The sequence below is a fragment of the Enhydra lutris genome, unplaced genomic scaffold, assembly GCF_002288905.1.
Source record: "Enhydra lutris kenyoni isolate GAN:26980312 unplaced genomic scaffold, ASM228890v2 scaffoldscaffold13, whole genome shotgun sequence".
In the NCBI taxonomy this organism is placed as follows: Eukaryota; Metazoa; Chordata; class Mammalia; order Carnivora; family Mustelidae; genus Enhydra; species Enhydra lutris.
The window spans coordinates 40,016,401-40,302,203 of record NW_019154097.1 but is presented as its reverse complement, the minus strand read 5'-3'; the positions used below and the strand labels follow the sequence as shown (position 1 = coordinate 40,302,203).

The 285,803-nt window shown below is 54.0% G+C and overlaps 3 protein-coding genes across 4 annotated transcripts; all 3 read right to left on the bottom strand.

Moving 5' to 3' along the window:
• Positions 1-1,591: 1,591 nt before the first annotated feature.
• On the bottom strand, positions 1,592-32,500 carry LOC111145673 (voltage-dependent N-type calcium channel subunit alpha-1B-like). The gene is made up of 15 exons (XM_022500760.1): positions 32,390-32,500; positions 31,995-32,060; positions 30,384-30,475; positions 27,872-28,016; positions 22,595-22,722; positions 16,880-16,976; positions 13,802-13,910; positions 8,201-8,308; positions 7,359-7,471; positions 6,224-6,351; positions 4,747-4,882; positions 4,459-4,575; positions 3,134-3,341; positions 2,636-2,880; positions 1,592-2,250 (listed from the first exon to the last, which is right to left on the bottom strand). Exons 2-15 carry the CDS (start codon positions 32,028-32,030, stop codon positions 1,720-1,722), a joined length of 2,193 nt encoding a protein of 730 aa, XP_022356468.1. The 5' UTR covers positions 32,031-32,060; positions 32,390-32,500; the 3' UTR covers positions 1,592-1,719.
• Positions 32,501-52,292: 19,792 nt separating this feature from the next.
• LOC111145672 (calcium voltage-gated channel subunit alpha1 B) lies at positions 52,293-236,741 on the bottom strand. 2 transcript variants are annotated; one of them, XM_022500758.1, is made up of 47 exons: positions 236,461-236,741; positions 235,386-235,491; positions 231,760-231,899; positions 201,036-201,127; positions 192,195-192,347; positions 190,751-190,941; positions 178,680-178,783; positions 175,556-175,671; positions 174,830-174,886; positions 173,791-173,880; positions 166,829-167,038; positions 162,558-162,670; positions 158,415-158,527; positions 156,134-156,265; positions 155,831-155,903; positions 148,667-148,784; positions 146,430-146,497; positions 143,361-143,470; positions 135,362-136,141; positions 134,191-134,408; positions 110,100-110,226; positions 107,556-107,685; positions 107,384-107,443; positions 106,258-106,364; positions 103,448-103,544; positions 101,613-101,773; positions 98,925-99,062; positions 97,956-98,157; positions 97,516-97,680; positions 97,119-97,229; positions 96,621-96,704; positions 86,684-86,689; positions 83,091-83,207; positions 82,696-82,761; positions 81,085-81,176; positions 78,573-78,717; positions 73,296-73,423; positions 67,581-67,677; positions 64,503-64,611; positions 58,902-59,009; positions 58,060-58,172; positions 56,925-57,052; positions 55,448-55,583; positions 55,160-55,276; positions 53,835-54,042; positions 53,337-53,581; positions 52,293-52,951 (listed from the first exon to the last, which is right to left on the bottom strand). In XM_022500758.1, the coding sequence occupies exons 1-47, from the start codon at positions 236,739-236,741 to the stop codon at positions 52,421-52,423; spliced, it is 6,993 nt and encodes a 2,330-aa protein (XP_022356466.1). In that variant the 3' UTR covers positions 52,293-52,420. The 2 variants fall into 2 exon arrangements, with proteins under 2 accessions (XP_022356466.1, XP_022356467.1); XM_022500759.1 differs by having other exon boundaries at positions 52,477-52,764.
• Positions 236,742-256,864: 20,123 nt separating this feature from the next.
• Positions 256,865-279,587, bottom strand: LOC111145485 (histone-lysine N-methyltransferase EHMT1-like). Its single transcript, XM_022500381.1, has 12 exons — positions 279,336-279,587; positions 277,838-278,029; positions 276,212-276,316; positions 270,981-271,135; positions 269,937-270,104; positions 269,627-269,771; positions 268,937-269,014; positions 267,927-268,042; positions 266,656-266,742; positions 266,128-266,206; positions 257,934-258,109; positions 256,865-257,728 (listed from the first exon to the last, which is right to left on the bottom strand). Exons 1-12 carry the CDS (start codon positions 279,585-279,587, stop codon positions 257,551-257,553), a joined length of 1,731 nt encoding a protein of 576 aa, XP_022356089.1. The 3' UTR covers positions 256,865-257,550.
• Positions 279,588-285,803: the final 6,216 nt, after the last annotated feature.

The following is a 285,803-nucleotide window of genomic DNA, read 5'->3' as shown; positions in this document are numbered from 1 at the left end:
AACACTCAAATGATCCAGCAAAGCGATCATCTGACGTTTCCAAACATGGAGGGCGCACCAAAATCTAACCATCTATGTACTCCTTTGGTCCACGAAACAAAGGGTCTCCCGGCATTTTACCCACAGCCTCCTAACTCCGGTGTTTCCCCTTTGAGAGTGGCCATGAGGTTGGATTTCTCTTTCGCTTTCTGCTTTCCCATGTCTTGTGCCACAAACAGTGCCAGGCTTCGTGTGCCTCCCACCCGAGCCACAGTCTCAAAGCTTCTTCCTGCATCACTTCCTCTGAGTTTTGGTCTCATTCATTCAGGGCGTCCCAAGTGCCGCATCTGTTCAGACACAGACCCTCCCTCCTGCCCCCACCTCTCCTTCTTCCCAGTACCTCTCCCTCTCTCTGGCCTTCTCTGAAAAGAAACTCACGACAACAGACATCATGCCCCCTTTGGCAGGCATCCCGTCCCTGAGATTCAGATGTGCAACAGACTGAAAACACCCCACACGAGGACATGCTCTACGCTGCTGTGTGGCTTCCCAGGAAGCCCTTTCACTCGTGGGAGGAAAACGGGGAAATGGTCGCTTCGTTTCCAACTACAGCCGTCCCACTGGATGTTATACGAGTGTTCTCCACTGACACCAGCCTTGCACCTGGTCGATATCTAGAACTGGGAACAGTTCCAAGGATTCACCCACGCTTCACACAGGCTTCACGTCACCGCCCCCAGGAGCCTGGCACGAGAGGGCTCGGAAGTCAGGCACTTGGTCGAGAGCAGCAGGGGCCAGGGGAGCTGGGGGACCACCCAGGCTGGACGCAAGAGCGTCTCCTCACACAAGACACACACACACACACACACACACACGCACGCACGCACACACGCACACACACACACACACACCAGAGAGCTGAGAGCTTCCTACAGGTTGGATTTTTTTAAGTAGTATTACTATTTCCTTCCCCAGTTTTCTGTTTTTCTCTTTTTTCTAAATCAAGTATATGGAATTGACAAAAGAGGGAAGAGTGTTGTGATTAAAAACCAAAATCAACAGCCAGAATTTTTTCCAGATTTGGTCCCTGTCAGGGTTGACAGCATCTGGGAGAGGACAGAGTGTGTGAGTGCATTTCTGGTGTCCATTTGTGGTTTCAGGTACAAAGAGCCACGCCAGACGTGTCTGTGTTTGTGGGCGCCGACAAGAATGCATGGAGCCACGGCCCAGGCTCCCAAGGCTGCTGCTGGGGACCGTCAACTCTGTCTTGTCTGGCCGGGCATTCAAACGCGCCAGGCTCCCCTGTACCGCAGGCTTGGATAAAGGATGGCCTCCGCGAGATCCAGACCTCCTCAGAATGGCTCCAGACACACACCCCAGATGCTGGGACCCATCACACAGGATTCAGACTGGCAGCGTCCTACTCAGCACATGCGGCCACTTCCCGTGTAGGGTCTGTGGTATGAGACCCAGGCAGGCAGCCTACCAGCGGACAGAGAGAGCCACATCCCTCTCTGAAAGGGCTTTAGGACTTGGTCCAGTGTGAAAGAGGAGGTGGGGTGGGGGGGTGGGGGGAGCAGCGGGGCCTCCCCCCAGCTGGCCCCAAAGGCAGGGCCCCTCCTCCCAGGGGCTGCTGCCCCTGCCTCGGTGCCCCTGAGTGTCCCCAGGAGCCCAGCGTGGATGATAAAACTCATCGACGGAACGCGGCCGCTGTGCAGGTGCGTGGCGTGGGCGGTACAGCTAGCACCAGTGGTCTTGGTCGGGGTGGTGGTAGCTGTGCCGGGCCCGGCCGCCCGAGCTGAGTCCCAGAGTGCAGTGGTAGCCGTTGGGCACGCGGCGGAGTGGGTGGGACTGGGAGGTCAGAGAGGACACGTAGGAAGTCCGGGAGGAGCGGCCTGAGTTGGTGGCCACAGCCTCCTCGAAGGTAAGCGTGTCCTCAGGCTGGGTGCGGGCTGTGTCCTCACTGTCCAGACGCTGCCCCAGGTAAGGGTCAGAGCCGATCCTAGAGCCGGCGGCCAGGGGCTGGCTGAGGGGGTCTCTCTGGAGCAGAGCGTTGTGTTCAGAAAGGCCACGACTAAGCCGGCCTGGGGAGAAGGTGGGGAGGCTGGTCTGTGCCCCAGCGAAGTGGACAGGCGAAGAGTTGGCCGTCTTGTAGGTGACACTGGGACGGGGGGTCAGCGGAGTCTGGGGGAGCTGCCTCCGCCCGCCACGGCCAGGGGTGCTAGCACCAGATGTCGACAACAAGGGGCTCCCGTTCATTGAACCACCACCCTACAAGAAAGCAGAACAGAGCAAAAAAAGAAAAAAATGAAAGTACCAGACCAGAGGCCAATGCAGGTGAGAACCACTGGGGGGAGGGGCAGTAAGGCATGGAGAGAGGCAGGCACCCTAGGAGGGAGACTGGTAGGGTGTGTGGTGGGGGAAATGTAGCTGGAAACAGTGGGTGACAAAGGGACAGGCACAGCTCAGGGAGAGGCGAGACCAGAGGCCAGTCCAGGGCAGTTGGGACGGGAGGCCTGGGCTGGTGGGGGAGCAGTGGGGCAAGGAACGGGGGAGTACAGACCCGGGCCAGGGAACCAGGACATGAAGGAGGATTCAGAACATGGTGGGGAAGGGGAGTCTCATAAGGAGGGGCAGCGAGGGGGTCCTGTCTTACCGGTCTCGGGGGTCCTGGCTCCTGCCCAGCTGTTGGTGATGTGGGGTGGCTGCTGAGAGAGGGTTTGGGATGCGAGGGCTCACGGCCCCCAAAGCGGTCACAGGAGTAGAAGCGTTGCTTCTCAGAGGAAGAGGAAGAAGGCTGCCTCCGCTCCTGGGACCGGCCTCGCTCCTGTCTGCGCTCCCTCCGGCAGCCTGTGGGTCCCTCTCCCGGGGGTGGGCCTGGCCCTGCAGCACTGCTGGGTGCTGGCCGGAAAAAGGGGAAGTCAGCACAGAGAGCCAGGTGGGGAGACAGACCCCCAGCCCAGACCTGGTCCCCATGACTAGCAGGAGGACCCAGGGTAAGAGCTGAAGTGGGCGGGTGGTCCTGCCTGGTCCCCCCAGACCTGCGACTCACCACCCCCTACTCAGGACTGCTTATGTGGTCGAGGTACAGAAAAGAAGAGGGTCTCAGATCCCTGCCCCAGGCCCTGGACATCTGAGGGACCCCTGCACGCACCACCATCTGTGTCTGCGGACAGGCTGGGCCCCTTCTCCAGGGACTTCTGCTTCCTGTCCCTGCGGCGATGGCAGCGGTGGTGGTGGTGGGGCACAGGCTGGCTGGCCGGGGCGCGGTCCAGGGCAGCGTTGCAGAGATGAGCCACATGAGGGCGCTGGGGCGCCAGTGTGGAGATGGACCGCTTCATGGGGCTGGCGCTGGGGGCCGGCTGCGGGGGTGGGGGGGGGTGAGGGGGGTGGGTGTGGGAGGGCTCACAGTCTGAGAGAGGAGTCTGGGGTTCCAGAACCACCAGGCCCCTCCCTCTCCCTGGAAAGCTCTTCCCCACCCAGGCCCACCCTTTCTCCCAGAGCACACGGCAAAGTTGCTGTCCATCTCTGCCAGCAGGGCGCAGAGAGCTGTTGGCCTCAGTGTCCCGGGAGGACAGGGAGGATGCCAGGAAGAGGGAGGCTGGGGCCGGGCTAGGAGAACACTGAGGGGGTGCTGCGTGTGATGACTCTGCTGGGCCAGGGCCACGGGGCTGCTGCCCTGAGCTGAAATCAGGACCCATGGAAATGGGCCCTCCACGTGGAGCAGACCCACGGCTTCCACTCAGTGTCCTCCAGCTGGCCGCCCTGCTGGCCAGGGTCAGGAAGGGGAAGAGGGCAGGAGCCACCAGCAGTGGGACACAGAGATAAGTTTAGAGGATGAAGTCATTTTGAACATGCAAAGCCAGGAACCACAAAAGGAGGTAGGGACAGGGCCAACCCCAGGCCAGCGCTGGAGATCCCAGGCCCCAGGCCATGCTCTTCTAAAGCCCCTCACCTTCCCAACAAGTGAAAGCAGAGCCCCCGACCCAGCCTCAGGCCTGCAGGCCCCTCTCTGAGTCCTTGTGAAAGGGCACGCAGCCCCCTTGCCCTAGAACGTCCCTGCATCCCCAGCAGGGGATGGAGCTGGGAGCTCCTGCACACCCAGAGAAGGAACAGGGCAGATCATCCCCAGAGCTTCGACCAGGCAAAGGGAGGACCAAGGTGTGAGGCACCTTATGCACTGGGGGGAAGGGGGGTGCACTAGAGAGGGAAAGGCTGGGTCAGGCACACTGGGCCACAGAATCCCAAAAAGAGGCTGACCACAGGTTGGTGCTGGAGACTCTTGGCAGGCCTCAGAGGACTCTGGCTGTTCCTCTTGAGTCCATCATGGAGTCCTAGGAGTCCCCAACAGGGCCGACAGCGTCCAGGCTGCCATAAGGTGGGGAGCCTTCACGTGGGACACAAGCCCTCCCCAAGCCAGGTTTCCTCATCCCCCACTCCCCCACCCTTCCATGACCCTGACCCTCCCAGGCCACCCACCTGAGTCTCTGCAGCCAGGCGGGGCATGGAGGCTGCTCGTCCCTGGCTCTCCAGACCAGGCTGGGGTTCCCCGTCAGGACCTCTCAGGGCCACGCTCTGCCTCTGGACATCGATGGCCTGGGCACAGAGCGGCCCACAGTCACGGCAGCCCCCACTCCACTCTCACCTTCTCCCCCTCCCCCGGGGCTCCCTGCCACGTTCCTGCCATCTCCCACCATCCCTGCCTCACCCCCACCCCTTTGTTGTCCTTCATCCTCAGCCTGACTCCCCAGCCCCAGGAACCCGCACCGGTTTTCCCAGCTGCACCACTGGGATCTCTGTGGAGTGGCCACGCTCCAGGGATGTCCTTGCCTCACTGGGCACCTCCTGGGTCCGCTGGGTGCCCCAGGAAACAGACTCCTTGATGCCGCTCTCTTGGGTTTGGCTGTAGGGCAGAGACGATTGTCCTGTTGGCTCAGAGGCCTGTGGGCCCCGGAATGTCCACCGAGGACCTGGCCCCAGCCTGCCAGGAAGCTACACTAGCCCTTCTGCCCGGGCTCAGGAACAGCCCAGCGGCACGAGGCCCTCCCGTGCAGGCCCCTCAAATGGCCACAGGGCAAGGGGTGTGGACCCAGCACCAGGCTCGGAGCAGACGGCCAGAGAGGGCCCCAGAGAGGAGTCCGAGGGAGGGCTGGGCTCAGCCAGCAGCTCCCTCAGCCCTAAATACGGCCTCCTGCGTGTAGCTGGAGCAGGGGCGGTCCTCAGCAAGGATGAGACCACACGTGTACGACGTGCACAACGCCCAGAACGGACATCCTGTCTATGCTTGAGCCCAGCAAGCCCTGACTGCTGAGTTACGGGCAGTTTAGGACTCAGCAAGACCTACCTCATTAACAGGGCAAGACCCACAACCAGGCTTCGAAGAAGAGCACCCAAACCTGTGCCAACGAGAGGGCGTCGGGAGCCCTAAGCCAGCCATGCCCAGTCTGCTCTCCGGACCGCACCTCAGCCCCTGCTGCATGAGGCAGAGCAGAAGCCCCTCCCTTGGCACTCAGCCAGTGGTCCGTGTGAGCCGATGGGGTGTGAGCAGCCACGGGACCCTGCTGGCCCCAGGGGGTGGCTAGAGCAGAGCAGCCCGCTGCACCACCCCTCGGCAACACACAGCACAGGACAGGTCACTGCTCTTTCACAGCACTTGGTTTGGGTGGTTCATGCCCAAGAATTATTGCGGCAAGAGTTAGAGGACAGGCGAGAGGGATGTCACCAGGTCGTGTACCAGATACAGCTGCTTCAGAAAGCGCGGCCAGAGTGGACATCTGAGGAGAAGGCATCTTAGAGGGGTTCGGAAGACTGGACACACACAAGCCGTCAACAGAATGCGGTGGGGATTGAGATGGAAACAAGTAATTTCTCAACGGGCAGGGAGGGAGCAGAGGCAGAGGCCCCTGCCCAGGAAGGCAAATGGGCACACACACTGGGAGGGGACAGTCTGAAGCCGCTGACCTTAGTACCATCAAAGGCACCTGTGTCACGTTGGGAATCAGCTCTGGGGACCACCACAGACTGCTCCAGCAGCCGGCCTGGACCAGCTTCCAGGCACCACCCACGGGGAACCATCTGGGTGGAGGTGGGCATGGGGTGGACAGTGGAGCCCGTCTCCCAAAGTGGCGATGGGACCTGAAGGCTCCGTGTCCTGAGGCCATGCCTGCAGAGAGCCCCTCTGGGAGGTGCCGACACCAGGAATCCTCCCTCCTCCCAGTACTGCGCCCCCTGGCCAAGTACGCACACGGCCCCGCCGTTGCTGAGGGAGGCAGAGCTCTTCTGCCGAAGGAAAACCCGGGCTCCTCGGAGCACCGCGGGCTGTGTCTGCTCCAGCGTAGCCTTCAGAGGGTGGAAGAGGGACACAGGGCCCATCTGCAGAAGGGACGCAGAGAAGAGGAAGAGCTCTAAGGGCAGAGACAGGTGCACCAGGAAGCTGCCGTGTCCCCGCAGCGTGAGCTGGTGCTCCTTCTGCCCTGCCCCAGCCCTTCACAGGAGGGAGGCAGAGTCTTCCCCCGAGCCTGGCCTGTGAGCGACATCAGCAAAGTCATTTCACTTCTTGGAGCTTCAGCTTCCTCACCTACAAAATCTGGGGACTGCACCCACTTAGAAATGGCAAAAATATTTCATCTCATCAACTTGGATTGACGGGCAGAGGCCGCATGAGCCCCAGATTGAGCAGAATTCTGAGGTTTCAGGCCTTGGTGGGGGGGCAGGGCACGGGTGGGCGTCTGCAACAGACACGGGAACGGGGGGCTGTGGTATGGGTGGGCATCAGATAGTTCCCATTCCAACAGGGGTGACTGTCCCTGCAAGCCCTGACCACCAGGCAAATTTCTAGACAAGAGAGTCTACATATGGTCACTGGTGCTTTGGCTATGTGGGTAAGTTGTTCTCTCTGAAGGGTGACATCAGGAAGACGGGGCCCCAAACCAGCCCAGTCAGAGTCATGGTGGAAGAAATCATGGCCTTGGACCCATCAGTTTGAATCTCTCTGCTCCCTGCCGTGTGCAGGATAAGCAAGTTCTCCTCGCACATCCCCAAACAACCTCCTCGAGTGTTCTTCAAACTTCTTTCTTCTACTACTTAAAAAAGTGGTATGTCCAGGGAACATGTTCTCAGCCCCTTGCCTACTGCTCCCGAACACTAGCTCTCCAAGTCAGGGGACCCCAGGACCAGCAAGAGACCAGCCACTGGAAAGCAGACAGGCTGCACGGAGTCTCTGACTTTGGGGGCGGAAAGGTGAAGCCACAGATGGGACCCCTCCTCCTCCTTTTCCTGCCGTGCAATCCCCAGGAGGATGTGCGTTCCCTCTGCTGTCGAAACAGCTAACGGGTGTCAGAGCCTGAGGGTTACTTCTTGGGAACCCTGAAACCCAGTACCTGGGACAGGCCTCCTGTTGCCTGGTGAATCTGATCTCTGGTGGTCTTGTTCTGTTTGTAGAAGTCGAATATCATCAGAGCTGCGTACACTTTTCCCACAGTCATCTCATCGGCTGGAGGGGAGAAAACAGAGGATGGCGTATGGCGGAGGAAGGTGGGGTGGGGTGGGACAAGGGAAGAGCCCCCACCATGAGGAACCCCGTACACGCTCAGGAAAGGGCACAGGGCTTGGCCAAAGTTGCGCGGTCCCCACATGGTGTCTTTGGACACTGGGCACATGCTCCCAGGAGCTGTATTGACTCTCCACAGGGCCCCGCATCTCCTCCCAGTGAAGTGGATGTGGGGTTTAATCTTTAAGCCCTTCTTCTCTAACAGGAGTCTCCCTGCTGTTCTCTGAATCTTTTTAAGTACACCCCCCACCAGGAATGTAGGGGACTGTGGCCAACAGAATAAAGCCCAGGTAATCCCCTCCCACAGTCCCTATGCGCCCACTCGTAAGACCATTTCCCCGCAGGTGGAATCTAAGTCTAGACTATCAATGAGGTCACCCTGGCCCAGAGGTCCCGGCACTGCCTCTGGGTAGGACACAGAAGGGGGTGAACAAGGGGAGTTTCTTTTTTTTTTTTTTTTAAGATTTTATTTATTTGACAGAGAGAAATCACAAGTAGGCAGAGGCAGGCAGAGAGAGGGGGAGGAGGAAGCAGGCTCCCCGCTGAGCAGAGAGCCTGATGCGGGGCTCCATCCCAGGACCCTGAGATCATGACCTGAGCTGAAGGCAGAGGCTTTAACCCACTGAGCCACCCAGGCGCCCCAAACAAGGGGAGTTTCTTTCCCTCACTTACGTTTATGGGGTGGCACCAGTAAATCCAGGGTCTTCTGGGGCAGATTGGCCCACACAGAGGAGATCTCCTTCCTCAACTCGGCATCACACTGGTGCTGCTTGGTGCCGGCTGGGGCGGGACAGGGTGTGGAGGGGAAGAGAGATGTCAGCAGCCGTCCCATAGCCCCCTTGGGGAGTAGGCAGGGAGAGGTGTGGTGTAGAGGGAAACGGGGCAAGGACAGTGCTAGGAGAGAGGGCAGAGCAGGAAGAAGCGTGGCCACGGCGGCCATCAGAGCGCCCCTGATGGGCTCCTGTCTGGAGACAGAGGCCTGCGTGCATGGGCCCTGGGAGGGGAGAAGGTCACGGTGGCAGTCCAGCCCTTCAAAACTATCGAGTGAACACCCACCCATGCCAGGTACTGTTCTAGGTGATGGAACAAAAGCAGCTGCCTTTGTGGCACGACGTGGCTTAATAAAGTGGCAGCAAGTTAAAAATCTAGGGTGTTGGGTACAGAAGAAGCCAAGTAGGAGGGATGAGAAATACCAGGAGGCCTGCCGTGTTGGACAGGGTGGTCAGGAAAGTTGTCGTGTGTGCAACGACCCTGAAGGCAGAAAGGGACCAGGGTGTGTCACACAATGAGCCAGGACAGCAAGGCTCACTGAGCAGGGCATGGGGGTTGGGCGTTGCAAGGAGCAGATGCTGAGATGGGAAGCAGCAGAGGGATAAAATACTGATTGATCTTTTTCTAGCATCAGGTTAGTGTGGTGTGCATACGGTGACACCCTTTTCAGTTATCCCGTTCTGTGAACTGCGATAAACCCATGAAGCCACGTATCCACCCCCACAATCGAGACGTGGGACCATGGCCAAAGCCCCTCCATGCTCCCTCTGTAACTGACCCTAGGCCTTCTCCTCCCCGTGTGTTTTTTGTCCGGTTTATGTGGCCTTCTCCAGAATGCCACACAAATAACATCACAGGGTGTCTTGGTTTTGGGGGACTTCCCCACTCAGCCCAGTGCATTTGAGACTCATCTGTGTTGGCAAACATGTCGGTAGTGTGTTTCTTTTGATAGCTGAGGACTATCTTACTGTATGGACAGACCACAATTTGCTTATCCATTCACCAGTTGTAAACACTTGAGTTGCTTGCATTTGGAGGTGATTATGAAATAAAGCTGTGAACCTCTGCATCTATGGTTTTGTAAAGATGTATGTTTTCTTTTCTTCCCACTTAGGAGTGGGATGGCTGGGCCAAACCATAAGGAACTGCCAAACAAGGGTGACAAGAATTCCATATTATGCATTCTCACCAGGACTTAATACTGCCCCTTTAAAAAGTATTTTAACCATATTAATAACCGTGTAATGTTACCTTATTGTGGCTTCATTTTGGATTTCTCTAATGACTAAAGATACTGAGTGTCTCTGTAGCTGTTTACTTGCCTTCCATATATATATCTCGGTGACATGTCTGTTCAAACCCTTTGCCCATTTTTATCAGGTTGTCTATTTTCTTATTACTGAGTTGTGGGAGACCTTTACCTATTCTGGGAACTGATCCTATATCAGATATATGTTTCAAAAATATTTTCACCATTGCTTTAGCTTGTCTTTTCATTTTCCTAAATGTAAAGCAAAAGTTTTTTACATTGATGAAGTTCAATTTATCGGTTTTTTTCTTTGATGGCTCATGCTTTTTGTCTTAAAAAATCTTTCCCAAACTCAAAATTGCCAAAATTTCTCTCCTGTGTTTCCTTCTAGAGGTTTTATAATTTCACATTTTACATTATGTCTATGATCATTTTCAAGTTAATTTTGGTAGGAGATGAAAGGTATGTGCTATGGGCTGCATTGTGCGCTACCCCCATTCACCTGTTGAAACCGGAACTCTCACTGGGACTGTATAAGGCTGAGAAGGAGGTAATTAGGTGAAATGAGGTCAGAAGGGGGGCGCCTGACCTACAGAGTTAGTGTCCTTATGGGAAGAGACACCAGAAAATTCGTTCACTCTCTGTACCCACTCAAGGAAAGACCATGTGAGCACATGGTGAGAAGGTGACCACCCTACAAACCCGGAGAACAGGCCTGGGGATGAACCCTACCTTCCCGGCACCTTGATTCAGACTTTCAGCCTCTAGACTGTGAGGAATAAATTTCTGTGTTTAAGCCACTCACTTATGGTATTTTGTTATTGGCAGCCCAAGCAGACTAAGATAGTAAAGGTCAAGATTTTTCCCTTTTGGGGGGATATAGCTGTCTAAATTATTCCAGTACCATTTGTTGAAAAACTTATCCTTTCTCCATTAATTGCCTTTACAACTTCATCAAAAGCCCATTGGCTGTGTAAGTGTGAGTCTCCTTTGTGTTCCACTGACCCATGTCTCTGCAACTGACTTGCTTTATAGGTAGTCTCTGATTCATGTGGAGTAAGTTTTCCAGCTTTGTTCTTTTTTCAAAATTGTTTCTCAAGTTCTTTTGCTTTTCTACAAACATTTTAGAATTCATTTGTACATTTCTATCTAAAAACATCTTGGGATTTTGGTTGTGTTAACATTTATTCTATTGATCGGTGTGGGAAGAGCTGACATCATGGCGACACGGAGTCTTCCATGCAGGAAGGCGAGGCAGTGCTTGATTCAGTTAGGTCTTCCTTGATTCTTTCAACCAGTGCTTTGAAACTGGCAGCATACGAATCTCACATATAAATGTTGTAGAGTTATCCAGCAACACAGATGTATTTCATGGTTTTGGTGCGATTTTAATGGAACTTTTCCCCATTTCAACTGTTAATTGCTAATACGTAGAAATACATTTGCTTCTTGCACATTGACCTTGTATCCTGTAGCCTTGCTATACTTGTGTGTTGTTTTAGTAACTTCTTTTAATGGCTTAAAACAATAGAAATTTGTTATCTCAGTTCTGGAGGCCAGAAGCTCAAAATCAAGGCGTCAGCATGACGGTGCCTCCTCCATATGCTCTAGTGAAGAATTCTTCCTTGCCTGTTCCCAGATGTTGGTGGCTCCCAGCCATCGTTGGCATTCCTTGTTTTATAGATACCTCCATTTTACTCAGCTTTTCTTAGAGCCTTTCAGATTTTCTCCATAGATAATCATGCCAGTTGTAAATATGGACGGCTTTATTTCTTCCTTTCCAACTGGTATGCTTCCTATTTCTTTTTCTTAACTTATTACAATGGCTAGGTCCTAAAGAAAGATGTTGAACAGGAATGATGACAGTAGCCATCCTTCGTTTTTGATCTTAGGGGGAAAGTCTTTCTTTGTTAAGCGTGTCATTCGCTGAAGGTTTTTCACAGATATCCTTGGTCAGATTGAAGGGGCTTCCTTCGTTACTACGCTATGCAGAATTTTTAAAATCATGAGTAGATACTTAATTTTTGTGAAATGCTTTTTCTGCATCTACTGAGATGATCATATAGTTCCACTTCTTTGATATAGTAAATTATATTAATTGACTTTTAAACTTGAACTCAACTTGCATTCTTGGGATAAACCCTACTTTTGTCATCAAGTAAATAGAAATATATATATCCAGATTCAGTCTGAGAAAACTGTGTTGAATATTTTTGTGCCTACAGTCATGTGGGATAGTGATCTATAATTTTCTTTTCTTATAATGTCTTTGTCTCTTCTTGGTGTCAGAGTAATGTTAGCATCATACAGTAAGTTGAAAAATATGCTCTTTTTTTCTATTTTCTGGAAGAGTTTATATAGAACAGGTATTATTTCCTCCTTAAATGTTTGGCCGACTTCACCTATGGAGCTAACAGGGCCATGGATTTTCTTATTGGAATTCTTTTAACTATAATTTAATTTCTTTACTAAACATAGTGCTACTCAGATTATCTCTTCCTTTTTTTAACCCACTCAGGTTATCCATGCCTGAATGAGCTTGGTAGTTGGTGTCAAAGAATTTTCCCATTTCATTTAAGTTACTGACAGAGAGTTGTTCATAAAATTTCCTTGTTATCCATTTAATGGTGGCAGGACCTGTAGTGGTGTTCTTTCATTCCTTATATTGGTTATTTTTGTCTCCCTTTTTTCTTGATTAGTCTAGCCAGAGGTTTATTAATTTTATTGGTTTGGTTTCCAACATGATCATCCTTGCTGGTATGTTGAAGGCAGACAAGAGCAGAGGCAGACTGCTGGAAGCTACGGCAACAATCTAGCCAAGACCCAAGAGACAGTGGCTTGAACAGGAGCTGGCAGTGGGAGAGGGCAGAGAAGTGATCATACTCTGTAGATATTGAAGGTAGAGTCAGGAGATATGACAAGGGATCAGATATAGGTCAAAACTGGGGCAAGGATGGAAAAAAAAAAAAAAAGGAGGTAAGAATGACTCCAAAGGCTTTGGCTTGAGTGACCAACTGGAAGAAGAGAGTTTCCACTGATGGAGATGGGAACGACCACGGGGAACACGTGGTGATCAAGTCCGGGCAAGTGAACTTTGGAATGCTTCCTGGGTTTCCAAGTGGAGACAGTAAATAACTTTTCTCACGTAGCTCCTCACATGAGAATGCAGGTCTGGGGTTCAGGAAGAGGCCTGGACTTAAAACACGAAGTAGGAATTCCCAGTATTTAGAGCCATGAGAATAGGTGGAAGCACCAAGGGGGCAGAGAGTCTGAGGGGCGCAGTGACATCCGGAGAGTGGGAGACATGAGAAAACACAACAAGAAACATCAAAGGGATTCAAAAAGGAAGGGACAGCCGAGGAAAGGCTGAGCTGCGGACAGGGAAGATAAGGTCACTGAGCAGCTCAGCGAGCGCGGCTCCCGCAGCACGGCCGTGCAGACCCGCCTGCGGGGTGAACGGGAGAGACCAGACAGACCCTGCAGACCAGTCTCTCGAGAAGCCGGTTGCGAGGAAGAATAAACATAGGGAAGCTGATGGAGGGAGCAGAAAACCTTTTAAAGATGGGAGAGATCATAGCGCGTCTGTATGTTGATACAAAGACTCCAATAGGGAGGAAACAAGTAACAGGACAAGAAGCACGGTGCAGAATTTCTGGCGTGACATCTTTGGGTAGATGATGAGAATGGGACCTAGAGTGCAAGGGGTGGTGGGGTACGGGACTGGCCTTGACTCATCCGCTATAAACAAAATGGCTGAGCTCAAGGTCAAGAATGCAGCCTGGAGGGCGGTGTGGGGGCAGGGACAGGGCGGATTCCCTCTGGTGGCTCTAATCTCCTCTGAAAGTACAGCAGGCGTCACAGGAGGCTGCTGTGGACAGGGGAGGACACACTGGAGCTCAGGAGAGGACCTGCCAGGGACTGGGCTCACTTCGGGGAGTGGACCGCAGGCACACAGACTCTCCGCCCTGGAAGGGTGCTGCCTCCACATGCTCTAGCTCTGGGTAACCTGGACAGGCCGATTACCCTCACCGCACCTCAGCTCCCTCCCATGAAAATGGGATCATTCACAATGCCCCAGGGCGGTTGTCAGATGACAAGGTTGGTGCCCGACAGAGGCGCCATGGGCACCTGTCCTCCGTCCCCTCCAGACAGGCCTCCTCACCCCTCCTCCCTGCACACCCCCCTGGGGGTGGCTCTGGAGTGAGACTGCCAGGCCCCAGCTCGGTGCCCTCCCCAGATGCTGCCTTGCTCACCTGGAGCCAGCTTGATCTCCAGTGCGGTCCGGATGAGGGCCATCAGCGTGGACGTGAAGTGGACAGTCATGTCCTCGTTGGAGATGGGCATGTTCATGCGAACCAGGCGCTAGGGACAAGGGGAGCAGGTCAGGGCCAGGCTTACCAGGGTCCCTCCACTATGGGACTACAAGGTGCTAGAGACCCCTAGAAGCTGGGCTTCTCCTGCGGGTAGCTTCTGCAGGTGCCCAGGCCCAAGCAAAGTTGGGTGGCTGGGAGTTTTGCCAGCATTCGCACTCACCCTTGGACCCCCACCCTCACCAGAGCTGAGGCTTCACCTAGCCGCAGACAAACGGACATCCAGGTAAAGACTGTCGCATCGCACCAAGCCAGAAGGCTGGGTTCCTCTGAAAGAACAGGCACATGCTCAGCTGGAAGGACCCCTGCCCAAGGCTGGAGTAAGGGGCATGTGGCCTGGGCTCAAGAGGGAGGGGTCTGGGCTGCAGAACTGAGGCTGGGGTGCCCTGGGATGGCCCACAGATGGGAGGGAAGACCCCCGTCCTCACTGCTCTGCCCAGTGTCATCCGTTCCACCAGCAGCCCGGAGTCCTGGACAAAGGGCAGGTTAGCCATGAGCACAGCCCTGAGCTCCAGCTCCCAGTGAGGCCTCCCTCCACCCAGGTAGGCTTCATCTCTCACCACCCAGCCAGGGGACCTGGAAGAGGCAGCCAGCACCGTCCAGTCAGAAGGACCCAGAGCCGATGGGACTGCACAGAGCCAACGTGAAGGCTCGTCGGGAGAGGCTCAAGACGACTGCACAGGAGTAAAAGTACTCCAGACCAGACGGGGGGCAGCGTCCTGCTGCTGCGCTCCCTGTTTCCCCATCAGGTGAACCGCCCCTCTCCTCTCCTCATTTTTCAAGGACAGAACCGTGGGAGACAGACGTGTGTCCATCCCACAGACCTCCAGGAATAGCCAACAGCTACCCGGAGCCAAAGGCTCTGAGAACTTATGTGATGCCTAGGAAGAAAACTGTCCCTAGTGTGTCTGGAATGGCCTCAGCATGGCAGATCACCTAGCTGGCCAGCTGGAGCCCTAGGGGGACTGTGACCCACCTGTCTCCTCCCAGCAGTCTCTTGTCCTCTGCCACAAGACAAGAGCTAGAGACGGGGGCGCAGGGTCCCTCCCTGGGCTCTGCCTGTCCTCTGCCAAGCCCGTACCCTATGACACAACAGCCCCTTTTGGGAGGGCCCTCAGCCCTGCCCCTAGTGTCTCGGCCCTAAATCCAATCCTCAATCTAATAGAGGTTGGGTGGTTGGAGACATGAGCCCAGACTCTGCCCCACTGAATGCTGGCAAAGACCCACCTGGCACACCCACTTGTGGTCCCAGGACCACACACATAACCTGTGTGACGCACACCAGGAAAACGGGCTTTCCAGAGCACGGTGTCCCTGTAGACCGGCACCGATGACAGAAGGAGAGGCAGAGGGATTCCTCTCCAGGGGGTCAGGGAGTTGGGCACCAGCATGGAGGAGCGAGCAGGTGATCACCAAGAGAAGAGAGCTCTGTCCAAGGCACCTTCACCAGAGGCTCTCCTCTGCCTGACCAGGCCCTAGAAGGGCCAGGATCTCAGGAAGCGGCAGCAGGACAAGGCCAGGGCAAACAGACAGGCACCTCTGCCCTAAGCTGAGACCCTCCTGGTCACAGCACTCTGCCCGTCTCCTGCACCCTCCCCAGCTCTCTACGCCCCTCCATTCCCACCCAGCCTGCGGCCGCCCCTAGTCTCTTCGTGAACAGCACCTTGGAACCGGCCAGCACAGCTGGGGAGGGGCCCAAAAGGCTAGCCCATCGGGGCCCTGCATGCCCAGCCCAACCCCAGGTACCAGTTTGGACAGAACTCTCCTTCTTGGGAACAAAGCTATGGCCACGCATGCAGGCCTCCAGGCAGGCACAACGTGCAGGCCAGGCAGGGGAGGGCTGAGGAAGAGAGCAGAGGCGTCCGCCGACGGCTTGAAGGGCAACTGCTTAGCTTCCAAAGGCTGTCTGAGCCAGGGGACAGAGACAGGCCCAGGTTTGGAGCATAGACAGTGTGGACAGAACCAGAGAGGTGAGAGCTCTGCTGGGAGGCTTGCTCAGAGAGAGGGCGGGGGCAGGGAGCCTCCAGACACACGCTGGCTGAGCCGCAGGACTCAGGCTGGCTCTGTTTCCTGGGAGCAGCAGGAGCTGCAGGAGGGCTCTCAGTGCTGGGCGGCAGGTGGGGGGTTTGCTGGACGGATGGAAGGTGCCTATACACCAAAGAGGGGTGGCTGAGGACACATGGGCAGATGGGAGCAGGCTGTGGGCTGGGCCATGTGACCCGCTCACTTCCTTAAGAGGGATGCCAGGAGGTGTCCCTCAGTTTACCCCTCATTGCAGCTCAGCCTCCTGGGCATTGGAGGGAGGGGGCTTGGGACCACCTGAGCCCCTGAGGCTCTCTTACCCTGTAGCAGCCCTCTGAAGCCCCAGGAATGACAGCAGGACGCCTCTCCTTGGCACCCTTTTCCTTCTTAAAGCCACAGTGCCTCCTTCCCACTGTGGGGATGCTTCCTCCCCAGGCTGACGGCAGCCCAGACCCCGGGAAGTTCTGCACGTGTGGAGCTGGGCGTGGGCTCCTCCTAAGTGCCAGAGGCCCTGCAGAGCCCTACCACCCCAGGGTCAGACCCGAAGCGCCTTCATCAGGCGCTTATGGGACAGAGAAGCTGAGTGCCATCCTGGGCCCAGAACAAAAGCAGCTTCTGTCAAGAAGGTGGTCTGTCCCGTCATTTCCGGGAAAGAGAAGGAAAGGGAAGAAAGGCAGGGGGAGGGCTCCGCCTCTGTCTTCCTGAGCCTCTCAGGGCCTCTCAGGGTGGGCAGACCCACGGGAACAAGGGGCGGCTGCAGAGACACCATCGTGGTATCCGTGTCCCTCTGTCTGGGAAGGTAGAGGACGTGGTTGGAGCAGAGAAAAGGAAGAAACAGTGAGACAGCAGAGCGGCAGACAGACAGACGGATAAGCCCCCAGAGGAGACCGGAGGCCATCCCCAGCACAGCCAGCCTCGGGGTGCAGGGTTGGGGTCTACCTTGTATGCAACTCGAGCAGGGCATTTCTTCCCCAGCCCCAGGGGTGGGGACATGTGTTTCAGCATCTCAAACATGTCATTGTAACTGATGCGCCCACTGGAGACCCGGCCCAGAGAGGCAGAGGCAGGGTGGGGTCCACAGGAAGGGGTGCAGCAGGAGGGGAGGGGGGAGGAAGCAGACAAGAAAACAGATCCAGTTAACCAGCGTCAGATTACATGCCAAAAGTCAAAATACGCAAAATGAGGGACTTTTCTGCTTGACTTGATCCCCTCCTTGCCCCTCCCAGCCTCACCTCCACACTCCAGCCCCACGCAGGGCAGCGGGCAGGGGTGACATCTGAGCTAATGAACATGGAGGGATGAGGAAGGGCTGCATCGGGGCGGCTTTGGGTTATCAACTTCGGATTTTACACTTTTAGAAACCACAGATAATGCCAAATTGGAAAAGAGCTGTTTCACCGTGCCGGGAGAGCTGGTGCCTGACCCAGGAGGCCAGCCCGAGAACCACGGCAGAAACGTCAGCGTTCCTTAATGCTCAATTTGCTTCCAAGTTAGCCTGGAGGCTAAAAAGTGGAGAAGAATCTAAAACAGGCCAGAAAACTAGAGCGGGAGCCATGTTGTTCTGCAAGGAGCCCGCAGGCTCTCGAGACAAACTGGACGGGTGAGTCCTGCTCCAAGCCCAGAGACGCCCGAGGCTGCCCAGGGCAGGGCCGCTGCTGGGAGTCAGGGCTGGGCAGGAAATGGGAGACTGCGGGGACAGGTGAGGGGGCGCGGTGGGCAGCTGGGGTCGGACGTGGCTTGGAGCCACTCTTGCCCCCTCCTGACAGCACGCCAGGAGCAGGGCTGGGGCCAACGGACGGGACCCGGCTCCAGATCCAGGGAGGTGTCTGGGGCTGCTGACTGTGTCTTCCAGAGGTAGACAGGCCGCCAGGCCTACAGCCTCGACTCCACCCCCAGGGACACCTGCCTATGGGACCTGCTTGGGGTCCCAGAGACATGGTCAGGTGCAGGCCTCCCAGGACAGAAAAGGGACAGCTTTTTCCTGGCAGGAACAACTGCCCCAGGGCCTGGCCCTCCTCCCAGGGTGCCCAGCCTTGGCTGAGTGGATCGATCCAGAGGTGAAGCAGGAGAGCCCATCCTTGGGCCTCCAGTGCCTCCGCCCTCGCCTCCCTCGGGGACCAGAAACCCCCGGGCTGTTGGGCTCTTCGGACTGGGAAGGGCAGCTGCTCCTGGTCTGCTTGTGCCCATGCTCTCCTCCTCTGGGGCCCTTGGCCTCCAGCCTGTCTGACCATCAGCCCACCCTTGAGAGCCTGGAGGCAACGCCAGGTGAGACAGCTGCTTCCTTGGGCACAGGCAGGGCCTGGCCCCCAGCTCCCACCCAGCAGCCGACCCCTGCCCTCAAGGCCCAGCCAGAAAGCTCCGTGTGCACTGCCTCAGAAGGCTACCTCTCCCCGGCCAGCTGGAGGGGTCAGGAGATCAGATGGGGGACCGAAGCGTCCAGGAGGTTGGAGTGCGGGCAGGGCAGGGCAGGAGGAAAGAGAGGTGAGGTGTCGTCATTCCCAAACCAGGCAGGGAGTGTGTGCTGTGTCTGCATTTCGGGCAGGGGAGAGTATGTGGGATGGAGGCTCTGAAGTCGCAAACCTTGTAGGCCAACCTACGAGGGCAGCTCTTCCCTAAGCCAACGGGTGGCGTAATACAACGCAACAAACTGTACATATCCTTATAATGAATCCGGCAACTGGAAAGGAAATGTCACAGGTTACGGCAACCAAGGCAGCTGAGCCCGTCCCGCCCACCCACCCAGCCTGCGGCAGGAAGAGGAGCCCCGCGGCTGGACAGGCAGCTCCCTGCAGGGAACCCTGGGGCTCCGACAGCCCCAGGAAGCGTGGCAGCCCCAAGACAATGTCTGAGCCGGAGGCAGGCGGGAGACACACCACACAGAACATGGCTGGCCCGGCCCCCAGCCCCCACCGTGCACACACTGGAACCACTGGTCCATCTCTCCCTGGGCCCTGCTCCCCGACCCTCTCCGGCAGCTCCTACTCGTGCTCCCCGAGTGCCTGAGACCCCATGCCTGGCTCTCCTGACGGTCCCCACCTCCTAAATCTCCTGGAATTTGCTGGTCCAGCTAAGAACCCCCTTGTCCCAGGGTTGGCACCCCAGCCAACATATGTTTCTCTTTCCTGTCCAATCAGATCCAAACTTCTGGAAAAAAGGGAAGAAAGAGGAAGCCCCATTCTGCCTCACCCAAGTTGCTTGCTAACCTCACTGGACCCTTCCATCACAAAGGGTCTGGAAGCATGGTGAAGCCCCCAGCCCCAGTAATCACCCAACCCAATGCCCAGCCTGTTCTTTGGCTCATCTTCTCTCTTCCACCATCAAACCCCTCAGAGGGTACCAGATGGAAAGTGGGGGAACAAGACCATCGTCCCGACTCAAACACTGTCCTCGCTGTCTATTAAGTCAAAGCTACTGTCTGTCCTGAAGTTCGAGACCTTCTCCGCCTGTCCCAGCCACCCTTCCAGCTCCTTTGCGATGTGTTCTCTTCTCCATCAGACAAAATCAGACCCCCTTCCCTTCAACCCTACCCCACCCGCTTCTCCGGAGCTCCATCCACCCTGCCCCTTCCAGTCTGGCTCAAATGCCACCTCCTCTGACTCACCAGGCAGATGGGGTCTCTCCCTCCCCAAACAGCCGGGCTCCCACTACAGCTCCCCTGATCTCCCCCCAGTGCTGCTGCACCCAGCATCCTGAGAGCACCGAGCCTGCTTCGCCTACACACCCCCGGCCCCCAGCACACGGCGGATGCTCCGGAATGGTGACGGGCAGATGGATGAGCACAAAGACGAGCAGACAGACCGCACACAGGTAGGACGTGATTCTCCTTTCAAGGGTCCACACCACCACAAAGTGAAGCAACACAAAGATGGGGAAGGGCAGCACCAGAAAGCAACAACCCCGTGCCTTCTTCATCTCCCCACAGCATGCATGCCCACGCATACCTGCGTCCACACGCGTGTACACACACAAGCACGCATGCCGTGTACACTCACACACACACAGGCGTTCATGCACACGTGCACACGAGCACACACAGGAGCACACAAACATCACTGCACTCAAATGTCTGCAGTCACATGTGTGCGTACCGGTACATGTACACACAACCACGTGCGCACGTGCACACGTATATGTCTGCTGTACGCGTGCACATGTGCGTGCCACTTGTGTACAGACCTATACACGTACCCACACAAAAACACCCCTGCACATATGCACTGTGCACACACTCCCAGAGCCACACAGGTACAAACACACACACACACGCATATGAAAGCGTGGAAATTTCACAAAGTTCTGCTGTTTTTTAAGTCTCTCCAAGAACCAGGAGACCGCAGAGTGGCCACCTGGGACATAACGTCTACCACGCAGGCTAGGAAGGGCTCAAAGCACTCTCCTTGCTCCTGTGCCCAGGACTCGGTCTGCTTAGTGGCCTCTGCTGGGCCTTCCCCTGTCCCCCTGCCATCTGGAGGCAAGCTCTGTTTTCAGCCCCAGGCACATGTGGGAGCAGCAAGTCTGAGCGTCAGCTGTTGGTCACGTCCGTGTGACTTCGGACACGGGCTTGTGTGCTGATTCACAGAGGCCACCTCTGGTGCGAGGCTTCTATCTGCTGTCTACTCTTCCACAGACTTTCTTGACCACACTCCCAATGGCCTCTGCCTTCCAAAGGCCCCGTTTTCAGAACTCTGGATTTCAGGAAGTCTGAGCCATCACAAAACCACAGTCCAGCCCTGGTCCATTTCCTGTCTGTCCTAATTCTGCTCCACCTGCAGCTGGACTAGGGGAAGTCCTGGGTCTGCAGTTCATAAAGATTTGGGAGAAGTCCTCCCCTCTCACAGGCCTGCACCGACCTGCGTCTGTCCTGCCCACGTGGACATATGTCCAAGTCACAACCCACAGTATCTCCGTTTCCCTGGAACACAACCTCCAGAAACACTGTGCCCGCAAACAGCAGCATCACTCAACACCATGGTCCAGATGCCCCTCCTGGGAAGAGCCTCACTTGGAGTCTCCCCTGCCCGCTGACCTGACCAGAGAACCCCCACCTGCCCTCAGCACGAGACTGGGCATGGCAGGCCCAGCCTGGTGGCACATCAGCACAGTGGTAAGACTCCCCAAGGCCATGGAAACAGTCACCTACGCCATGAAATGTTAAGTAACAGCTACGCTCACTCGGCAATGTGTGAAAATGGCAAAAGATTCACAATGGAGAACACCCAGAAACACTACGGGCACAGCGATGCCCGAGGGTTGCGGGTGCTGCCCGTGGTCTCAGGGCACGCCGGCCCGGGAAGGGTCTCCCGCAGCATCCTCTGGACCTTCCTGGGATGCGGTAGGGGCTCCAGGAAGGCTGCAGGAAAGGAGGCTGAGGGAGCCCTGCCAAGCCCCCAGGCCTTCCGGGCTCCGGGGTCAGAGCACCTGATGCCCTCGCTGAGTTTCCGTTGAGGGAAACACAGGTAGGAGCTCGGGCCATCTGTGGGCCGTAGGGTCCTCACCACGACGACACTGACCATCTCCCCCAGGCCTCTACCACACAGGGGGTGACCACAGCCAGAGCTGCGTGAGGGGGCATAGGCAGGCCGGGGAGCCATGGAGAGAGGACATGGGAGTGGCCACACCCCGTCTTCCCAGGCTTCCCCTTGCCTCCAAGCGTGGGAGGGATGGACGCCCGCTCGTTCACATTTGCGTCTGCTGGGCGCTCACCATGACCGAGACGGGGAGCAGGCCCGTGCCTTCCCCAGCAGCCAGGGCTCTTGGCCCCTCCACGTCCTGGCGGCCTTGCAGAGAGCGCGCCCTGAATAACTACTCAAGAACCCGCTTGAGAGCATGAATGAGTGCATAAGCCAGTGAGGGAGCGACGGATGAAGGAACAGACAGACGGGCAGACGGTGAGTCGGCGCTGCTCCGTGGGCCCCGAGGGTAAGAGCAGTCCCCATGTGCGGGACTCTCACACACACCATGGAACAACGGTTTAGCCCCAGCCAGTCCCCTCACGACACCCTTGCTGTCTGGAAACGAGCCACCCCTCACCTGATGCAACACAGTAACCTTACCCACCAGGACCAGAGGGTCTCCAACATACTAGACCCTTCCTGGTAGCTCCTTCGATGTCAGTAAAAGTTCACCAAGCGCCTGCTATTCGCAGCCTGGGCTGGGGACACAGGTGCGTGTTGGCTCCTGTTCCCAAGGGTGATGGCAGAGAGGGAGAGGCCTGAGCCCATGGGCAAGAAGAATGTCATTTGTGCCATGAAGGCCTCCAAGCTTCATGAGGATGGTGAGGCCCCAAGGGAAGGCCCTCCTGCTGTGTCCACACCCTCTTCCTTGAGCCCTCCACGCCCCTCACGTGACAGACCTTCGAGGAGACCATATGCTCCCCTTCCACAAGTGCCCTGAGCCTCACAGACCCCTCAGAAGCTGCTAAGGGCCGGGCTGAGGGTCTCCTGGAGCTTTTCTCCACCCAGGGAGCTGTGAGAAAGCACTGTGGGCATGAGAAGGAGCGTGCCACCCAGAGGGGGACCTAGCACCACCCTACGTGGGCCCCACCGAGAACTGAGGGACAGACCTCACGTGACACAGGTCTGAAGCCCCCCAGCCTTGTTCCGAGCTCCGTGGCATGGACCACCCTGAGGACCACGGAGCACGGGGGCCACTCACCACGCAGCCGGGTCGTACTCAGCCCAGACCCGGATGAACTCGTCCAGGTGGTGAGGCCCTAGGATGGAAGAGTCCCGTGTAAGGTACTCAAAATTGTCCATGATCACGGCCACAAAGAGGTTCAACATCTGCAGGACAGGAAGGAGAAGGGGTAACATAAGGAGACCTCAGCCTGCCCTCTACTCTAGCCCTTCCCCTCCTGCCAAAGTCTGTGTGAAACCATCCCCGCAGCAGAGGCCACTCCAGCTCATCCAGCGCCAGCCCTGCTTCCCCTGCAGCCTCTGCCCTCCACTCTACCACCACCACCCCTGTGGCAGGCCCCTGCCCTGGGGCTAGATCCCGCCAGCTCTCCCAACACCCCCCACCCCATCCACACACCAAGCTGCCCCACCTCCCATCACCATCGTCCCCTCCCAGCTGGCTGTCAAGGGAAGCAGCAACTTTGGAGTTAGGGGTTTAGATTCTGGCGGCCAAAAGCTTGGCTTCTTTTCCCCTTTAATTGAGTTGAAATTCACAGAACATACATCCAGTATTTTACAACCCAGTGGCTTTACTTACTCACATCAGTCAACCACCCCTCGAGTTTCAAAAATTCTTTATCACCCCAGAAAACGCCTTGTGCCATAAAGGGCCGCTCACTTGCCCCCTTCCCTACAGTGTCTGTTCGGCACCCACAGGCTTGTCTCCTTGCAGTGTTTCATGCAAGAGGAGTCCCTCAGCACAGGGCCATCGAGGGCCTCCCGGGCCCGGCTTCTCTGCTTCCCATGAGGCTCACCCAGTCGTTGGGCGCAGAACCGCACAGCGTGTTAAGGCTGAATAACATCCTGTGCGGTACACAGCAGTTTGCTTCTCTGTCCACCCACGGAAGGACATTTGGGTTGTTGCCACCTGAGGGCTGAACTGTTTTCCACAGAAGTTGATGCATTTTACATTCCTACCGAAATGCGCAAGAGTCACAATTTCTCCACGTGCCTGATGATGCTGGTTATTTTCCATTAAAAAAAATTATTATTATTGTAGCCATTCCAGTGAGTGTGAAGCAAGTGTGTGGTTTTGAGTTTCCTTAATTTAGTCCAAAGATGATGAATATCTTCATGTGCTTGTTGGCCACTTTGTATACCTTCTGGCCAAAAACGTCTATTCTGATTCTTTGCCCATTTTTTTTATCCTTGTCTTTTGCAGTTCTGAGACTTCTTTATGTGTTTTGGATATTATCCCCTTAAAAATATGCAATTAGTAAATATTTTCTCCCATTCCTTAGAATGCATTTTCACATTTCTTATAATCCCCTTTGACACACACAAGTGTTTAATTTTGTAGTCTAATTTATTTTTCTCTTTTGTTGCTTGTGATTTTGGCGTCAAATCTAAGAATCCTTCAACAAATCTGAGATCAAGAGCTGCCCCCATGCTTCTTCTGAGAGTTTTGTAGTGTTAGCTCTTACATTTAGGTCTTTTACCAGTTCTAGGTTCGTTTTTGTATATGGGGTGAGATAGGGGTCCATCTTTTTTTTTTTTTTTCCACATGTGGACATCTGGTTGTCTCTTTGCGATGTGTCAGAGAAACTGTTCTTGCCACACCGAGCACCTTTGGCATCCTCGTCAAAAATCAACTGTCCACAGATATTTGGGTTTATTTCTGGAATCTCCGTCCCACTCTAATGGTCTATCCTTACACCAATACCTACTGTCCCCACATCAACCTTACTGAGATAAACGTGACTACTGACATAATTACAAGATACTTAGAGTACATATTCCAGTCTCTACACACACACACGTTGTCAAAGCATCCCTGCCATCTAGCTAACACGTCCATCACATATTTTTGATAGAATATTTACATTCTGCCCTCTAGAAAATTTCAGTTATACAATGCAGTGTTATCAGCTATAGTCACCATGTTTTACTTCACATTCTCAGACTTTATTCATGTTAGAGCTGAAAGTGTGCACCCTTTCAGCAACTTATCCCTACTTCCCCAACTCTCCAGTCCCTGGCAACAGTTCTTCAACTCTCCTTTTCCATGGTTTGGCTTCCAAAAAAAAATTCCACAGGTAAGTGATGTATGTAGTATTTGTCTTTTTCTGTCTGGCCTTTTTCACCTAGCACAATGCCCTCAAGATCCATCCATGTTGTCACAAATGACAGAAGGATCTCCTTCTTTCCCATGGCTGAATACTGTGAATGTGTGTGTGTACACACCAAGTCTTCCTTATCTACTCATCCGCTGATGAACACTTAGGTTGTTTCCATGTCTTGTCTATTGTGAGTAATGCTGCAGTGAACGTGGGCATGCAGATCTGTCCTCGATATCCTGTTCTCCTTCCATTTGGATGTATACCCAGAAGTGGGATTGCTGGATCATATTTTAGCTCCATTTTTTACTTTTTGAGGAACATCTATACTGTTTTCCATAGTGACGTACCAATTGACATTCCTACTGACCGCATACAGTGGTTCACTTTTCTCCACATCTTCGCCAACACCTGCCATCTCTTGTCTTCTTCACGATAGTCCATTTTAAGTGTGCGAGGCAACGGCCGCGGTTGTCTCGACGTGCATGCCCTGGTGACGGTGACACTGAGCACCTTTTCATGTACGTGTTGGTCGTCTGCATGACTCCTTCGGAGAAGTGTCTCTTCAGCCACACTGTTCTGACTCATGGTACCTTTACAGTAAGTTTTATAATAGGGAAACATGGGTTCTTTCACTTGGTCTTTAATTTTCAAGATTTTTTTGTTATTTGGGGCTCCTTGCCATTCCATATGAATTTGAGGATCAGCTTTCCCATTCCTGTAAAAAGGGCCCTGGAGCCCTGACAGGGTCCACACTGAATGTGGAGCTCACTCTGTGGGGCCATCACCACCTCACCAACATTAAGTCTCCGGATCCATGGGCCTGCATGTCTTTCCACTTAATTAGGTCTTCTTTAACTTATTTAAGGTTTTCATCTTCACGGGTATTTGTTCCTAGGTATTTTATCCCTTTGGATGCTACTGGAAATGGAATTATTTCCTTAATTTCCTTTTCAGGTTGTTTATCGCTGGTACCTGGAAACATAATTGACTTTTATGTGTTGATTTTATACTCTGAGACTTTGATTAACTCATTTATTAGTTCTAGCACTGTGCGTGCGTGTGTGCGCATGTGCGTGCGTGTGTGCATGCGTGTGTGTGCGTGTGCGTTCTTCAAGATGTTCTACATATACCATCATATCATCGGCAAATAGAGATAGCTTTACCTTTTCCTCTCCAATTTGGGTGCTTTTTATTTCTTTTCCTTGCCTAACTCCTCTAACTAAAACTTCCAGCACAATGCTGAGTAGAAGTGATAAGGAAGTGGGGATCCTTGTCCAGTTCCTGATATTTGAAGGAAAAGTTTGTAGTCCTTCGTCACTGAGTTTAATGTCAACTACAGGTTTTCATAAATGCCCTTCGTCACGTTACAGAGATTCCCGTCTTTTCTGAGTCTGCTAAGTGCTTCTGTCATGAAAGGGTGTTGAATTTTGTCAAGTGCTTTTCTGCATCTATTGAGATAATCATGTGAGTTTTTTCCCTTACCACATTGGTTAGTCTCTGTATGTTGAAGATGCAACCCTCCTGGGATAAATGAAAGATGCACTCCTGGGATAAACCCCACCTGATCACCGTGTCTAACCCCTTAACGTGCTGTGGGAGCTGGTGTGCTAGTATTTTGTTCAGGATCCTTACTGTGTACTTAGCACGGACGTTGGTCTGTAGTTATCTTGCTTGTGGCATCATTCCTGCTTTTGGTATTAGCATAATGGCAGCATCATAGGATTTGTTAGATGTTTCTCTTCTTCTACTTTTTGCAAGAGTTTGAGCAAGGGGCCCTTGGGGGGCTCAGCCAGTTAAGCGTCCCAGTCTTGGTTTCAGCTCAGGTCATGATCTCAGAGTCATGAGATCAAGCCCCACATCAGGCTCCGCAATCAGCATGGAGTCTGCTTGGGATTCTCTCTCTCTCCATCTGCCCGCCCCCCCTCTAAAAATAAAAAGAGCTTGAATAGAATTTATGTTAATTCTTCTTTCAGGCCATTTTCTGAATTTGGTAAAACATACAAAGCAATGAGCTTACCGATTTAATCACTCTGAAGTGCACAGCTGAGGGGCACCATCCCCACCACCTGTCCCCAGAACTCTTCCATCTTCCCCAGCCAAAACCCTGCCCCCGAGAAACACTAATCCCCATCCCCTCCCCCAATCCCCGGTGCCTGCTGTCGTGCTCTCCGTCTCTACGAGCTTCCCTGCTCTAAGGACCTCAGACAGCTGAAACCATGCTGTTACTTCTCCTTTTGCCGCTGGTTTCTTTCTCTTAGCGTCATGACTTCACAGGCCATCCATACCGTAGCATGGGTCAGAAGAGCCTCTCTTCCTAAGGCCGAATTGTACTCCCTTGTGTGTCCATGTCACAACCACTCACTCACTGGTGGGCACTTTGGTTGCTTCTGCCTCCAGGCCATTGTGAATGATGCTGCTGCGAACGTGCATGTACAAATACCGGCTTGAGGCCCTGCCCTCAGCTCTGGCATGTGCCCGGAGTGCAGCTGCTGGATCAGACGGCCACTCTGTTGTTCCCTTATCGAGGAGCTGCCATGCTGACTTCCACAGCCGCCGCACCACCTGACACCCCCCGCTGGCCGTGGACGAGGGCTTCTCTCAAGAACACCAGCAGACTGCAGGGGCTGCTTTCTTCCTTGTTTGCTCTCATGCCCATGTTTAATCTCCCGTCCTGCTGGTCCCCACCCTTCTCTAGGCACCGTCACCTCCAGCCACCTCCCCGGTCACTCTTCAGCCACTCCTGATCAGAAGCCAGAGCAAGGTTTGGAAACGTCACCCAGATTGTGTCATGCCCCTGCTCCAAGTTTTCCAGAGGTGTCTGCTGACCTGGAACAAAATCCACGTCCCCAGGACCCAGTCCACTGAGCTCCCCACCGCCCCAGTTCCCAAGGCTCGTCTGCCCCAGGCACGCTGGCTGGAGTGCTGCTTCTCTGTAACTCACCACTGTGACAGAGGCTAAAGGCTAAAGAACAGGTGTCCTGTGGAAAGTTAAAACCCTTTCTGAGAAGGAAAGGCCCACAGGAGCTCATCACAGAGTGGGTCCTTTTATAGGTCATCATCTCCGGAGACACAGGACCATCAACACAGAATCAGCTTGCAATGAGACATGAATCAGTACCAGGGATCTGTGAGAGACGTAGGGGGACCTGCGATGGACTGAGACAGGTGGACACATGGGCACAGTGACCAGGACTTACCAGAAAGGAGCAAAGGAAGATGAAGGAGACGAAGTAGAAGTAGGCAAAGTCGCTCCCACACTCACTGGCATTGGCGTGCTCATCACAGGCCTGATTGCTGAGACAGGACAGCATGATCTCATGCCAGGCCTCCCCCGTGGCACTCCTAAGAAGAAGGGCAGAGCCGTGAGGCCCATGAAGGAAGGGCCAGACCAGCCAGAGAAGGGTTCCCAGAAGAGCGGGCTCCAGTGCACACCCTCACTGGGCTCAGAATCCTCTGGCATTAGGTTTGCAAACTGATCATTAACCTAGAAAGAACTAGTTACTGAAAATAAGGCAGTGCACCAGAAGCCAGCACCATGGTGAGTGCCCCTCCATGGACCTCTGAGCCCCTCGAAGCCAACACAGCCTTTCCTGGCCCCTCCCACAGCAGGTGCCATCCCAGCCTTCCTTGATTCAACAAGTGGGGACTCCACCCCTCCAGTTTCTCAGACCAAACAGGTCGCAGTCATCCCTGCCTCCACTCATTCTCACCACCCCTGTTCACCAGCTCATCTACCTCCAAAGAACAGCTGGACTCTAACTGCCTCTCACCACCCTGGGTTAGGCAACCATCACCTTCCCCGAGCTCTGCAACAGCTTCTGAGTGGCTTTTCCTGCTCCACACCCCACAACACCCAAGTGGGTCCAACAAACACAGATGAGATCAGGTCACTTCTCTCAACGACCCCCAAACTCACTGCAAATCCAAAATGCACACAACTGCCCACAATTCCGTGCGGCCTGCAGCCCGTTCTCTCTCTCTGCTCAGCCCACTCCAGCCACAGCAGCGTCTGCGCTTCCAGAACACACCACGAACAACCCCACCCCGAGCGGCCACCATGGAGGACCTTCTTCATGGACATTTGTCCCCGATATGCAGTCAGAACACGGGCCGGAGGTCCCGCAGACTTGCAGGTAGACCAGAGGCCTGGGTGCCCCCCACCTGGTGTGCCCGTGTGCCCAGCTCTGGGCACAAGCGAGCCCAGCTCTGGGCACAAGCGAGCCCACTGTCCATCACCAGTGGCTAGGAGTAGGGGGCTCTTCCTGCAGGGCAGCTGTCCTGTGCCAGGCCTGACTGACATGGGCATTCCTATGTGACTCCGAGATCAGGGAGGAAAAGAGATCTTTGAGAACAAAGGCTTCCAGCTGCGGCTGGTTTCAGAGACCTGCTTCAACTACTGCAGCCTGAGGCAGGACTTTAACAGATGAAGAGATGAAATGAACATAACAGCTAAAGTCTGGAGAGACGATGTCATTTGGAGAAAGTGTCGGCCTCTGACTGAAAGAACAAGGGTCAGCCAACTCTCTCCAGGCGGCCTAGCAGAGCAGACCCGTCTGCTCTCCCTCCATGGAAAGAACCCCACAGGCCCTGCCTGGGACTGTGTGGGGCTCCCCCAGCTTAGGCCTCACAAGCATTTGCATAAAGAAACACACATGTGGGGGCGCCTGGGTGGCTCAGTGGGTTAAGCGACTGCCTTTGGCTCAGGTCATGACCTCAGGGTCCTGGGATCGAGCCCCACATCGGGCTCTCTGCTCAGCAGGGAGCCTGCTTCCTCCTCTCTCCCTGCCTGCCTCTCTGCCTGCTTGTGATCTCTGTCTCTGTCAAATAAATAAATAAAATCTTAAAAAAAAAAAAGGGAAGAAAGAAAAGAAACACACATGTGGGAACCTCAAGAAGGAGCCCCGGGTGGCATCTTATGTCAGCCCCCAGCTCCCCAAGTCCCTCCAAAGGGCTCCTTTCTTCCCTCCGAGGGTCACAGTGGTGGGCTTGCCTTACTGAAGGAGACTCTGGAGGCGGGGAGACACCTTCACCCCTCTCCCTTCAGACCCCAAACAGGGAGGGTCAACAGCCCCCAGTCTGAGGAGAGTGTGCCACGTCTCAGGACAACAGGTGCCCCCAGGCCTCCCGAACACATTCTCACCGGGAGGCACCTGAGCCAGGACCAAGCCACTCTGACGCTGGACTTGGGGCAGAAAGCCTAGGGAACTGCAGTCCTGTGAGCCCCAAGGGCAGCTGGAGGCACACTCACACCAGTGGGTCTGGCCAGCTGAGTCCCTTGGGTCACTAAGTAGCACGCTCGCCGTCAGCAGCTGTTGCCCTGCTTCCCCCGGTCCCACAGACCCTGCAGTCAACAAGGTGAGCAGATGGAAAGCTTACAGCCAGCACACTGAAAAAGATCCTGCTGGACACCTTCTGTCCTCCCAGACCCTTGGCCGCAGCCTCACTAAGGCCTTCTGGCCACCACCGGGTACCTGAGCCGAGGTGGTCAAGGCCAGCCTCACACCTGGGGCTCTCAGGTTGACCTCCCTTGGGGGCTTGCGTTCTGTCTGCCCTGAGGCCCAGGAACCCTTAGGGAAGGATGCCAAGAAGAGGGGAGAAGAAGCTGGGAAGGCCCACTGAGGGGAGGCCAGCCCGAGCTGGGTTGGCACACACCCCGTCCCTCCTGAACGGAGGAGCCCCCAAGCCTGTGCTGACCCCTGACCAACACACCTGAACAGCAGCATCAGGGCCTGCAGAAACGTCCGGAAGTTGTTGTGCCGGTTGATGCTGCTGTCATCATCCAGCGCAATATTTCCAAAAACCTGAAAGGAGAAAGAAGGCTGCAGGCTGGTGCTGTTGGGACCCCTGGAGCTGTGGCCAGGCAGAGGAGGGTGTGTGCCCGTGAGGACCCACAAGGCCCAGGACACAGCCCTTAGCCACCTCCACTGTAGCAGGGGCTGGAGGGGCCTGTGCTTCCAGCCAAATGTGTCACTGCCCCACCCCCCGCCAGCTCCACGTGTCTGCAGGCACAAGTCCGCACACCCAGTGAAAACGCGGCTGGAGCTCAGCGTACGTGGGCTGCTCTGTATGGAAGACGGACGCACTAGAAAGTTCACTCTGTCATCAGTGACTACGAGGCGGGAATTATTGTGATAATAGCCAGGAGATCAACTTGAAAGTTTCTTTTTAAGTGTCTTTGCAAATACCACAATGGGCTTTTTATCCATTTTAATTGATTTCTTTTTTGGGTTAGGAATGCAAACAAGTCAGTAACTATACGTGGCTTGAAATCTGTAATCTGGCTGAAAAACTTAGGAACTATCAAAGCTTCACCAAAAACAAAGATCAGTGACCCTTATGGTCTTATACATCCACAAAAAAAAGCAGCCAAAAATACATTTTATTTATTTATTTATTTATTTAAAGATTTTATTTATTTGACAGAGATGACAAGTAGGCAGAGAGGCAGGCAGAGAAAGAGGGGGGAAGCAGGTTCCCCGCTGAGCAGGGAGCTCAGATCCCAGGACCCTGGGATCATGACCTGAGCCGAAGGCAGAGGCTTAACCCACTGAGCCACCCAGGCGCCCCGAAAAATACATTTTAAAGAGCATCCGGTATCAGCAAATTTTAAAGCAAGTGAAGCTTTTCACTCCCTGAAACAGAGTTTAAAAATCAATTTGCACCTAACCTTTGAGACAGTGGCTTCTTCCACTGTAATTTAACATTGGGATCCAACTCCTACCCTACTGCTGAAAAGTGACCCGATGCCAAAGATTCAAATCTGGAACACTGCTTTGTGTCTCATAAATGTTTTTCCAAACAGCTAACCAAGGGTTCTTGGGGAAATGAAGGGGATCTAAATTCTCTCAGCTGGATCTGACAGTATAGTGACCCAATTCGATCCTGCTGACTTTTTCTTCTAGAACATACGATCTCCTGTAAAGGGTCAGGCTGGCTCTCTGGACTGAGAGAAGGACCGGCTGGGGCACATGTGCTTCAAATCTCCACCGGCGGGGGCGGCCAGCACCCAGTCCAATGAGCCCACCGACACCCTAACAGCCCCGTGGGGTTTTACTCAGGAGCACGGCAGAGCACAGTACCACGGGCCACGGACGGGGGGACTACGCCTCACTAGAGGACTCTGGGAGACAGGCCCAGACTCGGGGTGCCCAACCTCAGTGTCCTCATCGATAGAACAGCCTTTCTGAGAGTTAAGTTCATAAAGTCCTGAAAACGGTATCTGCCTCATAAGCAAAGTTCCCTGAGTGTCGCTCTGTCACAGGTACCATCTGGTGACCGTGACCAGCACCCTGCCGCCCCCGGTCCCGTCAGCACGCCCACCTGCATGCCGATGATGGCGTAGATGAAGAACAGCATGGCGATGAGAAGACACACGTAGGGCAGGGCCTGTGGAGACACACGGAGGACAGGGCAGCTCCAGGGGGCTGCCCCGCTGCCTGGCTCGGACCTTGTCTGCGGAGGGGATGGTGGTCTGCCTGGCTCAGACCTCAGCGGCCGCAGAGCCACCCCACTGACCACAAAGCCCCTCTACCAAGAGGCGGCCTCGCTTCCTTCATCCCTGAGCAGTCGCGCGCCCCGCCACGGGGTCAGTGAGCACAACCGAGGGGCTGTCTGGGCAACTTAGAAGGTCTGTAAACCACAACGGGGTAACAGGCACCAAGGGGCCTCCAGGAGGAGGGCCGCTCCGGGGCTCAGGGCGCTGGGCCGGGCCTCACCTTGAAGGACTGCACAAAGGTCCACAGCAGAATGCGGATGGTGTAGCCTTGGCGCAGCAGCTTGATGAGCCGGGCGGCCCGAAACAGGCGCAGGAAGCTGAGGTTGATGAAATTGTTCTGTGGGGAAGACAGGCTGTTCTCAAGCCGGCGGAGATCAGCCTCCCACCATGGCAGACCTCCCACCCGCCTCTCCCAGACCTGCTGTGCCCCGAAGGAAAGTGGATCCAAAGAGAGACCAAACAGAAAGTCACTGCTCTACAGGAGAGAAGCAGCAACGGCCACCAGAAAACCTTCCGAAAGTGAAGCTTGTCATTGCCAATCACTTCTCATGCAGCAAATCAATGGAAACCCTCTGCTCTAGGCTCCCCTGCACCCGACAGGGACGGAGAGAGACGAACTCCCAGAAGTAGCCCCTTGCTGCCAAGAGGAGCCAGGGGGCCACCTGTGGATGGGCCTCCAACGTGGACCGCCTCTTGCGAGACACAGCCAAGCCGTGCAAGCGCCGGGCAGGGCTGCTTCTCCACGGAGAGCCTCTGAGGGGCCCTTCCCTTCTCCGCATGGCTAGCAAAGCCCCTGCCTGCCTGGGACCTGGCAGAGGGGCAAACATTTCCCCCAGAGCTGCTCACGGTGCCTGCAGACAAGTCACCGTACGAAGTGTAAGTGTGGGCGATCCCACTGCCCACACCACGGAAGCCACTCAGGAAATCCACGAATGCTCCCAGTGGCAGAGATCCCGGGATGTCAAGCATGGCTCCTTCATCAGAGGGGGAGTGAGCTTTCCATCTGGGCCCAGGGGCACCTTGAATTATCAGCCCATCCCTTTCAGGAAGAACGGCTCTGGGCGGACGACGTAGGTGTGCTTGTGGCCCTGGGCAGCTTCCCAGCCTCTGTCTGCTTAGAGACCAGGTGCCCGCATGACAGCAGCTCCCTGACATCTGGGTGTCTAACATAGGCAAGCAGCTCAGGCTTAGAAACAATGTATCGCCAGATTCAGTGGTCCAATGGAGACAGAAGAGAACACGACATGTTCAATGAGCGGCAGTGGGAGAGCACGTGCAGGGGCTGTGGGGAGCCTGGGGAGAGCTGGCTGCCCCCCTCCAGAGCTGCCCAGCTGGTCCTGGCTGGGACAAAGCGTTCAGTGGACAGGCAGGTCTCACTCCCACTTCTGAGGACCATGGCCCCAACCCAGCCTTGTCCACCCCTTTGTTCCCACTGGGGTGGGGGATGCTGGGGACTCTAGTCTGTCTCTGCTGGGGGGCTAGAGGTGGGAGGCACGAGGTAGTCACAAGGAGGTGCTGACTAGGGTCTGGATCAGCAAAAGGCAGAAGTGGACCATGGGTGGGATCCTGGAGGGCAAACAGGCTTGCCTACAGCTCCCTCACCTGCTTGCTGTGCTGGGGCAAGAGAATCTCAGTGGTGCAGGAAACACCCACACTCGCCCTGCGGGCCCCAGGTTTGCAGGTGAGCCAGTCAGCTCGGGAGGACCGGCACAGCGGTGGAAGGGAGACCTCGTCTACAGCGCTGGGAAATCCCAGCATGAGGCAGTAAAGCAGAGGAAGGTGAGGGAGCCGGCAAGTGCCTGGCCTCCTCTGAGGTCCCACTTGGACCGCACCTGCCCACTTGCATCTGGAGGGCCCAAGACTGTTACAACACAGTCAGCATCTGCCCAGCCCAAAGGACTTTGCTCAGGCCACTGGCACCTAGAGATTCTCGGGAAAAGAGAGGCTCTGGGTGAGAAAGAAGGGATGGAGGACAAGGCAGGGGAGGGCACTGATCGTGCGCAGTGTGCACCAACACAAAGCTCACACGCCCCGGCCTACTTTTTGCTGAGACTCAAGCTCTCACCCCTCCCCCGAGATGTCTTTTCTCAGGGCTCCAGGGGGCACTCGGGAGGGGGGCGGGGGCCACAGACACACAGCCTGAGAGAGCCATGAGGACGGATGGTGACAGCAGCCACAGATACCCCAAGCACAGGGTGGCAGGCAGAGCACTCCGGGGCCGCACCAGGGCGGGAGCTGCCAGGCACCAGCACGCGAGCAGCATACGGGAGAACGGGGGGGAGGTGGTCAGCAAGCACACGGCAGCCTCCCCACGGCCACGCGTTGTCACCTCTGGCCTCAGCCAGCCCCTCAGTGGTGGAAAGGGCCTGCCCCGTCCTCCCAGAGTCCATGGTTTCTGTCACACCAGAGAGCCCCAAGTACCTTATTTCAAAGCCTACATTTCAATCACCTACATTTCAAAGCCAGGCCCTTCCTGACTGCCACCTGCCTCGGCATTGGGAAGGTCTAGGGCACCCCAAAGAGGCATTATCACAACCCGCAATGTGGCGGATGGTTCACCCTGAGGGTACCCTGGTCCCCAGCTCCTCTGAGCCCCTGGCTTCCTCACCCACAAGACGGGGACATTAGGACGTTGTCCCCAGATGCTGAGGAATCAGAGATTTGAGGGATTTAAAGGCACGCCAGGCATCGTGACACACACCCCGCAAAGGGGAGCCCCAGACCCCGACAGGCATCCCCTGTGCCCTGTGCACATCTGTTGGGACCCACACTCCATGCTGGCAGCAAGGTCCAGCAAGCAAGCGACAGACTGCTCTCATACTTGGCTCTTTCCCGGCGGGACGATGAGGAGGAACAGACCCCAAGGTGCTCAGCGTGTCATGGGACTGTGTGCACTCTGAAGAGGGAGGGCACGGGGGCAGGGGGCTCTTCCCAAGGGCACAGGGAACAGCCATGGAGGGGCCTGATTCAGATATTTCTGCATCAAATGGCATTTTCTCAAAACCTCAAGATCTTCTCCACTTGTGAAATACTTGATCATTAATGTTCATTTTCTGGAACAGGATCTCAAATACTTGCTACTTTATATGAATTTCCAGTCACAGCCTCGGTTTCATCTGCTCCTGGTGTCTTTGCTCTCCTGTCAGATACTCCTGAAGGCCTGGGGTTCACGCCACCCAGCCGTGGGAACCACGGAGCGAGCGTGCACGAGCTGGCCAGTGAAGGCTGGACACAGGAGCCAGGTGCTCTGCTGTCTCTGGGGACAGACCCTCTTCCCGCTCCGTTCAGGCCTTACACAACCCCTTCTGAATCACGGAGACACAATCTCCAATCCCCTCCAGCCCCGAGGCCCAGAGAGGATTCCCCGTGGAAGGGCAATTCCAGGAAGAATGCTAGAGGAGGCATCGTCAGAGGCCACTGGGGAGAACCACCATTGTATGTGGGTTCAATGGGGACAGAGCAGAAGGGAGATGGTGCCAGAGAAACCATGGACTCCACAGGATCAGGTCGAAACTCATGCCCTACAAAATCCCTCCGATTCTGAACCCAATCCCAACAGGAAAAACTGGCTGGGCACTTACCCACTTGGCTCAGAAGACCCAAGGCCAGTTCCTGAATCAAACAGTTCCCGGGAGGGCCCTCAGAAGCCCCCACTGGACCCCAGATGCTGAGAAGAGACCAGAGGGGATGGGGACTGCCAGACTCTGACCACACGCCTCAGGAAGGCGGTGGTGAGGGCTCACAGGAGAAGGGACAGGGGCAGGGCAAGCAAAGCAAGGAGTTTTAAGAACTGTTTAAAGTCATGAAACCAACCGTTTCCTATATGTGATGTTTTCATGGATGGGTATTTGCGTATTATTTACAAATTGGGATGTTTGAGCAGCAGGTGCACAACATACAGACGGAGACATGGTTTTCGCATTGTATGTTGGTTGGATGGCGTGAGTCAGCAGGTAGTTTACGGTAAATCAAGAACAAAAACAGAAAACAAAAGAGAAAATGAGTCATCAACACAAGCAAAAACTCAAACTTCGAATACCTCACTGGAAAATTTTAGGATTTTAGTAAACTTTGCACATTTTGCTTAAAATGCACCAGATCAAATATTTTGGAAATCTGGAGGCTATGCAGACAGGGTGGCGCTCGTTTGCATTCCTGTTTGTAATGCAAATCCAAAGATGACTCACAGACACTTGTTTTTTTATTTCCAGGCAAAGAAATCAATGTCAGTTTTATGCTTCCTTGGGGATGCTGTCTCTACACGACCCTGGTTAAGGCTATTACTCTATTTTGATTAAGTGGGAGGTGGGAACTGACACTCATATTTTTGCCTAAGGAAAAAAAAGTACATTCACAAAGTAACACATGAAGTGACTACAAATGAACAAAAATAAAGACGCCACTAATCCACACGCCGGCTCCCTTCCATCTTTTCCGCTCTGGGCAGAACAGGGTGAAGGACGGGAGCGCTAGTGGCCAGAGCCACCAGAGCTTCCGAGCCGAGCAGTACCTCATTCCTCCCGCCAGCCCTGCTGGGCATCGGGGGCTGATGGCCACCACCATGGAGGGCTTATTTGAAGGGTGGTCTGATCCAACCACAAGCCACCCAGACCTCGAGTGTCCAATAGCTGAGGGACGGACACTGGGCCTCCTGCTTACAGAAGGTCTCTGCCTTGTGTGCGGGCCTCTCTGGAGCCAGAGGTCTCCCCAGAAGACATTTAGGCATCATGCACTCTGCACGTCTGGCAACCCTCACCCTTGATACCCACTCATCATTCTGCCCTCTCTGAGAGGACACACGCCCATGAAGGAACCCCAGAGCTGTGTCCTTGCAGATGGGAGCTCGGTGTCTGGATCCCTCTATCTGGAGGACAAAGACTGCTGTGTCCAAGGATGAGGCCCAGAGGGATCAGCAGTCAGCTTGCTCCTCCCAGCAACCACACTGGTACGAACTATTCCTGGATGAGAAGCGCCTGGGCAATGCCACAATGCCAAGGGCTGTTGTGACAAACATCCTTGGCTTTTGCATGAAAATGGCAGCTCGGAACTTTCCCCCTATTGTTTGGATTGTTAATTTTTTAAAACCACGAAACATACCACATACACAAAATATGTATAAATATGTGTATAGATGCACATTTTAAAGAAAAGGAATAAAATGTCCATCCATCCATCACCCCACTTAAAGAAAACAGAATGTCACCAAGACTTTCGAAGCCCTTCTTGTCCCCCTTTGTCCTCCCCAGACGTAGTAGCTACCTGTAATGCTTGTTAACAATTTCTTTTCTTTACTGTCTTACCACAAACTCTGAAAACGTGTTATACTTGGCTTCTCTTAACCTTTGTGATGGGACGCTACTGTACGCGGCCTTCTCAGACTTGGGCAGACTTGCTGACGGCGAGCAAACTGCTTCTCAGGGGCTTCCCTCCTGATGCAGAGACCACCCTCTGGTGCGTGGGGCGCATCACTCTGTTCACGGGCGGTCACAACCGGTGCATTCCGGGGCTGCCGTGAACTGCGTAGCCACGAACCTCTGTGTGAGAGGGTCTCTGGGTCACCTGCCCGGACACCCTCTGGCACATGACCTAAGAGGGAATCCCCCAGCGGCAGGCATGTCTATGCCTGACTTTCCGGGGATTGCCACACTTTTCCCAGCAGGAGCGTGGAGGTTCTGGCTGACCCACTTGCTAAGCACTGGCATGGCTGGAATTCCTGTCTGACAAACTGGAGGGTATGAAAGGGCATCTCAATGTCTTTCACCTTACGTTTCTTTAATTACAAATAAGGTTCGTTGGTCATTTCTGTTTCTCACTCTTTTAGCAAAATGCCCAGTTACATCTTCAGCTCATTTATCCATCTGGTTGCTTCTGTTTTTCTTAATGATTCACTGAAGGGCCTTGCACATTTTGGACACTAACCTTCACTAATGGTTCAGAAAACCTCTCTGCCCTCCGACCACGCCTTTGTCAATCAATGTCGGTGCATCTGAGGCCTGAGGAGCTCATTCTTGCTCTCTGTTATTGACCTCATCCAGTCTCATGGCTCTGATTTCATCCTACAGGCTCATGGTTCCCCAGCGTAGGACTGGCACGATTCTCTCCTCCAAACTCCAGGCACGTCTGTCCAACGGCCTGTTGGACAAGTCCTGGAAGGCCAACAGGCAACCCACCCTAACGCGCACACGCTGCATCCAGGCCACATGTACAAACAGTGCACAACCAACCTGGTCCGCCCAGTCTTTCCCATTTCAATGACAGATAACCCATGTCCCCACGCGCTCAGATCAGATGCCATTCTTGCCTCAATTTTTACCCAGACCGCTGCTCCACCAGTAGCTCTACTGGAAAACACATCCAGAATGACGGTCTCTCACCTGAGCCCAAGCCCCCAGCCCCTCTACTGGGCTCCCTGAGTGGCACTCGTATTCTCCCAGGACCAACACTCAATTGCGGCATCTGCATCTTTTTTTCCTGAGAATTCTCCCAGACCAGGACAGAGGTGTCGAGAATTAACATTTCGTGGCCTCCGCGCACCAGCAGCCTTCGGCTAGTGGCTAACAGCACTTGCTGAAAAATACCCCAGCTGCCTTGCCACTTGCAGGGATAACGGAGGTTCAGGGCTCCCAGTGAGGACCCACAGTGGTAACTGCCCTCAGAGTACACGATATTCTGGCCGCCTCCCTTCCCTGACCCACTTCCTTGCTCCCTGGTATTCCTGAGGTCACCTCCCAAATGAATGACTTGCACTGAACTCCTGTCTTAGGGTCTGTTTCTGGGATAACCAGCTAAGCCCTAACCCACCGAGCTGCTTCTGCCTGTGCCCTGTACTATAGTCTCAGCTAGACATTTGGTCTGAAAACGCAGATCATGTCCCTCCTGTTCCAACCTCACTCTAAATAAAATCCCGAACTGACTGCAATTGCACATCCTTCCCTTCTCCCCATTCCCTCCACCCCTCGTCATGCTGCAGGTGCTGGGCGGGTGCAGGGCTCAGGGCTGCTCCCCCAGGACCCCCTGCTCCACGTTCTCACAGACCCAAACGTCTTCATTGGCAAGTCACCAAGTCAGTGACAGCTCCTCTGGGCACACAGCCATCAAAGCCCCCGCCCCCCGGTCCCGTGTCTCATAACCCTTCTCTGCTTTGCCTTCTCCCAGTGCCTCTCATCGTGTGACACTGTGTCTCTCTTAGGGGAATGAAACTCAGATTTTCATCTTTTGTCCCTGCACTTAGAATATTGCTTACTACGTGATAGGCAGTGTATAAATATTGATAATGGATAATGGGTTCATCCATTTATAATTTATAAGGGATTCATAACAGATAAGTGAAGGGATGTGATGCAAATATCCCCTTCCTCTTCATGGATTGTCCTTTCTTCTTTCGATGAACAGAAACTCTTCATTTTACAGAATTTTTTTTTTAAATTATGGATGGTGCTTCCTATAGTTTGCTCAAGCAATCAGTCCCTATCCCGAGGTCTTAAAGAGAATCTCCTGTATTCTCTTCTAAGAGTTTTAAAGTTTTTTCCTCTTATATTTAAGTATTTTCATCCATTTGAAATAGCTTTTTTGTGAATGGATGAAGATCCAATTTCCATCTTTCCCTATGTTGATCATCATCATACCCACATCGATTGTTGAATTATCTCACCACTAAGCAGCACAGTCATATATCAAGTTTCCATACACGAGTGATTCTGATTCTAGGCTCTTGATTCCGTCCATTGGCTCACTTACTCTCCCCCAAGCCAGCACCACAGTCTTAACACTCTAGCTTTATAAGAAGTCTTATCACCAACAAGAACAGTACCTTTCCATGCCCACTGCCCCAGCAGCACCCTCCGCTTCCTAAGTATCTTGAGTATTTAGGGGGCCTTTGCCCTTTCTGATGAGTTTTAGAAGCAACTTGTCAATTTCCAAAACAAAAACAAATTCACTTATTGAAATTACATCGAATCTACAGATCAATTTGGGCAGAACCATATCTGAAGTTGACACTACTTAGTACTGACGTGCTAACACCGTCTGCTTAAGTCTCCTTTCCTATCTGTCACTGAGGGTTGGACTTTTCCACATAAAGATCTTGTATTCGGGCATCGTTAGGGCTGCAGGTGGGACTGCTGACGCAGTTGTGATCTACGGTCGGCTACTCGCTCGGGTACTCGACTCAGCGGCCGTGCCGAACACTCTTCTTGGCTCAAGAGGATTCCGGATCTACAGATAATAATGTTATCCAGGAATAATGGCAGCTTTGCCTATTTCTGTTCTAATACTTGGGTGTTTTATTTATCTTTCTTGTCTCATTCACTCAACAAGTGTCTACCAAACACCCAAGCCCTGGAATGTGGCGGTGAACCGGACAAACACCTCTAATCCTCACGGGGCTGACATTCACTTTACTGAACCAACCAGGCCCTGAAGTTCCATGTTGGAAAAGAAGGAGTGCTGACAGGTACGGTCTTTTCCTAATTTTAAAGGGAATTCTTTCCAAATTCCACCATCATATGATGTTAGTGCAGGATTTTTGGTAAATTCTCTTCATCAGGTCAATAATTCCTACATTGCTAATAATTTCTATCATGAATACAATTTGAGTTTTATTGAACATCTTCTCTGCACCAATGACAGGATCGCATTAATAGTATCCTTTGATCTGCTAATCTAAATTAGACACTCTGATGCATTTTACTCAATGTTAATGAATGAGTGTGGAGTATGATCTTCCTTTATTATATTCTATTTTTTAAATAATTCTGGTGTCCAGGTTGTACTAGTCTCATATCAGTAGTTAGGGATGTTCACTCTTTTTCTATTCACTTCAAAAATTTGTTTAGGCTCTTGAAAGAAATTGAAGAAGACACAAAAAGATGGAAGAGCATTCCATGCTCATGGATCGGAAGAATAAACATTGTTAAAATGTCTATACTGCCTAGAGCCACCTATACTTTCAGTGCCATCCCGATCAAAATTCCACCGGCATTTTGCAAAGTGCTGGAACAAACAATTCTAAAATTTGTATGGAACCAGAAGAGATCCCAAATTGCTAAGGAAATGTTGAAAAAGAAAAACAAAACCGGCGGCATCACATTGCCTGATTTCAAGCTTTACTACAAAGCTGTAATCACCAAGACAGCATGGTACTGGCACAAAAACAGTCACATAGACCAGTGGAACAGAGGAGAGAGTCCAGATATGGACCCGCAACTCTATGGTCCAACAATCTTCGACAAAGCAGAAAAAAAAGTCCAGTGGAAAAAAGACAATCTCTTCAATAAATGGTACTGGGAAAATTGGACAGCTATATGTAGAAGAATGAAACTCGACCATTCTCTTACACCATACACAAAGATAAACTCGGAATGGATAAAAGACCTCAACGTAAGGCAGGAATCCATCAGAATCCTAGAGGAGAACACAGTCACCTTTTCGACATCGGCCACAGCAACTTCTTTCAAGATATGCCTCCAAAGGCACAGGAAACAAAGGGGAAAATGAACTTTTGGGACTTCATCAAGATCAAAAGCTCTGCAGAGCAAAGGAAACAGTCAACAAAACAAAGAGGCAACCCATGGAATGGGACAAGATATTCGCAAATGACAATACAGACGAAGGGCTGATATCCAAGAGCTATAAAGAACTCCTCAAATGCTCAAAAAAACAGATAATCACATCAAAAAATGGGCAGAAGACATGAACAGACACTTCTCCAAAGAAGACATACAAATGGCTAACAGACACATGAAATAATGTTCATCATCATTAGCCATCAGGGAGATTCAAATCAAAACCACATTGAGATACCACCTTACACCAGTTAGAATGGCCAAAATTGACAAAGAGAGGTTGTGGAGAGGTTGTGGAGAAAGGGGAACCCTCTTACACTGTTGGTGGGAATGCAAGTTGGTGCAGCCACTTTGGAAAACAGTGTGGAGATCCCTTAAGAAATTAAAACTAGAGCTTCCCTATGACCCTGCAATTGCACTACTGGGTATTCACCCCAAAGATACAGATGTAGTGAAAAGAAGGGCCATCTGTACCCCAATGTTCATAGCAGCAGGGTCCTGTCGGCGTGGACGTGGCCCCGCGTCCTCCACAGGGGTCCTGTCGGCGTGGACGTGGCCCCGCGTCCTCCACAGGGGTCCTGTCGGCGTGGACGCGGCCGCACATCCCCGGAAGCCCCCACAGCGGGCCCTGAGGAGGCCGGACCCCTGTCGGCGTGGACGCAGCCCCACATCCTCCGCAGACGGTCCTGAGGAGGCCGGACTCCTGACTGTGGAGGAGGTTCGCGTCCTCCCCAAGCCTGGGCGTCCACACAGAGGGTCCTGAAGCCTTGGGACACCTGTCCTCGCGCCAGAGAAAGCGGCCTGAGCGAGCATGCGCAGCAAGGGTGGCGAGCGGGACTCTGGCGCCCCCTGCGGGCGGTGGGGGAGGCGCAGGAAGCGGTGCACTCCGTTCAGGGCAGACACCTGTCCCTCCTGGGGTCCAGCTGAATCCATTACATTTTGGAAATGCAAATGAAACGGGGTCCAATCATCCCCTGAGTTCTCCGGAAATAGAAACAATTAATTAGAAATCGTATGGAATTAAGTGAAATACAGACACAAGCTTTACAACTTATGCCAAAATTCATTCAAAATTTAGATATATTTAAAATGTAAAACAATCAAAATAGCAAAAAGAAAACAGAAGAAAATCCACATGGCCTTGAGCTCGGTGATGAGTTTCTAACACACAACACCAAAAGCCAATCCACAAGAGAAAAAAATTGATAATATGAAGTCCTAAAAACTTCTGCTCTGTGAAAGACCTTGCCCGGAAAACCAAAAGACAAGCCAAAAAATGGGAGGAAATGTTTGCAAAATACATATCTGGTAAAATGTTTGCATTCAAAATATACAAAAAGCTATCAGAACTCAACAATAAGGAAACAACATCCTAATCGATAATGGCTAAGGATCTGAAAGTGCCTGGACAAAGAAGATATACAGTACAAAATAAGCATACAGAAATATACCCAACCTCATCATTAGGAAAGTACAATTTAAACAACAGTGACATAGCACTGCACACCTATTACAAATGATAAACTCCAAAAACAAGAATACCGATTGCTGGAAGGGGAGGAATGACAGCAACTGTCCCTTCAGAAGACAGTTTGGACAGTTTTTCCAAACCTAAGTAAGTCTCGTGTTAAGGTCCAACGATCACACTTCTGGTATTTAAACAATTGCTTTGAAAAACTATTTCCAAGCAAAAACTCACATGCAGTTATGCACAGTAGCTCTATTCATAATGGTTACAAATTTAGAGAAGCCAGGATGTCCTTCCATAAATGAATCCATAAGGGAACTAAGTGCATCCATGGGAAGGAAGCAGAATATGCCACCCAAAGTACGCCTCTTTGTCACAAGGGTTATTTGGGCTGATTAATCTTAAGAAATGGCAGATATGGCAGACAACTGGGTAAAATTTGCCCTTGGTGAGTGAAATGTACACTTCTAAAGGAACACTCCATCTGTAAGCCTGTCTCCCTCTGTATCAGGAACAGAATGACTAAACCTCAAGAAACTCATACCAAAAGAGAAGGCACAGACTTAAATCTGTGTAACAACTGTACCCTCGTTTACTCTGCTCACTGATAACATTTCTTAACTGGCCTTCCCACCACCCAAAATCTTTTAGTCTTTAGTTGAAGGTGGCATTTAGGGTGAGGGCTGAGCCACTTACGGAGTTACTCCGTTTTCCTGGGCATCTCCCATGAATACAAGACGTATGCATGATATTAAACTTTGACTTGTTTTTCTCCTGTTAATCTATACAGCAATAAAAAGAAATGAACCATCGCCCTATACAAGGACAAGGATGAACTTTACATGTATTTTTCTAAGTGAAAGAATCCAGTGTGAAAATGCTACATGCTTTGTAGGAGATTCTGGAAAAGGCAAAGCTAGAGATGATAAAAGCATCAGGGGGTGAGTTCCATGATATTTTAATGATTTATACCTGTCATTATGAATCTGTCAAAACCCAAACCTTTTGGGACACCTGGCTGGCTCAGTCAGGAGAGCATGCAACTCTTGATCTTGGGGTTGAGTTTGAGCCCCATGTTGGGTGTGGAGGTCACTTAAGAACAAAATCTTTAAAAAAACACAAACATTTGTACATCCCAAAGAGTAAATCATAATCTACTGAAACTATGTTATTTAGGATGTGGGAGTGTCACAGGATGGTATAGGGGCTCAAGGGCAGGCTGCCCCAAATCTGCCACTTTGACATATAGATCATTTTAATAAAAGTTACTTAAGAGACAGCCTATGCAATGAGGACACCTAGACCCTCCTCTGTCCCCCTGGAAGCAGAAAATCGATCTCTCATGTGAAGATGTCCCTGTACCAGGAGGTAAAGAGATTTCAACATCACAAGAGATGGGACATTTCAAGCCCATAAGGCTGTATATTAAAAAAAAAAAAAAAATCCCCGTTACTTTTTACTAATTTACTACCCCAGCCAAAATTCTGTCTAGAATGCCTTACTAACCAAAGCTCCCAAGATTAAGTTTTCTTTGTCCTTGATTTCATCACAGGTTTCTTTTCTCTTTGTCTAGAAAGTATGAAACCTGGCTTCCTTGATCATTTCTTTAGACCTCAGTTTCATTATGGGGTCTCTAGGCACACATCATTACACTTTGGGTTTTTTTCTCCTGTTAATCTGTCTCATGTCAATTTTATTCTTAGTCCCACGGTAAGAACTTCAGACCAAGGAAAAATTCTTCCTCCCCTTCAATGGGATGCAGAACGTGACACATAATCTAACTGTATTAGAAACATATGGGGTGGGGCGCCTGGGTGGCTCAGTGGGTTGAAACCTCTGCCCTCCGCTCGGGTCGTGATCCCGGGGTCCTAGGATCAAGCCCTGCATCGGGCTTTCTGCTCGGTGGAGCCTGCTTCCTCCTCTCTCTCTGCCTGCGTCTCTGCCTACTTGTGATCTCTGTCTGTCAAATAAATAAATAAATAAATAAATCTTTGTGGGGGGGGGGAACATATGGGGAAAAAAGACCCTCACTGTAGATTGCATGACAAAAGGTGCTGACCTAAGTAACTTTGGAAATGAATGGAATCTTTAGAGTAAAGGAAAATGTACTGTATGTACACGGTGGATTCCATTTGATAAAGTTCTTTCCCTGAAGAGTTGTAGCTATCAGTTCTGAAGACACCACATCCGTTCTGGAACGGAGCCAGAGTTAAATCAATGGCAGGTGGGGAGAGCCAGGTTTGTCCCTGTTAGAGTAGGAAGTTACAGATCAGCAGAGGGAGAAGATCACAATCTCCACGTGGTGATGGACCAGGTTGGAGACATCAAAGTAAACTCAACTTTAGCTTGATACGGACACAGACAGTTGCACATAGAAATCTTTAAGATTAGGTGTGTCAGCGTAGGTGAGAATACATGCATTTGTTGCCTCGCATTGTCCGCTGAGCACATTTAGCTCCCACGTGTAAGACTTTAATACCATCCTCTACTAACCAGGGCTCCTTGAAATTGCTGACACTAGAACTGAGACAGGAAGTATAGGAGCCAGGATAATTGGGAAGTACCAGAAAGTAAGGAAGTCTCAGGAAAAGAGCCACAGAGATGGAATGATGTCAATGGAAAGCAGGAGCCAATGGAAAGCGCTCCCAATCACCAAAGCAGGAATGAGCCAGCAACCAAACACTGTAGTGCTGGAGCATGACCTACCCTGGTGTCCATACTGGTAAAAATAAATGATTCTTTAAAGATTTCATTTATTGTTTTGAAAGAGAGATAGTGCATGAGCAGAGGGAAGAGGCAGAGGGAGAGAGAGAAGCAGACTCCCCACTGAGCAGGGAGCCTGAGCTGGGGCTTGATCCCAGGACCCTGAGATAATGACCTGAGCCGAAGCAGCCACTCAACTGAGCCACCTAGGTGCCCCAGAATAAATGATGTTTTAAAAAAGAAACCACAGGCCCAAAATGGAGTCACTTATATCAAGAGACCCAAGCCGGCAAACCAAGACTTACTATCTGACTAAGTGCAGTTCCACACACCCTCACCTCTGCGTAAACTTCAACCAGCCAACCTGGAAAATGAACGGAATGGCCCCTTCTGTTCCCCTTAGGAAGGGGACATTGTCTAATGCATCCTAGAATGCATCTAGTGCATCCTTTTCTAGTAATTTCTTTTTTTTCGATCCCCTCTGTGCCTTTAAATACCTTCCCTTCCCTGCAGCTCAAAGGGGCCCCTTTCTTTTTGCTAAATGAGATGCTGCCTATTTCATGAATTGTTCAATGAAGCCAATGGGAGTGGGATCTTTTAAATTACCTGGTTGCATTTTTATTAACAAATTGCAAATAATTCCAAATAATGGATGTAGACACTCGGCCATTCATCAAGGAAATGGAGTTAATTCCCCTCTCCTAAAGTGTGGGCTCAGAGCAGTGTCTTTCTGCTCATGGCAAAGGGTCACTTCACAATGGGGAAACCTGACCAGCATTGCCTCAGCCAGGTGACCATTAACACAGACAGTGATAAGTGTTCCCTTGTTATAAAGTGATGACAAAGCCCTTTACCTCCCTGATCTGCTTCCTCAAAACCCATAACCCCAGTCTACTCATGAGGAAAACAAGTAAATCTGAGAAACTGTCACAGCCAAGAAGAGCCTAAAGAGACATGATGGGTACATGTCACGTGGTGCCCAGCATGGGATCCTGGAGCAAGAAAGGTAGAACGGAGGGAATTTAAATAAAATACAGACTTTAGCTAAAAATAACATATCAATATTTGTTCATTAATTGTGAAAATTTTGTAGAAAACTAGAAAAAGAGGAGAATTTAGGAGCGGCTGTGTGGCTCAGTCAGTTAAGCATCTGCTTCTCCCTGTTAAGCCTGCTTCTCCCTCTCCCTCCCGCTTCCCCTGCTTGCTCTCTCTCTCTCTCTCTCAAATACATAAATAAAATCTTTTTTTTTAAAGGAGTAGAAATTAAAGGTCAAATAAGAGAAACCTATTGCATCGGACAGAAAGCCTAGAGGAAAGGGGTAATTTCCTAATAAGAATGCACATTAACAAAATGGACCCTAAAATAAGGAAAAAACAAGCAGATCACTTAACATCCAGGGGCCTCTTGCTCCTGCTGGTTCTCTCCTACCTGTTCTGGGGTTTTCCTCTCCGGGGACAGAGAAGGAACAGGAATAGAACTGTTCCGGAGCTCCCCTGAGATCTGACCCCACCTTCTTGTCTCCCCCCAGCTATGGCCCACCCTGTGAGGACACCGTGCATGGGAAGTCTCAGGGACTGTCAACCCTGATGTGTCACCTAGCACTCTGGATGGCAAGGGACTGGACATATTTACTGAGGTAAAATAAATATTTTAAATGGTAGAAATACATTAATACTTGCAAGAAACAAGAGTGGGTCTAGATCTGGCAGGCCCAAGGGCTCATACTCTCACAGTGTGAGCTGGACCCTCTCCAACCCTCCATCCTGCTAAGTGCTCTGGGGAGACCCCATTCACAGGCACAGTCTCTCTCACTGCATCTGGGGCCTCCCACACCTCCAGGCTGACATCCACTCACCATCCATTATACTAGGAAGGGTTTCTCTTTCCCTTGGGTTCCATGAAGTCATGACTTGAAGTGTCTTTGACCTGGCTTGGGTCACACTCTCATCCTTGAAGCCATCAGAGCACCCAGAGGACAGAGCATGGGGTTGGGTAGACTTGGATCATGTGTCCATCTTTGAGGGGGGTGGAATGTGGGGTCTGCCCTCTGGAACTGTTTGGATGGGAGGCAGGTGAGATGTGGTTCCCAAAGGGAAGCTGAGATGCTGGCCTTAGACGTGAGAGCAGATGCTGGGCGGGGAAAGCAGCAGATCCTGCATCATTGGTGGGTGACTACAGAGCTGTGGAATCTGAAACCCAGGGAAGGAAAGGGTCTACTTAGGGTCAGGGGCTGCAACTGCCCATCCAGTGCTCTTCCTGTCCTCCCACGATGGCAAGACACTCTTCTAACTGCTGAGAAAACAACTTTGCTGTTGGTGGGAAACTCAAGGCTCCTGCCCTGGGCATTGGGTCCTCCTATCTCAGAGACTGGATGGCACACAGGCCTCACTTGTGTCCCTGGGAGGAGGGAAGCCTGGGAGTCACCCCTGCCCCCCACACACATTAATCACCCAAGCCCAGAGAACACACTGGCTCATTTCCAGTCTCTTCTCTCTCCTTTACAAAGCACAGACACCAAATATGAGGATGGTCAGGAAATTATTGCTCAGTGAAGTCATGGGAGGCTCAAGGATCATTCCACACCTAGAATCCACACGTGGCACACCTTCTGGAGGCCACAGTCCCTGAATCATGCATGTGGCTCTCTGAAACCACACAGTCTCAGTGAGAAAACTGCTCGCTGGGAGACACCGTTACTCCCATAACCTTGATTCTAACAAATACGCATGTCCAAGGTTTACATATGTATCGGGAGGCCAAAGGACAGAAGGGCCAGTCTGCTGGACAGCTGCTGTGGCCAGGGCCGCATCCAACACTTGGAAGGTTAAGAGACTGAGGGAGGACGTGCTTGTCTCAACCACGCAGATGTTGGGAATGGAAACATCCTGTGGGGCTGTCTACACTGCCCATGGACTTACTACATTCCAGGAGCACAGTCAGCTCAGTAACTGGCCATAGGGGTTGTCAAGACCATGCCTGGCCTGAACTGGAGGACCACAGATGCTTCCTGAGATGGTGAGAGGCCAAGGGCTGTCCTGTCCACTGTTCACTGTTGATCCACTTGGATGGGACAGAGGATCTAGCCAGGGCCAGGAGAGCCCCACCAGCCTGCAAGGAGAGTGCACATGGGGGCAGGTAGGCCACTGTAGTCAGTCCTGTATCAATCCATATGTGTTTCCTCAGTGCCCTCGTGGGTCAGGGTAGTGCTGGAACTTGTGGCTACCCAGGCAGAGTGTGGCCAGTGGCACCTTCACAGGTGGGAGGGAGGAAGACTGTATGACCTCTGAGGCCCTTACAGCTCTTGACTGGGCTTGAGCTGGATCTGAAACAGTGACGAGCTATTACACTTTTCTGTTAAAGGCCAGGAGTGAGAGACCAAAAATCAATGTTCCAACTCACCTCTGACTCACGTGTGACCCTGGGTGAGTCCTGTCCATCCTGGAGGCGTAGAGAGATGGAGGAGGGGGAAGAAAGCTGATTACGCTTAAACCTAACCCAGACCATGGCCCTGATCCAGACACTGATCCTGACCCCAGCCCATGACTGTCACCCCAACCCCACACTTGCATCATGAACAGACCCAAAAACGTTTTAGAGGGTTATTTTCTCCAGAGAGCGCCTCAGCTGTGCACTTCTGCCCGCGTGCCCATGGAGGCAGCCCAGCCTCCTGAGGACACACAGATTGCTGACTCCCGCGCCCCCTACGTACATCACCCGGCAGCATGGTGGGGTTTGATTTGATTTTTTGCTAAGTTTTATTTTAATCCAAGGACTTTGATTCATACAAAATGTCATTGTAGAAACAATAGCAGAATCCAAAGTCTGGGTGATCAATATTACTCAGGCAGCAAACTCATCAATCACAGGATTGTTTTAAAGCAGGTCCCAGTTGTGTTGCATGGTTGGGACTTCTTTTTGGGTTTTTTTTAACACTGTTCTTAAATATAAAGTTTTGCAACAAACCTTTGATTTATATCAAATATAATTAAAAATTAACAAATGAGTACATTGTATCAAAAAGTACGAAGATATACATTTCATGCACATACTTGTATATATGTATATATGTATATATTTTACATGCACACATAACTTATTCAAACTACAGCCACTGCTTGACTGGTCCAGATGCAGACAACTGGTTAATGCATTTCAAATTTGGCAACTCACTATGAGATCTCAGTGGAAACATATGATAGCTGAGAAGAGACAATACAGAAACAAAACCCAAAGTCAGGAAAACAAGACACAGTATCTCCTCCCCCACTCCCTGTAGTTTTCACCAATTCCAGTGTCTAGAATTCACCAAATCCAGACAAACTGGTGAGGCTGTGCAGGGCTACAACAGTGATTCTCCACCCACCATGGCCTTGGAAGCAGCTGTGGTTCTGCACAGAATGGATACATTCAAAATAACATGGGCCAGAGATGAAACATCAGTATCAAAACACACATCCTTCGGCTTTGCAACAGGAGCACAGCTATTTCATGCAGGCTGAGATACCATTCCAGTTATCATTTCCTATTGCAGTAAAATACTCTGTAATCTTAAAGTTTCAGAGTGTTGTGCCTTCCGGTAAGGAAATTCTATAAAATGGTTTGGTCACAATCGTGCTGAAACCCTAGAACAGGTGGTGGTCTGATGTGATTTAGTTCTACTGAACATGTGTCTTTTGTTGCATAGCCCTATGGGTTAGCGACACCCACTCACTGGGACACACCTCCACACAGAGAAACGCACACACACATCACAGGCCAAGTTTCTTTAAGGTGAGTCATGGGGTGACAGCCAATGGGAACACTCAAATGATCCAGCAAAGCGATCATCTGACGTTTCCAAACATGGAGGGCGCACCAAAATCTAACCATCTATGTACTCCTTTGGTCCACGAAACAAAGGGTCTCCCGGCATTTTACCCACAGCCTCCTAACTCCGGTGTTTCCCCTTTGAGAGTGGCCATGAGGTTGGATTTCTCTTTCGCTTTCTGCTTTCCCATGTCTTGTGCCACAAACAGTGCCAGGCTTCGTGTGCCTCCCACCCGAGCCACAGTCTCAAAGCTTCTTCCTGCATCACTTCCTCTGAGTTTTGGTCTCATTCATTCAGGGCGTCCCAAGTGCCGCATCTGTTCAGACACAGACCCTCCCTCCTGCCCCCACCTCTCCTTCTTCCCAGTACCTCTCCCTCTCTCTGGCCTTCTCTGAAAAGAAACTCACGACAACAGACATCATGCCCCCTTTGGCAGGCATCCCGTCCCTGAGATTCAGATGTGCAACAGACTGAAAACACCCCACACGAGGACATGCTCTACGCTGCTGTGTGGCTTCCCAGGAAGCCCTTTCACTCGTGGGAGGAAAACGGGGAAATGGTCGCTTCGTTTCCAACTACAGCCGTCCCACTGGATGTTATACGAGTGTTCTCCACTGACACCAGCCTTGCACCTGGTCGATATCTAGAACTGGGAACAGTTCCAAGGATTCACCCACGCTTCACACAGGCTTCACGTCACCGCCCCCAGGAGCCTGGCACGAGAGGGCTCGGAAGTCAGGCACTTGGTCGAGAGCAGCAGGGGCCAGGGGAGCTGGGGGACCACCCAGGCTGGACGCAAGAGCGTCTCCTCACACAAGACACACACACACACACACACACACACGCACGCACGCACACACGCACACACACACACACACACCAGAGAGCTGAGAGCTTCCTACAGGTTGGATTTTTTTAAGTAGTATTACTATTTCCTTCCCCAGTTTTCTGTTTTTCTCTTTTTTCTAAATCAAGTATATGGAATTGACAAAAGAGGGAAGAGTGTTGTGATTAAAAACCAAAATCAACAGCCAGAATTTTTTCCAGATTTGGTCCCTGTCAGGGTTGACAGCATCTGGGAGAGGACAGAGTGTGTGAGTGCATTTCTGGTGTCCATTTGTGGTTTCAGGTACAAAGAGCCACGCCAGACGTGTCTGTGTTTGTGGGCGCCGACAAGAATGCATGGAGCCACGGCCCAGGCTCCCAAGGCTGCTGCTGGGGACCGTCAACTCTGTCTTGTCTGGCCGGGCATTCAAACGCGCCAGGCTCCCCTGTACCGCAGGCTTGGATAAAGGATGGCCTCCGCGAGATCCAGACCTCCTCAGAATGGCTCCAGACACACACCCCAGATGCTGGGACCCATCACACAGGATTCAGACTGGCAGCGTCCTACTCAGCACATGCGGCCACTTCCCGTGTAGGGTCTGTGGTATGAGACCCAGGCAGGCAGCCTACCAGCGGACAGAGAGAGCCACATCCCTCTCTGAAAGGGCTTTAGGACTTGGTCCAGTGTGAAAGAGGAGGTGGGGTGGGGGGGTGGGGGGAGCAGCGGGGCCTCCCCCCAGCTGGCCCCAAAGGCAGGGCCCCTCCTCCCAGGGGCTGCTGCCCCTGCCTCGGTGCCCCTGAGTGTCCCCAGGAGCCCAGCGTGGATGATAAAACTCATCGACGGAACGCGGCCGCTGTGCAGGTGCGTGGCGTGGGCGGTACAGCTAGCACCAGTGGTCTTGGTCGGGGTGGTGGTAGCTGTGCCGGGCCCGGCCGCCCGAGCTGAGTCCCAGAGTGCAGTGGTAGCCGTTGGGCACGCGGCGGAGTGGGTGGGACTGGGAGGTCAGAGAGGACACGTAGGAAGTCCGGGAGGAGCGGCCTGAGTTGGTGGCCACAGCCTCCTCGAAGGTAAGCGTGTCCTCAGGCTGGGTGCGGGCTGTGTCCTCACTGTCCAGACGCTGCCCCAGGTAAGGGTCAGAGCCGATCCTAGAGCCGGCGGCCAGGGGCTGGCTGAGGGGGTCTCTCTGGAGCAGAGCGTTGTGTTCAGAAAGGCCACGACTAAGCCGGCCTGGGGAGAAGGTGGGGAGGCTGGTCTGTGCCCCAGCGAAGTGGACAGGCGAAGAGTTGGCCGTCTTGTAGGTGACACTGGGACGGGGGGTCAGCGGAGTCTGGGGGAGCTGCCTCCGCCCGCCACGGCCAGGGGTGCTAGCACCAGATGTCGACAACAAGGGGCTCCCGTTCATTGAACCACCACCCTACAAGAAAGCAGAACAGAGCAAAAAAAGAAAAAAATGAAAGTACCAGACCAGAGGCCAATGCAGGTGAGAACCACTGGGGGGAGGGGCAGTAAGGCATGGAGAGAGGCAGGCACCCTAGGAGGGAGACTGGTAGGGTGTGTGGTGGGGGAAATGTAGCTGGAAACAGTGGGTGACAAAGGGACAGGCACAGCTCAGGGAGAGGCGAGACCAGAGGCCAGTCCAGGGCAGTTGGGACGGGAGGCCTGGGCTGGTGGGGGAGCAGTGGGGCAAGGAACGGGGGAGTACAGACCCGGGCCAGGGAACCAGGACATGAAGGAGGATTCAGAACATGGTGGGGAAGGGGAGTCTCATAAGGAGGGGCAGCGAGGGGGTCCTGTCTTACCGGTCTCGGGGGTCCTGGCTCCTGCCCAGCTGTTGGTGATGTGGGGTGGCTGCTGAGAGAGGGTTTGGGATGCGAGGGCTCACGGCCCCCAAAGCGGTCACAGGAGTAGAAGCGTTGCTTCTCAGAGGAAGAGGAAGAAGGCTGCCTCCGCTCCTGGGACCGGCCTCGCTCCTGTCTGCGCTCCCTCCGGCAGCCTGTGGGTCCCTCTCCCGGGGGTGGGCCTGGCCCTGCAGCACTGCTGGGTGCTGGCCGGAAAAAGGGGAAGTCAGCACAGAGAGCCAGGTGGGGAGACAGACCCCCAGCCCAGACCTGGTCCCCATGACTAGCAGGAGGACCCAGGGTAAGAGCTGAAGTGGGCGGGTGGTCCTGCCTGGTCCCCCCAGACCTGCGACTCACCACCCCCTACTCAGGACTGCTTATGTGGTCGAGGTACAGAAAAGAAGAGGGTCTCAGATCCCTGCCCCAGGCCCTGGACATCTGAGGGACCCCTGCACGCACCACCATCTGTGTCTGCGGACAGGCTGGGCCCCTTCTCCAGGGACTTCTGCTTCCTGTCCCTGCGGCGATGGCAGCGGTGGTGGTGGTGGGGCACAGGCTGGCTGGCCGGGGCGCGGTCCAGGGCAGCGTTGCAGAGATGAGCCACATGAGGGCGCTGGGGCGCCAGTGTGGAGATGGACCGCTTCATGGGGCTGGCGCTGGGGGCCGGCTGCGGGGGTGGGGGGGGGTGAGGGGGGTGGGTGTGGGAGGGCTCACAGTCTGAGAGAGGAGTCTGGGGTTCCAGAACCACCAGGCCCCTCCCTCTCCCTGGAAAGCTCTTCCCCACCCAGGCCCACCCTTTCTCCCAGAGCACACGGCAAAGTTGCTGTCCATCTCTGCCAGCAGGGCGCAGAGAGCTGTTGGCCTCAGTGTCCCGGGAGGACAGGGAGGATGCCAGGAAGAGGGAGGCTGGGGCCGGGCTAGGAGAACACTGAGGGGGTGCTGCGTGTGATGACTCTGCTGGGCCAGGGCCACGGGGCTGCTGCCCTGAGCTGAAATCAGGACCCATGGAAATGGGCCCTCCACGTGGAGCAGACCCACGGCTTCCACTCAGTGTCCTCCAGCTGGCCGCCCTGCTGGCCAGGGTCAGGAAGGGGAAGAGGGCAGGAGCCACCAGCAGTGGGACACAGAGATAAGTTTAGAGGATGAAGTCATTTTGAACATGCAAAGCCAGGAACCACAAAAGGAGGTAGGGACAGGGCCAACCCCAGGCCAGCGCTGGAGATCCCAGGCCCCAGGCCATGCTCTTCTAAAGCCCCTCACCTTCCCAACAAGTGAAAGCAGAGCCCCCGACCCAGCCTCAGGCCTGCAGGCCCCTCTCTGAGTCCTTGTGAAAGGGCACGCAGCCCCCTTGCCCTAGAACGTCCCTGCATCCCCAGCAGGGGATGGAGCTGGGAGCTCCTGCACACCCAGAGAAGGAACAGGGCAGATCATCCCCAGAGCTTCGACCAGGCAAAGGGAGGACCAAGGTGTGAGGCACCTTATGCACTGGGGGGAAGGGGGGTGCACTAGAGAGGGAAAGGCTGGGTCAGGCACACTGGGCCACAGAATCCCAAAAAGAGGCTGACCACAGGTTGGTGCTGGAGACTCTTGGCAGGCCTCAGAGGACTCTGGCTGTTCCTCTTGAGTCCATCATGGAGTCCTAGGAGTCCCCAACAGGGCCGACAGCGTCCAGGCTGCCATAAGGTGGGGAGCCTTCACGTGGGACACAAGCCCTCCCCAAGCCAGGTTTCCTCATCCCCCACTCCCCCACCCTTCCATGACCCTGACCCTCCCAGGCCACCCACCTGAGTCTCTGCAGCCAGGCGGGGCATGGAGGCTGCTCGTCCCTGGCTCTCCAGACCAGGCTGGGGTTCCCCGTCAGGACCTCTCAGGGCCACGCTCTGCCTCTGGACATCGATGGCCTGGGCACAGAGCGGCCCACAGTCACGGCAGCCCCCACTCCACTCTCACCTTCTCCCCCTCCCCCGGGGCTCCCTGCCACGTTCCTGCCATCTCCCACCATCCCTGCCTCACCCCCACCCCTTTGTTGTCCTTCATCCTCAGCCTGACTCCCCAGCCCCAGGAACCCGCACCGGTTTTCCCAGCTGCACCACTGGGATCTCTGTGGAGTGGCCACGCTCCAGGGATGTCCTTGCCTCACTGGGCACCTCCTGGGTCCGCTGGGTGCCCCAGGAAACAGACTCCTTGATGCCGCTCTCTTGGGTTTGGCTGTAGGGCAGAGACGATTGTCCTGTTGGCTCAGAGGCCTGTGGGCCCCGGAATGTCCACCGAGGACCTGGCCCCAGCCTGCCAGGAAGCTACACTAGCCCTTCTGCCCGGGCTCAGGAACAGCCCAGCGGCACGAGGCCCTCCCGTGCAGGCCCCTCAAATGGCCACAGGGCAAGGGGTGTGGACCCAGCACCAGGCTCGGAGCAGACGGCCAGAGAGGGCCCCAGAGAGGAGTCCGAGGGAGGGCTGGGCTCAGCCAGCAGCTCCCTCAGCCCTAAATACGGCCTCCTGCGTGTAGCTGGAGCAGGGGCGGTCCTCAGCAAGGATGAGACCACACGTGTACGACGTGCACAACGCCCAGAACGGACATCCTGTCTATGCTTGAGCCCAGCAAGCCCTGACTGCTGAGTTACGGGCAGTTTAGGACTCAGCAAGACCTACCTCATTAACAGGGCAAGACCCACAACCAGGCTTCGAAGAAGAGCACCCAAACCTGTGCCAACGAGAGGGCGTCGGGAGCCCTAAGCCAGCCATGCCCAGTCTGCTCTCCGGACCGCACCTCAGCCCCTGCTGCATGAGGCAGAGCAGAAGCCCCTCCCTTGGCACTCAGCCAGTGGTCCGTGTGAGCCGATGGGGTGTGAGCAGCCACGGGACCCTGCTGGCCCCAGGGGGTGGCTAGAGCAGAGCAGCCCGCTGCACCACCCCTCGGCAACACACAGCACAGGACAGGTCACTGCTCTTTCACAGCACTTGGTTTGGGTGGTTCATGCCCAAGAATTATTGCGGCAAGAGTTAGAGGACAGGCGAGAGGGATGTCACCAGGTCGTGTACCAGATACAGCTGCTTCAGAAAGCGCGGCCAGAGTGGACATCTGAGGAGAAGGCATCTTAGAGGGGTTCGGAAGACTGGACACACACAAGCCGTCAACAGAATGCGGTGGGGATTGAGATGGAAACAAGTAATTTCTCAACGGGCAGGGAGGGAGCAGAGGCAGAGGCCCCTGCCCAGGAAGGCAAATGGGCACACACACTGGGAGGGGACAGTCTGAAGCCGCTGACCTTAGTACCATCAAAGGCACCTGTGTCACGTTGGGAATCAGCTCTGGGGACCACCACAGACTGCTCCAGCAGCCGGCCTGGACCAGCTTCCAGGCACCACCCACGGGGAACCATCTGGGTGGAGGTGGGCATGGGGTGGACAGTGGAGCCCGTCTCCCAAAGTGGCGATGGGACCTGAAGGCTCCGTGTCCTGAGGCCATGCCTGCAGAGAGCCCCTCTGGGAGGTGCCGACACCAGGAATCCTCCCTCCTCCCAGTACTGCGCCCCCTGGCCAAGTACGCACACGGCCCCGCCGTTGCTGAGGGAGGCAGAGCTCTTCTGCCGAAGGAAAACCCGGGCTCCTCGGAGCACCGCGGGCTGTGTCTGCTCCAGCGTAGCCTTCAGAGGGTGGAAGAGGGACACAGGGCCCATCTGCAGAAGGGACGCAGAGAAGAGGAAGAGCTCTAAGGGCAGAGACAGGTGCACCAGGAAGCTGCCGTGTCCCCGCAGCGTGAGCTGGTGCTCCTTCTGCCCTGCCCCAGCCCTTCACAGGAGGGAGGCAGAGTCTTCCCCCGAGCCTGGCCTGTGAGCGACATCAGCAAAGTCATTTCACTTCTTGGAGCTTCAGCTTCCTCACCTACAAAATCTGGGGACTGCACCCACTTAGAAATGGCAAAAATATTTCATCTCATCAACTTGGATTGACGGGCAGAGGCCGCATGAGCCCCAGATTGAGCAGAATTCTGAGGTTTCAGGCCTTGGTGGGGGGGCAGGGCACGGGTGGGCGTCTGCAACAGACACGGGAACGGGGGGCTGTGGTATGGGTGGGCATCAGATAGTTCCCATTCCAACAGGGGTGACTGTCCCTGCAAGCCCTGACCACCAGGCAAATTTCTAGACAAGAGAGTCTACATATGGTCACTGGTGCTTTGGCTATGTGGGTAAGTTGTTCTCTCTGAAGGGTGACATCAGGAAGACGGGGCCCCAAACCAGCCCAGTCAGAGTCATGGTGGAAGAAATCATGGCCTTGGACCCATCAGTTTGAATCTCTCTGCTCCCTGCCGTGTGCAGGATAAGCAAGTTCTCCTCGCACATCCCCAAACAACCTCCTCGAGTGTTCTTCAAACTTCTTTCTTCTACTACTTAAAAAAGTGGTATGTCCAGGGAACATGTTCTCAGCCCCTTGCCTACTGCTCCCGAACACTAGCTCTCCAAGTCAGGGGACCCCAGGACCAGCAAGAGACCAGCCACTGGAAAGCAGACAGGCTGCACGGAGTCTCTGACTTTGGGGGCGGAAAGGTGAAGCCACAGATGGGACCCCTCCTCCTCCTTTTCCTGCCGTGCAATCCCCAGGAGGATGTGCGTTCCCTCTGCTGTCGAAACAGCTAACGGGTGTCAGAGCCTGAGGGTTACTTCTTGGGAACCCTGAAACCCAGTACCTGGGACAGGCCTCCTGTTGCCTGGTGAATCTGATCTCTGGTGGTCTTGTTCTGTTTGTAGAAGTCGAATATCATCAGAGCTGCGTACACTTTTCCCACAGTCATCTCATCGGCTGGAGGGGAGAAAACAGAGGATGGCGTATGGCGGAGGAAGGTGGGGTGGGGTGGGACAAGGGAAGAGCCCCCACCATGAGGAACCCCGTACACGCTCAGGAAAGGGCACAGGGCTTGGCCAAAGTTGCGCGGTCCCCACATGGTGTCTTTGGACACTGGGCACATGCTCCCAGGAGCTGTATTGACTCTCCACAGGGCCCCGCATCTCCTCCCAGTGAAGTGGATGTGGGGTTTAATCTTTAAGCCCTTCTTCTCTAACAGGAGTCTCCCTGCTGTTCTCTGAATCTTTTTAAGTACACCCCCCACCAGGAATGTAGGGGACTGTGGCCAACAGAATAAAGCCCAGGTAATCCCCTCCCACAGTCCCTATGCGCCCACTCGTAAGACCATTTCCCCGCAGGTGGAATCTAAGTCTAGACTATCAATGAGGTCACCCTGGCCCAGAGGTCCCGGCACTGCCTCTGGGTAGGACACAGAAGGGGGTGAACAAGGGGAGTTTCTTTTTTTTTTTTTTTTAAGATTTTATTTATTTGACAGAGAGAAATCACAAGTAGGCAGAGGCAGGCAGAGAGAGGGGGAGGAGGAAGCAGGCTCCCCGCTGAGCAGAGAGCCTGATGCGGGGCTCCATCCCAGGACCCTGAGATCATGACCTGAGCTGAAGGCAGAGGCTTTAACCCACTGAGCCACCCAGGCGCCCCAAACAAGGGGAGTTTCTTTCCCTCACTTACGTTTATGGGGTGGCACCAGTAAATCCAGGGTCTTCTGGGGCAGATTGGCCCACACAGAGGAGATCTCCTTCCTCAACTCGGCATCACACTGGTGCTGCTTGGTGCCGGCTGGGGCGGGACAGGGTGTGGAGGGGAAGAGAGATGTCAGCAGCCGTCCCATAGCCCCCTTGGGGAGTAGGCAGGGAGAGGTGTGGTGTAGAGGGAAACGGGGCAAGGACAGTGCTAGGAGAGAGGGCAGAGCAGGAAGAAGCGTGGCCACGGCGGCCATCAGAGCGCCCCTGATGGGCTCCTGTCTGGAGACAGAGGCCTGCGTGCATGGGCCCTGGGAGGGGAGAAGGTCACGGTGGCAGTCCAGCCCTTCAAAACTATCGAGTGAACACCCACCCATGCCAGGTACTGTTCTAGGTGATGGAACAAAAGCAGCTGCCTTTGTGGCACGACGTGGCTTAATAAAGTGGCAGCAAGTTAAAAATCTAGGGTGTTGGGTACAGAAGAAGCCAAGTAGGAGGGATGAGAAATACCAGGAGGCCTGCCGTGTTGGACAGGGTGGTCAGGAAAGTTGTCGTGTGTGCAACGACCCTGAAGGCAGAAAGGGACCAGGGTGTGTCACACAATGAGCCAGGACAGCAAGGCTCACTGAGCAGGGCATGGGGGTTGGGCGTTGCAAGGAGCAGATGCTGAGATGGGAAGCAGCAGAGGGATAAAATACTGATTGATCTTTTTCTAGCATCAGGTTAGTGTGGTGTGCATACGGTGACACCCTTTTCAGTTATCCCGTTCTGTGAACTGCGATAAACCCATGAAGCCACGTATCCACCCCCACAATCGAGACGTGGGACCATGGCCAAAGCCCCTCCATGCTCCCTCTGTAACTGACCCTAGGCCTTCTCCTCCCCGTGTGTTTTTTGTCCGGTTTATGTGGCCTTCTCCAGAATGCCACACAAATAACATCACAGGGTGTCTTGGTTTTGGGGGACTTCCCCACTCAGCCCAGTGCATTTGAGACTCATCTGTGTTGGCAAACATGTCGGTAGTGTGTTTCTTTTGATAGCTGAGGACTATCTTACTGTATGGACAGACCACAATTTGCTTATCCATTCACCAGTTGTAAACACTTGAGTTGCTTGCATTTGGAGGTGATTATGAAATAAAGCTGTGAACCTCTGCATCTATGGTTTTGTAAAGATGTATGTTTTCTTTTCTTCCCACTTAGGAGTGGGATGGCTGGGCCAAACCATAAGGAACTGCCAAACAAGGGTGACAAGAATTCCATATTATGCATTCTCACCAGGACTTAATACTGCCCCTTTAAAAAGTATTTTAACCATATTAATAACCGTGTAATGTTACCTTATTGTGGCTTCATTTTGGATTTCTCTAATGACTAAAGATACTGAGTGTCTCTGTAGCTGTTTACTTGCCTTCCATATATATATCTCGGTGACATGTCTGTTCAAACCCTTTGCCCATTTTTATCAGGTTGTCTATTTTCTTATTACTGAGTTGTGGGAGACCTTTACCTATTCTGGGAACTGATCCTATATCAGATATATGTTTCAAAAATATTTTCACCATTGCTTTAGCTTGTCTTTTCATTTTCCTAAATGTAAAGCAAAAGTTTTTTACATTGATGAAGTTCAATTTATCGGTTTTTTTCTTTGATGGCTCATGCTTTTTGTCTTAAAAAATCTTTCCCAAACTCAAAATTGCCAAAATTTCTCTCCTGTGTTTCCTTCTAGAGGTTTTATAATTTCACATTTTACATTATGTCTATGATCATTTTCAAGTTAATTTTGGTAGGAGATGAAAGGTATGTGCTATGGGCTGCATTGTGCGCTACCCCCATTCACCTGTTGAAACCGGAACTCTCACTGGGACTGTATAAGGCTGAGAAGGAGGTAATTAGGTGAAATGAGGTCAGAAGGGGGGCGCCTGACCTACAGAGTTAGTGTCCTTATGGGAAGAGACACCAGAAAATTCGTTCACTCTCTGTACCCACTCAAGGAAAGACCATGTGAGCACATGGTGAGAAGGTGACCACCCTACAAACCCGGAGAACAGGCCTGGGGATGAACCCTACCTTCCCGGCACCTTGATTCAGACTTTCAGCCTCTAGACTGTGAGGAATAAATTTCTGTGTTTAAGCCACTCACTTATGGTATTTTGTTATTGGCAGCCCAAGCAGACTAAGATAGTAAAGGTCAAGATTTTTCCCTTTTGGGGGGATATAGCTGTCTAAATTATTCCAGTACCATTTGTTGAAAAACTTATCCTTTCTCCATTAATTGCCTTTACAACTTCATCAAAAGCCCATTGGCTGTGTAAGTGTGAGTCTCCTTTGTGTTCCACTGACCCATGTCTCTGCAACTGACTTGCTTTATAGGTAGTCTCTGATTCATGTGGAGTAAGTTTTCCAGCTTTGTTCTTTTTTCAAAATTGTTTCTCAAGTTCTTTTGCTTTTCTACAAACATTTTAGAATTCATTTGTACATTTCTATCTAAAAACATCTTGGGATTTTGGTTGTGTTAACATTTATTCTATTGATCGGTGTGGGAAGAGCTGACATCATGGCGACACGGAGTCTTCCATGCAGGAAGGCGAGGCAGTGCTTGATTCAGTTAGGTCTTCCTTGATTCTTTCAACCAGTGCTTTGAAACTGGCAGCATACGAATCTCACATATAAATGTTGTAGAGTTATCCAGCAACACAGATGTATTTCATGGTTTTGGTGCGATTTTAATGGAACTTTTCCCCATTTCAACTGTTAATTGCTAATACGTAGAAATACATTTGCTTCTTGCACATTGACCTTGTATCCTGTAGCCTTGCTATACTTGTGTGTTGTTTTAGTAACTTCTTTTAATGGCTTAAAACAATAGAAATTTGTTATCTCAGTTCTGGAGGCCAGAAGCTCAAAATCAAGGCGTCAGCATGACGGTGCCTCCTCCATATGCTCTAGTGAAGAATTCTTCCTTGCCTGTTCCCAGATGTTGGTGGCTCCCAGCCATCGTTGGCATTCCTTGTTTTATAGATACCTCCATTTTACTCAGCTTTTCTTAGAGCCTTTCAGATTTTCTCCATAGATAATCATGCCAGTTGTAAATATGGACGGCTTTATTTCTTCCTTTCCAACTGGTATGCTTCCTATTTCTTTTTCTTAACTTATTACAATGGCTAGGTCCTAAAGAAAGATGTTGAACAGGAATGATGACAGTAGCCATCCTTCGTTTTTGATCTTAGGGGGAAAGTCTTTCTTTGTTAAGCGTGTCATTCGCTGAAGGTTTTTCACAGATATCCTTGGTCAGATTGAAGGGGCTTCCTTCGTTACTACGCTATGCAGAATTTTTAAAATCATGAGTAGATACTTAATTTTTGTGAAATGCTTTTTCTGCATCTACTGAGATGATCATATAGTTCCACTTCTTTGATATAGTAAATTATATTAATTGACTTTTAAACTTGAACTCAACTTGCATTCTTGGGATAAACCCTACTTTTGTCATCAAGTAAATAGAAATATATATATCCAGATTCAGTCTGAGAAAACTGTGTTGAATATTTTTGTGCCTACAGTCATGTGGGATAGTGATCTATAATTTTCTTTTCTTATAATGTCTTTGTCTCTTCTTGGTGTCAGAGTAATGTTAGCATCATACAGTAAGTTGAAAAATATGCTCTTTTTTTCTATTTTCTGGAAGAGTTTATATAGAACAGGTATTATTTCCTCCTTAAATGTTTGGCCGACTTCACCTATGGAGCTAACGGGGCCATGGATTTTCTTATTGGAATTCTTTTAACTATAATTTAATTTCTTTACTAAACATAGTGCTACTCAGATTATCTCTTCCTTTTTTTAACCCACTCAGGTTATCCATGCCTGAATGAGCTTGGTAGTTGGTGTCAAAGAATTTTCCCATTTCATTTAAGTTACTGACAGAGAGTTGTTCATAAAATTTCCTTGTTATCCATTTAATGGTGGCAGGACCTGTAGTGGTGTTCTTTCATTCCTTATATTGGTTATTTTTGTCTCCCTTTTTTCTTGATTAGTCTAGCCAGAGGTTTATTAATTTTATTGGTTTGGTTTCCAACATGATCATCCTTGCTGGTATGTTGAAGGCAGACAAGAGCAGAGGCAGACTGCTGGAAGCTACGGCAACAATCTAGCCAAGACCCAAGAGACAGTGGCTTGAACAGGAGCTGGCAGTGGGAGAGGGCAGAGAAGTGATCATACTCTGTAGATATTGAAGGTAGAGTCAGGAGATATGACAAGGGATCAGATATAGGTCAAAACTGGGGCAAGGATGGAAAAAAAAAAAAAAAGGAGGTAAGAATGACTCCAAAGGCTTTGGCTTGAGTGACCAACTGGAAGAAGAGAGTTTCCACTGATGGAGATGGGAACGACCACGGGGAACACGTGGTGATCAAGTCCGGGCAAGTGAACTTTGGAATGCTTCCTGGGTTTCCAAGTGGAGACAGTAAATAACTTTTCTCACGTAGCTCCTCACATGAGAATGCAGGTCTGGGGTTCAGGAAGAGGCCTGGACTTAAAACACGAAGTAGGAATTCCCAGTATTTAGAGCCATGAGAATAGGTGGAAGCACCAAGGGGGCAGAGAGTCTGAGGGGCGCAGTGACATCCGGAGAGTGGGAGACATGAGAAAACACAACAAGAAACATCAAAGGGATTCAAAAAGGAAGGGACAGCCGAGGAAAGGCTGAGCTGCGGACAGGGAAGATAAGGTCACTGAGCAGCTCAGCGAGCGCGGCTCCCGCAGCACGGCCGTGCAGACCCGCCTGCGGGGTGAACGGGAGAGACCAGACAGACCCTGCAGACCAGTCTCTCGAGAAGCCGGTTGCGAGGAAGAATAAACATAGGGAAGCTGATGGAGGGAGCAGAAAACCTTTTAAAGATGGGAGAGATCATAGCGCGTCTGTATGTTGATACAAAGACTCCAATAGGGAGGAAACAAGTAACAGGACAAGAAGCACGGTGCAGAATTTCTGGCGTGACATCTTTGGGTAGATGATGAGAATGGGACCTAGAGTGCAAGGGGTGGTGGGGTACGGGACTGGCCTTGACTCATCCGCTATAAACAAAATGGCTGAGCTCAAGGTCAAGAATGCAGCCTGGAGGGCGGTGTGGGGGCAGGGACAGGGCGGATTCCCTCTGGTGGCTCTAATCTCCTCTGAAAGTACAGCAGGCGTCACAGGAGGCTGCTGTGGACAGGGGAGGACACACTGGAGCTCAGGAGAGGACCTGCCAGGGACTGGGCTCACTTCGGGGAGTGGACCGCAGGCACACAGACTCTCCGCCCTGGAAGGGTGCTGCCTCCACATGCTCTAGCTCTGGGTAACCTGGACAGGCCGATTACCCTCACCGCACCTCAGCTCCCTCCCATGAAAATGGGATCATTCACAATGCCCCAGGGCGGTTGTCAGATGACAAGGTTGGTGCCCGACAGAGGCGCCATGGGCACCTGTCCTCCGTCCCCTCCAGACAGGCCTCCTCACCCCTCCTCCCTGCACACCCCCCTGGGGGTGGCTCTGGAGTGAGACTGCCAGGCCCCAGCTCGGTGCCCTCCCCAGATGCTGCCTTGCTCACCTGGAGCCAGCTTGATCTCCAGTGCGGTCCGGATGAGGGCCATCAGCGTGGACGTGAAGTGGACAGTCATGTCCTCGTTGGAGATGGGCATGTTCATGCGAACCAGGCGCTAGGGACAAGGGGAGCAGGTCAGGGCCAGGCTTACCAGGGTCCCTCCACTATGGGACTACAAGGTGCTAGAGACCCCTAGAAGCTGGGCTTCTCCTGCGGGTAGCTTCTGCAGGTGCCCAGGCCCAAGCAAAGTTGGGTGGCTGGGAGTTTTGCCAGCATTCGCACTCACCCTTGGACCCCCACCCTCACCAGAGCTGAGGCTTCACCTAGCCGCAGACAAACGGACATCCAGGTAAAGACTGTCGCATCGCACCAAGCCAGAAGGCTGGGTTCCTCTGAAAGAACAGGCACATGCTCAGCTGGAAGGACCCCTGCCCAAGGCTGGAGTAAGGGGCATGTGGCCTGGGCTCAAGAGGGAGGGGTCTGGGCTGCAGAACTGAGGCTGGGGTGCCCTGGGATGGCCCACAGATGGGAGGGAAGACCCCCGTCCTCACTGCTCTGCCCAGTGTCATCCGTTCCACCAGCAGCCCGGAGTCCTGGACAAAGGGCAGGTTAGCCATGAGCACAGCCCTGAGCTCCAGCTCCCAGTGAGGCCTCCCTCCACCCAGGTAGGCTTCATCTCTCACCACCCAGCCAGGGGACCTGGAAGAGGCAGCCAGCACCGTCCAGTCAGAAGGACCCAGAGCCGATGGGACTGCACAGAGCCAACGTGAAGGCTCGTCGGGAGAGGCTCAAGACGACTGCACAGGAGTAAAAGTACTCCAGACCAGACGGGGGGCAGCGTCCTGCTGCTGCGCTCCCTGTTTCCCCATCAGGTGAACCGCCCCTCTCCTCTCCTCATTTTTCAAGGACAGAACCGTGGGAGACAGACGTGTGTCCATCCCACAGACCTCCAGGAATAGCCAACAGCTACCCGGAGCCAAAGGCTCTGAGAACTTATGTGATGCCTAGGAAGAAAACTGTCCCTAGTGTGTCTGGAATGGCCTCAGCATGGCAGATCACCTAGCTGGCCAGCTGGAGCCCTAGGGGGACTGTGACCCACCTGTCTCCTCCCAGCAGTCTCTTGTCCTCTGCCACAAGACAAGAGCTAGAGACGGGGGCGCAGGGTCCCTCCCTGGGCTCTGCCTGTCCTCTGCCAAGCCCGTACCCTATGACACAACAGCCCCTTTTGGGAGGGCCCTCAGCCCTGCCCCTAGTGTCTCGGCCCTAAATCCAATCCTCAATCTAATAGAGGTTGGGTGGTTGGAGACATGAGCCCAGACTCTGCCCCACTGAATGCTGGCAAAGACCCACCTGGCACACCCACTTGTGGTCCCAGGACCACACACATAACCTGTGTGACGCACACCAGGAAAACGGGCTTTCCAGAGCACGGTGTCCCTGTAGACCGGCACCGATGACAGAAGGAGAGGCAGAGGGATTCCTCTCCAGGGGGTCAGGGAGTTGGGCACCAGCATGGAGGAGCGAGCAGGTGATCACCAAGAGAAGAGAGCTCTGTCCAAGGCACCTTCACCAGAGGCTCTCCTCTGCCTGACCAGGCCCTAGAAGGGCCAGGATCTCAGGAAGCGGCAGCAGGACAAGGCCAGGGCAAACAGACAGGCACCTCTGCCCTAAGCTGAGACCCTCCTGGTCACAGCACTCTGCCCGTCTCCTGCACCCTCCCCAGCTCTCTACGCCCCTCCATTCCCACCCAGCCTGCGGCCGCCCCTAGTCTCTTCGTGAACAGCACCTTGGAACCGGCCAGCACAGCTGGGGAGGGGCCCAAAAGGCTAGCCCATCGGGGCCCTGCATGCCCAGCCCAACCCCAGGTACCAGTTTGGACAGAACTCTCCTTCTTGGGAACAAAGCTATGGCCACGCATGCAGGCCTCCAGGCAGGCACAACGTGCAGGCCAGGCAGGGGAGGGCTGAGGAAGAGAGCAGAGGCGTCCGCCGACGGCTTGAAGGGCAACTGCTTAGCTTCCAAAGGCTGTCTGAGCCAGGGGACAGAGACAGGCCCAGGTTTGGAGCATAGACAGTGTGGACAGAACCAGAGAGGTGAGAGCTCTGCTGGGAGGCTTGCTCAGAGAGAGGGCGGGGGCAGGGAGCCTCCAGACACACGCTGGCTGAGCCGCAGGACTCAGGCTGGCTCTGTTTCCTGGGAGCAGCAGGAGCTGCAGGAGGGCTCTCAGTGCTGGGCGGCAGGTGGGGGGTTTGCTGGACGGATGGAAGGTGCCTATACACCAAAGAGGGGTGGCTGAGGACACATGGGCAGATGGGAGCAGGCTGTGGGCTGGGCCATGTGACCCGCTCACTTCCTTAAGAGGGATGCCAGGAGGTGTCCCTCAGTTTACCCCTCATTGCAGCTCAGCCTCCTGGGCATTGGAGGGAGGGGGCTTGGGACCACCTGAGCCCCTGAGGCTCTCTTACCCTGTAGCAGCCCTCTGAAGCCCCAGGAATGACAGCAGGACGCCTCTCCTTGGCACCCTTTTCCTTCTTAAAGCCACAGTGCCTCCTTCCCACTGTGGGGATGCTTCCTCCCCAGGCTGACGGCAGCCCAGACCCCGGGAAGTTCTGCACGTGTGGAGCTGGGCGTGGGCTCCTCCTAAGTGCCAGAGGCCCTGCAGAGCCCTACCACCCCAGGGTCAGACCCGAAGCGCCTTCATCAGGCGCTTATGGGACAGAGAAGCTGAGTGCCATCCTGGGCCCAGAACAAAAGCAGCTTCTGTCAAGAAGGTGGTCTGTCCCGTCATTTCCGGGAAAGAGAAGGAAAGGGAAGAAAGGCAGGGGGAGGGCTCCGCCTCTGTCTTCCTGAGCCTCTCAGGGCCTCTCAGGGTGGGCAGACCCACGGGAACAAGGGGCGGCTGCAGAGACACCATCGTGGTATCCGTGTCCCTCTGTCTGGGAAGGTAGAGGACGTGGTTGGAGCAGAGAAAAGGAAGAAACAGTGAGACAGCAGAGCGGCAGACAGACAGACGGATAAGCCCCCAGAGGAGACCGGAGGCCATCCCCAGCACAGCCAGCCTCGGGGTGCAGGGTTGGGGTCTACCTTGTATGCAACTCGAGCAGGGCATTTCTTCCCCAGCCCCAGGGGTGGGGACATGTGTTTCAGCATCTCAAACATGTCATTGTAACTGATGCGCCCACTGGAGACCCGGCCCAGAGAGGCAGAGGCAGGGTGGGGTCCACAGGAAGGGGTGCAGCAGGAGGGGAGGGGGGAGGAAGCAGACAAGAAAACAGATCCAGTTAACCAGCGTCAGATTACATGCCAAAAGTCAAAATACGCAAAATGAGGGACTTTTCTGCTTGACTTGATCCCCTCCTTGCCCCTCCCAGCCTCACCTCCACACTCCAGCCCCACGCAGGGCAGCGGGCAGGGGTGACATCTGAGCTAATGAACATGGAGGGATGAGGAAGGGCTGCATCGGGGCGGCTTTGGGTTATCAACTTCGGATTTTACACTTTTAGAAACCACAGATAATGCCAAATTGGAAAAGAGCTGTTTCACCGTGCCGGGAGAGCTGGTGCCTGACCCAGGAGGCCAGCCCGAGAACCACGGCAGAAACGTCAGCGTTCCTTAATGCTCAATTTGCTTCCAAGTTAGCCTGGAGGCTAAAAAGTGGAGAAGAATCTAAAACAGGCCAGAAAACTAGAGCGGGAGCCATGTTGTTCTGCAAGGAGCCCGCAGGCTCTCGAGACAAACTGGACGGGTGAGTCCTGCTCCAAGCCCAGAGACGCCCGAGGCTGCCCAGGGCAGGGCCGCTGCTGGGAGTCAGGGCTGGGCAGGAAATGGGAGACTGCGGGGACAGGTGAGGGGGCGCGGTGGGCAGCTGGGGTCGGACGTGGCTTGGAGCCACTCTTGCCCCCTCCTGACAGCACGCCAGGAGCAGGGCTGGGGCCAACGGACGGGACCCGGCTCCAGATCCAGGGAGGTGTCTGGGGCTGCTGACTGTGTCTTCCAGAGGTAGACAGGCCGCCAGGCCTACAGCCTCGACTCCACCCCCAGGGACACCTGCCTATGGGACCTGCTTGGGGTCCCAGAGACATGGTCAGGTGCAGGCCTCCCAGGACAGAAAAGGGACAGCTTTTTCCTGGCAGGAACAACTGCCCCAGGGCCTGGCCCTCCTCCCAGGGTGCCCAGCCTTGGCTGAGTGGATCGATCCAGAGGTGAAGCAGGAGAGCCCATCCTTGGGCCTCCAGTGCCTCCGCCCTCGCCTCCCTCGGGGACCAGAAACCCCCGGGCTGTTGGGCTCTTCGGACTGGGAAGGGCAGCTGCTCCTGGTCTGCTTGTGCCCATGCTCTCCTCCTCTGGGGCCCTTGGCCTCCAGCCTGTCTGACCATCAGCCCACCCTTGAGAGCCTGGAGGCAACGCCAGGTGAGACAGCTGCTTCCTTGGGCACAGGCAGGGCCTGGCCCCCAGCTCCCACCCAGCAGCCGACCCCTGCCCTCAAGGCCCAGCCAGAAAGCTCCGTGTGCACTGCCTCAGAAGGCTACCTCTCCCCGGCCAGCTGGAGGGGTCAGGAGATCAGATGGGGGACCGAAGCGTCCAGGAGGTTGGAGTGCGGGCAGGGCAGGGCAGGAGGAAAGAGAGGTGAGGTGTCGTCATTCCCAAACCAGGCAGGGAGTGTGTGCTGTGTCTGCATTTCGGGCAGGGGAGAGTATGTGGGATGGAGGCTCTGAAGTCGCAAACCTTGTAGGCCAACCTACGAGGGCAGCTCTTCCCTAAGCCAACGGGTGGCGTAATACAACGCAACAAACTGTACATATCCTTATAATGAATCCGGCAACTGGAAAGGAAATGTCACAGGTTACGGCAACCAAGGCAGCTGAGCCCGTCCCGCCCACCCACCCAGCCTGCGGCAGGAAGAGGAGCCCCGCGGCTGGACAGGCAGCTCCCTGCAGGGAACCCTGGGGCTCCGACAGCCCCAGGAAGCGTGGCAGCCCCAAGACAATGTCTGAGCCGGAGGCAGGCGGGAGACACACCACACAGAACATGGCTGGCCCGGCCCCCAGCCCCCACCGTGCACACACTGGAACCACTGGTCCATCTCTCCCTGGGCCCTGCTCCCCGACCCTCTCCGGCAGCTCCTACTCGTGCTCCCCGAGTGCCTGAGACCCCATGCCTGGCTCTCCTGACGGTCCCCACCTCCTAAATCTCCTGGAATTTGCTGGTCCAGCTAAGAACCCCCTTGTCCCAGGGTTGGCACCCCAGCCAACATATGTTTCTCTTTCCTGTCCAATCAGATCCAAACTTCTGGAAAAAAGGGAAGAAAGAGGAAGCCCCATTCTGCCTCACCCAAGTTGCTTGCTAACCTCACTGGACCCTTCCATCACAAAGGGTCTGGAAGCATGGTGAAGCCCCCAGCCCCAGTAATCACCCAACCCAATGCCCAGCCTGTTCTTTGGCTCATCTTCTCTCTTCCACCATCAAACCCCTCAGAGGGTACCAGATGGAAAGTGGGGGAACAAGACCATCGTCCCGACTCAAACACTGTCCTCGCTGTCTATTAAGTCAAAGCTACTGTCTGTCCTGAAGTTCGAGACCTTCTCCGCCTGTCCCAGCCACCCTTCCAGCTCCTTTGCGATGTGTTCTCTTCTCCATCAGACAAAATCAGACCCCCTTCCCTTCAACCCTACCCCACCCGCTTCTCCGGAGCTCCATCCACCCTGCCCCTTCCAGTCTGGCTCAAATGCCACCTCCTCTGACTCACCAGGCAGATGGGGTCTCTCCCTCCCCAAACAGCCGGGCTCCCACTACAGCTCCCCTGATCTCCCCCCAGTGCTGCTGCACCCAGCATCCTGAGAGCACCGAGCCTGCTTCGCCTACACACCCCCGGCCCCCAGCACACGGCGGATGCTCCGGAATGGTGACGGGCAGATGGATGAGCACAAAGACGAGCAGACAGACCGCACACAGGTAGGACGTGATTCTCCTTTCAAGGGTCCACACCACCACAAAGTGAAGCAACACAAAGATGGGGAAGGGCAGCACCAGAAAGCAACAACCCCGTGCCTTCTTCATCTCCCCACAGCATGCATGCCCACGCATACCTGCGTCCACACGCGTGTACACACACAAGCACGCATGCCGTGTACACTCACACACACACAGGCGTTCATGCACACGTGCACACGAGCACACACAGGAGCACACAAACATCACTGCACTCAAATGTCTGCAGTCACATGTGTGCGTACCGGTACATGTACACACAACCACGTGCGCACGTGCACACGTATATGTCTGCTGTACGCGTGCACATGTGCGTGCCACTTGTGTACAGACCTATACACGTACCCACACAAAAACACCCCTGCACATATGCACTGTGCACACACTCCCAGAGCCACACAGGTACAAACACACACACACACGCATATGAAAGCGTGGAAATTTCACAAAGTTCTGCTGTTTTTTAAGTCTCTCCAAGAACCAGGAGACCGCAGAGTGGCCACCTGGGACATAACGTCTACCACGCAGGCTAGGAAGGGCTCAAAGCACTCTCCTTGCTCCTGTGCCCAGGACTCGGTCTGCTTAGTGGCCTCTGCTGGGCCTTCCCCTGTCCCCCTGCCATCTGGAGGCAAGCTCTGTTTTCAGCCCCAGGCACATGTGGGAGCAGCAAGTCTGAGCGTCAGCTGTTGGTCACGTCCGTGTGACTTCGGACACGGGCTTGTGTGCTGATTCACAGAGGCCACCTCTGGTGCGAGGCTTCTATCTGCTGTCTACTCTTCCACAGACTTTCTTGACCACACTCCCAATGGCCTCTGCCTTCCAAAGGCCCCGTTTTCAGAACTCTGGATTTCAGGAAGTCTGAGCCATCACAAAACCACAGTCCAGCCCTGGTCCATTTCCTGTCTGTCCTAATTCTGCTCCACCTGCAGCTGGACTAGGGGAAGTCCTGGGTCTGCAGTTCATAAAGATTTGGGAGAAGTCCTCCCCTCTCACAGGCCTGCACCGACCTGCGTCTGTCCTGCCCACGTGGACATATGTCCAAGTCACAACCCACAGTATCTCCGTTTCCCTGGAACACAACCTCCAGAAACACTGTGCCCGCAAACAGCAGCATCACTCAACACCATGGTCCAGATGCCCCTCCTGGGAAGAGCCTCACTTGGAGTCTCCCCTGCCCGCTGACCTGACCAGAGAACCCCCACCTGCCCTCAGCACGAGACTGGGCATGGCAGGCCCAGCCTGGTGGCACATCAGCACAGTGGTAAGACTCCCCAAGGCCATGGAAACAGTCACCTACGCCATGAAATGTTAAGTAACAGCTACGCTCACTCGGCAATGTGTGAAAATGGCAAAAGATTCACAATGGAGAACACCCAGAAACACTACGGGCACAGCGATGCCCGAGGGTTGCGGGTGCTGCCCGTGGTCTCAGGGCACGCCGGCCCGGGAAGGGTCTCCCGCAGCATCCTCTGGACCTTCCTGGGATGCGGTAGGGGCTCCAGGAAGGCTGCAGGAAAGGAGGCTGAGGGAGCCCTGCCAAGCCCCCAGGCCTTCCGGGCTCCGGGGTCAGAGCACCTGATGCCCTCGCTGAGTTTCCGTTGAGGGAAACACAGGTAGGAGCTCGGGCCATCTGTGGGCCGTAGGGTCCTCACCACGACGACACTGACCATCTCCCCCAGGCCTCTACCACACAGGGGGTGACCACAGCCAGAGCTGCGTGAGGGGGCATAGGCAGGCCGGGGAGCCATGGAGAGAGGACATGGGAGTGGCCACACCCCGTCTTCCCAGGCTTCCCCTTGCCTCCAAGCGTGGGAGGGATGGACGCCCGCTCGTTCACATTTGCGTCTGCTGGGCGCTCACCATGACCGAGACGGGGAGCAGGCCCGTGCCTTCCCCAGCAGCCAGGGCTCTTGGCCCCTCCACGTCCTGGCGGCCTTGCAGAGAGCGCGCCCTGAATAACTACTCAAGAACCCGCTTGAGAGCATGAATGAGTGCATAAGCCAGTGAGGGAGCGACGGATGAAGGAACAGACAGACGGGCAGACGGTGAGTCGGCGCTGCTCCGTGGGCCCCGAGGGTAAGAGCAGTCCCCATGTGCGGGACTCTCACACACACCATGGAACAACGGTTTAGCCCCAGCCAGTCCCCTCACGACACCCTTGCTGTCTGGAAACGAGCCACCCCTCACCTGATGCAACACAGTAACCTTACCCACCAGGACCAGAGGGTCTCCAACATACTAGACCCTTCCTGGTAGCTCCTTCGATGTCAGTAAAAGTTCACCAAGCGCCTGCTATTCGCAGCCTGGGCTGGGGACACAGGTGCGTGTTGGCTCCTGTTCCCAAGGGTGATGGCAGAGAGGGAGAGGCCTGAGCCCATGGGCAAGAAGAATGTCATTTGTGCCATGAAGGCCTCCAAGCTTCATGAGGATGGTGAGGCCCCAAGGGAAGGCCCTCCTGCTGTGTCCACACCCTCTTCCTTGAGCCCTCCACGCCCCTCACGTGACAGACCTTCGAGGAGACCATATGCTCCCCTTCCACAAGTGCCCTGAGCCTCACAGACCCCTCAGAAGCTGCTAAGGGCCGGGCTGAGGGTCTCCTGGAGCTTTTCTCCACCCAGGGAGCTGTGAGAAAGCACTGTGGGCATGAGAAGGAGCGTGCCACCCAGAGGGGGACCTAGCACCACCCTACGTGGGCCCCACCGAGAACTGAGGGACAGACCTCACGTGACACAGGTCTGAAGCCCCCCAGCCTTGTTCCGAGCTCCGTGGCATGGACCACCCTGAGGACCACGGAGCACGGGGGCCACTCACCACGCAGCCGGGTCGTACTCAGCCCAGACCCGGATGAACTCGTCCAGGTGGTGAGGCCCTAGGATGGAAGAGTCCCGTGTAAGGTACTCAAAATTGTCCATGATCACGGCCACAAAGAGGTTCAACATCTGCAGGACAGGAAGGAGAAGGGGTAACATAAGGAGACCTCAGCCTGCCCTCTACTCTAGCCCTTCCCCTCCTGCCAAAGTCTGTGTGAAACCATCCCCGCAGCAGAGGCCACTCCAGCTCATCCAGCGCCAGCCCTGCTTCCCCTGCAGCCTCTGCCCTCCACTCTACCACCACCACCCCTGTGGCAGGCCCCTGCCCTGGGGCTAGATCCCGCCAGCTCTCCCAACACCCCCCACCCCATCCACACACCAAGCTGCCCCACCTCCCATCACCATCGTCCCCTCCCAGCTGGCTGTCAAGGGAAGCAGCAACTTTGGAGTTAGGGGTTTAGATTCTGGCGGCCAAAAGCTTGGCTTCTTTTCCCCTTTAATTGAGTTGAAATTCACAGAACATACATCCAGTATTTTACAACCCAGTGGCTTTACTTACTCACATCAGTCAACCACCCCTCGAGTTTCAAAAATTCTTTATCACCCCAGAAAACGCCTTGTGCCATAAAGGGCCGCTCACTTGCCCCCTTCCCTACAGTGTCTGTTCGGCACCCACAGGCTTGTCTCCTTGCAGTGTTTCATGCAAGAGGAGTCCCTCAGCACAGGGCCATCGAGGGCCTCCCGGGCCCGGCTTCTCTGCTTCCCATGAGGCTCACCCAGTCGTTGGGCGCAGAACCGCACAGCGTGTTAAGGCTGAATAACATCCTGTGCGGTACACAGCAGTTTGCTTCTCTGTCCACCCACGGAAGGACATTTGGGTTGTTGCCACCTGAGGGCTGAACTGTTTTCCACAGAAGTTGATGCATTTTACATTCCTACCGAAATGCGCAAGAGTCACAATTTCTCCACGTGCCTGATGATGCTGGTTATTTTCCATTAAAAAAAATTATTATTATTGTAGCCATTCCAGTGAGTGTGAAGCAAGTGTGTGGTTTTGAGTTTCCTTAATTTAGTCCAAAGATGATGAATATCTTCATGTGCTTGTTGGCCACTTTGTATACCTTCTGGCCAAAAACGTCTATTCTGATTCTTTGCCCATTTTTTTTATCCTTGTCTTTTGCAGTTCTGAGACTTCTTTATGTGTTTTGGATATTATCCCCTTAAAAATATGCAATTAGTAAATATTTTCTCCCATTCCTTAGAATGCATTTTCACATTTCTTATAATCCCCTTTGACACACACAAGTGTTTAATTTTGTAGTCTAATTTATTTTTCTCTTTTGTTGCTTGTGATTTTGGCGTCAAATCTAAGAATCCTTCAACAAATCTGAGATCAAGAGCTGCCCCCATGCTTCTTCTGAGAGTTTTGTAGTGTTAGCTCTTACATTTAGGTCTTTTACCAGTTCTAGGTTCGTTTTTGTATATGGGGTGAGATAGGGGTCCATCTTTTTTTTTTTTTTTCCACATGTGGACATCTGGTTGTCTCTTTGCGATGTGTCAGAGAAACTGTTCTTGCCACACCGAGCACCTTTGGCATCCTCGTCAAAAATCAACTGTCCACAGATATTTGGGTTTATTTCTGGAATCTCCGTCCCACTCTAATGGTCTATCCTTACACCAATACCTACTGTCCCCACATCAACCTTACTGAGATAAACGTGACTACTGACATAATTACAAGATACTTAGAGTACATATTCCAGTCTCTACACACACACACGTTGTCAAAGCATCCCTGCCATCTAGCTAACACGTCCATCACATATTTTTGATAGAATATTTACATTCTGCCCTCTAGAAAATTTCAGTTATACAATGCAGTGTTATCAGCTATAGTCACCATGTTTTACTTCACATTCTCAGACTTTATTCATGTTAGAGCTGAAAGTGTGCACCCTTTCAGCAACTTATCCCTACTTCCCCAACTCTCCAGTCCCTGGCAACAGTTCTTCAACTCTCCTTTTCCATGGTTTGGCTTCCAAAAAAAAATTCCACAGGTAAGTGATGTATGTAGTATTTGTCTTTTTCTGTCTGGCCTTTTTCACCTAGCACAATGCCCTCAAGATCCATCCATGTTGTCACAAATGACAGAAGGATCTCCTTCTTTCCCATGGCTGAATACTGTGAATGTGTGTGTGTACACACCAAGTCTTCCTTATCTACTCATCCGCTGATGAACACTTAGGTTGTTTCCATGTCTTGTCTATTGTGAGTAATGCTGCAGTGAACGTGGGCATGCAGATCTGTCCTCGATATCCTGTTCTCCTTCCATTTGGATGTATACCCAGAAGTGGGATTGCTGGATCATATTTTAGCTCCATTTTTTACTTTTTGAGGAACATCTATACTGTTTTCCATAGTGACGTACCAATTGACATTCCTACTGACCGCATACAGTGGTTCACTTTTCTCCACATCTTCGCCAACACCTGCCATCTCTTGTCTTCTTCACGATAGTCCATTTTAAGTGTGCGAGGCAACGGCCGCGGTTGTCTCGACGTGCATGCCCTGGTGACGGTGACACTGAGCACCTTTTCATGTACGTGTTGGTCGTCTGCATGACTCCTTCGGAGAAGTGTCTCTTCAGCCACACTGTTCTGACTCATGGTACCTTTACAGTAAGTTTTATAATAGGGAAACATGGGTTCTTTCACTTGGTCTTTAATTTTCAAGATTTTTTTGTTATTTGGGGCTCCTTGCCATTCCATATGAATTTGAGGATCAGCTTTCCCATTCCTGTAAAAAGGGCCCTGGAGCCCTGACAGGGTCCACACTGAATGTGGAGCTCACTCTGTGGGGCCATCACCACCTCACCAACATTAAGTCTCCGGATCCATGGGCCTGCATGTCTTTCCACTTAATTAGGTCTTCTTTAACTTATTTAAGGTTTTCATCTTCACGGGTATTTGTTCCTAGGTATTTTATCCCTTTGGATGCTACTGGAAATGGAATTATTTCCTTAATTTCCTTTTCAGGTTGTTTATCGCTGGTACCTGGAAACATAATTGACTTTTATGTGTTGATTTTATACTCTGAGACTTTGATTAACTCATTTATTAGTTCTAGCACTGTGCGTGCGTGTGTGCGCATGTGCGTGCGTGTGTGCATGCGTGTGTGTGCGTGTGCGTTCTTCAAGATGTTCTACATATACCATCATATCATCGGCAAATAGAGATAGCTTTACCTTTTCCTCTCCAATTTGGGTGCTTTTTATTTCTTTTCCTTGCCTAACTCCTCTAACTAAAACTTCCAGCACAATGCTGAGTAGAAGTGATAAGGAAGTGGGGATCCTTGTCCAGTTCCTGATATTTGAAGGAAAAGTTTGTAGTCCTTCGTCACTGAGTTTAATGTCAACTACAGGTTTTCATAAATGCCCTTCGTCACGTTACAGAGATTCCCGTCTTTTCTGAGTCTGCTAAGTGCTTCTGTCATGAAAGGGTGTTGAATTTTGTCAAGTGCTTTTCTGCATCTATTGAGATAATCATGTGAGTTTTTTCCCTTACCACATTGGTTAGTCTCTGTATGTTGAAGATGCAACCCTCCTGGGATAAATGAAAGATGCACTCCTGGGATAAACCCCACCTGATCACCGTGTCTAACCCCTTAACGTGCTGTGGGAGCTGGTGTGCTAGTATTTTGTTCAGGATCCTTACTGTGTACTTAGCACGGACGTTGGTCTGTAGTTATCTTGCTTGTGGCATCATTCCTGCTTTTGGTATTAGCATAATGGCAGCATCATAGGATTTGTTAGATGTTTCTCTTCTTCTACTTTTTGCAAGAGTTTGAGCAAGGGGCCCTTGGGGGGCTCAGCCAGTTAAGCGTCCCAGTCTTGGTTTCAGCTCAGGTCATGATCTCAGAGTCATGAGATCAAGCCCCACATCAGGCTCCGCAATCAGCATGGAGTCTGCTTGGGATTCTCTCTCTCTCCATCTGCCCGCCCCCCCTCTAAAAATAAAAAGAGCTTGAATAGAATTTATGTTAATTCTTCTTTCAGGCCATTTTCTGAATTTGGTAAAACATACAAAGCAATGAGCTTACCGATTTAATCACTCTGAAGTGCACAGCTGAGGGGCACCATCCCCACCACCTGTCCCCAGAACTCTTCCATCTTCCCCAGCCAAAACCCTGCCCCCGAGAAACACTAATCCCCATCCCCTCCCCCAATCCCCGGTGCCTGCTGTCGTGCTCTCCGTCTCTACGAGCTTCCCTGCTCTAAGGACCTCAGACAGCTGAAACCATGCTGTTACTTCTCCTTTTGCCGCTGGTTTCTTTCTCTTAGCGTCATGACTTCACAGGCCATCCATACCGTAGCATGGGTCAGAAGAGCCTCTCTTCCTAAGGCCGAATTGTACTCCCTTGTGTGTCCATGTCACAACCACTCACTCACTGGTGGGCACTTTGGTTGCTTCTGCCTCCAGGCCATTGTGAATGATGCTGCTGCGAACGTGCATGTACAAATACCGGCTTGAGGCCCTGCCCTCAGCTCTGGCATGTGCCCGGAGTGCAGCTGCTGGATCAGACGGCCACTCTGTTGTTCCCTTATCGAGGAGCTGCCATGCTGACTTCCACAGCCGCCGCACCACCTGACACCCCCCGCTGGCCGTGGACGAGGGCTTCTCTCAAGAACACCAGCAGACTGCAGGGGCTGCTTTCTTCCTTGTTTGCTCTCATGCCCATGTTTAATCTCCCGTCCTGCTGGTCCCCACCCTTCTCTAGGCACCGTCACCTCCAGCCACCTCCCCGGTCACTCTTCAGCCACTCCTGATCAGAAGCCAGAGCAAGGTTTGGAAACGTCACCCAGATTGTGTCATGCCCCTGCTCCAAGTTTTCCAGAGGTGTCTGCTGACCTGGAACAAAATCCACGTCCCCAGGACCCAGTCCACTGAGCTCCCCACCGCCCCAGTTCCCAAGGCTCGTCTGCCCCAGGCACGCTGGCTGGAGTGCTGCTTCTCTGTAACTCACCACTGTGACAGAGGCTAAAGGCTAAAGAACAGGTGTCCTGTGGAAAGTTAAAACCCTTTCTGAGAAGGAAAGGCCCACAGGAGCTCATCACAGAGTGGGTCCTTTTATAGGTCATCATCTCCGGAGACACAGGACCATCAACACAGAATCAGCTTGCAATGAGACATGAATCAGTACCAGGGATCTGTGAGAGACGTAGGGGGACCTGCGATGGACTGAGACAGGTGGACACATGGGCACAGTGACCAGGACTTACCAGAAAGGAGCAAAGGAAGATGAAGGAGACGAAGTAGAAGTAGGCAAAGTCGCTCCCACACTCACTGGCATTGGCGTGCTCATCACAGGCCTGATTGCTGAGACAGGACAGCATGATCTCATGCCAGGCCTCCCCCGTGGCACTCCTAAGAAGAAGGGCAGAGCCGTGAGGCCCATGAAGGAAGGGCCAGACCAGCCAGAGAAGGGTTCCCAGAAGAGCGGGCTCCAGTGCACACCCTCACTGGGCTCAGAATCCTCTGGCATTAGGTTTGCAAACTGATCATTAACCTAGAAAGAACTAGTTACTGAAAATAAGGCAGTGCACCAGAAGCCAGCACCATGGTGAGTGCCCCTCCATGGACCTCTGAGCCCCTCGAAGCCAACACAGCCTTTCCTGGCCCCTCCCACAGCAGGTGCCATCCCAGCCTTCCTTGATTCAACAAGTGGGGACTCCACCCCTCCAGTTTCTCAGACCAAACAGGTCGCAGTCATCCCTGCCTCCACTCATTCTCACCACCCCTGTTCACCAGCTCATCTACCTCCAAAGAACAGCTGGACTCTAACTGCCTCTCACCACCCTGGGTTAGGCAACCATCACCTTCCCCGAGCTCTGCAACAGCTTCTGAGTGGCTTTTCCTGCTCCACACCCCACAACACCCAAGTGGGTCCAACAAACACAGATGAGATCAGGTCACTTCTCTCAACGACCCCCAAACTCACTGCAAATCCAAAATGCACACAACTGCCCACAATTCCGTGCGGCCTGCAGCCCGTTCTCTCTCTCTGCTCAGCCCACTCCAGCCACAGCAGCGTCTGCGCTTCCAGAACACACCACGAACAACCCCACCCCGAGCGGCCACCATGGAGGACCTTCTTCATGGACATTTGTCCCCGATATGCAGTCAGAACACGGGCCGGAGGTCCCGCAGACTTGCAGGTAGACCAGAGGCCTGGGTGCCCCCCACCTGGTGTGCCCGTGTGCCCAGCTCTGGGCACAAGCGAGCCCAGCTCTGGGCACAAGCGAGCCCACTGTCCATCACCAGTGGCTAGGAGTAGGGGGCTCTTCCTGCAGGGCAGCTGTCCTGTGCCAGGCCTGACTGACATGGGCATTCCTATGTGACTCCGAGATCAGGGAGGAAAAGAGATCTTTGAGAACAAAGGCTTCCAGCTGCGGCTGGTTTCAGAGACCTGCTTCAACTACTGCAGCCTGAGGCAGGACTTTAACAGATGAAGAGATGAAATGAACATAACAGCTAAAGTCTGGAGAGACGATGTCATTTGGAGAAAGTGTCGGCCTCTGACTGAAAGAACAAGGGTCAGCCAACTCTCTCCAGGCGGCCTAGCAGAGCAGACCCGTCTGCTCTCCCTCCATGGAAAGAACCCCACAGGCCCTGCCTGGGACTGTGTGGGGCTCCCCCAGCTTAGGCCTCACAAGCATTTGCATAAAGAAACACACATGTGGGGGCGCCTGGGTGGCTCAGTGGGTTAAGCGACTGCCTTTGGCTCAGGTCATGACCTCAGGGTCCTGGGATCGAGCCCCACATCGGGCTCTCTGCTCAGCAGGGAGCCTGCTTCCTCCTCTCTCCCTGCCTGCCTCTCTGCCTGCTTGTGATCTCTGTCTCTGTCAAATAAATAAATAAAATCTTAAAAAAAAAAAAGGGAAGAAAGAAAAGAAACACACATGTGGGAACCTCAAGAAGGAGCCCCGGGTGGCATCTTATGTCAGCCCCCAGCTCCCCAAGTCCCTCCAAAGGGCTCCTTTCTTCCCTCCGAGGGTCACAGTGGTGGGCTTGCCTTACTGAAGGAGACTCTGGAGGCGGGGAGACACCTTCACCCCTCTCCCTTCAGACCCCAAACAGGGAGGGTCAACAGCCCCCAGTCTGAGGAGAGTGTGCCACGTCTCAGGACAACAGGTGCCCCCAGGCCTCCCGAACACATTCTCACCGGGAGGCACCTGAGCCAGGACCAAGCCACTCTGACGCTGGACTTGGGGCAGAAAGCCTAGGGAACTGCAGTCCTGTGAGCCCCAAGGGCAGCTGGAGGCACACTCACACCAGTGGGTCTGGCCAGCTGAGTCCCTTGGGTCACTAAGTAGCACGCTCGCCGTCAGCAGCTGTTGCCCTGCTTCCCCCGGTCCCACAGACCCTGCAGTCAACAAGGTGAGCAGATGGAAAGCTTACAGCCAGCACACTGAAAAAGATCCTGCTGGACACCTTCTGTCCTCCCAGACCCTTGGCCGCAGCCTCACTAAGGCCTTCTGGCCACCACCGGGTACCTGAGCCGAGGTGGTCAAGGCCAGCCTCACACCTGGGGCTCTCAGGTTGACCTCCCTTGGGGGCTTGCGTTCTGTCTGCCCTGAGGCCCAGGAACCCTTAGGGAAGGATGCCAAGAAGAGGGGAGAAGAAGCTGGGAAGGCCCACTGAGGGGAGGCCAGCCCGAGCTGGGTTGGCACACACCCCGTCCCTCCTGAACGGAGGAGCCCCCAAGCCTGTGCTGACCCCTGACCAACACACCTGAACAGCAGCATCAGGGCCTGCAGAAACGTCCGGAAGTTGTTGTGCCGGTTGATGCTGCTGTCATCATCCAGCGCAATATTTCCAAAAACCTGAAAGGAGAAAGAAGGCTGCAGGCTGGTGCTGTTGGGACCCCTGGAGCTGTGGCCAGGCAGAGGAGGGTGTGTGCCCGTGAGGACCCACAAGGCCCAGGACACAGCCCTTAGCCACCTCCACTGTAGCAGGGGCTGGAGGGGCCTGTGCTTCCAGCCAAATGTGTCACTGCCCCACCCCCCGCCAGCTCCACGTGTCTGCAGGCACAAGTCCGCACACCCAGTGAAAACGCGGCTGGAGCTCAGCGTACGTGGGCTGCTCTGTATGGAAGACGGACGCACTAGAAAGTTCACTCTGTCATCAGTGACTACGAGGCGGGAATTATTGTGATAATAGCCAGGAGATCAACTTGAAAGTTTCTTTTTAAGTGTCTTTGCAAATACCACAATGGGCTTTTTATCCATTTTAATTGATTTCTTTTTTGGGTTAGGAATGCAAACAAGTCAGTAACTATACGTGGCTTGAAATCTGTAATCTGGCTGAAAAACTTAGGAACTATCAAAGCTTCACCAAAAACAAAGATCAGTGACCCTTATGGTCTTATACATCCACAAAAAAAAGCAGCCAAAAATACATTTTATTTATTTATTTATTTATTTAAAGATTTTATTTATTTGACAGAGATGACAAGTAGGCAGAGAGGCAGGCAGAGAAAGAGGGGGGAAGCAGGTTCCCCGCTGAGCAGGGAGCTCAGATCCCAGGACCCTGGGATCATGACCTGAGCCGAAGGCAGAGGCTTAACCCACTGAGCCACCCAGGCGCCCCGAAAAATACATTTTAAAGAGCATCCGGTATCAGCAAATTTTAAAGCAAGTGAAGCTTTTCACTCCCTGAAACAGAGTTTAAAAATCAATTTGCACCTAACCTTTGAGACAGTGGCTTCTTCCACTGTAATTTAACATTGGGATCCAACTCCTACCCTACTGCTGAAAAGTGACCCGATGCCAAAGATTCAAATCTGGAACACTGCTTTGTGTCTCATAAATGTTTTTCCAAACAGCTAACCAAGGGTTCTTGGGGAAATGAAGGGGATCTAAATTCTCTCAGCTGGATCTGACAGTATAGTGACCCAATTCGATCCTGCTGACTTTTTCTTCTAGAACATACGATCTCCTGTAAAGGGTCAGGCTGGCTCTCTGGACTGAGAGAAGGACCGGCTGGGGCACATGTGCTTCAAATCTCCACCGGCGGGGGCGGCCAGCACCCAGTCCAATGAGCCCACCGACACCCTAACAGCCCCGTGGGGTTTTACTCAGGAGCACGGCAGAGCACAGTACCACGGGCCACGGACGGGGGGACTACGCCTCACTAGAGGACTCTGGGAGACAGGCCCAGACTCGGGGTGCCCAACCTCAGTGTCCTCATCGATAGAACAGCCTTTCTGAGAGTTAAGTTCATAAAGTCCTGAAAACGGTATCTGCCTCATAAGCAAAGTTCCCTGAGTGTCGCTCTGTCACAGGTACCATCTGGTGACCGTGACCAGCACCCTGCCGCCCCCGGTCCCGTCAGCACGCCCACCTGCATGCCGATGATGGCGTAGATGAAGAACAGCATGGCGATGAGAAGACACACGTAGGGCAGGGCCTGTGGAGACACACGGAGGACAGGGCAGCTCCAGGGGGCTGCCCCGCTGCCTGGCTCGGACCTTGTCTGCGGAGGGGATGGTGGTCTGCCTGGCTCAGACCTCAGCGGCCGCAGAGCCACCCCACTGACCACAAAGCCCCTCTACCAAGAGGCGGCCTCGCTTCCTTCATCCCTGAGCAGTCGCGCGCCCCGCCACGGGGTCAGTGAGCACAACCGAGGGGCTGTCTGGGCAACTTAGAAGGTCTGTAAACCACAACGGGGTAACAGGCACCAAGGGGCCTCCAGGAGGAGGGCCGCTCCGGGGCTCAGGGCGCTGGGCCGGGCCTCACCTTGAAGGACTGCACAAAGGTCCACAGCAGAATGCGGATGGTGTAGCCTTGGCGCAGCAGCTTGATGAGCCGGGCGGCCCGAAACAGGCGCAGGAAGCTGAGGTTGATGAAATTGTTCTGTGGGGAAGACAGGCTGTTCTCAAGCCGGCGGAGATCAGCCTCCCACCATGGCAGACCTCCCACCCGCCTCTCCCAGACCTGCTGTGCCCCGAAGGAAAGTGGATCCAAAGAGAGACCAAACAGAAAGTCACTGCTCTACAGGAGAGAAGCAGCAACGGCCACCAGAAAACCTTCCGAAAGTGAAGCTTGTCATTGCCAATCACTTCTCATGCAGCAAATCAATGGAAACCCTCTGCTCTAGGCTCCCCTGCACCCGACAGGGACGGAGAGAGACGAACTCCCAGAAGTAGCCCCTTGCTGCCAAGAGGAGCCAGGGGGCCACCTGTGGATGGGCCTCCAACGTGGACCGCCTCTTGCGAGACACAGCCAAGCCGTGCAAGCGCCGGGCAGGGCTGCTTCTCCACGGAGAGCCTCTGAGGGGCCCTTCCCTTCTCCGCATGGCTAGCAAAGCCCCTGCCTGCCTGGGACCTGGCAGAGGGGCAAACATTTCCCCCAGAGCTGCTCACGGTGCCTGCAGACAAGTCACCGTACGAAGTGTAAGTGTGGGCGATCCCACTGCCCACACCACGGAAGCCACTCAGGAAATCCACGAATGCTCCCAGTGGCAGAGATCCCGGGATGTCAAGCATGGCTCCTTCATCAGAGGGGGAGTGAGCTTTCCATCTGGGCCCAGGGGCACCTTGAATTATCAGCCCATCCCTTTCAGGAAGAACGGCTCTGGGCGGACGACGTAGGTGTGCTTGTGGCCCTGGGCAGCTTCCCAGCCTCTGTCTGCTTAGAGACCAGGTGCCCGCATGACAGCAGCTCCCTGACATCTGGGTGTCTAACATAGGCAAGCAGCTCAGGCTTAGAAACAATGTATCGCCAGATTCAGTGGTCCAATGGAGACAGAAGAGAACACGACATGTTCAATGAGCGGCAGTGGGAGAGCACGTGCAGGGGCTGTGGGGAGCCTGGGGAGAGCTGGCTGCCCCCCTCCAGAGCTGCCCAGCTGGTCCTGGCTGGGACAAAGCGTTCAGTGGACAGGCAGGTCTCACTCCCACTTCTGAGGACCATGGCCCCAACCCAGCCTTGTCCACCCCTTTGTTCCCACTGGGGTGGGGGATGCTGGGGACTCTAGTCTGTCTCTGCTGGGGGGCTAGAGGTGGGAGGCACGAGGTAGTCACAAGGAGGTGCTGACTAGGGTCTGGATCAGCAAAAGGCAGAAGTGGACCATGGGTGGGATCCTGGAGGGCAAACAGGCTTGCCTACAGCTCCCTCACCTGCTTGCTGTGCTGGGGCAAGAGAATCTCAGTGGTGCAGGAAACACCCACACTCGCCCTGCGGGCCCCAGGTTTGCAGGTGAGCCAGTCAGCTCGGGAGGACCGGCACAGCGGTGGAAGGGAGACCTCGTCTACAGCGCTGGGAAATCCCAGCATGAGGCAGTAAAGCAGAGGAAGGTGAGGGAGCCGGCAAGTGCCTGGCCTCCTCTGAGGTCCCACTTGGACCGCACCTGCCCACTTGCATCTGGAGGGCCCAAGACTGTTACAACACAGTCAGCATCTGCCCAGCCCAAAGGACTTTGCTCAGGCCACTGGCACCTAGAGATTCTCGGGAAAAGAGAGGCTCTGGGTGAGAAAGAAGGGATGGAGGACAAGGCAGGGGAGGGCACTGATCGTGCGCAGTGTGCACCAACACAAAGCTCACACGCCCCGGCCTACTTTTTGCTGAGACTCAAGCTCTCACCCCTCCCCCGAGATGTCTTTTCTCAGGGCTCCAGGGGGCACTCGGGAGGGGGGCGGGGGCCACAGACACACAGCCTGAGAGAGCCATGAGGACGGATGGTGACAGCAGCCACAGATACCCCAAGCACAGGGTGGCAGGCAGAGCACTCCGGGGCCGCACCAGGGCGGGAGCTGCCAGGCACCAGCACGCGAGCAGCATACGGGAGAACGGGGGGGAGGTGGTCAGCAAGCACACGGCAGCCTCCCCACGGCCACGCGTTGTCACCTCTGGCCTCAGCCAGCCCCTCAGTGGTGGAAAGGGCCTGCCCCGTCCTCCCAGAGTCCATGGTTTCTGTCACACCAGAGAGCCCCAAGTACCTTATTTCAAAGCCTACATTTCAATCACCTACATTTCAAAGCCAGGCCCTTCCTGACTGCCACCTGCCTCGGCATTGGGAAGGTCTAGGGCACCCCAAAGAGGCATTATCACAACCCGCAATGTGGCGGATGGTTCACCCTGAGGGTACCCTGGTCCCCAGCTCCTCTGAGCCCCTGGCTTCCTCACCCACAAGACGGGGACATTAGGACGTTGTCCCCAGATGCTGAGGAATCAGAGATTTGAGGGATTTAAAGGCACGCCAGGCATCGTGACACACACCCCGCAAAGGGGAGCCCCAGACCCCGACAGGCATCCCCTGTGCCCTGTGCACATCTGTTGGGACCCACACTCCATGCTGGCAGCAAGGTCCAGCAAGCAAGCGACAGACTGCTCTCATACTTGGCTCTTTCCCGGCGGGACGATGAGGAGGAACAGACCCCAAGGTGCTCAGCGTGTCATGGGACTGTGTGCACTCTGAAGAGGGAGGGCACGGGGGCAGGGGGCTCTTCCCAAGGGCACAGGGAACAGCCATGGAGGGGCCTGATTCAGATATTTCTGCATCAAATGGCATTTTCTCAAAACCTCAAGATCTTCTCCACTTGTGAAATACTTGATCATTAATGTTCATTTTCTGGAACAGGATCTCAAATACTTGCTACTTTATATGAATTTCCAGTCACAGCCTCGGTTTCATCTGCTCCTGGTGTCTTTGCTCTCCTGTCAGATACTCCTGAAGGCCTGGGGTTCACGCCACCCAGCCGTGGGAACCACGGAGCGAGCGTGCACGAGCTGGCCAGTGAAGGCTGGACACAGGAGCCAGGTGCTCTGCTGTCTCTGGGGACAGACCCTCTTCCCGCTCCGTTCAGGCCTTACACAACCCCTTCTGAATCACGGAGACACAATCTCCAATCCCCTCCAGCCCCGAGGCCCAGAGAGGATTCCCCGTGGAAGGGCAATTCCAGGAAGAATGCTAGAGGAGGCATCGTCAGAGGCCACTGGGGAGAACCACCATTGTATGTGGGTTCAATGGGGACAGAGCAGAAGGGAGATGGTGCCAGAGAAACCATGGACTCCACAGGATCAGGTCGAAACTCATGCCCTACAAAATCCCTCCGATTCTGAACCCAATCCCAACAGGAAAAACTGGCTGGGCACTTACCCACTTGGCTCAGAAGACCCAAGGCCAGTTCCTGAATCAAACAGTTCCCGGGAGGGCCCTCAGAAGCCCCCACTGGACCCCAGATGCTGAGAAGAGACCAGAGGGGATGGGGACTGCCAGACTCTGACCACACGCCTCAGGAAGGCGGTGGTGAGGGCTCACAGGAGAAGGGACAGGGGCAGGGCAAGCAAAGCAAGGAGTTTTAAGAACTGTTTAAAGTCATGAAACCAACCGTTTCCTATATGTGATGTTTTCATGGATGGGTATTTGCGTATTATTTACAAATTGGGATGTTTGAGCAGCAGGTGCACAACATACAGACGGAGACATGGTTTTCGCATTGTATGTTGGTTGGATGGCGTGAGTCAGCAGGTAGTTTACGGTAAATCAAGAACAAAAACAGAAAACAAAAGAGAAAATGAGTCATCAACACAAGCAAAAACTCAAACTTCGAATACCTCACTGGAAAATTTTAGGATTTTAGTAAACTTTGCACATTTTGCTTAAAATGCACCAGATCAAATATTTTGGAAATCTGGAGGCTATGCAGACAGGGTGGCGCTCGTTTGCATTCCTGTTTGTAATGCAAATCCAAAGATGACTCACAGACACTTGTTTTTTTATTTCCAGGCAAAGAAATCAATGTCAGTTTTATGCTTCCTTGGGGATGCTGTCTCTACACGACCCTGGTTAAGGCTATTACTCTATTTTGATTAAGTGGGAGGTGGGAACTGACACTCATATTTTTGCCTAAGGAAAAAAAAGTACATTCACAAAGTAACACATGAAGTGACTACAAATGAACAAAAATAAAGACGCCACTAATCCACACGCCGGCTCCCTTCCATCTTTTCCGCTCTGGGCAGAACAGGGTGAAGGACGGGAGCGCTAGTGGCCAGAGCCACCAGAGCTTCCGAGCCGAGCAGTACCTCATTCCTCCCGCCAGCCCTGCTGGGCATCGGGGGCTGATGGCCACCACCATGGAGGGCTTATTTGAAGGGTGGTCTGATCCAACCACAAGCCACCCAGACCTCGAGTGTCCAATAGCTGAGGGACGGACACTGGGCCTCCTGCTTACAGAAGGTCTCTGCCTTGTGTGCGGGCCTCTCTGGAGCCAGAGGTCTCCCCAGAAGACATTTAGGCATCATGCACTCTGCACGTCTGGCAACCCTCACCCTTGATACCCACTCATCATTCTGCCCTCTCTGAGAGGACACACGCCCATGAAGGAACCCCAGAGCTGTGTCCTTGCAGATGGGAGCTCGGTGTCTGGATCCCTCTATCTGGAGGACAAAGACTGCTGTGTCCAAGGATGAGGCCCAGAGGGATCAGCAGTCAGCTTGCTCCTCCCAGCAACCACACTGGTACGAACTATTCCTGGATGAGAAGCGCCTGGGCAATGCCACAATGCCAAGGGCTGTTGTGACAAACATCCTTGGCTTTTGCATGAAAATGGCAGCTCGGAACTTTCCCCCTATTGTTTGGATTGTTAATTTTTTAAAACCACGAAACATACCACATACACAAAATATGTATAAATATGTGTATAGATGCACATTTTAAAGAAAAGGAATAAAATGTCCATCCATCCATCACCCCACTTAAAGAAAACAGAATGTCACCAAGACTTTCGAAGCCCTTCTTGTCCCCCTTTGTCCTCCCCAGACGTAGTAGCTACCTGTAATGCTTGTTAACAATTTCTTTTCTTTACTGTCTTACCACAAACTCTGAAAACGTGTTATACTTGGCTTCTCTTAACCTTTGTGATGGGACGCTACTGTACGCGGCCTTCTCAGACTTGGGCAGACTTGCTGACGGCGAGCAAACTGCTTCTCAGGGGCTTCCCTCCTGATGCAGAGACCACCCTCTGGTGCGTGGGGCGCATCACTCTGTTCACGGGCGGTCACAACCGGTGCATTCCGGGGCTGCCGTGAACTGCGTAGCCACGAACCTCTGTGTGAGAGGGTCTCTGGGTCACCTGCCCGGACACCCTCTGGCACATGACCTAAGAGGGAATCCCCCAGCGGCAGGCATGTCTATGCCTGACTTTCCGGGGATTGCCACACTTTTCCCAGCAGGAGCGTGGAGGTTCTGGCTGACCCACTTGCTAAGCACTGGCATGGCTGGAATTCCTGTCTGACAAACTGGAGGGTATGAAAGGGCATCTCAATGTCTTTCACCTTACGTTTCTTTAATTACAAATAAGGTTCGTTGGTCATTTCTGTTTCTCACTCTTTTAGCAAAATGCCCAGTTACATCTTCAGCTCATTTATCCATCTGGTTGCTTCTGTTTTTCTTAATGATTCACTGAAGGGCCTTGCACATTTTGGACACTAACCTTCACTAATGGTTCAGAAAACCTCTCTGCCCTCCGACCACGCCTTTGTCAATCAATGTCGGTGCATCTGAGGCCTGAGGAGCTCATTCTTGCTCTCTGTTATTGACCTCATCCAGTCTCATGGCTCTGATTTCATCCTACAGGCTCATGGTTCCCCAGCGTAGGACTGGCACGATTCTCTCCTCCAAACTCCAGGCACGTCTGTCCAACGGCCTGTTGGACAAGTCCTGGAAGGCCAACAGGCAACCCACCCTAACGCGCACACGCTGCATCCAGGCCACATGTACAAACAGTGCACAACCAACCTGGTCCGCCCAGTCTTTCCCATTTCAATGACAGATAACCCATGTCCCCACGCGCTCAGATCAGATGCCATTCTTGCCTCAATTTTTACCCAGACCGCTGCTCCACCAGTAGCTCTACTGGAAAACACATCCAGAATGACGGTCTCTCACCTGAGCCCAAGCCCCCAGCCCCTCTACTGGGCTCCCTGAGTGGCACTCGTATTCTCCCAGGACCAACACTCAATTGCGGCATCTGCATCTTTTTTTCCTGAGAATTCTCCCAGACCAGGACAGAGGTGTCGAGAATTAACATTTCGTGGCCTCCGCGCACCAGCAGCCTTCGGCTAGTGGCTAACAGCACTTGCTGAAAAATACCCCAGCTGCCTTGCCACTTGCAGGGATAACGGAGGTTCAGGGCTCCCAGTGAGGACCCACAGTGGTAACTGCCCTCAGAGTACACGATATTCTGGCCGCCTCCCTTCCCTGACCCACTTCCTTGCTCCCTGGTATTCCTGAGGTCACCTCCCAAATGAATGACTTGCACTGAACTCCTGTCTTAGGGTCTGTTTCTGGGATAACCAGCTAAGCCCTAACCCACCGAGCTGCTTCTGCCTGTGCCCTGTACTATAGTCTCAGCTAGACATTTGGTCTGAAAACGCAGATCATGTCCCTCCTGTTCCAACCTCACTCTAAATAAAATCCCGAACTGACTGCAATTGCACATCCTTCCCTTCTCCCCATTCCCTCCACCCCTCGTCATGCTGCAGGTGCTGGGCGGGTGCAGGGCTCAGGGCTGCTCCCCCAGGACCCCCTGCTCCACGTTCTCACAGACCCAAACGTCTTCATTGGCAAGTCACCAAGTCAGTGACAGCTCCTCTGGGCACACAGCCATCAAAGCCCCCGCCCCCCGGTCCCGTGTCTCATAACCCTTCTCTGCTTTGCCTTCTCCCAGTGCCTCTCATCGTGTGACACTGTGTCTCTCTTAGGGGAATGAAACTCAGATTTTCATCTTTTGTCCCTGCACTTAGAATATTGCTTACTACGTGATAGGCAGTGTATAAATATTGATAATGGATAATGGGTTCATCCATTTATAATTTATAAGGGATTCATAACAGATAAGTGAAGGGATGTGATGCAAATATCCCCTTCCTCTTCATGGATTGTCCTTTCTTCTTTCGATGAACAGAAACTCTTCATTTTACAGAATTTTTTTTTTAAATTATGGATGGTGCTTCCTATAGTTTGCTCAAGCAATCAGTCCCTATCCCGAGGTCTTAAAGAGAATCTCCTGTATTCTCTTCTAAGAGTTTTAAAGTTTTTTCCTCTTATATTTAAGTATTTTCATCCATTTGAAATAGCTTTTTTGTGAATGGATGAAGATCCAATTTCCATCTTTCCCTATGTTGATCATCATCATACCCACATCGATTGTTGAATTATCTCACCACTAAGCAGCACAGTCATATATCAAGTTTCCATACACGAGTGATTCTGATTCTAGGCTCTTGATTCCGTCCATTGGCTCACTTACTCTCCCCCAAGCCAGCACCACAGTCTTAACACTCTAGCTTTATAAGAAGTCTTATCACCAACAAGAACAGTACCTTTCCATGCCCACTGCCCCAGCAGCACCCTCCGCTTCCTAAGTATCTTGAGTATTTAGGGGGCCTTTGCCCTTTCTGATGAGTTTTAGAAGCAACTTGTCAATTTCCAAAACAAAAACAAATTCACTTATTGAAATTACATCGAATCTACAGATCAATTTGGGCAGAACCATATCTGAAGTTGACACTACTTAGTACTGACGTGCTAACACCGTCTGCTTAAGTCTCCTTTCCTATCTGTCACTGAGGGTTGGACTTTTCCACATAAAGATCTTGTATTCGGGCATCGTTAGGGCTGCAGGTGGGACTGCTGACGCAGTTGTGATCTACGGTCGGCTACTCGCTCGGGTACTCGACTCAGCGGCCGTGCCGAACACTCTTCTTGGCTCAAGAGGATTCCGGATCTACAGATAATAATGTTATCCAGGAATAATGGCAGCTTTGCCTATTTCTGTTCTAATACTTGGGTGTTTTATTTATCTTTCTTGTCTCATTCACTCAACAAGTGTCTACCAAACACCCAAGCCCTGGAATGTGGCGGTGAACCGGACAAACACCTCTAATCCTCACGGGGCTGACATTCACTTTACTGAACCAACCAGGCCCTGAAGTTCCATGTTGGAAAAGAAGGAGTGCTGACAGGTACGGTCTTTTCCTAATTTTAAAGGGAATTCTTTCCAAATTCCACCATCATATGATGTTAGTGCAGGATTTTTGGTAAATTCTCTTCATCAGGTCAATAATTCCTACATTGCTAATAATTTCTATCATGAATACAATTTGAGTTTTATTGAACATCTTCTCTGCACCAATGACAGGATCGCATTAATAGTATCCTTTGATCTGCTAATCTAAATTAGACACTCTGATGCATTTTACTCAATGTTAATGAATGAGTGTGGAGTATGATCTTCCTTTATTATATTCTATTTTTTAAATAATTCTGGTGTCCAGGTTGTACTAGTCTCATATCAGTAGTTAGGGATGTTCACTCTTTTTCTATTCACTTCAAAAATTTGTTTAGGCTCTTGAAAGAAATTGAAGAAGACACAAAAAGATGGAAGAGCATTCCATGCTCATGGATCGGAAGAATAAACATTGTTAAAATGTCTATACTGCCTAGAGCCACCTATACTTTCAGTGCCATCCCGATCAAAATTCCACCGGCATTTTGCAAAGTGCTGGAACAAACAATTCTAAAATTTGTATGGAACCAGAAGAGATCCCAAATTGCTAAGGAAATGTTGAAAAAGAAAAACAAAACCGGCGGCATCACATTGCCTGATTTCAAGCTTTACTACAAAGCTGTAATCACCAAGACAGCATGGTACTGGCACAAAAACAGTCACATAGACCAGTGGAACAGAGGAGAGAGTCCAGATATGGACCCGCAACTCTATGGTCCAACAATCTTCGACAAAGCAGAAAAAAAAGTCCAGTGGAAAAAAGACAATCTCTTCAATAAATGGTACTGGGAAAATTGGACAGCTATATGTAGAAGAATGAAACTCGACCATTCTCTTACACCATACACAAAGATAAACTCGGAATGGATAAAAGACCTCAACGTAAGGCAGGAATCCATCAGAATCCTAGAGGAGAACACAGTCACCTTTTCGACATCGGCCACAGCAACTTCTTTCAAGATATGCCTCCAAAGGCACAGGAAACAAAGGGGAAAATGAACTTTTGGGACTTCATCAAGATCAAAAGCTCTGCAGAGCAAAGGAAACAGTCAACAAAACAAAGAGGCAACCCATGGAATGGGACAAGATATTCGCAAATGACAATACAGACGAAGGGCTGATATCCAAGAGCTATAAAGAACTCCTCAAATGCTCAAAAAAACAGATAATCACATCAAAAAATGGGCAGAAGACATGAACAGACACTTCTCCAAAGAAGACATACAAATGGCTAACAGACACATGAAATAATGTTCATCATCATTAGCCATCAGGGAGATTCAAATCAAAACCACATTGAGATACCACCTTACACCAGTTAGAATGGCCAAAATTGACAAAGAGAGGTTGTGGAGAGGTTGTGGAGAAAGGGGAACCCTCTTACACTGTTGGTGGGAATGCAAGTTGGTGCAGCCACTTTGGAAAACAGTGTGGAGATTCCTTAAGAAATTAAAACTAGAGCTTCCCTATTACCCTGCAATTGCACTACTGGGTATTCACCCCAAAGATACAGATGTAGTGAAAAGAAGGGCCATCTGTACCCCAATGTTCATAGCAGCAATGGCCACAGTCACCAAACTGTGGAAAGATGTCCTTCAGTGGACGAATGGATAAGGAAGATATGGTCCATATAAACAACTGAGTATTATGCCTCCATCAGAAAGGATGAATACCCAATTTTTGTATCAATGTGGATGGGACTGGAAAAGACTCTGCTAAGTGAAATAAGTCAAGCAGAGAGAGTCAATCATATGGTTTCACTTACTAGTGGAGCATGAGTAACACAGAGGACAATGGGAACTGGAGAGGAGAAGAGAGTGGGGAGAGATCAGAGGGGGAGACAAACCATGAGAGACTGTGGAATCTGAGAAATAAACTGAGGGTTTTGGAGGGGACGGGAGTGGGGAGGTTGGGTGATCCTGGTGGTGGGTATTAAGGAAGGCGCGTATTGCATGGAGCACTGGGTGTGGTGCATAAACAATGAATCTTGGAACACTGGAAAAATAAAATAAAGTTTAAATATTAAAAAAAAGACTTTGTTTAGGGTTAGAATGATCTTTCATTATATTCTAGGTAAAATACAACTACTACAATAAGTGATATGAGGCAAGACAAACTGGTTTTCACACCTCACACTTCCTGCTCCGGGCAGGCTTCCTTGAGTTTGACGATGCCATGCATCACTGAGGAAATACTCTTTGAGCCATTTATCAGGTGACACAAAGCTGCCAGGTTTGAGAGGACTCAGAGGAGGGAGATTCAGACCCATGCTGCAGTACCAGAAGCCCAACAACTTGGGCTGAGAGACGCAAGGCCCCACGGTGCCGGTGTCTACAGTGGGCAGACATGCCGTGCGGAGTCCCCAGAAAGCCCGCAGAGAAAGGTCAACACAAACACCTACAATTCTGGAGCAAGGCCATGTCATTGGCTGAAGACCTCACCCATGGGAGGGGCCGCTCCTGGCTACTGGGCCCTGGTGGAGACCGCGTCTGACCGTGAGACAACTGTGTCCACGGCTCCGCTGCTTGGCCTTAGGAGTGTGTGTAGCAGGCCTGCCAACAATCGGTGTTATGGTGGAACCGCTGCATCCAGGGCCAAACCCAAGCACATCCAGAGGAGAGAGTCACATGACAGGTGGCCAGTGCCCCAGGCCTCTCACCTTTGCTGCACCTGTCTTCCTTAGCTCACTCCTACCCCAACATATCATGAGAAGATCGCTAAAGCCGGGAGAAGAAACTCAAACCCGATCTCCGAAGCAGTACCTCAATACACTGGGGCAGCCTCACTAGAACCCCACCCAGAGGCGACCAGAAGGACAGTGGCGAGGCAGAGTTCCCGGCGGGGAACCTGATCAGCCACGGCCCGGAAGGACAAAGAAGCTGCCTGTGGTACTGACTACAAGACCGCAGGCAAGAGCTAAAGCTTAGCCACGGCTCCGGAGGGAACGGAAGTTGAAGAAAAGCATCCAGATGGCCCCAGCCAACCCTTGCATTACACATCGGTGCCCACCCACAGCTGCAGGGGCACCAAAAACCAGGCCTTGAGATGGTTGACCCACGAGATGACGGCCAGCCTCTATCCTCACCAGCAGATCTGTGAGTGGAGTGACCTTGACGGCTGAGATGAAAGCTGTGCCTGAGCTCAGGAGGTGGGCTCCCTCTCAGCAAAGATGACCCAGCCACGGCCCCACCTAACACCCAGCCTGCTATGCACGGAAGTCAAGGAGGCCTCTACAGTGCACCATGCTTTAGGCTGCCAAACAGCCACTTGGTGATAATTGGCTTACATGGGAACCCTTTCAGCTGGAAGTGGCAGTGGTTTGTCTCACCTGCGATCACTCACACTCTGGGTGTGGGTCTGTCTTTGCTGAGGGAATACCTTGGCCTGCACCAGCATTGAATTTACCCAACTGGGTTCCATGTAACATCCGCTCAGAGCACGCACAGGCAGGTACACAGGAGCCGGCGACACAGGGTCCACGGGCGTACCCCAGTCCACATCACTCAGGAGGTGGGAACCTCCTGAAACGCTGCAAGAGCCTCCGAAAGGCCCAGATTAAATGCCAGCTCAGTGAACTGCCTCATGGGGCTGGGATACGTCCTTCAAGGTGAGCAGACAGACAAGAGATGGTGCTGGTGTCCCAGTGTTGCACAGGCCCGGAAAGCAAGAGGGGGTAGCAGGGGTGGCCCCCTCCCTACCCTCCAGCAGCCCCAGTCAGACGGCGTTCTCATCAACTCCGTAGTTTCGGTTTGGCCGATCTAGAGGTCCTGGATCAAGGGGTCGTGAAGTGTTCCACTGTGGAATGCTGTCATGGTGGCCCCCTTGTCACTTGCTGCCTCTCATGCCATAAGACCAGCAGGCCGAGCAGAGCTTCCAGGCTGGCCAGGGTATTTGATGCTGGTCACTGAGAAGGGCAGAGCTGCCACTACACAGGGCAGGAAGAAGTCTGGAAATCAGGGGGTTCACCAGGGCCTTTCCAGATGCTCTATGACCAGTCTCAATGACAACTGGGGTACTATGTCAGTCAGAACCACACAAGTGTGACGAGCTGGGGCTTGGGCCACACAGGGTGACACTGTAGGCTTCCTGATCCGGCCCAGCAACCCGCGCCACGGCAGGCTGGCCACCAGTCAGGCGACCCCAAGAGAGGGACAGGAAGAACATGTACGTGAGCCTCCCCTGGACTCAGACCAGCTCCAGGTGTTCCCGACCCCCTGCCCCAGACCCAGAGGCCAGCACCACCCTGAAGAACAAGGGAAGTGAACCCGGTGTGAGATGTGGGCAGAGCTGAGTGGGGCCGGGAACACAGCAGTCAGTCAGGCACTCCCATCCAGCCCTGTCACCATGCAGACTGGTACTCCTCCTTCCCCAGGGCTGCCAGAGCCTCCACATGGGGTGCACTCAGGAGGGCTGGAGGCATCTGACCACTGAACCCCAGGTGCGGCCCATAGCTGTGGACTGACCAGTGCAGAGGCAAGAGCTCTGAGCCATGGCCCCCTTGTCTCTGGGCCCCCTGGGGGACGAACCAAACCCACCCGACACTGGGCTCCAGATCCAACACTCCTGATGCTCCTTCGCTTACCACCCATTTCCACAAACCCCGCTCGTGCAGTTTTGCCTGGGAGCACCTCCTAGAACGACTTGTACAAGAGCCCCACTTCCGTGCCTGCTCCTGGAGAACCCAGTCTAAGGAAGAGAGGAGATGTTTCGCCATTTAATTCTAACTTCAGGCCTGAATTCAGATTCTGTGACATTTGTCGAGACAAGTTTATGTTGTAGCATTTGGTCAGTTTTCGCCCATAATCCGAGTATGATATGGACAAGTAATCTCATTTTATTTACACACACACACACACACACACACACACACACACACAACAAACCTGATATTCTAAAATAGTCTAAATTCACTTCATGTAATTTGGTGCCAAGTTGTTCGATTTCTTAGACACACGCAGATTTAAAAGATTTTTGTCTTCCAAGTCAGTCATTAGTGATGGAGCTCCTAGGTGACTCTCAGACCACCAGACCAGAAGACCTTTTGGAAACCCCTTTCTTATCCAAGAAAATGCATTTCCCAAGATAATACCCAACCCCCAACTCCACCTCTGGAGAGAAGCCTCCTTCTTTCCAGGGGCTCCTAGGGCAAGAGAGAGGGGTCCTAACACTCAGGACCTGGAGGTACACCAAGGGAGTCCCGCCCAGAAGGAAACCAGTCTGGGGCCCTGGAGGAAGGACAGGAAATGCTACTCACCGCAATCTCTGTTACTAAAATATCAGTTATACTTCCCAACACAGTGACAAAGTCAAAGACGTTCCAGGCATCTCTGAAATAGTTCTAGAGAGAAAAAAGAGCAGTTACTGCTGGAGGCTAGCAAGGCAGAAGCCAGGCGCAGAGCCGCAGGAAGTGTCCTCATCGAGAAAGGAGCAGAGGGACAGGTGGGCCACCCCAGGTGGGACACCACAGCTGGGTAAGCAAACACCTGTGGGTCTGGGCAGGTGCAGAACCGAAAGCTATACGTCCAGAAAGGAGGAACATGGCCCTGCCTGTCTCCAGGAGCTGGGCTGGGGCGGAGCTCAGGCAGCTGAGAGCACAGGAGCAGCCCCTTCCTCGGGGCCCTGGCAATGTCACATTTGCTCTGGGGGCTCAGGGAATTCCCAGCTCCATGCTCTGAGGCCCTGAAGGGTCCCCTACAGAGAGGGAGCCAGAGTGCAGACCACCAAAAGGCCAAGAGGGAGCCAAGACACCTACCAGCACCCCAAAAGCGATGATCTTCAGCACGCATTCCATGGAGAACATGGACGTGAACACAATGTTCAGGCATTTCAGCATCAGCTCATACTCATACGGTGCATCATAGAACTGTGTGGGGAATGAGTGCCATCAGCCGCAGGTTCGGCTGCCCCCCAACACCCCCACCTTGACCTCCTGCCAGAGCATAGAGAACTGCGCACCTGCCTGCCCAAGGTAGGGACAGCCGTCCCTGCTCTCCCCGTGTTCTCCCAGGACACACTGTCTCAGCCCACAGAGAACCCTGGGCACGGGGCTAGAGTAGGCACCCCATGCTGCCCAGGATGTGATCAGCCATGACGGCGGCTCTCTCACACCCCAGCTATCCCCCACTGTCCCCCGTGCCAGGCCCACATACCTTCATCATGAGTACCACCGTGTTGAGAGCGATCATGGCCATGATGAAGTACTCAAAGGGAGGTGAGACCACAAATGTCCAGGTCTTGTACTGGAACGACTGCTTGTCCCTGGGCATGTACCGCGTCAGGGGCTTGGCGCTGATGGCGAAGTCGATGCAAGCCCTCTGCATGGGGAAGGGGCAGTGAGCACCCGGAGGGGGCAGGGGGACCCCCAGACCGGAGCACCCAGAGCATCCCACCCATGTCTTCCACCCTCGCAGGCAGCCCAGGCCAGCCTCCTCCTTCTCTCCCCGCCCCCTGTGCTGGCCGCCGGCTCTGCAGCAGTGAGTGAGCCCCACACGGAAGGGAAGTCCAGTGCTTCTGCCTCTGTTGCCCATCGGGGGCCCAGCAGAGCATCCACGGCCCACATGCACATGAGGCAGAAGAGGGAGCCACCCACCTCGTTCTTCTCCAGGCTGCATTCAGACATCACCTTGTCCCCCTGCTCCTGAAAGGTGATGATGATCAAGGCCACGAAGATGTTGACAAAGAAGAAGGGGAAGACCACGAAGTAGACCACATAGAAGATGGACAGCTCCATGCGGTATCCAGGGCTGGGGCCCTGCTCCTCATAGGTGGCATCCACGGAGTGTTTCAGGACCCTGCACCAAGGGCAAACACCAAGTGTCAGGGGGACCCGAGGAACAGAGCCATGGGAAAGTCAAGACCTGTATGACAGGTGAGGCCTCCATACCCGAGCCCAGGGACGGCAAGAGGAAGGGGGTACTCAACACTGTGGACCCTAGCCCGCTCCCCAGGACTGCAGTCTCCTGAGGCAGACAACCTTCCCAACGGGCTTGTACTCGGGGCTGGTGGACAGCCATCAAGGGGCGGTCTCCGGGGCCCAGAGATCCTAACCCCAGGACAGGTGGAGGCCCAGGAATTCTGCCCTACCCTGCTGACTCCTGGCTCACACCTGCTCATGCCCAGCTCACCAGTTCATGCCCAGCTTCACCCGCCTTTAGAAAGCCCTGGGCTCCAGACACAGCACTGATCCCACCTTCTGTGTGGTGGTCCTCCCAGCCCCAAAGGGAGTCCCCTGTCATCCAGTGTGGCACAGAACACATACATCCCTCTGCCCACCCTTAACTGGGGCCAGAAGGGCAGGACAGGGAGATACGGAGTAGCCCATCCTCCCTCCGGCCTTCAACCATTCAGAAACGATTTTCAGGAGATCGCTGTGCTGTGCACCTTGTCTAGATCTCCTGCTCCTCCCACTCCTGGAGAGCAGAGCCGTGTCTGCCCCGGGAGGGGCAAACGGGGCATTTGCCGGGTGACTAAAACATGCCTGGACGCAGGGTGGGGACTCCCTGCCCGAGCTGCCCCTCTGCTCTCCCTGCTCTGCCACATGGAGCCAGTGAGCACTCACATAGGCCACCCTTCTCCCGTAGACACCGTGAACAGCGTCAGCAGAGCCCAGAGCACGTTATCATAGTGAAAGTCGTATTTCTTCCACTGCCGTGGCTGGGCCTCCACCTCCTCCTTCTCGTAGTCCAGATACTGGCCCCTGGGGACGAGGACACACACGAGGTCAGAGCATAAAGGCAGAGGATCCAAATACACACGTTTGTCTACAGCCAGCTGATTTCTGGAATGGCTGCCCGTCCAACGGAGGAAGAGCAGTCTTCTTCACAGAGAGCGCTGGGCAGCAGGGGCCGCTCGCAGAAGAAGGAAGCTGGACCCCACCTCCCTCCAGGTACAAGACCAACGCAAAACGGAATGAAGACGTGCAGGTGAGAGCTAACACTAGAAAGCTGTGAGACGATGACCCTGGGGGCCCGGAATGAGGGGAACGACTGTTAGACGGGACGCCAACCCCAGAAGGAGGTAAAGCAGACGCCATCAAAATGGAAAGCTTTGTGCTCCAGAGCCTCGTCAACACGGAACGGGACCAAATACTGGAAAATCGTTTCTCTGGTAAGAGTTGGATCTAGAGGGGCACCTGGGTGGCTCAGTGGGTTAAAGCCTCTGCCTTCGGCTCAGGTCATGATCCCAGGGTCCTGGGATCGAGCCCCGCATCGGGCTCTCTGCTCAGCGGGGAGCCTGCTTCCTCCTCTCTCTCTGCCTGCCTCTCTGCCTACTTGTGATTTCTGTCAAATAAATAAATAATCTTTAAAAAAAAAAAAAGAGTTGGATCTAGAGTATATAAAGAACAATCATAATCAATTACCAAAAAAAATGCCCCAATTAAAAAGATGGGTAAAATATCTGAATCGGCATTTCTCCAAAGAAGGTATACCAACGTGCGATCAGCACACGGAAGACGTTCAACATCAGGAGTCATCCAGGAAATGCAAAAGAAAACCACAGTGAGATGCCACTTTATACCCATGAGGAGAGCAATAATTAGTTTTTAAAAGGGAAAATAACAAGAACTGGCAAGGATGTGGAGAAATGAGGACTCTCCCCCACTGCTGCTGGGAATACAGACCAGGTCAGCCACGCCGGAGGAGCCCGATCCCCACGGACCCATCAAGTCCAGGGCAACGGGTCCACTCCAGAGAGATGAAAACATCCATCCACACAAACACTTCATGGCAGCATCAGTTACACCAGCCAAAGGACGGAAACCACCCAGATGCCCGTCGACAGAGGACCAGGTAGACACGCTGGGCCACACCCGCAGCATGGAATAAAATCCAACCATAAACGGGAACGATGTTCGGACACACATTACAGTGAGGGTGACCTCAAAAATGAAAGAAGTTAGACAAAAAAGACCATGTCGTTATGATTTCCTTTAGACAAACAAGGAAATCTGTAAAGACAAAAAAAAAGATTCACGGTTGCTGAGGGCTAGAGATGGGGAGCTGGTGGGTAATAAAGGACATGGGAGTTTTTCGTGTTATTTTCAACTTATGAACATGTTCTACAATTGACTGTGGTGATGGTTGCCCATAACTGTGAGTGCATTTAAAAATCACTGAACTGTGTACTTTCAGGGGATGAGTCATAGGAATCATACCTTAATAAAAACAAAGCGTATCACGGAATGGGGGAGAGGATGGGTCTTTGCAAATAAATGGTGCCGGGCCAGCTGGGTATCCACCCACAGAAATCCGTCTGTATCCACACTCACCCAACACACCGACATCAACCCCAGAGAGATCCCAGATCCAAATGGGAAAGGCAAAAATAAAACTTGTGGAGGAAAACGTAAGAGGACTTCTCCCTGACCTTCAGGTAGATTTTCTGAACAGGACACAAGGACCATTAAATACAACAGAGATAAAGTGGACTATACTACAATCACGACTTTGTTTTCGGAAAAGACACGTTTTAAAAAGTTGAAAACACCCCACAAAGGAGAAAAAGACAACCGTAACCATAGATCTGACAAAGGATGGTGATCTAGGACCTTACAAAATTCCTACGAATCAGTTAGAAAGAGAGAGACAGCCCATACAGGACAAAAGGTGAAGCCACGCCCAGACCCTTCCTGGGGCACTGAGCGGTCCATCACTTGGGGAGGACCCAGCATCACTGGCTACCACACGAATCACACCACAGAGAAGGGCCACCAGCCCCACGTTAGAAAGGCTGAAGAGCACAAGACAGAAAGCCCAAGTGTGCCCCGGACGAGTCAGGAAGGCCTCCGACTGGAAACATCCCCCATGCCCAGCAGGCACAGAGCGGCAGGCACGTGGTGACACGCTCGCACCAGAAAACACTGCCTGAACAGAGGCGACAGGGACCATCGCCTGCAGGGGGGAGAAGGAGCCGCCCCTGCTGCCTTGCTCAGCACCCACCCCAGTCCCTACCTCCCCTTCCCCTAGTTCCCCCCACCGAGTGCCCCTCTCCTGTTTCCTGTGGGGTGGGGCCAGGTCCAGAGAGGGCAGCCCCCTGATCCCAGAGCCTGGCCTGGAGCCCTCCGGCCACCGCAGCGGCCCCCGTGTGCTCCCCGATGTCCATGGGCAGGAAGACCATGTCACAGCATGGCTGGACCCTGACTCTGCTGAGGAAGATGAGCCGGAAGCCCCCATGCTGCCTTGGGGCAGAGGCACTGCTCTCAGTCAGCCCCGCAGCCCCTCCCCAGCCCTGCCCAGCCTTGGCTCACCTGCAATCCCTCTCCAGCCCCTTGGACTCATCGGTGCAGTAGAAGAACTTGCCCTTGAAGAGCTGCACGGCGATGACAGCGAAGATGAACATGAACAGCATGTAGACGACCAGGATGTTGAGGACGTTCTTCAGCGAGTTCACCACGCAGTCGAACACGGCCTGCAGGGGTGGGGGCCCGGCTCAGAGGCTCGGGGTCTCGTCCGGACCCACGGAAGGACCCGCCACCCATCCCCCGACACAGCCGTTGCGTCTCCCGGGACTTGGGGGGGCAGGAGGCGTGAGAAGGGGCCACACGGGCAGACGGCCCAGACGCTGGCGGGACACTCACGGACAGGCCACCTGCATGAGGCCGGCCTAGAGCCCAAGTCAACCAGCATTGGGAGGAGCCCACACGGCGGGAACAGGGTTGGGGTGGGGAGACGGCCAGCCCTCTGCTCCCGCGTCCGGGCCTGCCGGGGTGGGGGGTGGAAAACTGTGCCCCTGCCCATCAGTGCGAGCCAGCACGGGGCGGAAAAGCCGCAGTGCTGTGGCCAGCTCCAACACGGGAACTTGAAGCGTGTTCTGGTGTAGCCCAGAGGTGACTGCCGTCTGTTAGCACCACCACCAAGGCTTCTTCTCAGGATCTTCCCTGCCTGGAAGCTCAGCTGGACCTGGACTGCCTGGCGGACCCTGAGCTGGTCCCTGTCCCTCAGAGCTGAGGGGACCCCCGGCAGCCCGGGCTGTGCAAAGACGCAGGTGCACGATCATCTCCTGAGATGCCGCCTGGCACACTCCAACACCAGCGGCTGTCTCAGCACCTGCAGCCGCGGCCCCCTTGCCCAGGGGCCATGACACCTCTGAGCTGCCCGCCCAGGTCTGAGTCCCCACCTGAAGCTGCCTTCAAGCCACCCCCAGCCCCCTCCCCCAAGCACACCGCCTTCTGTGATCCCCACACTGCTTCAGGTCTGCGAGGCCTGCCTCTGCGTGCTGTGCAGGAGACGTCACTACACCATCTGATGGGTTTAACCAAGTGGGAAGTTTCGCAAGCACTCCTCACAGTGAGGGCCACGCTCAGTACATATCGTGTTTTAGCACAACTCCAAGGGCTTGGATTCACACTCTTTCCTTTCTCCAGGACCTCAGCCACGCCAATCCTTGGGGCCCAGCCCAGGAACCACTTCTCAGGAACACCCACCCTCCTTGCCTCTCCCTCAGGACCCTCTACCTCTCTCGACAGCCCCTTCTTCCTTTTTTTAAATTTAAGTGATTTAATTTAGTTAGAGAGAGAGAGAGGAAGGGCAGAGGGAGAGAAAGAATCCCGAGCAGACGCCCCCACTGAGCACAAAGCCTGACTCAGGACTTGATCCCACAACTGTGAGATCATGACCTGAGCTGAAATCAGGAGCTGGACCCTGAACCACCCAGGCGGCCCGCAGCAGACCCTCCCCTTCCCTGTACAACAGCTGCTGGTGCTGCTGGGTCAAGGGAGAGGAGCCTTCCAGAACACTCCCGAGAGGAAGCTCTCCTCTAGGGACAAGGAGCTGAGGGAGCCAGACCCACTTACACAACGTGGGATCTCCCTGAGCTCCGCACATCCCGTCCCATGAGGGGGCCTGCAGCCAGACAGGGTGAGTTCTGTGGACACAAGCACACCACGCGGCACACACCCACACGGCACACACAGGTGCACGCACACGCGGCACACACCCACACGGCACACAAGGCAGTCACACGTGCACACCCGCGTGCACAGACACACACACACGCACATACATGGCACACATACATGCACGCACAGCCCTACGTGCACGTGACAGCCCTGCACACTGCCCAAGCCCGGGTCCATGCTCTCACCTTGAGCTTGGGCAGCCGTTTGATGGTCTTGAGGGGCCGCAGGACGCGCAAGACTCTCAGGGACTTGATGGTGTTGATGTCTTTCCCTTTGGATCCTCTAGAAGGGAGAAGCCACACATGCGGACAGCAGGACGCACACCCGCGCTGCTCCCACAAAGCTGCCGGGGGGCGCTCCCCTGCGAATTCGGTCGTAGGCCCCAGGGAGGACAGTCTAGGAACAGGCAGGCCCCCGCCTGGCCAGCCCCACGGGCACCACACCCCTCCTGCAGGAGCACGAGCCAGGCCTCGTCTGAGCAGACCAAGGCCAGGCCCAGGGCAGCAGCACCTGGTATACGGGGAAAGCCGGGCTTCCGGGTGGAAAGAACCCATTCTCACAGACCGCATCTGCCATCTCTATGCCAGGGGTCCCCTAACGCCCACCCAAACCAGCTTCATCTGGCCGCCATGTTGACACCAACCATGGGGCTAAAGAGGAGAGAAGGGAGCTGGCCCCGGGACTGCAGACCTGGCTCAGAAGCCTACAAGCCATTAGGGCAAGAGCCTTCCAGAAGGGCTGGTCTCTCTTGCTTTTCAGTCCGGGTAGAGGGAGGTGAGGGGAACGTGACTGGGTCTCCCTGCCTGTCCTCACTCAGCTGCTCCCACACTCCTCCAGATGATGGAGAACTGCCCGGGAGGGAGAGGAGGAGAAGGAAGACAGGCGTGCAGGAAGCGGAGGCGTGAAGGAGGGCGGCAAACGCTAGAGAGTACCGGGCAGCGGAAGGGACGGAGCCACGCAAGGGTGGACAAAAGAAGAAAGAATGAAAGACCAAAGGAAAGAGAAAAACAGAGAGGGAGGGAAGGAGGAGGAAAGAGCCCACAGAGAGACAAATTGAGCAGCAGACAAGAAAACCCAGTGTGGGGGAGTAAGACAGAGAGTCAGGAAAAGAAAATTCCAGGTACCCGACGCAAGCCTGGAGATCCAGGACCAGTAGGCCCAGATCAGGGCCACGCACACAGGAAGCTGGGGCAGCCCCGGCTGGCTCCCTCAAGCTGCCAGGGGCCCAGCTGTTGTCAGACTCTGGGTGCAGCCTTCTCGCCGACCTAAAGCCAGGGCAGAGAGCGGGGGTGGGGGGTGATCCCCTGAGCGAACTTCTCGCTGCCTAAGGAGGCGATTCTCAGAAGCAAGGCCACAGTCCCCCCTCAGCAGTGGCTGAGGACTCAGGACTGGGGGTCCCAGTCCACCCTGCTCAGAGATCACCTCCCTCCAAGTTCCCAAGGAGCCTTGCATGGGAAGAGGGGGCAGAGCCTCCAGTGGTCTTCTCTGGGCTCTTGCTAAGCTCTAGGGAAAGGCAGCCATGAGGCTCAGGTGGGGCCTGTGGGTTAAGGAGAGCTGGGGAGCCCTAGTCCCTTATATCTGCCCCAAGACCCAGCCAGGGCCTACATCCCCGAGCAGGTCAAATTCCCTCTGAAGCCGCCAACCTCCAGACACTGCGTCAGGTGTTCCTGTCACCCCAGCATTCTGGACACCCGCTCCCAGGCCAGGTTTCTCCAGAGGCCCTGCAGACCAGTCCCAAGAGAATAGGGGCAGGGTGGGCTGGCAGACCCCTGGCAGATACAGAAGGGAGGGTCACTGCTTTCCTTTCCTGGGGGAGGGCTCTCTGCAGGGACAGGCCTCAAGGTGGTCCGTGCTCTGTGTCCAGAGGCCTCACTTCTCGCTTGCTAGCTCAGAGATCTCTCTCACTCTGAGCCCGCCCGGCTGGACTGTACCCCTTCCCTGTCTTACTCCTAAGCCCCTCACTGACACTTTATATACAAAGAAAACCGGTTATGACCCCCACAGTAGATGCTACACATCGCCGGGAGGCAGTCGTGGGGAACGGAGAGAACAAAGTGAGCCCCATTGCCGGAGAAGACAAATGAGAAGTTTCGTCAGGACGGCCAACATCCTGGCAGTCATGGGGACAGCAGCTCCCACCCAGGCCCTCACTGCCCTCAGGGCCCACATTCCCGGCCTGCAAAACTCACTTGGGGTGCCCTGCTCACCAAGGGCTGGCCTTGCCCCAGCCCCAGCCCCAGCCCCCAGCCCAGTCCCCAGAGGTGAGGCAGCGACCCATGGCCTGGGGACATGGCTCCCGGCAGCATGCACTCTGGACAGTGGAGGGTGAGCAGAGGTGAGACATGGTAGTGAACCGGCCCAGAAGGGCCACACTGTGCTATGATGTGAGGCAGAGGGAAGGCATTACCCCACGAAGCTCCTACCGAGAGTCCAGCAACAAAGAGACAAAGAGAAGAGAGTCAGTGAGAAGGCGCTGCCGTCCCCGAGTGCTCAGAGAAGATGCAGATATCGTCCCTCGGGTCTTCCTGATCTCTGGGTCTCCCCTGTAGCTCCACCCCAGCCCCCACACATGCCCCACACCCACCACCACGCAGGGTCTAAGGGAGTCGATCCAGGCCCAGCCACAAGGGAGCTGAGTGTTGCCCACTAGGGAGTCAGAGAAACCGGGGGTCTAACACTGCTGGGGGGAGGCGCCCGCCAGCAGCCGCCAGCTCCAGCTTTCCAGGTGGCACAGCTGAGGTCAGGGCAGGTGAGTGGTGCTCAGAGACCTGAGAGGCGAGCACCAGGGGAACCGGAGGCCTGCCCACCCAGTGTCAGAACCACAGGCCGTGGCAGGGACGGGTGACCATGAGAAGCTTTCAACCCCACACAGCCCAGTCCCAGGTAGACAGGAGAGACGCTGCACACAGCCCATGGAGGCCAGTGGGGCCCCTGCACACCGACCATAGCCCCGGGACGGCAGCCCGGCCAGACCCAGGGCAGGTATGGTACTTACGAGAAGGCAAACGCCACCAGGGCCCCACTGACCACGATGAAGTCCAAAATATTCCACAGGTCCCGGAAGTAGGCCCCAGGGTGCAGCAGAAGTCCCAAATCAATCATCTGCAGGGGAGAAACACATATTAGGTGCTAAATATTTCAGAAAGCAAAGCAGGGCCAGGCCCCAGACTCATGGGGTTGGGGGGAAGGATGCCACACCGGTCATGTCTTCTAAGGGCCTCAGCAGGGCCTCTGTACCTCAACACCATTGATCCAAATATCCCTACATGGTCACGGCTGGCTGAGATCTTGCCTGGGCTCCCCACCCCCTGGTGACACCCTCCCCTTGCCGGGCTGGAGTCATCCCCCACCACAGAAGCCCACACCCTGCCCAGGCCCTCAGGGGTCAGCTCTCTGCCGCAGGAGCAAGAGCTGGTGGGGTTCGCAAGGACCTGGCTCTGCCAGTCCCACAGCTGCAACTTCTGGCCAGCGCCCCCATGTCTCCAAGCGCCAGCTTCCATGTCTATAAAACGGGACAACAAAGAACGTGCCTCCCCCATGAGTCTGCAGGAGGAAGAGAAGAAGCGGAGCTCACGCACAGACAGACAGACACACGCACCAGCCACCAAGCCGCGGGCACAACCTAAGCGGCCCTGTGGGCAAAGACTGCACACATGCGTGCACACACACGCGCAGCCACTTGTCAGACGCAGAGGAAGGAGCAAAGCCCATCAGGACTCAAGGCGCAGAACTGAGCGCGGTGAAGGGCTGCGTCCGTCACCTCACAGGACGCACGAGAGCTCTGAGCACACGTCCTCGGCACCCACTCAGCCCTCCCTCCTCCCAGCCTGACGTCACGAGACCGGCCCAAGGGGAACACGTTCCCGGGAGCCTGGAGGCCTGGCTGGCGAGTGGCAGAGCCAGGAGTGGCCCCCGGGGGCTCCCCCAGAGTGGGTGTGCATCTGGTGAACTGGCCTCTGCCCCCCGCCACACCCATGAGCAGGCCCACGTGCACGGGTTCTCTCACGAGCGCACACCCAGGGCATAGCCAGCACACGACCCGTGAGCAGCCCCAGCCCGGCCGGCCCATCATGAGAGAAGACAAGCGAAGCCCTGGGCCACCAGGGAACCACTCATCTCACCTTTATCACCATCTCAAAGGTGAAGACGCCTGTGAAGATGTAGTCCATGTACTTGAGAGCCTAGAACCATAGGAGGGCCTGTCAAAGGCCGGCCCCAACCGTCACCCCCGTGCCCCCAGAACAAGCAGACAGGACCCGGCCCGGCCCCCTCCGGCCCGAGGGCAGCGCTCACATTGTTCCTGGGGGAGTCTGTCCGCACTGGGTCCTCAGCGGCCAGGGCGATGCTGCTCAGGGCAATGACCACAAGGATGACCATCTCAAAGTAGCGCATGGTCACGATGGAGTGGCAGAAGCGGCGAAGCCTGCAGGCAGATCACGGACCGCAAGGCCCCGATGAGCAGGACCGATCCCTCCCCAGGCCACACACCCAGCCTCTTCCTGCGCGCCGCGCCACCCCAGACCCGGGTTCTGCTATGTCCCCGCAGGTGGTGGACAGTGGCCAGGCGCCTGCTGGTGCCTCCGAGTCCTGAGGGGCGTCCTGGGAAGAGGGCCAGGAAAGCTGTGGGAATCCACAGCAGAGCCGGCACACGAGGGATGAGGGCTCGAAGCCACCCCCACACAGTCCCCTGCTGTGTGTGGACGGCCGCGCCCTCCACAGATTTACAGAGATTTACAGAAGCGTTGGGGGCGGTGCTCTGCTCAGAGAGGACAAGGCTGGACCCCAGCCTCCTGTGCACGGCGGGCCTCTCTGGAGAGTGCAGGACCCTTTTCTAGGTCCGTGCTGGCCCATGCTCGTCCCCCCAGGGCTGCGGGGTCCCCCCCAGGGCTGCGGGGTCCCCCCCAGGGCTGTGGGGTCGCCTGCCTCCCTGCAGCACCACGGGCATTACTGACCACGACTCTGCTCTGTTAGGCACATGCTGGACCCTGGGGCCTGGTGCTGCACAGGAGTGTGGCCAGACACCAACGGGAGACTCTGAGATGCTGACAAAGCCTACGACATGGCAGCAGGCAGTGACCAGGAGCTCTGGGAAGACCCCTCGGTGGGGAGGAAGGGGGGGCAGCGAAGCCAGTCCCAGGGGACAGGGAGGAGCAGCCACAGAACCAGTGCCGGGGGGAGGCAGGGACAGACCCATGTCTCACCTCTGCAGCCCGGCCCCCTCTCTCACCACCACTTCCTATTCTTAGGGCCATAGGTCTGAAGGGACCTTCCACCTCCCAGCCACCCCCACCCACTCTCTCCCTGCCTTGAAGGAGCTACTGTGCTCCCCTCTTCACAGTGACCACTGCCATACTCTGGCCTCCCCACCAACCAGAGCCTCTGGTGACCTCCTCACGCCATCCTCTGTGCACACACACCTCTCCTCCCTTCTCCGGGACACTCTGTCTCTGCCTCTTTCATCCTGCGTCTCAGGACTGAATATTCCCCTCAGCTCTCCCCCTCGCACATGCCCAGAGTCCAACCGGCTCCCAATCCCCAGCAGAGACATGACGCGGACTGTCCCTGCTCCACAGGACCCACACCTGCCGGCCCCCAGCTCAGGGTGGGGGAGGGGGGCAGCCAGCATGCAGAAACTCTGGGGGTCATCCCTGACATCTCCTTCCCTCTCCCCATCTAATTTATCAAGTTCCGCAGATTCTCTCCAAAATGTCTTCCCAAGCATTTCACTCCCAAACTCCCCACACGACCTCCATCATCTCCTCCTAAGACCTGGCCTGCCCGCAGAGCTCTGTGCAGGGCTCTGCGGAAGCCCAGGCTGGCCGTGTCCCCACCGACCCCCCATCGCCTGCCACTACCCGCTCCTCCGGCACACGTCCGTGCTCGCAGGCAGGACCGTGCTCCCTAGCAGAGCCCAGTGAGCTCCCAGGACATGGGTGCTGAGGGAAAGCACAAGACAGGGAGGGAGGGTGGGTGGTGGAGGCTGGGCAGAGAGAAGGCACGTGTGGAGGGGTGGGGCTGGAGGGCACAGCCAGACTCCATCAAACGCTCTGCCCTCAGGACCCCTGCTGCCTCGCACCTTTGCTCTATCGCCTCTGCCGGGGACGATCTCCCTGCCCTTCCTCACCCACCTCACCTCCTACTGACACCCAACCTGACCTTCCCACCCTAACAGCAGTTCCCTCCGCAGCTCTGGGCTGCCTCCTAGTACCTCCCACCCTATGAGGTCTTAGGTGCCCTACTGATTCGTCTGGTTTGCTGTCTGTCTCTCCTACCTGCACAGAAGCTTGTCAAGGACGGGGTCCTTGTCCATTCTGCTCATTCCCCTGTTCTCCCAGCACCTAACCTGCCATTAGGTAAGTACTGGGTGACCTACAGCACCAGTGGGACTGATGAGGGGATGAGAAATGCTGGCGACTTCATGATAAACAAAGAGGAGAAACACAGGCGGACAAGTGAGTGGACATCGTGGACAAACGCAGGCGTGCATGCACAGTGGGCACGACAGAAGGTGGACACACGAGGGACATAAATGGGACACGTGCGCGGCAATGAGGAGTCCCAGCAGCGGGGATGGCAGCTCTGCGGCTGACCGGGTTCAAGCCCTAGCCCTACCACTGGGGCTCACTCCTGTGCATCTGCGGACGGGCCTGGGGCCTTCCTGTGGCTCTCCATCCTCATCTGTGGGGTGATTGCAGATTGCTGGGGTGATCAGGACTCTAGTACATGTAAAGTGCATGGAATCCATGCCCACCAGGCCACGTCTAGCACACGCTGCTACCGTGCATGTGGACCACGGACACGGGACAGGCACGCGGCATGGGCACACAGGAGACTCACAGGTTGGTGGGGCTTAAACAGAACATGGAGCTGTACGGCACGATGGGGCGGGGGCCACTCCGCACCACACCGTCAGCCTCCGCCTCCTTCTTCCCCTCGGCTTGGCTTTCCAGGTCCACGTTACCACCTACAAGGACACAGGGCCACCCAGTTAGAGATGTGGTGCCTGCAAAGCTGGCATCACATGGCCTCACCCGCACAGCAGACAGGTTCCAGCCCCAACCCCACCAGCCAGGGAACGGCGTGTGCCTAAGACCCCGCTTCACAGGAGACTCCCTCCAACATCAGCCGAGGACGGAGCCAGCACTGGGCGCCCTTCTTCCCCTCCCCCTGCATGAGGGTCAGGGTGGGAGCAGCACCGAGCCCTGGGCCCCTGGCTGTGGGCACCTCTGCCCCCAGTAGGGACCACTGGTCTAGATGTTCTATGAACACCAAAGTCCCCCTCAGCACCTAAGACCAGGGCCATCAGGCTCTGCTCACTGGGTTCAGGGCTTGGTGCCTCCTGAAGAAAAGGCGGCACGTGTCTGTGTGGTGAGAAAACCCCGCAGGGTTCTCGGGCCAGCAGGACAGGGAGGAGCAGGGGCCTGCCCTGGACCACAGATACTCCTCTGAACCCAGGAGTCCAGGCGGACCCAGCCTGGGACCCTGGCAAAGGCCTACAGAGCCAGGACAGTGGCCCAGGGAGGACTTCAGCAGAGCCACATCTCGCAGGGGCCCCCCGCTCAGCCCCTCACCGCTCGCTGCCCTGCCCCTCAGTTCCATCCTTTACTTTCCCGCCGCTCAAACTACCCAGGGTTAAAACACCCTGTTAAGTGGATTCTCTTAGGTAGATTCCTGCTCCTGTTAAGTGGATTCTGGTGTCTGTGCGTCGTGCTTTTTCTCCCACTGACTTTTCGTTTCTCACTATCTCAAGGTGCGTTTCTGTTCTTATGGGTAACGGAGTTTCTGAGACCACAGGGGTGCCCAGGAAGACGGGGCAGTGACTTGGAGCCAAGGCCCAGGACTGGACCTCACATGGCGTCTCACGAGAAAAGGGATGTTAGAAGGCAGTGGAGAGGAGGGTGCGGCCACCAGTCCCAGGGAGGACGGCTGGGCCCGAGGAAAGGTCCTGGGCATGCGTGGAAGAGCTCAGGGCAGCAGCTCCCCGCTGATGTCATTACAGAATCTTCCAGAAAGCCATTTGGCAAAGAAGTCCTAAAGAATTCTACTCACTGATTTAATCTGTAACCTGCATTTGCAAAGGTGTTTGTTGTCAGTTCTTCTACAGTAACAAAAAACTATAAAATGCACAATCGTAGGAAAAAGACTAAGTATGCAATATTCACATGATTCGCCATACTACAGATATTTAAAATGCCTACAGATACTTTCAATGACAAAAGAAGCTTACGATATTTTAAGTTAAAAAAAAAAAAGGTTGCATAGTTGTATATCCCGGATGACTCAACTCCAAAACAGTAATACATGTGGGGACAGAAGCAACACCAAAACAGTACTAATTGTGCTGATCGCTCAATAGCGGACAGGAATTTTAATTCTCTTCACAACATTTTTAACATTTAAAAAATTTATTTTCATGATGAGCATGCATTACTTTTAAATTAAGAAAAATTTATTATTTTAAAGCCATAGCTTTTCTCTTCAGACTCCTCAATAACAATAAGGCTGGACCAATATGGACTCAAGGAAGAGTTTTGCTGCACAAGATAAGTGGGACAAAGATGCCAGAAACTGGATGGAAATACTCCTCCTGAAAGAGATTTACAGCAACAACAAATGTGATCAACTAAGTCAAAGCAGACCAAAAAAACAGGAGAGGATCAAAACGGAACTGCAGCAGACTAAGTAAGTTCATTGTTAGAAGCAAGTCACTAAAAAATGAACAAGCAAACCAACAAACAAGACTTGACCATAACGAAAATTAAATCCTGAAACGGGACAGTCCACCCAGCAAAATGGCCAGCTGCAGAGCAGGGATGAGAGAACATTCACGAGCAACAGCCACATGCTGGACGTGGTCCAAGGGCTTCGTGCGTCCTCACAGCACTCACCGGCTCCCGCTGTCACCAGTGCGCTCTAGATTTGAGCTGAGACATTACTGCGTGGGGACATGACCTGCCAAGGCTGGGATGAGGGCCCTGAGCCCTGGGCTTGCAACAAGGTGGGAGATCCAGGCGGGGTCACACTGAACTACTCTCCTCCAAGGGGCTAAATTGAGCCCAGGCTGGTGGTGCCTTGGGCCTCTGGGAAAGCAAAGGTCATGACAAAAGCATCCTTCATCTGGCCCCACAGACTGGGCAACCCATCTCAACTTGAAGAGAATTTCAGCCCTCCAGACCTCCATGCTCTGGAAAGAATTTCTCTCCTATACATTCAGAAGGGCGCTAGCTGTACACCACCCTGGGAGAGCTGAAAAAGGAGTCAATCAATTCATTTTCTACAGGCCTTCATTATCTCACAAAAGTCCAGCCAAGAAATAGCAGAGTAAGGTCAGTCACATACGAACTCAAAATAAAAACCATCACCAAACAGACCAGGGAGCAAGGTCCCCAGGAATGAAAGACAGCAGAAATAAGTAATAGGTTACCCCCCCACCCCGGCTTCAGATGCAAGAGTTAAAAAAAAGTTAGATGAAGAATATAAAGTATGAAAATATAAATATGTAAATAAATAAAAAACGAACCTTAAAGAAATGAGTGAACAATAAATGTCTATAAAATTAACCCAGCATTTCCATGACCTGTGCAGAGAAACTTAAAATGCACTCATCCTCCCACTGAAAACAACCAAAACACTGAACAAAACACATAATGTAACTGTCTTAAAGGCCCTGGGAACAAACCAGCTTGGACAGAAGCCAAGAAGCTACAATCCCGGGGAGAAGAGAAGCACAGAGGTGACCCCAAATTACCCCCAGCTTTCCCCCTAAGGCCATGTACCTACTTGCAGTGTGAGGGAACAGCCCAGTAGAAAGCGACACTCCTACAAGGAGAAAGAAACAAAGACTGGTGTTTGGGAACGATGAAGTATCTGGGAATGAGGGGCAAAATCCCAGAGTGGGGTGTCAGGGAGATGAGACGTGAGTCCCAATCACTCCCCCTGCCCTGCACACTGCGGCACGTGCGAGAGGAGGCCTGTCTCCACTAGACACAAACGCCCTCCAGGAAGCTCGTGTCAGGGACGACAGCAAGGCTAAAGGCTGGATGCTCTGTCAGTGCCGACAGAGGTAACTTCGTGGGCACGCGGCTCTACTGGGGCTGCTCCGGTTGGTGTCGGGTGCTAGTTACAGAGCTGCGCGGTGTGGGATCCCTGCCCTTTACCCTAACTTTCCGACAAGGCCTATTCTCTCCAGTGCACGGCATTTTCAGGAATGCACATAGCATGTTGTAGCAGGAAGGTCTGTAGTTAAGAAAGACAGAAAATGGTATTTATCAGAAACACAAGAAATAATAAGTGTTGGGAGGGTGTGGAGAGAAAGGAGACCTCGTGCACTGCTGGTGGGAATGCAAACTGGTGCAGCCATGGTGGAAAATGGTCGGAGGCTCCTCAAAAAAAAAAGAAAAACAGAATTACCACATGATCAGTGATTCCACTACTGAGTACTTACCCAAAGAATAGGAAAATACTCCTCAGAAAGCTACAGGCACTACTGTGTTCATGGCAGCAGCATTTACAACAGCCAAGTGTGAAAGCAGCCCAAGGTGCAGAGACAGGTGAGTGGATAAAGATGTGGGACACGCACGACAGAACGTCGCTCAGTATTGAAAAGAATGAAATCTCGTCCCTGGCAACAATACAGACAGATCTGTGGAATATTAGGCTAAACGAGGTAAGTAAATGCAAGAAAGACAGATACCATATGACCTCACTCACATGTGGATTTAAGAAACAAAACATTTGAACAAATGAAAAAGAGACAAACAGGGGCGCCTGGGTGGCTCAGTGGGTTTTAAGCCTCTGCCTTCGGCTCAGGTCATGGTCTCAGGGTCCTGGGATCGAGCCCCGCATCGGGCTCTCTGCTCAGCGGGGAGCCTGCTCCCCCCTCTCTCTCTGCCTGCCTCTGCCTGCTTGTGACCTCTCTCTCTGTCAAATAAATAAATCTTTAAAAAATAAAAAATAAAAAGAGACAAACAAATTAAAAAGAGACAAGCAAAAAAATGGGCACTTATATACAGAGTAAAAACCGGCGGCTGTCAAAGATGAGGTAGGAGGGGAGACGCGTGAAATAGGGGAAGGAGCTCCAGAGTCCACTGACCATGACGAACACTGGGTGATACAGAGAACTGCTGACTCGGGGTGCCCGGGGGCTCGGGCAGTGACATCTGCCCTTGGCTCAGGCCGTGGTCTCAGGGTCCTGGGATCAAACCCCAGGTCAGGCTCCCTCCCTGCTCGGCGGGGAGTCTGCTTCTCCCTCTGCCTCTGCCCCACCACCCCCATGCTCTCTCTCTTTCCTCTCAGATAAGTAAAAACAAAAAGAGAATTGCTGAGTCACTGTACTGTAAACCTGAAGCTAATACAACACTGTCTATTAATTATACTTCAATGACAAAAGAATAAAAATGATACAAAGAAAGATCTCAGATGCAACATAAAAAGGAAAGCCAAGAAACGGATGGATCTAAAGAAACGTGATCTCTGTAAAGTCAAAACAATAGTAACATCCACTTTTTAGGATTAGGAAAAAGATAAAGCGTTGCCCACAAAGGACGACCGTAACAAGGAAGCTGGGAGAAGCGTGATTGCAGCTGCCACTAGGGTCCCAGCATCACCCAAGGGAGCTTAGAGTGAACCCGATGACAGACCTGGCGACACAAGCGCAGCCGCCATGACAGGGAACACTGAGAGAAAAGAAACCGAAACAGAGTTCGTAGCTTTTAAACTAGCAGAGGGGAAAATGTGATACATAAGCAAATAAGTGACCAATTTCTAGTATTCCTAAAAGGAGTGGAAAGAAGAAAAAAGCCCAGGAGAAATGGAACGAATGCCGCACTCTGAAGCGGATAAAGCAATAAAAAGGTCGAAAGAGACCAGCGAAGCGAGCCCGAGTGACCCCACACCGTCACACGCGCGGCCCGGCTCCGGCTCTGGCCACCGGCTGCGCACTTCAAACCCCCAGTTCTAGGCAGTGTCCCCGAGACACGCCCAAAATGTAAGGCCACATACAGGTCGCAAGCCAAAAGCTGGAAAATGATACACCTGCCAAATGTTCGAAAGAAAAAAGGTCAGTTCTATTTTCGCATCAGAAAAACAGACTTTAAGAAAAAAATCACTGGAGTGACAGTGGGGCAGCAGTGGTAGCTCAGACCTTGTGAGACGTAAGGGTTCACACACATAGAAAATCCCCCAAATACAGAAAGCGACATATATCTTAATAGAAGTTTTGGGGTTTTTAATGAAGAAATAAAACAAAAAGCCCCACAAAAGAGATTCATATTCACAGAGCTATTGTTGTAGAAACATACATAACAACGCTCGGTCACCTGTCAGACTGTTTTCTACAATGAGCTGCATGTTCCAAACTATTCCTAAAAACAGACAAGTCTAAAAAAAGAAAGATTTCGGGGTGCCTGGGGGGCTCAGTGGGTTAAAGCCTCTGCCTTCAGCTCAGGTCATGATCCCAGGGTCCTGGGATCAAGCCCCGCATCAGGCTCTCTTCTCAGTTGGGAGCCTGCTTCCTCCTCTCTCTCTGCCTGTGTCTCTGCCTGCTTGTGATCTCTGTCTGTCCAATAAATAAATAAAGTCTTAAGAAAAAAAGAAAGAAAGATTTCAATGCACCTCACTCAATTATCAATGGGTCAGTCATTGATATGGCAAAATATTAGTGAATATACAGAATATTTAGCAATAAAGACTTGATTTAGCAAATACAAAAAGGCCAGTGACTAACTGAACATAATAAAAAAATACATTAAAAAAATTTTAAGGCCAGTGTTCCCCAAATTAGAGAAAACATATTCCTCTTTTCCTTTTTTTTTAAAGATTTATTTATTTATTTATTTGAGAGGGAGAGAGAGAGAGGGAGAAAGCATGAGTGAGAAGGGCAAAGTGAGGGGAGAAAGACTCACAAGCAGACCCCACACCAAACGATCCCACAGCCCCAAGATCACGACCTGAGCTGAAATGATGAGTTGGGTGCTTAACCGACTCGCATCACTCAGGTGCCCCAGAACATTCCTCTTAAGCACAGGGGGGAACACTTACAAAAGCTGACCGCGTGCCAAGCCGTAAAGCAATTAGAAGTATATCTCAAAGGAAACCATCATACGGGTCATGTTCTTTAACCCCCAGTGCAATTAAGTTAGAAATTAAGGCAGTAATCAGGAACAAAAAGATCAATTAAGATTTAAATTTTATAACTGGAAATTGAAAAACAGACTTTAACGAGTTCGTTAGTCAAAAATTATGTATTTATAGGCAGTATAACTGTGTCTACATAAAAAAAAAATAATCTACAGAGAAATTATTTGGCTAACAAGAAATTTTGCTTGGCAACTATGTGGCTAGAAACAAAGCCAACATACTTAAAAAATACAATGTTTTAAACAATAATATTTAAAAAACAGAATAAGCAAAAATCAAAGACAAAAAAAAAGGAATTTTAGGGCAGTGAAACTACTCTGCATGATACTGTAAAGGTAGCTATATGTCCTCATATATTTGTCTAAACACTTAGAACATAAAACACCAAGACTGAACTCCAGTATCAACTATTAACTTCGGGTGTAGGCTCATTGACTGTAACAAATGCACCACTTTTAGTGGGGGGGGTTGCTGATAGGAAGGGAGGTTGTACATGTGCAAGGGCAGTGAATATATAGCAAATCTACACTTTCTGCTGAATTTTACTGTGAACCCAAAACAAAAAGATAAACTGCTTCATATAAGGGAAAAGAGATATAAATACAAAATCAAAGAAGTAAGATAAAAATCCTATAATCTTTCATTTGAATGACAAATGGCAAAAGAATACATGATATATTCTTCTCTTTAAAAAAGAAAAATGTACAACATCCATTCATGGAAAAAAGAAACCTCAACAAAATTGGTTTTAGAAGGAACATACCTCAACATAATAAAGGCCTTATATGAAAAACCCAAATCCAACATCATATGCAATGGTGAAAAGCTGAGAGCTGTTCCCCTAAGATGAGGAACAAGGCAGGACGTTCACTCTCACCGCTATTATTCAACATAGTATGGTAGGTTCTAGTCACAGCAGTCAGACAAGAAAAGGAAATAAAAGGCATCCAAATTGGTAAAGAAGAAATCAAATTTTCACTATTTGCAGATGACATGATACCCTAAAGAGGAAACCCCAAAGACTCTACCAAAAAACTCTAAGTGACAAAAACATGAAATGAACCGATAAATGAACTCAGTAACGTTGCAGGATACAAAATCCATATACAGAAATCTCTTCCACTTCTATACACTAATAATGAAATGTCAGAAAGAAAGATTTAGAAACTAATCTCACTTACAATTGCACCAAAAATAATAAAATAAACTTAACCAAAGAGGGGAAAGACCTATACTCCAAAAACTACAAAACACTGACGAAAGGAATCAAAGATGACACAAATAAATGGAGAGACATTACAGGCTCATGGATTAGAAGAACAAAAATTGTTAAAATGTCCATATTACCCAAAGCAATCTACAGATTTAATGCAAACTTCATCAAAATACAAATAGCATTTTTCACAGAATTACAACAAATAATCCTAAAATTTGTATAGAACTGAAAAATTCCTGAATAGACAAAACAATCTTGAAAAAGAAGGACAAAACTGGAGGTGTTACAATCCCAGATTTCAAGATACACTACAAAGCTGTAGTAATCAAAATAGTATGTACCGACACAAAAATAGACAGATTAAAAGAACAAAACAGAAAACCCAAAAATAAACCCATGTTTATAGGGTTAATTAATCTATGACAAAGGAGGCAAGACTATGCAAAGGAAAAAAAGTCTTTTCAATAAATGGTGTTTGGTGTGGGGGGTGTCGCCTGGGTGGCTCAGTCGGTGAAGCATCTGCCTTCAGCGCAGGCCATGATCCAGGGTCCTGGGATCGAGCCCCATGTCAGGCTCCCTGCTTCTCCTTCTCCCTCTACTCCTCCCCCTGCTCGCTCTCTCTCCTGCTCTCTCTCAAAAAATATAAATAAAATCTTTTTTAAAAAATGGTATTGGGGAAATCAGACAGCTGCATGCAAAAGAATGAAACTGGAGCATTGTCTTACACCATACACAAAAATAAACTCAAAATGGATTAAAGACCTAAGTGTGAGGTCTGAAACCATAAGAACCCTGGAAGAGAGAACAGAGGGTAATTTCTCTGCCATCAGCAGTAGCAACATTTCTCTAGATATGTCTCCTGAGACAAGGGAAACAAAGGCAATACTAAACTATGGGGACTACATCACAATAAAAAGCTTCTGAACAGCAAAGGAAACATTCAACAACCACAAAAAAGAACAACCTACTGAATGGGAGAAGGTATTTGCAAAGGACATGTCAGATAAAGGGTCAATATCCAAAATCTATAAGGAATTTACACAAGTCAACACCAAGAAACCCCAAGTAATCCAATTAAAAATAGGTGGAAGACATGAATGTTTCCCAAAGACGGCATCTAGATGAGAAGATGCTCAGTGTCCCTCATCATCAGGGAAATGGAAATCAAAACCACAAGGAGATACACCTCGCACCTGTCAGAATGGCTAGAACCAGCAGTGCACAGCAAGCGCTGCGCAGGGTTCAGAGAGAAAGGGACACTCGCACGCTGGCACTAGCGCCTGAAAGCAAACTGGCGCAGCCACTGTGGAAAGGGGATGGAGGTTAATCAAGAAGATGGGGCGCCTGGGGGGCTCAGTGGCTTCAGCTCGGGTCATGATTCCAGGGTTCTGGGATCAAGCCCCGCATCGGGCTCTCTGCTTAGTGGGGAGCCTGCCTCTCTGCCTACTTGTGATCTCTGTCTGTCCAATAAATAAAATCTTAAAAAAAAAAAAAAAAGCACAGGGAAAAAAATGAGCAGTTTCAAAGCGAAGATTAACAAAATGTGGATAATTGCTTAAGGATGGGTGACAGAATATGCGGATTCATTATACTTGTGTCTCTACTTTCAATGCTCTGATTTTCCACAATAAAAAAGTTTTCCTTTAAGCAGCCTGGAGAGAAGCAGGGCCCCACAGAAGAGCAATTCAGGCAGACGGCTGTGTTCTCCACAAGAACGGCAGGGGCGAAAAGACAGTGGAATGGTGGCACCGTGGACAGAAAATCACTAACAAACTAGAATTCCACACAAAACAAAACTACTATGGGGACACCTGGGTGGCTCAGTGGGTTAAGCCTCTGCCTTTGGCTCAGTTCATGATCTCAGGGTCCTGGGATCGAGCCCCGCAACGGGCTCTCTGCTCAGCGGGGAGCCTGCTTCCCCCTCCCCCTCTGCCTGCCTCTCTGCCTGCTTGTGATCTGTCTCTCTCTCTCTCTGTCAAATAAATAAATAATCTTAAAAAACCGTACTTTTTACTAACAATGGTTAAAATAAAGATTTTTCAAGCAAACCGAGAGAATTTACCACCATCAAACCTCACAAAAAGAAATAAATCCAAAAGTGTTCTTCAAACACAAGGGGAGGAAAAGCCAAATGGATGATCTAAAATACAAGAATTGATGAAATATTAGAAGATATAATGATGTTGATGGCAAAAAAAATTAGGAAACTTCTGCCATGTGGAAATTCAAAACAACATTTATAAATAAGTCATGGGTCATGAGAAATCATAATGAAACCTGGAAAAAGATTTAGAAGTATGAAAACTATGGTGTTTCAAAACTCATAAGACACAACTAAAACCCTTCTTAGAGCAAAGGTTAAAAGCGTGAACACACCAGCAAAGTGGAGGAGCTTACATGCCAGGAGCTGCGTGTCCCACTAGTAACTGGGAGAAAGAATATTATGATATAGATAGAGAAAGTGGAAAAAAAATAATAAATAAAAACAGAAAACAAAGATACAATGGAGAAGATCAAGAAAGCCAAAAATTGAGTCTATTTAACTAGACAAAGATGTAGGAGAAAAGGGGGTTACCAAGGGAAGGAAAGAGGGAAGGAAATTAGAAATGTCACAGTGATCACAACTACAAATCCAGGAGAAACTAAAAAGATAAGAGGGTGTCCCACAGATGATGGCAGTCACTGATACTCACACAGCCAGCAAGGAAAGCTAGTAAAATCACCCACAATCCAACCCTACAGCACCCGGAAAATGAGTATCGGCCTGAACTTACATGTCAGTGATTAAGTGAACGCTGAAGCCTGCACAAGCAGGCATTGAGCAGGGACTGCGTGGAGGAGGGAGAGGACAGCAGGATCTAGGTGGCGGTGGGACACCGTGTTTGTCCTCGAAAGAGGGTCCCCACCCTAAGCAGAGGGATACTGAGATCAGAGCCCTGCCACCGCCAAGTACACGGGCCTGACACCAGCAACCTCGGGAAGACACTGCTTCTGGAGGCAAAAGACACACTTGGAAGGGAGCAGCCCACGTCAGCGGCTTTGTGATGAAGGAAAAGAGAAACAAGCCAGAGCTAGCCAGCGCCCCCAGCAAGAACTGAACACAGAGGCTGCAGTTCACTGGGTTGACAGAAGAGGGTGCTTTCGAACCAGAGAGCAGGGAAGCTACCGGAGCCCCTGCCTCTTCCCCACACAATCTCAGGTAATCACTGGTCTCCGGAAATTCAACACGCTTCCTCATCCTCAGAAAATGGAACCCAACCGCCCCACAAAGCTTCTAGCAAAAGAAAACAGAAGGTAAGGATAAAATGTTTCAGCTAATAAAAAGTGCTCCACAAAAAAAACCACCGCAAAGCAGAGGAAAAGCGAACTACAACACAACTCTCCAACACGGATCAAATACAATTAAACCAGCAATTGCTAATGAGAAAAACCACCACAAATAAAGTTAAAAGCTTGAAATAAGAATATATGGAAAACCAGGAGAAGAGAGATGAGAGCTGACCAAACTTAGGAGAGAAACTGAAAAAGAAATCATCTGAGAAATGAAGTAAAAGAGAAAGACAAGACTGCCTCAGAAACCACAAGGAGTCCAAGGGAAAACAGACATGACTGAAATCATCGCAAGATGAAAAGAAGACAGGGGGAAATGAGCCAGGATTTTTGATAAAAGTGCCAAAGACATTCTATGGGAAAAAAGGATAACCTTTACAACAAGTGGCAACAGAACAAATGCATATCCGTGTGGGGAGGAGGAAGGGAATAAAAAAAATCCTCTACCCTCACCTCATGCCATATATAAAAATTAACTCAAGAATTGAGCTCTTGGAAAGATGCATCCCACTAAGCACAACAAAAACCCCTAGGCAACATATAAGGCCAACGTAAGATTCTGAAAGGTGGAGAGAAGCCAGATCAGTTAGGGACCTTGGGTCCTGAGGAACAACACGGCAGAAAGTTTTTCTTCTCTGGGTTTTCTTCTATGCCTCATCTAAGTTTGGTGCAGGAGAAGCCAGCAACCCAGAAATCTCAGCAGGCACAGATTTTTAAAAGCTCCCCAAAAAGCCAGCTCTCCCTAACAATAGGACCAGGAAAGATGCAGCCTATAAAGACAGGAAACTTAGGGACAATAAACACTCTACTATAGTCAAACACCCCAGAAAAAACTGTAGCTCCATCTTGGCTCATATGAGCAGAGGCCCAGTCGGAAGTGCAGACTTCTATCCTCACTACCCTGTAATGAGGTACCCCTAGCCCCTCCCAGGCTAGAATCAGAGAGCCAAGTAGAGAGCAGAGACTTTCATCCTGACCCTGCAGGAACAAGACCCCCCCAATCCATGTGAGATCAGTGAAGATCACATAGGCAGCCTGAACTGCAATTTCTACCCAAAAATAATGAGGCATCCCTCCCTTTTACTTGCCAGAGTGAATCATCGTAGACAGCCATGGACTTACCCACCACCCAGAGGTAATGAGATCTACCCGCACTGTGTCAGCAGAGGTCATGTGGGGAGCACTGCCAAGGCACTCCCACCTCTCTTAGGGTGGTATCAGTGGAGGCCCAGCAAGAGCAAGGAGCCTGCTTCCACCGGGTGTGGGTGTCAGTGAGAGTCGAATGAGAAACCTGTGCTTTCACTTCCGTCGGTCAGTAATGAAGCAGCTCGCCCACCCTGCCCCTGTTGGAGGGGAATCACGGTAGGCCAGCTAAAACAGAAGACTTCAGTAAAACTCAGAGGTTCATAATATATTTTTTTAAGATTTATTAATTTATTTATTTGACAGAGAGAATTCACAAGTAGGCAGAGAGGCAGGCAGAGAGAAAGGGGGAAAGCAGGCTCCCTGCCAAGCAGAGAGCCCAACGCAGGACTCGATCCCAGGACCCTGAGACCATGGCCTGAGCCGAAGGCAGAGGCTTAACCCACTGAGCCACCCAGGTGCCCCGTTTTATAATATAATATTAAAATATCTAGGGGTCAATTAAAAAATCACTTGTCACCAAGAACCAGGAAAATGCTAATTTGAATGAGAAAAGACAATCAATAGACACCAAGATGATACAGATGTCAGAATTATTTGAAAATAATTTCAAAGCACCATCATAAAAATACTTCAGCAGACAATTAAAAACACACTGGAAACAAATGGAAAAAAAACTCAGCAAAGAAATAGAAAATCATTAGCAAAGAAATAGGAGAGATAAAGAATTAAATATAAATTTTAGAACTGAAAAAATACAATAACAAATGAAAAAATCAATAAATGGGCTCAGCAGCAGAATGGAAGGCACAGAGGAAAGAATCATTGAGCTGGAAGACAGAACAATAGAAATCACCCAATCAGAACAACAGAGAGATAATAGACTGAAAAAAGTGAACAGAGCTTCAGGGACCTCTGGGACTAGGACAAAAGATCTATCATTCATGCTAACAGAGTCCTGGAAAGAAAAGAGAAAGAGGGAGGAGCTGAAGATGTATTCAAAGACAGAATGGATGAAAAAATTTCCAAATTTGGCAAAAAGACACAAACCTACAAATTCAAGAAGCTGAGCAAATCCCAACCACAATAAGCCTAAAGAAACCCATGCCAAAATACATCATAATCAAACTTCTGAAACATAAAGACAAAGAAAAAAGTCTTGAAAGCAGCGAGAGAGAAACAACAGCTTACCTATAGGAAGAAAACAATTCGAATGACAGTGGATTTCTCATCAGAAACCATGGAGGTCAGAAGGAAGAGGCACACGTTTTTTTCAAGTGCTGAAAAAAAAAGAACTGTCAACCCAGAATTTATACCCAGTGTAGACACCCTTCAGGAATGAAGGGAAAATCCAGACACTCTCAGATGAAGGGAAACGTGGAAAACTTGTCAGCTGCAGACCTGCCCTAAAGGAAATGATAAGAAAGACCCTCTAAACAGAAAGTAAATTATGAAAGAAGAAATACGGGATATCAGGAAAGAAGAAAGAACAACAGAAGTAAAAGTATGGGTAAATACAATACACTCTCCTTCTCATCTTGAGTTTTCTACACTATGCTTGACACCTGAAGCACAAACTAAAACACACTGAGGTGGTTCTAAATGTATGTGGAGGAAATAATCATGACATCCATACACAGGAAGGAAAAAGAGGTAAACCTACTATATTTCAGTTAAACTGGTAAAATAACAAACCCAGTAGACTGGGATACGTTATATATGTAATGTGATACCTTGAGCAACCATTCAAAAAACAATACAAAGAGAGAGATTCAAAAGTACTGCAGATAAATCAAAATGAAACTCTAAAATACATACTAAGTAATCCATAGGAGGGAAAAAAAGAAAAAAGAAAGAAACGAGAGAAATAAAAAACAAAGAATAAACAAAAATTAAACAGCAGACTTGTCATACACATACAATTACATCAAATGTAAATCGTCTGAATACGCCAAACAGAAAACAGACCTGAAAAGGTCGGTTAAAAACACGACCCATTCATGCGCTGTCTATAAGAAACTAACTTAAAATATAACCATATAGCTAGTTTGAACATAGAAAGGTGAAAAAGATATACCATGCAAATATTAATCAAAACAAAGTAGGTAATTCATGTCAGATAAAGCAGACATCAGAGCAAAGAAAAGCATCAGGTACAGAAAGACACGTCACACGATGATGAAAGAGCCGACCTCTCAAGAAGACGGCGATTCTACATGCGCACGTGCTCAGCAGCAGCGTATGTGGCACCAAGCCCACAGAACTGAGAGGCACGACAAAGCCACATTTCTGGTTGAAGACTTGAGCACCCTTCCCAGACACTGACAGGTCTAGACAGAAAGCTGGCAGGTGCTGGTATGAAACAGATAATAGCCTTGTCACTATTGAGGACTGTTTTTTAATTCCAAAAAGATATGTTTCATTGGCAAAGTCTACCAAACATCAAAAGGACGATCAGCACCAGTTCCACACAATCACCTCTAAAACACAGAAGAAACACCTTCCAGTTCGAACTATGAATTTAGTACCACTGTGGTACCAAACCCAAAGACAGCACAGAAAAATAAAAAGGAAAGAAAGAAAAGTACTAATACCCCTCACAAATACAGAGGCAAAACTCCTTAACCAGACATTAACAAACACGATTCAGCAGTTGTACACAAATGTATACTGTATACGGTATATACAAATGTGTATACAGCGTACGCAAATGTATACTGTATACGGTATATACAAATGTGTATACAGCGTACGCAAATGTATACTGTATACGGTATATACAAATGTGTATACAGCGTACGCAAGTACACAAATGTATACTGTATACGGTATATACAAATGTGTATACAGCGTACACAAATGTATACTGTATACGGTATATAAAAATGTGTATACAGCGTACACAAATGTATACTGTATACGGTATATACAAATGTGTATACAGCGTACGCAAATGTATACTGTATACGGTATATACAAATGTGTATACAGCGTACGCAAATGTATACTGTATACGGTATATACAAATGTGTATACAGCGTACACAAATGTATACTGTATACGGTATATACAAATGTGTATACAGTATATACAAATGTATACTGTATACGGTATATACAAATGTGTATACAGTGTACACAAATGGCTGTGCACAGCGGCCAGCAGAGCTTAACCCAGGGATGCAAGGCTGACCTGGCATCTGAAGACCAACCAGTGCAAACTACCGTATCACCAAAGAACCGCAGGGTCCCATCGACTGACGCAGAAAACCGTCTGACAAAATGTAGCACTGATTTAATGCCAACACTCTCAAGAAAAAGGAACAGAGGGGAACTTCCTCAACACGATAAAGAACATCTTCCAACACCCCCCACCCCAAAAAACCCAAAACTAAAAACGAGAGCTAACATCATACTTCACACGTTGAAAGACTGCATGTTCCCTCCTCCCACAAGATGAGACTAAGAGAAGGACATCAGTTCTCACCACTGCTGTTCAACACAGTTCTGGAAGCTGACAGTGCAACGAGGGGGGAAAAGGAAAAAAGACACACACACATCAGAAAGTGAAAAATAAACTGTCCACTAGCAGATGACTTGATTCTTTATGCAGAAAATCCCAAGGAATCTACAAGCACCTGGAGGAAAGACAAACCAAAGTTACATAATTTCTTTAAAATCTGATGAAAATGAAGACATCGAATGTTAGAATTATAGCATACAATTACATTATTAATCAGAGGAAAATTCATAACCTTCAGTAATCATGTATCAAAAATTAAAGAATAAAATAAGTAAACTAACTCAGGAAGCTAACAAATGAACAACAAAGTAAAACAAAAAGGCAAGAGGGAAATAATAAAGATAAAATTGGAAAGTTACAGGTTAAAAATCAAAATCACAGTAGAACTATCAATAAAATAAAATGTTGGTTCTCTTTATGAAAACCTACAGAATATACAAATCACTAATCTAATCAAGAAAAAAAGGAGGAAACATAAAATACACAGGATAAAAAATGATTAAGGGGGTAAAACAGGGGAAATTTTTTAAAAAACTTACACCACTTCTTTGTCTAACTATACATACGTAAATTGGAAAACCTAGATCGAGTGATCAGGAAATTGTATCTGCCAAACAGATCTCAGGAGATAAGAGATAAGAAACTTAAACAGACAATATCCAGACAGAAAAGAAAAATTATCAAAGAATTATCCTTCCCAAAGACACCAGACCCAGATGATTTCACGAGGGAGTTCTACCAAATCTTTAAAGCCCAAGCAACCCTAATGCTACTTACACTACCCCAGAAAAGAAAAAGAAGAAAACATTCTGATTCTTTCTGTGACTCAGTAGGAGGCATAGCATAGAGAACACCTTCGGTAAACGGGCCCCGCAGAGCCCTCAGTTTGATGACACCCGCACTTCAGAACATGCATCTCGCTTTGCAGTGTTGTTGGGGTTCTTCGGCTGACATTTATGTAGGAAAAATGTATACTTCCCCCAAACCCAATATAACATTTTTTAAAGATTGATTTATTCATGTGAGAGAGAAAGAGAGCGAGCGGAGGAGGAGGGGTAGAGAGAAAGGAAGCAGACCTGCTGCTGAGTGTGGAGCCAGACCCAGGGCCCCACCCCAGGACTCCGAGATGGTGACCTGAGCAGAAATCAGGACTCCGCTGTTTGATCCACTGAGTTACTCAGGCACCCCTCAATATAATATCTGTAACCCAAAAAACGTGGGAAAAACTCTCAGCCAAGATTCTGAGTTCAGCTGGTTGACAATTAGAATTATGCGTGGATGTTTCTGGAAAGGGCAGAAGCCACTATGAAGGTGTGCACAGCAATTGCCCGTGAACAACTAGTTTAGCTGTGGTGATCAGGGAAAATGCGGAAGGCATTCTGTGTCCTAACGGGGTGGTTTTTTATTTTTCACTATTTACCTGTCCTTGAGCTGTATTCGTTAAGATTTATTTATTTATTTTTAGAGAGAGAGAGAGAGAGAGAGAGAGAGAGGGAAAGAAAGCACAAGCAGGGGGAGGGGCAGAGGGAGAGAATCTCCAGCAGACTTCACGCTGACCATACAGCCCAACATGGGGCTTGATCTCATGACCCCGAGATCATGACCTGAGCCGAAATCAAGACTCAGACACTTAACCGAATGAGCCACCCAGGCACCACAGTTCTGTTTTCAAAAATTAATTGGGGATTTTGAGTACAACCAACTTTAATGCATTAATATTTTTATAGTACATTATAATTTTCCCATTTAAAATAATAGGAAATGGCAACATAACATTTAATTTTCAGTAATGGATTAATGAAATTAAACATTGGGAAACTACACAGCACTCATATCTAAACCATATGATACTTCAACATAGGATAAGAAAACTACAGAACACATCTCACTTTAAAATATGCAATTAGGAAGGTATGTGCTATGGTGAGTGCTGTGAAGTGTGTAAACCTGGCGATTCACAGACCTGTACCCTGGGGGCTAATAATACATTATATGTTAATTTAAAAATTTTTAAATTTTTTTAAAAATAAATAAATAAAATACGTAATTTTATGATTGATGAATCATTGCCCTCTATACCAGCAAACCAATAATACATTATATTGAATTAATTGAATTTAGATTTAAAAAATAATAAATAAAACAAAATATGCAATATAATGATATAAAAAATACACGTTTGGTCACTCAGATGACCACAATATATTTCTCAGACATTTGGCCTTCATCCATAGTTCCTGAGAACGCTTCAGAGCCTGAAAGGTGACACAGGTATCCTGAAGGATGACTTCTGGACTCCGCCCAAGGGTGGGAGCAGGTTGGCCCGAGAAGGAGCCACGTGACTAGAGGGTTGAGACACTCAACCGCAACCCCGACTTCCAGGGTGGAAATAGAGGCTGGAGGAGGAACAGCCAATGGCCAACGACTTAGTAAATCAGGACCGCAACAAAGCTTCCATAAAAACCCAAAGACTGGGCTCAGGGAGCCTCAGGGCTGGTGCGCAGGTGGAGACTGGGAAGAGTGGCATGCCAACAGAGGGCATGGAAGCTCCACACCCTCTTCCCAGCCCGCACCCCACGTATCTCTTCACCTTGCTCTTGATTCTTACCATGCATCACAGCCTTTAACAAACTGGCAAACGTTCAGTGTTTCCCAGAGTTCTGTGAGCAACCCAAAGAACTTAAAGAGGAGGAGTCGGAAGCCCAATCTGTAACTGATAGGTCAGAAGCAGAGGTGACAGCCTGGGGTGCCCGAAGTGGAGCGTGGGGGGAAGTCTTCTAGGACTTCTAGGGAAGTCTTCTGAACCCTTAAGCTGTGGAACCCGATGCTATCTACTGGTCAGCAGTATCAGAAGTGAGTTGAATTCTGGGACACCCTACTGGTGTCTGAGAATTGCTTGGTACTGGGCGGAGGGGTGGGGGGCAGGGAAGGCGTCCATGTTGAAATTTGGTCTGGAATTTGGGTCACCCCATAAATCTTACATAAAATATTAACAGACTGTAACATCACAGTAAAAAATATGTTAACTGGGGTGGCTAGCTAGCTCAGTCAGTAGAACATGTGACTCTTCATCTTGGGGATATGAGTTCGAGCCCCACATTGGATGTAAAGATTACTTAAAAATAAAAATCTTTAAAAAAATATTAACAGGGCACCTGGGTGGCTCAGTGGTTAAGCCTCTGCCTTCCGCTCAGGTCATGATCTCAGGGTCCTGGGATCGAGTTCCAGCATCGGGCTCTCTGTTCAGCAGGGAGCCTGTTCCTCCTCTCTCTCTCTCTCTGCCTGCCTCTCTGCCTACTTGTGATCTCTGTCCATCAAATAAATAAATGTTTAAAAAAAAAAATTCTCTCCCTCCCTCTTCTGCCATCCTTCTCCCTCACAAAAAACAAATAAATAAATAAATAAATAAATAAGAGAGCAGAAATCACTGAAATTGAAAACATAAAATAAAAAAAGAATATCAACAAAACCAAAGCAACTGTATCTTTGAAAAGATCATTAAATTTAGATTAAAATCATTTAGGCTAACTAAGAAAAAAGAGGGAAAACACAAATTACTAATAGAAGAAATGAAAGAAGGGACATCAATATTGATCTCATGAACATGAAAAGGATAATAAAAGAACACTATGAACACCTTTATGCCCACAAATTCGATAACCTACATGAAATGGGCCAAGTCCTTGGAAGGACAAATCTGCCAAAACTCACACGAGAAGAACTAGACAATGTAAATAGAGTTTTATCTGTTAAAGAGATTAATTCATAACTTAACTACCTTCCAAAACAGAAAGCATCAGGCCCGGATGGGTTCACTGATGAATTCTACCCAACATTTAAGGAAGAGATTATCCCAGTTGTCAACAATCTCTTTCAAAGGACAGAAGCAAAGGGATTACTTCCTAACTCATTTTATGAGGTCAGCATTACCCTAGTAACAAAACCAGACAAGGCATTACAAGAAAAGAAAACTATACACCAATATCTCTCATGAACATATGCAAAAATTCTTAATAAAATATTAGCAAATCAAATCCCAGAAAGTATAAAAAGAATTATATACCACAACCAAGTGAGATCTGTCCTAGGTATTCAAGGCCTTCCAACATTTGAAAATCATTGAATGACCACATCAACAGACTAAAAAAGAAAAGTCACTTGATCATATCAATAGATGCAAAAAGCATTTGACAAAATCTAACATCTATCAATCACAAAAACTCTCAGAAAACTAGGAATAGAGGGGAACTTTCTCAACTTGATAAAGACTATCTTTAAAAAACCGACAGCTCACCTCCTGCTTAATGATGAGAAATTTGAAGTTTCCCACTAAGATCAGGTCTACAAGGCAAGGATGTCACCTCTCACCAATCCTTTCAACATCATGTTGGATGTCCTTGCTAAAGGAATAAGGCAAGAAAAGGAAATAAAACATATACAGATTGGGAAGGAAGACATAAAACTGTCCTTTTTCACAGATAATGTGATATCTATATAGAAAATCCAAAAGAATCAACAAAAAAACTCCTGGCACTAAATGTGATTTTAACGGGATGCCTGGGTGGCTCAGTGGGTTAAGCCTCTGCCTTTGGCTCAGGTCTTGATCAAGTCCTGGGATCGAGCCCCGAGTTGGGCTCTCTGCTCAGTAGGGAGTCTGCTTCCCACCCCCCACCGCTTTCTCTGCCTGCCTCTCTGTCTGCTTGTGATCTCTGTCCAATATATAAATAAAATCTTTTTTTTTAAAGTGACTTTAGCAAGATTGCAGGATACAAGGTTAATACACAAAAGTCAATTACCTTCCTATTTATCAACAATGAATAAATGCAATTTGGAATTAAAAGCATGTTATCATTTATATTAGCTCCCCCCAAAATGAAATTCTTAGGTATAAATCTAACAAAATATGTACAAGACCTACATACGGAAAACTGAAACTCTGATGAATGAAATCAAACAACTAAGTAAAGACAGAAATGTTCCTTGTTCATGATCAGGAAGAGTCAATACTGCCAAAGTGCCATTTCTTCCCAGCTTGCCCTGTAGATTCAATGCAATCCCACTCAAAATCTCATCAAGTTATTTTATGGATATCAGCAAAACAATTCTAAAGTTTATATGGGGAAGCAACAGACCCAGAACAGCCAACATTTCAACATAGAAGGAGAAGAACAAAGAGGACCAATGGCACCCAACTTTAAGACTCCCTCCAAAGTTACAGTGGTCAAGACAGTGCCATCTCGGTGACAGAACTGACAAACAGAACAACAGAACGGGGTAGAGAGCTCAGAAATAGACTCCGGAAACAGAGCCACCTGATCATCAAGATAAAGAAGCACAGGTAATCAGTGGGACAAAGACCACCTCTTCAACAGCTGGAGCTACAACCCCGGATGTCTGCATGTGGGAATGAACGCAGACACAGACATTACACCCTTCACAAAAGTTAGGTCAAAATGGCTCGTAGGCCTGAATGTGAAATGCAGAACCATGAAACCCCTAGGGGATGACAGCAGAGAAAACCTAGATGACCTTGTTTATGATGACCTTTTAGATACACCACCAAGCACGTGAGCCATGAAAGACATAATGGATCAGCTGGACTGAAGTTAATAAATTCTGCTCTGTGAGAGACAACGTCAAGAGAACAATTAGATGAGCCACAAACGGGAGGGGAAAAGCTGCAAAAAACACAGCTGATAAGAAAAGAAGTGTTATCTAAAATTTACAAAGAACTCTAAAAAATCGAAAACAAGAAAACAACCTAATTTTAAAAACGGGCCAAAGATCTTAACCAAAAAGATAAAGCAGATTGCAAATAAGTATATAAAAGCAATGTACCACATCACACATCATTAGGGAAATGCAAATTAAAACAATTTGGTGCCACTACACACTTATAGAATGGCCAAAATCTAGAACACTGACCATACCAAATGCTGGCCAGGATGTGGAGTAATGGGAGCGCTTGTACGTTACTAGTGGTAAAATGCAGAATGGTACGGATAGTTCAGTGGTTTCTTACAAAACTGAACACACTCTTGCCATATGATCGAGCCATTTACTCTCCTTGGTATTTGCCCAAAGAAGCTGAAATCAAGTTCACACAAAATCTTACACACAGATGTTTTTAACAGCTTTATACACAATTGCCAAAATTTAGAAGCGACCAAGATGTTCTTCAGTAGATGAATGGATAAACTGTGGAACACCCAGACAATGGAAATATTACTCAGTGCCAAAAAGAAAGGAGCTTTCAAGACATGAAAAGACACGGAAGAACCTTAAATACATATTGGTAAGTGCAAGAATCCAGTCTAAAAAGGCTACGTACTATATGATTCTAAATATACTGCATTCTGAATAAGGCAAAACCATGGTCAGTAAAGACATCAAGTGGTTGCTAAAGTTGGGGAGGGTGAGGGATGAAGAGGCAGAGCACAGAGAATTATTAGGGCAGGGCAAATACTCTGTGTCATATTACAGTGACGGCAATATGTCATTGTACCTTTGTCCAAACCCATGGAATGGGCAACACCAAGGGTGAGCCCAAAGGTAAACCACAGATGTTGGGTGATTACGATGTGTCCATGGAGGTTCATCCCTGGTAATAGACGCAGCATCTGATGGGGAATGTGGATAATGGGGGAGGCTATGTTTGTGTGGGGGTACAGAGTCATGGGAACTCTCTGTACCTTCCTCTTTGTTTTGTTTTGAACCTTAGACGACTCTTCAAAAAAATTAAGTCTCAAATTTTCTTTCAAATAAGAAAATTAAAAAGTCAGCAAAAGGTATGAACAGTTATCTCACCAAATAAGACATACAGATGGCAAAAACACAAATGAAAAGATGCTCAACGTCACGTGTCATTAGGGAACTGCAAACAGAGCTAGGAAGTACCCTTACATACCTATCGGAGTGGCAAAAACACAAAACACTGACAGGACGGGATGCTGAAGAGGAGCTGGAGGAACAGTTCTCACTCACTGCCGGCAGGAATGCCAAACGGTACAGCCACTTGCTTAGACTACCAGCTCTTTACAAAACTAAACACAACCTTACCTTACAATCCAACAGTCATGCTCTTAGCTATTTGCCCAAATGAGCTGAAAGTGTATGTCCATACAAAATCCTGAACATAGATGCTTCTAACAGCTTTACGCATAATTGCCAAAATTTGGAAGCAACCAAGATGTCCTTCGGCAGGTGCATGGATCAACTGTGGAACGGCCAGACAATGGGTTACTCTTCACCGCTAGAGAGAAATGGGCTAGCAAGCCATGAGAACACATGGCGGAACCCTCCATGCACATTGTAAGCGCAAGAACCCAATCGGAAAAGGCTGTACACTGTATGATTCCAACTATATGACATTCTGGAAAAGGCAGAACTACAGAAACGGTAAAAAGATCAGTGGTTGCTAGGAGTTGGGGAGGAGGGGCTGCACCTGAATCATGGACAAAAGCCAGGTGGGAACCCTGGGCTCATCCTCAAGCTTAAGCCAAAGAGAAGCAGACCAGGAATCTGGGAACACAGACCCATTAGTATCCGTGAGAGCTGAAACCAGAGAATGGACCAGGGAAAGTTCTCTCGCAAGGAAGCAAAGGGCAGGGGGAAGCCAAAGCAGCCAGAGCGGGCTGCCCCAGCTACCCCTGGCATGGTACACTGGTTCCCAGGCCCCAGAAGAGAGCACCTGCCCAAGAGGTGAGGGGTGTGTGCACATGCCTGTGTTTGTGTGGACACATCTGCAAACACGGGCCGGCACTGCATGGCACCTGGTCTTCTCAAGACTGAACTTCATCACACCTTGCATGTGAGCTCAGCTTCCACGGCCAGGCCCTCTCCAACCGCCCCCAGGATGCTCTCTCTTTGAGCTCACAAGTCATCTGTGCACCTGCTACACACAGTGTGAGGGTCTGTATCTGACCCTCCAGGTCTCTCTGTGCCTACTAGATGGAGTGACCCGCAGACCCAAAGAGCCTCTTGCTTGCCTCGCACCCCCAGTGCCTGCACATGGCTGGGCAGGGAGCAGCTGCTCAGTCAGGAGTGTGGGAGGGAGGGGGGAAGAAGAGCTCAGACCAAGGCCTGTGGGGACCTCGGAGCAGGAGTCACAAAGCACGTAAGTCACGGGAAGACCACCGGCTAGTTGTCAGCCCCCATCAGGTCTGGGGCCAAGGTCTGCAGCAGCTTTCACATAACTAGGAAGCGTCATGACCATCCTAGGGTCTGTCTTCCTGATGAGACTTGTAAGTCCCACAAGGGCAGCCCTGGTCCCACTCCCTCCAGCTGTCCCCCAGCACTAACACCCTGGCTGGCGCTTAGCTGGTAACTTGCAAGTATCTTTGGAAGGGAGGACAATAGCGCTTAAGTGACACGGAATAGTAATAGTGCTCCTCGGGGCCACTGGAAAACAAAGAGACAGCAAGGCACGGACGCCGAGCACAGAGGACCTTCTCTCCAGCTGGTGAGACAGTTCACACAGGCAGGCTCCATCCCCAAGCAGCTGTCATGGAGGGGGCTGGGGGAGAGCCAACCGGGCCTGCACAAGGTGGGCCCTGCCCCACTCAGATGGGAGATACTCACTGGGAACAGCCGTGGTCTCCCCAGGAGGGCCGGTCAGTGTCACCGGGATGTGCACAGTGGCACTCAAGTCCGAGGGTTGACTGCCCATCCGTGTGACGTTCCGCTGATTATCTGCATCCTCTGGCTGTTCCTCTACCTTCTGCAGACAAGTGCTGGGCAAGGCGTGCACAGGGCCTGCACCCACTGGTCCACTGGCCTCCAGGTCACAGTGTGGCTCCCTGCCACCAAGAATGCATGTCAGAGTCCGATGCAGCCCCAACTGCTATTCAGTCTGCAAAACCCAGCTCCATGTGCCCCCGTGCCGACCAAGTAAAGCCCCAATTGCTTCCTCTGCTATTCTGGCATTTCCTCTGGTTTTTAGCACTTCGTACATTTCTATGTTTTTAGGGCTGATTCTCCTGTCCATCGCTGGCACGAGACCAGGCACGGCTGGCATCACAGTGTGTATAGAAAGGGAACTGTCTGCAGCATGAAGAAGCCGGTAGGAGGGTTTCCCTCAGCTACTCCACCGAGAGCCTAGAACACCACCAGTCCAAGAGGCCCAGCACAGGGCTCTGCACAGAGACGGTGCCTGGACTGGGCTGACCCCGATGGTCACCTCCAGCTGCAGGAGTTCTTGCAGACTACTGGCCTTAGTCCGGGGGGCTCCTGTCACCCCAGCTTGCTCAGAGTCCGAGTCGGATCCTGGCCCAGCCAGAAGCAGGCTGAACAAGGCCGCTGTGGAAGGGTAGGAGGCCCTCTGTGTCACGGCCACCCGGCCTGGCCCTGTTCCCTTCTACCATTTGGCCCAGTGGCCTCCTTAGGCCTCCCTCGGGCTCTCCCCACGTTTTTCTTTTTCCCTGGGCCACTATACTCTTCCCACGCCAACATGTCCCAAACCAGTCCCAACAACTTTCCCCATGCCCTCTTTCCCGCCTGGGTGCCTTGGACTAATGGCTGACATTCACTGAGCATACCCTGCCCTCCCCCCACCCACAGTTTTAAGCATTCTACACGACACCCCATCAAGGCAGGATTGTCACCACCACAAGAGAGATGGAGACAGAGGGCAGGGGGACCAGCAGCAACAAGGGCCGCTGGGCAGCTCTGCACCCCCAACCCTGTGGACCCTGACCCCGGCCCCCTCCCCGGCCAGCGGCTCTGTCCACCATGGGCACGCGCGCTTCCTCACTTGGGCTGGTGGTTCCGGAGCTCCTTCTCCTTGTCGCGCTCCTCGCCCTCACCCTCCTTCTCCGCTGCCTCCTTCTCCGTGTCCTCCTGCGAGGGCAGCGCCTTGTGCCGGGCCCGGTGCCGCCGCGCCGGCTCCTCCCCGCTCCCCGCCTCTCGGGGTCCGGCCCGGGGGCCGCCGCGGTGGCGCGCTCGCCGCTCGCCCTTGGCCGCGCCGCCGTCCTTGCCCTGGTCGGGCGCGTGCCGGTGCGCGCGATGGCGCCGGGGCTCGCGCTCGGCCGCCTCCTCCGGGGAGCCCCGCCGGTGGTGGCGCCGGCCGCCCTCGGGGCCCGGGCCGCGGCCGCGCTCGCTCCGGGCCTCCTTGCTGCGGCTGCGGTGCGGCCGCGGCCGCTCCTCCCGGGCCCCGGGTTCCCCGCCGTCGGCCTTCGGGGCGTCCGCCCGCTCCTGCTCTGCCGCCGGGGCGGGCGCCGGGGCCGCCGCCTTGTCGCGGTGCCGGTGGTGCCTGCGCGGCGGGGGGTCGGCGCCCTCCACGGCCTCCGCGCCCTCCGGCCGGGCCTTGCCCCCGGCGGGGACCCGCGGCCCGTCGCGGCCCAGCTCCACCACGAGCGGCCGGTCCAGGTGCGTCTTCATGTCGGGCCGCAGGTGGCGCGTGGTGGCGTAGCGCAGCCGCTCCTCGGGGTCCATCTCGCTGTACAGCGCCTCGCAGCTGGCCCTCAGGTTCTGCAGCCGCAGCTGGCTGGCCCGCTGCTCCCACACCGAGCGCGCCTTGGCCGAGTTCTGCGGCCTGCTGCGGGGAGACCAGCGGTGAGGGCTACGCCCGCCCACGCTCTGGCTCGCAGGGGAAGCCACGGATGGACGCAGTGATGGAGGGATGGCGGGGGGGGGGGGGGGGGGGGGGCAGGAGCCCTGGAGACCCCCGACAACCGGTGCAGAACAAGTAAGGGACACCCAGGGGCCCAGAATTCGGCCCTGCCCCCACCCCATCATGACCCCACCGACTGTGAGAGCACCAGCCTGCTGGTGGGCAGTGGGGGGCTCAAGGCCACCCTGGAGCAGCTGTACAGGGGCCCTTGGCCAAGGGATGCAGGGCAGTGGGAATGACAGGCACCAGCACGAGGTGGCAAACAGGCTTCCAGGGCAGGTGGGCTGCTGGCTGGGAAGACCAACAGGGAGAGGAGGGGGGCAGCGTCTGAACGGGGCAGGACTGAGGAAGAGGCAGGAGGCAGAGAGCCCCCTGCAGCCGCCCTGGGGCGCTAGCCTTGCTTCAGCATGGAGCAGAGCTGCCCGGGGAGGGGCTTCTCCACCTCCACTTCTGGAAAAACAGCCACTGGCCAGGAGACAGTGGTGTCTGTGAGAGGCCCTGAGCAGAGGCAGGTCCCCAGGATCAGGGTAGACGCAGCCCAGGGAGCAAGGGGCCGGGGGGCAGTGGCCCCCTCTCAGGGCCAAAGGATAAGCTGGGACTGCTCCCTAAGGTGGTCAACCCCATCTAGGCACCTGCCACTCGGCTCAGTGACCACTTGCTCCCAGGAGCCCAGCAGTTAGGTCTGGAGCTAGAGATGCTCCCTCCTGTGGTCCTCAATGCCCTCCACTCTCCTGGCTCCACAGAGAGCCCCTTCCTTCCACCAGCGCAGAGAAGCCCTCCAGCACCAGGAGTGGCCTGTGCTCCAAGCTCAGCTGTCCCTGCACAGGTCATCAAGGTTTGACCACCCCACAGCCTCATCCACATAGTCACATGTCAGGCTCCCCAGCCCAGGGTACATGAGAAACCCTTTGCATTCTGGAATCTGTGCTGAATAAGGCCTCCAAAGTAGGTGACCCCAGTCCCACCCTGGCCAAGCAGGAACCTCATCTGAGGCCAGAGTCTTGTCCTTCAGCCTCTGGAGGTTTCTGGACCTACTGTCGTGGTAGTTGTTCAGAGCCACACTGTGCTGTGAACTGCAGTAGCCCGTTGCCTCCAACCCTCACCGTGACCTCCCTACTTCACAGATGAAGACACTGAGCCTAGACTCATAGAGGGCCCTCCAGCCAAGTCACTGACGGAGCCAGGGTCAGACGTATACAAAGACAAGACAGAAGAAAGGTCTCTAAAGAGGTGAGGCCTTGGCCTGACCCCTGACTGCACTGAGAGCACAGAGTCACAGCCTGAGGGGACCCACACCAGGGCCCCGGCTGGACAGGCCACCAGCATCAGGGCCCTGGGCCACTGAGCGCCATGCTGACCTGCAAAGCCAGAGGCGGCGGGGCGAGGGGACAGCCCAGTGCCTGCAGCTCGCCTGCACGAAGTGGGTGATGCCAGATCCAGCCCCTTTGGAGGGGAAGTCTAGGCTCCAATGCGGGGAACCATGTCCAGGGCACTGCCTCACAAGAATGGAAGCCAAAGAGCACGATGTCGGTCCCTCACCTGGGAGCCCCTATGTTGGGCAGGCAGGGCAATGCATGGGGGACAAGTGTGGCCTCTCTGGCCATCTGCTAACCAACACCATCAACTGCCTCACCAGGTCCTGGCCTGCATCCTCTGAGCCATCAAAGCTGTCCTTCCCTGCTCCCAGGGACACCTTGCAACAGACCCCCCCACCTTCTGTTTCCGTTCCTTGGACTTCAACCTAGAGCCCAGGGGACCTACCCGTCCCAGCCTGGCACCAAAATAAAGGACCCAACAGTGAACAATGCTGAACCACGTGAGATGGGTGACAGGAGCCCATGAGGGCCGACAGCCAGCCTGGCCACCTGACACAGGCTGGGACGCAGCGCCACATGGTCCTCAGGGTGAGGGCTGGGTGCAGCCTAAGACCTGGGGCCAGTTCTCCACCAGAACAGGCAGGTGATAAAGACAGTGGGGACAGTGAGCAGGCTGGGAGCTCAGGACAGGCTCCTGGTGACACGGCCCTGCTCTCCCCGACCCTAGCTGCAGCTCCTTCTCTCCCAGAGACCAGCCAAACTCCACGAAGGGACGACATGTCCGGTCACATATAGGGTGCCACGGAGCTAGCAGACTCCCCCAGAACTTCCCAGGAGAGGAAGACACGGAGCAGCTGGGCTCACACAGCCCCCCCAGGTCCCTGTGGCTCTGATCCTGCTGGGTCGCCCTGCCTCTTCGGGCCCTAACGACACCTGGAGCTGTCTGCACCCACCCACTGCTTAGAGAGGTCTGGCTTCCTCGGAGTCCGTGCAGCAGGCCTCCCCTCCTTGCTGGTGTCTGAGTTGACCTGCACCAGGTTGCTGTTCGGTCCCTGCTTTGTCTGGTTCATGAAGTAGTGTGGGCCACCCAGGTCTCTGCACCTCTCCACTGAGCTCACAACACCAAGAACGTGAGAGCAAGGGCCAGGCCACCATCTGAAACACAGTGACAGTATTCCAGACCAACTCCTTATTGTAAAAGGCTCTTTAAGGAGTCACACAAGGAGCTGCTCCCACAGTGCCTCAACCCCAGCTTACTGGCAGAGCCCTATTCGGCCACACCCAACCCAGGCCTTGTGGACACCTGCAAGGCCCAAACAGGAGCGTCCATGGCACGACCCCGCTTCGGGTCTCTGGGCTGAGAGAGCCAGGTGTGCACAGCTGCAGGTACTGGGAGGCAGCCCTCACTGTTGACACAAAAGTACTGACATCCACACCTTCCTCCAGCCTGGGAATCAGTCATCCAGGACCCAGCGTTCTTATCCTGGGACACACCAGGGTCCCCACAGCCCGTGAACAAGCCGTGTCAGGTCTAGGCCGGCCGAGCAGGGAGCAGGTGGCTCAGAGACGGCCAGCACTCCCACACTACTGGGCCCCAGAGAGGGCATCTTGCTGCCCCATCCAGGTGGGCGGACCACAGCCAACAGTTCCAGAGACGGCCCACCTGCAGCACTTCGCCTCACCCTGGAGAGGAAGCCCCTGGAGGCAACCATCCCAGGACCTCCTCCCCAGGCAGACTGGTGTCTCCTCCAAGAGTGACACATTGGGGTTTCTGTGGCCGACCTCAGGCTCTGGCTGGTCTAACGTGAAAGCAGCTCTGCTGTCACTAGGACAGCTTCCTAAGGGTCCCAGATATATCCCCTCCCAAGTCAAAAAAGGATGGGGCAGGAGGACCCCGTGAATGTCCTCAGTGAGTCCGACTGGACGCTCTCCCTTGGGGGAAACACAAGGGCCACAGTGCCCATGGCAGCCCAGCAGCAGCCACCTCAAGAGAAGGAGAAAAATGCCCAAGACACCAGAGAGACGCCACAGGGACAGACAGCAGACAAGAGGACCAGCAGGGAGAGGAAGGGCAGAGCGCAGAGTCTGACGCCCCCATCAGGACCGTCAGGAAGCGCGCCCACCATCCCCCGCGGGCTGCAGAAGGCTTTCCTGGAAGTGCCCCGGAGCAAGGGGCTGGAGGGGGAAAGCGGTTAGGGTGGGGGGTGTCGCAGGTAGCCGCCGTGAAGGCACAGAGGGTGTCATGGCAGAGGAACTCACGGTGAGTTTACGCTGGAGACAGATGAGCTGTGAGGCGCGGCGCCCCGAGTGTGCGCTACGAAACTGCACATGCAAAAGAAACAAGACAAAACCAAAGTGAGGAGCAGAGAGGGCTCTAAGGGCACAGAACACGTTTAAGCCACATCAGGTCAGGGCACAGGCTGCGGTGGGCGTCTGGGCAGGAGGCCGGGGACGCGTCCATCAGAACGGCACCAGCTGAGACCTCGGGGTAAAAGAGAAGTTGAGAAAGAAAGAGCATCGGGCGGAACAATGACACAAGAAGGAGCACAGCACCCTCCCCACGGCCAGAGGACAAGAAGCTGCGGTCGGGGGCCATCCCCACAGCTTGGCAACCCCGGCCCCACGCACGGCATAGGCCTTGGAAGGAGCCAGCACCTAGCGTCCCAGAATTCCAAATGGCTCTTGCCTGCCATTGTGTGTCCCACTGCCACGGGGCTGCCGTGGGACAACCTGTGCATTTGCCTTGCCTCTGAGACAGAGCAAAGCCAGCTAACGCAGGACACCTTACCTTTGGGCTCCCCCCGAGCCCTGCCACCTGCTGCCCCTCTCTGCCCTTGCCCCCCTGAGTCCTGGGCCCCTCGGGCTCCAAACCAGGCACTGCAGCTCACCGTGACGCTCCCAGGGGCACACAGGCTACATCACCAACCCACCTCCTCACTGGGACTCCAGCCGTTTTCCAGAGACTCTGGACGCCTTCCCAGAACCAAGAGAGAAACCAGAAATCTCTACGATCCTTCCCCTTTGAGGTCGTTCCCCTAGGGGAAGACCCCACGGCTTCCCAGCTCCTCCTTCTCAAGGCCGAGTCTACACACTGAGGGGCTCAGAGCAACTCACCCTCCTACAGGTCCCAGGCGCAAAGAGGTGTGTGGGTGTAGGGGGGTGTGCAACTGGGTGTGAATGCACGTGCGGTGTGTGCGTATGAGCGTGCATGCGAGTGTGTGGACACGTGTGAGGTGAGTGAGCATGTGTGGTACTGGGTGTGAACATACGTGACAGTGAGTGCTGGGTGTCCTGAGTGAATGGTGAGTGTGCGTCAGCATTCAGAGTGCAGGTGAGGAGAAGGGTGATGGAACACGGAGAAGCAGGAGACCACATCAGCCTTAGCATCCATTCCCTGCCAGGAGCCTGAAGGGGGGCCATCACCTGAGGCAATAGCCCAACTCCAGAGGACGGGGACATACTCTGAGGAGGCAGGAGCCCCGCCCCTCAGGCTCAGCACAGTCTCACAGAACCCAAGGAGTCCCTCGAACACTGAGGGCAGTAAGGGCCCCTCTGCTCCCAGGGTGCCACAGCCTCTGGACCAGTCCTCCTGCCTCACAGACCACACGGCTTGGCTACGGGGGGGCAGAGTCAAGGTGAGTGTCACTCAGGGCCTCACTCACAGCCCAACCAGCAGCAGGAGACAAGCTCACCCACCCAACACGATTCACTGAGAAGAGAAACAGCTAGGAGGGTGGGGGGCAACGGACAGAGAAGAAAGCCAACACCACACGCCCAGAGCTCAGACCTCATCCCCAGGGCAGGATCTCCAGTGACCACATCAGACCGACCGCCATCCGATGTAGGCACACGGAGGACATGCCACAGGGGACAAAGGCCCAAAGCTGCATCCCAGGAACATGCCCAAGAAGGGGGAGCACAGAGGCCAAGGCCGGCACACACCCAGGCTGGCACGGCAGGAATGAGTGGACACCAAGCTCAGGCCCCACCGTGAGGGAGAACACCTGTGCCTCCCCGGGAGCTCCGCCCGGGAGAAAAGAAGCACCAAGGTGGTGGTCAGGCCCACAGCTAGAGCTGTGACACACCCTGGGCCTGGGGTGCCCGTCTGCAGCCTCGTGGCTACAGAGCAGTGTCCCCGGAGGAGGACAGGGACGGAGGAAGAGCACCCAGACCGCTCTTGGTGGCCTGACGAGTTCTCCTGGTTGTGCCAAGGGCCCCAGCCCCTGCTGCCCAGAGCTGTCAGCCCGATGGGAAAAGACGCCCTGCCCTACACCCCTAAGTCACGGGCAGCTCTGGCAGGGATGGGGCCCATGGGACAGCACCCCCTCTAAATGCAGAGAGGGCAAATGCTGAAGGGAAACCCACAGGCCCAGGAACGGGTCAGAGGCTCACCAGCTCCCTCTGCTAACGCAGACTGCCAGCAGCTACAAAGCTCCCGAGAAGGGCCGTCTGCCGGGTCACCACCAAGCAAGCCCAGGACCATGCCGTCCAAGTCACCGAATCAGCCCAACAACCCAGAGACAGCTAAGCCCTGAGCCCGCAGTAGCTGTCTGAGTAATGACTGCTGAGTCCTCCCCGACTCTCTGCAGCCCCCCGGCATCCCTGCCCCGGGGTCAGGGGCCTCCTCTAGCGTCTTCTCCCCCAGAGGCCAGTGCTTCCTGCTCGGCTGAGGGGCAGGTCCTCTGCAAAGGCCTTCCTAGCAAACAGGCCATCCCCCTGGGGACCGCTGGACAAGAACAGGGCCACTAAGACGCACACACACACACGACACACGTGTACTCACACACACAAGCAGACATGGGCCCTCTCTCACACCTGCACACCCGCTCTCCCTGCAAACTCGTCCACCTGCCAGCACACACACTCAGCAGCCCGGACATGTGTGTCACTGTGGCTGTTCCTGGAGCTGTTCCTGGGGAACAGAGAGAGGGAGGAGGACCGCTGGGTTGGAAATCGGAGGTCTCTGGTGGGTGGGCCGTGGCACTGAGGACAAGTCCCCAGCTTTGAGTGCACTCAGCCTGTCCTGGAGAGCGAGCTTCCAGTGAAAGGAGGGCTCCTTCCTCTGTGCTCTCTCATGGCCACCATGATACTAGCCCAGATGTCCTCCCTCAGTCCCAGTCCTCCCTACCCACCACGGGGGACCTCCCCCAGCACACAGCAGCCTTTGGCCCTGGTCTGGGCCCTCTGTCCCAACTCTGAGGCCCCAATTCTTCCCACTGCGGTTTGCAATGTGCCTGGAGGCTCAGGGGAACCTCAGGGTGACCAGTTTCCCCGGGGAAGCCTTGGCCCTGCGTTCACCTTTTGTCATCCTCGAGGCTTCCCTTGGCCTCTGTTCCCGTACTGAACCCTTGAAGATGTTTTGGGGAAGTGCATTAAGTCTCCTGGGCTGCCGACGTGCGGCGTGAATCTTCTGGCTCAAAAACACATCCCTAAACAGTGGAGTCCGGACAGATACACTAACCTGACCCCCGACTCACACCCCGTGTCCAGCCAGAGGCCTGGAGCCACCCAAGCCCGCTGAGGACCAAGTCAGAGCCGGTCTGACCCCCGGAGAGAGGGCCATGCGCTGCCACGCCTCCCTCCGCCTGGAACGGGGAGAAGCCACAGGGCTCTTCCCGGCGAATGCTGCTCGCAGGCGGCTGCAGGAAGGGAGCCAGGAGGGGAGCCATTCCCTTGCATCACAGCTCCTGGGGGCTGCGTCCTAAGAAGCTCCAGCCAATGTAAGGGATTCTGAGAAAGCCCCCAGGAGGAACGTACTGCGGAGGACCCAGCCCAAGACTGCAGCGACCCCCGCCACCTGCCTTCCCCCCCACCAAGAGCCTTACGCGGCAGCGATGGAGATGTTGGCGGCAGACATGGGACTGACTTCAGCCACTTCTTTGGCCTTTTGGAGAGCAAGCTTCTGATTGGCTGCTTCTTCCATCTCCTCTTCGTCCTGCTTGAACAGACAGAAGTGTGATGCGTCTACTCTCACCACATCAGCTCCCCGCCCCCCCCCCCCGCCCCCGCCGTGGCCTCTAAGTCCTTCCTGCCCTCTGCACCTGGGGGCCAGGCAGCGGCTCCAGCCCTGAGCACCAATTCCACACAAGCTCTCTGGCAGCCATCAGGGACCCCCTTCTATGCCTGCTACTCAAGGCAACAGTCCCCAAGAGTCTTGCCTCAAGACCTGCCATGGGCCATCTGCCAGGGTGCCACAGCTGGTGACGTCCACCCCACTTGTGAGCTCCAGCCACAGGGACCCAGCTGCTGCCTGTGTGTCTGTCCCACAACATTTCCCACTCAGCGCCATCAGAATGCAAATCCATCCTCCTTTCCCCCACCCACTGCCCTTCCGCCTGAGGAGAACCTGTCCCACCTGAACAAAGCCTCTGCCCCGAAGCTGTGAGCAAAGGCAAGGGGCAGAACTCTGCACCCTGAGCCTGGATCCTGGCCCCACATCACTCACAGGAATCATCAGCAGGAGTGGATCTAGCAGGACCACCTCCTAGCCTTTGAGCTCTTCCTCCTCGGACCCATCAGGTCACATGTGTCTACCTGTCTCCAGCTGTGGCAAGTCCCTCCCTGTGTCCACCTGGACAGCCACTCACAGTGCCTGTGTTCCCTCCACCACCAAGCTCCTGGGGAGGACCTGCAACTCTCCAACACACGTGCAGATACCTTGCTTCTGCCTCCCATGAGAAGGACAGTGGACATCTAGGCAGACCCTCTGGTCTGACCCCAGGTCTCCAGGAAGAACCAACATGCTCTGCTCCTGGGATCTGGATGAAAGCTCGGGGCTGTGCCCGTGGGCCCACAGAGGGAAACTAAGGCCTCCATGTCACTCAGCTAGACTGCAGAGACCACCCGTATTTCCCCAAATACCCCAATCCCGAGCCCACCTGGCTTCCATGGAAAGTGACATTCCCGCTGTGGCCCAAAATGTCCATAAATTTTCTCCTAGAGGCCCCCCCAAATGGCCAGAACTAAGACCATTAGCTGCCTGCAGACTTCCCAGCAAGATGTCCTCAAGCTTCAGAATCCACAGAGCAGGCAAACTCTATCTACCACAGAAGCCCTGTCAAGGCCCTTCTTCAAGCTGTAGATGCCATCCTCGTCCCCAGCCCTCCAGGCCAAAGGGTGAGCTTCTACAGACTCCACTCAGTTTATTTCCACTTTGAAAAGAATGTGATGCTGTAATACAACGTGGGAACGTACAGGAAGGACCCAGAAACCCTCCAGCCAGACACAGCTAGGTCTCTACCTGCCCCAGCTGCCACGTTAGGGGAATTCCTGAATTGGGGCAGATGGCCCCAAGGGGCCATCGCACAGGCTATCTGTGCATGGAGACAGGCCCCAAGGACATGGCCTCCTGGTGTGTCCTCACTGCAGCACAGCTGGAAGAGACAGTGACAACTTCAGATGCAAGCTCACCCCTGCCCCAAGACGGCCAGTGCTCAGACCACCAGGGCTCCTGGGCCCCACCAGTTCTTGGGGACCCGGAACTCCGGACCCCAAGATATGCTCTGTGGATGCAGGGCCCTGGCCCCACCCCAGCAGCCCAGCCAGGGGCCTCAGACTGTGTCACTCTCAAGCAACTTCTGGATGGCTGAGCCGCCTCGCCCAGGCGGCATGGAAATGAGCAGGCCGGTGGGACTTCACGTCCTCAGAAGGAGCAGCCAGAGCAAGGGAGGCATCTCTACCCACAGGCACCAGCACAGCCTCAGCCTGGGTTGGGAGAAGAGGCAGTCTGAGCAGAAGCAAAGGAAGACACGTGACCAGGCCTTCCTCCAGCAGGAGCCCGTCTTCCAGAGAGCAGGGAGGGGGCGGCGGGGGCCCTGCGGGGCTTGTACGGTCGGGAGCCCTGGGCCCAAGCGGCCCCTCTGCGGAGAGCAGACTCGTCCCCTTCCAGAGAGCAGGTCTAGCTGGGCCCCAGGACAGCAATGGCGTTGCGATCTGTGCTGGACCGCAGCAGACACACGCAGGGGTGTGCACACGGGTGAGCTCCAGCACACAGGCACGCGCACAGAGAGGGACACACACAGGGCACGCACTCCGCCGAGAAAGCAAGCACACGGGGCCTCTGCTGCAGGGGGCCTGACAGGCGGCCGGACCCTCTGCACCAGGAGCTGGGGCTCGTTCAAAGCACAGGCCTGAGGCCGAACCGCGGGAGAGCCAGCCGCCCCATCCACGGCTGTGTCCTCGGGAAGGAAACCACAGGGGAGGACATGTACAATCACACCGCCCGCCAGGCTCCAGGATGAGAGATGAGTGTTAGAGGCTGCCCACTGGGCCCCCGCCGGGACGAGAGGCCGTCCTGCTGAGCCACAGACCCGCCGACAAGGAGGCAGCAGCTGATCCCGCTGGAGCCAGCCAGGCCCAGCCTTGAAGAACAGCACTGCCCGGCGACCGCCCCAGCTCAACCATGCACACTCAGGACTGACCGCCGGGGCCCCCTCGCCAACCAGGGATGAGCACAGGGACCCCACACCTCCCTTCAGGGTCTCCACCGCCCACGCGGCTCTGGCTGAGGGGAACCTGCCACTTCATGCAGCCACATCTCCTGATACACATCATGGTCCGTCCCCCCAGGCCAGTAGTCTGCCCCCACTCCTCAAGGCTCTCTCTGGGCGGCACCTCTTGTTCCGGCCACTTCTTCCAGGCCGCGGCTTCTCCACAAGCTGCCCCTCCTGCCCTGGCATCTCTCACGCTTCCTCCACACCATCACCACACCCAAGCGGCAGCCTAACTCCCACCTGCCTGCGACCTTGAGGAGACTCCCCCGGACAGTGGTCACATGAGTCCTTAACCCTGGACTGGCCCTCTGCAGGGCCCTCTGGACCCACGCAGTGGGACACGGGTGGCTGCCCCACCCCCCTGTCCCTCATGGGCTGTGGGCCGTGTCCCTATGCACGTACCTTGGTCAGTTCCTGAGCGTTGGCGAGGTTGTCCACTGCAATGGCCAGGAAGACATTCAGCAGAGTGTCTGGTTGGCTCCAGCTAAGGAAGGGAACCTTCTGCCCCAGCCCCCAGCCTCCCACAGTCACAGCCCAGCTTCCCCCATGCAGTACTGGGCCCCCTCTCCCCAGGTCCTGACGAGACTTCAGCCTCCTTCCCTTAGTGGCCACATGCCCCTCCAGTGCCCTTGCTCCACTGGCCCGTCACCCCCAGACACAGCCAAGCCCAGCGGACTGGGCTGCCGCCTCTTCCCACAAGCTCCTGTCCTGTGTGCCTCGGGGCAGCATGTCCCCAGGACCGGCCCGTCCCTGCACTCTTTTCCAGCAGACCTGGGCCCTCCCCTGTCACCTCGTCCCTCAGCACTGCGCATTTGGAGCGGGGCGACCTTTTGCGTGGTACATTGGGCAACATCTGTAACCCCCTGCCCAGCACCAGGGTGCAGCAGCCCCTCCCCAGGGCAACCAGACCATCTCAGACCCGGCCGGTGTCCTCTGGGGGAACGGTCACCCCAGTCAGAGCCCCCGCACAGAGCTCTTTCCCCACAGGCCTGGGGACGCACCACCCCCAACCCAACCCAGGTGCAGCTATTTCCGCCAGGGCCAACCGTGAGGAGCAGCAGGTTTGTAGAAGGCCAGCAGCGATGACTGGAGATGCCCCTGAGACTCAAGGGGACCCATGTACCCTAGTACTGCCTCATAGGCAAGGCTGCTCAGGGCTCCAGCAGATCAGAGGACGGGACACGAGGCTGGGATCCACTTCCCCGCACTAACCCAGCCACGAGCACCTCAGAGGCCTTCCCACACCTGGAGAGCAGGTCTAAGGCCAGGAACCAGAGCTCAGGGCCCAGCCGGAGAGATGAACAGAGGCAGAGGGAATGACGCCCGTTGGCCAGCACGAGGCCTGACCACAGACACCCCTGGCCTGACCGTGCAGGGTCAGGATGAGCTGTGATGAGCTCCAGGCCACTGCTCGGTCTCAGGGGTGGGGGCGGGCAGCACCTCCTTCTGGACAGCACTCATTCCCCACCCCTCCCCCCACCATTTGAGTCAACACTGAAGGCTCCTTCCCTCTCCAACAATCCTGGTGGCCACTCCCGGGTTTCCTGTCAGCCACCCCCAGGTCCCACCCACCTGCTAAACAGTGAAACAAACACTCCCCCCCAACCCCCCCGACTCCTCCTTGCTGGGTTTCCTGCCCCCACAAAGGCAGGGCTCCCTGGCGTGGGGTCCAGAGCTGACAGATGGTGTGAATGGAGGCCTGCAGGGTCATGGGTCCCAGGCCAGCGGAGAGCCAGCCAGGCAGGGGTAAGGAGAGACAAACAGGGTCAAGTGTCCGGGTGTGCGTGTGGGGAAATAGGGCAGAGCCGTAGGGCGGTCTGGGAGAAGATGACTCGCACCTGTTTGGGCCAGCTCTGCCCTTTCTCCAGGCCCTGCAGGGTATTAGGGCAGCGGTCTCTGAGTGGGGCCCCCAGCCACCGCCTCGGCACCAGCACTCTCGGGGGAGCCTGCGGCGTCATCCTTGTGGGCTAGAACCTGCACGTCAACCACTCGGGGGCTCTGATGTACAGAAGACTCTAAGGACCCAAGTGTCCCTGCTCAGCCTGGATTTCCCTCCCGGGCAGTGGGCCCACATCCACGCCCCCTCTCCTGGCCCACTACACTCCTCCTACGTCCTGACCCTGAAGCCTCCTCTTCCCCGGTGGCAGGACTGAGGGCAGAGCTGCCACGGAGCTCCTGGGCTTTCCCTGGCCCCACACACACCTTCCTGGCCCGAGGTCCTGAAACATGAGCCCAACAGGCTCCCAGCACGGGAAACCTCGCTGCGTATTTCTCTGCAGGTAGGATACGTTCAGCAGGGAGCAGTGTCAAAATTTAGTTACTGAATTAAAGTGGGCCAACAAAACAAGACCAGACCCTCGGCCATCAGGGTTCAAAGCCCATGTCTCCCCACAGCGTCCCTCCTGCGCCTGCCCCTGACCGTCCCGTCCCCTCTGCAGACCGACGTGTGGCATGTGCTTCCCTCAGCCTCCAGATCCCCCCCGGCTCAGGCTGCCTGCAGAACATTCACTGTGTATACTTAAGCCAGTTCCCCTGTGGGAGGAGCCACACCGTTCCCACGGGGGCGGGGCGGGGGGGAGGGAGAGGCAGACCCAGACCAAGCACTAGCCATGCTGCACCCCAGCCCCAGAGAAGGATACAATTTCCAAACAGCGTCAGGACAATGAAGTAAAAGGAGGAGAACATGCCTTTGCTGACTCCACCTTGCGACTCGATCCCGTGGTACATCACTGCATTCCAGTCCTCTCCCGTCAGGATCTGTGGGGAACAGCACCGCAGGGCACGCCTGCCTGACCACCTGCGCCCACGGGCACACGCAGGTGCACGCTCAGGGTCAAGACACGGCTGTGTCCCTAGAGCCCGGGGCACATGTGCGCATACACACACAGGCTGCTAGAGGACAGCGCTTCTGGAGGGCAAAGTGGCCCACAGTCCTCCAGAGAAACTTCCAGAAAGACACAGGCCCCGAGAGACGCATACACTCCAGCTTTTTGGCCAAAAACAGAAGGGAGCACCAAGCCGAAGGGAAAGGTGGGCAAAGGCAAGGAGGAGAACCGTAGCCGTGAGCTGGGGGAAGGGGGCCGGGCTGGGGAGGCCAGACTCCCATCCCCAGAGCCTCCTGGGCCATGATGTTGTCTGGGAGACAGTGGGTCCAGCAAAGAGGGCGGCTAGACGCAGTCCCTGCCCATCAGGAAACAGGTCTCTCCTTGCTGCCGTATATGTGGGGAAGTGCAGGAGGAGAACGTAAGAGACGTTCACGTGTCCACCCATCAAAATGGACACTGCTCACATCTGTCCCGTGGGCATCAGGTCCCACTGGCCGGGGTCACTCCCGACAGATGACCCAATCACAAACCTGGTGAGGAACCACGTCAGTAGAATTCCACTTACACGGCACACGTGTCTATGAACCAAACTCACCACGCATGTTCCAACACTCCCGGGAAGGCGTCAGACGACACACGCCACTCATCAGTTTGCCGTCCTCACCCAGGATCGTATCTTTGAAGTCCACGCACACGAGGCACACAGACCCCCTGACTCCCGACCCCCAGCGCACAGTGTCCCTCAGGCCCTCCCCCACACGCCGCTGCCTTCCTTCTCCCCGAGGTTGTGCAGCTGAGTCTCACTGCACGCACAGAAGGTCTGCCCACACAGGGGACGGCCAGGAGGCAGGCCACGTGCACCTCTGCCCTGAAGAGAGGCGTCCTAGGCGACGCCTGCGGGGACACTGCTGCTGGCTGAGGAGCGAGAGGGCCAGCTGATCAGGGGCCGTCCTCCAGGGCCTCCCCAGACGCCTGGTCTTCCTCGCCCTGACCTCGAGACCTCCGAGAGTGTCCCCATTCGCTCCCGCCCTCTGTCTGCAGGAACTACTCACTGGAGAGCTCCCGGCTTCTGCTTTATGACCAAGTGCCACGCATCTAAGAAATTCCTCTCCGTTAGAAGGCAATAAAAATACTCTTCTGTATTTTCTTCAAACCATTGTAGAGTGTGGTTTCTCAGAGTTAGGTTTTTAATCCATCTAGAGCCTGTGTTTCCTGCTCTGGGTACGCGTGGGGATGAAGACCGACGTTCTGCCCCAGTGGAAAGCCAGCTTTTACAGACCTACTGCTTAAACTATCCTGGGCCCCTCCTCCTGTTGTGGCCAGCCTCCCACTGAGCCTGGCCATGTTTCTGGCTTCTCTCGTCTGCTCTCCTGGTGTTTCGTCCTCGTATCCCAACCCTCCCACCGCAGCTTCATGAAAACTCTCACCCATGGTAAGGTAAACCTTCCTGAATTGTCTTGGCGATTCTTTGATGCTGAGTCTTCCGCGTTATCAATATGCTGAATTCCAAGAGATTAAATTAGGAGAACAGATGCCTATGCCACTTTGGGGCCTCCCTCCCCATTATAAATATACCCCCGTGTACCCAGATCTGTAGGCCCTTTGATAACAAGTCATAATTTCCCCCATAAAAGGCTTACATACTGTTTCTAGATTCCTGGGTGCCTTATAGCTTTTGTTGCCTCTAGAATGAAATATTTCATTTTAATTGAATTTTTCAATCGAATGGTTAAGTCACAGGAAAGCTATATTTTTGTTTGTTGGTCTTGTGTTCAGCAGCACAAGTGAATTTTATGTCCTTGGTAGGACATTAAGGTAGGACATCTAAGGTAGGACATCACCTTACACCTGTGCCAGGCCCAGGGCAGGTTAGAATGCTATTCAGGTTTTTAATTTCTTCTTGAGCTAATTTATGTGTTTGAATTTTTCCTGTAAAAGTGCATGTTTCCCCTTAGTTTTCAAATCTCTGGCCATAATATTTTTGGGGACTTAAAATAATCTCTCCCTTCCCTGCATGCGTGCCTCCCCCCCAGTCTCTAGCTTTCATCTGTGCGTTCTCTCTTGGCTGGTCTTGCCGAGATGCTGTCTACTGTATTAGTCCCCCCAACAGCAAGTTTTTTACGATTTGGCCATTTTGGTGTTTTACTTTTGTGTTATTAACCATTTTTTCCTGCTTTCAATTTTTCTTTTGTTTACCAGTTCACTTTTCTAGGTTTTTAAGACAAGAACATCACTACTTTATTTCCAGTCTTCCTTTTATTTTGATGACTGCATTTAAAGTTGTAGGTTTTCCTCTAAGTATCGCTTCTGTCTCATTCCATAAGTCTGAATGTCATAATTCACATCTAACCATTTTGTGAGTCTGTTGTGGAGTCTTGTTTAGCTCGGTCCTTCAGCTTTCAAATCTGGGGAAGGTTTCAAACAACTTCTTACACATGATATGTTTATTTACATTCCATTAAGAATGTGCTCTACAGGATGACAATTCCTCAATACTTGTAGGAATTTCCTGGGTGACTTAACAAGTGGTCAGTTTCCATGACCGTCCTCTGTGTCCCAAATGAAGACTGTTTCGTTCACCGTCCACTGGGTGAAGAGCTCCACAGGCCTCACCTCATCCTACGTTTCGACAGAAACGTATCCCAAACCTCGTGTGAGGTGGGGACGTCCACAGGCTTCTATCCGTTGCTGCTCAGGGTGCTGTGAGGTCATGCTGGCCCACGATCACTGCCTTCTTTCTGTTGTTATGGAACGCACTCATTTTTACCAAAGCTTTTCTCCCTTAACTTGAACTTTGGCTGATCTTAGTATCATACCAGCTTTCTTGCGGATAATTTCTACTTTGTTTAACTTTTTGTATCCCTCAACGCTTTATTTCAGTCCTCTTTCAAACACTTAGAAAGGAAGGATGGGGAATTCCCAGCAGACCTCTGTGTACCAACTACCGGGCTTGAGAGCCGTCAAAGGGAGAGGCATCCCCCCACTGGAACGCCCCCAGCCTCCCAGTGGCACGGCGCCTGCATCCGGTCTTCCTCATTCGCAGGCAAGCGTTTCCATTTTCACTGCATAGATGCCATAGACGATATTGTTTTTCATGTTTTCATCCTTATTTAAGTAGTATCATATGCTGTGTATTTTTCTGAATCTTGCTCTTTTTTTGCCTAATATTATACTTGTGAGATCCATCCGAGTTAACACATTTAATTCTAGGTCATTCGTGTTCCTGCTGTACAGAAACCACAACACACTCTTCCTATCCATGCTTGTGACAATGGGCATCGCTGGCAACACCCAGTTATTTGCTCCTCTAAGGAATGCTCCACTGCAATGCCTGTCTCCCACGCCTCCCCGTCTCCTTGTGTGGCCTGGCGGGAGACGCTGCAGAGCACAGACCCACAACAGGAAGCACGCATATGCAAGTTCTAGTTATTAGATTTTATGACATTACTCTACCCCAGTGGGCGACCAACCCAACGAGCATAGAGGAATCTCCATTTCTCCACATCTTCCCTAAAACTTGGTATTGGATTTCTTAACTTCTGCACCGCTGATGGGTGGAGAGGTTGTCTCGTGGTGGGTCTAACTTGCATCTCAAGCAGCACTGGTAATGGTTCTCACAGGCTTTTTCGTCAGCCCAGCTTCCCCTCCTGTGAGATGCCACAGGTTTACACTCTGTCTCTCGCTATGACATTGTCTTTTCTCTTTGACTGGCAGACCTGGACACGTCAGTGATTATTCTAATACTGTGGAAATGTCTTCTCCAAGTTTATGACTTTTTTTAAACCTTTTCATGGTGTCTTTTGATGCACAGAAAGGTCTATTTTAGCCGTCAAATTTGTCAATGTTTTCCTTTATGATCTGTGCTTCTTGTATGTTAAGAAGGACTTCCCTACCTTGAGTTGGTGCCGTTACACTCCTGTGCACCTTCTAAAATTTCAGATTTGCTCTTCACATTCAGGTCTTAGTCTACAAACTCATTTCAAATATGGAACAAAGTAGGATCCCACTGCCTGCTGTGTTCTGTGGATAACCAAATTGTCCCGTGCCGTCTGCAGTCACACTTTATGCTGGAGCCCAGACCCCATGAGCACAACATACAGTGCGTGTGTCCTGAGTATGCACGTGTGACCTTATGCCCGCTGCCTTCCTCCTCCCCAGGGAGAAGTCTATCCACTGACAAAGCTCCCCTTTCTGAATATTCATCTGAACCCTAACCCAAAGGAACCCGCTCACCCCTACATGGAGTCCTGGCTTGGGAAGTATTCCTTGTGATCTCCTTATTTACTGCAATAAAAGTTTCAGCTGTGTTACACCCACCCCCTGCTGTGGTCTCTTCCTGTAAGTCACAAGCAGCAGACCCACATTAGTGTGGTGAGGGTTTTTTATCACGGTAATTCTAGACTCATAAAGCCAGCCGGTACCTTCCTTTTTGTCTTCTCTGGAGTCATCCGCATACAACTGGAATAACGTCTTTCTTAAATTTTCATAGAATTCACTCATAAAATTACCAGAACATGGCAGCTTGGGTAAGCAGATTTTTAATCATTCAATTTCTGAAAGAGTTCAGGTCTTTCATTTCTTCGTGGGTTAGTGTAATGTTATTTTTTTTTCTTCTAAGTCGTTGGTTTTACTAAACATACGGAGTCTGTGGTGCTTTCGGCGACCGGGCGGTTGGTAACCCTCCGCATTTGCGTTTGAACACGGCCAGCTCCCCCTCGTGCTTGAGTCCCGGCTCTCTCGGCCAGTATGCTGGGGCCATGGTGGCCCGACCCCAGGACTTCACATTCCCTCCCCGACCCTCAGACTGTCATTCTTCTGTGGGGAGATGCTTTCTAGGGTCATTTTTAAGATTTTCTCTTCATCACAACACATCTAGGTTTGACATTACTTCTGTTCATCTTGCTTGGCCCCCCAAGGACTCAGCCCTCAGACTCGCCAGAACAGCGCTGGCAGCCCCCTCTCTCACCCGACATGGGAGCTTCACTCCTAAGTCCCCCCACATCTCCCAGCTCATCTGCCCTTCCTTTGGTCGTGTCCGGGGTATAATTTAACCTTTACTTTTCTATTTACGCAGCAGTAGTTTCCACACCTAGGATTTCTACTTAGTTCTTTTTCATATTAACTTGCTCTTGGTTCTCAGGCATTTTCTTTCATAATTTTGTTTATGGGTTACAAGTTCTCCCTCGAACACCACATGGGTCTGTCACCTGTGCCATGCTCTTACTCCCATTTCTTCAGGAGCGAGCTCACCTTCCGACTGCAGGGGTTGGCCCTCTTCATGGGGTTAGCATCACCACGGATCAGTCTGCACACTCGCCATGAGCGGACCTGATGTTATTTTCTTCCTGGTCACACACTCTCCCTACCCCTTCCAGCCCTGTTCAGAAGCAAGAGCACTCACCATCCTGGGGTCTCGGGCCCTGGCCCAGCACCGTCCATGGAAAGTGCAGGCCTGGCCGGGACAGCCATCTGCCCCTGTGACCTTCTCGGCCTCCTCCAGCCGTGGTCACCTTCTCTCAGCTCTGCTCCTCAAAGGGTCACACACCTTCCCCAGCCCCGCATCGGGCAGGCCACACAGCAATGCTTCCAGCCCGTCTGCCTCACTCGGACCACAGCCCAGCAGCCCGGTCTCCGCATCTCTCCTCACTGTTCCATTTCCAGCCACAGTTTGTTTTCTACTTGGCTGGCTCCTTTGAATTTCTAGATGCATTTATTACCTCATTGCTGTGTTCCAGAGCAGAGGGGTCCGAGGTCCAAACCAGAACACCATCTGACCAGAAGAGCCCATCAGTTTCCTCTAACTTTGGCTTCCTCTTCCCCTCTGTCCCACACCACCACCACTAAACGACCACATCCCACTCCATTCCTGCAACAGAACAAAGCAGAGCTCTGTGGGTCACGTCACCTCCCTGCTTTGGGAGCCTCTGAGACAGCGCCAGCCGGACGCAGCCACTTGGCCTGGCCTGGAAGGCCCATCCAACATGACATCCACCAGCCCCAATCCTTTTGCCACGGACCCCGTGCCTTTGCTGCCCTGACTCTACTCACCTTCCTACCATGGTGTCTGGACACGTTCCTGCCGAGCCTCCTTGCCTGACTTTCGAGATCCCACAGGGCACCCCTGGTGCCCCACAGCAGGAAGGAACTCCTTCCCATCACCATCACTAAGCAGAGCGCACTGAACAGGAAAGCTTGTGGCCACCCTCTGCAAGAGGCCCCAGCTTGGAGGCCAAGGGCAGCCCCAGAGGCCAGGGGCTAAGCTGAGACACCAGCCTGAGCACACATGGCCTGTTGGGCTTCCCTAAGTGTCATCCTGGGCAAAACAACAACCTGCCCCGACCCGCTCAATTGCAAGCATGGCGTCGAAGGAGGCTTCATAAGACAGAAGCATCTGGCATTATCCTACCGGTGGGGCCAGGCATAGCGGGCACCAGGGGCACTGCAGCCCTGCAAGGGGGCAAACGGCTCAACCAAGAGAGTCTCCAAAAGGAAACCCCTCCAAGAGGGCAAAGACGGCCTGAGTGACAAGGTTTGCCTCACAGATGACTTGGGCCCAGAGCCTTGGCTTCCCCAGGAGCTGTGGCGGGCCCCTTCTCCAGACACAAAAGAGAACTAAAGGACCCCTGGGCCTGACAGACAGGAGGGAGAAGCATGGGTGTGCTTTGTTGTGTCATTCGCAGAGCGTAAAAGACAGCTGGGACTCCAGGTCCTAGGCGTTGGGGGACACGTCGGTGGCTTGAAGCCCAGTGGCCACAGGACCCTTGAGTCCCCCAGGGAACTACACATGCTTCTTGGGACCCAGTTTCTCTCCAGACCCAGGCTCTGGATTTGATGGCAAAGTCCCAGGGACTAGAGACCTCCCTAGGCTCATCTCCCACTTGTTCCCTTCTGGGGAACAAGTTCGGTCTGAAATGTTGGCCATCCTGGGGGTGCAGACACTGACCGGGAAGTCTGCCTTCCCCAGGCCTGGAGCCTTACCTGGAAGACGGTGAGAATGGCTGCAGGGAAGGTGTCAAAGTTTGTTGTTGGGGTTTCATCTTTAAAGTTGAACCTGAGAAAAACAAGAAGTCCTGGGAGGAGACTGCCCCATCAGGAGCCAGGGGACAGGCACCTCAACTTGCGGTGCTGTCCCGGGCTGCGGGTGGGCTCTGTGCCTGGCACCCTCGTCCCCCTGGGGGGACCTCCAGGCGGAAGACAGGCGGAGGGGGCCCGGGCAGCAAATCTGCTCTGAGCTCTGCCTCCCCGGAGGGAGCCCAGCCCCCAACGACCCGGGCCACTTACTGGCCCCCGAAGAGCTGCATGCCCAGCAGCGCGAAGACCACGATGAAGAGGAACAGCAGGAAGAGCAGGCTGACGATGGACTTCATGGAGTTGAGCAGAGACACCACCAGGTTCCGCAGGGAGCTCCAGTACCTGTCAGGCAGGGGGTCCGTCCATGCCAGCTGCGCCCACCCGCCTGCCCACGCCCCACCCCGGGCTTCTCACAGTCACCCCTGTGCCTTCCGGGACCTCCTGAGCTCCCGGACCCCACACCTGGAGCCCAGGGCACATCCCTGGAGCTCCAGACCCCTCCCCTGGGGGTTCCGGGGGGTGGCCGACTCACCCTCATCTCCCGAACCTGCCCATCCCTCTGCCTGGTGGAACGGTGCCCGGTCCCTCTCTACCCCCAACACCCGAGCAGCTTCCGGGTGCCTCCACGAGGACCACAAGGGGAGAAGCAGCTGCAGCAGGTGATCAGCCCACGGCCTGCATAACCCAGTGTGAACGCCCCTCCCCCCTGGGCCCAGGATGCAGCGTGGATGCGGGGTGGCACTCTAAGACCATCTCCTGGCGTCCCACAGCGCCCACCCCTCCATCGCACTCCCACAATGCTCCTGGAGGCCAGAGGCCACGTCGCCGGGTGCATCTCATGCACCGGGACCCAATGGCACACAGGCCCCACTGGAGTCTGCGGTAGGCTGACTGTTGAGAGCTCACTCGCTGGGTACCGTAGGTCCAACCCCTTGCCTGCGTCTGGAGAGCTCCTCCCCAGAAGAGGCGGGGGCACTTTGCCTCCAGCCAGCTCAAAACACTCTACACACCCATGTCTCTGCACAGCGGTTCCACCGGCCTGGGAAGGTGGGTGTGACAGGACAAACAGCAGTCACTGCACATCCCTGGGCCCCCAGGTCCTGTCCTCCCAAGTGCCAACAGCACAGAGGCTCGCCTATCTTCCATGGGTTCTCCTACGAGGCACTTGAGGGTTCATGGAAGATGGGCTGGAAAACTCTGGAAAAGCCAGCCCACCTCAGGACAGCAGCCTGGCTTCTGGAAGGTATCAGAGCCCCTCAAACACCAGTCCCCGCAAGCAGGGTGAAGGGTGCTCTCGCGGTCACCTCACGGCATGGGGACGTGACAGGACTGGCCGCATGGCCCACGAGACGCCCAGCAGGGTCCGTGGACCCAGCAGGGCCCAAGTCTTGGCCCAGACTCTCCTGCAGTGACATCATTGTGTCCTCCAGTGGTCTCAGGCTGGGATTTAAAACAGACTAGAAGAGCCCAGAACTCCCCTGTACCCTGGGGAGATCCGTGGGGTTCTGAGAGGTCACTGCAGGGATGACCTAGAGCCCCAGGGCCCCATGCACAGGCTCACTGCTGACAGTTCTTCTCCCTGGGTCCTACCACTGTCAGAGCTGCTGGGGAGACCACGTGGAAATCGGGCTGGAGCGTGTGTGGGCTACGCACTCACGCAGCAGGAGTCCAGGATTCAGGGTAGGCGTGGTCCCTGCTATGCTGTGTGCCCACCGCCCCAACCTGCTGAGGGCAGAGTGGCCTTTGCAGAGGGAGACGCACCCCCTCTTCCCAGCACTAGAACCGTGGCAGAGGGCCCACACCCGCGCAGGAGCGGCATCACTCTGCCGCCTTGGCCTCAGCCCCATCGGAGACAAAACGGAGCGACTGGCGTCCAGGTTATTTAAGGGACCCAGTGGGATAGAACAGATGACACAGGCCTGTGGCTGTCATCCTACCACCGCTTCAGCAGACCGCGACAGGCACAGGGCAGAGAAAGCCGGCCTGGGAACGCAGCCTCTAAGGAAACCCCGAAGGGACCAAGCTGGCTTGGGGCAGAAGGTCAGAGTCCTTTGAGGCCTCCCTCCCTCCCTGGGGTCGGGGCTGACCAGAGGGGGCAGACTTGGGGCAGGATGATGGGAAAAAAACTTCCACGTGATCATTTCTTTTTTCTCAGTTGACGAAACAAAGTAGACGGGACTGCTGGTTTCAAAAAAGGACAGTAGGAAGCTGCGGGAAGCGAGCTCAGGAGAACTGGGGAGCCTGCCGGCAGCACGGAAGCCTGCAGAAGCCTGAGCACAGATGCGGCCCCCACGGCCGAGACAACTCGTGCTGGGCGGGTGCTCTGTAAACTCTTCTGTATTTAAGCCAATTATAAGCACAAAAAGAGATTCCAGACAGCTGGGTTCAAGGCCAGCACCACACGTTCCTGGTAACAGGCGCCCGGTGTGTCTCAGTCTCAGACGTGACCTGCGCTCCCCATCCCCTACCCGGGAGCACACAGGTAACATACTTCGTGACTTTGAAGATCCGCAGCAGCCGGAGGGCCCGCAGGACACTGATCCCGAAGGAGGTTCCTGGCTTGATGGCAGCCCAGACCACTTCAAAGATGCTCCCCACAATGACCTGTGTGGGGGACAGGCTCCGCCTCAGGCACACGCCCACTCGGCCCACACCTGCACCTCTGCAAGAAGCACCTGGGATCTCGTGGGAGCCCCCACGCACATGAGCTCCCGATGCCCTCTGGGAGCACGCCCCAGGCCCAGTGCTCACCTGCCCCCCAACACGCCCACCCTGGACACACCACAGGCACGCAGGAGGCAGAGCGAGGGTCGGCCTACTGGTTTCCCAGCCAGCCAGCTGCAAACCTGATCAGCGCGCGGCTCGGAGAAACTGGTGACTATGCCAGGACCATGGCCCCGGCCACAACCAGAGACCCCCGTGTAGTCTACCGCTAGTCCATTAACCCACATGTCTGCTCGGGCAGGGGCACTGCTCACGGGACCCCCACATCCACAGCCCCCTCTGCATATGTCTCCACGTCGAACACAGGAGCATTGTTGAGAGCACAGCTGACGTCCTGCTGACAGCGACCAGCCCAGCAAGAGGATGGCCCAGCAGCTGCACATGGCAGCACAGCACACGGGCCAAGCTTGCTGCCAGCTGTCCTCGGTGAGCCTGGGCACCTCCACAGGCACACAGCAGCCGGGCGTCAGTCTGGGGCTCGAGCTCACCGTTTCCTCAATCTGTGTTCTTACTGTGGGTCATGAGACGGCCCCTGAGATGGCCCACAGGGATCCCCACTACTTGGTACCCCACCTTGTATAGCCCTGTCCCTCAGGGATGGGTTGGACCTGGTGACTCACTTCCAGCAAACAGAACTGGCAGAAGTGATGGGCTGTCACCTCTGAGACTCGGTCACAACGACTGGCTTCCTCCTTGGTGCTCTCAGCTCTGCTGCAGCTCCCCAGCTGCTGTGATGGAGAACATGAGGGAGCCTGGGGAGAGGCCCCTGTGACCAGGGACTGAGGGCCGTTGGCCAAAAGCAGGAGCTTAGGTGTGAGCTCCCCGCCCCAAAGAGCCTGTGGTTCCTACAGTCTTGTGGGAGACTGAGAACTGGAGCCCCTGTTTAGTCACACCTGACTCCCCACCCAGACGTGAGAGAGAACCAGTGTCAGTTGTTTTAAGCCACTAAACTTTGGGGGAATTTGTTAGGCATCAAGAAAAAAACAATGCACATTTTGGAGACAGAAGTGGGGCACTCTCCAACGTTGGAGTGGCTTTCAGAGCCAGAGAACAGGCACGGAACGGCACATCAGTGAGCCCAGCGTATCCATGGGCTCTGGACAAGGAGGGACTGCAGAAAAGTGGGCAGAGCCCTATTGGGTGCCAGCAGGAAGTTCGGCCACACCGCTGCCCACAGCTGTGTGAAGAGAACAAAGTTTGCCACATGGACCGGGAGGTCTCAGAGATCGCCAAGCAGAGTCTGCCGGTGCAACCTGGGGTCCTGGTGCTGCCCATAGCCGGTGTGGAGAAGAGGGCAGAGGGCAGTGCTGTCTGCCAGGACCTGCCAGCTTTGGAAACATTCTGCCTTTCCAGACAGCAAAGGGTGTCAAGTTAGGCAATGGCACGGTCCAGAGGAAGTCAGGGCACAATGGCAACGCCCTGGGCGCCCAGCCCCACAGAGACGGCCCCGGCCATCAGCTCGACAAACAGCAAGTCCTCCAGGGCACTAACGTGTGCTGGCCTCAGCCATCTCAGCACGGACACCGCACGGGGAAGGGACTGTCACAGGAGTCGGGGTGGGGGGAGCTTCTGTCAAGTGGAAGGCAGAAGGGTCACAGCACACCCACAACATTCTGAAAAGACTGAGCTATGCAGAAACATCACCAGCTTGGGCTGAAAGGGACACCGACAGTATAAGACAAAAAAGTGGCCTTCGGATTCCTCAAATTCTACCGGGAGGAAGTGGGCTGAGAGAACCACCCAGCTGAAGACATGTGCTCACTTCCCTGGAGCAAGGTGATGCACACGCCAAAACCAGAAGCCCAAAGGGCATCCCAGTCCTTCAGAACTAATCTCAGGACCTCCAACTTCTCCACACCGGATTCCTGAACAGCTGTGGGCCAGAGACTCCTTTGTATGTCCCACTGTCCCCTCTGAACAGGAATGCTGACAGCAGCCCATCTGGGCCATCTCATCACCGTGTGGGTGACAACTTGTCTCTCTAGTTCCATGGGTGCACAGATGGGGAGGGACTGGGCAGCTGTTCGTGGGGCTTCCCGACCACACCTGGGCCTGGTGTGGATGGAGAGACTCCGACACAACCCCGAGATGGGAGGCGGCTGGGGAAGAGGGAGGACATGGGTGCCTTTTACATCAGGAATGGCCAGAGTGTGGACTGTGGGCCCCAGCAACCCTGTCTCCTGGGGTTCATGTCCCTGGGTAGTATTTCCCACCCCTTGTCAAACATGGGCTGGGCCAAGTGACTCATTTCTGACAAATAGAATATGCAAAACTGATGGGTCGTCTCTCCGAGACTGGGTTTCTGTGGCTTCTGTCTTGGGTACTGTCAGTCTCTCTCTCAGATCACAAGCTGTCACATCATGAGGACATTCAGGCGGCCTGGGGAGAGACCCACGTGTTGGGGACTAAGGCCACCAAACACATGAGTGAGCCTGGAAGCTAGTCTTGAGTCCCATCAACAGCCATGTGACGGGCTTGAAAGCAAATTCTCCTGCCCTATTCAATCCTTGGAATGGCCGTGTCCCAGCTGTCAGACACGCTGTGACCTCGAGAGACCCTGGGCCACAGGCACTCAGATAAACCAGGCGTGGACCCCTGACTACAGAATAAGTGAGATAATACACACTTACTTTATGCTGCTAAATTCTGGAATAGTTTGTTCACCTTTGCGCAAATCATTCCCACATCCTGGGATCCCGTTAGTTCAAACCGGAAGACACAGACACGTTTATAAGATCAAGGGTTCTTGGTGATCTCGTGACCCTCGCCAGGTCCCTCTGGCCTGTGTGCACCACAGCCTTTCCCCGTGACAAAGCAGGGGACAAGAAGCCATCTCAGGAAACATCTCAGGGTGCACCCTGGGCAGCCACGGCCCTACATCCCCACAAGGTCAGGCTGTGCTGCATGGTGACCACCCACTTCTCCAGGGCCAGAACCCCTGGGTCCACGCTGCCTCCTCCACAAAGTATTTGGGCAGCGACCTCTGCAGCCCCTTGTCCACAAAGTGGGCATCCTTCGGAAGGTCTAACAGCCACAGACACAGCATTCCGTCAGCCCCACTGACGCCCTGTCAGCATCGCCCTGGATCTCCACTGACGGGAAAAGTCAGCATCGCTGTGAAGCTCCAGTCGAAGATTTACTTGCACCTGCGCCCAGGCTCCCTGGTTCCTCAGGGTGCTGCAGAGGCAGGAGCCTTCCTCAGGGCGAACAGCCACTTCTCACTGGGGCCTCCCCTGGGTCGGAGCTCCTCCCTGGGCTCTGGGCACGGTAGCAGGGAGGCGTCCACAGCCCTTGGCCTGGGAAAGCCTGTGCAACCTCCTGGGCTTTGTCCCAGGGAGTCTTGGGAACACCTGCTCTGAGGCCTCCCCGACCTGCAGAGGTTGGTGAAGGGACCCAGGCCAGCACCCATGAGGAGGGCCAGACCATCACGGCCCTGTCAGGCAGCCCCTGAAGCCTTTGTCCAAGCCGCCCAGAGCCAGATCTATAGGACAGTGAGGGGTTGGGCTCACAGCCCCCTTGAGCTCTCTAGGGACACTGAGCCGTCTGGGGAGCAGGGCCACACTTGAAGGCTGGTTGTACCAGGCACAGATTCTATGGACAGAATCAGGGGTGGGATGGAGGAGGTCCTGCTGCTGACCCCCCATAAGTCAGAGCGTGAACAGGCCTCCCCTTGGTCCAACGGCCCCTCCCTGTCCCTAGGAAGCCTTCCTGACCCACACAGGGGCACCGTACACTCTGCCTCCAGGTCCTGAGGCCCAGACCCCAGCATGCACTGGGTGCAGCCCAGTGGGAGGGAGCCGTGTGCACTCTCGAGCAAGGAGGAGGCCGTGTGCACTCAAGCAAGGAGTGGGCCGTGTGCACTCTCTACAGCCTGGCCCCAGCTGGCACCGCTCACAAGGCTCTCACTCACCCCAAAGTCGAAGCAGTTGAATGAGGACCGGAAGTAGCTCCTGGGCCCCAGGCCATACATCTTCAAGGACATCTCTGTGAGGAAGAGACCCAGGAAAACAAACTCTGCAAAGTCTAGGAAAAGCCGGAGAAGAGGGGGATTAGCTCTCAGCCTCCTCCCACCTGGCTCCAGCCCAGACTGGAGGACACCAGACCTCTGGGCCCTCCCAGGGTTGAGCCCTGCAGGCATGGTCTGTGGCCCCTGAGCCCAGAGATCTCCGCTCCAGAGAACAGTGATCAGGGTTGGGACTGGGAGGGGCACAGAGAGACGCTGGTTCCAGTCTGAAATAGGGTGCGTGCCCACCATCTACGGCCCAGAGACGGGCTCCACAGGAAGTGAGGTCCTGGGACTGGGCTCAGGAGTGAGGACTGGGGCCACGCAGCACACCCTGGAGAATGGCCCGCTACCCATCCTTGTGCCTGCAGGCCTGCTCCCCACCCCGGGCCCTGAGCACAGTGGAGACCCTCAGTGTCCTTCTCAGAAGCACCCCGTCTTTCCGCGAGACATCTCCTCAAAACCCCCACGCCACTGTGTTTGGTCTTCATCTCATTCGTGTGTCCGCCTCCCCCCTGAGCACTGCCTGGCCCGGCCAGCACAAGGCTCCTGGGAACCGCCAACGCTTGCCGCCCCCTCACTCTGAGTCACACAGAGGCTCCCGCGGGCGCCTTCCCCTTCCTGCAGGCACCCCCTCCTGCCTCACCCCGGAGTCCTGTCCCTGGCGGTGTGGACCCTCGAGGGTCCCAGGACCAAAGGGAGGCCATGCTGGACCTGAGAGCAATGCTGGGAATTCCAGGCACACAAGACACCAGCCCTGGCCCTAGTGACACGGCGAGGACGACCAGACAGCAAGAGACGCAGCCGGCTCTGCCCTGGCCAAACCCGGCCGTGCAGGCCGCAAAACAAAGTCACGGTCTCTGATCCTCCTCCCCGGGGCCTGGGCTGCAATCAGCTTGCTATTTCATAGAGTGGCCCACAAGCCCCACGGCCTCTGGTCCCCGAGTGCCAGGGGCCAGGAAAGCAGCTCAGGACTCGGGGCAGAGCCTGCGCCCGAGGGTACAGGCCATGAGCAGGAGTGGACGGCAAGCTTCAGGGTCTAGGCACTGGAAAGTCACCAACCCACACTTCTGGGGCCTCTGGCAGCCAGAGCAGTGGGAAACTGGAGCTCAAGCAGCTTCTAATAGAACAGACAATAGAAGAGGGGACCCCACAGCTCCAGACCCCGACATCTGCTTTCTTCCACCCCTCTCCACCAAGCATGACCCTACAGAGCTGCTGGCAGCCACAGCCAGGGGCGGACCTACAGTAGCCAGACTCCATGAGAGCAGAAAACACCAGCCCACCGCCCACACACAGACACACAGTGATCTGTATGCACCCAGGTCTCAGCTGTGGGACCCCTACTACCCCTACTCTGGCTTGAGTACAGGGATAATCACGCCCAGCCTCTGAAGCCAGCCAAGCACTCACTAAGGCACTGAGCCAGGCTAAGAAGAAGGCACAGCGGACTCCCTGGAGAAGCTGGGAAGCCGGTGTCCCAGGCATGGAAGCCCACGGACCCAGGCAGAAGAGCCCACTGCAGCCAGGCCTGCACGACTGACACCTGGGCTGTGCCGAACAGCAGGCGTGACGGGGGTGGGGAGCGCCTCCTGCCCCCAAGTCCAGCTCAGAACACCCCAACAACCCGCACAGATCCCAGGCTCTCGGCCACCGAGGCCCAGAGCCCTCCACCCAAGGTCACAAAGCACCTGCCCCATTCAGAGGGCTCATATCCTAGAGGAAGAAGCCATGAAGACGGGACAGCCTCCGCCCACATGCCAGACCCTGGAGCTCTGGCACTCCGGTCACTGGTCTCGCTCCTGGGAGATCCAAGTGAGAGCCGTGCAGGGAACCAGCACCGGAGGTGCCAATGGTAAGATGTCCTCTGAGGAGGGGAGCAGCCGGAGCCAGGAACCACCCAGTCCTGCCTGCTCTTCACTCTCTCTCAGCGCCATATGCTTAGCCTCCCCTCCGAGGCCAAGAAGGGGTATGCATTCGTTCACTCCTGAATAATTGGTTCAGCTCTCAGAAGCTGGTGCTGCTCTGAACTCGCAGGGGAGACAGAGCGGACCCTTCTCTCTAAGCCGTCACATGCCAAGGGGGGAAGCAGAGGCAGAGAACTGACAGTGTTCGGTATCGTGGTAACAGGACAGGGTGCTGGGGGAATGCGGGATGGAGGAGAGGGCACTCAAGCCTGTCTTGTGAGGCCAGGGGCCTCAGAGGAGGACGAGGCCCAACAGCCAGCTGCCTCCCTTCTCTCCTCCCCGCTGAGCTCGTCTCAGCCATTCTGGTGGGCACGGGGGGCAGGGGGAGAATCCTGGAGGGACAGACAGCAGACATGCCCAGAACCCATTCTCTGCAGGCTGGCCAGTCTCAGGGCCGAGCCCTCTGGGGAGCCCCAGGGAAGCTAGTCCTGGTGGCAACACCCCCCCACCTCCGCCCCTGCCTCTGTCTCTTGTAAGACCTGCCCTGCCTGGCCGGATCGGCCTTCCTCAGCTCTAGCCCAGCTGCCAGGGACAGAGCCCAGGGCATGGAGCCCAGGTAGGCCAATGCTGCATAGACCCACCTCTGCCCTAGGTCATGCCAATGAATTAGAAATTCCCGGGGAGCCACAGAGAAGACAAGGCAGCAAGGGGAAGGATTCGTGGCCAAGGATGCCTGTGGCCTGGCCCAGCCCCTGGGCACTCGCAGGCCCACGCTCAGGTGGCACACCCCCAGGAAACCGGGAGGGACCCCAGGGCTGCCAGGGCACCATCAGCTTCTTCCACGGGAAGGAAAGGCTTGGCAAGGAAGCCCGGGGAACAGCCACACTGTGGGCCGGGTCAAGAGGAAGCCCCCCTCCCTGCTCCCTACCCAACCCTCAAGGGGGAGGAGACTTTGTCCTGAGAGAAGTACTAACCTCAGTCCCAAGCAAAGTCCCCAGACACCAAAGGACAGACCCCAGGACACAGGGACTAGGGGCGAGAGCAGCTGTCACTTCACTCTGCTGCCCTGGGGACCCCGAGCCAGGCTGCCTGTCGGGAGCGCCCAGGGGCCCCCCTGGCTTCTTCTGCCCCTAATCCTTCCCCTTCAGACAGCAAGAGCTTTCAGTACAAGTCTGGGAAACTGCACCCCAGCTGCCAGCCCTCCTCCCCGTTTTCAGGTGGGCCATGGAGACATCGGTCTGGACCACGTTAAGAACACTGCCTGGGCGCCCCGAACTCCTGCTTAGGGCTGATGGGCTCGGCGGTCTGACGGAGGGGAGCACGGCTGGCCCGGCAGGGCTGGGACTCACATCCAGGAGGCTCTTCTCTGGAAGAAAGACTCTCTTGCCACGTCAGGTGGCTTCAGGCACACCGGGCTCCCATGGACAGAGCAAGGGGAACCCAAAATAGGCCATGTGTCCACCTCAGACCCAGACACCAAGCAGGGTTACTGTAGCTAACCCCGGGTCACAGGAAGGCGGAAGTCCTGACCCGAGCATGTAAACTACTTGCGAGCCTTCGTCTCTATAGCTTTCGTGAGGTGGGACCACAGACCCCGACCAGGCTCCCCATGGCCTGCAGAGCCCTAGCGTATGAACTGTTGGTCCTAGAAGGTCAGCCCTGGTCCCTGGAGAGGGGCAAGGGGCCTCTTCCAGGGGCCGGTTACCTTCCTCCTTTCCTCCTTGGAACGTAGCCAGGGCCAAAAGAAGCCATGACTCAGATGCTCATGGCCTGTCCTTAGGCTCACGGACATGGGCAAGTCAGCCCTGGTTAGGGTCAAAGAGCAAAAACGGCAAGCAGCCCAAGAGCCCACGAAGAGCCCGAGAAGGCAGGACTCTTCCTCCGCAGGATCCCAAGGAAGGGGCTGCAGCCTCCGGCAGACTGGAATGAGGGATAAGTCCCCCAATCCATGAGCCTGAAGCCCTTCTCAGGGAGGACACAGGCCCCGGGGCCCAGCTCGAGCCAGCTCACTCCATTGCCCCTGGCGCCCTGGGCCCTGCCTCATTTCCCAGCACACTGACAGGTGGGTTTCTAAGCCGTTGCAGTCATCTAGGCCTCCCGGCACCTGGGGTGGGCAGCTCAGGCCCCAGCAGAGGCCCTCGGAGGCACGCTGGTCAGCGCTGGGTTCTACCCAGGGCATTCCAAGGCGACAGGCTGTGGACTGGGACCCCCGGGCTGCAGGTGCCAGCCGGCTCGGGAGGAGGTGAGGGAGGCCAGGCCACAGCTACGTACACAGGGCCGTGGTGAGTCGCTGGGGCTGGTTGTAGTGGACCATGGCCACACAGAAGGTGTTCAAGGCCACCACGCACAGCACCACCCAGTAGAAACTCTGCGCCTTCACCATGCGGCGGATGAAGAAGCGGAACATCTTCTCCTTCCTGCGGAAGTACGACGAGCCGTCCGTCTTCCCACTCTTGAGGCTGGCACGGGCGAATGGGGACCCTGGGGGAACAAGGGGCTCACTGAGGACACACTCGCCCTCACAGACGTGGGCCCCGTGGACACACCCTCGAGGACACGCTCCCCCAGGAGAACACCTCGCAGGCCCTTGGCCCAGTCACGTTGAGCTCAAAGTCCCGGTTCTAACCACAGGCCCTGTGGGCTCCTGGCGTTTGGTTGCTTGCCCTGCAGTGGGTCCTGACCCCACCCCTGTTTACAAGTGAGGGGACTGAGAGCCTTGCTGGTCTCCTTGGTTACCAGGTTCCAGATGGGCTCCAGCCCCTCCGGGCCACCTGCCAGTGGTCCCGATGCTCCCAGGCCATCCCAGCTCCTCTGTGGGCCTTGAAGAGCACTGCGGCCTCTGGCCCCCTCCCACTGCAACTCAGAGATCGGTAGCCACTGACTACCTGTCTTTTTCAAAGAATTTATTTATTTATGACAGAGGGAGATCGTAAGAGAAGGAACACAAGCAGGGGGAGTAGGAGAGGGAGAAGCAGGCTTCCCGCAGAGCAGGGAGCCCGATGTGGGTCTCGATCCCAGGACCCTGGGATCACGACCTGAGCAGAAGGCAGGTGCCCAAGCGACCAAGCCCTCCGGGACCCCTGGCTACCTACTCTCCAGTACTTCGACTAGAACCCAGCCAGCTGCTTGGTTTGCAGCTGGTCCAAGGCGGTGCTCCCAGAGTGGAGACAGAGGCGAGTGTGGCCCACAATGCCCAGCACAGGCTCCAGAATGCCTATGCGTTAGGCTCCCACGGCTGCCCCTTGTCTCCACGTTCCCACTGCCATGGCTCTACCATGACCCTAAGCATGGAATGCTCCCCACGCTGGCCCCTCTCCACAGCTGCCCACATCCCATCTTCACATCTGCATCTGCTATCACCCCCACAGAACACCCTTCTCTGGGCACTCCTTCCGAAATCAGATCATTGCCCCCCAGCAGTAATCCCACCATCTGCCCCTGTACTGGCTCATTGACCTGCTCTGTGCCCAGCTTCCAGGCCAGACGGCACACTCCGTGAGGACAGGACAGGACAGGGCTTCCCGAGAGCCCATGTGCTCCCTGACAAGCAAGTGAGCAGGCTTCCTGGGTGCTTGGCAGTGGCAAGTGTGCACAGCTCGGTCTCTCAGGACAGTCCGTGTGTCTGCAGCACATCACGGCCTCTCTAGTGCTTTCAATTAAGGGTCTGGACCTGTGTGAGCCTCCAAGGGTCCAAGCCCAGTCAGCTTGGGCACCGGGCCCCTGGGTGCAGGGGTATGGGGCGGGGGGGGACACACAGACTCAGTGGGACAGTAATAGCATTCTGGGGTTGGTGTTTTCTTGAATTCAGTGAAATGAGGACTGGCCCTGAGGCCTTGGGAGAGACTGATCAATAAGCTGACAGCTGTGTCGTGGGGAGACGCTGGGACCGACAGCCACAGGCCCAGAAGGAGCAGTTTACAGGACAGGGCCAGCAGCCGGCCCTCGGAGCAACCTTGCAATGCCTGATGCCACGCCCCATCCACACCCACGGAAGACACTGCCCATCACAGCCTCCTGGGGAAGCCAGGACACAGCCTCACATTCCAGGCACCAGACACCGGCCACCAACAGTGAGAGTGACCTCACTCCACAAGGGCTCTGGGCCAGCCTTCTTGAGGCAGCAAAGTGCCAAGGCCACAGCCAGACACACCCGCTCCCTCCTCAGAAATAAGGCCCAGAGGGAGGCAGACAGTGTGGACCAGGAGGGACCCACACACGGGCAGAGCCACACACACACCCATCCTGAGAGCCCACCGGCTCCTGAATCATCTAGAAACAAAGCCACACACACACCCTGACCATCTCACTCTCAGAGAAACACCACACACAGAGTCACACGGGTACACATCTGTGGACACACACAGGGCCATGTTGGGAAGGAGGGGATGTGTGTGCACACACGTGTGGCCTGTGAGACAGGCAGCAAGTTCTCCAGGGTAGGCCGCATGGCCCTGCCCATCTCATTTTCTGGGCCATGCCCACCAGGAACCAGGGGGCCCTGCCATGGGAAAGGCCTCCCGTGAGTGCTGTCTTCACACGCCCCCTGTACCCACATGCAAACAACCACACACTTCTTCACTCAACAAGGCAAACCCAGACAGAAACGTCCTCGGCCACATTTGCACAAAACCATGCACCCCTACTTGGCTCCTGAAGCCCTGCCTATCTCCCAACACACTCCAAGGGACAGGAGGGGGAGCGAGAGAATGGCAAGCTGAGCACGAGGTGCCCCCCTCAGTGTCCAGGGAGACGGGTGCCCACAGGCACACCACGGCAGAACCAAGACCAGAGGCCTGCCTGCTTCCCGGCCTCCACCTGGTCAGGGATCCGGGACACGCAGGCAAACACGGCACAGGTCCCGGGTCTCTGGAGGTCAGCCTTTCCCAGCAAGCAGCGACCATGTGGTCAGGTCGGCTCCGGACAGTGACCCCAGCTCTTTGGTAAAACTGGGGTCCACAGTGAACACGGACCCCCTGCACATCCAGAGTCGTAGCTCCGGGTGGGGAAACGGTGAGGGACTGGGACTACCTCTTTTCACACTGTGCATTTTCCATATTTAACTTGATCAGTGTACATTCTTTCTAAACAAAAGATGTATCGTCAAGCTAGGAGAAATCAAGAATTCAAGCAGCCTGTGAATGGCAGCTCAGTCGGGCATTAGTGAGAACAACGGAAGGCTGTACACAGCGTTTGGATTTCCTGCCATCACGTCCAAAAGAGGAGCTTGTCCGTTAGTAAAAAGTCTTCGCAGGCCTGTGTGACAATCCCATTCCTTCCAAAGACACACACAGAGCTTGGGCCTGAGTGGCAGAGAGAGGACAGAACGGCTGAGATCCATCCCCACCCTCGATGACCCCGCCCGTGGCCCCTGAAGGGACGGAGGAAAAAGGTGTTTCCCTCCAGCTTCACTGGTGCACTCACCAGCGTGGGATGATGGAGGTGACGATGGCCAGCAAGCCCTGGAGACACAAACCCCATCACCTTTGCCCATGGCATGGGGCCTCACCCCGTCACAGCCCGGAGATCTCTTTCGAAACAGATCCTGGTAACCCAGACCACGCGGCTCCTATAGGGCTCAGTGAGACGACGCCGGCTACGTGGGGCTCATCCACGGGCGCCAGAGACAGTGAGGGCAAAGGCTGACAAGCCCAGGGCCTGAGACGCCGCCGCCCTCAGCTCAGGCAGAGGGACAAAGGAGACGCCGGGACGGGGAAACCCAAGCACCGCTTCTGTCCTCCCTGCCCAGCCCCACACCCGAGCCCGCCCGAGCCTGCTGAGGCCACGGGCCCTGCCTGCCAAGGACCCAGGAGGAAAAATCAGCAACACCCCAGGGACTCAAGGACAGCACCAAGCGAACCAAGTAAAACTGAAAGGAGAAACTTTCTGGAGAAAAAATAAAATTCCCTTCAGCAGAGGAAAGGAGGTTCACTCTCAGAACCCAGACTAGCGGCCTGAAAGGCGGAGCACAAGCCACATGTTGAACAAGGGGAGAAACCCTGAGGGACAGAGGGTGAGACCTGCAGGAGCAAAGTGGGCGACAGGCATGAGATAAGAGGGATCCAGGTGCAAAAAAGATGCGAGGACGTGAACTCATTGAGAAAAGCCCCCCGTGAGGGAGGGCCCAAGTCCCTGGGGCAAAGGAGGAGCTTTGACCCAGAACCAGAGCCGCAGCCCCCAGGACCTCCGTGGCCCCCAGGACCTCCGCAGCAGGGGGACAGCGGGGACCAGTGTGACACCGCAGAACAGCAGGGGCAGTCGACACAGAGGCCTCATGCTGCAGAGAGGAGGACACGGGACAGTCGGTAAGAAGCCAGACACCTTGTGTAAGAAATTACGAATGTCTTAAAAAAGCAAATCAAAATAATTTAAAAAGATGAACCTACTAAAGATACAAGAGGAAGTCATGACATTCAAGAAAAGCTAGAGGAAAAGAAGTCTACAATCAGGTCATTTTACGTGACCTCCTACAGATGAACCCTGCACAATCCAGTGTAATAAAACAGGCAGACAGACAGACATTCCGGCAACGAGCAAGCAGCAGGAGCAGGCTCAGCGCGTCCCGGACGGCCTCCAAGGGGTCAGCACCTTCCTGACGCTGAGCCAGACCCCCAGCTGGGCCACCCGTGCCCCCATTGGGTTGCACACATGTGGCACACGCTCGCCGGACTCCGGGCGTAGGCGCCCAGCACACCCTGAGGCGCACAGTGCCCCACATCCCCTGAGGCCCACGCCCAACTGGCCAGCAACGCTGTCACCTTCAGGCTGTCCCTGAGTCTGGCCACCAGACACCCCCGTGGCTGCCATTGCGGGTCCGATCCCTACAGTGGCCTCGGAACAGGCCCTGCTTCTGCCCTTCCTGCCCTTGGGGCTCCCCTGCACCCGACCTGGAGCCGGATGGCATCTCCCCTCTACTAAACCCCCCGCAGCTGGAGTCCCTGCGTCTCCCTCGCCTTCCACGGCCTTCTGACCCCCAGGCCACTCCAGTCCAGCCACACCGGACCCCCGGCAGGCCCCGCGTGTGCCACTCTCCTCCTTGCTTCAGGGTCTTCTCGCATGTTGCCAGAAGGTTCTCTTCATCGGAGCTGACTCTCTCACGTCCTTCCACTTTACTCAAAGGCGACCTTTCCCCAGGGGGCCTTCGGGGCCTTTCTCATGAAAACCCCGAGGCCCCTGCCCTCCAAGCCCCTCTCTCGTCGGGTTTTCCCTGTTTCGGAGGCAGCTGGGACACACAACACCCTTTCCATGGTCCCCTGCTGGCGTCTGCGGCCGGCACTGCAGGGAAAACCCGACAAGGAAGGGGCTTCCCTGCTCCGCTCCGCCGGAGGCCCCTGTGCTGGGAAAGGTTCCCTGCACACCGTCGGCTTCCGTCAACGTCTGTGGGGCCAAAGAGCAAGCGTGCAGCTGTGTGCGGGGGGATGAGAACTGCAAGAGAAAAGCACAGGCGACTCTACAGAAACACGTTTGAAATGCTGAGAAAATGGAAGGTTTCCTCACATGGCAAAATTTATAAAACTGGCCCAAGTTCTTTTTACTTTGGGCTCAGGTTTTGTCTCACCTTTAAAAAACACACTATTTAGGTGTTATTTAAGTTATTCTAAGCCATAGAAAAAGACTTTAAAAAATCTTTCCAATTAATTTTACAAAATCAGAATAAAAATCCTAGGTAAAATAGAAATAAAGGGGACTCTAAATATTGCAGTCACATGATAAATTTGTGAAAATTGTAACAAAACTCAGACCCACAACACACGGTAATCTCTCACTAGCTAGCAGACGCAAACCACCCAACAGAAAAACGGACAGGGTATACGCGGAGTCACCAAACCCAACTTGAGAGGGAAAACCAACATTTAAAGAGACTCCAGGTCATGAGCAGCGCGTGCACGAGAACGGCAATCCCAGGGAAACGTCCCTTCAGCCTCGTCGGGCTGGCCTCCAGCCAGCCAGAGTCCGAGCATCTCCCGCGCGCCCGGAGGGACGGTGGGTCCACATCCCCCACAGGACAGAAGCACTGCAGGGAAGGACAGAGGTCGACAGGGCTTTGTTTCAGCAGCACTTTCCAGACAAAGATCAAAGTACTTAAAAGAGAATGACTGGCCGTTGACACAGAGCAGCCAAACCAATGCTTGTGACCCCCCGGCGCACCGAACATGGCAAAAAAGAATCAGAATCAGACTTCTGAGCGGAGTGGTGTCCAGAAAAATCTGTATGAAAGCATTTCTGTGGCACGCAGAGATCTCAACACTGTGTGTGTGTGCGCACGCGTGTGTGGGTGAGGGGCAGGCAAGTGATCTGAGAAACAGGCACAAACCCCACGCCACTGACACACGTTTACTGGGCCTGTGTGCGGAGAAGATAGAGACGACCGGCGGCGGATGACCGATGACTGGCAGGTGACAGACCAGGAGACACCCAGATTGACAGCCAGATGGAGAGACCGAGACGGAAGCAGGTTGGCTGGTAGGTAAACGCCTCATAGAGCTGTCTCACGAGTGTGACCCCACCACGAGGAGCAGACCTCTGCCTCGGGCCGGCTCAGGGACTGCGGGAGATCATGGCCACCTGACCGTGTCCAACTCGGGGCTCGCAGTGACAGGGCACCGCCACGAGGGCCCTTCTCCGCCTGCCGAGGCGGAGACCCACGGCCGAGCCCTCTTCTGCCGCAGACCTCAGAGCAACAGGGCATTTATTGAGAAAGGGCTGGCATGTCTGGTAGCAGCCTCAGGAAGGGAACTAAGGCAGTCCGTGTGATTCAATGAACCAGAATTCTCCTGTCACCATTTGAGAAGACGGAGACGAAGCCAGAGGCCCAGGAGCACGGAAGACGGGGACTGGGTAGGAAGATGGCCAGAACCCTCTGTCCCTACAGTTGGTGACACACACGCAGAGCCTCTGCCGTGGGGTGCGGCCAAGGCTCTGCGTCTATCCGGGCAACGGCAGAGCCGAGGGCAGTCAGGGCTGCACTGCCATGAACGAGCCGTGGGACCCGGGCAGCAGGGAGGTTCCTGGAGCCAGACACGGGGCCCACCCCTGCTGCCCGGTTCTGGGCAAGAAAGCTGAGTGCACACCAGAGGGCAGGAGGCACCTCACATCCTGCCATCAGGAGGGACACGGGAGAGCAGGCGGCAGGGAAGGAAGGGGGCCCCAGCGGGACAGGCAGGAAGCTAGGGGCACCCACTACGCCCAGTCAGAGGACAGACCCCGTCCCGCCGGGCGGGCTCCAGCACACTCACCGACAGCGCAGAGATCGGCAAACCGGTCCTCACCCTCCTCGGCGTGGATCAGGTCGTTCCGGCTCTTCTTGGCGGCTGCCCTCTTCAGCACTGCTTTAAACAAGTGTGGGGAGAGGGGGCTGCGTGAGCCGGCACCTAGCTGCACGTCCCTCAGCTGAGGGGGCGAGGGCCTTCCTGGGGGTCTCCTCCCCGGGCCCCCGGGAATCCCTCTCAGTCTTCAGGGCAAAGGGGAGAAGGAATTCAGAGGCCAATGCCGCCGCTCTGCCTTTTCTCAGCGATGACGTCAGTGGCTACCAGGGAGAGCAGGAGACCCCTGTGTGGGGCAAGGCCAGGCTACAGCCGACTGTCCCCACAGCCCGCCCCGAGGCCAGGTGAGAGCAGAAAGGTCGATCAGGTCTGCAAACGCTGAGCACAGACCAGCTCAGTGCCCCAGATGCAGGTTCAACGGAGGCTACAGCAAACGCAGACAATCCCTCTGGCCTTGGCTTTGGTGTAGAGAGAGAACAGCCTCCCTGCCCCCGGGCCTGTGCCTGTCGCCAGGCTGGTGACCATGGCCACAGGCTGTGCTGGGAGCCACATCGCCCTGAGCCCCAGAAACAGGTACAACTTGATTTCAGCCTAAACTCAGAGCTTCTAGAAGCAGCACCATCCAGAGGCTCTTCCTGGGACAACGGGAATGACCTAGTCTCTGCCGACCAGCACAGCAGCCTCCGGTACCATCTGGCTTCTCAACGCCTGAAGGGTGGGTGAGCCTGAGGGACGGGTCTCCCACGTTTGCTTCCCTGGGCTTCCACGTGAGCTGCCAGGCCGGACGGCACAGTGCTCGGGCCTACTGGGAGCACATGCTGCCCTGAACCCCAGTTGGACGCCCGGCAGGACGCCCAGCTACGTCCAGGCTGGGCCGTGGCTCACCCTTCCCCAGGAGCTGTCATGACTTCCAGAATGGGCTCTGCCCTAACGGACGTGTGGCTGTGGCATCCCCAGTGTGAGCATGCTCACGGGTCTCGCTGGGTACACGGTGCTAACAGTGGTCACCTACCATCCAGAGGGGACTTCTCCTCCGCATTCTTGTCCTCCTCAGCCAGCATGACTTCCTCTGTGAGCGAGACACAGCCTCAGGTTGGGGTCTTCCCACCCCAACCCCTGACCAGGGCTTACCCCCCAGGAGCACACAGGGTGAATGCCCTCTGCTTCTCAGCCCTTCCAATCCCAGAAGCCCATGGGGCTTGCGGCTAAGCTTTCCCTGCTGAGACAGACACCCTCATGTGTCCCACGGGCAGTGCCACACGAGGGGCACCTGGCCTGTTCCCAGGCTCACTTCGCCCTCCCAAGAGCAGCCACCCACTGGCCGAGCTCCACGCAGACAAGGCACCTAAGGAGGCCTGGCAGGCGCCCCATAGGCAGGGAGGTACGCCAGCTGGAGGCTGGGGAGCAGTCAGAAAGCCCCGAGCTGGGACGCCTGGGTGGCTCAGTTGGTTAAGAAAGCTCTGAGCCCGCCGCAGAGCACAGAGCAGGCTCCGGTCAAGAGCCAGGTGCCTGCATCTGTCCGACAGGCAGAAAGCAGCCCCAGGAGAGGCTTTGCTGGAAGCCTCCACTGAAAAGGCCAGTGTCCCCAGAGCCACAGGGCCACCTGGTGTCAGGACCCGGGAGAGCTGGAGAACGCACTTTAGACGCCCCAGCTCCCCTCTCCCAGGCTGGTCTCATCCTCCCCAGGGCCTTTGACCGAGGCCAGGCCAGGAGCACGCCTGCCACCCCTGGTTCTCACCGGCCTTGAAGATCCACTCCAGGTACCCATTGAGCTCCCGCTCGATCTGCTGCTGCCTGCGAAGCTTCAGGAAGGCCCGGCGGTTCTCGACCCTCTCACGCTCCTTGGCAAACTCTCTGCGTTGCGCAGGCCCAGAAAAGGAAGAGTGAGTGTGAGCATGGCCACCAGCCCACGGGCATGTGGACAGAGTCAGAGGGAACCGGGAAGAGGCTGGGACATGACAGCCAGGCCGTGGGCCGCCCCTCGCCACCAGCTTGAGCTCCCTCAAGGGGCCCAGCTGAACGCTCCTTCCTCAGGACCCTCCAGCACAAAGGGTCACCTGTGCATCCCAGTCCCCTGGGGCATTCCTGAGAGCAGGGACAGTGCCACAACCCTGTCCAGAGCCAGCTGAGGCGCACACCCTCTGCGTGCCAGCCTCTGTCATCCGCACCCTACAGAGACCTTCTCGGCGAGATCAGCCCAGAGGCCTCCCACTTTGTTTCTTCCACTGATTCAGACCCAGAGCCCTTGCTAGGAAGGGAAAGACAGGAACAGGGCAAGAAAGGACTGCATGGGGGCAAGCCAACGATGAAAGGAAAACATTCCAGAGCCACCTCAGCCAAACCTGGGAGGCTCACGAAGACAAGGAGAGAGATCTCTGCACTCCTTAGCCCTCAGCAGCCCAGCCCCAGCCTCCCACACTGCCAGAAGGAAGCCATCCACACACATGAGCACACAGGCATGCCCAAGTACACGCACACTAGGCATCCAGTATGGCAAGCTTCTCAGGCCAGGTCCCCAGAGGACAGGCAGGCACGCCCCTGCAGCCCCACAGCAACGTCTATCCTCAGAGGAGTGGCCATTTCTCCTCCAAGAGAAGCAGCTTCTGGGCTTGGGGCAGCGAGCCCAGCAGACCTCACTCCTGGCCCACAGCCATGGCAGGAGGGAGAGCTCGGCTCTCCCTGACCCAAGCTCATGACCAGCATCCACCAGGGCCTGAGCTGTGGCAACGCTGGCAATGAGAGCAGCCAGATCCTGCCTGGACCTCCCATCCCCCCGCAAACCCCTGCAGGGACCCGGGCCCCCGCCCCTCCTCCCCTCTCTATCCAGACGCCATCCCTTGGCCCTGATGAGGGCAGGAGGCCCTGGGGTGCAGGCGTGGGGCAGCGACAACCCCACGTGAGTCAGTCCCAGAGCCACCAGCAGAAACGTGCAGCAATCCAGGCCCCGCAGAGCAGCCACTTCTCAAACGGCAGTGAGCAGCGGGCCTATCCTCCCCAGGTTTCTGCTAAGAAAAGCCCCAAGAGGAATCCCTGATCCTGACCCTCTGGAATGTGCTGTGGGCGACAACCCGGGGCATGAGGAAGGACAAGCCTGGAGGGGCTCCAAGACAGCCCTGTAGCAGCGTTGCCCAGACGTGGCAGAGCCACGGAGTCCTGCAGGGCATGCATTCCCCAGGCCAGGCTGCAGACGTGGCATCTAGTCCATACCGCCGTGGAGTGTAGCCGGCATGGGACCTGCCGGCTGTGCACAGTCTGCTGGCTTTAGGGGCCACGCTATTTCCAAGCCTGCCCCAGCCTGAAAGAGAACCCTGGGGTCTCTCTGTTGGGCCTGGATGCCTGAGGGAGGGCTCAGCTGAGACTAATTAGGAAAACTACCCCGTATCACCTCATCCCCAGAGGCCAGGATGCCCTCCAGTGGGAGAAGGGCTGGGAAGTCACCGTGTCCGTGGCCCTGCTCCGTGAGGAGCACCCCCAGCTCCCCAGTTCTTTCTGCACATTCTTCAGGGCAAGCCACACAAAGCCACCCTGAGCAGGGTGCTCTCCCAACTCACCGCGAACCCACTCATGTTCCTGCCACCTCCCCAGTGTGCGCCATCCTCAGCACACAGCCCACACTCCACACAACCTGCGGTCTGCTGGCCGCGGCAGCCTCACCCCTCCACACCCTCCGATTCCAGCCCCGCGCATCCCCGCAGCACACAACGCGCCCCTCTGGTTACCCCTGGGCCTGTACCCCAGCTCTTCTCTGCCAGGGAAACCCTCTCCCATGCTTTGCTGAGCCCATTCCTGGTCTCCCTTTGGATCTCAGTGGAAATGCCCCTTCCCTGGGTGGTTTCCCTGAGCTCCGGGCCTCCTCCAGTTCAGACCATGCAGCTCCTTCAGACTAGAAGTCGTGTATCCGTCCACTGCGCTGTGGGTGTGCCTGTCCCTATGGAGGTGCCTGGAAAGACATGCTGGTGACATACCCCTTACAGGAGAGGACTGAGGCTGAGGACACATTCCAGAGCCAGAGCATGCAGGCCTTGGCTACACTGTCCTCTCAGTGGCTATTCTTTTCCAGGCCCCTTGGTCCACAAGCCTCTCCCCGAGCCCACCTCAGGAGCCCCGGGCCTGAGCAGGAAACTTCAGAGTAGGCAGGATGGAGATTTCTCCTCTAGTCTTCCGGGGCTATCATACTAGTGTGGGACAAAGCGCAGGCCAGGCCTTCCTGACACAGCTTCCCCAGACTGATGGGAGGGCGGGATCCCCAAACACCAGCCCCACCTGTGCCCCCAAGTACACACCACTTCTGTAGCCTCTGCCCCATGCAGGACAGGCAAGTACAATGTGGGGTCAGGAAACCACTTTCTTCAGGAGGGAATCCCCGCCCCCACCCTCCCTTGTTCACTCCTGGAGGAGCTCAACACAGAAAGGGGTCTGGAAAGGAGGAGCAAGACAGGGGTCAAGGCTGGGGTGGAGAGCCCAGTGACCACCACAGTCGGCATATGGGGCTGCGCCATCACTCTCCACTACAGCAGCAGAGGGACCCTCTAGGCTCCGGGGCTGCCCAAAAACCACACAATGGACTCAGGTGAGCTCCAGCAGCAGCCTCTCCCCCATCTCAGGGGACAGGGTGAAGGCCAAGGGGGGGATAGAGGTAAGGAGGCCAGGGGATAGTGAAGAGAGAGGTCAGGACAGCAGCACAAAGGACAGGCTGGCCCGTGCTCAGGACGACAGGAGGGACCAGCACAGAGAGGGGCCATGAGGCCAGGCCAGTCCTCACCTTCCCCACATCACATGCGCCCACGTCTGACCACAGCATCTGCCCCTCAGCCCGAGGACACGGGAGGGCAGGCGACACGCAAGCCCACACGGCTGCTTACCCAGAGAGCACGCCCAGCACCAGGTTGAGCATGAAGAAGGAGCCGATGATGATGAGAGGGATGAAGTACAGCCAGTTCCAGGTGTTGCCGGCCGCGTCGTTCGTCTGCAGGCGAGAAGGAGATGAGCAAAAAACGGGTCGCAAGACCCACAGCCCCTGCTGCAGAAGCACCCTCGACCCTCCTCAAATACCTGGCAGGGCCTAGGCAGGGAGTGTTCCGGGGCTGGGGGAGTGGCAGGACCCACAGCAGACCTGCCTCCCTGGCCCCACAGCACTTTCTTGGAAGCTGCCCCGGAGCTCTCAAAGGACCAAGGACAATTAGCACTCCTGGTCTCCGCCCAGCCAAGTGGAAAAGCCAAGGAATTTGCTCCAGAGAGCCAGAGGCTCCCCCGAAACCTGGAAGGCCGCACGCCCAGCCTCTGCTCGGACACCTCCTCTGTCCTTCCCGGGCTACTGGACATACCTGTCAGCTCTACAGACATTTCTCCTGAATGCAGCCCGGGGGCCCCAGGCCCAAGTCTGATTTTCTGTCTGCAGCGGTCTCCACAGCTCAGAGGCTGTAAGGTCCCAGGCCTTATTCCCCCCATATCAAGAGCAAGCCACAAGTCCCCAAGGAACTGTTCTCACCACAGGCTGGGCTTAAGCCAGAAGCCAGCGCTCAGGCATGATCCAAAAACTGAATGCAAAGAAGGGCGTCTCACCCAGACCTTTTGACTTTTATAATCTGGGTCTCATGACATAACACCAAAAGTGTTCAGTTTTCAGCTGAAACTCATTTGCCATACCAAAAACCAGAAAAAGCAAAAACTGAGTGAAGAAAGACAATCGATAGATGCCATGACGGTTAATTTTATGTGTCAATTTGACTGGACCACAGGGTCCCCAGATATTTATCAAACATTATTCTAGGTGTTTCCACAAATGTGTTTTTGGATGAGACTAGCATTTTAATGGATAGAGTAAAGCAGACGGCCTCCCATAAGGTGGTGGACCTTATTCAATCAGTTGAAGATCTGAAGAGAAGAAAAGTCCGCCTCTCCTCCAAGTAGGAGGGAGTTCTCTCGGAGACTGCCGCAGACGTCATCTGTACCCCTGGCTCTGTTAGGTCTCCACCTGCTGGCTCTTGGACCGGGACTGCACCCCTGTCTCTCCCGGGTCTGGAATCTGCCAGCCTAAACCGCCAATTTGGACTCGCCAACCTCCACATTCACAAAGGCCAATTCCTAGTAATCAGCTGATCAATCTCTCTTGCTCTGTCTTCATACATATCTATATACATACACATACGTATGCATCTTATCGGTTCTTTATTTCTGGAGAGCCGGACTGATACAGATGAGCGATGACACTAAGGGACAAAGATGAGAAAAGTATCTGACAAAGATTTTAAAGCAGCCATCCTAAAAATGCTTCAAAGGCTAACCATGTACACACTTGAAACACACTCAAAAAATAGAAAGTTTCAGCAAAGAAATAGTATCAGCGAACAAATAGAAGATACAAAGAAGAACCAAGTGAAAAACTTAGAACTGAAAACCACAATAATCAAAATAAAAATCTAATTGGAAAGGTACAGGGCACCTGGGTGGCTCAGTGGGTTAAGCCTCTGCCTTTGGCTCAGGTCATGATATCAGGGTGCTGGGATTGAGGCCCACATCGGGCTGGGCTCTCTGCTTGGCAGGGAGCCTGCTTCTCCCCGCTCTCTCTCTGCTGCCTCTCTGCCTACTTGTGATCTCTGTCTTTCAAATAAATAAAATCTTTAAATGGAAAAGTATGACAACAGAATGGAGGAGACAGAGGAAAGAATCCGTGAACAGTAAAAGAGAACAATAGAAGTTACCCAGTCTGATAAGCAGAGAGAAACCCGACTTTAAAAACAAAAACAGGGGCGCCTGGGTGGCTCAGTTGGTTGAGCATCTGCCTTTGGCTCAGGTCGTGATCCTGGGATCCTGGGATCCAGCCCCGCATCGGGCTCCCTGCTCAGCAGGGGGGTCTGCCACTCCCTCTCCCTCTGCCCCTGCTTGTGCACATGCTCGCTCTCTCTCTCTCTCTCTCTCTCTCTGTGTCAAATAAGGAAATAAAACCTTTACAAATAAATAAATAATAAATTAAAAATAAAACACAAAAACAAGAAAGAAACAACAGAACCTCAACAACCTGTGGGACTATAACGAAAGATCTAAGATTCATGTCATCAGAACAGCAGAATACAGGAGGAAGAGGAGAAGGCTGGGAAGTACTCAAAAAAAAAAAATAGTGCCCAAAAGCTTTCCACATTTGTCAAGAGACATAAACCTACAGATTCAAGAAGTTAAATCCAAAGAAATCCAAAATAAGGCATAGCATAGTCAAATTTAGGAAAACTAAAGACAAATTACTGAAAGTAGTATAAAAGAAATGACATCTTACTTACAAGGGGAAAATGATTCTAAACCCATGGTCAAAGAAGAAATCTCAAGGGAAATATAAAAATACACTGAACTGAACAAAAATGAAAACACAACATATCAAAATTGAAGGGCACGGCTAAAGCAGCGTCAAGAGGGAAATTTAAAGCACGAATACGTATATTACAAAAGAGGAAAAATCTCAAATTAATAATCTAAGCTTCCACCTCAAGCAGCTAGGAAAAACAAAAGAGCAACATAAACCCACATCAATCCCAAGCAAGTAAATAATAATGTAAGACCACGAAGGGGTCTGAGTGTCTCAGTCGGCCAAGCATCCAGCTCATGATCTCAGCGCATGTTCTGATCTCAGGGTTGTGAGTTCAACCCACACTGGGCTTCAAAAGAAAAGAAAAGGAAGAAAAAAAAAAAAAGAAGAGAAAAGAAGGGAAGGGAAGGGAAGAGGAGAGAAGAGAAGAGAAATAAGAGAATAAATCAACAAAATTGAAAATAAAAACAATAGAAAAAATCAATTTTTTAAAACTGGTTCTTGGGGCGCCTGGGTGGCTCAGTGGGTTAAGCAACTGCCTTCAGCTCAGGTCACGATCCTGGACTCCCAGGATCGAGTCCCGCATTGGGCTCCCTGCTTGGCAGGGCGTCTGCTTCTCCCTCTGACCCTCCCCCTTCTCATGCGCTGTCTCTCTCAAAAATAAATAAATAAAATCTTTTAAAAAAAATTGGTTCTTAAAAAAAAACACTATTAAATTGACATACCTCTGATAACACTAAGAAAAAAGGAGAGAAGACAAATTATCAACATCATGAATGAAACGGGATATCACTATATAGACCCAGCTGCCATAGAAAGGTCAATGAAGGAACGCCACCACCAACTCGATGTATGCTCGACAACGCAGATGAAACAGAGCAAGTTCTCAAAACACACAAACTAGCACAACTCATCCAGTATAAAGTAGCTAAATTTAATCATACTATAATTATTAAGGAAAGTGAAATTTTAAAACTTTCCCCCTAAAAAGGGCAGATATATTGATCAATTAGAATGAATGACCTAGAAATAATATATAGATATACTGATCAATTAGAATTGATGACCTAGAAATAAATAAATCCCCCTAAAAAGGGCAGATATATTGATCAATAGATTAGAATTGATGACCTAGAAATAAACCCTTAAACTTACAATCAATTGATTTTTTAACAAGGATGACAAGACAATGCAACAGGGGAAAGAACAGTCTTTTCAACAAACGGAGCTAAGACCACCAGAAGCTGAATCCCTACCACACACCACATGCAAAATTACGTCAAAGTGGTCATAGAGCTAAAGACAGGGACAAACACGACCAAACTAAACGGAAACTCAGAAGTGAATCTTCATGACTTTGGGTTAGGTAATAAATTCTTAGCTATAACTCCAAAAGCACATGGTGAAAATAAAAGCAGAAAAATGGGACTTCATTAAAATAGAAATCATTTGTACTTTAAGTGACGCCATCAAGAAAATGAAAAGACAACCCACAGGATGCGAGAATGTATTTACAAATCATCTATCTGGTAAGTGCTAACATCATAATATAGAGAGAAAAATTACAGGTCAATAGCAAAATGACAAATTAACCAATTTAAACATGGGGAAAGAATCTGAAAATACATTTCTCCAAAGAAGACATATAACGGGTGCGATCAGCACATAAAAACGCTCATTATCATAAGTCGTTAGAGGAAATGCGAATCAAAGCCAAGATGAAATACCATTTCACTTCATGGGTGTTTGGTTAAATTTAAGTTAAATCTTAACAAGATGTTGTCGAGGATGTGGAGGAAAAGGGGCCTCGCGCAGTTAGTGGGGACGCAGGCCAGCGCAGCCATGGTGGAAGACAGCACGGACGTCCCTCCAGAAGGTGAAGACAGAGCTGCCCTCCGACCCCACAACCGCACGATGGGTATTTACCCCCGAAATTACAGGAATATTAATTGAGAGGGATACGTGTGCCCTAATGTTTATAGCAGCGTCATCTACAACAGCCGAGGTATGGGAACAGTCCAAGTGTCCACGGACGGACGAATGGGTGAGGAAGATGTGACACGTCTAAACACGAAGGGACGAAATCTCGCCACTGGCAACAACATGGACGCAGCTGGAGAGGGTCATGCTAAGTGAGATACGTCAAGCAGAGAAAGACAAATGCCATATGATTTCACCCACATACGGAATTTAAGAAACAAAACAAATGGAAAAAAAAAATAACAGAAACAGAAATACAAACCACGAAACAGACTCCTAACTATAAAGAACAAAGTGCTGGTTGCCAGAGGGGACACGGGTGGGGCGATGGGTGAAACGGGACGGGGATTCAGTAGCGCACTCGTCACGATGGTCACAGGGTGGTGCGTGGAAGTGCTGAACTACTCTACTGTACACCTGAAACTAACAAAACGCTGTAAAAAACAACAGAAGTCACTTATATCATGAATGAATGAATACATGACTATTTTAAAAATTAAATTTTACTTTTCCTAGCATGCTTAAATTTTAAAAAGACAGATGATACCAAGTGTCGAGGAGAACACAGAGAATTCAGAGCGCTTACGCACGCCTGCTGGGCTGGACGGTGCTGCAGCCGCTGTGGGAATCGGTCTGGCAGCCCTCAGACGGCTACACACACAGTTACCACACGATCCAGCAATCCCATGGCTAGGCAAATACGTAAGGGAAGTAACATATTCCACACAAAACTTGTGCACATTTGTTCATAGTGGTGTGATTCATGATCTAAAAAAGTTAAAACAATCCAGGGGCGCCTGGGGGGCTCAGTGGGTTAAGCCTCTGCCTTCGGCTCGGGTCATGATCTCAGGGTCCTGGGATCGAGCCCCGCATCGGGCTCTCTGCTCAGCGGGGAGCCTGCTTCCTCCTCTCTCTCTGCCTGCCTCTCTGCCTGCTTGTGATCTCTCTCTGTCAAATAAAAGAATAAAATCTTAAAAAAAAAAAGTTGAAACGATCCAAATTTCCATCAACTGATGAAATATAAACCAAATATAGTTTATCCACTCAATGGAATCATATTTGATAATAAAAGCAGTGCGATAGTGCCACGTGCTACAACATGGACAGACCTTAGAAACACAAAGGTCGACATACTCTATGACTGCATTTACAGGAAACGTCTGGAATAGATTAACAGACAGAGACAAATATATTAGTGGTTGTCAGGGGCTAAAGGATGGAAGAACGGGGAGTGACTGTGGCGTGATGCTAACGGACATGGGGTTTCTTTTTTAGTTGAAAAAAATCTTCAAAAATTAGGTAATGTTGACGGCCACACAACCCTATGAACATACAAGAACCATTAACTGTATACTTTAAATTGCTAAATTTTATCATATGTGAACTATATCTCAAAAGTGTTATTTGAAAAAAAAATCCATAAAAGAAATCTCTAGGGCGCCTGGGGGGCTCAGTGGGTTAAGCTGGAGACCTTCGGCTCAGGTCATGATCCCAGAGTGCCGGGATCGAGTCCTGCACCGGCCTCCCAGCTCCGCGGGGAGTCTGCTTCTCCCTCTGACCTTCTCCCATCCTATGTTCTCTGTCTCTCTCTCTCTCAAATAAATGAATAAAATCTTAAAAAAAAAAAAAGAAATCTCTAGACCCCAATTATAGAATTCTACCAATTCTCTAAAAAAGAAACAATACCATTTATATAAATCTCTTCTAGAAAATGGAAGAGGAGAAACTACTTCCTAATTCATTTTCTAAGTCTTGTGTTGTCCTCATACCGATATCAGGACAAAGACAATTCAAAAAAGAAGGAAATTACAGACCAAAAGCCCCATGAATATAGATGCCAGAACCCTTGATGAAATATTAACAAATAGTACTGGGCAATATATAAAAATAACTGTATACCATGACACCTGGGGTTTATTCCAGGGATGTCAAGCTGTTTCAAAATTCCAAAGTCAGTGTAATCCACCACACTAACGAGCTAAAGAAAACATCACATTATCATATGCGAAGACAATATTTTATAAAATTCAACGCCCACACATGATAAAACCTCTCAGAAAGGAGGAACAGGGGACGCGCCTCTGTGATAAAGAGCATCCACAAAAAACAAAAAAACCCACAGTTCACGTTATATTGAACTTCTTCCCTATGATTCGGAGCATGGAAATACGATTGTTCTCCCCATTCGTATGCAACACACCGCTGGAAGTTTCAGCTCCGGACCAAGGCAGGAAAAGGAGCCAGAGGGCATAGGAATGTACGCGGGCCTCGTACGCTGAAAACCATGAAGTTCCGATTAAAGAAACAAGAGGAGACCGACGTAAACGGAGAGATGCACCATGTTCCCGGATCGGAAGGCCTGGAGAGTGATGACACAATCCCCTCAAACAGAACAAAGTGAGAAAGACCGGCCTACCTGGTGATTTGTGTACAGCACGGCCACCGTGACGAAGCCTGCGTGGTTTTGGTGAGAGGGACACATGGGTCCCTGGAAAAGACACAGACCCACGGGCATCTGCCTGGCTAAGTCAGAGGAACATACAACTCCTGACCTTGGGGTTTTGAGCTCAAGCCCTACATTGTGTGTAGAACTTGCTTTAAACAGGAAAGCGACAGAAACAGACCCACACAGAATCCAGCCAACTTCTTGGGCAGAGGTGCAAAAGCAATTCAATGGAGGAAATACAGCTCCTTCAACAAGGGTACGCAAGGACCCAGACATTCATAAGCTCAGCAAGTAAGGGCGGAAGGGAAGACGGGAGGGAGACATGGGAAGGAGAGTCTCAGCCTAAACCTCACACTTCATACAAAAATTAACTCAAAATGGATCGCAGTGTACATGTTAAATGTAAAACAATTAAAATTTGTTTAAAAAAAGTAGACAAAAATCTTCAGAATTTAGGACTAGGCAAAGAGTTTTTAGACTCGACCCCAAAAGCCCAATGCACAAAAGGAAAAGTAGATAAACTGGACTTTATCAAAATAAAAAATGATTTTTCTGGCGAAAAAAAAAATTTTTTTCTTTCTGTGAAAGACCCGGTGAAGACTATGAAAAGTCAAGTTAATGGCTAAGGAAAAATATTTGCAAGTCACATATCTGACAAAGAAGTGGTTTCTAGAAGACAGAAAAACTCCACAGTAAAATAACAATCCAGACTGTGGACACAGGGTACGAAGAGAGATTTCACGGAGAAGACACACGAACAGCGAGTGAGCATGGAACGACACCAGCACCGTCTGCCCCCAGAGGTGCGGGCTGCACCAGAGTCACACTCACCAGACGGCTGAAGGTAAAAACAATGGCAACGTCAAACACTGGCAAGGGCACGACACGTCGCGCACGGCTGGTGGGCGTGTAAAAGAACACAGTCCTCTGGGAAATTTCTATTCCTTAAAAAAGTAAACATGCAACTACTGTACAACCCAGAAACTGTACTCTTAGGCATTTACCCCAGAGAAATGACAGCTTACGTTTGCACAGAAAACCTGTATACAAGTGTGCACAATCGCTGTGTTCTCAATCGCCCCAAACTGGGAACGGTCCAGAGGTCCTGTAACGCGAGTGCCGGGCAGGGTGTGACGTCGGCCACACCCAGTAATCCCGACGAATCCCCCAAGAACCACGTCAGTGAAAGTGGCCAAACCGAAAAGTAATGCTCATACAGCTCCCTTTACTAACCTCCCTGAAAGGACAGCGATGGCAGAGTAGTGGTTCCTGGAGGGGCGTGGGGGAAGGGTAAGAGAGAAGGGGGTGTGGGTACGGAAGGGCTACCGGGGGTCCTGCCAGAATGGAACCTTCTGTGTCCTCACTGGGTCAGGCTCAGCATTCTGGTTGGGGTACAAGCCCCCTGCATCATTAAAAGACACAAGGGACCGCTCCACAGACTTCCGACAATGGCATGTAAACCCTCAATTACCTCCAACAATCCCCGTCTCCCCTGCCAGTCCCTCCCGCTATGCCCCCTGGGAGGGGCCCGGCCAGAGCCAGACGCTGGCCGCCATCCTCATCCCACACTGTCTTCTCCGGCACGTTCCACGGTTTTACCCCCACCTCGGACACTGCTCTCGTCCAGTTAGCAGCATCGGGCCTGGTTGGTGGCTTTCTCTAAACTGTTTTCCTGGCTCTGCTTCTCCCCAGCCTCTGGTGGTGCTCCCAGCCCGCGCCAGGGGCTCCACCTTGGTCCCCTTGGCCACCCCTTCCTTCCTACTTGGCTTCTGAATGTTGGAGACCCCAGGAGCCGTGCTCGAGAATGCGCCGTCTTCGGCCTTCTTTGCTTCTCCTTCTACACCCCTTGCCGAGACAGTAGCGTCCTCTCCCATAACGCTGAGCACGGCCCTGACCTCAGACAGACCCCCTCAGCCCCGCCGTGACCTCTGAGCTCCCCGTCACACACCCGGCCGTGCACTTGGCGGTCCCCCCCACAGCAATGGCTCTCTGAAACAGCCTGTGGCCAAAGCTGGGTCCTTGGGCTTCGCGACCACCCACGGAAACGAAACCGAGCAAAGGTCTGGCTCCCAAGTCTCCCTTCTCAAGGAAAGGCACCACCCTTCGCAGTGGGGAGGTCACACCCTCTCGGGGTCCTCCTTCCCCCACACCGCACGGCGACGGCGCCCGCTGTGACACGCAGCCGGCACCCCCGTGTCAGAACGCCCGGCGGCAGCCGTCACACAACCAGCACCACAGACACCCGGAGCCCTGTGCACCCTCACAGACCAGCCCCGCTTCCCTCCTACGGCCCGTCTGAACACACTTGGTGCTCCTGGGCAGAAATGGGGGTCAGTTCTGCGACTTCCGGTAACTCCTGGGTAACCGAAGGCTCTGCAATCACTTCAAGGAGAAAATGGTCTCGATTCAGCAACTACGAGTCTAGTCCCAGCTGGCAACAAACTACGTGGCACGCTTTACACCAAGAGCCTCTGCTCTCTCAGCCGCCTGCACTGGGAGGTGGAGGCTGGGCCCTCCTCGCCCCTCCTCGCCTGCCCCTGCTCCTTCTTCCTCGGCATGCTGTTGGGCTACTGACCCCACCACTATCCAGGCAGGGGAGGGACAGCAGGGGGGACAGGTGAACTGTGCCGTGCATGGCGCTGTCCCAAGACCATCGCATCTCTCTGGGCCTGACACAATTTCCGGACTCGTCTCACTTAGGACCCATCTGACTCCACTTACTTTTCAAAATGAGGCCAGCCATTTCTCCTCCCGTCAGGGACACCCTCACCCACCTCCGCCGGTTGTCAGCAGTCCTCTGAACAGACGTTCTCTGCTGAGACTTCATCATTCCCCTGGTCAGAATTTAAAAGGGCTCCAGGCTGCCCCTACCCCTGGGCCATAGCTGGTCGGCGAGAGGCACTCACATCACACACTCTCCTCTCCCGTTCCCAGCAACAAGCATGCTCTCTGTCTCTCTCTCCGTCCACCCCACGGCTGCAGGCCAATGGCTCTCCCTCGACGCATAGGCACGGTCTTGGGCCTTCCCGCCCAATGACACATCGGAAAGGACCATAAAAGCTGCACTCACTGGGCTGGAAGAGAGGGTACGCTCTCTCTCCAAAGAACCCCCTTTAAAAGCTGATTTATAACAACAACCCTCCTGTTAGTGTGCAGAGTGGACCCCGATCCTGGACCCCGCCCTGGGCACCAGCCTCACAGCTCACCACCGTCACGGCGTCCTGGTGCCTCGCCAAAGCTCCAGAGCACAATCCCACAGCACCTGCATATCTGGCTTCCAGACCTCACCAGGCCTTGCCTTCACGCGGTTCCCGGCTCCTCATACTCCTTCATCGTCTTCAAAGCACTGGCCATTGTCAGGCCTTTACTGTAGGCCTCCTGCTCGCCACGGTATGAGGAGCATCTCGGGGAGTGCCCAGAGAGTGAGTCCCAGGCAAACCCCCGTCTGAGGAATCTCTGTGGCTCTCTGGACCACAGCCTCCTGCCCTAGGGTCAGGCTCCTGTGCAGCCCCTCCCCCACAGGGCACAGACCCACCAGTCTGAGTCACCTGGGCTGACGGCCAAGTCCCAGCGGGCACTGAACGCTGCAGAACCTGCTCTAGGTTTCTGTTGTTCAGCCGGGGATGTGGCCAGCTCAGAGCTATTTTTAGGGTCTGTCTTTGGGAAATTACTCTTTGATTGGCTGCAGGAAGAGAACAGCCAAGCTCCTCGTACCGCCTTGGTGCCTGTTCCTCTTTTCCTCAGTTGAACAGAGCCCGTTGTGAGACACGACTCGCACTCCGAGAAGGGATCTGGCTCCAGGAACATTGGGCCAACTTCTCTTAACTCCTCGTCTTCCCCGTGCCAGCCCAGTGAGCATTTACCACACGTTTGCTGGATACCAAGCCCTGAGACCTACCTGGCTCTCTGTGAACCCACGGAGAAGGCACAGGGCAAAGGGTCCCATTCTGTCCCTTTCCTCCCATCCATCACGCCACCAGACTACACCACCGTCATTTCCTCCCCAGGCTCCTCGAGGCTGGGGAGCACAGGGTTCGGGGGCTTATCGTCCAAACCCCACATCAGCGTACAAGTGGCAGGTTCAGCGTGAAATGTGTTGTATCACAGGGCCCTCCACCCACAGTACCCACGCAGGGCACACCCTAGCCATCCAGAACACAGCCATCAACCAGCTGTGCCTTGCCGGCCAAATCTTCCAAGAGTCCTAGCTTGTGTGTACCTTCTCTCTCTACCTCCCAGAGCCCCTGGGGGCCTAATTTAATCGTGCTCATGCCCTGGGGGCTCATGGGGCTTTAGTGGGTAGAAGGTAGCAAGGGGTTCATCACACGAAAAAGCAAACAGCATTGTGCTCCAGCGTTCATGGCAGAGTCCGCCAGGAAGAGCTTCACGTGGAGGGAGGCGGGAGCTAGACAGGTCACCAGGCAAGGGCCTTAGACCATCTTCGTCACGGGCCCCAACCCAGACTGCCCCATATACACCACTGTGACGGGTAGGCACTCTCATGGGCAAGACATTCAAGAAGAAACAGTGCCAGAGAGATAGAGCAGAAGACACGAATGCGCAAGACACACACTCTCACCCCAGGTCCCTAGCATCATCGGATAGGTCTCCCTGCACGTCAGCTCCGCACAGCATGCAGCCCTGCCCTGTCTTCCCCAGGCAGCCTCAGGACAGGGAGAGGCCAGTAGGCTTCCCTGCCCCTCACTCCATCCTGAAAACCCCGCCAGGGATGGCATAGCTAGGAGCTCCCAGCAAGCTGCCACCAGTCCTAGGGACTGGAGCAAATTCAACAAGCTCTCCATGCCTCAGTTTCCTCCTTGTACAATGGGGTTCTCGAGATGATTCTGTGACTTAACAGGGAGGAGACACTTCACACGGGGCCTAACAACGAGCCTGTGGGGGGCCTGAGGGACCACGCCATAGCCACTCAATGATCAGCAGCAGCATCTCTGGAAGTGTCCGCCCAGCCCTCAGCATCACTCATACAAGAAGCGGCCCGGAGACTCTAGGACCAAGGCCAAGAGTGTGAGTGGACAGTGGGCAGCTGGTGGAGCCATCTGAAGGAAGGGGCCTAGATTTCATCCTACGGTGGACGAAGGAGCTTGGGGTTGGGCAGAGGCTCCTAGGTCAGAAATATCACCCCAAATGAGGCTGCAGGAGCTCCAGGGTCCGTCCACGGCTCCAGGGCCAAGGCACAACTCACAACTCACATTGTAGAGGATGTCGGTCCAGCCCTCCATGGTGATGCACTGGAAAACCGTCAAGATGGCGAACAGGATATTGTCGAAGTTGGTGATGCCGAAGTTAGGGCCTGGCCAGTACTCCCGACATTCTGTGTCCCCCTCACACAGCCGGGCTGGGGCCTCCTTGCCGCAGGGGAAGTCGCCCACTGGATCTGGATCTGCGAAGAGAAAAGTGAAGCACAGACCCTGAGCCCAGAAACACCAAGTGCTCCCACCCCTGCTGGGATTCCTGGGCTGTGGAGACCTCATCACGGGGAGGGGCGGGAGCAGGAATCAAGCACCAGTGGGATCCTCCCTCAACGTCCCACCATCCCTCCGTGCACCGGCTCTCTCCCCGTGCCCACACCTGCCCTCCCCGAGCTCAGACCAACCCTCCCAGGAACTACTGGTCAACCTCTCCCTCTCAGCTAGAACCCGCCCCTCACGCTTGAGGCACGCTCAGGACTTAGGCACCTGAAAATCAAAAAAGACAAAGTCCTAACATCCAATTCTTCCTACCACTACCACCCTGATTTCTCCTTTCCCTCACAGTCAAGCCGCCCCAAGACTCCTGACCAGCAGATCCGCCTGTCACTCCGGAGCCACCACAAGCTGGAGTCAGCCACTGTGGTCCCTGCTCACCAGGCAAGTCGGCTCAGAGTCCAGCCAGCAGGGACCCAGAGGATGGCTGGGGGTCACAGCGCCCAGGCCTCACAGCACTGGCCCCTGCGGAGTCTACATGTTTCCACCAGCTATGATAAGAAGTTTTTAAAAATCATGAATGATTCAAATTTTGGTAAGAGCTTTCTCTGCATTGAGTGACATGACCTGCCTCCCTGCAAGTCCACCCAGAACCCCACACATTCTGACCACCTCCACCAAAACAGCCTGGCCGCAGCCATCTCTCTGGATCGTGACATTAGCCTCCCCGAGCCTGTTTCTGCCTTTGCCTTCCTGGAGCGGCCTCGCTCAGAGCCCTCCCCTGCCTTCCCGACCTCTCTCAGAATAAGAGTCCGAGTTCCCACCACAGCCTCGAAGCCCGCGCGACTCCCCTCTGCTCCCGGGGCCCCTCACCCTGGCCTCTGCACGCACCGGGCCCTGGAACCAGAGCCCTCGGCCCAGCAACTGCCCAGCAGTCCCTCTCACTGCTCTGACGGCTGCTCAAGGGCCACCTCAGGAGACAGGCCTCCCAGGCTGATTTCCCTGGTTTCCGTGAAGCAGGCTCCCCAATTACTATATTGCCAATTCTCCTTTTGTTTTCCCCCAGAAGTTACTATCATCGATGATCACCACGTTTCTGTGTCTGCTCAGGTGTTTGTGCCCTCCTGGAGGTGGTGTGTGTCCCCCACTGGCACAGGAGCTCCCTGGTCCGCTGGACTCCCAAGCAGGGCCTCCAGGATGAATGAGTCCGAGGGGCGCGGCCAGGCCTCACCTGTGCTGTTGGGGAAGCAGGCCTTGTGGAATTTGCCCATGTAGAACTCGAGGCCGATGATGGCGAACATGAGGATGGCAAAGAAGAGAAGCAGCCCGATCTGCAGGAGTGGGACCATGGCCTTCATGATAGACTTGAGCACCACCTGTAAGCCTGGACCAGAGCAGCCATGGAGGGCGGGTCAGAGGGAGGGGGTGGTGCTGGGGCTGGGGGAGTGGGGGAGCAGACCAGCCAGAGCCTGGGCTGGGCAGCACTGGGGGCCGGGGCACGGTGTTGGGCTGGGCACTGTCCAAGTAGGGGATGAGCAGGGAGTACAGGAACCATGAGTTTAGGGGAACAGCCTGCACTTACAGGGGAGTCCTCGGGTGGGGACCAAACAGGACAGTCCCCAAGGGTGGGAGACCAAACAGGACAGTCCCCGGGGTGGGAGACCAAACAGGACAGTCCCCGGGGTGGGAGACCAAACAGGACAGTCCTCGAGGTGGGAGACCAAGCATAAGCCTTGGAAGGAAGTGGACAGAAAAATGTCCCAAAGCAGGGGAGAAGCAGGACGCGGGGTGTCAGAGTACAAAGTCAGGGGAGAGAAGTGGACTATGAAGGGCTCCGTGGGGAGTGAGCAGAGAATCCTGAGGAGAAAGGGTGGGGGGTGCTGGGAGAGAGAAGCAAAAGATTCGGGAGGCCGAGAGCAGGAGATCCTAGGAGGGGCGTACAGGAGTTCCCAACAGACACAGTTCCTTGGGGACAGTGAAGCAGGGGACCCACCCCAGGAGTGTCTGACCACTAACCCCCAGCACGGGTGTGTCCAAGCCAAAGGAAGCAGCACACAGGGAGGCTCAACCCCACGACCCCCTTTCCACCTGCCCCAGCTCTTAGATACAGGCCTGAGCCTTCGCCTGGCAGGGTCTTGGGGCAGAATGAGGGCTTTCCTGTAGTGGCCTCAGGAGGACACAGCTCTCGGTCCCTGCCCGCCCGGGGCTCTGAGAAAAACCCAACCCCACGGTAACCTTGGCCCTCCTGCCCGGCTCCTTGAGCAGCAGAATCCAAGAGCATGTCTTAACCTGGCCTTGGGTGTCCACAGCCCTGCCGAGCCTAAGGCAAGACAGGGGGTCCCTTGCAGCCTCTGGCTATCTTCTCAGGCACCAGCCCACCAGCTTGCTCAATCTCTCATCTGTACCTTAACCCCAGAAAACAAAGCAGAGCTAGAAATAGAGCAGAGAATGTGAAGAGAATAAAGCTTCCAGCTGGGGAAGCCAAGTCAGGGCAAAAGAACTGGGCCACTCTCTGGGCTTTCACAGAGAATTTCAAGGCTTCTTCACACCTGGTTCCCGGGGGTCAGGAGCCCTGAGCTTAGAGTCACCAGAGCCAAAGGGGTCCCTGGTTAGGGCTTAAGTGTGTCCGTGGCTGTGGTGAGGCTGGGGGAGGCAGTCAGGAGTCCAGGCAGGCTTGGGTCTAATGGCTCTTGCCAGACTCACTCGGAATCCCAGACACCAGCTTCAGGGGCCTGAGCACACGCACAGCCCGCAGGGTCCGCAGGTCAAAGTCAGTGCCAGCCGTGGCCAGGATCCTGGCAGGAAAGAGAAGGAAGGAACTAGAGCTTCCATACTCAGGTAAGAGAACCCGTTCCCCACCCCCCACATCCTTTCTCCCAAGAATAGGGACACCATGTCTCTTCTGTCCCCTACTGTCCAAACACAGGGCAGGCACAAGGTATGGGACCTGCCAAGCAGGAAGGGTCAGGGACTGAATTCAGGCGTCCCCATAGTAATGTCAGCAACACCTGCTTCCAGCGCAGCCATCCCTCTGGCTCGAAGGAATCACCCTGAGAGGACCCTTGGTCTCTGACGCCTGGCCTGGCCTTAAATCTGCCCTCCAGCTAAACCCAAGCCAGAACCAGGCTCCCACACCAACCCCAGCCACATGGCAAACAGCCTCAAGAAACACGGGGAGGAGTGAAACGGGTAACACCGAGGCTGAGCAGACACACACACTCTTCAAGCCCTTCTCTCAGGGGAACAGTGGTGTGGGGCAGGGAAGGTGGAACAGAGGCTTCGGGGACTCAGGAAAGCCGTCATAATCAGTCCGTTGGCAGAAAAACATATTCTGATGCCTTCCATTTCAGAAAACAAAAGATCTGAGAACCACCTCTCAGCACCGCACATTTCTCTGCTCCCTTCACACCAAAGCTCAGTCGGAGGGTCAGTCCTGGGTCTGACCTTACCTTCCCGTCCCTGTTAGGCTCCCACCCACACCGCTCCCCTGAAATGCCGTTTGAGCCCATACCTTGCCAACTCCGGTGGCCAAGTCTTCTGCTCTAAATGGTTCCTTCTCCAGCCTTTGGCCAACTCTCTCATTTCCCTCGAACTCCCCAGGAGCCCCTCCAGGTCTCGACGGCCACCTTTGCCTTATGAACCAGACTTGGGAGGTGGAGGCCCTGGGGCTCTCTCCCAGCAGGATCTACCCCTTGGCTCTGAATGCCACAGCGTGCTTTCCACTCCTAATCGCACAGCTTTAACCCAAATCTAGAACTGAGGACTCATACATCCAACTGCCCTTTTAACCCTTCCACTTGGCTATCAAAAAGTGTATCAAGCATTACATAATTAAAGAACCATTTTTTAAACATTAATGTATAAAAGTGTTGAAACATGAACTTCTTTAGAAAGTTCAGAGCTGCTACACTGTGGCGACTAAGCTTTGATTCCTACTGCAGCCTTGCTTCTTCCCCAGTTCCCACTCTCTGAGTACTCCTCGTTGATGTTGTTTCAGCCAAAACCAGGGCTTCCCCGAGTCCTCTCTCCCCTCACTCTACATGCCATGCACCGACAGTCCTGGCGGTTCTGCTTGTAGAATGTGTCCCGGACTCTTGGTGAAGAAGGCTCTGTGCTCCTGCTTGAGATACATGGCAGCGAGAATAGAATTTGAGACAGAGCTGAAACTCTCAGTGGAAAAAGAAAGAAAGGCAACAAGAAAATATCTGTTCAAACCAGAAGTCCAGAGCACATGAAGAAACCCAGTGTTACAAGAGACCTCCAACTATCAAAACTGACTACTGGGCGAACTTTGTGCTGACGAAATTGACACATATGAAACAAACGCAGACAGAAACAGGTCGTGTCTGAAAGACTAGCCAGTTTGGGCAATAAACAAACAGCAGTAACAGTGATAATAAATCACACTCTGGGCTGGAGACACAGTTTGAGAGCATGAGTGATTTGGAAAATAGTACAGAGGCTAGTACTGAAGAACTCGTCCGCAGACATCAAGAAGCCAAAGAAGGAATAAGAGAGAGAAATTAAGCAAAACGGAGGTCAGATCATATGTTCAGCACACATCCGGTATGAGCTGCGGAAGAGAACAAGGCAGAGGGCGAAGAAGCAACATTGGAGGAGGTAGCAGGTGAGAAATTTACAGAACTATAAATGACTTTTTAAATCGAAAGTGCACTATAAGTACCCATTGAATAAAGAAAATACATCCGACTAGAAACAGGGAGGAACGGCAGAACATCAAGGATAAAAAGACAGCCTTAGAAGTTGCCAGAAAGAAAAAGAAAAGACAAAATATCTTCTAATAGCGAAAAAGGATAATTGAAAAGAAAAAAACTTCACTTTGGCAAAAATACGTGCCAGAAGGCAATGGAGTTATACCTTCCAAGAGCAGCAGAAAGTAACGGTCACCTTAGAACTTTATACCCAGCTAAACTGTCAATGAAGAGTGAGGGCAAAATAAACATATTTTCAGGGGTGCCTGGGGGGCTCAGATGTTGAGCCTCTGCCTTTGGCTGGAGTCATGATCTCAGGGTTCTGGGATAGAGCCCCGCATCAGGCGCTCTGCTCGGCGGGGAGTCTGCTCCTCCTTCTCCCACTCCTCCTGCTGTGTTCCCCCTCTCACTGTCTCTCTCTCGTCAAATAAATAAAATCTTTTTAAAAAAATTTTTTTCAGATATAAAAGAAGTCATCACCCCAGATTTCAACACAGTCAAAAAGTCCAGCAAAGCTCCTCTCACAGTCTGAAGGGTTGAATACCAAAACTCAGTAAGGCTACCTAAGATTAAAACAAAATTAGCAGCTTTGGGACTCCTGGGTGGCTCAGTCAATTAAGCGTCTGACTCTTGGTTTCTTCTCAGGTCATGATCTCAGGGTCGTGACACTGAGCCCCGAGTTGGGCTCTGTGCTGGGCATGGAGGCTGCTAAGAGTTTCTTTCCCCCTCTGCCCCTCCTTGCACTCACACATGTGTGTGCTCTCTCTCTCTCAAATGAATAAGTCTTTAAAAAAAAATTAGCAGCCTTGATGTACAACAGAGTTCTAGTCTTCTACATCTTTCCTATCTCACCTATCTATCAAACTCTGCTCCTAACAAATAAAGAACATAGCCTTTTTGAGTACATGGGAATATCTTTGAAAACTGCCCATGTCCAAGGTGCCTGGGTGGTGTGGTCATTTGGGCGTCTGACTCTCAGTTTCAGCTCAGGTCTGATCTCAAGGTCGTGAGATGGAGCCCCATGATGGGTTCCAAGTTCAAAAGGAGTCTGCTTGAGTTTCTCTCTCCCTCTCCCCTGCCCCTCCCTGCCTTGAATAAATAAATAAATCTTTTTAAAAAGAGAGAAAATCACCCATAACCTACATCACAAAAAAAGCCTCAGCAAATTTCAAAGAATTAGTAACATACATTATCACACTTCTGCTAGTCAATAAATGTATTTAAATGAGAATACAAATATAAAAACACACTGTAAAAGAAAACTCATATGTATAGAAACCCTCAAAATGCACAACTAAATAACTCATTAACTAAAAAGTAAAAAGACAAATTACCAAATAATTAGAACCCATCAACAACAAAAATACCACATATTACAATGTGTGGGGTTCTGTGAAAGGGATGTTTAAGGGGAAATTCATAAAGTTAAATGGTTTTATTTTTTTAAAGACTGAAAATAAATAAACCAAGCACAGATATGTCTCAAGAATCTTAAAAAAGAACAGAAGAGGGGGCGCCTGGGTGGCTCAGTTATTAAGCATCTGCCTTCGGCTCAGGTCATGATGCCAGGGTCCTGGGATCGAGCCCCGCATCGGGCTCCCTGCTCAGTGAGGAGCCTGCTTCTCCCCGTCCCACTCCCCCTGCTTGTATTCCTGCTCTCACTGTGTCTCTATCAAATAAATAAATAAAATCTTTAAAAGAAAAAGAAAGAACAGAAGACTAAATTTACAGAAAAGAGAAAAATGGAAATAATAAAGGTAAGCGTAGACACGGTTCAATCAGAAAATAGAGAAATAACAGAAAGCTGAATCTGAAAGTTGAAAAAAATGAACAAGCTTCTGGCAAGAATCATCCAGAAAAAGAGAATGTGCACATATCTGAACACACCTGTACACAAATACACACATGACACTTGCATACCCATACATGTGTACCATAATATATTCACATAGAGGGAAAATACCTGCAGACAGGAGAGATTTTTAGAATCACAAAGAATATTATTAACAATTTTATATCAATGTTAAAATTTTGATGAAAGGAATATATCCCCCCCAGAATGCAATTTCTCAAAGGTAACCAAAGAAGTAGAAAACCTGAACAAACTGCAAACGACTGTATTGGTTTTCTATTGCTGTGTAAAGACTTGCTACAAAGTTAGTAACTTGAAATACCACCTGTTAGCTCACAGCCCTGTAGGTCAAAGTCAGGGCACACCGCAGCTAGGTTCTCGGCTTAGGGTCTCAGAAGGCTGAGATCCCGGTGTCAGCCGGTTTGTACCCTCATCTAGAGACCAATCTAGGGCAAGTCATGCTTCCTAGCCCCTTCATGCTGTTTGCAGGAGGTACGGAGTCCCACTGCCTCGCTGTCAGCTCTCAGCTCCTGGCAGCCACGCTCAGGTCCTCGCCACCTGGCCCTCAAGAGTCCCTCTCACACCTCTAAATGCTCTAATTTTTTACGAAGGACTCAGTCCCTTTAAAAGGATCACCTAATTAGGTTGGTTCTTTTGGGTTAACTCAGTCAACTGTTTGGGAAACTAACGATGGAAGTGAGATCATATCCATGACCCTTCCCACACTGAAGGGGAGATGAGCACAGGCAAGGATGGGATCCTTGGGGGCTGTCTCAGAATTCTGCCTACCAAAACCATTTACAAAACTGAATTTGGATTCAGGTTTCCTCTGGCAAACATCAGATCCAGACTATTGTACAAATGAGTTCTATGAACATCCAAAAAACAGATAATTTCTATGTTATATAAACTGTTTTGGAGAATAAAAATACAAGAAAAGCTCCCCAACTCATTTTATGACCCTAGTATAATCTGGATATCAAAACTGGAAAAGGACAAGAAAATTTTATACATATCTCAATTATGAACACAAATCTTAAGTTACAAATTAGAATAAAACTCAAAAGTACATATTTTAAGAGTATATAATGGCCAGCTGAGTTGTCATAGGAACATAAGAATAGTTCAATAGTAGAATAACTATTAATGTACCCCACCAATTAAAAATCAAAATAGAAACCATGTCATCATGTCAAAAATTTCAGAGAGGGGCGGCTGGGTGGCTCAGTGGGTTAAAGCCTGTGCCTTCAGCTCAGGTCGTGATCTCAGGGTCCTGGGATCAAGCCCCACATCAGGCTCTCTGCTCTGCGGGGAGCCTGCTTCCCCCTCTCTCTGCCTGCCTCTGCCTACTTGTGATCTCTGTCTGTCAAATAAATAAAATCTTTAAAAAAATTTTTTTCAGAGAAATTATTCAATAAAATTTCAATATCATCAGACAAGAACTAGGGCTAGAAAGAAAAATCCTTTAAACTGACAACATGTGTTAGGAGCAACCCTCTTCAAATGCAGGGAAAATACAAGATTGCTACTTAAGATCATACGGAGGTCCTAGCCAAGGCAATAAAAAAAGAAAAAGAAATAAAATATATAAAGATTAAAAAGGAGAAAACAAACTGTCATATTCACAGATAATGTGATTTTTATACAGAAAACCCAAAAGCATACACAGAAAAACTGTAAGAGCTAATTAGAAAGTTCAGCAAGTTTATGTAGTACCAAATAAATATTCAAAAACAGATTGTGTTTTGGGGCACCTGGGTGGCTTGGTAGGTAAGGTGTCTGCCTTTGGCTCAGGTCATGATCTCAGGGTCCTGGGATCACGTCTCACATCAGGCTCCCTGCTCATCTGGGAGTCTGCTTCTCCTTCTACCCCTCGCCCCTGCTAATGCACTCTCTCTCTCTCTCTCTCTCTCCCTAATAAATAAATCTTTAAAAACAAAATATATTGTTTTCACTTACAATTAGAAAATACAATTTTTAAGAACTATCGTTCTAGGGACGCCTGGGTGGCTCAGTGGGTTAAGCCTCTGCCTTTGGCTCAGGTCATGGTCACGGAGTCCTGAGATTGAGCCCCGCATCGGGCTCTCTGCTCGGCGAGGAGCCTGCTTCCCCCTCTCTCTCTCTGCCTACTTGTGATCTCTGTTTGTCAAATAAATAAATAAAATCTTTTTAAATAAATAAATAAAATAAAAACTATCATTCTAATGGGCCTGGAGTTAGTGCTGATGGCTGCACAGCTCTGACCAGACTGAAGACCACTGAGCGGGATACTCCAGAAGGGTGAGGGTCCTGGTGTGTGAATTATATCTCAATAACACTCTCATAAAGATACTGTTCGTGGGGCGCCTGGGTGGCTCAGTGGGTTAAGCCTCTGCCTTCAGCTCAGGTCATGATCTCAGGGTCCTGGGATCGAGCCCCACATCAGGCTGGGTGGGAGACCAAACAGGACAGTCCCCGGGGTGGGAGACCAAACAGGACAGTCCCCGGGGTGGGAGACCAAACAGGACAGTCCTCGAGGTGGGAGACCAAGCATAAGCCTTGGAAGGAAGTGGACAGAAAAATGTCCCAAAGCAGGGGAGAAGCAGGACGCGGGGTGTCAGAGTACAAAGTCAGGGGAGAGAAGTGGACTATGAAGGGCTCCGTGGGGAGTGAGCAGAGAATCCTGAGGAGAAAGGGTGGGGGGTGCTGGGAGAGAGAAGCAAAAGATTCGGGAGGCCGAGAGCAGGAGATCCTAGGAGGGGCGTACAGGAGTTCCCAACAGACACAGTTCCTTGGGGACAGTGAAGCAGGGGACCCACCCCAGGAGTGTCTGACCACTAACCCCCAGCACGGGTGTGTCCAAGCCAAAGGAAGCAGCACACAGGGAGGCTCAACCCCACGACCCCCTTTCCACCTGCCCCAGCTCTTAGATACAGGCCTGAGCCTTCGCCTGGCAGGGTCTTGGGGCAGAATGAGGGCTTTCCTGTAGTGGCCTCAGGAGGACACAGCTCTCGGTCCCTGCCCGCCCGGGGCTCTGAGAAAAACCCAACCCCACGGTAACCTTGGCCCTCCTGCCCGGCTCCTTGAGCAGCAGAATCCAAGAGCATGTCTTAACCTGGCCTTGGGTGTCCACAGCCCTGCCGAGCCTAAGGCAAGACAGGGGGTCCCTTGCAGCCTCTGGCTATCTTCTCAGGCACCAGCCCACCAGCTTGCTCAATCTCTCATCTGTACCTTAACCCCAGAAAACAAAGCAGAGCTAGAAATAGAGCAGAGAATGTGAAGAGAATAAAGCTTCCAGCTGGGGAAGCCAAGTCAGGGCAAAAGAACTGGGCCACTCTCTGGGCTTTCACAGAGAATTTCAAGGCTTCTTCACACCTGGTTCCCGGGGGTCAGGAGCCCTGAGCTTAGAGTCACCAGAGCCAAAGGGGTCCCTGGTTAGGGCTTAAGTGTGTCCGTGGCTGTGGTGAGGCTGGGGGAGGCAGTCAGGAGTCCAGGCAGGCTTGGGTCTAATGGCTCTTGCCAGACTCACTCGGAATCCCAGACACCAGCTTCAGGGGCCTGAGCACACGCACAGCCCGCAGGGTCCGCAGGTCAAAGTCAGTGCCAGCCGTGGCCAGGATCCTGGCAGGAAAGAGAAGGAAGGAACTAGAGCTTCCATACTCAGGTAAGAGAACCCGTTCCCCACCCCCCACATCCTTTCTCCCAAGAATAGGGACACCATGTCTCTTCTGTCCCCTACTGTCCAAACACAGGGCAGGCACAAGGTATGGGACCTGCCAAGCAGGAAGGGTCAGGGACTGAATTCAGGCGTCCCCATAGTAATGTCAGCAACACCTGCTTCCAGCGCAGCCATCCCTCTGGCTCGAAGGAATCACCCTGAGAGGACCCTTGGTCTCTGACGCCTGGCCTGGCCTTAAATCTGCCCTCCAGCTAAACCCAAGCCAGAACCAGGCTCCCACACCAACCCCAGCCACATGGCAAACAGCCTCAAGAAACACGGGGAGGAGTGAAACGGGTAACACCGAGGCTGAGCAGACACACACACTCTTCAAGCCCTTCTCTCAGGGGAACAGTGGTGTGGGGCAGGGAAGGTGGAACAGAGGCTTCGGGGACTCAGGAAAGCCGTCATAATCAGTCCGTTGGCAGAAAAACATATTCTGATGCCTTCCATTTCAGAAAACAAAAGATCTGAGAACCACCTCTCAGCACCGCACATTTCTCTGCTCCCTTCACACCAAAGCTCAGTCGGAGGGTCAGTCCTGGGTCTGACCTTACCTTCCCGTCCCTGTTAGGCTCCCACCCACACCGCTCCCCTGAAATGCCGTTTGAGCCCATACCTTGCCAACTCCGGTGGCCAAGTCTTCTGCTCTAAATGGTTCCTTCTCCAGCCTTTGGCCAACTCTCTCATTTCCCTCGAACTCCCCAGGAGCCCCTCCAGGTCTCGACGGCCACCTTTGCCTTATGAACCAGACTTGGGAGGTGGAGGCCCTGGGGCTCTCTCCCAGCAGGATCTACCCCTTGGCTCTGAATGCCACAGCGTGCTTTCCACTCCTAATCGCACAGCTTTAACCCAAATCTAGAACTGAGGACTCATACATCCAACTGCCCTTTTAACCCTTCCACTTGGCTATCAAAAAGTGTATCAAGCATTACATAATTAAAGAACCATTTTTTAAACATTAATGTATAAAAGTGTTGAAACATGAACTTCTTTAGAAAGTTCAGAGCTGCTACACTGTGGCGACTAAGCTTTGATTCCTACTGCAGCCTTGCTTCTTCCCCAGTTCCCACTCTCTGAGTACTCCTCGTTGATGTTGTTTCAGCCAAAACCAGGGCTTCCCCGAGTCCTCTCTCCCCTCACTCTACATGCCATGCACCGACAGTCCTGGCGGTTCTGCTTGTAGAATGTGTCCCGGACTCTTGGTGAAGAAGGCTCTGTGCTCCTGCTTGAGATACATGGCAGCGAGAATAGAATTTGAGACAGAGCTGAAACTCTCAGTGGAAAAAGAAAGAAAGGCAACAAGAAAATATCTGTTCAAACCAGAAGTCCAGAGCACATGAAGAAACCCAGTGTTACAAGAGACCTCCAACTATCAAAACTGACTACTGGGCGAACTTTGTGCTGACGAAATTGACACATATGAAACAAACGCAGACAGAAACAGGTCGTGTCTGAAAGACTAGCCAGTTTGGGCAATAAACAAACAGCAGTAACAGTGATAATAAATCACACTCTGGGCTGGAGACACAGTTTGAGAGCATGAGTGATTTGGAAAATAGTACAGAGGCTAGTACTGAAGAACTCGTCCGCAGACATCAAGAAGCCAAAGAAGGAATAAGAGAGAGAAATTAAGCAAAACGGAGGTCAGATCATATGTTCAGCACACATCCGGTATGAGCTGCGGAAGAGAACAAGGCAGAGGGCGAAGAAGCAACATTGGAGGAGGTAGCAGGTGAGAAATTTACAGAACTATAAATGACTTTTTAAATCGAAAGTGCACTATAAGTACCCATTGAATAAAGAAAATACATCCGACTAGAAACAGGGAGGAACGGCAGAACATCAAGGATAAAAAGACAGCCTTAGAAGTTGCCAGAAAGAAAAAGAAAAGACAAAATATCTTCTAATAGCGAAAAAGGATAATTGAAAAGAAAAAAACTTCACTTTGGCAAAAATACGTGCCAGAAGGCAATGGAGTTATACCTTCCAAGAGCAGCAGAAAGTAACGGTCACCTTAGAACTTTATACCCAGCTAAACTGTCAATGAAGAGTGAGGGCAAAATAAACATATTTTCAGGGGTGCCTGGGGGGCTCAGATGTTGAGCCTCTGCCTTTGGCTGGAGTCATGATCTCAGGGTTCTGGGATAGAGCCCCGCATCAGGCGCTCTGCTCGGCGGGGAGTCTGCTCCTCCTTCTCCCACTCCTCCTGCTGTGTTCCCCCTCTCACTGTCTCTCTCTCGTCAAATAAATAAAATCTTTTTAAAAAAATTTTTTTCAGATATAAAAGAAGTCATCACCCCAGATTTCAACACAGTCAAAAAGTCCAGCAAAGCTCCTCTCACAGTCTGAAGGGTTGAATACCAAAACTCAGTAAGGCTACCTAAGATTAAAACAAAATTAGCAGCTTTGGGACTCCTGGGTGGCTCAGTCAATTAAGCGTCTGACTCTTGGTTTCTTCTCAGGTCATGATCTCAGGGTCGTGACACTGAGCCCCGAGTTGGGCTCTGTGCTGGGCATGGAGGCTGCTAAGAGTTTCTTTCCCCCTCTGCCCCTCCTTGCACTCACACATGTGTGTGCTCTCTCTCTCTCAAATGAATAAGTCTTTAAAAAAAAATTAGCAGCCTTGATGTACAACAGAGTTCTAGTCTTCTACATCTTTCCTATCTCACCTATCTATCAAACTCTGCTCCTAACAAATAAAGAACATAGCCTTTTTGAGTACATGGGAATATCTTTGAAAACTGCCCATGTCCAAGGTGCCTGGGTGGTGTGGTCATTTGGGCGTCTGACTCTCAGTTTCAGCTCAGGTCTGATCTCAAGGTCGTGAGATGGAGCCCCATGATGGGTTCCAAGTTCAAAAGGAGTCTGCTTGAGTTTCTCTCTCCCTCTCCCCTGCCCCTCCCTGCCTTGAATAAATAAATAAATCTTTTTAAAAAGAGAGAAAATCACCCATAACCTACATCACAAAAAAAGCCTCAGCAAATTTCAAAGAATTAGTAACATACATTATCACACTTCTGCTAGTCAATAAATGTATTTAAATGAGAATACAAATATAAAAACACACTGTAAAAGAAAACTCATATGTATAGAAACCCTCAAAATGCACAACTAAATAACTCATTAACTAAAAAGTAAAAAGACAAATTACCAAATAATTAGAACCCATCAACAACAAAAATACCACATATTACAATGTGTGGGGTTCTGTGAAAGGGATGTTTAAGGGGAAATTCATAAAGTTAAATGGTTTTATTTTTTTAAAGACTGAAAATAAATAAACCAAGCACAGATATGTCTCAAGAATCTTAAAAAAGAACAGAAGAGGGGGCGCCTGGGTGGCTCAGTTATTAAGCATCTGCCTTCGGCTCAGGTCATGATGCCAGGGTCCTGGGATCGAGCCCCGCATCGGGCTCCCTGCTCAGTGAGGAGCCTGCTTCTCCCCGTCCCACTCCCCCTGCTTGTATTCCTGCTCTCACTGTGTCTCTATCAAATAAATAAATAAAATCTTTAAAAGAAAAAGAAAGAACAGAAGACTAAATTTACAGAAAAGAGAAAAATGGAAATAATAAAGGTAAGCGTAGACACGGTTCAATCAGAAAATAGAGAAATAACAGAAAGCTGAATCTGAAAGTTGAAAAAAATGAACAAGCTTCTGGCAAGAATCATCCAGAAAAAGAGAATGTGCACATATCTGAACACACCTGTACACAAATACACACATGACACTTGCATACCCATACATGTGTACCATAATATATTCACATAGAGGGAAAATACCTGCAGACAGGAGAGATTTTTAGAATCACAAAGAATATTATTAACAATTTTATATCAATGTTAAAATTTTGATGAAAGGAATATATCCCCCCCAGAATGCAATTTCTCAAAGGTAACCAAAGAAGTAGAAAACCTGAACAAACTGCAAACGACTGTATTGGTTTTCTATTGCTGTGTAAAGACTTGCTACAAAGTTAGTAACTTGAAATACCACCTGTTAGCTCACAGCCCTGTAGGTCAAAGTCAGGGCACACCGCAGCTAGGTTCTCGGCTTAGGGTCTCAGAAGGCTGAGATCCCGGTGTCAGCCGGTTTGTACCCTCATCTAGAGACCAATCTAGGGCAAGTCATGCTTCCTAGCCCCTTCATGCTGTTTGCAGGAGGTACGGAGTCCCACTGCCTCGCTGTCAGCTCTCAGCTCCTGGCAGCCACGCTCAGGTCCTCGCCACCTGGCCCTCAAGAGTCCCTCTCACACCTCTAAATGCTCTAATTTTTTACGAAGGACTCAGTCCCTTTAAAAGGATCACCTAATTAGGTTGGTTCTTTTGGGTTAACTCAGTCAACTGTTTGGGAAACTAACGATGGAAGTGAGATCATATCCATGACCCTTCCCACACTGAAGGGGAGATGAGCACAGGCAAGGATGGGATCCTTGGGGGCTGTCTCAGAATTCTGCCTACCAAAACCATTTACAAAACTGAATTTGGATTCAGGTTTCCTCTGGCAAACATCAGATCCAGACTATTGTACAAATGAGTTCTATGAACATCCAAAAAACAGATAATTTCTATGTTATATAAACTGTTTTGGAGAATAAAAATACAAGAAAAGCTCCCCAACTCATTTTATGACCCTAGTATAATCTGGATATCAAAACTGGAAAAGGACAAGAAAATTTTATACATATCTCAATTATGAACACAAATCTTAAGTTACAAATTAGAATAAAACTCAAAAGTACATATTTTAAGAGTATATAATGGCCAGCTGAGTTGTCATAGGAACATAAGAATAGTTCAATAGTAGAATAACTATTAATGTACCCCACCAATTAAAAATCAAAATAGAAACCATGTCATCATGTCAAAAATTTCAGAGAGGGGCGGCTGGGTGGCTCAGTGGGTTAAAGCCTGTGCCTTCAGCTCAGGTCGTGATCTCAGGGTCCTGGGATCAAGCCCCACATCAGGCTCTCTGCTCTGCGGGGAGCCTGCTTCCCCCTCTCTCTGCCTGCCTCTGCCTACTTGTGATCTCTGTCTGTCAAATAAATAAAATCTTTAAAAAAATTTTTTTCAGAGAAATTATTCAATAAAATTTCAATATCATCAGACAAGAACTAGGGCTAGAAAGAAAAATCCTTTAAACTGACAACATGTGTTAGGAGCAACCCTCTTCAAATGCAGGGAAAATACAAGATTGCTACTTAAGATCATACGGAGGTCCTAGCCAAGGCAATAAAAAAAGAAAAAGAAATAAAATATATAAAGATTAAAAAGGAGAAAACAAACTGTCATATTCACAGATAATGTGATTTTTATACAGAAAACCCAAAAGCATACACAGAAAAACTGTAAGAGCTAATTAGAAAGTTCAGCAAGTTTATGTAGTACCAAATAAATATTCAAAAACAGATTGTGTTTTGGGGCACCTGGGTGGCTTGGTAGGTAAGGTGTCTGCCTTTGGCTCAGGTCATGATCTCAGGGTCCTGGGATCACGTCTCACATCAGGCTCCCTGCTCATCTGGGAGTCTGCTTCTCCTTCTACCCCTCGCCCCTGCTAATGCACTCTCTCTCTCTCTCTCTCTCTCCCTAATAAATAAATCTTTAAAAACAAAATATATTGTTTTCACTTACAATTAGAAAATACAATTTTTAAGAACTATCGTTCTAGGGACGCCTGGGTGGCTCAGTGGGTTAAGCCTCTGCCTTTGGCTCAGGTCATGGTCACGGAGTCCTGAGATTGAGCCCCGCATCGGGCTCTCTGCTCGGCGAGGAGCCTGCTTCCCCCTCTCTCTCTCTGCCTACTTGTGATCTCTGTTTGTCAAATAAATAAATAAAATCTTTTTAAATAAATAAATAAAATAAAAACTATCATTCTAATGGGCCTGGAGTTAGTGCTGATGGCTGCACAGCTCTGACCAGACTGAAGACCACTGAGCGGGATACTCCAGAAGGGTGAGGGTCCTGGTGTGTGAATTATATCTCAATAACACTCTCATAAAGATACTGTTCGTGGGGCGCCTGGGTGGCTCAGTGGGTTAAGCCTCTGCCTTCAGCTCAGGTCATGATCTCAGGGTCCTGGGATCGAGCCCCACATCAGGCTCTCTGCACAGCAGGGAGCCTGCTTCCCCCTCTCTCTCTGCCTGCTTCTCTGCCTACTTGTGATCTCTCTCTCTGTTGAATAAATCAATAAAATCTTTAAAAAAAAAAAAAAAAAAGATACTGTTCGTAATAACAACAAAATCAGAAGTACCTAGGAATAAATTCAATAAAATAAGTATAATATCTTAATAATAAAAGTCACAATACGTTCTTGGGAAACAAAGGGATAATAAGAATGAACCATATTAATAGATGAGACAGTTCAACATTAGATGTTCCTTTTCCCCAGACTAATCTACATAATTTCAGTACAATTGCGATAAAAATCCCAACACACCTCATATGTAGAAAGTCCTAAATTTGTAAACAACAACAAAAAAAATCCACCAAAAACTACCAGAACTAATGAATTCAGCAAAGTTTCAGGATATAAAGTCAAAACAAGAAAATAGTTTTATTTTAAAGAGGCGCCTGGGGGGGCTCATTTGTTAAGTGTCTGCCTTCAGCTCAGGTCATGATCCCAAGGGTCCTGGGATCGAGCCCCCGAGTCAGGCTCCCGGGAAGCCTGTGTCTCCCTCTCCCACCCGCCCCCCGCCCCTGCTTGTGTTCCCTCTCTTGCTGTGTCTCTGTGAAATAAAGAAATAAAATCTTTAGGGGAAAAAAAAATCGTATTCTATACACTTGCAATGAACAAACAAAAAAGGAAAATTTTTCAATCCATTTACAATAGTATCAAGAAAGAGTGAAAAACTTAGGAATAAAATTAACCAAGGAGGTGAAGGAAATTAAAGAACACTCAGCAAATGTAAAGACATCCCGTGTCTTTGAACTGGAAACCTTAGTATTATGAAATGCCCACACTGTGCAAAGCAAACTACAGAGTGAATGTAATCCCGATCCATCAAAACTCCAATGACATTTTTTGCAGAAATAGAAAAATTCCTCCTAAAATTCACATAGAATCTCAAAGAACCCCAAACAAACGAAACAATCTTGAAAAAGAACAAAACTCAAAGACTCACACTTTCTGATTTCAAAAGTTACTGCAAACCTACAGTAATCAAAACAGCGTGATCTCGGCGTAAGGACAGACAGAGAGACCCACCGAATGGAACAGTGACTCAGAAATGAGCCCTCACCCACGGTCACTGATGCTCGACACCATCCTATGGGGGGAAGACGGTCTTTTTACCAAATGGGCGGGAGATCTGAAGAGCCCCATGAAAACGGTGGGACCTTATTGTTCGTACAAACGCGACTTGGAGCGGGTCTTTGCTTATCCACACGGAAGACCTTGAACTAGGAAACGGGGGGGGCAGGAGAAAACCTTCATGGCACTGGGTGTGGCAATGATTTCTTGGCTGCGACACCTAAAGCACGGACAATAAAAAAAAAAACACTGGACTTTATCAAAATGTAAAACTTTCGTGCTCCCAAGGGCCCTATCAAGAGAGTGAAGAGACAACCTACGGAACCGGGGAAAGTATTCACGAATCCTGTGCCTGGTACGAGCCTGGAATCCAGAACACACAAAGAACGCCCACAACTCAACAACAAAAACTGAATTTAAAAATGGGCAAATGACTTGAATGACTATTTCTTAAAAAAAAAAAAATGCACGAACGGCGAAAACATACATGAAGAGATGCTCGGGGGGGCGCAGGCCGGCGCGGCGCTGAGGCGGCACCTCACAGCCACCGGGACGTCCGCCGAGGAGGGCGCGTGTCGGGCGCCGGGAGGGCGCGGGGGAGCCGGGAGCCGGGCACGGTGGGACGTGAACCGGACACGCTGACGGGGGGAAGCAACGGCGCGCGCGAGCGCCACGCGACGGGACCCCGCGTGAGGCCAGGCGGCTCAGGTCATGGCGCGGGCATCAGTGACCCCGCGCATCTCGGCGCGAAGGGGCGGAAGCATGAGTTGTGACGTGATGACGCGCACGCGGGCGTGACGGGCACGCGCGGTGCAAGTCGGGACACGCGCACGCGCGCCGGCCTCACGGCCGCAGGTCACAGGGGGCCCGACCGAGGGAGGTTCCGCAGCAGGACTCAACGCTCACTGCAGCGCCTCCTTCTCCGACAGAAGCACCTGCCGCTCCACAGGAGAAGGCAGGGGAGGGGGGCGCGGGGGGCGCGGGGGCTCAGTCTTTGAGCGTCTGTCTTCGGCTCACAGCGTGATCCCGGGGTCGTGGGATGGAGGCCCGCATCGGGCTCCCCGCTCGGCGAGAAGCCTGCTTCCCCCTCTCCCACTCCCCCTGCTGTGTTCCCTCTCTCGCTGTCTCTCTCTCTGCCAAATAAATAAATAAAATCGTAAAAGAGAAAGAAAGAAGGAAGGAGTCAGTCCATCTCCCTGCATTACATTTGGGGCATGATGAAGAGAATTCGCCAAACACACCAACATCTGGAATGTGATTACATCTGGCATCACGTTCGCCCTGGTGTTCTAACTTTATAAACTAACAGAAAAGTTTATTTACACTGTGATTTCAAGTTGAAGACTAATAGTTTATAAAAAGTATTGGAACATTTTAACAAACTTATGATTCAACATCTTTACATTTTACTGGATACACAGCACTTGAGTACTTATGAAGATCCGGTTATAGTAAATTTATAAATGTTTGACACTAAGTTTGTGAAATGGGATAAAACATTTAGAGTCACCTCGAAAGCCACTGTTAAAAATTGCTAAAAGTATAAATAAAATGTTTTGTGAGCTGAATCTAAAATTGTTCCATTTTACTGAGAAACGGTCGGCACGTGTGCCTGCGTGTGTGTGGTGCACGGCAGGGCGTCTCGGTTTACCTCTGCTGCGAGGTGATCCTACGACAGGTCCGGCTCACACCCATCAGCTCACGGAGACACATTTAAACGAGCTGTGATGAGCTCCTGAGGCCCCCCCTTCCCAGCGTTCCTACGTGTCCTGCGGCAGCCACGGGAACCCTGGCGCTCGTTGTATCCCTGGTACTCACCGTCCTGATGCGCGAGCTGGAACTCGGGAACTTCGACCACCTTACCCCGGCTCCCCACCTACCCAGCTCCCACTTCCGGTAGCCACAGATCCGCTCTCTTTTTCTCTGAGTTTGGTGTTTTGCTTTGTTTTGTTCTGGCTTCGGATTCCACACAACAGTGAGACCATATGGCGTTTGTCTTCCTCCGTCTCACTAGGTCCATCCATGTTGTCACAAATTCATCTCAATTTTTTAAAAAGAACACATTTTTGTATTTGTAACTCTAATCAATTGAATATCGATTCTTTTTTTTCTGAATAATCTTTCATGCTCAAAATCCACTTTTTTTATATATTCTTTAGGGGCGCCTGGGTGGCTCAGTGGGTTAAGCCTCTGCCTTCGGCTCAGATCATGATCTCAGGGTCCTGGGATCGAGTCCCACACTGGGCTCCCTGCTCAGCAGGGAGCCTGCTTCCCCCTCTCTCTCTCTGCCTACCTCTCTGCCTACTTGTGATCTCTGTCTGTCAAATAAATAGTCTTTTTTTTTTTAAAGTTTTTATTTATTTATTTGAGAGAGGGAGTGAAAGAGAGAGGACAAGAGGGGAGCAGGTCAGAGGGAGAAGCAGACTCCCCATGAAGCTGGGAGCCAGATGTGGGACTCGATCCTAGGACTCCAGGATCATGACCTGAGCTGAAGGCAGTCGCTTAACCGAGTTCCCCTGGCGCCCTCAAAATCCATTCTTAAGAGTACGGACAAACCAACATTTATCAGAGGGATTTCCTTTAAAATCAGACAATAAAATAAGAATCCCCACCATTATTCTCACTTCATCTTATTAGAGAGTTCTAGCAAACACAAGAGAACATGAGAAAAAAGTAAGGAAATGAGTAGATAAAACGATTCTTTCCAAAAGCAAAGATAAAACTCCCAGGAGCCGGGTCGGAGCAGCCTCGCTCACAGGCCATCCCAGAACCGCAGCAGCCGCCTCGCCTGGGATGAGATGAGGAGCCTGGCCTGGGGGCAGGGGACGGGGGCCAGGACCGGGGCTGTGAGAAGCCCCGTGAGCAGCCCTGAGGTCACTCAGTTTGGATGCCCGCTGGCCAACCGCATCAGCTTGATCAGCACCTGCAGGCTTGCGAGGACCCCTAACTTCAGCTTCTGCAGAGGACAGAAAACGGCCTGGGGCCTTCAAGGGAGAGGACAGCAAAGTGAGACCAGAAGCAGTGACAGAGAAGCCCGCGGAACAGCCGCCTGCAGGTGTGCTGCACGGAGGCTGAGAAACAGCCAGAGCGGGCTGGAGGCCCCCGTCGAAAAGACAAGAGCTGCCGACGGCACCCGGGCCCAGCGGCGTGTCGAGAACACAGGCGTTCGAGCTAAAGGAACCCAGACGCCCCCGCTTGGAGGGACCGTGACACCCAACACTTCAGTCACATTGGCGTCAGTGAAGAGGAGCCACTTAGAAGCAACTGGAAAGTGTGAGTGACCTCCACCAAGACAACCACCGCATCTTATGTACAAAAGGGGAGCACTGAATAAAGGTGAGATTTACTGTAACCCTGGACAGACAGACGAAGCACACGTGTTTAGAATTTGACTCTCCAGAAATCAGCTTAGAGATTCTCAACAATTGAAGCTGTTCCAAAAGTAATTTTTTAAACTACAACAAATCGACCTCGGAATTTATCTGGAAAACTAAAAAGGCAAAAAAATTGAAGAAAGGCTCAGAAGAACTTCAGAAAAGAAGAGCCAAGAGTAAAGGACTCGTTTACTGAGATACGAGAGGCTTCCTTGAGCTCAGCAACCGGACCACACGCCGACGCGCAGAGCAAGGGCCAGGAGGGTTCAAATCAGAACACGGACACAGAGCCTGCTCTGCGCAGAGGCACGAGGGGGCTGGCAACAGAGGTGCAACCAAACGACAGGAAACTGAGCCACGTTCGAGCCTGATGGACAGAGGAAATACACCGCCATCCACCTTTGAGGCCTTGTGCCTCAGAAGGAGTCCAAGGTGGGGTAAAGATGCGCGCGTGCTTTGGGGTCTTATCTATAAAAGCAAAATGGGAAATAAAGGACAAGTCCGACAACAGAGTGTGGCCAAGGCCCGTCCACACGAGGCCCCGGTGAGGGCGGCGGACTGGGTGGGAGCAGGGTGCCATCTCCGCCACACGGTCCCAACTGTGTATTTTTAAGACCTACGCACAGAAAAAGCTTGGAAAGAAATATTGCAAAATATTAGCAGCAGTAACATCTCAGGACAGCCTGTGAGCCATTGTTTTTACTCTTTCCTATATCCACATTTTCAAGCGAGAAAGTCAATGTCTTTTTACTTATATAGAAAAGAAAAATGTGCTTCACTGAAATGAAGAAATACAGAATAATAATAATGTTGAGGTACTTTAATTACAGACGTTACACGAACAGTAACAGAAACGTAGTTAGAGCATGCATCCCTGAATTCTGCAAGAATTTCTTGGTGCCTTCCCTTCCCGAAGTCTTAGGCTCTAGAAAAATCCTGGAAAGCGAGGTGGTGACATGAGCCAGGGAGGGAGGTGGGGGTGGGGTGTCATCTCTCTTCCCCTCCAGGACCAGCCAGTGCCTCCTTCCAGCTCCACACCTAGCCGGGCGCCTAGCAGGAGTGCACGCTCGAACGTGCTCCTGGAGCAGCACTGGAATTTCCAAAACGAAATGGCCAAGGATCCAAGAGTCATAAAACTGACACAATTTAGTAATGTGCGAACATACCCAAAATCACCAGTATTGGAAACTGAAAGGTAAGGCGGTCGTGAGACAGCTTTACACCCAATAAATTAACACGAGCTTTAGAAACGTCACATCCCGTGGTGGCGGGGGCAGGCGGGGGGTGGGTGACACTCATGATTGGAACAGAACCAGCAGGAATTGTAAACGACGCTTCCCATTTGGTTGGAAAACAACTTGGCAAAATGAAATGCACCTCGTGTTTAAACACTTTTCACCAGGCCACTCTGCGAGCGTGTCCCGTCGGAATAATGCACCAAGGCTTCACAGCACCTGCTGGGGAACCCAGACGGGACATGTCCACAGTAGGCAACAGAGAAACACAACACAACACCAATACCACAGTGAACGAGACACAGGGCGGCCATGCAAAGGGTAACAATTTCGGGGAACATGCTTGTGAAACAGACTGACGTGTGTGACAGGAAAGAAACCAGACACAAAGGGCCACATCGTGTCTGACCACATCTGTCCAGAGCAGACAAATCCAGGGACAGAAAGGGGACCAGACGGGGCCAGGGGCTGGAGGGGAGAGGGAAGGCAGACAGTCAGGTCTCTTTGGGAAGCTGATGGAAATGTCCTCAGATTAAGTTGTGGTCATGGCTGTAGCACCCTACGGCCACGCGAAAAGCCACTGAATTATATGCTGTAAAAAAGTGGACGTCATGGTATGTGAATTTTACCTCAGTATGCTGCTCTAGGAAAAGAAGGAGATAAAATACAAGTTTTTTTATGTGAACTATGATTCAAGTGTCGCTGACACATGAGGATTTGAGCCCCAGAGCACATAGAAGCCCCCGCTGGCGACTGTCGCCCAACTCCCAGGCCCAGGTCCCCTTCTGTACGGCAAGCAGAAGTGGGTAAATGCATCGGGTTGTATCCACAGTCCCCTGCGGAGACCCGCTCTTGCCCTGGCACCCAGGAGGAGGGGGTACTCCCCGTGGCATTGTGGCCTCGGGGGGCAGGACTCCCACAGCTGCAGCCTTGGCCTTGGTCCCTGAGCCCCATGCAGGAACTCACTACGTCCCCCCTGACCCCGGGGTCCCAGCTGAGGTCTCCCTGCCTCCCACAGCAGTCTGTGCATAGCCTCTGGGCTCACACCCCAGCCGGAGCCAGCATCTGAGGCCTGACCCAACCCAGCCACACCTCATGAGGCCACCCATTTCCGAAAATGCCGAGAACTGCCAGAGGCGACCAGGAAGCCACAAGGGCTATGTGTCTGAGAGGACGTGGCAGGACAGAGAAGCCACCAATGTCCCCAGACGTAATCCCAATCTGAACCCTAACCCACATCTTGGGGTTTACACCTCGCCTGCCCCTCCCGCCCTCGCACCCTACGCCTTCCTGCCCCTGCGGCCTGTGCCAGCCCCTCAGAATGTCCATGCTGAGCCTGGCGGGGAACCACAGACGTGGTGTGGTCCTGCAGCCCCCAACCTTATCAGCCCGTGTTCTGTTCTGTTTGGGGACGCCATCAGAGCCAGGACCACAAGGCTGGTGATGACAGTCTGGGGGATTCTGCCCTGCTGGGAGCATGCAAAGCTCCCTGAATCCTCACAACAGTCCCTCAAGAGGGGGACAACTGTCATGCTGTTTGATGATGGTAGAGGGTGTCCTCTGTCCAGCCCCAGGCCAAGCGGGCAGCTCTGAGACTCCTGTCCCATCAAGCCCAGCAAAGGGAGCAAAGATAGGGTGACCACCAGTGTCCGGTGGCCCTGGCCAGCCATAGTCCATGCTGCTGACCCAGCACAGTAGCCACAGACACCCCCTGGACTTCTGGAAACCTCAGTGTGGATGACCCGCAGCAGGAAGGGTCTGGAGCACAGGGGCCTACCCGCCCGCTCAGATACTGCGACCCAGCAGTGGTGCTGAGCTGAGCAAAGGCCCCATCCCAGCCAGGGCCTAAGCCAGGCAGCCTTTCAGGGGCACCACTCAGCCCCTCCAGGAAGGTCAGGCCCTGCCGAGGCCGGGGGGGGGGGCTGTGGCCGCCCCCTCCACCCCAACATGGGCACCCCAGGCTCAGCAGGGCCCGCCTGGAAGAGCCCAAGCCCCCGGCCACCAGAGCCAGGATTCCTGCCCAAGCCCACCTCCTCCGGGCTGCCAGACTTCGGGAAGACCTCGCGTGTCTGCGACGGGACAAGAACAGCGTGAGGGTCCCCTGGTGAGGCTGCGTGACAGAGCACTTGCAGGACATGCCCAGCGGTATCAGCACCACCAGCGGCAGAAGGGCCGGCTCCAGCCTCTCAAGAACCGCTGGGAACCTCGCTGAGAGCCGGGGAGGCAAGTGGCTCCGGGCGGGACCGGAAGCTCTCCACCAGGCGAAGCGTCCACGCCGGCATGCCCCTGCCTCAGCTCACACCAGGGAGCTTGGGGGGGTCTCCAGGCCAGGACCCACCGGGTAGCTGCCATGCCAGCCAGGCCCACAGCCCCGACTCTGGCCCAGGGACACCAGAGCCGAGCTGGCGGACGCATGACAGAGACGGCACCGGCCCCGTCTCCAGGAACTGCTTCGTCACGGACTTTCCAGGTGCTGGCTCTTGCCCAGGAGGCTGCTGGCAGTTGCCATGGAGACAGCCTGTGGGTCTTGGCCAAAGAGGCCTCAGTATCCCCTCAGCCTCCCAGCCCACTCCCAGCCCAGGGCCTCCCAGGCCCACCTCCCCTGCACCAGAGGCCCTGAGACTGCCCCAAACCCAGGCAGCCACGGGCTGGGATGAAGAAGGGCTGAGCCTGGCATGTGTGAGTCTCCACCCTGGAGAACACAGCTGGCAGCAGATGGCATTCACACGTCTTTCAAACAGAAACCCTGTGGGCTGTCTACTGGGTGCCAGGGACATGCAGAGGTCAGCAGCATGACCCCCATCATAGAGGAAGAAACTGCAGTTCAGAGACACATGCAAGTGTCCAGGCTCACAGCCACAAAGATGTGGGGCTGGGACACTAGCCAGGACCTCATGCCTCACAGTGACACACGCCGACACATGCTGGGGTCAGCCCTCCATGCAAGAAGGGTCAGAGTCTCTGCTTAAAGCTCAGAAGAGTCTAGACACATGTGGCCATTCTCCCGTCACTTCTCCTCAATGGGCTATGGGACAAGCAGGGACCCTGCAGAGCAGACGGCAAGGGCTACCAGCCCCAACCTCCTGAGGGCACAGTGAGCGACCCTTGCAGGGATGTGCTATACGGCGCCTCAGCTGACCTCCCTGACCCTCGCCACCCCGACCTGCCCTGGCAGAAGGTGGGCTCTCAGGTGGGCATCTTGTTCTCAAGCTGTGCGGCTCAGAAGAGGCCTACTGCTTTGGTGACGTGCAGCAAGGCCCAGTCAGTGACATCACCATGACCTAGGACAGTCACAGCAGCCACGGACGCCCTGGGAAGGGAGGCCTTCAAGTGACCAGCATCCGTGACTGTTAAGGGTCAGAGACCCAGCTCAAACAGGGTTAGATGAAATCCCGTCTCAGAAACTAGGGAAGAAATGTCCAGGTTTCAGTCAAAACTCGTCCAACAAAAAACCGGGAAGATCTCAAACTGAATGAAAAGAAACAATCCATGGATGCCAACACAGAGATCGAACAGATCCTGGAAAGACCAGACAAAGATACTGAAGCCGTTAGATAAACATGCCTCCACAAACACAGCGGACATGCTTGAAACAAACAAAAAAAGACACAAAGTATCAACAAAATCAAAGATACGTAAAAGAATCCTATAAAAATGTTATACTAGGGGCACCTGGGTGGTGCAGTCTCTTAACCACGAGACTCTTGATTTCAGCTCAGGTCATGATCTCACAGTAAGGAAATGGAGCCCCAAGTCAGGCTCCGAGCTCAGCAGTGAATCTGCCTGAGGTTCTCCCTCTCCCTCTGCCTCTGCCCCTCCCCTCCCATGTGCACTCTCTCTCTAAAATAATAAATCTTTTTTAAAAATTACAACTGAAAAATACAATAACCAAAATGAAAAGCTAAGAGGATGAGCTCAATACCAGAACAGACGAAACAGGAGAGAAGGAGGAGGGAGAGAAGATGGAGGAAGAGGAAGATGAGGAGGAAGAAGCTGTGAAGGGAGAGGAGGAGGAGGGAGAGGAAGAGGAGGAGAGAGAAGAGGGAGCCTCAAAGACCTATGGGATATATTAATATATCACATTCCTGGAAGGAATGGGAAAGAAGGTAGGGCTAGAAAGGCATGTAATTACAACAACGTAATGACTAAAAACTTTCGAATTTGGCAAGAGGCTTAAACCTACAGATTCAAGAAGCTGCATGAATTCCAAATAAGATAAACTGAAAGATAGTGACAAGATATATCACAAACTTCTGAAAACCAAATTATGACACCTGGAAACTTGAAAATTGGATGAACTCAGCAGTAGGTAATGGGACTGTTTTGTGAGGCTGTTGTTACTGGTCTTATGTCAGCCAGAGTCCTTATTCCCGGCATATTAGAGATGGAGCTTTGTAACACCTACATCTTTTAATTATTTTTTATTGTATTTTTATTTTTTTGCCTACATCTTTCAAATGCTTAGCGAAATATATAATACAGAAAGAATAAAAATTGCAAAATTAACTTTTACTGAATTTCGGGAGCATGTGCATACTTTGCTCATTGTGCTACCCAACTGTTCTCTGAAAACTTTCATAATAAAATGATGTATGTGCACTTTATATATACATTTGATATAAATAAATAATACCCATGTACATACGTGTATAGATCTACTCCTGAAAATAGCCAGAGAAACAGACTTCCTTACCTGTCAGGGAAAACAATTCAAAGTACAAGGTTTCTCCTCAGGAACCCGGACAGAAGGAAGCACACAGTATTTTCCGGTGCTGAAGAAAAAGAAGTGTCAACCCAGACAGCAAAACCCAACAAAAATATCTTTCAGGAATAAAGAAATCAGGACACTGTCGGATGAAGAAATATTAACAGAATCTGTCACTAGCATGCCTAGCCTGAAGAAAGACGAACAAAGTGCTCTAGTCAGAAAGAACGTGATGGAAACAAGGGATCACTGCCCATCAAGAAGGCAGGCCAATGCAAAGAATTAAAACGGGGTAAAAACCACACAATTTTGTTCTTTCTCTGATTTTTCTCAGTTACGTTTGATGGTTGAAGCAGAAGTCATGGCATATCCTGATGCACTTCTAACACAAGCAGAGGACGGGACGCCTGACCGAGCATCTGAGTTTCGGCTTTGGCTCAGGTCCTGATCATCATGGGATCGATCCCCACACTGGGCTCTGCATCAGACATGGATTTCACTTGAGAGCCCTGCCTCGCTCTGCCCCTGCCCCACCCCGCTCTCTCTCGCTTGCTCTCTATATACATATATACATAAAGTAAATAAAAATCTTCAAACACAAGAAGAGATATTTAAGAGAATTATATTACAAGCAGGGGAAATTCCTATGTTTGGCTTGAACTAGTAAAATGACATCAACAGACTGGGTAAGTTACGTAGACAATGCAACACTTAGAGAAACCACTAAAAACCCATCGAAAAGATGCACTCAAAATATGCAGATTAGTTACAGTGGGGTTCCAAAATCTGTGCAAGTAACCCGGGAGAAGGCAAGAAAAAAATGAGACATAAAAAAGAGAGGTCAAACAGAAACAAGAAATACAACAAGGAACTTAATCCTACCACACTGACAATTGTTCTGCACAGAATTGTTGTAAACCAAACCAAATGAACAACCAGACATGACCCAGCTGTGTCGTCTGTAGGAAAGTCACTTCACCTAGAATGGGACGGACGAGCTGAAAGCAGAAAGACGGAAAAAGAGACACTGTGTGGACAGTAATCAAAGAAGAGCAGGCAGGACCGCAGGAAACCAGACAGAGAAGACGTCCCACCGCGGGCCACCCAGCCGGAGTGCAGCCCCACGGCGACCCTGCAGGGAACGAGGGGACCGAGGCCCAGCGGGACGCCCGGGGACGGGGGAGGACCTCGCGTGCACGGGACCGACCCCGTGCAGGGCCCGGGAGCACGGCTCTGTGAAGCCACAGTGGGACACGCGGTCCCGAGGGCCCGGGACGTGCGGAGACAGAGCCCAGCCCGGCCCCGGCACACGCCGACCCGCGCACCGCAGTCAACACTGCACAGAATGTTCTCGGAGCCCGGGCGAGCGAGGCGGAAACCCGCAACAGGTCTGCACGCCGCCGAAGCAGGGCCGGGGCAGACTGACCCCGGGACGGCGCACGGTTAGAGCGTTAGGGTCTCAAGTTCTCACCACAGAACTGAGGAAAAGGAAAGTAAAGTAAGCCCACAGCAAACAGACAATAATGAGAGAAATAGATGAAACTGAAAAAAGAGAGAGAAAGGAAAAAAAACCACAATGAAACTAAGAGCTGGTTCTCCGAAAAGATCATAAAACGGACGACACCCAGCGAGCCTGACTAGGAGACAGAGAAGACACGAGGAGGCCTGAGGGAGGCTATCCCAGGGGACGCAGCGGCTCCACACACGGAACCGGACTGCATAGACCGCATAGACCACATGGACCACCGCCCCGAAAGGCACTAAGTGCCACAGGGCGTCCCATGTGAGCCACATGCTTCCAAGACCCGTGAAGGGAGCTGAATCCATGATCCAACAACTCCCACAAGCCCCAAAAAAGGACTCTCCAGGCCCAGTTGGATTCACTGCAGAATTCTACCAAGTATTTAAGGAATTCACAGCATTCCTACACAACGGTTTCCAGAAAATTGGGTGGCGAGAGGAGCAGCTCCACTCACGTTAGGAAGCAGGACGGCCCAGATCCACAGACCGCGCGGACCGGAGCGAGATGGAACCACACCCGGAGCAACTCCAGCCCAATAACCCTCACGAGCACAGCGGCGCGGACCCCTCACAAACCACCAGCGCGGAGGGGTCAGCAGGACGTGGAAACGAAGCCGAAACCACGACCGTGTTCATTCCGCGGAGGAGAGCGGCTCAAAACTCAAAACTCGTCACTGCGATCCACCGCGTCACAAAGCCAGGGAAGCCCCATTCACGCCGAAGCGGAAAGAACATTTAACGAAAGGGACCCTGATTCACGACACGATTTCTCAGAAGATAGTGCCTCACCTTAAAAACAGGCACCTACAGACCCCAGAGCAAGCTGATCGCGGAGGCCGGGCGTCTCCTCCCGAGACGAGAGCCGGACACAGACGCTTGCTCTCACCGCAGCTCAGCCGCGAGCCGCCGCCCGTCGGACCGTCAGGCCAGAAGAGGAGAGAGAAGGCGTGAGATTGGAACCAAAGAAACAAAACTGTCCCTGCTTACAAATGACATATTTGTCCACATAGAAAATTCCAAAACATCTCAAAAAGAAAGAAAATATCTCCCAGAACTAGTGAGTTCAGCATAGTGGCAGGATGAAAGACAAACATATACAAATCGACTATCTTTGTACATACCAGCGATGGACACAGAGACACCAAAGATAAAAACACAACGTGACAGCATTTATCCTCAAGCAAACGGACAGGAGGGCTTCGCTGTAACTCTGAGGAAACACGTGCAGGCCCTGAACCCTGACAACTGCAAAATGCTGAGGACGGAAGTCGAACGAGGTCCGTGCAGGCTGAGACAGCCCTCCTTCAGACTGGAAGACAACGGAAGAGAGATGTCCCTGCTCTCAAATTAACTCCCATCAGGTCTGTGCACATACCAACAAGATTACTCCAAAATTTATAGGAAAGAAAAGAAACTAGAACCGTTTAAACAATTGGCGGGTGGGGGAAGCAGGGGGCATGAGTCTGTGTGATTTGAAGACTTACGCGGCCACAGTAATCAAGACAGTGCAGGCCCGGTGGGGAGATGGACACACCAGTGGGACCGAAGAGAGAATCCCAAAACACACCCACTCAAATATGCCCAGATTACTCTTGACAGAAGCAGAAAACAAAATCATCGCAGGAGATGCAGGCTTTTCAACAAATTGTTCCAGAGCAAGTAGGAAGAGAAAAACTACCTCAGCCTCCTCCTCAAACCTGATACAAAAATCATCTCGAGGGACATCTTGAGGGCTTAGCTGGTTGAGCAACTGCCTCCAGCTCAGGTCATGATCCTGGAGCCCCAGGATTGAGTCCCATGTCGGGCTCCCTGCTCAGCGGGGGGTCTGCTTCTCCCTCTGAACTTCCCCCCCTCATGCTCTCTCTCTCTCTCTCATTCTCTCTCTCTCTCAAATAAATAAATAAAATCTTAAAAAAAAATAACTCGGAACGGGTCACGGACTTAAAAGTGATCCGTCAAACAGTCAAACTTGTGGGAGAGAAAACCTTCAGGACTGAGCTCTGTGGAAGAGCGGGACTCCGGACCACAGGTGCTGTCCAGGCACAGAGAAGCTGGACCTCGTTCACACAGACCCTTCTGCTCTGCAAAAGTCCCTTCTTTTTCTTTTTTTTTTTAGGATTTTATTTATTGAGAGAGAGACAGTGAGAGAGAGCATGAGCGAGGAGAAGATCAGAGGGAGAAGCAGACTCCCCATGGAGCTAGGAGCCCGATGTGGGACTCGATCCCGGGACCCCGGGATCATGACCTGAGCCGAAGGCAGTCGTCCAACCAACTGAGCCACCCAGGCGTCCCTGCAAAAGTCCCTTCTAGAAGGATGAAAGCAGAAGCTACGGACCAGGAGAAAATACTTGCAACGGGCCACCATCACACCGCCAGCCGAGTGTGAGCCGGGCTGTGCGGACACACGGGGGGTACAGAAGCGCGGGAAAGCCATCCGACAGCACAGCCGGGGGGAAAACACAAGCTGAAACCAGGGAGACCTCACTGCACATCTACCAGAACAGCCAAAACGAGAGGAGTGACACCACACGCCGCGAGGCCCGGAGAAGCGACAGTGCCGCTGGGAATGTGGAAATGGGAAGACAGCCTCTGGGTAACAGCTGGGTAGTTGTGCTCTTGGGCGCTCGTCCCAGAGGAAACTCAGTTGCACAAAAACCCGGTAGCAAAGTGCACAGCAACTCATTCGTCTTATCTCCAAACCTGTGGGACAACCCGTGTCCCACAGCAGGTTGGGGGCCAGGCGAGCTGCTGGGGCCACGGGGCAGCCGCACTGGGCAACGGAGTGTGCCCAGCAGATCCCCCGCGTCAGCCTCGGAGCTGACAGCCGATCCCAAAGGACATGAGTCCATTTTTATACTGTCCTTAAAAATACAAAACTATGGACACAAAGGACGGATGAGTGACTGCCGACAGGCTGGAGGGGGCGCGAACGGAGGCCAGTGGGGGGCCGGGTGTGGCTCTGGGCCTCAGCCACTGTCTCTGTACGTGGGGAATCCACCCTGAGCTCAAGGTAAAACACTCCATTCTTTAAATGGAGGTGCTGATGGTGGCCTCTGGCTCAGGACGGCTGTAGGAACAGCCTGCAGGGGACCTCACCAAACAGTGTTTAGGGCTTCATGTCTCAGGAGCCAGCCAGCCAGCCTCCCTCTTCCTCCCGGCACTGGGGACAGGTCTGGAGGTCTCTGTGACCACCTACCTCGCACTGCCCGGGTCCCCAAGGAGGAAATGCCCCTGCAGGAGGGACTCCAGACTCAAGGAGAGAGACCAGAAGCGGAGGGCCAGGCTTGAGGGCAGCAGGGCCAGCTAGGCTCCCAGCTCTGCAGGGCTTCTGGGTCTCCGACTGTGGCTCGGTGGACACATAGGTCCCTGGACTGACCGGGTGACGGGAAGAAAGAAACGCTGACTTCCTGCCCATCCCGAGGCCGTCCCCTCCCCCATCACTGCCTTCTCAGAACCAGAGGCCTGGGGGGGGGGGGCACGTGGAGTCTCCTCAGTGGTTCTCCCCCACCTCCCGCTCCCGACAGGAGGCTGTGGCACACCCAGGGGACCTTCTACCTCCTGCCACATCAGCAGAAGCCACCCCCACCTCCTGCCCAGGGGCCAGGTTGGGGAGCTCCTGCCTTGACCCAGCGCTCAGTGCTCCTGGGTCCTGCTGGGCTGGGGCTTTGTTAGGGCAGAGGGAGGAGAAAGGGCCCACAGCAGGAAGAGCGGGCAGGACAGTGCTCGGCCACAAACACCAGCCGCAGCAGACAGGCGCCTGGCATCAGTCACAATGCCACCCTGTGCCCGCGGGGGTCACGGGGGCTCCTGCTCTTCCAGCTGGGTTTCAGCCCCACAGCACCGGGCGAGCACATTCGGAACGGGGCGCAGTGGCGATGGGAACAGACAGAGAGGCTTGTGCAGGCAAGCCTGGGGTCTGAGCACAGTGTGCTATAGGCTCCATTGTGTCCTCCTCCCACCAAATTCCTGTGTTGAAGCCCTAATTCCTCACCTGACTGTATTTGAAGGTAAAAAGGTTAAATAAGGTCATAAGGTGGGTCCTAGTTCTGTAGGACTGTCCTATAAGAATAGGAAGAGACACCAGAGACCTCTCTCTGCGTGCACAAGGACTCAGCGAGAGGTCAACTGGCCACAAGCTGGGAAGACAGTGCTGGCCAGAACCAGCCGTGTCGGCACCCGACCTCGGACCTCCAGTCTCCAGCAGGTGTCTGGGATTTATTACGGCAGCCTAAGCTGACGAGCACACAGCCCTTCGAGGGAACACGCCTGCATGCGGAGAGATGGCTTTATCACAGAGCCCTGGGCAGGGAGCCTCTTGGGGCAAGAGAAGGATAGAGAGGCCAGAGGGTGGAGGAGAGGGTGGGAGATGGCAAGAGGCCACAAGGGCCCCCCACCCCGCAGCCAGGACAGGGGACCAGACACAGGCTCTTGTTCTCTGGGGAGAGGGTGCCATTGGCCTGCATGCTGGAGTTCCTAGAGTGGCCTCCCCAGGGAGGCAGCTGAGACACAGAACTAGGGAACGGAGGAGTGAAGTGGGGCAGCAGTGAGGGGCTACAGGGTGAGTGACAGGAGGCCCAGGGCACCGGCTGGGAACCACAGGGGTCTAGGTCCGTCTGACTGCAGATGAGGGTGGAGGGCTGGCCCAGGCAGGGGAGGGAGGCACAGGGTCCTGAAGAGCCCAGCCCTGCTCATCCCAGGGGTCCCTCCACGGACACAGCCCAAGAAGGGCCCAGGAGCCAGGTAGGGTTGGGGAGCACCCTCCCTCCATCAGACTATGTGGCCCCTGGCTCCAGGCCCAGGAACAAGACATTAGCAACCATTAGCAACCCTTCTCACCTCCGTGTGCATTTGCAGCTCTGAGCTCACCATGTGAGATGGGGGTGGGAGGGAGGGAGAGTCCAGGCCTGGGCTCCACCACCAGCCAGGTGTGCAGGTCCCCGCCCTCACCGGCCATGAGCCTAAACTCCATGGCCTCTGACCTCCCGTGGCCTCTGCAGGTGCACCAGCCAGGTCCGTGGAGGTGGGCAGGACGGTGACACCGTGGGCAGGAGCACCGCTCCCAGAGGCCTGAGGGTTGAGCCTGGAGAGGAGGCCACAGACCAGCTCAGGTGAGCTCACCCCAAGAGTGGGGGCAGACCCGCAGGAACCCAAGGGAACAGAAGCTGCTGGGACTCTCCCAAACCAGACAGAAACATGGATTTTCATGTGAAGTTCCTCCTCCTCCTCCCTCTTCTCTTGTTTAAAGCTCCATGCCCGGTGTGGAGCCTGACGAGAGGCTTAAACTGCGGACCCTGACATCAAGACCAGAGGTGAAACCAAGAGTCAGACGCTTAACCACTTGAGCCACCCCAGCGCTCCAAAGCTCCTTCTTCTTAAATGTTGGCATCTCAGAACTCTGGCCATGCCTCTTCAGCCTACCAGCCCCAGATCCAAGACAGGGAGCAAACTTGACAGCTGAGTGCCTCGCCCCAAGCCCCCCAACAGCTCAGGGCACCAGGCAGACCGCACGCGGGACCGGAGAGTGGGCACACCCCAGCCCCTAGCCCAGCCCCAACCTGGCTGTGTCCCCTCCCTTCCCAGATGGGTGCCGCCATCCAGCACCCCATCCCCCTCTCACTAGCCAAAACTGGACTGATACCTCCAGGCTGCCCCATCTACCTCCCTCCATCCCCTCACCAAAGAATTTGGTGGGCCCTGGGGGCAGGGTCCCCTGAGTCTGACCCCCAAGGCTTCAAGGCTCACTAAGAATGAAACCGGAAGGTGTCACTGCCCGACTCCCCACTCTCCTTCCAGTCAGACGTCAGCTGCCCAGGAAGTCGTCGGCCACATCGGAGCCTGGGGCTGCTTCTCTGCTCTGGGCCCCCTGGTTGCAGGTGTATGGCCTGAGCCTATATTCCCTCCGGGCTGCTGGACTAGCTGGCAAGGAAGAGTTGTCCCCAAGCTGTACAGAGCCCTCCCAAGCATCTGCACACTGACCTGAGGCTCCTGCCCAGAGACACCCCCCCCAACCCCCACCACTCATAGGCATGCCTAGCCCCAGCCGACTTTCCGGACACCCCAGGACCACAGCCTGAATCCTGGGGTCAGGGGCCCATGGCCCAGCTCAGCCCAGGAGGCTGGGCAATCTGGATCCCCTGCCCCACCCAGGATCACCCAGCCCTCAGGGCTGAAGGACAGGGCTCTTCCTCAGCCATGCCCCGGACATGAGGCACGAGTAGGGGGCTCTGCAGGCAGTGCTCAGGAGGGGCCTGGCTCTGGCTGCTTCCTAAAACAGAAGAAGAAGGGGGAGGGGGACTAGGAAAGAGGAGACACGGAGAGGCAGCCCACAGAGGGGAGGGGCTGGTCCTCTATAAATACCAGGGCAGGCGCCCGCCCATGCTGCCAAAGGAGGCCGGGATCCCACCCACCCACCGCCCTCAGGTTACATAATCCAGCAGGGGCCCGGGTCTGTCCCTAGGGACCAGCAGAGCCAGGAGGAGGCCACTGTCTGGAGGGAGGCTCCTGGGGGGCTGGGCCCATGGCCCCTCTGCCCCACCCTCCCCCAGCCCACTCTGGGAACGGGCTTATCAACGACACCACAGCTCCAGGTGGGCCTGCGAACCCCCGGACGCTGCCTTAAGGGACTAACACTTCAGCCCCAAATAATATTGGTCCTGACAGCCCCCCTCTGCTGCTCCATGGGCCACTTGTTAGAATTCAGCCCCCCTCCCCTTGTCCCAACTACACACTGAGGAAGTCGTTTCTAACATCAGGTGGGAATGAGGAGAGAAAGTCCAGCAGCCCCGTGACCTGACCAGGCACAGAGACCCCCCGCAGCAGCTCCCGGACCTGACCAGGCACAGAGAACCCCCCCCCAGCAGCCCCTGACCTGACCAGGCACAGAGACCCCCCCACCCCAGTAGGATCACAGTCACAGGAGGAAGACCCCATATAGGGCTAACTCTAATGGCTGAGCGGAACCCTGCTCCTGCGTCTAGAGCTCGCACACACACAGTGGGGGCAGCTCAGGTCCAAACCCAGTGCTGCTGGGCACTCAGACGTGGTGTCTTCTGTCATCTCAAACCCAGACACAGGGTCACTCCATACTCAGGTGTGAAGTCACCTGTCATCCGCAGGGAGACCCAGCTCCCTGGCCCCCACAGTGGGACACACACACAGCTCGCCATGGCCCATACTTGCTGGACCCTCTGGGCCCAGGGCAGGTGTCCTCTGGACTTGGCTTCCCAGAGCACTCTCTCACACCTTCCCCGCTGCTGTCCACCAGGCCTCCTCAGCACCAGGACGCAGGCCTGTCCACACCCCAACCAAACAAAGCAGCAGGCTTCCCAGCAGCCAAGGGTGGCCCAGGACCAAACTTCCTCCCTACACAATGCTGCCTGCTCCCCGCTCTCTTCTTCCCACAGGAGGCCCAGTCCAGGGAGGCAGGACCCTGAGCTCTAATTACATGTCCTGGAAAGAAATCACAGTTTAATTTGAAGTAAAATGAGAAGCTGTGGTTGGAAATTTCCCCTAGAGAAGCCAACTGCCTGAGCTGGGACACATTTCTCTGCTGTCCCCTAGGACCAGGAAGGAAAGCACTAGGCTGAGGCCGTGACGGGAGCAGGGACACTCAGGGCTTGGGGACTCTGGGTTCTCTTCGAGCAGGAAGATGTCCCTGGGGTCTGCGGGGACCTCACCCTGCCCCTGCCCTGACTGCCAGCTGGAACCAACCCCTCAGGACCAGGTGGGGGTGGGGATTCCGGGGGGGTTGGGAGGGGGAGACAGTGACAAGAGACAGCATCCGGAAGTCAGACACAGGCGGGCTGGGACGGGGGCGCCACACTAGGGAGGGGCCAGAGGGCTTCCTGTGGGCAATCCAGCAGACCAGTGCTCCCTCCAGCTCCATCCCGTCACGGCCCCTCCTTATCCCCCAGGGTTACCAAGCCCTCGGGTCCAGCCCTGTACCCCAGCACCAGCCCTGCTCTCCGAGCCCGCCCGCAGCCCCTGGGGCCTCCTGCACCTTCACCTCCTCCAGCCTCCTCCCAGTTCCCTGAGTCCCACTCCTCATGCCTGCCCCTCTGCTGAGGGACCTGCCCAACCCCCACGAAAGGACAAGCCTCATCCACAGGCTCTCCTGGACTTCTGTGTCCCACCTGCGGCCTGCACGGCCCCACCCCACATGGCACGCACCGTTTGCTCACCGTCCCCCCCGGAGAAGGCAGCCTCCGTGTCACCGCCACGTCCCCGACAACTAGCGCATTTGGCAAGGACCGTCCAAGTGAGTGAAGGCACAGACGGCCAGACACCGAGTGGAGGAGGGAACGTGCGCCGAGATGGACGCCCAGGCAGAGGGGACGCTGGATGCCGGCCAAGGAAAGCCATCCTCCCTCCCTCCCCTTCATTCTCTCCCTCTCCATCTCCCCTGTCCTTGGGCACCAGCCCTGCCTGCTCACCCACCAGTGCCTCCCCCGCCTCCAGCTTAGAGGCCAACAGACACGGAGCCCAGGGTTCTGGATCCCACTTCCCCTCATCCACCTAGGACGGCTCTCCAGCACTTCCCGTCTACAGCCTCCACTCGTCCCTGCCTCTGGGACTAGTGCACAGGCCGTAGTCCTCCCCCTGCCCCTTCACCTCCCTCAGGCCACTCTCCCAGCTTTCTGCCTTGCTTTGCCACAAAACTCCCTGGAAAGAAGAGCTGCCCCCAGGGGCTCACCCCGCACCCCTCTCCGTCCCTGCGAGAGCCCCTCCCAGCTAGTCCTCGTCAAGAACTGAACGCCATGCTCACTCAGCTGCGCAGCCGCCTCTTGCTTCCGTTCAAGAAGGGCTCTTCCTCCCAGAAACACCACCCACTTTTCTCTCCACACACCTCGCTGGCCAGTCCCCACCTACAGGCTCGGGGCCCTGGGCTCAAATGGGCAGCTTCCCCAGGAATCCTGTCTCGTCTTAGACTCAGAAGACCATCAGGACCCCTGTGTCCTGCATTGGCACCTCCAGCCACAGCCTCCTGAGCGTCTAGATGGCTCATCCCTTGTCCTTCCAAACTCATCATGGAGGACTTCTCTGAGCATCCCACACGGCAGCCTCCCAGCCCACATGCCACACTCCTTACTGCTCTTCCCTGTGGGAACTGAAGCAGGGGGTTTCACATGATCTCAGGGGGTATGATCTCCATACCCCAGGCACGGAGACGTGGCCAGGAAGTGGCCAGTCAAGACCTGTCCTTATGGAGCCTAGATTTAGGGCCAGGGCGGGGGACGGCACAATGGAACCTCACACGTAAAAGAAGGGTGACAATTGAGGAAGACTGTTCACACTAAGAAGAAACCGGGTAGGGCTGCAGAGACCGTGCCCCCCAGAAAGCAGCCCACGGGGCAGAGGCTCTATGGTCTGGTTCACCGCTGTGTCCCCAGCACCCAGCAGAGGCTCAGCAAACTTTGCATAAATAAGTGATGAGTGGTTAGCAAATGATGCCCTCAAAAGAGGGCCGCTCCAGTGACAGACGCCTGGACAAGAGGGCAGACGACAGACTGTAGGCAGGACAGCCCCTCAGCTCATTTCCGTGAAGCCAGGACTAGATGCCGGGACCCCAGTGCCAAGGGTGAACCCAGGCTTGGTTTACAGGTGAGTATCTGAGGGAAAGAAGGTTCCCTGAGGCAGGGGTGGAGTCCCCATCCCAGCCTGGGGGTTCCTCCCATGACCCCCACACCAGCCTCAGGAGCACAGGGATCCCAGCGGGTCTCGAGGGACAAGTTGGGCTTCACCAAGCAACACGGCCTCCCAGCCAGAGTCCTTCCCCTCCCCGCCATGGGCCTCCAGCCCTCTGAGCACCAATTAAGTAAACCCTAATTAAAAACAACAAAGTAATGAGAAGTAATGCCCCTCCCATGGCTACGCGGGGACTGCCGCTCCTGAGGGGCTAGATCCAGCGACTCCCTGCCCCCCCACCCCCACTAGCACGCACACCGAGACGGGCCAGGGGCCTCCTCCGACCACAGACACCCACGCACACACCTAGGTCCCCTCGTCCCCATGAGCTGTGAGCAGGAGCAAGAGAGCAGGTCCCCTGCGGACTCCAGGCCCACGCGGGAGCCCCTCCCCACCTGGGGTCCCCTCCCCGCCTACAGCCACCTCTGGGGACGCTGTGCAGAGACAGGAGCCTGGACACCAAGCCCTCCTCCTGCAGACACAGAGAGTAGACACTCTGCATCCCAGAAGAGAGACAGGACGAGGCCAAAAAGAGAAAGTCGGCGAGAAAGACTGAAAGGGAAAGAACCAGAGACAGAGAGGACAAAGGAGAGAGAAAGGATCAGAAATACGGAGACAGGACCAGGCAAGTGGGGGAGAAGGAGGGAGGGAGGGACAGAGAGGCAGAGAGGCGGGGTTGGGGGTGGTGGACGACAGAGGGCAGGAGAGAAGTAAGGGACGATCAGGGAGAGGGAAGAGACGAGGACAGATGGAGGGATCCCCAGAGTAGGGTCAGGGGCCGGCATTAAGGTCTCAGGACCTGTGGGATCCTCTCCCCGGGGCCTCCAGGAAGATGGGCACATTCTCTTCTCTTGCGCGCCACAGGCCAAGGAGGGCAGCCCGGAGTGCTCTCCCCTCAGAAGGTCTCTCCCAGCCCTCACTGAGGGGCCAGCTTTCTGGACCCCCATCAGGACGAGCTTATCGGAAGACCAGGGGTCCTGCCACGGGGTGAGTGGGGGCTCCTCTGCCTCCCTGCCTTGTCCCCGGAAGCCCAAGCCCTCAGCATCAAAGATTGCCTCCTGGGAGGCAGGGCCGAGCCCCAAGCACCCGCCACCTCAGGAACCCGTTAGTCAATCAGCAGACACTGTCTGACCTCTCCTGGGGACCCGCCCCAAGCTAGGCTCTGGGGACACCCTGAAAAATAAGACACCATCCCTGTCCTCAGGGACTCCCACCTCAAGAGAGGGAGCAATGTAAACAGCAGCGACACTCCTGGCCACCCTCCCCAGTGCCTGCGGGGGATGGGGGTGTGGGGGGGGGGTGAGCGCCCTGCCCTCCGAGGATGGGGGGCACGTGGGTGGCTGCCAGTCTCCACAAGGCCTCAGGGGCTTTTGGTAAATGCCGCCCTAACACCACACCCGCCCAGAACAGGGAATGCCCCTGTGTCTGCTGCTGGAACCCCACAACTCCCCGGAGAAGCCTCCCCACTCCCCTCCCTTCTTAGTCATCATGAAACATGGAATGGAAATCTGAGAGTTGTGCATAAAACCCATTCATCTGGAATTCAGAGGCGCCCATCCCATCGGTGCCGGCAAAAGGGTGGTGAGGGCCACAGGCTCCGGCCCCGAGGGAAAGCACAAGGCAAGAGGGGCCTGGGACAAGCCCGACGTCCCTCTAGGAGACACCCGCCAGGTGGGAGGCCAGCCCAGCGCCAGCACAGAACTCAGGCCGAGCCATGAGCAGCTGTACAAACAGGGAAGCGGGCCCCCCGGGATAGGGCAGGCACCCCAAGAGCCTGGCCCGGGAGCCCAGAGGCTCTTCAGCGGAGTCTGTGTCTTCTCACCTGCAGGGAGCCTGTGAAGCTTGAGCCCCAGACCCAGGCTCTCATGGTCACCTCCTCCCTCCTATGCCTTCTGCCCAAACCACCTCCGCACGTGTGCTCACCCACACCAAGGCAGGTTAGGGGGTCACTGGGCAGACAGCACAAGGATGGAGATCCTGGGCATGATCACTCCTTGGGAAGGACGGTTCTGGGCCACAGCGGGGCCTGCTCCCTCCTCTCTGATCTGGGCTGAGCCTCTCCAGGGACACTGAGGCCCCAGGGAAGAAGAGACTGCCGTCCCTAGCCTGGGCTGTGCAAACAGGTCCTCTGGAGCAAATTCCCCAAGCACTTCCCCGCTCCCCGCGCCCAGTGCAGAAGCAGCAAGGCCTCAGCTCCGGCCCTCAGCCTGCTGGCCAGAGGAGGGGCCCGCCAGGCAGACATAGAGACTGAGACCCCGAAAGGTGAGGGCATTCTGCCTGCACCCCGGCCCCCAGCCCGTCCCCAGGTCAACCTCTAGACCTCCTGGGCGGCTTTGGGAACCCCAAAGCGGTCACGACCAGGGTCCACTTGAGGAGGAAAGAGGTGGGCAGGCCACGCTGACTGAGCACCGTCCCAGAGCCAGGAACCGAGGAAACGGGCTGACAAGCTCAGGCGAGCGGGGCACCGAGCGCCTGCCAGGAGCTCCTCGGTGGGAACCAGCTGAGCCGAGGGAGAGCCTCAAGCCCCCGCCCCCACGGTATGCCGGTGGCCTAGCCCACCCGTGGCTCTGCTCTGCTCGGGAGCGGCTACACCTGAGCAGGAACCGGGGAGCCGTCCTTCAGCCGAGATCACCACACACAGGGCAACAGCCCCAGGCCACACGGGCTGGCAATCCCGCGTTACCTCATATGCACCACGGCCCGGCATGGACGATGCTGCCCAAGCCCCAGCCCCCCCGCAAGGGCACAGCCCGCCCCGGCCGCCTACCCGGTGAGAACCACCACGAAGTCCATGACGTTCCAGCCGTTCCGCAGGTAGGAGCCCTTGTGGAAGACAAAGCCCAGAGCTATGATCTTGATCCCCGCCTCAAAGCAGAAGATGCCAATGAAATAGGGCTCCGTGTCGTCCTGAGGAGAAGCGGAGAGAGGGTCGCCACCACCCGCGAGCTCGGCAGGCCCAGGGCGGCAGCCGCACCAAACACGCCGCCCCAGCTCCGCACATCCGCTCGGCCTTGCCAGCCACACTTCCCCGACCAGGCACTTCTGTCGTTTGCTCCCCTGCCCTGCCGTCCTAACAGGAAACGGGGAAGGGTCCTGGGAGGCCCTGAAGCAGGGGAAGCCCCGCTGACAGCACTTGTGGGCTATGCAATCCCCCCAGCGGCAATCCACTGCTCTAAAGGAAACAGACACAGGGAGGTCAAGGAACTGGGCTGCAGACTCACAGTTCATTGGAAACAGAGCTGTTCTCAAACCCAGAGGTGATCTGGGTCTGATTCTGGGCTCCAACCATTGCCGAAGTTGCCTGGATAAAGTCCTAGCTCCCTAGAGAGCAGCCCAGGACCCGCTTATTCATTCAGCACACATCTCGCGCTAATCACAACATACACATTCAGATCTTGGTGGGGCAACTACAGCCCAGCCTCAGGGAGACTCTGGAGGGCAAGACATCCAGCCAGGCAGCAAGGAAAGGAGCTCCAGGTGGAGGGAACAGGGTGAGCAAAGCAGTCTTGTCTCTCCACCAAGAGCATGCACTGGGGCCGGCCCCCTCTGGTGCTGAGCAAGGTGGGAAACACAGGGTTCCAGAAGGAGGGTGCCCCATGGACACAGGCACAGCCAGTGTGGTCAGTGACCCGGGCATCACTCACATGGGGAAGGCGAGAGAACCTTGGTGCACAGGGGCCCCAGGGAACTGGAGCAAGGGGCTGCACTTGGAGGGTCAGCATGAGAAATAGCCTGAGCACTAACTTCAGACACCTGTGCACCAGGGCCGCTGTTGCAAAGAGCAGATGGACTGGGCAGGGGAAGGGTCTGCCCTCGGGGAGCCACCACAGGGACTGCCCTTCAGACAGCAGCTCGGCCCTGCCTGAGAGGGGCCAGGGTTGCGGGGTCCGAGGACTGGCCACCATGGGGCTACAGGGGCGGGGGGAGGGCCAGATTGGCTCCCAGCAGCCGCTCTCAGCTCCCCCTGAGGGCCTGTGGCCTGTGCCTTCCTCCCCCAAGAAGCCTGGTCCTCAAGAGCTCTCCCGGTCTGTCCTTGTGTCCCCTCTGCCTGGGAACTTCCCAGCTGTGCATGGCAGAAGTGACCTCCCTGAGGGGCCTCATCAGCCCAGTGTCCATCATGGCTCAGCCCTGCCGTCCTGCTACCCAGATGCTGACTCATGACAGGAGTAATCGCCCGGAAGCTTTAAGTCTAGTTTAGTTCTGGAGGGTCCCCTGTCCTCAAGGAAACGGGGCTGCTGACATCTGGCCCAGCAAACAGCTTGGCTTGAGCAAACACATCCTAACAGAAAGCTTCTGGCCACACAAAAGAGCAGGCAAGAGCTGGGAGATGCCGTGCGGCCCCACCCCAGACTCTCTCATCACTGCTCTTTCCCCAGCCCCACTCTTGAGGAGCGGCTTGGGGAGGGTTGGGTGGAGAGACAGCCAGGGGCTTGGTGGATGGTGGAATGGGACTGCCAGCTAGGGGTTCTGGCTACGGGCTGCTCAGACAGGGGATGGGTGCTGGGAGCCAGAGCCCCCAGAGACAGGGAGCTGTAGAGGCCCCATCCCAGTCCAGGCTGAAAAACAAGGAAGCACCTGCATCACCTAGCCTCTTATCCCAGCAAGCCTCCTCTCCAGGCCCTGCTCTGTGTTCCAGCTTTCTCTCCACTAAGGGTCTGAAGGCCTATGTCTGCACACAGGGCTAGGGTCAGCAAGGGCTCCTCATGCCTCTAGACCAGGCCCAAGCTGGGCACATTCTGCTTGCCTTCCCCATAGCCCCAACCCCCACCCCCAACACAAAGCAAACCTTCCCTCACCTGGAGGCAGGAGCTCAGACTTGCCCAGATGTCTGGCTGGCCCACTCAAGCCTGCCACCCAGCAGGGACAAGCCTAAGACTGACCACTGTACACCAGCCTCCCTGCCCCCCGACCCCCCACCAACTCTTGGCCCGTTTCCTTCTGGCCCTACCCCTGCCAGACTTCCCTGGAGGTATGGCCACACCCTGGGGCCTGGCAGAGTTTCCCTGCTCTCACTTTCTCTTCTCCAGCCTTCAGAACAGATGCTCACCACAAGCACAACACCAGCCTGCACAAGGGGCCCACAGGAAGCCAGCCACCCCTGTCTGGCTCCACAGGAGGCAAGAGGCACCCACAAGGACCACACCCACTCGTGTCTGGCGGCACAGCTGAGCTGCCCTCACACCCCTCCTCTCGCACAACCCAAATCCTTGGCCTGCAGAAGACTGCTCCAGGAAGCCTCCCATTCCCTGGCTGTCCACTTCCTTGCCTTCTTTTGGTGCCTTGCCCAAGTGTGAGCACCCCCAAACAGCCTTCCTCTGTCTTCCCTTCTCCAGCCCTGGGCCTGTGATGGCCGGGAGGGGGATTTCAGGGCTAAGCACTGAACTGTCCCAGTAGCACCTCCTGTCTATCTCCACCAAAGTTAGGGAAAGAAACTGTGGAGAGGACCAATTGCTTGCCAGGGTACAAGGAAAGAGTGATTCTCCTCTCCATGCCCAGTGCCCCTAGGGGAGGCTGGGCTGTCTCTCAGGGACTTTAGGACCTCTAGCAGCTCTCCAGCAGGGCCTCAGACCCCCTCTCCAGACCCCTGCCCCTGCTCTTCTCCCTGCCCTCAGGCCTAAGAGCCTACACCGAGCCCAGGTCAGGAGGGGATCAGGTCAGGAGGAAAGACTGGGGGCTAGGGGACATAGTCTCACCTTTGAAATGAGGCTCACTGGTCCAGATCACCCTCTGCCCCTCCAGAGACCCTGCCCTGGAGTTCTGACTGTCATGTGCGACAGGGACTCCACAGGGATCTGCGGAGGTCTTGACAGGAATGGGTGAAAATGATTTAGATTGTTTGGGAAGAACGCTTCCCATGGGGGGAGGGAGCATGGCGAAGGGATTCCAAGGAGAGCCAGGAAAGACAACTCTGAAGGACAGGTGGACAGTCCCTAGACCCAAGACCACACCGCAGGGACCAAAGACGACCCCAGCCCTGCAGGAAAGGGTGGGCAGCCAGAAAGGCGGGTGCTCCCAGACCTGACATTTCCCTGGGCCTTTACGAATGCCCCTCCCCCACCCTAGCTTTCACTTGGTTCTTGGATCCGGCATAAGGTCGCGGAACTGAATAGCCCATCTGAGGTCCCGGGCGGCTAGCGGCCCAGGGCAGACAGCTGCTGGCTAACGCGGTCTCTCTCGGGCCACGCTTCCCATCAGCGGCGGAGCGGGCTACCCCAGTCCTCTAGCCCCGAGGGAGGTGTCAGACGCCTGGGTTCTCTGCTCTTCCTCCGCGAAGAAGAGATCACCCAGCCGGAGGACGCTGAACCGAGCCCCAGATCCTAGCGGGCCGCGGAACCAGACAGGCTGCCGCCCCCCCCAGCCCCGCCCTCAGGCCCGCGCCGCCACCACACTCACCAGGCGCTCGGACATGGGCGTCTTGTCCCCGTCAGGGAGGTGCTGCTCCAGCGCCAGCACGATACAGTTGGCGATGATGGTGGCCAAGATCATGTACTCAAACGGAGTGCGTGGGTTAAGGAGCGGCCAGGAGGCGCCAAGGGGGAGGGGAGGCGAGGAGGCCGAGCCCCCAGCGCGCCGTGCCGCCGCCAGCGCCCGGCCCCCTCCGGAGGGGCTGAGACCCACCGGTCGGAAGCCCTCCCCACCCTTCCCGCCCTCCCGCCCTCCCCTCGGGGGCCGCCTCCAGGCGGAGCCTCTGCGGTCCCGGCGGCAGCCCCTCGGCGCATCCCGGCGGCCGTCAGCACCGCGGACAGCGCCCCCGCCCCGCGCGGCGCGGCTCCCACGACCCGAGGGGCTGGAGGAAGGACCCCGCGCAGGCGCACACCCCCGCCGAGAGGCACGCAGCCACATGCACCTCCACGGGCACTCGCACCGACATGTCCCCGGAGCCCCGAACGCACGCACGCGCAGCACCGGGTTCCTGTAATGCCCGCACACACGCCAGCACCTGCAGCCAGGCACGCGCCCCGGCTCGCGTCCACACGGTGCTCACACCTACACAGACGCGGATTCGCCCTCGGGTGCCCTCCAGGCGGGCCGCGCGCTCTGCACCCACACCAAGGGAGTGACGGACGAGTCCGGGGACAGGGGGCTCCGCCCAGTGTCCATCCCGCTCCCGCAGCCGCCGCCACCACGACGGCACGCGCGCGCGCGCGCACACACACACTCAAACACACGCACACGCGGCGCGCGGAGGGTCCCGGAGCCCCGCCCCGCCCCCTCCTCGCCGAGAGCCGCGTCCCCGATCAGCCTCTCCCCAGGTCGCACCCTCCTCCCGACCCCGGGGAAGATGGCCACTGGGCGCCGCACGGGACCCGCCCCAGCCCCGGCCTCCCCCCCACCCCCCACCACCCCCGCCCAGGCCGCCCCTCCCAGACCCGCCCGGGCGCGGACGCCGGCCGCCGCGCCGGGTCCCCGTCCCCTCGACCTCGGACGGTCCCCCGGCCCCCGCGCGGCCCGGCCCCCGGCAGGATATGGCCACTCGGTGATGCGCTTGGCGTATTTGCGGACGACGTTGTCTTCGCTGAAGACGAAGAGCGAGCGGTTGACGGTGAAGCAGTTCTGCTTGACCGGGATGGGGTTGTACAGCGCCATGGTCCGCGCGCGCTGCGCGATCGACTGCTTGTAGAGGACCCGCTGGCCCGGCTGCAGTCCCCCCGGGCCCGGGCCGCCCGGGCCGCCCGCCCCGCCGCCCCGAGCCCGCTCTCCACCGGCGCCCCCATAGCGGCTGCCCAGCTCGTCCCCGAAGCGGACCATGGCTCCCGGGCGCCGCGCGCATCCCCCGGCCCGGCGGCCCCGGCAGGGAGGGCGCGGGGCGCACCAGCCAGGCGCTCGGAGCGGAGAAGCAGCGGAGCCGCGGGACCCGCACCGGACCTCGCCCGGCCCCGCCGCCGCACCCGACTCCGCCGCCCGCACCACGCCCTATAAGGGGCCGGTCACGTGGCGGCGCCCGGCCAATCTGCGCTCGCCCCGCCCGCCAGACCGCCACCCGCCCCGCCCCCAGTTGGCCGCCCCCGCCCTGTCCCCCGCGGCCGGTCCCCGCCGCCAGCGCTCTGGGCTGCGCCTCGGCCCCCGGGCCTCGGGGCTGAGCCCAGCCGGGGAGCGTGCGCCGTCCGCGCGTCCCGTCTCGTGCCCGGCCGGGCCCTGGCTGGATGCCGAAGCCGGCAGGGGCGCCCGGGAGCCGGGCGGGGCTGGGAGTCCTCGACGGACCGCCGCTGAGCTGAGCGGCCCCAATGGACCCCTCCTCTGACCCCAGGAGCTGGAGACGTCACCGGCCATGCGAAGCTCCAGCCCAAACTGCGGAGAATTAGACCCTCGGCTCCCCATGCTTCTTTCCACACCTCACTCCCCTCGCTGCGGACCAGTGGCTCCAAGATGCTGGCTCTGGGCCCTCTCCTGCCATCCTTTCAGAGTCTTGGACATCCTCACAAACCATGTTCTCAACTCCTGGGCTTGGGTTTTCAGGATGCACAGCTCTGTCCTGGGGCCCCTCAGCCCTCAGTCATATCCTAGACCTTCCTGTCAACACGCACTGAAGGGGTTCCAACATCTCAGCCGAGAGATTGCTTCGTTCCACCATCCATTCAATAAAAGCTGAAGCGAGCCTGCTGTGTGCTATCCACCCATCCACCCATCCACCGTTCATCCATTCAGAGACTCCACTAAACCCCTGTTAGATGCCAGGCACGAGGCTCCCAGCTCTGCCTGCAGGGAGCTCATATTCTTACACAAGGAATGACAGACACTAGCCCACTCCACACACACACAATTTGTTCATTTGGGTCCTCGCGACATACAGATAAGAAGCCTCCTGGAATCACTGCTGGTGAGTGAGGGGATAAAGCCAGTGTCACATGCTGTCCCCTTCACCTGTACAGGAGAGCAGATCAAACCTGCAGGCAGCACCCGGTGGCAGTGAGTGCCATGAGAACGGAACAAGGATGGCAGGTGGCACTGAGTCGGGAAGACCTCTGTTAGGAATTCGCCTGAATGTTGTAGAGAAGTGAGACATGCAAAGGGAGACCAGCATGGAGCGCAGAGGCCCAGGGGCGATCCGTCTGTCTGAGTGTGATGGGAAGTCAGGCAAGAGTTCTGTGCAGAGGGGTCATCATGACTCCCATTCTGGAAGAATCCCTCTGGCTCGTGAGTGGGGAACAGACTTCAGGAGGCCCCATGGGGTGTGTCGCCCAGGATGCATTCAGATATAAGCAACTCAAGCCGGCTCTCACCTGGTACAGTTTTAACCTCACTTACTAAAAAGGCATGAAGCGAGCCATTTCAGGAACACAAACTGTTTCCATCCTTCCTCCCTCCCGTGGTCGCAATGCACACTTTTTGTCATGCTTGTCACCTTATGGCCCAACGTGGCTACCAAAGCCCAAAGCCTCCCATCTTTATACCACCAACTCAAATGAAAGAAGGGGCAGGTGTAAAAAAGACATCTTTTTTAAAGTAAACAAAGAACATCCTTTTATAACAAACAAAACGTTCCTCAGCAGCTCACCAGAAAACGTCTCTTTAAACTCCATTGGGCAGATCTGGACCACGGACCACTCCTGATTTCAAGACGGCAGGAAAGTGGACGTACAGCAAAGGGACTAGGACTGACATTACACACTGAGGCGCCATGTAGTGACCGCAGACATAAACAGGGGTCGCTTAGCTGCAAAATGGAAGGGAAGATCACAGGGAGGCTGCCAAAAGGCCTGCCACTGGGAAAAACTGAGAGGTCTTTGACAGCAACCCAAAGAAGAGATGGGGTCTGGTTGAGAAGCGTCATGCCCAGGGGCTCTCCCTGCAGCTGGCTGGATGGCTGGTGTTGCTTGTGAGACTTGCAAGGGAAGGAACAGACACTCTTAGATTTTTACCTGACCAGTAGTCTTCACTGGAACAGGTTGATGAGGGGAAGAGCTTGTTGAGCACAGGGTGAGGATTAGGAATTTTGTATTTGACACTGAAGTGGAGATGTTGAGTAGGCAGTCGGACACGGCCAGGGAGGTGCGGACGACAGGTCACAGCTGGAATACGAATCTGGAAGCTGTGCTGGACGCTTCGTGTCTGCCCCTCCCATTCTGTCTGCCCTTCCCCACCCTGCTCAGGGCCCCGCACTGCCCTGTGAAGACTGCATCAGCCCTCTCCCTTGACATCCGGCTCTCAGCTGTACTTGGCTGACGGGGAGCACCAGTAGGCACTTGGAGGAAGAAAAGAACAAAGTCAAGGTGTGTATCCCCCCAGCTCTCTCCTGCTGGCTCACCTGGGGCTGGCCATAAGCCTCAGTCCAAGGTTCCAGCTTCTGTCAGCCCCTTCAGGTTCCTGCTCCCGCTCCTTGTTTGTGCAGGCCTGGGAGAGGTGCCAGTGCCTGGAGCTCTGAGCCCCTCGAAGTCTTGTTACACCCTGCACAGATCAAGGTCCACAGTCCCTCTGAGTGTGCCACCTGTCCAGCCACTGCCTGAAGCAGAGTTCATCGCTGAGGGGTAAGTGGAGGCAGAGAGCAAGAGCCCGGGGTGGGTGGGTGGGGTCTCAGAAGAACGAAGTGGGTGAAAAGGAGCCTGAGAAGGAGCAGGCAGCGAATTCAAGGAGGGAAGGGTCAGGAGAGTCCAGTTTCCAGGGCCACGGGAAGAACATGTCAGAAAGAGGTCACATTCGTCTACCAAATACTGCTGAGCATCGGAGAGAGGAAGGCCAACACTCAGTCCTTAGCACAGCCAGACAGAAGAACCTGTTACCTGAGAACAGCAGTCTCCACACAAGAGTGAGACATAGCCCGAGTGCGATGGATTGAGAAGACTACCCACAGGAACCGCATACAGCAGGGGCGCATGCCCTGTGCGGTGAGTTTTTCTGCAAAGGGGTGTCGGAAAATGGTGCCGTCCAGCTACAGAGAGGTCCGGCACTTCAGGAGTTTGTGTGCTTGTTTTTTGATTTTTTTTTAAGATTTTTATTTATTTATTTGACTGAGAGAGATCACAAGTAGGCAGAGAGGCAGGCAGATGGGGGGGTGGGGAGCAGGCCCCCTGCTGAGCAGAGAGCCCGATGTGGGACTCGATCCCAGAACCCTGAGATCACGACCTGAGCCGAAGGCAGACGCTTTAACCCACTGAGCCACCCAGGCACCCCATGTGCTTGTTTTCTTAAGATGGGATGTTATTGGTCTTTATATGGGTCTTGGAAAATCTGGCGCAGCAGGACGGGGATGCTGCCTGGTGGCAGCAAGAGGGCACAGGATGCAGGAGGATCACAGGCTGCAGCAGAGAGGAGTCCGGCCAAGGGACCGCCGGCCCGAGTAGGGATTGGTAGGTTGACTGGGGGGAGGAGGAAAACTATTCCTGCTGCTCTACTTTCTCGGTGAAAGAAGCAACAAGGTGACCCACCAAGAGGGAGGAGGGGCTTTGCAGGTCGGGAGGTGGAGGGGCAGGTGGAAATGCTCAGGGCAGGGACAAGGAAGAGAACCACTGGGGAACATGGTGGTAGTTCTGAGCTGAGTGGGGTGCAGAGGGAAGTGTCTTTGGGAGTGAGGAAGTTAGCACGGGGTCAGGGGGCTGGAGCCTGTGACCCTTGATGGCATTTCTTCCTCCTGGGCCCTCTCACTCAGCTGTCCCACACCCCCCTCCAGATTTCAGTGCGTCCTGCTCCCCAGGCCCCTCTTTTCCTGCCAGGGCTCCCTGGCCCCTCACCCTCTGTCCTACTCACTGGCAGATGTCCCACCTTGAACCTCCAGGGCATGCCCCTGAGGCTCCAGCTCTACCAAAGTTCGCGCTGGACAGACTGGTGTCATCACAGTCCCCCCGAGGAAGTCTTCAGGGGTCTCTGTGTTGGTACTGCCCCAGGCTTGGTGACAGCGTTGTCATCGGGCTCCACTGTCCTTGAAACTCGGCCCCCTGCCTGTTCTCGGAAGGTAGAGACCTTGTCCCCTTCGCCCCACTGTACCTAGAAGGCCAGCACCTCCCAGCATCTTCTACCGATGTTCCTCCCCTTCTCCCTGCCCAGCGGCGCGGAGATACAGTTGACACGGACACTAAACAGTGTGACGATCGGACACGTGTGTATATCAGCCGTGATTACGTGGTCAGGTGAGTTCACATGTCCAACACTGCACACAGTTCCTTTTCCTTTTGTTGTGGTAAGAAGGCTTCATTAAGATAACTGGAAGTTTATACCTTTTGACCAACATCTCCCCATTTCCCCCCCTCCCAGCCCTTGGCGCCACCATCCTGCTCTGTTTCTGTGAGTTCAGCCTTTCCAGAGGCCACGTGTCAGTGAGATGGTACGGCACCTGTCTTTCTCCATCTGATGTGCTTCGTTCAGCTCGATGCCCTCGAGATCACCCACGTTGTCATGGGTGGCAGGATTTCCTTCCTTTTCGTGACTGGACTCAGACATTTCTCCACACGTATGTCTCACATCTCATCTCTCCATTCACCTGTAAATAGAGACGGACGCTTATTCCCATGTCCGGGCCATTGTGCATAAAGCTGCAGTGAGCATGGGGTGCAGACATCTTTCTAAGATCCCAGTTTCATTTCCGTAATTATCTACCTAGAAGTGGGATCACTGGGTCATTTGCCAGCACTGTTTTTAATTTGGGGACATCCATGCTGTCTTCCATGGTTGCACCAGTTTGCGTTCCCACCAGCAGGGCACGAGGGCTCCCCTTCTTCCGCACCCCCCGACACCTGATGTCTCCTGTCTGTTCGGCCCTGGCCATCTTAATAGATGGGACCGCTCCTGGTGCTTTCGATCTGCATTCTTGTGACGGTTCGTGGTGCTGGGGACCTTTTCATGTACTTGTTGGCTATTTGTATATCTTCTTTGGGAAAATGTCTGTTCAGGTCCTTTGCCCATTTTAAAATTGGATTATTTGGGTTTTCTTGCTTTTGAGTTATACAATATTTGATATTGACCTCTTATCAGATATTTTCTCCCACTTTGTAAGTTGCCCTTTCATTTTGTTGGTTTCTTTTGCTGTGCAGTTTTTTATTTTTTTATTAAAGATTTTATTTTTTTAAAGATTTTTATTTGTTTGACAGAGAGAGAGACAGTGAGAGAGGGAATATAAGCAGGGGGAGTAGGAGAAGGGAGACGCAGGCTCCCTGCAGGGCTTGATCCTAGGACCCCGGGATCGTGACTTGAGCCAAAGGCAGGCGCCCAACTGACCGAGCCCCCCAGGCATCCCAGATTATTTTATCTATGTCTATGAAAAATGTCATTGGAATTTTGATAGAAATTGCATTTAATTTACAGATGGCTTTGGGTAGAATGGACATTTTGACAATATTGACTCTTCTGATCCATGAACACAGGGTGTGTGTGTGTGTGTCTATGCGCACAGTGGGGTGTCTTTTCATTTATTTGCATCTTCCTCAATATCCTATAGTTTTCGATGTACAGATCTTTCATCTCCTTGGTTAAATTTATTCCTAAGTGTCTCATGGTTTTGATGTGAATGTATATGAGATGACCCCCTTCTAGACACCTGTATGTGTTGGGTTCCCATATGGGGACTGGAGAAGGGGGAACTAAGAGGAATTTTACTTGTTTTTGTATGAATTAATATTTTTTTAAGTAATAAAGGTAAATAGAACGGGAAGCCAAGACTCCTGCACCTCCAACTTATCTGCACCCCTCAGTCTTCAAACACAGGGCCACCCCTTTCTGATTTAGTGCCCCCACTAAATTTTGATGATTTTGCATGCCCCCATCCACTCTTGGCACCCTTCCCAATTGTCCCCATGTTGCTATTTACTTTTTTTTTTTTATATTTTATTTATTTATTTGTCAGAGGGAGAGAGAGAGATCATGCACACAAGCAGGCAGAGAGGCAGGCAGAGGCAGAGAGAGAAGCAGGCTTCCCACCCGAGCAAGGAGCCCGATGCAGGACTTGATCCCAGGACCCTGGGATCATGACCTGAGCTGAAGGCAGTGGCTTAACCAACTGAGCCACCCAGGCGTCCCTCTATTTACTTTTTTAAATCAAACAAGAAGTACATGCAAATGATAAAATATGCACAAGGTTGAAATAACCCACGAACCAGCTTAGGAAATAGACCCAGGATACCCCAGGAAGCCCCTGCGTGCCCCCCGACTTGCGCTTCCCACAGAGGCCACTGCTTGCTGGACTTCATGCTAACGCTTCTCTCCCCCCATGTCCCTGCACAGCCTCTGCGTCGCTCTCCATGCTGCTGATAGAGCTGAGCTGTACACACACCCTCCGCGACTCTATTCCCACTCGATACTCTGCTGTCATTCCACAGAGCTGTGAGTCATCTGTTGTCTCACATATATTAGTCTGTTGTACAATTTGTCCATTTTCCTTTGATGTAGACACGCTGTGTCTACATCTCCATTATGTTTTCTACTATTTCAAGGAATTCTCCGATAAACATCTAGTATAGTTCTCCTGGTATATGGACAAGAAGCTCCGGGAGACCCAAATCGAGGAAAGGGATTGTGAAGCCATGGGACAGGATCAGCCTCGTTGGGTACCCCTAGATTAGTGCCCAGAGGGTACGACTGATGCTCCTTCAGCATCCCCCCAACACTCAGATATTATTAGGACAATATGTCTATCCAGTGGGCATTTCCAATATCTCACTATGGCTTTTACCCTGCATTTCCTTGGTTATCCATCCAGTCGGGCAGCTTCTCCTGTATTCATCACGCATCCACAACTCCCCGTGATCAAACACCCTTCAAATCTTCATCTTCGATGAGGTCACCTTTCTCCATATTGACTTGTCGAAGTCCTTCCATGTTCTTGTATGAGCCTGTCAGGTGTAAGTGTTGGAAAGCCTTCTCTCATTCGTGATACAGATGTACTCGTTATGCTATAACCTAAATCTACCCAGTTTTTCCTTTATGTTTTGGGATTTTTGAATCATAAGAAATTCTTCCTCAATTTTCTGTTGTGAAGATACTCTCTTGGAATGTTATTTTAGAATGTTAAGAGTACGCTCTCCTATATTCTTTCCTAAAATTTATACATTTGCTTCTTGCATTTTAAACCACATTCAACGGATCTTTCTGTATGCTGTAAGGAAGGAATCTACTTTAATTTTTTATATAATTGAATTGTCAGAACACCATTGGTTGAAAGGCACTCTTTCCCCCCTTCAAAGCCAGCTTCTTCCTATAGCAGAGTTGTGTGTATGTGTGGGTCTGACCCTCAGGTTCTCAGTTCCCCTCACACGATGGCTCTGTCTCTGGGCCAGCACCATACTGTATTAATGTATAAAACCTACCTGGATTTTCTCCTGCAGGAGAATTTTTGCTATTCTTGCTACTCTTTTGTCTATGTAATTTTTAGAATCAAACTTGTCAGTGTATACAAACAAACACAATGGGCTTTAGACGGGAATTGCATAGACTCAAAAGATTGGTGGGGGGAGTGCCTGGGTGGGGCAGTGAGTTGTATCCGACTCTTGATTTTGGTTCAGGTCATGATCTCAGGATCATGAGATGCAACCCCACATGGGGCTCCATGATGGACATGGGTCTGCTTGGGCTTCTCCCTCTCCTCTGTCCCTCCCACTCCCCAACTCCTTTCCTTCTTGCACTTAAAAAAAAAAAGTAAAAGGATCAATTTGGGGAAAATAAACATCCTTGTGATACTGAGACTCTCAATGCATGAGCAAAATACGTATCTTCATTTATCTGAGTGGTCTTTAGTTATTTCAAAAAGCTTTATCATTTTCTCCATAAATTAGGTCCTGCATTTATATGAGCTTTATTCTGCCGTGCTTTACATGTTTATGCTATAATAAAAGATTCCATTTTTAAAGTCACATTTTCTGTTGCTCATATTTGGAAATGCAGCTTTCTTTGTATAAGCAACATTGCTAAGTTTTCTGCTTAATTCTAAACATTTATTGTTAGATTTATTTTCTACGTATATAAAATTTAAAAAATAAGTTCATTTCTCCTTTTCCAGTTCTTGTATCTTGTGTTTCTTTTTCTTATCTTTCCGTGCCAGCTGGTACAATGATGTCCCAAAATGTGACAGTGGGCACACTGTCATTCCCCATCTTAAAATACTCTCAACCTTTCACCAGGAAGCATGTTTGCTAAATCCCTTATGAAAAGTAGGTGCCTTCATCAGATCAGGAAATTCTCCTCTAGTCTTAATTTCAAGGAGTTTTATCATGAATAGATGAATCTTACCAAATGCCTTTCTGCGTTAGCACAGTCTTCTGAGTTTTCTCCTGTACGCTGAGACAGTGGCTCACAGTAATTGATTTCCTGGAGGGAAACCACCCTCTTCGTCCCAGGGTAGATCAGACTTGGTCGTGACTGATTATTGTCTTGAGGCGCTAGTGAGATTTGGTTTACTAACAACTGGTCTGGAGTTTCCACTGCTGGTCTCTGAACGACATCACCCTGCAGTTTCCCTCTTGCCCCCATTCCTACCAGAGTCTGGTATCAAGGTTATGCTGTCCTTTGAGTTGGGGAACATTTCTATAGAGAATTTGTACTTTGAAAATTCAGTGGAGCTCAATGGCTCGGGATGATGTTTTGTGATTTTATTTTTTAAGATTTTATTTATTTATTTGACAGAGAGAGATCACAAGTAGGCAAAGAGGCAGGTAGAGGGAGAGGGGGAAGCAGGCTCCCCGCTGAGCAGAGAGCCCGATGTGGGGCTCGATCCCAGGACCCTGAGATCATGACCTGAGCCAAAGGCAGAGGCTTAACACACTGAGTCACCCAGGTGCCCCTTCTTTGTGATTTTAATTACTGATCCTCTATCTTTAAAGGTTATGAGTGTTCAGATTTTCTATCTCCTCTTGGGTCAGTTTGATTCAGCTCTATTTTTCTAGAAATGTACTAGCCCAAAGTTCTTCATATCATCCTTTTTATCTATGTTGTTCCTATGGCTGTGTTTGCTTTTAAGTCCTTATTATTACTTATGAATTTTCCTCTCTCCCGCTCTCAATCTTTTCGGAGGTTTGCTATTTTTATTAATCTTGTCAAAGAATCAATTTTTTGCTTTACTGATTGCCTCTATCATGTGTGTGTTCTTCTGTTTCATTACTCTCTCTTCTTTATATTTCCTCTCCTCTCCTTTGCTTTGGGCTTATTCAATTCTTCCAGTGGATGATTAGCAATTAATTTTCGGCCTTTCTTAAAAGAAACAGACACAGGACATTATTACTATTATTTTAAACAGTTGTGGTTGCCATGAAAACAGGAATCCTCAAACTGCAAGAAACACGATTCACAAGGGGCTCAGCCGAAATGCTCAAATCCGCCACGGCCTTTGTGCGGTGGCCACGCTTCTTCGGGTGGAGGACTCCATGCTGGGTCTACTGAGCCAGTCAGATGCTCAGTGACTCCCAGCCTTCTGTCACTTTTGTCACTAGGAGTCAGAACTGCACCTGTCGGATCGCTCCCCCCCAGTGCCCCCCCCACCTCTCAATTTATTTCCAGTATCTTTTGTCACCTCATACCATCTAATAAAATCCTTGTACATTTAATCCCATTTGCATCATGAATGAACTCCGAAAACATCATGCTAACTGAAAGAAGCCAGATATAAGAAGCCCCCGTCACATGATTCTATTCTATGGAATGTTTCTAGAGTAAGGAAATCCGTAGGGACAGAAAGGAGCTTAGTGGGTGCCAGTGGGGGGAGGGGCCGATGGAGAGGGCTTGATGATAGGTGTGGGGTTTCTTTTTGGAATGATGAAGTTTTTTTGAAATTAGATACTGGTGATGATTGCATTTTATTGTGAATTTATTAAACATCACATTTTAATATGGTTAAAATGGTGAACTTGTTAGGGAATTTTACCTTAATAAAAGCTTTTAAATAAAAAATGCAAGTAATTTTAAAAAGCAAAGCCATCAGGCCCCTTCCATCTGCTTTCTTCCATGTGGCCACCTTCCCACCTGTTGGACCAGGGCTGTGGTGTAGCAACACTGCGGCCCTGTCTTGTCGCCTTTCTGCAGCCAAAGTGCCTGTTCAGACTGGGACTCTAACAGCGGCACTGCCCTCCCTGCGCCGCTCCCGGGGCTCTCTTGTGGCTGCCGCTCAGCTGCCAGCCTCTCACGCCTCACCGGCCTCACCGTTCGCAAGGCCGTACGCGACCTCACGCTGCCCCTGCCTGGACAACCAGTCCACACCTCGGGTCTCAGCAGCGGCTGCAGAACAGCTGCTTGGCCAGCACGGCGTCCGCACGTTCTGCTGGAGCGTCTGTCTGCGACTCTTGCACCTGCTCGCCGGGCTGAAGGGAAGCCCATGAGGAAGAGAGCGAGGTCTGTGCTCTTCTCTGCCGTCCTCAGCTGTGACGCGCTGCTGCGGGACGGGAGCGAAACTGCTTGCTGAAGATCCTTCCCACTCCCCGTGCCCAGCATGCTGCCCTGTCCGGCAGACCCAGCTCCGGAGATGCTCCCTGTCCCTCCTCCTCCTCTGCCCTGGCCCGCATGGGGGGCTGCTCCCTGTCCCTTCCCCTCAGCAGCCAGAGCCATTCCCCAAAGCACAGTGTCTACCACATCACTCTCCCTGTGACTTTCAAAGTCCAAGCTCCCGGAGCAGCCTGGGAGATGTGGCCAGAGGCCTCCCTCCAGCCCGCACTGCCGGGCTGGTGACCCTGGGCTCCCGCTGCGCTTCCCCACCCCCACCTTTTCAGTTAGCTTCTCCATGACCGGGTTGGTCCAATGGGACGCCGCTGACATTTCGGGGCAGGAACCCTTTGTGGCGGTGCTGCTGTCCTCTCTGTGGTCGGCGACGTTGGGCAGCCTCCCTCCAAGGCCAGCACTCCAAGTACTTTGCTGCGGTCCCCGTGTTTCCGGATCTAGCAAACGCTCCCTGGCGGCCGGAGTGGCTCCCGCGAGAACCACCCCGATCCCTACCGATGTCTCTCCTGAGGTTCATACCTGGGATCCATTTGCTCCTGGACCTTTCCCCTGGAGAAACGGGGTTTTTAAAAAGACAAATGGTGGAACGTGACAAATGTGTAAACAAAGCTTCCCTGGAAGAGCAAAGTGAAACGAAACGAAACGAAACGAAACGAAACAGGGAAAAGCGCGAGGAGAAAGCCGCCCCAGCAAGACACCCCAGGAGGGCTGGTGCAAACGGAAGGTGACGTCCCCACGAGAGTGGCAGGGCGGTCGCCCTCGAGCGGGGCGGGCACCTGCTGACCCGCGGACGCACCCCACCGCCGCGGGCCGAGAACTTCCGGCTTCAAGAAAGAAACGGAAAACCCTGAAGCTCCTTTCAGGAGAGCCATGAAGGCTCCTCTTAGGGAACCCGGCGTGAGGCGAGTAAGCGCAGCCGGAACACGTACCACACAAGGGCCGAAGTCGCTCGTTCAGACCCGCGAGACTCACGAGGTCACCGGAAAGAGGCCAAGAACGCTGGACGCCCGTTGCTTCACAGTGAAGCACCAGCCTGATCATGAGGGGATCCGCAGCGACGTAAGGCAGAGCCCGGGGGGCCGAGGCCCCCGATGGTGTCACCAGGGGCACGGGGCGCCCGTGGGAGGTGCGGGCCCTGCCAGCTGGAGCTGCGTGGCCGCGGGCACCATCCCGGACAGCAGCTCCGCCGCCCGTCAAGGAGGGGCCGGTCCCCGCCGCGCGGTCAGCACCTGCACGAACGGTCGCGACTCACAGCATCTACACGCAGAGAGCACGGAGCCAGCCGAGTCCAGGAACGGCGGGTGGTGTTTTACCGGCTCATTTTTACATGAAAGATGTGGATGTTCACGAAGCTTCGCCGTGAGGAAGACGCCGGGCTGAGTGGGCTTCTGACTCGCTCCCGCCCTGCAACACGTTACAGCGCGTGTCCTACCGTGTGGAAACGTGAGGGGCCACCACACGCGGCTGGAGGAGCCAGCCCGGAGGGCGCGGCCGGAAGGGGAGGGCGCGGCCGGAAGGGGAGGGCGCGGCCGGAAGGGGAGGGCGCGGCCGCAGAGGAAGGGCGAGTGGGAGCTCCCAAGCTCGGATCCCCGCCGCGCGGCCAGGGGCGGGAAGCCGAGTCAATAAACGCGTTCGGAATCACCGGCCTCGACGTGGAAGAACACGGAACCCCGGCGCTCAGAGAGGCAGAGGCACCCAGAGGGCTGGGCTCCGGGCGCCACCGCAAAGGGCCGGTCACCGCGGAGCGAGTGGGGCGAGCGCGGGGCCGAGTTCGGTTCGCGCGGCCCTGAGCCCGCCAGGTGCGCGACGGCGTCTGTCTGGATACTCCGCGCAAGTGCCTTCGTCGGGAAGGACTTCGCCAAGGAGTAGCGACCCCAGCCCGGCCTGCGCCGAGTCATGCCCCGCCCGCTGCGGAGGGTCCAGCCTCGTCGGTCGGGGCGCGGGCGCCGAGGCCGGGTCCACGGAAGCTTCCTGGAGGAGGACCGCAGAGGAGCCCGCCGCATCGGTTCTTCCGTCACCCGCGACTTCCCCGTAGCAGGCGGTGCTGTGTGGCGGCGTCTGACCCGCGGCGGAACGTCCCGAGAATCTGAGTCCGAGCTCCCAGCCCTGCCGCCGTTTCCACGGCCCCCGAAGCCACGTTCTCGACCCTTCGTCGCCGCAGCAGCCTTCACGGCGTCTCCCCGGAGTGGCTTCTGTCTCCAGCAGCCGCGGGCCCTCCTCAGCCCCGGAGAGCGAGTCCTCAGCCGCGGAACGCGCGCCCGCCGCTGGGACACCGGCCGGGCCGAGCTCCTCAGAGCCCGTTTCTCCCAGACCCCCGTCCGGCCCGCGACCGCGGCCTCTTCCCCTGAGCGCGGCACGTGTGCGGCGGCCTCCGGAGCGATGGGTCCTTTCCAGGAGGCTTCCGGCCTGCTTGGCCCAGACCCGTCGGAGGAACCACCTCAACCTCGCGCAGTCGATGCTTCCGGCGGGCCTGGAGGCAGAGCGCGCTCCTCCTCGGGGCTGCGGGGCGCCGGGGCTGGGGGCCGCTGACGTGTGGCGGGAGTGTCTCCGGGATCAGCAGCCTCCACAACGGGCTGACAGCACCGAGCAGACCGCGCCAGCAGCGGGCGCGCCATCCCCACGGGCCCGGGGACTTTCGGAAAGTCGCGGGCACCGGCCTCGACTTCGGTCACCGGCCGGCTCGCCCCCTGGCAAGAGCCAGCCCGTCTGCGGAAGCCCTGCAGCCCGCGGCCCTCCCTGGACTGACGGCCCTGGCAGCATCTTCCCTGACGGCGCCGCTCCGTGGGCACCGTTGGCCGTTGCCGAAGCTCTCGGGGCTTGTGAGTGAGCCCGGCCGCTCTGGCGGGTTAGCCCGGGCTTCTGCCTGCTGCCTCCCGTCACGGACTCGGCGTCGCTCCGTCAGCGTTGGGAGCCAACGTTTGCCTCCGCCAACCGCTCCACGGCCTTGGCTCTCCTCAGCTGGGTGGGACTGCAGTGCCAGAGCCTCGCTCTGTGGGGACTGCAGCTGGCCCTCCCCCAGGTGTGGCCTCCTCGTCTGCAGCAAGGCTGGATCACTCTCTTTGCCTGCGTTCTTGGAAGCAGCCTCTGCATTCACCACGTGGCCGCTGGCCGGTGTGAGAGCCCAGCAGCCCGGTGGGCTTTCCTCCCACTGCAGGGTCGCTTTCAGCTCCGGATCTGAAGGGAGAGCCTGCCGCTCTTCCTTTCACTTGAGTGGCCATCGTGGGCTGCTCCTGACTGGCCCCATCTCAAGGCTGTTGCGTCTCAAGGAATGGGGTGGCCTGAGGAAGGGACAGAGATGGGGACCCGCTGTGCGCTGGGGCAGTCAGAGCCCACAGGACCCTAACCGAGGAAGCCTGCCGTCTGCCACGGCGTGCTTCACGCACCCACGACAAGCACAGCGGCAAAACACCCGGCCACCACGGACCATCGTGCCAAATGTAAGAGCAGGGAAAAACTCCAAAGTGTTGTGAGAATTACCAAAATGTGACACGGAGGCAGCAGGGGAGCAGAAGCTGCTGGAAGCCGGTCCAACACACCTGCTGGAACAGGGTTGCTGCAGACCTCCGACCCGGAAGACACGCAGTGTCTGTGAAGCCCGACAAAGCCAAGGACAGTCAGACAAGCACACCCTGGGTTTCGGTGAAACCGTTACAAGAAATAAAAAGAAACCAGTGAAAAAATGAGTGGACAAATGAAAAGAATAATAACTGACTAATTAAAGCAAAAACAGTTAACAATGTCCTGGGGTACAAGTCGCAGGGAGTACAATGTCGGGCAGTACGGCGAAGGTACGGGGCAGTGGGACTAGTGGGCATGGGCTCTCACGTGAGATATACGACCTGACATACATAACGCGGTTCAGGGTCACATCACACGAGGGTGGGCTGTGCTGAGCGGGATGCATGTTCACTCGGGGACGCCTGGCACAATTTGTAAACCACGAGCAAGGGGTACAGGTACCAAGCCAATGGAGGGGACGGAACCGCTTGTGAAAACACACTTAATATAGGAGAAAGCAGAAAGAGAGGAACAAAGGACAGATGAGATAAAGAGAAAATAAGTAGCAAAACTGGCGAATTTAAATTCCAGCAAGTGGACTGCTACCAGGTTAGAGGCAGAACATCTGGACGGGCCATAAAGTCAGAGGTGCTCGGGGAGGACAGGACATGTCAGAGAGAGGGGCAGCCTTGGAAGAGTGTCCTCCATGGCCAATCTTTGGCATTTCCAGCACCCACACAAGCAACAGAAACAGACACAACCCACAGAATAGGAGATTGTGAGCCCACACGCCTACAGAGAAGTCGGAATTGTGGCAAAGGACGGCACCTCCACAGTCCCCCAGTGCTTTCCTCCAATGGCATGGATTTCAGCGCGGAAGCGGAGAATGCCGTGGGGGAGGCTGGCAGACACCACGGGCACTGAAGGCTGCCTTGTCCATATGGGGACCAAGTCCGACTCGTGGGCCACCTGACGGGAGGTGCTGGGAACTTGGTCCCACCTCCATGGTGTTCCCGTCAAAGATGTACAACCTCCTCAAATCCAGAGGACACGGGCAAGTCCAAACCAAGGGCATTCTACACACGAACATGAAAACCAGGGAGACTTAACTATTCCGCCTTGAAGATGACTGAAGACAGGACCGCTGAATGGAACAGAAAGCCAGGCTGGACCCACAGGCTCCAGTGAGCGGGGCTAGATGAAGGCAAACGCCGCACTGGGTCTACGGGAGCAGAGCCGCACAATCCGCTGTGGTCACACAGGAGAACATCCTTGCAGGGACGATGGAGGGTCGAGCCGGTGATCCCACCCTGTTCAGAGAAGCAAGGCTTTGTCCTGCAGCTCTCCTGTACGTGTGAGAGTCTACCTGGCGTCTTTGGCTTAACATATATTTTTAAATTGTGAGGTAGCAAAGTGCACACGGTAGGGTTGCAACTATAGGAAATTCTAGAATAGGACCAGAGCAGGGTGGGGTAGACTTCAGAGAGGCAACGGGAAGTTTTGGGGGAAATGAAGGTGTTCTTTACACTTTGATTGTGGTGGTAATTATAGGGGCACAGACATTCATCAAAAATCATGGATCCCTTAAAATGAGAGCATTTTATGATATGTGAATTACATTTCAACAAAGTTGATTTTAAAAAGTTAAAAAAAAAATCCCACCAGCTTTTTGTTGTTGTTAAGTATGTATATGCTCTTTCTAAAACATATAAAAATACAAAGGCCCAGGGCGCCTGGGTGGCTCAGTAGGTTAAAGCCTCCGCCTTCAGCTCGGGTCGTGATCTCAGGGTCCTGGGATCAGGCCCCACATGGGGCTCTCTGCTCAGTGGGGAGCCTGCTTTGCCCTCTCTCTGCCTGCCTCTCTGCCTACTTGTGATCTCTGTTAAAAAAAAATATATATATATACAAAGGCCCTTGGGTGCCTGGGTGGCTCACAGGTGAGCGTCTGCTTTCTGGCTGGGGTCCTGAACTGGGACTCCCTGCTCAGCAGGGATTCTGCTCCTCACCTGCCCTTGCCCCTCCCCCCTCCCCATGCTCTTGCTCATTCTCTTAAACGAATAAAAAATCTTAAAAAAACAATACAGAGGTCCCAGGGTAGCTAAAAGAGCTAAAGAAATCATCTTTAAGAATAAAAACGATTTGGGGGCACCTGGGTGGCTCAGTGGGTTAAGCCTCTGCTTTCGGCACAGGTCATGATCTCAGGGTCCTAGGATTAAGCCCCGAGTCCGAGTCCGGCTCTCTGCTCAGCAGGGAGACTGCTTCTCCCTCTCTCTCTGCCTGCCTCTCTGCCTACTTGTGATCTCTGTCAGATAAATAAATAAATAAGTAAATAAATAAATAAATAAATAAATAAAACCTTTAAAAAACAATAAAAGAATAAGAACGACTTGGAACATTTACACCACTTGTGATTGTGATACTCAAAGCTATAGTAATAAAAACAGACATGCAAATACTCAATGCAACAGAATGGTTCCTAAATGAAGTCCACGGGTGCACATCAATTAACGGTCTACAAAGGGGCCAAAGCGTTTGAGTGGGAGACTCCCAATCTTCTAAACAATCAGGTAAGGGCAGAAGGGCTGGAGGCCCACATCAGACAGGAATGTAGCTCGATCGCTACCTCCTTCTTCCCGCAAGCACTTGCTGAAGATGGGTCACACACCAAAATACATCTGAAGCCATAATGCTTTAGAAGAGAACGCCAGATGATCTTCCCAACCTTCGAGTGGGATGGAGAACATCCCACTTCCCCACCCAGAAAAGAGACATTGGACTTGCCCAAAATTGTAAACTTTTGTTCTTAGGAAAAGGAACACAAAGTAACAGACCGAGCGAAAACACCAAAATACATCCCTCTGCTGAGGACTCGGTCTATAATCTGCAAACAGCTCCTGGCTCCCAGCGGAAAGAGTCCAACTAAGAAATATGCAAAAGGCCGCGTACCTTGCAAACGAAGATCTACACATGGACAGCACGGATCCGAAACGGGCTCGGCCACAGTCACCAGGAACACAGATACAAGCCATGACACCACCCTGCGCCCACCAGAGCGGGCGAAATCAAAGACAGGAAGCGCTCTCACACAGGCCTGTGCGGAGTGGCACGGCCACGGCGAACCCGCACCCGAGACGTACCCCCCCCCCCCGACGGACAAACTCAACGCTCCCAACTGACCGCGGCCAAGTGCTTGCAGACGCCTGATGGATGACAGCCCCAGACCAGAGACGCTAATGTTCATGCAGTGGGGGCTGGGTAATTCCAACAATCAACTGACACGAGCCAACAACAACAAAAACGGAGCAAGGGCAGCAGGGAGACAGACTGATTCACGGACACCCTGTCTGCATGAAGTTCCACCGAAGGAAAAACCTCGTCTCTGCTGAGAGAAATCTGAACAGGAGATGCCTCTTGGGGACAGAAACCATCCGGGAAGAACAGAAAGAAACTTCCCGGTGACAGATGGGAATGCCCTATTTAAGGAACGGGTTACATGGGCAAAGGTGTCTGTCAAAATTTACTGAGTTATACACATAAAACCTATGCACTTCACCATATATAAACCATACCCCAATTTTTAAAATATTAAATATAGTTATTTCACCCCGACACCAAATAAATCCCACCTAGATTCAAGAGCTGAACTGAAAAATAAAACACCAGAAAAAGTGCTAAAGAATATTTCTATAATTTGGAAGCAGAGGAGGATATTCTAGATAGAGTGCATAATCAGAAGTGACGGTCAGATTTCAGCACATAAAAAGCTTAAATTCAGTATGGGTACAAAGCTACAGTGCATAGACAGAGCATACAAACCAGTAAGGGAAACACGAGCACAACGAGATCTTGCACCGAGCCACGTGAGGGGAGAGGCCGCCTGTGCTGCAGACCGGCTGGTCGGTGTGAGCTCTACCGTGCGGAGGTGTCGTTGGCTCTGGCTGCCGGGAGCCAGCAGGGAGCGTGACCGCGGGGTGTGTGAGGCCTGGGAAACGTACCCTGTTGGTGGAAGTAAAGGCTGGCAAACATTTTAGGGGCGGGTTTTCGGGGCTCGCTTCCACAATGTCTGCTGTGGAATGCCCTTTGACCCCTTTTCTAAGACAATGGCCGCACAAGGAAGGCGCACGGTACTCTTCCTCCTGGCGCCGCTGTTGTTAGTGGAGACTGCAAAAGTCCATGTGCCATCAGTGAGGACACAACTGCAGTCACTCACAGGCCACAAACAGGACAAACGTCCACACAAGTGAGGGGAGGCCAAGAAGGGGCACTGCTGGTGGGTTCCCCGGTTTCTCTCCAGTTCTCATGTGCCGGTTTGTGTCTGGCAATGAGAGCAGCAGCCGGGGTGACTGTGGTCACTTCCAGCTGCCCCAGCAGGGAGGCCTCAGAGGGGGCCTCTCACCCACCCACCCCACCTCTGAGCGAGGCCTACATCCACCCCTGCAGTCTGTGCCCTGCTGGAGCACAGGCCCCTCCCCCGCCCCAGCCGCAGGGCTGGGGCAGGGACATCAACAGCTGGAGCTGAGGTGGTCACTGTGGAGCCCTCCTGGACCAGATGAGACCCAGCAGCCGGGCGCACGGACATCGGGCTCCTCAAAGCCAGAGCCTGTGGGGGCTTGTTTCAGAGGCCCCGCAACTCGCTGTGGTGTTGGGGGGCGGAGCGGTTCACTTACCCCACAGGCCGCCCTAACACAGCAGAAGTTTTCAAGTTTCCAACTGGACTGAGTCCCAGTTTAACAGAGAGTTGCACGCACACCTAGCACTCGGCCCGGTGCACCACTGGGTGCCTGCAAGGTAATGAGCTCAGAACCCAAGGAAGGGTGCTGGGGGCAGGGGCACATAGGGCTGGTGGGTTCCACAAGGCCTGAAACCCAAGCTCTACATGGACCCCCTGCCACCCTACCCACTGCCTCTGGGACGCCGCCTCCTAGGTGTCCGCTGCCCCAGCACAGCCCTGGCCCTAAGGCACTACCCAGAGGCCAAACCAGAGACGACCTGGAGGAAGGGGCATCAACCTTGTGTAAGATCAGCCCCACCTCTGTCCCACTGGGTCACAGACACTCCCGCACACCCAGGCCTGCAGTCCCCTTTCCAAGGGCCTGGGGGATGGCGGGGTGGGGGGAAGGGCATCCTGCCTGGGCTGTTTACAAAGCACAGAGAGCTGCTACGTTTCAGATAAACGTCTGAACGTGTCTGAGTGAGTGAGTTGTGTGTGTAAAGGAGACAAGCATTCAGCTGTTTCTTCTCAAGCTTACAGGCACCCGGTGAGGGAGCCCAGCCCTGCACAGAACACAGAGCCCGTGCGTTTGGGACTAGCAGGTTCCTGCAGCGGGAAGAAAGTCCTCCAGCCTCACCACGTTCAAAAGCAGATCTGATCCACACTTCTGGGGACTCACCTGGGGCTGCTCTAAGACAATGTTCTGTTCCTCCGGAACAGAACGCAACCTGGGCCTCCATGCCTGGTGCTGGTTGTACGTAAACACACGCGCACACACTCACGCACAGAGCGACCCGCACAGAAATGTCTTCCTTTGGGGTGCGGGCATGGGGTGTGCTCTTCGAGGTCCATTGGAGGGGCTCCGCCTGGCCGCGCAAGAACTCTAGAGCGCCCCCACGGGCAGTGCAGGTGTTTTGCAGAAACCAGGTGACACGATGCCATAAGAAAAACCTCATTTAAAGTACTTCTTTTTTTTTATTGATTTCATTGAAAACAGAACAAGAAATGGTCTGAGCCAAAAGACTGCTCTTAAAACTGTCAAAAACATTTTAACAGAAAAAAATAAACATGACTGCATCATGAGTGTTTTAGAAGAGCCGCACAAAAACCCCACCGCCACTGCACTAATTACAGTGTTTAGAAAAGTAGATGACCTGGCGGGCCCTCACACAAAAGGTGACGGCAAATTTATTCCACGACAAGACTAACATTTTAAAAAAAGTTTTTTCCTGCATTTTATTCTAAAATCACTTTGTTCTCTTTATACAGTTGATAGTTTATTTTCACATGGTGAGTAGAAACCACACCAGAATCAGCACCGTTGTCTGTGTTTTGTGTTTTTTATTTGTCCTAATGTTCAATAATGGTAGAAAATAAATCAGTTTATTCATCATCATAGCATGTGGTTTAAAAATCAACAAAAGGCGCCAGCGTCGCTGAGCCGGCGGGGCTGGTGCGGGGTCCTCTGGGGGCCGTGGCCCTCCTGCACCCGACAAACCGCTTCCTCGGAAAGAAATGCATTAGAGGTCTGATATATAGGACTAGATATAGAACTTCTTTAAAAAGCAAACCCACATTTTCTCCAAAGTCAGTGACGGCTCGCCCTGGACCTCTCCCAGGTCGAGGTGGGGACGGCACCTGCCACGCAGGCCTCGGGCAGGCGGGTCCACGGAGCAGCTCGTGGCTGACTGTGCCTTCGGCAGGTGCCACGCGGGGATCTGGGCCCACAGGACTTGGCCAACAAGCCCCACAGTGGAACGGGAACCAGGGGAGTAGAGGGGGAACGAGAAATGTGGAAACGACAAAACCATCATCAGAAACTCACAAGGTCACGCCAGCGCGGAATCCCAGAGTGTTCCCGAGCGCCCGCCCCCGGCCCACGGGCCACCACGCTGGGGCCTTGCAGCCCTGCAGCCCCAGGTCGGGGCCTTCAGGCATCCACTTCTCCTTCCTCTCTGACCGCAGTGTGCACAACACCGACGCCCGGTGCCCCACGCCGGCTGCCGCTCAGAGGGGGTCAGCGGTGGAGGAGCTGGTGTCGGGCAGGCCGTTCTCCTGGCCCTCCTGGGTGGCGCTGGCCTGCCGCTGCGCCAGGGCTGTGCTGGAGTGTCGGCACTTGGGGGAGCCGCACCGGCAGCCGAACAGCTTGCCTTTGATGTCCCAGAAGCGCTCCCCGTAGTCAAACCTGGGGAGAGAGCAGAGCTAAGGGCGGCGTCCAGGCCCCACACTGCCTGGCGGCAGGGGCGACCCTGCCCCAGCAGGGCCGTCTGTCCCGGCTCAGAGTTGTGGAAACACAGAGAACCACGGAGAATAAGCCTGTGAGCAGCAGCCCACGTCCGCACCTAGAAGGTCCCCAAACTTAGCCGGCCCCTGGGGACGGCGGCACCTACCCCAGCTGCTCCCCGGCCTCAATCAGGCGGGTGCTGAAGAAGGCAATCCTGGGAAACCGCAGGTCCTGGTGTGACATGAACACGCGCACGGGCACCAGGTTGGGCTCGCAGTGGTGGTTGATGAAGCGGCTGACGTTCCCGTAGAAGCGAGCATCGATGCAGTACACCTCGCCGTCCTAGTGGGCGGGAAGGAGAGCAGGGAGCTCCAGCAGGAGCCTGCAGATCTGCAGACCGCAGGCAGAAACGCGGCCCAGAGCAGGGCACAACAGGCCTGAGGGCCACGGGGATGCTGCCCATTCCACACCGCAAGCCAGACGTGGACCATCGGACGCTTGGACACCAGTACTCCCATGAAGAAGGGGGCAGGGCTGCGGGGACCACGGGGTGTGGCAGGAGGTTGGGGGGCAGGTGGGGAGTAGCTCTTTGGGACTTGGTGATGGAGGAGCAGATCCCAAGGAGTGGCTGGGAGACACGGAGTGTGTGAGCAGGTGGGACAGAGGGAGGGAAGCAGCGCTTGGGCTGAGTGGTCGGTCATAGCCACGTGACAGAAACACTGCCAAGTCCTGCGAACCCAGCGGCACAGAGAGGAGCCAGGACCTCAGGAGCCCCGGGACCCTGCCCCAGCGCCACCCCTGTGATTACGAGCAGAAAGGACCAGAGCTGATGGTGAGAAAGGGGGGCTGGCTGGGGGCCTGACCGCACCACAGGAGCCCCTGAAGTAGCATTCTTCTCTGGAAAAAGCCAGAGCACTGGGGCCTGAAGTCCGAAGGGTCACGTGGTGAGGAATGTGCGTGGCCTGGGTACTAAAGGGGGCGGGCATCTGCCCTGGGACGCAAGGAGCGGAGTCCTCCAACCCTCGACAGGCCGCAGCCCCGCCCCCGAGAGAACCCTGCCTGCCCCTGGGCCCTGAGCAGAGAGCCCACTCACACCGGCTCTGCCCCTCGCAGTGCGCGGCCGGTGAGCAGGGACGTCCCCCACGGCTACGTCTGTGGAAACTTACTACATAGGAACCGAGGGCCATGTCTGGGAGGGAAGGCCAGATACACCACGAGGAGAAGGGGGCCTTCCAGGGTGTGTCCTGTGGAGGGCAAAGCATTGACCAGAAGCCAAAGGACCCTCGGGGGTCAAGGAAAGACAAAATGGTGATGGAGGGTTGTCTCGGACAACCGTCCCCCAAAACCGAAGGCGACGCACTTCTGACCCAGCAGTCCTGCCTCCAGGAGGAAACCGCACGATGACTCACGTGGCACAGCCTTTGGCCTCTGCCTCCGGGTGCCACAGACTAAACACGCAGGTGGCCCCCACGCAGGAAGCAGCTCCCCTCCTGCAAACAGCCCAGGAATCTGCGGCCAGCCCTGGAGGGCACGCGGCCCGACCGTGCGGGGCACACGGTGAAGACCCTTGTGCGGAATGAGGCGTGAGGCCGGACCCCGTGACTGCCGGGCACCATGGGGCTCAGACCGTGTGCATGAGTCCCCGCCTGAGCCAAGCCAGGACGGATGCCGGGGACGCCAGGGCAGGCGGGGGAAGCCGCCACCTCGACAGAGACCGAGCCCGCACGCGAGCCTGGCGGGCCCGTCGGATGAACCGCACGACGCCCGTCAGAGGCGGGCCGGAGCCGCCCACACAGCAACGGGCACAAAGGTGACAGACCAGGCAGATGGACACGTTCTGTAGAACCCACAGCGCCCAGCCCTGAGGCGGCCCAGATGCTGCCCGAGCAGACGAGGACGCTGCAGCCCCCGTTTGGGCGGCCCTGGCGACAGGAGACACAGCACGTCCCTCCGAGAGTGAGCATCTCAGAGACACACGAGAGAGTCCAGTGCAATTCCTCGGTCCAAGCGTCCCGCTCCGGCTGTCAGAGGCAGCACGGGATGGCTGGGCACAGCCTCCGCGACGCGGGTGAGGGCGAGCGCTCCACAAAGAGGCTTGTGGGCAGGACGGGTCCTGGAGATGCTACGGCAAGTCTCAGCAAAGGCTGAGATCACCCTGAGTGTCCCCAGAGCAACGAGAACCCTGTGCACATACTCAGAATACGTGATCCCTGAGCCACGGGCGCGCCACCTTTTCTGTACGAAAGGCAAGGAAGTAAGAAACACACATGGACACTCGGTGTTCCTACGAAGGGTCACCTGTAGGGGTCACAGAACAGGCAAGGCTCTCCTGAGCAGAGCCTTTCTGGGTAATCTCTACTTTAAAAGCACGTAAATATTTTATGTAACTAAAAGACAGATTTTAAAATTCTACAATTTGTTATTTATTTCTAAAGCACTTTCTACCCCCAACATGGGGCTTGAACTCACAGCCCCAAGACTGTGAGCCTCACGCTCCACCAACTGAGCCAGCTGGGCACCCCTAAAATTCTAGAATTTAAAATAACTAAGACAAACACACCTGCGTGTCAAACTAGGAGCCCACCCACCCAGAGAGCTGTCATACCAGGTGCTGCCCAGGGGTCTCGTGGTCTCCTCAGCAGACCCGGCACGCACACCCGCACTGCGGTGTCCGTGGCCAGCACGTTAGTGACGCCCCTACGAAACCACCGACACCGCGAGGAGCCAGGACCTTGACAGGCGGGAGGCGGGCATCAAAGTCAAGGGCTTCTGCAAACCCCAGCAGTGTTCAACCCAGTAATGACGGGACACGTTTTTAAGGATTCTTTCATTCCAGAGTTCTGACCTCTGGTGTCCTGACCGCAAGGACCCAGGGCAGCTCAGAGACATCTGAGGCCGAACGAGGGAGCCGGACACAACGAAGCCAAGGGAGGCGAGGCCAGAGCAGACAGGCTCCTCTGGTGCCAGACACGGACAACGACCAGTCACAACACTCAGTACAGAACAACCGGGAGCTATAACTACATGCGAGAGAGAAAGGAGGACAAGACCCCGACCCCTTCAGCACCAGTAACTCCTGCCGCACCCCTCCTCAGTGGCAAAAACGAGTGATCCTGCCTGTATGCGAGGAGCCGCTCGAATGCCCACGTCTGGGTGGGGAAGATTCTTCTTTCCGACGTAAGAGTCTGTTAGGAAACGTGAGAGATGGGACACTCTCAGGGAAGGCTCCAGCATCAGGAGACGGTGGGCAGCCAAGGCTCACCTACTCCGGGCCTGGGAGAGGCAGACCCCAGGCTGCCTGCGCCCTCACGCTGTCTGCAGAGACAGAGAACGGGGACGCGGCCCCCACCCGCACACACATGGATGCAGGTTCCTGCAGGACAGCGCGAGGGTCGCACGGCTGCCCTCGGGGAGAAGAAATGATGGGACACAGCCCTGAGAAGACGGGAGCAAACCAGCTGTGCACACTCTGGGGAAACTGAGGTCGGTCTCGTGAGGCACGACAGTGACGCCCCTGCAGGCACACGCCGGTTCCTCAGGAACAAAATGACAGGTTTTTGAGTGACGTCACGTTCCTGGCACAAGAACAGATGAAACAAAGTGGGATCTGATGCGTGGCGCGTACGGCTCTCGACCGCACAGCCTTTCTCTCCTCCTCTGTCCTGTGGGGCCGTCGCGATGTAAGTAAGAGACTGTCCACAGAGGCAAGAAATAGGAATCCTAGAGGCAGTGTCTGTCCCTAACTAACAGAGAGACCACAGGGCAGCCAGTGTGGGTGCGGGGCAGACCGTTAGACCTGGGCAAGATGTGTGAGGGGCACACGGAGGGGCGGGGTGTCCTCAGGGTGAGGAGCACATGACATCACAGGCCCTCATGCCAGGACCGGACCCCACCACAGGGGAGGCCACAGCCTGTCTGAGACCCTCCGAGGGTCCCTACCGGAAGCAGCATCGCCCAAAGCCTGCAGGACATGCACAGCCTCCCCCGATGCCAGGGTTGTGGGGAACGAGCTGCAGGTTCCCCACCCCTGCAGGTGCGGAGCACAAAGTTGAGTCCCCGTCCACTGGTCCCTGTGCCCCACAGCCCCCCCATACCACCTGCGTTTTCCTTAGCCTCTGGCATGGTGTCTCTCAGTAAATCTGTTTTTCTGTGGTTTACCTCAAGTTTTTGCTCACCCGACCACACTCAGCTTAGAGACTCCGTGGGGGCAAGGGACACAGGTACACAGAGAGACAGGAGAGCTGCCCATCTTTGGAGCAAGAAGCTCTTCCAGACCTGACTGCTGCCCAGCTGGGCCGGCATCCGTTCCTGGCCATGCAAACACTGCATCTTTCCCACCATGAGCGATGCTGCTTGGGTCTTCAGACGTGTGTGCCACTTGCTCTTCTACAGTAGTTCTGATAAAGAAACTACTTGTCCCTCCTGAGACAAAAGCGCATGGGAAGGGAGCTCCGTGCCCCTGCAAGCCTGCCCCACTCCGAGAGGCTGAGAGTGTGCTGGCACCCTGGTTAACCAGGGCAGATTCAAGCAAAGAGGCTAGGAGGAGGTAGGTATTCAGAAGGTTCTAGAACAGCAAGGACAGGCAGACTCTGGGGTCCTAGCACAGACCCAGAACCTGGGGATGGCCCAGCCCAGGGAAAAGGCAGGCAGCTTGGCAACAGGTGGTCAGATCCCAGACACATTCTGAAGGTAGGACCAGAAAGTCTCCCGATGTCTTCGACAGTGGGTGAGAGTGAGCAGTGGACACCCAGACGCCACGGGCACAGGTATGGCTACGCCAGTGGGGACACAGGTCTGAGCTGGAGTGAACCCTGGGAAGCTCCGGAGTACAACGTGCACCGGAATGAAGCAGCTGGAGAGGCCGGAGGGGACGGCCTGCGGGGCCCAGCCTGGAGGGGCTAGACTGAGGGGAGACTGGAAGGCCGGGAGCTGGGTAGGGGCAGCCACAGGCAACAGCCAGCAGGAGAGAGGGGGCTGCTGGAACGGCGTCCCCACTACGGTCTGGGGTCTGCTGGGGCAGGCTGGCTCCATGCGCAGACACCAGCCAGCGGAGAAGACTCGACACTGTTCAGATGCCAGCGCCCCTGAGTGGACCAACAGACTGGACAGTCCCAGTCAAGTCCCAGCAGCCTCCTCTCGTACACGCACCCTGGTTCTAAACGCACACAGAAACCCAGAGTACTCTGGAGAGCTCCAGGGACCTTTAGAAAGGGATGACCTGGTTCCAAGTTTCCCCTGAACCGACAGAAGGGAAGAGACAGCGGGGTCAGTGTGAGGTTAGCAAATAAATCAAAGGAACAAAACACAGTCCAGGCACGGACCTACTCCCCACGGTCCAGGCAGAGGCTTTTCCAGCCGACGCCCAGCCAGCACTGAAATCACCGTTTACGCACACGGACAAAGAGGAGTTTCGAGCCTTATCTCGAGCCACACAAAAGATGGACTGTGGATCTAGCAGCCAAGAATACGAAAATCCTAGAGAAAGGAGAAAATCTTCGCAACCTCATGGGAGACAAAGAATTCTTAGGACACAAAGCACGGAACGGTAAGAAAATTTTCTGCTCTATGGAAGACCTTGCTAAGAAAATGAACCATCGAGGCACAGGCTGGGAGAAAACACAGTACACGTGTCTGACAAAGGTCACGAATCAGGAACATAAAGAACCCTTACAACTCAGGAAGAAAGGACGTAGCCCGAGTAAACAATGGGCAGTAACTTTTTAAAATTCCTGCACAAAAGAACAAATAAGGAGACCAACCAGCACACGAAAAGACGCTCACGTCATTGACGATCAAGAAAACGGGTACCCAGTGGATTAGTCGTACGAACCTGCCCTCCTGATGTCAGGGTTAGAGTTTGAACCCCATGTTGGGTGTGAAGAGGACTTAAAAGTAAATTCTTTTTTTAAAAAAATCATCAAGAGGGACACTTGGGTGGCTCAGTCATTGGGCGTCTGCCTTCAGCGCAGGACATGATCCCAGGGTGCCACACTGGGCTTCCTGCTCAGAAGGAAGCCTGCTTCTCCCTCTCCCTCTGCCCCTGCTTGTGTTCCCACTCTTGCTCTATCATATAAGTAAAGAAAGTCTTTTAAAAAAATCATCAAGAAACGCACATTAAAATTACAGTATTTGAAATTCTCATTTGTTGCTGGTGGAAACGTAAAGTAATACAACTACTTTGGGAAACTGCTTCCCTTTTCTTTTAAAGTTATTAAACGTACACTTTCACCCGACATCAGTAATCCTACTGCCAGGAATTACCCATAAGAAATGAAAACTCAAACCCACAAAAACCAAAGTCACAGCAGATTTACTCTGAACTTCGAAATCCGGGAACACCCAGGTCCATCCCCAGGCAGTGGCACAACATAGCTGGGCCGATGGTGGGTGACAGGACCTGCCACCACCTGGGGGGAACCGTAGGAGCCAGAAGCAGCGGAGCACACGCGGACCTCACTCATGGGAAACCCTGGCCCTGGGAAAAGCCAGCTGTGGAGACAGATGCGGACCCACAGCCACCCGGGGTGGGGGCACCATGGGGCAGGGGAAGCGCTCCAGGTCTTGGTCCTGGTGCCGATCAGACTGAAAACTACGCACACACACTCCAAGTTCATTGAACGTCAATTAATTACAATAAAACTGACCCTTAAAGTAAAATCATCAAAAACCTTTCAGATGGGGGCGCCTGGGGGGTTCAGTGGTTAAAGCCTCTGCCTTCGGCTAAGGTCATGGTCCCGGGGTCCTGGGATTGAGCCCCGCATCGGGCTCTCTGCTCAGCGGGGAGCCTGCTTCCTCCTCTCTCTGCCTGCCTCTCTGCCTACTTGTGATTTCTGTCTGTCAAATAAATAAAATCTTTAGAAAAAAAATAAAAACAACCTATCAGATGAAAAAGCCCAAGAGGAGATCTACAAAATTGCACAAAGCAGCACTGAGCCTTAGTGGGGGCAACTGGGGATGACCAGCAAGCAGAGGGGGACACCATGCTCGTCACCTAGAAAAGCAGGGGCCCCAGGGGCCCCGAGATGGGTCACAGGTTCAATGCTGCCCTGTGTTGTACAACTTGTCCGGCTGACCCTAAAACCTACCCAGAAACTGAACAAGACCAAGAAAAGCAAGACAGCCCTACAGACCCCAGGGTAAGAGGACGGCAGGTCAGATGGTTACTACGGCGTCAGCAGACAGGACAGAGCGGCACCCCAACATACAAGGACACTTGTGTTACAACAAAAGCCGTGCTGTGGGGCAGTGGGGAGAAGGACTGTCTTCTCAAGAAATGGTCATGAGACACCCAGACATCAGCGTGGGAGAAAGCTGGACGCCGCAGCATAACGACCATAACCTACACGTGGAGGCCAAGCATAAGCTCTGTAGACGCCGCACGCGTGCCTCCGCACGGTCTCGGCTATGAAAGGCCTGGCTTCACCTAAGACGCTACGAACACCCCCAGCATGGAGGGAGAGGCAGAGAAATCAGACGACAATAAAAACAGCAACTTCCGTTCATGAAAAGACATCATCGGGAACTCAATAGCACAGAGAATACCTCTGCGAGACAGAAAAGCCACGGGAGGGCACTCGCCCCCGGACCTGTAGAGCACTGGCACAAACCACGAAGGGCAAACCGCTCAAAGGACAAGGAAGGACAGAAGACCGGGTAGGAGGTTCACAGAGGGGACCGCGGGGGGACATCAGGGCCTGCGCACTTCGACCACCCAGGACACAGGTTTCTCCCCCGGAACGTGGCTTTCTGAGAGCTGACTGCAGGGGCGGGGGGGGGGGGCACGGCAGGAAGGGCAGCTACTCCAGGAGAGCCCTGGGTCCCCACCTGCAGCTTGGCCGTGCTCCTGGAAGTTCTTAAACAGGAAAGTCATGGCCTGAGAGCAGGACAGGCGTGAGGGTGGGTGAGGACGGCCTGAGGTAGCCTCCAAACGTCCCCAGACACCCGGGTCCTCGGGTGCAGACCAGGGCCCACCTACTGTCCCCCCAACCAGGAGGGCAGCTGGGACACATGGGAGACCTTTGCCCTCACACGAGGTTTGCTCCCATGTTCGCTGCCGTGCACACACGGCCCTCTGCCCTCGGACAGCCGTGGACTCTCACCCCTGACGAGCAGCAGGGTTCAGAGGGCTGGCGGGATGTGTCCAGGCTTCACGTCCTCAAGGAAGCAGGCTCCTCACTGCACAAGCCTGGGGACCTCCTGGGTCAGGGGCCCGACTGCAGACACCCTGCGAGCCCTGAGCGCACCAGCACGCCGGGGTGGGCGGCGAGGACACTGGGCCGCTGTGGGCAAGCCTCCTTACCGCTCCCACGCCGCATGGCCGCAACCAGCTCTCTACGCCCCAACCCCTCCAAACGTGTTACCTTGTTGTCAAGATCAAAGAGGTAAGAGTCTTCCTCCCGAACGTCAGCTTCCGAGTCAGAGATGAGCTCCCCAACGTACCTGTGGGAGGCAGGGTGCAGCTGAGAGCAGCAGACAGCAGGACCCTCGCCCCTGACCATGAGCCAGGGTGCAGGCCCCCTCCCCCGGCCCCGACTTGTGGCCAAACATTCTGGAGAGTATGCCTGTGACTGAGCTGGGGTTAAACTTTAGGTCCCAGAAGAGGACGACACAGAAAACTTCTTGGACCAAGGATCCACAACGACACTCCCTGAAAGCCACTGAACAGTACCACCTTCAAACAGCCACGACCTGGTGAGAGACCAAGTGCAGGTGGAAAGCCAGGGAGGTAGGCGAGGGTTGGAGACAACAGGAACTTGGTTTTCAGGGGCATCCACGAGTCCCAGGCATGGCCAGGGCCCTAGCAGCCCCTCATCCCACACTGCTGTGCTGTCTCCAAAACGGCAGGGCAGCCGGCAGCCCTGGAGTGACCTAGGCATGCACTCACTTACTCGCAAACGAAGGTGCCCAGGGGGATGTCCTGCAGGGACCGCACACCCCAGCCCATGTTCTGTGTCCGGTAGAGCTGCAGCCGGGCCCTGGAAAACAGGGTCAGCCACTCACCGCCAAGCTCCCCGGTGCTCGGCTCAAGTGTGGACCACACCGCCAGGCACGGCAGCAAACAGAGCGCAAGACACGGCCTTCCCATCGCGAGAGCTCCTTGGAGCTTTCCGTGCAGGGAAGCCCACAGCACATCTTCAGGGAACGGGAGACTGCCTCGGAATTCGGTCCGAATGCCTGTGTCTTCATCTGTAACACGGGGACAGGTCTGGCCGAGCCCCCGGGCTGCAGTGAAGAGCAGAGGGGCAGACACTGCTGGCCCCTCACGGTAGGTGGGGGCTCTCCCAAGCTCAGAGCCATGGGGACCCACCTGCCCTTTTGTGTGTCCAGGGGCCCTGGGGGAGCCGGGCATGTGTGTCCTCCCCACAGAGGATGTCGGGCCAACAGGGAAACAGGGACGTGTGGGCCGGTCAGAGGCATTCTCCGACCGCTGGTGCGGAGAAACCCTGTAGTGCCGACAAACCGGACCGATGCTGCGTGTGAATTTGCCCTCACGCCTCAGATGGCCAGAGAGCTCTTCCAATTCTCAAGCTCGTGCACAAGAGGAAAAGCTCAGGGACAGGGGACGCCGGAGGAAGGTGTCTCAGCGCGGCCCGTGAAAGGGGTGCTGGCCAGACCTCACTGGGCCAAGAGCCCCAAGTGACTTAAGAACAGGGCATCCACGTGGTCTGAAATGCTGTACACCAGAGCACGCTCACACCGCTGTTGCGGAGACACTCACTCAACACACGATGTTTCAGAAGTGGTCTGAGTCTTCCCACAGTCGCTGTGCACCTGCTACCTCGAGGCAAAGGCAATGCTCGGGAAGAGCCCATTTCTGGGCCTTCAGCTCATTGCGTGGGACAGCCTAGTCCCTCAGGCCTCACCAACCCCCCAACTGCTCAGAAGCAGGACTTGTGTCATCTGTGCCAGCTTGTACCACCAGCTGGAGAGAAAGGGCTCACACAAGACAGCGTCCCTGTGCCTCCACCGTGAGCACGCACGCACGCACATGGCAACACATCCCAGCCTTGTCTGTACAAAACCCCCGTAAAATACAGCGAACTCTGCAAGAAATCTGCAACCGTTCCCAAACCTTGAAAACAGAGACCCTTGGCATCACCCAGCACTGAAGGGCTTAGAGCCCTGCGCTCAGGCAGGGGCCGCAGGGGCTCGTGCTCACCGGAGGCCGTTCTGCACGACGCGGTTCCGGCAGCTCCTCCAGCAGGAACAGGCATGGTTGCACTCAAAGATCAAGGGCGGCTCCGCCATGTTGAACTCGGGCAGGAGCCGGCCGTCCTGGGAAGAGGACGTGCAGTCGGGACTGAGTGTGGCTCGCCACTCGCGCTAAATACACTTAAACCAACACAGTTTTACAAACTAAAACACGGGTATTAAAACGATAGTTTCTGGTCCGACTTCATGCTGGGGGCACCAGGGTCATGTTCCACGTCTGTGGTCTGGACAGGAAGCATTAACCGGGAGCATACACAGGTGTCTGGTCTCCGTCCCCCCGGTCTGCCTCCCTCCTTCTTCCTGGAACGCACTCAGCATCGCCAAGGCCAGCGGCCCACAGGCCCCTCCACTTCCTTCGTGGGGTCATCAGCCCCCAGCCGACGTCCACTGCCACGCTGTAGTCTGTCCTTGCAGCTGGCAGGCCCACAGCTCTGGCAGCGAGCGGGCCACCTGTTTTCCTGTCCTACACCCGGACACAGCAGAGCCATCGGCCGACACACCAGGGCCTCATGGCCGAGTCGGAGGTCCCCGTGGCTTCAGAGGCTGCTCTGAACAGTGAGACCCTCGAAATGCTCGCTCTTGCCCATCCTCAGCACAGCAGTGCCTCACAGAGCACACATACCTCCAGGGTGCGGGCTGTCACCCCTGCTCAGCAGGCAGGAACAGCCCCCGTGCCACGCCCCGCGCTCCCACGGGGACTCTGCTGTGCTCTTACCCTCACCCTGGGACACCCTGGCTCCGGTCCCCCCGACAACCTCTGAACTCCTGATACGAAGGGCATTTAAGCTTCTTCTGTTGGATGCCGGCCTCCAGAGCCGTCCCCTTGTATCCCCAATGGCACTTGGCTGGGCTCACCGACAGCTGCCATGGAGGCTGGCTCCCTGCAGCCCTCCTTCCCAGGCCAGCCGGGCTCCGTGGGGGCCTGTGGGAGACTTGCTGCCATGGCCGCAGACTCACCTTGTCGTACCAGCAGCGCATGCTGAGCTGGCCGCACATGCAGTTGCTAGAGGAGCAGTCGTCGATGCACACGCAGTACTGTGGGGAGACGGTGCGTCAGGGGGCCGCTCTCGGCCGCGCCTCGCCATCCTGACGCGCGCTCTCAGAAGGCCAGGCCCGCATGGAAGAAAGGAGACTGGCTCGAACCTCTCCATTCTCAAGGACACCAAGGGGCGTGCAGCCCCAAGGAAGAGGGCACGTGGGCAGGAGAGGACACCCAGCCGCTTAGACACAGAGAGACCGCACGAGGGGCTCTGGATGAGGAACCCAAAGGAAGGGAGGAGGCAGGGCGGTCAGCGATGTGGGGCTAAGAGGCAGAAATCCCAAGGCCTGCGCTTGAGGCCGGCCGCTCCATGGGAAAGGGCCACAACCCTGCCCTGAGGGCACACGTCCAGCTTCAAGGCAAGAGAAGCTCGAAGGCAGGGACACTGGTGGCACCACACTGGCTCCTCTCACTGGCACGGCCCCCAAACATGACTCACCGGGGGACGCTAGGCACTGCTCTAGGGGTTGGAAGCCTCCAGCGAGGCACCAGATCTGCTTTCAGGATCTTTCACTGCCTTCAGACTCTTCAGTGGAAGGCGACCACCGTGAGGGAAATGCCTGTAGACCAAGGCCCCAGAGGCCTGCCACCGCCCCCCCATCGCTGACCTGCAGGTGGGTGATGTTCCTGTCAATGTTCATGGGAGACGTCACGCAGTTCTGAGAAACGTATTTGTAGTTGCTGGGGCACGGCTCGCTGTCCACAGCATTGACACACGGGATGGGGATGCGCTCATAGCCGCGAGCAATGTCTCTGCCACCGGAAAGGGGCGACGTTACCCCGACAGGGCAGCCGCCGAGCCCTGGGCCAGGCACCTTGGACTCAGACCCGGGGGGGTGCCTCAGCTGGGCCAGGAGCTGGTGCTTCCCCCTCTTCGAGCCCCATCCGTCAACCCTGGCCTGAGAACGGCGGTCTCACCTGCTCACCGTCCTCTCCGTCGGTGCAGGCCTGTCTGGGGCCGCGTCTCGAAGCGCCCGGCTCGTGTGCAGCGCATCCCACACCTGGGAGTGGAGGCTTGCACACTGCAGGGGTGTCTCTCCCTCCTTGTTCTTCAAGGTGACATCTGAATCCCGAGAAAGAAAGAGGCTAAAAGGAAAAATGTAAGCCAACAAAACATTCAGACCTTCATTTAAAAGACACGAGATTTATCACTTTAGAAGGTAAAAGTAAAGGGAACACATCATCCACCTTGATAATAAGCTTGCTGACCATTGTTTCCAAAAAGTTCTGCCCTGACTCACCAGGACTATACTACATTACTTCTTTCCCACATTTACGGTCAAAGGTCACCTCAGTTTCCTGGTCAGGAAGCGTGTGTAAAGGGCTAGGGATGGTCCCGCAGGCTATCTGGCCTTTCCATTCGAAGGCCCACTGCTCAAGGAGGAACAGGGCCAGCAAGAGGCGGGTGAACCACGCCACGAACACCGTCCGTGCCCTGCAGGTGAGTCAGCACCGGACGGAGGGCGGCAGCACGGTATCCTGTGAGCTGCCCCTCTACAACCCTCCCCCCAAGGGGCCTCATGCCACAACCCGCTCAGCTGGGCCTCCCCCAAGGTCCCAGTCTGAGTAGGCGTGGGCCCCAACGACAGGCCATCCCCGCATTTCCAGGTGAGCGGGGGGGACCTGAGGTCATGCGACCGGGCAGGATGGGGTCCTGAGGTTCCACGGAGGGCAGAGCAAGGACGACTCCCAGGACCCGAATGGCACCCACACACATGTGTGACACAGGAACGGGCTCTGAGTGGGGAGCACCAACACCTCCAACCCTCCTGAGGGGGCCTGCCCCTCCCCTTTGATAAGGGGGGCTGGGTGAGACTCATCTGAGTCTTCGATCCTCCCTGAACCAGGAAGAGCCATGCTGATCTCACATGGGTCGCCACCTGCTCGGGGAAAGAGCTTCCCTTGGAGGACCCGGGGGTGCCTGGGAGCTGTGCAGGGACTGTGGGCAGCAGGGCCACTCACAGGACACAGGCATAGCGGTCCTCTCTGGCAGCAATGTGCAGGGGTGAGTCCCCATGGACGTTCACGGCATGGAGGTCACATCTGGCAGCCAGCAGGATCTCGGCTATGTCCACGCAGCCCGAGAACGCGGCCCAGTGCAGGCAAATGTTCTCCTCCTGCACGGACAGACAGCACAGCGCACCGAGAGACAGCAAAGACCCAGTGAGTGCCGAGCACGCGTCCTGTCTTGTTTCGTTCTTGTTATAAAAGTAATGTAAGTACAGTACTGAATATCTTGAAAACAGAATACAAAATCATCTGGAATTAGACCAACCTAAACACGACATCTGGGAGTAAAATCATATTCACTTTGGAAAAAAAGTACAACTGCGGGACGGGACAATACTTGTGTAAGATTTGACAAAGATAAAACGTGGGCAAATCTGATTGCATTAAGATTTTACTTCATAAGAACCTCTGTAAAATAAAAATTTTACATCAAAGATTAGGAAAACACCATTTGGGCCGTATACAAGCTATACATGACTTAGAATAATCACAGTAAGTTTCTTGGATCGCTACACTGTCATTTTGAAAATAAACGTGCAAAAAAACTCATGTGAGAGACGAGGAATACGGACACATACAGAGCAACGCGCAGCTATGCCAGGTGGGAATCAGCGTGAATTACAGGGACACAACAGCTAAGCGACCACACTGGGGACAAACGGGAAAGCCGCTTCAACACCCCCCACCACGCGCACACTGGGCTGCTGGCCCTGTGCTCCCTGCAGCGGGGGGGGGGGGGCGGTTCTGACCACGTGCAGGCTGAGCTCACGGCTGTGACTCACTCAGCCCTTCCTTTACCAAACCTTTAGCTGGTTCCTGCCTTCCCCTGGAACACAAGGCAGTGAATGTTTTAGTCCTTTTCTTCCTCTGACTGGGTCTCAGGGCTCAACCCCTCACAGCCAGCATCAACACTGACTGCCCTGAAAGCACTTTCTGCTCTTCTGGCGGGGGGGGGGCTGCTCAGGGGGCCTCATGCCTCAAGAACCCCCACGATCTCACAGGAGCCTCCGCCTGGGTCAAGCCCGGCTGTCCTCCCTGGTGTCACCCCAGGGGGCTGGTGGCATGGGCAGAGCCCCGCACAGTGCATGGCCCGCCCCACCCGCCAGCCCCCATGAGACCTAAGTGCCGGCTACTGACCCTGCACGCCTCATCCCTGCGCCCCTCCCACCCAGGGAACCTCCCGGAATGCTCCAGTTCTCGCGGGGAATCTGCCTCCCAGTCCCCCACTCGGAGTGCACCCGATGCTTCTGGCTCAACGGACTTGAGGAAAGGGAAGAGTCAAGCTGAGTGGCCCTCTCTGCCAGGAGACAAAGCTCGCCCCAGGCACAGGCTTCACTGACGGCTCCTCTGTCAGCCTTAGTGTTCTCTGAAAAGCCTGGATTTGCCTGGGGCTTCCTGTCTTGGACTCGTTCGAGATGCCTCCCAGCCCTCTCATCTTTCCACTGTCTAGACCCGAGCAAGCTCCAGAACAAAACGTGGTTTCCTTACAGGCCTTTTTTCTCATTCCTTTGTGATTTTATGACCAGAATTACAGGTGAAGACTGCCCCCATCCGTCTAGGCTCCTCTGAGCCCAGGGATGTGCAGTCCCAGACTAGCTGGGATCTGCCTGCTCTGCTACAGCAGGCTTGACCCACGCACATGAAGTGACGGACGGCACTTTTCTGGCAGGGACTGGGCCAGGGGGACCATCTGGGATTGACCCTCCTGCCTCAAAGAGCCAAAGAGTCACAATGTGTGAAATAATGGTTTTCAAGACACTGGACATCAGGCGATGAAGTATTGTACCCGAGAGCAGAAACACACAAGGGAGCCTGGATCCGTCTGCTCACGGTCCTGAGATCCAGGCCTCAGGGCAGGGAGGGGACCAGGAGAAACCCTGAGACAGGAACTGAGGGCCAGTGGCCAAGGCAGCCAGGGCTGAGGCAGCAGAACGTGGGGCTGGGAAAGAGGCCTCTGGAGATCTGGACATTCTCACCTTGGATCTCCAGGGGGACATACCCCAAAGCTGAGGCAGAGGGCTCAGCGCTAGTACCCGCACAAGAGAGACAACCAGCACGAGCTGTTATGCTGGAACCCACATAACAAACCTAGAAAGCAAAACCCAAAGTAGACTATTTCCAGGTAACTTTGCTGCAGCGGGGACAAGGCTCAGCTCCTTCCCAGGACTACAGAGACCCCAGCAAGGAAAAACTGACCGAATCCGGCCTGCAGCCCAAGGTCACAAACAAAACTCGGAGCCGACTCACACGATATCCGCCGGAAACACACTCGATGAGAGTAACAGCGCAACAGGCTCTGAAGAAAAGAAGACCGAGCTTGAAAACACAGCGACATTGCGACAGAATCAGCAAACTGCGATGATCCAGAGTGAAAAAATACTTGAGGGAAAGGAGAAGAGCATCAGGGGCTGGGAGCAACCTCATGCCGCAGATCACAAGAAACGAAGTCAGACATGCAGAAGAAAAAGGACCCTGGAATGAAGGACCTCAGTAGCAAAGGAAGTGGTGTCTTCAGGCACTGGTCCTTGGAGATTACAGTGTTTCCAAAAGATAGCCGATTGCTGTAACAAAGTAACGGTATCGTACAATGTCTGAAACCAACAGCTGGGAGAAACGGGACACCCCTCTGTGCGTGTAACACAGCATTTTCTAATTGAGAAACCACAGTGCTGGCATAAGGACAGACACGTGCGGGCCAACAGCACAGAAGACAGGGCCCCAGGATGGAGCCACACGCGTGTGGACAAAGGGGCAAAGCCAACACCACGGAGAAGGGACAGCTTCCCCAACAAGCGCCACTGGGACAGCTAGACACCCTTGTGCAGAACAAACTGCTTCACGAAAACATGAAGGAAAGTCTTGGGGATCATGGGTCAGGCAATGATTTCTTAAGGAGAACAACAAACACGAGATCCATAAATAGGAAATATTAATAGACTAGACTTTATCAAAATTAAAAAGCATCTGCTTCTCAGAAATAGGTGCCAGGGTTTGTAAAACATCTGACAGTGGACTTGCACGCAAGACACTGGACATCAGGCTTGTCCAGTGTACACGCAGAATATACAGCAACTCTTAGAACGGAAGAACTAGAAAACAAGACCCGCCTGCCCCCACCAGCAAGAGGACACCCATGAAGCCCAGAAAGTGCCGGAGAGGACACGAAGCAGTGGCTCACAGACCCCGCTCTCCCCACTGCGGGGACCGGGCAGCCTCCGTAAACAGGCGACCCAGGCTTTATGAGAGAGAAATGATGGCATGGGCCACGCAAAGACACATGCCTGCATGTCCACAGCACTGTGTGTGTGAGAGCCGGAGCCCAGAAAACCCAGCATCTGCGGCCAGGTGAAGGACTCACGAGCCGGCACGCTGAGCCCAGCTGACTGACGCTGCCTGGGCACCGACCCCGTGTAGGGATCCGGCTACGGAAAGCGGAGCAGCAGAGCCAGGAAGAAACTTGTGGGAGAGTCATGCACTGTCCTGACGGTGGGGATGGTTTTGGGGGCTAACACACATCCACCTGGACACCTTACAGGGTGCACCACGGACACATCACTAGAACTGTTAGGGCGAAAAAACACAGCTGTTTTTCACAGGAACAACACACATGCAGCTTAGTCAATCCTGCTTCTCGAGGACCTCCAGCAGCACAGGCACTGACACCCACAGGCTCTATGAGGCCGTGGGCCGCTCTGCACCCACACACTCTTGACATCCTGCCCGCCAAGGACACACGGCCACGGCCACGCTCGAAGGACGCTGCGCGATATGTCACAAAGTGTCTGCAGGACAGAGCACAACGGGCCCCTACGGCAGCCACACTGGACCTCATCATGGCCCTTACCTCTCCCCTCACCCAGAGCTGCCTTGGGCCTCCCAGCCCCTGGGTCCCTACAGGCAGCACCACTGCACTGACACCAGCTCTACGGACACAAACAGAAACACCCCACGGCTGAGCCACAACCTGCAGGCCCAAATGCCGGCCTCTGTGCTGCTGTTCCCGGTTTCAGGCCAGTAAGACCGGCTCGCAGACTCGGGCCAGGTCCCAGAGCCGAGCAGCCACAGTGAGTGATCTGGTGGTGCTCGCTACTGCTCCACCTTCTTCAAGCAGGGATCTGGTGAGCCCGTCCCGCTCACCACCCGGCTCCCTACCTTGGGCACTAGGGCTCCACGACTCGCGCCGTACTGAATGGCATGCTTGCAAAAATCACGTCTCACCGTAAGCTGCTTTATTTCATTATCAGTTTAATGAGTCTGTGCTACATTTTCCATTTACGGCTTTGGGTGACTCTCTGTAGCAGCCGACACAGCTCTGCAGGGCACACCATGTCCATCCGCCCTGGGACCCCATCCCTCTGCCTTGTTCCCGAGTGGGTCCCTGAAGACCTCCCAAGAAACGCCCTTTGACATTAACTAGAGGGGCGCCTGGGTGGCTCAGTCGGTTACGCGTCTGCCTTCGGCTCAGGTCATGATCTCAGGGCCCAGGGATGGAGCCCCTCATTGGGCTCCCTGCTCAGCGGGGAGTCTGCTTCTCCCTCAGCTCCCCACTCGCTCATGATCTGTCACTATCTCCCTCTTTCTCTCAAATAAGTAAAATCTTTTTAAAAATAATAAAATAATTAACTACAACCACCTGCTGTGTGATACACAGGCTGGAAGATTACTCCCAGGGGAACTGGCAAATATTCTGACCTTGGCCCCAAAACCCTGTTTTCTGAAAACAAATCTGCCCCATAAAACTACCCATCCACACAAGCACCTGAGCTCTCACGGTCCAGTCACATGGTGGCTCCCTTTCTTTCCTCCCAAGACAGTGTTCACACTGCTACCGCCCAGGTATGGAGTGCGCCTGGGCTCCCAGGCCCTGACCGCAGACACGGCAGTCAGTGACGCAATCGCAGTCCAGGTTCACCTCTCCAAAGGCAGGTACTATCCACAGGGCAGGTCTCAGGAACCCCTGCCCCTGTCTACACGCAGCAATTGTCAACCCACAAAACCACCCCAGGAAGCCCGAGCAGGTCCACGGGGGCCGCGGAAAACATGAAAGAAGAGGGCAGAGCTGCAGTCAGGCTTCCAAGAAGGAGAAGCTGCCGCTGCCCGCGCTGTGCACCCTGGTCCCTCCACCCTCCTCCAGGATCCGCTTCCCTGGGGGAGCTCAGGGCCAGTGACAGCCAGAGACTCACGTTATCCCGGATGTTGATGTCAGAACCCTTGGAGAGCAGCAGCTTCACGAGCTCCACATGCTTATACTCCGTGGCCCAAATCATGGGCGTCCAGCCGCCGTCATCCTAATTTCAAAAACAAAGCCAAAAAACACAACACACACACACACACACACACACACACAATCCATTACAGCTCTGCAGGCAAGTATCATGAAGCGGTCTCACTCAGGACCTGTAAGATGACTACAGGAGACAGTCCAAGTCCCCATTCTGTGGATGAGGAGACCAAGGCTGAGGGTGCGGCCCTCAGTGCCTCCGTGAGTGCAGGAAGCAGCCAGAACCTCGGCTCTGAGGGGGACGGACAGATCAGCCAGGCACCCTCGCCCCTTTGCAGCCTGCTGGGCAGTTACCACCAGGACACCTACTTGGACCACGTAAGGACCAAGAAATGCTGACCAGACCATCCCGCCCAGAGCAGCAGTCTGGCTGGTAGGAAGCACCGGCCCCTGTGACCCAGACAGACCCCGAGCATGAAGTAGGACCAGCTGCCAACCTGCAGACGGCCAGACATCCAACCCCAGAGACTGACGGAGGCTGTGCCCACTTCCCACTTCTTCCTGAAGGGCAGGAAGCAGAAGGCCTGCCCGGGCTGACCGTATTAGGGTCTGTCATGGTTCTGACGACCTGGCTTTCTACCATCCACAACCCAGGCCTGTCTCCTTATTCAGTGGTGGTGGGCAGTTTTATTTAAACCAGAAAAAGGCAAGTCTTCAGGAAATGAGTATCACGTTGCCAACTCACGGTCTGGTGGCAGAAAGCTCAACCCTCCCCAACACGTCCCCAACGATTTCCTGTCCCTCCCCCACCAGCTGCCACCTCTCTGGGAGACATGCGGCCCCCATGACTACAGTGAGGCCATCCCTGCAGGCTGGCTGAGGGCACAACCTGGGCCCTGGGGGCACAACAGGGACAAGCACACCAGAGGGAACCCAGCCCAGGAACATATTAAACCAAACTAAGTGGGAGACAGAAAATGAAACGGGAGGGGTCCAGCCCGTGGACCTGTGAGAGCAGAGGGAGGCCAGGTGGCACAAGGCAGGGAGCTCTATCTGGGCCACTGGGGAGGGTCTCTGTCAGGGTGGCTTGTTAGAGCTGGGTTGGAGGCAATGGCTGGACTAAAAGAGATGGGACAGGGCCTGTGAGCCCAGATGGCCTCTCCAGGGCCGAGTCACAGGGAGGGGAGCGGTCTGCGCCTCAGCAAGTGGGAGGGAAATGCTCTCACTTGCTCTTCTGAGCCACTCGCTACATGCACAGGCGACCTCCTCAGGCCGGGGCCACATGTGCATAAGGACCCTGCCGTGGAACCCTGACAGCCGCTGGGAGGGAAGATGGCTACGGGAGGGAGGGTGCCTGGCAGGTCAGCCCAGGGAGATGCTGTGGGAGAAGTCTCCAGCCGGGCAGCTGAGCCGGTGGTGAGCGTTCAGAATAGCCAGCGGTCAGGCAGGGGCGGCGGCCGCGGGGGCGAGGCCAGGCCTTCCAGGGGGGCTGCAGAAAACGGGGAGGGGCCACCACTGCTACGACGGAGAACGGGGTCACTGACCAGGCGGCCAGGTGGAGGGTCCGCAAGTGCAGGGGTAGCGTTACCTGACAGTTGACGTCCATCTGTCCATTCGAAAGCAGATACTGAACCACATCATAGTGACCTTTCTTGGCAGCGAGGTGCAGACAAGTGGAGCCCTCTGCGTCCTGCAACACAAGCACCACTGAGACCCAGAGAAAGCCTGTGACCTCCGGCACGGCCGAGCGCAGCACCACAGTGAACTTCTGCTCCCCACACTAGGGAGGCACCTTCTAGGACGGCAGGGAGCCCAGGCAGAGAAAGGTGAAGTTGTTTTCAGAGGCTGCACAACTGGGGTCCAAGCCCCGTCCATCGGGCTCCAGACTCCAAGCTCCGGACACCAATGGGGCAAGGCCTCTTCACCTTCTAAGACACACCTGCAGGGACACCATGTCAAGCGCCTATCCCTTCCTTTCTCCCACGGTCCCGTCAGGGTCAGGCACACCCTGGGCTTCTCGACGTGGCCATGTGCAGCACCATGGCCTCTATTCCAACACAGCCCCCAGGCCTGTGCCAGGCACCTGCACTCCTCACGTGACAAGAGGGCCCCAGGCCCACTGGGGCCTCTATGAGATAACGGCCCCACTGCACATTAGACTAGTGCTAATAACTCCATAATCACGGTCTTTGTGCCACAGAATTAAAAATAATAAATGGCAGAGAAGAGCAGAGGCCCATTACAGGGGCACACTTGCCCTGCAGGCCAACACACGTCAGAGTGGCCGCCGGCCTGCACCTGGCCTCCTGTGGCTGCAGGCCCATCTCCCCATTAGCTTTCAGCTCTGTTTCCTCAAGCGCGCTAAATAGGTACCATGAACTGCAGCATCTCAAAACAAAACAAAGGCGACCCTCCACTGTGGCGGTCAGATCCAGGAAGCTCCAGGAGAGCCTCAGGGGTCCTGGGAGGGCCAGGGCACCATCTGCATCCTGATTTGCACAGCCAGGCTCAGTGCCAACCAGAGAGCTTGGGCCCTGCACACACGGACTCTTCCTGGCCGTGAGTCCCAGGGACCGGCGCAGACACACTTCCGCCGTTTCTTCCTTCCAGTGTCTCTCTTTGCCTTCCCCCTGCTCCTGTCTGTACAGAGCACATTTCCTCAGTTCTTCTTTTTCCCTGTGTCTGACCCTCTGAGGAGTAATCTGAGATTTTCACATACACACTGATAAACACTTCTTACCGATCCTGAAGTTAGTCAGTAACCTGCTTTGCTCAAGAAAACCCACCCAGTCAAACCCCACATTACTGGCGTTTAAAATTTGAGTTGTATGGGGGCGCCTGGGTGGCTCAGTGGGTTAAAGCCTCTGCCTTCGGCTCAGGTCATGATCCCAGGGTCCTGGGATCGAGCCCCGCATCGGGCGGAGGGCGCGGCCGGAAGGGGAGGGCGCGGCCGGAAGGGGAGGGCGCGGCCGGAAGGGGAGGGCGCGGCCGCAGAGGAAGGGCGAGTGGGAGCTCCCAAGCTCGGATCCCCGCCGCGCGGCCAGGGGCGGGAAGCCGAGTCAATAAACGCGTTCGGAATCACCGGCCTCGACGTGGAAGAACACGGAACCCCGGCGCTCAGAGAGGCAGAGGCACCCAGAGGGCTGGGCTCCGGGCGCCACCGCAAAGGGCCGGTCACCGCGGAGCGAGTGGGGCGAGCGCGGGGCCGAGTTCGGTTCGCGCGGCCCTGAGCCCGCCAGGTGCGCGACGGCGTCTGTCTGGATACTCCGCGCAAGTGCCTTCGTCGGGAAGGACTTCGCCAAGGAGTAGCGACCCCAGCCCGGCCTGCGCCGAGTCATGCCCCGCCCGCTGCGGAGGGTCCAGCCTCGTCGGTCGGGGCGCGGGCGCCGAGGCCGGGTCCACGGAAGCTTCCTGGAGGAGGACCGCAGAGGAGCCCGCCGCATCGGTTCTTCCGTCACCCGCGACTTCCCCGTAGCAGGCGGTGCTGTGTGGCGGCGTCTGACCCGCGGCGGAACGTCCCGAGAATCTGAGTCCGAGCTCCCAGCCCTGCCGCCGTTTCCACGGCCCCCGAAGCCACGTTCTCGACCCTTCGTCGCCGCAGCAGCCTTCACGGCGTCTCCCCGGAGTGGCTTCTGTCTCCAGCAGCCGCGGGCCCTCCTCAGCCCCGGAGAGCGAGTCCTCAGCCGCGGAACGCGCGCCCGCCGCTGGGACACCGGCCGGGCCGAGCTCCTCAGAGCCCGTTTCTCCCAGACCCCCGTCCGGCCCGCGACCGCGGCCTCTTCCCCTGAGCGCGGCACGTGTGCGGCGGCCTCCGGAGCGATGGGTCCTTTCCAGGAGGCTTCCGGCCTGCTTGGCCCAGACCCGTCGGAGGAACCACCTCAACCTCGCGCAGTCGATGCTTCCGGCGGGCCTGGAGGCAGAGCGCGCTCCTCCTCGGGGCTGCGGGGCGCCGGGGCTGGGGGCCGCTGACGTGTGGCGGGAGTGTCTCCGGGATCAGCAGCCTCCACAACGGGCTGACAGCACCGAGCAGACCGCGCCAGCAGCGGGCGCGCCATCCCCACGGGCCCGGGGACTTTCGGAAAGTCGCGGGCACCGGCCTCGACTTCGGTCACCGGCCGGCTCGCCCCCTGGCAAGAGCCAGCCCGTCTGCGGAAGCCCTGCAGCCCGCGGCCCTCCCTGGACTGACGGCCCTGGCAGCATCTTCCCTGACGGCGCCGCTCCGTGGGCACCGTTGGCCGTTGCCGAAGCTCTCGGGGCTTGTGAGTGAGCCCGGCCGCTCTGGCGGGTTAGCCCGGGCTTCTGCCTGCTGCCTCCCGTCACGGACTCGGCGTCGCTCCGTCAGCGTTGGGAGCCAACGTTTGCCTCCGCCAACCGCTCCACGGCCTTGGCTCTCCTCAGCTGGGTGGGACTGCAGTGCCAGAGCCTCGCTCTGTGGGGACTGCAGCTGGCCCTCCCCCAGGTGTGGCCTCCTCGTCTGCAGCAAGGCTGGATCACTCTCTTTGCCTGCGTTCTTGGAAGCAGCCTCTGCATTCACCACGTGGCCGCTGGCCGGTGTGAGAGCCCAGCAGCCCGGTGGGCTTTCCTCCCACTGCAGGGTCGCTTTCAGCTCCGGATCTGAAGGGAGAGCCTGCCGCTCTTCCTTTCACTTGAGTGGCCATCGTGGGCTGCTCCTGACTGGCCCCATCTCAAGGCTGTTGCGTCTCAAGGAATGGGGTGGCCTGAGGAAGGGACAGAGATGGGGACCCGCTGTGCGCTGGGGCAGTCAGAGCCCACAGGACCCTAACCGAGGAAGCCTGCCGTCTGCCACGGCGTGCTTCACGCACCCACGACAAGCACAGCGGCAAAACACCCGGCCACCACGGACCATCGTGCCAAATGTAAGAGCAGGGAAAAACTCCAAAGTGTTGTGAGAATTACCAAAATGTGACACGGAGGCAGCAGGGGAGCAGAAGCTGCTGGAAGCCGGTCCAACACACCTGCTGGAACAGGGTTGCTGCAGACCTCCGACCCGGAAGACACGCAGTGTCTGTGAAGCCCGACAAAGCCAAGGACAGTCAGACAAGCACACCCTGGGTTTCGGTGAAACCGTTACAAGAAATAAAAAGAAACCAGTGAAAAAATGAGTGGACAAATGAAAAGAATAATAACTGACTAATTAAAGCAAAAACAGTTAACAATGTCCTGGGGTACAAGTCGCAGGGAGTACAATGTCGGGCAGTACGGCGAAGGTACGGGGCAGTGGGACTAGTGGGCATGGGCTCTCACGTGAGATATACGACCTGACATACATAACGCGGTTCAGGGTCACATCACACGAGGGTGGGCTGTGCTGAGCGGGATGCATGTTCACTCGGGGACGCCTGGCACAATTTGTAAACCACGAGCAAGGGGTACAGGTACCAAGCCAATGGAGGGGACGGAACCGCTTGTGAAAACACACTTAATATAGGAGAAAGCAGAAAGAGAGGAACAAAGGACAGATGAGATAAAGAGAAAATAAGTAGCAAAACTGGCGAATTTAAATTCCAGCAAGTGGACTGCTACCAGGTTAGAGGCAGAACATCTGGACGGGCCATAAAGTCAGAGGTGCTCGGGGAGGACAGGACATGTCAGAGAGAGGGGCAGCCTTGGAAGAGTGTCCTCCATGGCCAATCTTTGGCATTTCCAGCACCCACACAAGCAACAGAAACAGACACAACCCACAGAATAGGAGATTGTGAGCCCACACGCCTACAGAGAAGTCGGAATTGTGGCAAAGGACGGCACCTCCACAGTCCCCCAGTGCTTTCCTCCAATGGCATGGATTTCAGCGCGGAAGCGGAGAATGCCGTGGGGGAGGCTGGCAGACACCACGGGCACTGAAGGCTGCCTTGTCCATATGGGGACCAAGTCCGACTCGTGGGCCACCTGACGGGAGGTGCTGGGAACTTGGTCCCACCTCCATGGTGTTCCCGTCAAAGATGTACAACCTCCTCAAATCCAGAGGACACGGGCAAGTCCAAACCAAGGGCATTCTACACACGAACATGAAAACCAGGGAGACTTAACTATTCCGCCTTGAAGATGACTGAAGACAGGACCGCTGAATGGAACAGAAAGCCAGGCTGGACCCACAGGCTCCAGTGAGCGGGGCTAGATGAAGGCAAACGCCGCACTGGGTCTACGGGAGCAGAGCCGCACAATCCGCTGTGGTCACACAGGAGAACATCCTTGCAGGGACGATGGAGGGTCGAGCCGGTGATCCCACCCTGTTCAGAGAAGCAAGGCTTTGTCCTGCAGCTCTCCTGTACGTGTGAGAGTCTACCTGGCGTCTTTGGCTTAACATATATTTTTAAATTGTGAGGTAGCAAAGTGCACACGGTAGGGTTGCAACTATAGGAAATTCTAGAATAGGACCAGAGCAGGGTGGGGTAGACTTCAGAGAGGCAACGGGAAGTTTTGGGGGAAATGAAGGTGTTCTTTACACTTTGATTGTGGTGGTAATTATAGGGGCACAGACATTCATCAAAAATCATGGATCCCTTAAAATGAGAGCATTTTATGATATGTGAATTACATTTCAACAAAGTTGATTTTAAAAAGTTAAAAAAAAAATCCCACCAGCTTTTTGTTGTTGTTAAGTATGTATATGCTCTTTCTAAAACATATAAAAATACAAAGGCCCAGGGCGCCTGGGTGGCTCAGTAGGTTAAAGCCTCCGCCTTCAGCTCGGGTCGTGATCTCAGGGTCCTGGGATCAGGCCCCACATGGGGCTCTCTGCTCAGTGGGGAGCCTGCTTTGCCCTCTCTCTGCCTGCCTCTCTGCCTACTTGTGATCTCTGTTAAAAAAAAATATATATATATACAAAGGCCCTTGGGTGCCTGGGTGGCTCACAGGTGAGCGTCTGCTTTCTGGCTGGGGTCCTGAACTGGGACTCCCTGCTCAGCAGGGATTCTGCTCCTCACCTGCCCTTGCCCCTCCCCCCTCCCCATGCTCTTGCTCATTCTCTTAAACGAATAAAAAATCTTAAAAAAACAATACAGAGGTCCCAGGGTAGCTAAAAGAGCTAAAGAAATCATCTTTAAGAATAAAAACGATTTGGGGGCACCTGGGTGGCTCAGTGGGTTAAGCCTCTGCTTTCGGCACAGGTCATGATCTCAGGGTCCTAGGATTAAGCCCCGAGTCCGAGTCCGGCTCTCTGCTCAGCAGGGAGACTGCTTCTCCCTCTCTCTCTGCCTGCCTCTCTGCCTACTTGTGATCTCTGTCAGATAAATAAATAAATAAGTAAATAAATAAATAAATAAATAAATAAAACCTTTAAAAAACAATAAAAGAATAAGAACGACTTGGAACATTTACACCACTTGTGATTGTGATACTCAAAGCTATAGTAATAAAAACAGACATGCAAATACTCAATGCAACAGAATGGTTCCTAAATGAAGTCCACGGGTGCACATCAATTAACGGTCTACAAAGGGGCCAAAGCGTTTGAGTGGGAGACTCCCAATCTTCTAAACAATCAGGTAAGGGCAGAAGGGCTGGAGGCCCACATCAGACAGGAATGTAGCTCGATCGCTACCTCCTTCTTCCCGCAAGCACTTGCTGAAGATGGGTCACACACCAAAATACATCTGAAGCCATAATGCTTTAGAAGAGAACGCCAGATGATCTTCCCAACCTTCGAGTGGGATGGAGAACATCCCACTTCCCCACCCAGAAAAGAGACATTGGACTTGCCCAAAATTGTAAACTTTTGTTCTTAGGAAAAGGAACACAAAGTAACAGACCGAGCGAAAACACCAAAATACATCCCTCTGCTGAGGACTCGGTCTATAATCTGCAAACAGCTCCTGGCTCCCAGCGGAAAGAGTCCAACTAAGAAATATGCAAAAGGCCGCGTACCTTGCAAACGAAGATCTACACATGGACAGCACGGATCCGAAACGGGCTCGGCCACAGTCACCAGGAACACAGATACAAGCCATGACACCACCCTGCGCCCACCAGAGCGGGCGAAATCAAAGACAGGAAGCGCTCTCACACAGGCCTGTGCGGAGTGGCACGGCCACGGCGAACCCGCACCCGAGACGTCCCCCCCCCCCCCCGACGGACAAACTCAACGCTCCCAACTGACCGCGGCCAAGTGCTTGCAGACGCCTGATGGATGACAGCCCCAGACCAGAGACGCTAATGTTCATGCAGTGGGGGCTGGGTAATTCCAACAATCAACTGACACGAGCCAACAACAACAAAAACGGAGCAAGGGCAGCAGGGAGACAGACTGATTCACGGACACCCTGTCTGCATGAAGTTCCACCGAAGGAAAAACCTCGTCTCTGCTGAGAGAAATCTGAACAGGAGATGCCTCTTGGGGACAGAAACCATCCGGGAAGAACAGAAAGAAACTTCCCGGTGACAGATGGGAATGCCCTATTTAAGGAACGGGTTACATGGGCAAAGGTGTCTGTCAAAATTTACTGAGTTATACACATAAAACCTATGCACTTCACCATATATAAACCATACCCCAATTTTTAAAATATTAAATATAGTTATTTCACCCCGACACCAAATAAATCCCACCTAGATTCAAGAGCTGAACTGAAAAATAAAACACCAGAAAAAGTGCTAAAGAATATTTCTATAATTTGGAAGCAGAGGAGGATATTCTAGATAGAGTGCATAATCAGAAGTGACGGTCAGATTTCAGCACATAAAAAGCTTAAATTCAGTATGGGTACAAAGCTACAGTGCATAGACAGAGCATACAAACCAGTAAGGGAAACACGAGCACAACGAGATCTTGCACCGAGCCACGTGAGGGGAGAGGCCGCCTGTGCTGCAGACCGGCTGGTCGGTGTGAGCTCTACCGTGCGGAGGTGTCGTTGGCTCTGGCTGCCGGGAGCCAGCAGGGAGCGTGACCGCGGGGTGTGTGAGGCCTGGGAAACGTACCCTGTTGGTGGAAGTAAAGGCTGGCAAACATTTTAGGGGCGGGTTTTCGGGGCTCGCTTCCACAATGTCTGCTGTGGAATGCCCTTTGACCCCTTTTCTAAGACAATGGCCGCACAAGGAAGGCGCACGGTACTCTTCCTCCTGGCGCCGCTGTTGTTAGTGGAGACTGCAAAAGTCCATGTGCCATCAGTGAGGACACAACTGCAGTCACTCACAGGCCACAAACAGGACAAACGTCCACACAAGTGAGGGGAGGCCAAGAAGGGGCACTGCTGGTGGGTTCCCCGGTTTCTCTCCAGTTCTCATGTGCCGGTTTGTGTCTGGCAATGAGAGCAGCAGCCGGGGTGACTGTGGTCACTTCCAGCTGCCCCAGCAGGGAGGCCTCAGAGGGGGCCTCTCACCCACCCACCCCACCTCTGAGCGAGGCCTACATCCACCCCTGCAGTCTGTGCCCTGCTGGAGCACAGGCCCCTCCCCCGCCCCAGCCGCAGGGCTGGGGCAGGGACATCAACAGCTGGAGCTGAGGTGGTCACTGTGGAGCCCTCCTGGACCAGATGAGACCCAGCAGCCGGGCGCACGGACATCGGGCTCCTCAAAGCCAGAGCCTGTGGGGGCTTGTT

Coding starts and splice junctions, on each gene's coding strand:
- LOC111145485 (XM_022500381.1), bottom strand. CDS start 279,587: ATGACTCGGCGCAGGCCGGGCTGGGGTCGCTACTCCTTGGCGAAGTCC. Junction 271,136..276,211: donor ACATCAACATCCGGGATAAC/GTGAGTCTCTGG, acceptor CTGTCCGTGCAG/GAGGAGAACATTTGCCTGCA. Junction 257,729..257,933: donor GAGGCCGGGGAGCAGCTGGG/GTAGGTGCCGCC, acceptor CTCTCTCCCCAG/GTTTGACTACGGGGAGCGCT.
- LOC111145672 (XM_022500758.1), bottom strand. CDS start 236,741: ATGGTCCGCTTCGGGGACGAGCTGGGCAGCCGCTATGGGGGCGCCGGT. Junction 201,128..231,759: donor TTCGTGGTGGTTCTCACCGG/GTAGGCGGCCGG, acceptor CTTTCCTGCCAG/GATCCTGGCCACGGCTGGCA. Junction 158,528..162,557: donor TCAACTGCTTCGACTTTGGG/GTGAGTGAGAGC, acceptor TCCCCCACACAG/GTCATTGTGGGGAGCATCTT.
- LOC111145673 (XM_022500760.1), bottom strand. CDS start 32,030: ATGCTGTTCTTCATCTACGCCATCATCGGCATGCAG. Junction 30,476..31,994: donor ACGCCATCATCGGCATGCAG/GTGGGCGTGCTG, acceptor TTCTCCTTTCAG/GTTTTTGGAAATATTGCGCT. Junction 4,576..4,746: donor TGGTGCAGCTGGGAAAACCG/GTGCGGGTTCCT, acceptor CTCTGTGCCCAG/GCCATCGATGTCCAGAGGCA.